Source organism: Canis lupus, chromosome 30 (genome assembly GCF_048164855.1).
Source record: "Canis lupus baileyi chromosome 30, mCanLup2.hap1, whole genome shotgun sequence".
In the NCBI taxonomy this organism is placed as follows: domain Eukaryota; kingdom Metazoa; phylum Chordata; class Mammalia; order Carnivora; family Canidae; genus Canis; species Canis lupus.
Genome location: NC_132867.1, coordinates 25,016,592 through 25,260,384, shown reverse-complemented (window position 1 = coordinate 25,260,384; position 243,793 = coordinate 25,016,592). Strand labels below are relative to the sequence as shown.

The 243,793-nt window shown below is 38.6% G+C and overlaps 2 protein-coding genes, 2 long non-coding RNA genes, 1 other non-coding gene and 1 pseudogene across 6 annotated transcripts; 3 read left to right on the top strand and 3 right to left on the bottom strand.

The window, feature by feature from the left end:
- Positions 1-763: 763 nt before the first annotated feature.
- Positions 764-60,898, bottom strand: JAM2 (junctional adhesion molecule 2). The gene is made up of 10 exons (XM_072806633.1): positions 60,345-60,898; positions 25,386-25,451; positions 18,626-18,733; positions 15,731-15,883; positions 13,663-13,865; positions 11,524-11,623; positions 7,157-7,264; positions 5,376-5,391; positions 2,670-2,712; positions 764-1,011 (listed from the first exon to the last, which is right to left on the bottom strand). The coding sequence occupies exons 1-10, from the start codon at positions 60,409-60,411 to the stop codon at positions 979-981; spliced, it is 897 nt and encodes a 298-aa protein (XP_072662734.1). The 5' UTR covers positions 60,412-60,898; the 3' UTR covers positions 764-978.
- Positions 60,899-76,551: 15,653 nt separating this feature from the next.
- On the bottom strand, positions 76,552-76,658 carry LOC140621861 (U6 spliceosomal RNA). Its single transcript, XR_012021583.1, has one exon. It is a non-coding gene; the product is annotated as a U6 spliceosomal RNA (small nuclear RNA).
- Positions 76,659-87,131: 10,473 nt separating this feature from the next.
- On the top strand, positions 87,132-107,989 carry MRPL39 (mitochondrial ribosomal protein L39). 2 transcript variants are annotated; one of them, XM_072806618.1, is made up of 10 exons: positions 87,132-87,291; positions 88,080-88,286; positions 90,699-90,838; positions 93,272-93,371; positions 94,353-94,420; positions 96,792-96,904; positions 99,600-99,665; positions 100,558-100,711; positions 104,577-104,624; positions 107,886-107,989. In XM_072806618.1, the coding sequence occupies exons 1-10, from the start codon at positions 87,228-87,230 to the stop codon at positions 107,931-107,933; spliced, it is 1,008 nt and encodes a 335-aa protein (XP_072662719.1). In that variant the 5' UTR covers positions 87,132-87,227; the 3' UTR covers positions 107,934-107,989. The 2 variants fall into 2 exon arrangements, with proteins under 2 accessions (XP_072662719.1, XP_072662720.1); XM_072806619.1 differs by lacking the exon at positions 87,132-87,291 and adding an exon at positions 87,622-87,838.
- A 10,014-nt stretch (positions 107,990-118,003) lies between these two features.
- On the bottom strand, positions 118,004-131,264 carry LOC140621513 (uncharacterized). The gene is made up of 3 exons (XR_012021256.1): positions 130,869-131,264; positions 120,012-120,219; positions 118,004-119,281 (listed from the first exon to the last, which is right to left on the bottom strand). It is a non-coding gene; the product is annotated as an uncharacterized lncRNA (long non-coding RNA).
- A 9,723-nt stretch (positions 131,265-140,987) lies between these two features.
- Positions 140,988-141,394, top strand: LOC140621512 (thioredoxin pseudogene; annotated as a pseudogene).
- A 4,323-nt stretch (positions 141,395-145,717) lies between these two features.
- Positions 145,718-224,471, top strand: LOC140621304 (uncharacterized). The gene is made up of 6 exons (XR_012021029.1): positions 145,718-145,855; positions 158,511-158,607; positions 209,844-209,972; positions 215,714-215,881; positions 223,404-223,514; positions 224,041-224,471. It is a non-coding gene; the product is annotated as an uncharacterized lncRNA (long non-coding RNA).
- The last annotated feature ends 19,322 nt before the right edge of the window (positions 224,472-243,793 follow it).

Sequence of the window (243,793 nt, the reverse complement as noted above, 5' to 3'; positions counted from 1 at the left end):
GAGCCATAGTGAGCTCTTTGATTTCATCTGTCAGACAACCCCTTCTCCTTTCTATATCCTCTGCTCTGCAATAAGCAGGACTGGCCAGCAAGAGACTCGGCCCAGCCCAGAATTTTCCTGCATGATTTTCAGAGACAAATTATGAAGTCACCATCATGCAGAGAACGGTATCTGCAAGGTTATGTGTGTAGGGTTCAGTGATGAGTTCTGATGTCAAGGTCACTGATCCTCTTCAAAGGGGTCTTAGAGGCAAGAAAGAGCAACAAGCAACTCAAGTGAAATAAGACACTTGGGTTTGTGTTTGACTCTCAAAATTATGTTTAATGAAGAAATCAATGACACACACCAGGGGAGTGAGCTCTGGCCATTAGATGTTTTTCTTCATGTTGTTGCTTTTGGTTCTTAGAAATAAAAATAAACACAAAGTGCAAATCCTTGGGAATAAGACCCACTCCTGCTACCTCCCTCTTGCGAATAGATTAGTGATAAATGAGCAGCGGAGTAAGGATTGTATTAGGGGAGAAAAGAGGATTCCAGGAGAAATGAGACCAGAGTTTCCTTTTGCGTCTGTCAGTATTTTCTAAACCCTGTAAATCAGGCTCCTGCACAGACGGTGCACACAGTTTGTATTTTCATGCTCTGTGGATTAATTTCACAATCAGTATCCTATATTTTAGTAACTTTCTCTAGAAGTTAGGACATTTAACATTTCATACACCCCAGAATATTAAAGTATTGTGATTCTTTTAACTTAGTCCAGACATAAAAAGCCAGACTATATTTTATTTAGGTGCTGACAGAACTATTTGTTTAAAATAGCAATTTCAAGTAATTTAACAATCATAGAAATTATCACGAAATACCAACTTCATCTCTTCATGTACCTCTTTGCAAATGTAAGACAAAGCAGAGTTTTATAACCCTTTAATAACTTGTGTAACAACTGTGTTTTTGGCGTCTCTCAAAGGTGGAATTCTTTTAAATTATAAAAGATTTTGTATGCTTGAAATCCTAGGAAAAGGGAAAAAAACAAGTTTAAGTATAATGTATTAATTCATATTTAAACAAATCTATAAATCTCATCAGTATAAAGTTACATGCACTATGAGAATCTTATAGGTACAAACCAGCATCTAGTTAACTAAATCTATCTTATGGTGATTTAAATAAATAGTAGGAGACAAGGTCTTTGAAACTGCCTTGAGTAAAGAAGTAGGAGTGGGAGTTAGAGCGGGAGAAATCTTATCTGCTTGGGGTATGCTCCTGGCATCCAGTGGGTGGGGGTTGGGGTGCTGCTAAGCATCCTACCATGCACAGTACAGTCCCTCCAACAAGGATATGCAAAATTATAAGAATTCATTATATAAGAATTTATATAAGAAATTACAATATAAGAATAATAAGAAATTGTCAGTAATGCCAAGACTGAGAAATCCTGCTCTAGGGCAAAACCAGAATTGGGCAAAACCATCCTTTCAGTGGATGAGGGCAACTGAGAGGAAGACAAGGAAAAAATAAAAGGTTTTTGCTCTTTTGACTCAGCCACAAAGTGTTTCTTATTCTTTGCTAGGATGAGATTACTTTATTCCACATTTAAGGAGTATTTTCTATAAATTGTTGGAACAAATATGGAGTTACATATTGCTTGTCTGCAACGAAAAAGTAATATGATTGTGGCATAGTAAACTATAAAATAAAGTGACTTCTGTCACTTTCTGTCTCTGTGAGATTCTGGAATAGACAATTTTAGGAAATCAAATTTTGACAAAAACATCTATGGAACAATAAGTAGGTCATAAAGATAGTGTCCACTAGAATCACTCAAGTGTTTAAATATCTGTGTCCACTGCCTACCCCAAGCTCTACAAGTAGGACATCTAAGAGAATCCCTGCCACTGAGTGCCACAGAATTCAGAGAACCAGTGCTTCATTTCTCAAGAAAGAGCTTAGACCTCTAAAAACATTGGAAACCTTCCTCCCTTACCTCCTATATTCCTGAAAAATAATCCAGAAAGTTGAATATACATCCAAAGAGCTACAAAATCTGAGCAATGATACTATTTACTGCTTCACTGTAGTGTTCACAAATGCAAAAGCACACAAGGGTCCAAATGATGTTGCCTAAACCATCTGAATTAGATAATTATTGTATCTCTCCAGGGATTTCTGAAATATTCCTTTCAGCAATAGTAGAGGATATTCCATATGCCTAAATTTTCCAAGTTCTCTGAATAACCAAGGGAGAGTCCTGGTATCACAGACCTGGTGGAAGCCATCTGTTTGGTGAGCTGACAAGAATCTAGGTACCTGGATCCCGCCCCACCACTGTGATCTTGTGAGAACTTGTGTCTTAATTTTCTCATCTGCGAAATGGGGCTGATAGTACCAGACCTAATGATGCAAAGGAGGCTAATCATAGCAAACACCATGAGAGAAAAGAATGGAATGGCAAAGCCCCGTTGCTCTACAAATGGCAGTCAGCTTTCTCATACCATCCCAGACAGAGGGTGGAAGCTAACATTCACTCAGCAACTTCTAAAGACCAGAAGTAGACACAAGCACAAAGTATAGTAAAAGTGAAAATCCATCACTTCTGTAACAGTTCCTTCATCTCCCTGCCCTATTTCCTAAACACACTGGATCTATAAGTATGCTTTAAAGATACTCACATTTTCACTCATTGTGGTGGCTTTAGATGAAGAACTACTCTTCCTGTTTGTGGAATATAAAAGACAATGTTAAAAAAAAATGCCAGCAATTGTAACTGAGTTTCTTATATTTATAGACAATATTCACAGAGAAAGCCAGGTAACAAGTACCAACCTATGAAGACCCAGGTATCTTATTATAGCCTAGGGCTAAAGATTTCTCTGTAATATGCAAACACAGACTTATACACTTTTAACTTAGCAGCTTTTTAACATTTAGCATTTTGAAAACTTGGACATTATAATCAAAATTCTTTTTTTTTTTTTTTTTGCATGGAAAGAAAGTTTTACATGGTAACTAGGGTGCTAGTCATCTGCTATAAGCTGAACTGTGTCTTATTCAAAACTTTACGTTAAAGTCCAACCACTAATACCTCAAAAGGCACCATATCTGGAGACAGGGTTCTTTAAAAAGATAATTAAATTAAAATGAGGTCATTAGGGTGAACCCTAATCCAATATGACTGGTGGCCTGGTAGGAAGAGTAAATGTGGAGACAAACACAGGCAGAGGGAAGACGATGTGAACAGAGAGAAGACCATGTACAAGCCAAGGAGAGAGACCTGAAATAGATTCTTCCCTCACAGCCCTCAGAAGGAACCAACCCTGCTGTCGCCTTGATCTGGACTTCTAGCCTCCAGAACTATAAGAAAATAAGTTTCTGTACGGCAGTTCTAGCAAAATAATATAACATCCAATTCAATAATCAACAAATTTTAAGGGCCATGGATTTGACAAATGGCAGGAGACATGCTTAGGAGTAAAGATACTACCTCCCAGATTCCTACTTGGTTATTAAGAGACCCTATGGTTGAAGAGAAGAATAACCTCCCTCGAGGTAGCAATGCCAACTTTTCTCCTTATATAAGATGATGCTTTCTTCTGCTTAAAACCCTCCAGTTACTTTCCATCTTACTCAACAAAAGTGGAAGTCCTCACAATTGCCCAGAGTGGGGATGCAGGGTGGCTATACCATCAGGTAACTCTGTTTTCTGAATTCTCCTCCTTTGCTACTGCTAATCCTGATAACTTGGAGCTCATCTTGGACTTGTAGTGGGATATGATTAGATTGAGTGACCAGGTTTGAGCAGGAAGTCTGGGAACGGGAAATTAGTGGCAGTTAAGTCTTCAAAAAGACTTAGAATACCAGGAAGCATCTGAAGCCACAGAAGCTGAGACTAGAGGGGAACGCCCATAGATCTGGGTTGGGTCTGCCGTTTCCATGTACAAAGAAAGGACAGTCACAAATCAAGTGCGCGCCAACTTGGTGATCTCATCATACAGCAGTGATTCCTAAATTTCTAATCCTAGTTGAGATATTTTTCCAAACTCCAGGTTATATATTCTGTTACTAATTATCTCTACTTGGAAGTCTAATCAGCATCTCAAATATTAAAATTCCAAAATATTCCAGACCTTTCCACCTAATGCCCCCAAACCTGCTTCTCCTAAAGTCTTGCATATTTCAGTAAATGATAACACCATTCCTCTCATAGCCTTGAAGCTACCTTTTTCTCTTTTTCTCCCATATCTCCACATCCAACCAATCAGTAAATTATTCAAAATGTATCCAGAATCTTATCACTTCTCCACATCTCCAACACCTTTGCTTTGGAACCAGCCACCATTTTCTCTTGGCTGGATAATTATTGAGCCATTTCCCAACTGGTCTCCCTGCTTCCTCCACTTTTTGCTACCTTATAGTTTATTCTTAATCGAGCAGTGAATGTGAGCTTCTAAGAATTAAATAACAGGATACTACTCCCTGACTCAGAGCCTTCCGATGACTTCCCATCTTACTTAGAATCAAAGTCAAACCTTCACAGCTTAGGAGAGGTTCCATGTCATCTGACCCCCACTACTTTTGTGCACTCATCCCTTCTTTCCATCATCCTCACTCTGTTTTAGCCACACTGATCTCAATGTGTCCCACACACTCCAGGCCTGCCTGGCCTCCAGATCTTTCCATCTATTCCTTCTCCTCCGTTTGAATGTTCTTCTCAAGGGTATCTGCATGGCTTGTTCTTTCCGCTCCTTCACATCCTTCTCAAATATCACTTCGTCAGTGAAGCTCTCCCTAACCATCCTAAAGGACAATCTCCACTCCTACCCTGTGCATTCTCTATTCTCCTCTCTGCTTTAGTTTTCTCCATAATACTTATCACAGTCTGACATACTGTAGAGTTTACATATGGTTTACTTTCCGCCTTTCTCTACGTAAACTCCATGAGGCAGAGAGTTGTTGGGGCCTGTTTTGTTCTCTGCTGTTTTGCCACTCCCTAGGACAGTGTTGGGCACAGAAGAAGTATTCAAGTACATGTGAAAATAGCTGCTAAGTAAAATTTTATTTGAAAATTTTAAATTTAGCAAAATGCAGCATATTTTTTAAGGTAGTATGTTGAAAATGCCTACAGAGTAAAAGAATGACTGTATGTCTTCTCTAGGTAATTAAACAACATTGACAGGCATGAAGCATGAAGTGAGGTGTATTTCTCAATGAATCACAGTCACTTCCCATAGGATAAAACTCTCAAATAACTCAACTTTCCACATTTGACTAATAAATAACTCAAATAACTCAACTTTCCACATTTGACTTTAAATAGATGATTAACAGAAGATTAGCTGATGGGGGGGAAAGGCATGCATTTAAGAAAGTATACTTACTGGAACGAAGTCTCTTCTACAAAAGAATAAGTATAGATCATTAGTGCAAAAGTTAATACTGTATGATACACATTCATTTAAAAGTGAGTTTAGGCTTAATTTCTTTTTCTCAATATTGATTCTCTCTTGGTGACATTTGTACTTTCTAAATCAAGGGTTGACAAACTTTCTCTGTAATGGGCCACAAGACAAATACCTAGGCTTTGAGGGTCAAGATGTAGAATTGAGGATATTAAGTAGGTAGTTATATAATAAGAGAGGCCAAGTTTCCAAAAATGTATATTTATAAAATTTAAAATATAATAATAATCAAAGTCTTTGGTATAGGTCTATTAATTGGAAGAATAGAGTTCTTTGTTGGAAGGCGCAGATAACATTTCTCTTACTTGGGATTGGTTAGTGTTCCTTCCTTATTATAAAAACAGATAGTAACTGTTCATTTGAAAAAAAAAAAAACATTCTTAGCTTGTGGGCCACAGAAAAACAGGTGGCAGCTGGATTTGGTCCTCCGGTCACAGATTGCCAACTCCTGTCTGAAATCAAGTTCAAGAAAATGATCCCCTTGGACAGATTTTCTGCCAGCTGAGAATGGGAGTAGTATTCTTCACTAATGAATTCCTAGTACCCAAGTCAGATCTTTAATTAACTCACTATTTTAAGAAAAATGTCACCAAGTCTCCAATAAAAATACTCAGACAGAAACCCTTTGGAAGTAGAGTTAAAAGAACAGGAATTTTACATGAATAATTTTATCTGTCTGTACCTTCACTGGTGACCAGCAGGGGGACTCAGCTGGATTCCATTCATAAAATTATATTTACACTAGACTAAGACTGGAGCATCAAGGAAAGAGTTATTAATTCACAGAGCAGCTATTCTTAATTATAGGGAGTATTCTTGAAACAATGCTCGTGGAAATATTTTATGACATTTAATACCTATTTATAGGTTAAGTTTTATGTTAGTATGTTTTTTAAACCTAAGTTCTAAAATTAATGTTCACTATAAAACAGTGAGTCTAAAACTTGTTTATGCTATAAATTTATTTATTATTCTGTTTTAAAAATTCTGTTTCGTACACTATTCCCAATGCACTTGATGGAGTTCTACAGCTTTTGAGGTCTCGGATAATTTTAAAGACTGGGAGTAAAGAAATACAACAAGAGAACAAAATGTTATTTTTTAATCTCACTCATATCAAACCTATTTTATCATCAAATAGGGGTTTTGAGTTAGTATAGGTCTCAACTTTGTTCAGAAGCAACTGTAACACTATAGTTTTTATTCAACAATGCTATATATACAGTGGTGCTAAATTTGACATTCAACATTCCACTGTTCTACACTGATAAACTATTTCACTGATTTATTTCAATGAAACTTCTTGGGATAAAACTGGAAATCAATTTACATCTTGAAATATATAATTCCTAACTTAAAATACAGGGCTTTTAAATAGATGTCAACATATTATAAGCATCCATATATGTTAAATATCTCCCAGCACCACTGCATTATACTACTCCAGTGTGTATCTCACAGATACTGTGGTGTTTCCTGAATGTTGTGATGAGGAAGCTCTGCCTTTTCTCCCTATGTGTGCTTTACATAGGTGCTTTACAACTCACCCACATATCATCTTGGACATTTTTTACTGCAGAAAAATTAAGGAAAAAATATTCTCTACAGTTTGCTGGAACTCATTAGGAGAAAGAAGGTCTCATAAGAAAACTCTAGACCCACAGGAAGTTGTCTAGCAAAGAAGGATGAAATTCACTTACTGGAAAAGTAGCCTTTCCTCTGAGCGTAGCACACGCCAAGGCCACAAACAGAAATCACTAAGGCCACAACTACTACAGCTGCTATGATGCCACTGATGTTGAGATCATCTGGAATGCAAAATAAGCCATGCGTGAAGTTGGGTCAAAAGATGTACAGATGTAGTTATGAAACTGGAAAAATTCAAATAAGCTTCCCCTTTGCAGCTATTCCATACACATGGATAGTTTCATGCTGCTGAAGCCAGTTAAATTGATTCAGTTCCCGGACAAGGTTCAAAATGGATTGAATATATTAACAGAATTAAGTTTTGCAAGAATCTTACATTTAAGGAAGATCTTTAAATGTAAGATTCTTGCAAAACTAAGAGTCAGAAACACCTTTCTTGAATTGGGCTTGTGTGTGTGTGTACTTTATACACATACACACATGCCATTAAATTGTCATCCCATTAAATTTAAAATGAATTAAACTCCCTAAGACTTTTTCCTATTGCCATTAATTAAGTCATCTTTCTTCTAACCTAATACAACTGGAGTTTTTTGGACCCAAGTTTGAAATCACTACCATGTTACCAACCTGTAAGATTTCTTCAGATACTGATTCTGTTGTCCAAGAATCAGATTATTGACTTTTCAAGATTAATATATATGTAATTGGGAACTGCATCAAAAATATACTCATTCAAGTCATTAATAAAATGTTGACTATGACTTTGTTAGGGAAAGAACTACAGACAGGCTATTACACATCTCCCCTCATATAATGAAATTTATTACACCCTCTTGGTATGGGTCCAACTATGTGGAATCCATCTAAATATTTAATCTGAGATACATGTCTCCAGCTTGTCCATAAGGATTTCATGAGCCACATACCTCTGTCATTTGGATACTTCCTATGTATTGATTAATATATAAATTACCTGTACTTTTTAAAAGAACAATTCCTCAAAGAGTTCTAGTTTTTAAAAGCAAGTATTAGCGGGACACCTGGGTGGCTCAGTGGTTGAGCGTCTGCCTTCAGCTTGGGGTGTGATCCTGGGGTCCTGGTGTTGAGTCCCACATAGGGCTCCTTGTGCCTACTCTGCCTCTCATGAATAAATAAATAAAATCTTTAAAAAAATAAAATAAAAGCAAGTATTACTTAACATGGGATTGAATAACTTGGAGAAAATATTAGATAGCATTTTCTCAACAGTAATTTTATATATTTAATAAAAGCACTGCACATTTTGGGAAAGATTTTTTTTTTAGAAATGTTTGAGTATGCTTATCACAAAACTTTTTGGTCTCAAAATTTGTTTGTAATGGCAAGGGTTATTAATTTTCTCATATATTAACTGAATTATATTAATTCAGAATTCAGAATTATATTAATTCTGAAATATTAACTGATTTTTTTAAAGAAAGAAAACTGAATACATCTTTTAGAAGACTGAGCAATTTGACCAGAGTAGAAAACATTAGCTATTGCTTCATATAAACTCAGTTCATTTTTAGGGACACCTGGCTGGCTCCATCAGTAGAGCATGTGACTCTTGATCTCAATATTATAAGTTTGGGCCCCCACATTGGATATAGAGATTACTTAAAAGTAAAATCTTAAAAAGAAACAAACAAAAACCTCAGTTCATTTTTGCTTGAGCATTGAACATTGAGAGGTCAATGAGATCCAGCTTTTTATTTACTTACAAAAAATAGCAGAGAGGGGAAAAATTCCACAATATTCATAATCTAAGGCAAAATGAAATTAATAGGGAAAAATCTATAATAATCATTATATAAGGCAAAGTAATAACTATATGAAACTCCTTAAAACCAAACTGTAGCTACTATTTTCTTTGTAGTAGTCAACAAATGTGACATTTATGAAGGATTCAACCAAAGGGCAGATTCTAACAAAAAAAAAAAAAAAAAACTGTCTTATTCTGTAAGTTACGGTATAAATTTATTCTACTTTTTTCAGTGAAATGGAAGAAGCCTGTAAGCCTGTAAGCCTGTAAGTTAGAGATGAGTTGATTTCATGCCATTTGCCATTGACTGTGAGTTATTGAAGCAACTTCTATAACCGTCTAATGCCTCACTAAAGAGAAAATGTAACAACACATATAAAAATATTTTGGTTTTTTTTCTTTGAAAAAAAAAAAAGGCCACAGTAAAACGATGGTGTTATTATTCTAACCAAAAAGAAATAGGAAGCAAGCTGTTAAAATGCTAAGTGTGAGTGAAGTCTCCCACAAGTTTTACAGGGGGCAGCCTGGGAAAAATCACCAAATCTGTATTTGCTTTCTTTCTATACTTCAAACAGAGCTTCTTTAGAACAGATTTGGGTTTGGGTTATAAGTTACTAGTGATCACTCATGAAGAAACCTTGACATGTGGTTTCACAAATCCTTATGTATCAAAAGATAATAAATTCCAGCCCAAGGGCACGAAACATCTGGGATCAATGGATGAGAATTAAATGAACAAATTTTAACTTTTAAGCTAACTTATAGCAGAAAGAGTAGATATGTGAAAATCATGGTCAAATTCAAGTGGTAAGACTAGCAAAACACATACTATTAAATTTCAGCCGTTCTGTATTTATTTACTGCCTGCTTAAAAAAAATGTAACTAGTATGTTAAGACCATGACATCCCAGATATTATTTCTTGAGATAGGGTTAAATTAGGCATTGAAATTAAACAGGATCAGGGATCCCTGGGTGGCTCAGCGGTTTAGCGCCTGCCTTTGGCCCAGGGTGCGATCCTGGAGTTCCGGGATCGAGTCCCACATCGGGCTCCCGGCATGGAGCCTGCTTCTCCCTCCTCCTGGGTCTCTGCCTCTCTCTCTCTCTAAGTCTATCATAAATAAATAAATAAATAAATAAATAAATAAATAAATAAATAAATCTTAAAAAAAAAGAAAAAGAAATTAAACAGGATCATTTAAAGAAAAAATAAATAGTAATAGTGCAGGTGGTATAAAGTTACAGTAAAAAAAAAAACCCATGGGAATAGTATATAAATGAATGAAGTTAGGAAAACACTGTATTAATGCATTAATTTTAAACATGTTCTGATGAATTTTTCTAAAGCTAATTCCAAAGTAGCACTAAGAGGAGGAGTACTTTCTGGTATCTTAAGCAAATGCTTATGTTTGACTATAACTATCAACACTTGAGTGAATTGGATGGCTAATATGTATCCCTGAATTTTAAAAAGACATGGGTGGAAATTAGAATATACTACTAAATATCTTATACTTTAGGGTATCCTGAGGTCTAATAAGATTATATATTTAAAAAAAATAATGCCAAGAGTTTAAGTGTCCATAAATAATGCAGATGAGTGTGCATATACCGGCATATCTCTCAGCACATTGAAAAAATGAATTTCTGACCTCACAAAGATGAGGATAAGCTCCTGAACCAGGGGAGCTGTGGGTATTCTGCTCCAGAATGCAGTCCCCCCTGCCCCCGAGTGAACTTTAAGCTGCAGGTGCCACCTCTAGCTAGTCCTATTCCACAATCTTTTTCAAAACACAGGACTTTCACAAAGGGAGAAATGAACCAAATTATTAAAAATAAAATTAAAAAGAGTGTTTGCTCTGAAACTCATAGAATCTGAAAAAGATTCTGAGTACTAATTTTACTGACTTCTAAGAAGCTCATTTTGTGAAATATATGGCAGCTATGTTTTATAGCAAATAGAGATTCACAACTACACTTGACATGTCTTTTTTGAGAGCCCACTCTGTGGTAAGTAAAGCACTGTATTTTAGGGGACTGAAAAAATTATCAAGCAACTAAAATAGCCAACTCCTGAGAGTGCTCACAATATGCCAGTGGTATTGTAACCTTTTCAGATATCGATTATTTTTCTTTTTGTTATGAAAGATCTACTCCCCATGTGGGACTTGAACTCATGACTCCGAGATCAAGAGTTGCATGTTCTACCGATTGAGCTAGAACCCAATGAAGATAGCATATTACTATTTCTATTTTGGGGAGACTGAGGTTGAATAATTTGCTCAAGAATATGTAGTGACAGAGCTGGCAACTTAACCCCATACCAAATCCTTGACCCTGAGAAATGTATACAACTCTTAGCTTCTGTTTCAAAGAAGACTGTCCAGACAAGCATATTTTAAAACGATGATTTGAAAAATTCAAAAACTTGAAGAGCATAGTGCTAAATATTCTTGGCTTGTTTGGGACATAGACTAAGAACAGCCTGTCTGGCTTTTTTGCAACACATTATGTCAAGCTCATTCGATTGCCTTCCAATCACTCACGCTCAATCCTACCCTTCGCTCCTTGCTGTCCCCAAGTACACCTGCACTCCGGCTGCAAACCATTGTTCCTCCCAATATTTCATGCTTACCTACTTGCATTCGCTTCCCAGGACACCTGCGATGTCCAACAGAATTACGGGCTTCACAGGAATATTCTCCACTGTCTAGTTTTGAAACAGTGTTAAATTGCTATTTGTGGAAGGAAAATAAATATATTTTTAAAGCAATAAATCTGTAAGTAGACTCCTAAAGTAACCATGTCCCTTGAACTTTAGCATTAAGTTGGTCTTCCCTTTTTCATGACTCGGGACTTGATATCTTTACTGTGAATTCAAGACTGCCATGCCTTCAAGGGGTAAGTAGCTAGGTTTCCTGTTTATTTTGACAGGGAAAGACTTAAATATATATGGGGAAGTGTCTTTGTTTTGTGATACTGAGGAAGTAGTATGGTTAGAAAGGCACTGGGCATTTTTTAAAGTTTATAGCACCCAGTACTATTAAGTTTTGTCGGTATTTCTAATTCCCAGGAAATGCCATTTGTAAAGGAAGGTCTCCCTGGCTTGAAAGGGTGAATGCAGTTTTCTTGGCCACAAGTGAGTTCACTGCAGTGGCAAATCATGAACGTTTCTTCTAAAAGGCCAGAGCAACTACCAGGAAGTAGCATAGGGTCTAGGAAAATCTCAATCAGTGTAGTTTATAGGATTACAAATTCTATCAAGTGTGGGATTTTTGAAAATTCTGAAAGGATTAAGGTCTAACCTTTGCTCCTTCTACTCTCGGCCAAAACAACGGAAAGGTATGACCATAGAAAGGAAGAAAAGATAGATGGATAGATAGAGGGATGGCAAGGGAAAGGGGAGGGAGGGAGGAAGCAAAGATGGATGGATGGCATGGAGGAAGGAAGGGGGAGAAAGAGAGGAGGGAAGTAAAGATGGATGGATGGGAAGGAAGGAAGGATGGCCAGGGGGAAAGAAGGGGGGGAAGGAAGGAAAGAAGGGAGGGGAGGAGAGGAGGGAAGCAAAGATGGATGGATAGATGAATTGATGGATGGATGACGGGAAGGAAGGGAAGGGAGGGAGGGAGGAAGTTAGTGGACAGGCAGGGAGGGAGGGAACACAGTGGGTCTTGAACACCTTAGAGGATTCTGCCAGGACCAGCACAGAGGGTGAGAGGGGTGCCTGGATCATGCTTCTGATGCCTCCTGTCACACGCTCAGTACTGCTGTGGTCACTGTTGACTGCAGCCATGACAGCCATGAGTCTCTAAGGAGCACCTCCTCATGGTTTTGGATCCTCATGCAACATATGTTCCTAAAAGCAGCCAAGTTTTTGATCTACTAACTCCCTTTCCTCTCTCACTTGACATTACCCACTACCTACATCCCCCTTCTTTCTGTATTCAACATGATGGCACAGGAAGCTTTCCCTCATGTATTTCACTTTATGAAATCATCCCTCACTGTCCCAAAAGCCAGACCATAAAAATATTCACCAGGAATGCAAGACCAACGGTAAGTATTAACAATAAGTTGGACAAAAACCATAAATGATCTACTAGCACATAACTGGTAACTAAAAGGAAGCCATCATCATCCATACACTGGAGTCTTAGTTGTTTATTTCTCAGGGAAGAACCTATCTCTGTTCTGCCCTGGTACAACCCTTTGACATCATAAGATATTTCAAGGGTTGAGGCTAAGTGCGGAAAGTGAATCTATATCATTCCAAACTTGCCTTGGGGCTTTTATCACCTGCTCTGAGAAAAAATAAATTTGAAAAGTAAATATAGCAAAGTGTGACGACAGGTTTTCTGCCCAAGATGTCAGTGTAAAATCTACTGGACCTGCTGACTGAGCCTGCTGGTGCTGCAAGGGCGGGAGTGTGCTCCTCCTCAAGGAGTCACATCAGTTAATGTGCTTTATTATTGAGCCACTTTATCAATATGCTTGATTATTTACCAGAGGATCTGGTTTTCAGTGTTATTGTGTACTCGTAGAGTGAAGGAATGAACATTTTAAAATTAGTTAAAATTATTATTATTAGTTCTCTATATTGTCTTCAAGCTCTGGTTTTCCATCACTTCCCTGGGTATATACTGCCATCTTTCCCCACTGCCCCTTCCTCTCTCCACTTAAGTATCAGCCCTCTATTCTCCATCATTTTAGTTCTAATAATTTTTCTTCTCCAAATATAAGACAGCTATCAGATCAATGCTTGAAATGACCTTACCAGAGTTCCCGATTTTGTATTCATTGTATAGGAGCTGTTGGTGCTTTGGGAGCCAAGTTTTGGATTCTCTGACAAAGGAACGCCATCCTTAAACCAGGTGTACTCGGGAGCTGGATTCCCTTCTTTGTCTTGACATCGCAATTCTACCACAGTTCCACTCAGAGCAGAATTGGGTACTTCACATGCTGGAACTGCTGGGGCCACTGAAGGATGGAAGTCAAATGGTACTGGTTATTTGTAAGCTATAGGAAGATTTGACTGATTGATTGATTGATTTAAAGATTGTATTTATTTATTCATGAGAGAGGCAGAGACATAGGCAGAGGGAGAAGCAGGCTTCCTGTGGGACCCTGATGCGGGATTTGATCCCAGGCCTCTGGGATCATGATGTGAGCCGAAGTCAGGTGCTCAACCACTGAGCCACCCAGGTGTTCCTAAAGAAGGATTTTAACAGCCAGGTAAATATGGGCTTATTGGACACCTGTGATAGAGACTGGCTACTTGTTCAAGAGATCCATGTCCTTTCTTCTTGGGCACACAGCCAGACCAGTTGCCAGCCCCCTTGCCAGACCAGATGGGGTCATGAGTTCTGACCAATGGCATGTGGGAAAAATCATATATGCCATTTCCAGGCCTGATCCAAAAACACTAATATAGGTACTACTTTGATAAGATTTTGGAGAGGTAATTTAAGGTCCTAAATCTATTGTCTTTAAAGATAGGGAGATTACCTAGATGGGTCTGACCTAATCCCATGACCCCTGGAAAAGTTGTTTTCTCTAGTTGGTCACAGAAGGGAAAGTCAGAGATTCAGAGCACGGGAAGGATTCAACATGCATCTGTTGGACTGTAGATAGAGAGGGCCACGTGGCAGGGAATGTGGTGCCTCCAGGAGCTGAGTGTAGCTCCCAGCTCCCAGCCAGAATGGAATGGAGACTACAGGTTTAGAGCCACAGGAACTGAAATCTGCCAACAAGAGTGAGCTCGGCAGTGGACTTTTCCCCAGAACCTCCAGACAAGAACTCAGCCTGCTGACTCCCTGATTTCAGCCTTATGATACCCTGGGAAGAGAGCCTTGCCTTGTCAAGCTGGACTTCTGATCTACAGAACTGTGAGCTAATAAACAGGTGGTGGTGTAAGCTGCTTGGTTTGTGATCATTTGTTATGTAGCAAGAGAAGACTAATACACCAGCTGAATCTCCTGCAAAGTTTTCTGAATTTAATTTCTGCTATACTAGCGAGTGACTAGCATTTTAGAAAGACCCTGGGTTATATAGAAAAAGGAAGAGGAGTCATTTTACTCTCTATGGTCAGCAGTTTTTACAGTAACATCCAGGGGGAAGAAAAGATCATGTTCCTCCACCAGTTGTCATCATGAGCTGTTAGTATCTATCAGGGATTCTCATAGTAGCTAAATATATTGGCTTTGGAGTTAATCCCACCAGGATCCAAATCCTGGTCCAGACAATTATTAGCTATGTAGACTTGGAAAAAATCGTTTAGCTTCTATTTTCTCATCTATAGAAATGAAGCTGTCAGTGAAGATTAAGTAAAATTATGTATGTGTAAGAGCCTAACATATACTAGCTGCACAATAAATCCTAATTTCCCTTCTTTACCCAATTTCTTTTCTTTTTTCTTTTCTTTGTTCTTTCATTTTCTTTCCCTTTCTTTTCTTTTTTACCAAATAATTTCTAATACTTTCCCTGACCTACTTTTTTGTTTTAAGGCTTTTCCGTCATCTCGTGTGATTGGATTTTATATGTAAGAGATAGACCCTGTATACTGAAAGGTACTGAAAAATAAACTGTTAGGGGAAAAACTCCTGTGTAGAAGATAGGGCCATTAAGATTTACCTTAACCTGAAATGAAAAGAGATTTTTGTCACAACAAATTTCTAAGAGTAAAATTTTGGCAGCGAATGAGGTGAAAAGGGGCAATAGCCAAGATTTTACAGGAAAGGTGGTGTTGGTGATTTCTAGAACTTTCCTAACCAGGGCCCCAGGTGGCCTAGGTGATGGGGATGAGGGTGGAGAACAGTAATCCTACAGCTACAAGCACATCACACCTAGCACTTCTAGAGTGACCGTATCTTCTTCCAGGTTTTGGCCTTGCTCAGATGGGGCACTAACTTCACAGCGGTATTTCCCAGCATCATTTCTTGTAACGTTTTTGATCCGTATACTGAAGTCTATCATCTCGGCTCGATCTTTAAAATCACCTTTTAGAAAAAGAAAACAATAATGTTAATAATAATGCAAATAACTTTCTATATACTACCTTCCTCTAGTCACTTCATTCAGTGACCAAGGCATTTGTTTCCCTATTAATGAACTCAATTTAAAACTCAAAAAGGACTCTTAAGTATAGGAAACAAACTGAGGGTTGCTGGATGGGGGCATGGGGTAACTGGGTGATGGGCATTAAGGAAGGCACGTGATGTGATGAGCACTGGGTACTGTAGCAACTGATGAATTACTGAAAGTCTACGTCTGAAACTAATGACCTATTATATGTTGGCTAATTGAATTTAAATAAAAAACTCAAAAAGTTATATGCCGATGCTATTTCAAATTTCTTCTTCTTTTTTTTTTTTTTTTTTAGAATAACAGTTCACAAAAGAACATTGGGTTCAATATTCTCATATTTTAGAAGATTCAATCCTCATTCTTGCCTCATCCCCTTTCTAATAAGCTTATATAAACATTCACACCTTCAGAAGGCACTGCAGCATCTAGTTAATTTAGCTGGAACAGTAACTTTATGTGTGGTGGCCCACATCATACTGCCCCAAAAGAAAAGGTGAATGGGTCTTAAAAACACTCTTTTGATTAGTGTTTGGTAGTAACATGTACAGAATGAAAATAGTGTTTTGTAAAACATTCAGGTGCTAGATTGGCAATGGTAGAAAATTCAAGCAAAGACAGCCCTGTGGCCTGCAGCAGTCCTATCCTGACAGATGAAAACAAGATGGGTATTTTAAATTCTTTATGGACTTTAAACATCTGTTCACATACTTAATTCTTTTAAAATTAAAGTAATGCATAGTATTCTAAAATAATAACATGCTTCCTATACTTGTTATATTTCCAACTTTTAAAATGTTTATAATGGAAAATTTCAAGCACACAAAAAATTACGGAGTATTGTAAAATAAAACTCATCACCCAGCAATAACAGTAACCCATGCATGGTCTATCTTATTCCATCTGTACCTCTAAACACTGAATTATTTTGAGGTAAGTCCCATACATCATAGCATTTTATCCATTATTATCAATACTTTAAAAGCTCAGTATATATTCAACAGGAAAACAGCAAGTGGAAAGAAATGGATAAAAAATAAAGAATTAAAAATAAAGCACTGGTTAAAGATAGTTGTGTTTACCCTTCCCCAACCAGAAGTCTAAGTCTTAACTCTGTAGAGCTCTTAGCTATGGCCTACCTTCCTAGATGGTGATATGGAAATAGGGTAACATTATTACCACAGAACATCTCACTTCCACACCATCTCATCTTCCTTTCTCTCAAGAGTCTAATCTACTGGGTCAGCAAGAACCACTGCATTTTATATCCTTTAGGACTGAGTTGAGACACGAAGGGTCTAGGGCCTCCATGGTGTTCAACTTTCTTCTGTTCTCTGTCCCGTTTTCATGGTGATTATGCTTTAGGTCTCAGTCATTGTTGGGTTCATCTTACACTTACAAAACACATTCTCTTTCACCATACATAAAAATAAACTCAAAATAGATTAAAGACCTTAATATGAGATCCAAGACCATAAAAATCCTCAAAGAGAAAACCTGTGCTCTCTGACATTGGCTGTAGCAAACAGTTTCTAGATAGGTCTCTGAGGAAAGGGGGAAAAAAGCAAAAATAAACCATTGTGACTATATCAAAGTAAAAAGTTTCTGCATAGTGAATGAAATAGTCAACAATGTTAAAAGGCAACATATGGAATGGAAGAAGATATTTTCAACTGATATATCTAATAAAGGGTTAGGATTTAAAATACATAAAGAACTGAAAACCCAAAAAACAAGTAATCCAATTAAAAATGGGCAGAAGACATGAATAGACATTTCTCCAAAGAAGACATACAGATGGCTAACAGACACATGAAAAGATGTTCAACATCACTCATCATCAGGGAAATGCAAAACAAAACCACAATGAGGTATCACCTCACATCTGTCAGAATGGCTAACAACAAAAACACAAGAAATAACAGGTGTTGGTGAGGATAAAGAGACAAAGGAACCCTTGTGCACTGTTGGTGGGAAAAAATTAAAAACAGAACTAGCCTATGATCCAGGAATCACACTGGGTATTTGCTCAAAAGACACAAAAACACGAATTCAAAGAGATATATGCACCCCTATCTTTATTGCACCATTATTTACAACAGCCAAATTATGGGAGCAGGCCAGTGTCCACTGATAGATGAATGGCTAAAGAAGATGTGGTAGATATATATAAAAATGGAATATGGCTCAGCTATAAAAAGAATGAAATCTTGCTATTTGCAACAACATGGCTAGAACAAGAAGGTAGTATGCTAAGTGAAATAAGTCAGTCAGAGAAAGACAAATACCATATGGTCTCACTCATATGTGGAATTTAAGAAACAAAACAGTAAGCAAAGGGGAAAGACACACACACACACACACACACACACACACAAAACAACAACCCAGGAAATAGACTCTTAAGTATAGATAGAGAGCAAACTGATAGTTACCAGAGGGAAGGTGTGTAGGGGAATGGGGGAAATAGGGGACAGGGATTAAGAGTACACTTATCATGATGAAAATAACATAACATAAAATAAAACAAAATAAAATGATTAAAAACCCCACATTCTCAGTAATTAGCCCTTCCCTGTTCCCATTGGTAAGTTAAAGAACCCAGGCTGTACTTGGTGTTCTCTTGCTCTCACCTCATCAAGTCTATAGCTTCTTACCTTGAAGAGCCTGTTGGTAGTAGACAAAGGAGACACTCCGGCCCAGTTTCTTCCACTCTAATCTGGAGGAGATGGTCTTCTTTGGGTATTTGCAGGCTAAAATAACCTCTGGGAACAACAACAAAAAAACTTGTTTTCTAATGGTCCCTATGAATTTATATTTTACTTAAGTAAATTTTTAAACAGCCATAAGCTACTCCTTTATACTTCCATCCATCCATCCATCCATAAATTACCTCAATGGGCACCACGTTGGCTTAACCCAAAGATGAACTGAAAGCATTATAGCTCTTCTCCATAGTAACTGCATGACACTATGCTACTGACCCTAGTTCTTGAGACTCATTATCATCTGTAAAATAAGATAGTATCTTAGAGAGTTGTGAGTCTTCAAATATAGTAATACATGCAAAGCACGCATGTCTGGACACGGTAAGTAATTTAAAAATGGCAGTTATGATCAATTATTTATCATTTATCCCACTATTCCCAGTCTCAGTCATCAGGGAGTTTATAGCCTGGTGGAAGAGGCAATTAAGATAAAGTAATTTTGTTCCATTGTGATAAGGGCCATGAGCGCCATGGAGGTAAACAGAGGCTGCTTCACATCCAGTGCCTAAGAAAAGCACTCAGTCCAGCCCATGGGATCCACAAACATTCTACCAACATGCGACGTTCCCACTCAGACCCATTCTTGGATGATCCTCTCTATGGGTATGTTGCTACAACCCCAATATAATCTATTAAATCATGGATTCCTACTCCTTATCTCTATCCAGATAAATTATGAGAAGATTTAATCTTGGCATCCAGTTTAACTGCCTCACTGTAGCTCATTTAGGTCACTTTATTACAGGAAATTTACTGCACTTACATCATTAAAGAATTCCTGGAACCTCCGAAGGAACCCCCCTCTATTAACTGTCCAAACAAGATGACTGGGGGGGGGGCAGGAGAAAGTCCAGTGCCTATCAGCCAACTGCTCTGAGTTGCCAAAGGAAACCTCCAGTTGTAAATATTTTTAAAAGTATGTTTCAGTCAGGCTCTCTAGAGCGTTACCTTCATATCTCTGAGGTTTTTCCCCCCATAACGCATATAGTTTGACCCCAAAAGTACATATCTTTGACTAGAAAGAAATTATGTTCAAATCTTTTCCATACATCTGATTTTGATGTAGCAGATTTGATGTCATTTTAAAAGACAATTCAGGATACTACATGATATGGTCGATTAGAGAGCAATACTCATATTACCCCAGATTTTATTAATATACACATAGATATGGAAAAAGAGCCTGTACAAGTATGTATGAAAATATTTAACCCAGTGATGATTTCTGTGTGATAGAATTCTTCTAGTTATATGTAGTCCCTAATTTTCCCCTTAGTTCCACACATATGGCCAGAAATATAGAAATAGAATAAAAGGTAATGGAAAACAGAAAATAGGACCGAGAAAAGAAAGGCAAGGGGGGGAGGACCCCCACAAAAGTTGTTTTCAAGGATGCCTAAAATTTTTAGAGCAGGTTTTACATTACAAGGAGACATCATTTTACAGACATGTTTACAATTATGCTACAAAGACAAATGTGTGCTAAGGGACTTGTCTGAGGAAACACGGTTCTGTTCTGTTGATTAAGGAGAATGGGTGGTGACTTTCCGGAGTCTTGAGTTTTAGATAGGTTTCCTTCCCGTATTTTGTTGGGTTTCCAACAATTAAACACACACCCACACTCATTTTTAGCCCACACACTTAGGTCTTAGGAATAAATTTGTGCTCGGTCACATTGTTTCATATATTTAACTACATACACAGACACAGACACACACAAACACAGCATTCTTCACCAAGATCTGACTTCTGCCCTCAATGCTCTATGAAAAACCTCTGCAGAAATTATATTTATAAGTGAAACTAACGGTTTTCCTAAATGCAGTCACACCACTCCTGCCTCACTCACAACGACCATGTAAGATGTGGAGAAATGGTCTCTCCGAGTCACCCAACTAACTGTGTGTCCAGCATTGTTGCTGAGCCATATCAGTGAGCAAAACAAAGATCCCTGTTCTTTTGGTTCTTACAATTTGCAGGGGGAGTCAGGCACACAAAAATTATCATAAAGTGAATTAAATGCTACATTGGGAGGGAATGTGTGCTGTGGATATAAAGCAGAGTAAATCAGAACAGAGTATGAGTAGATGAGGAGGGTTGGTGTGCAATTACAAAAAAAACTGAGTAGTCAGAGTTCAATTCATTTAGAGAGTGACTTTGACCAAAGACTGAGAAAATGAAATTAGAATTCCTTAGAATTTGAATAAAAATTTCCCAGAATTCAATATTGGAATTGACCATGTGTTTTTTTTTGTTTTTTGTTTTTTAAAGATTTTATTTATTTATTCATGAGAGACACAGAGAGAGTGTCAGGGGCACAGGCAGAGGGAGAAGCAGGCTCCATGCAGGGAGACCCATGTGGGACTCGATCCCGGGTCTCCAGCATCATGCCCTGGGCTGAAGGCGGCGCTAAACCACTGAACCACCCAGGCTGCCCTCACCATGTGTTTCTTTGGGAGTATTCCACATAAGGCAATAGCCAGTGCCTAGATCCGAAGGCACCAACACCATGATTTCCAGAATGTGAGAAACATTAAGTAAACTGGAATCATGGGATCAACATCTGAGGATAAAGAACTCCAGATGAACTGAGAAGCTAACCACCAATGGACTCTCCTCTCTTTTCAGCTAAAATGGAACACTCATGATCAATATAATCTTGTATGTAGCCTGTAAAGTTATTATACCATAAAGTAGTAGTTTAAGGCACAGCCTTTTGGAATTAGACCTCTGCTATATACACTACGCGTGTGATGTTGGGCAAATTACTTAACCCTTTTTGAACATTACGCTCGCATTTGTAAAAGGGAAAAAATAACAATATCATCTCACGAAGTTATTGTAAAGATTAAATGAGGTAATATATTTATACTCTGGGTGTGCATGGTACTTTGCACATGGTATGTAAGTAATCCATCAATGATTATTATTGCTCTCACCCTGAGAAATTTCCTTTAGTTGCAGTTGTAAGTATGCCTTGACATGAAAGAAGCCCACACTTTACACAACCCAAATTTACCTAAGAATCACTCAAATTTGAATTAAAACGTTACCTTTGAGAGAGCAAAGAATATGACATAAATTATATATATATATATATATTTTTAAGACTTTATTTATTTATTCACGAGAGACATAAAGAGAGAGGCAGAGACATAGGCAGAGGGAAAAGCAGGCTCCCTGCAGGGAGCCTGATGCGAGACTCAATCCCAATATCCTGAGATCATGGGCTGAGCCAAAGGCAGACAATCACCCACTGAGCCACCCAGGTGCCCCATAAATTATATTTCCTCTTTTTTTTAAAAAAAGATTTTATTCATTTATTCATGAGAGACACACAGAGAGAGGCAGACACAGGCAGAGGGAGAAGCAGGCTCCACGCAGGGAGCCCAACGTGGGACTTGATCCCAGGACTACAGGACCATGTCCCAGGCCAAGGCAGGGGCCAAACCGCTGAGCCACCCAGGGAACCCTAAATTATATTTTCTCAAAACGAGGCGCACTAAAACATAATAGTGCACCAAGTTGTTTTGTTTTTGTTTTTTACTAAGATGATCATTTCATTGCCAAAAATATGTTTCCTTTGGATCAAGAAAAGACAATTCTTCGTTTAGAAAAAGCATTAGCAAAAATTATTTTCATGTAGCAAAATGGTCACTTTTAGAAATCTCATCGCTAGAAATCACTGTGAATTTTAATTTTTCTAGGATTCTGTACTGCTCATTATCTTTTGATTTTATTCTCTGTGCTCAAGTTGAAAATCATCACAATTTTACATAATGCCAAAACAGAACTGATACTACCAAAACAGTTCTGAAGAATTACCAAGAAATTACTTCTGTGAATAAAAGCATGCTATTAAACTGATTGATAGCTTACAGCATTGGACATTGGACATAAAGGCTGCTCATCTAATTTATAAGCCTAGCAAAGCTTCTCTCATTTCAGTCTTGTTCTGTTCTTGGCACCACTATGGGAAATGATACAAAACAGCAATACTCAAAAGAAGGAATTAATTCGTGATTTGTTGACATCAGAGAGACAAGAGGCAAAAATGAATGAATTAGGTGGAACATACCTATACCATATACACAAATCATAAAATATTTCAGACTTTAACTAAAATTAAGTCACTGCATGAAATATGCTACAATTAAAATGTGTTAGAAGATAGAAATTTATTTTTGCTTTAAGGACAGTCAAGTTGGAATGATTGGGGCACCTATAAAACAGAATCAAAATATAAATTTTTTAAGATTTATTTTTTTAAAAAGAAAGAGAGAGAGCACATGCAGGTGTACACACAGGTGAGTGTGTGTGGGAGGAGGTGGCACAGAGGGAAAGAAGCAGACTCCCTGCTGAGCACAGAACCCCATGTGGGGCTCAATCTGAGATTATGGATCATGACCTGAGTGGAAACCAAGAGTCAGATGCTCAACTGACTGAGCCACTCAGGTGCCCCTATAATTCTTAATTAAAAGGAGCAGAGGGGAAAAAATAGAAAATACTTATTCAGGAATATGACTAACATTTGATTGCAATAAATATAGAGGTTTTTTTTATATTAAAAATAAAACATGGATTAAAAAGTAACGTAAGGGGCAGCCTGGGTGGCTCAGCGGTTTAGTGCTGCCTTCAGCTTGGGTCGTGATCCTGGAGTCCCGGGATCGAGTCCCACGTTGGGCTCCCTGCATGGAGCCTGCTTCTTCCTCTGCCTGTGTCTCTGCCTCTCTCTCTCTGTCTCTATGTTAAAAGTAACATAAATGCTAAAAGATTTTGGTTTGGAGTGATGGAAATTTTTGGAACTAGACAGTGGTGGTAGGTAGACTGTGAATGTACTAAATGCCATTGAATCATTTGCTTGCATGTGCTAGCTTTATGTTATATGTGAATTTCGCCTCAATACATTTTTTAAAAGTAGTGTAAGACTGTAGAATATAATTTTGCATCCTAATTGAGATGTCATGCTGTAGGGCCTGGGTGCTGATGGGCGGGGTGGGGGGACAGGGTTGTATATTCATGGTATCCAGCTGGGCCCAACAGTGAGAACCTCCAGGAAAGTACAAAATAGGACAACTCACTTCCTTCGTCCCTTACAGAATCCTGGCCCATCTTTTCCTCTCACTGTGTGATCCCTCTTTTGGCCTTTTGCTCATCTCCTTTTCGACATCTTGTCTGGCCCTGTTTACCTTCCCTACAAGTGCTCCATACCTCTACTTTACTCCCAATCATTAATTTGTTCTTCCCACTTCTCTGCACTTAAAACTAAATGTCTTATTACTTTAATTATGTAACATATTAGGACTTAATTAACTGAAATAGTGATTTAAGTGATCTGTTATCAAGTGATGTGTTACTTGTGAGTGGCAGGCTGATTCTTAACATATTTTTATGAAAAAGGACATATAACACTGTGTGCCAGGCACCACCGTAAGTACTAGTTAAATACTAACCTACCTAATTTTCCCACTCAGTTCTGGTCTTTAAACTTTGTCTCTTTCCTTTGAACTCATCTCACCCAACTGCAGAAACCTAAGATTGCAGTTGTAAGATATGAGTTCACACACATTTGTAACTTCTTTCTTAAATGTTTACCATCTCTGGCCTATACAAGCATCATACCAAGGACATAGTAATTCTTCTGGTGTCCTAGTATTACTGTTTGAAGTAAAAGAGCCTTCAGAAACGTTGTAGGTGGTCAATATTTGAAGTAAACTTATAAAAGCCCTTATAAAGTTTTCCTTGGTTATTTTATTAGTCCTAATTTTTTTTAATTTTTTAAAATATTTTATTTATTTATTAATGAGAGAGAGAGAGACAGACAGACAGGTAGAGGGAGAAGCAGGCTCCATGCAGGGAGCCTGATGTGGGACTCGATTCTGGGTCTCCAGGATCATGCACTGGCCTGAAGGCTCCTAAATCACTGAGCCACCGGGGCTGCCCAGTTCTTAAACATTTTTTTTACAATTGTGGTTAAATACACGTATCTTAAAATTTACCATCTTTTTTTAACATTTACCATTTTAACACTTTTTAACATTTTGCCATCTTAATGATTTTTAATAATTCAGTAGCGTTAAGTATATTCATTGTTAAGCCACCAATGTCCAGAATTTTTCACCTTGCAAGAGTGATACCCATTAAACACCAGTAAAACCATTATACTATTATGGCCATTAAACACCAACTCCCTATTATACCCATTAAACACCAATTCCCTATTATAAATATATTTAAGAAGCTAAAATAAATAACAAAAATGGCACCCCAAAATAGGCTATATTAATGTTATCTTAAGTACATTAAATAGAGTAGAGTTTGCAGCGTTAATTTCCATTTGCTATATCCAGCTGGCTGGAAACTTTGCAAGACCTCCATCTACCAGTTTCACAAATTAGATCTGCTTTGTTGCAGATAATTTACGCAATTAGAGGCCCTCTTTGTACATCAGGTCTTTCGTTGAATGTCCAAAATTTCCACTGAGGAGGTGGAGAAAGAGTTCTCAAGTGGAAACAGCACAGAGCAGCATTTCAGAAGGAAGAATTAGTGCGAGGTAAGGCAGAGGGTTCAACAAATAGATAATATCACATGCGTCATATTTGTGAGTCATTTGAACAACACAGTCCGTGAAAATCATAAGTTACTCTACCTTGATACTCTGTTGCTGTGACCACTTGATGGCCTTTTGGGGCAGAGAATCCATAGGCCTTATGATCTGAAAGATTAAAACAGATAGAATAATTAAAATGGTACCAAAGGCCACTTGCAAATATTTGAATGGAATGCAACATTAAAGAAAACTGGCCTAAAGTTTGGGGACAAATTCACACATTCATAAAGCCTAAGTTTTAAAGTATCAAAATAAGAAAAACCAAGCCAAACCATATATGTCTTTCCCATGTTCTGTATTGTGGTTTCTGCTTTCCTTTCACAAAGCAAAACCCATGAATCTCTCAGGGCCCCATGACAGACAACACAATGTCATAAGCCTGATTATGAAAAGCTCGCTTGCTTTCTTTTTCTTTTCTTTTCTTTTCTTTTTTCTTTTCTTTTCTTTTCTTTTCTTTTCTTTTATTTTCTTTTCTTTTCTTTTCTCTTTTTTCTTCCTCCCTCCCTCCCTCCCTCCCTCCCTCCCTTTCTTTCTTTCTTTCTTTCTTTCTTTCTTTCTTTCTTTCTTTCTTTCTTTTCTTTCTTTTCTTTTCTTTTCTTTTCTTTTCTTTTCTTTTCTTTTCTTTTCTTTCTTTTTTTCAGATTTATTTATTTATCTTAGAGATAGACAGCACCTGCAGAGGAGAAACAGAGAAGCAGACTCCCCACAGAGCACAGAGCCTGACTGGATACCAGGACCCCCAACTCCCTCCACTGCCGCAGATCATGACCTGAGCCAAAACCAAGAGTACTATGCTCAACCTCAACTGCTCAACCTCAACCAACTGAGCCACCTGGGCACCCCAATCCTGCTTGCTAAATAAGTGATTTTATCCTTAATTTAGCCTAATATGGAATCTAGCACCTAAGGTACTGCTCCTTTAAGATAAAAGCTCATTATTTTACAGTTAAATTGCTTTACCAACTTACCCCTGATTATACCTACATCATATAGAAATGGGTTATTTAAACATATTTGTGACTAGGAAATATATATATATAAAATACATACTGTATATAAGCTTTGCATATACAAATATGATGAAAAATGCAAGTAGAGCATCTTTATTTTTCTCCGAAATATTTCAATGATTTTCCAGGATTGGTATCTAGGGTTGAAATGACTGACCAATTATGGTGGCTGATGTTATCTGATACTAATACGATGACGAAAATGATGAGATAATCACCTTCATAAATTTATATAGAATATTTCATTTCATTTTTTTAAAGATTTATTTATTTATTTGAGAGAGAGAGAGAGAGAGAAGGGGCAGAGTGAGAGAGAGGGTCTTAAGCAGGCTCCATGATGGATGATGAGGCCAGGCCGATGGAACAATCCTGAGACCATGACCTGAGCCAAAACCAAAAGTCAGATGCTTGACTGACTGAGCCACCCAGGTGCCCCAACAATAGTTAACATTTATTAAGCACTTAGGCAACATTCCCAGTTTTTTGCAAGTATTAACTTATTGAACTCTCACGACAATTCTTTGTGGTAGGGTACACCATTTTTATCCATCTGTTTTGCAAGTGGGGAAACTGAGACACAGAGAGGGTAAGAAACCTTGGTCAAGGTTATACAAGCAGTAAGGAATAGGTCTGGGAGTTGAACTCATCTGGTCTGTTCCTAAAACCCACGTAGTTTATTACTAAACTACTATCCTGGGCCCCACATCGTGTTTTCCCCAAGCCGAACTATGAGGAAGCACTGCAGATTCACAAAGATGTCAGGTAGAAAGGTCTACTGATCTAATGAAGATGGACTAAGGTGAGAAATTGGGGGTTATAATGAAGATTCTGAAGCACAGCAGGAAGGCAGAAGCTAGGAGGCTGTGACAGGAGAAGTGGTTCATCCTGGTAATCTCAATGCGGAGGGTTTCTCAATCATGACGCTATTAACATTTGGAACCAGATCATTCTTTGTTGTGGGAGGGCTGTCCTGTGCATTGTAGGATGTGGTGCAGTATCCCTGGCTTCTGCCCACTAGGTGCCAGTAGCATCTTCATCTCCCCTATGGCAAACCCAAGTCATGACAACCAGTGTTTCCAGACCTTGCCAAATGCCCTTGGGGGTGGGGGTGGGGAAATCGTATTTGATTGAAAATCTCTGCTTTAGACTAAACAGCTAGGCTGGTTTGAAGAACCAGGAAGAGAAATAAACAAATAGACTAAAGGAGGACAAAAAAACCTTGAGTTCAAGGATTTCAAAAAAAGCTCCCAGGAGACCAGAATTTCTTGGGTATGAAATCATTGATTACATTTCTGGGAAGGGGAGAAAAATGTTTCATATAACATGCCATCTTTGATTTATTCATCTATAGGTACACTGACATGTAAATTGTGATGCTGTGCTAGACTTCCTCATTCCTAAGGAATACATGCTATTTTGGATAATTTTTTTCTTTCTCTTTCCCTTAGAAGCCTGGATAACAAATATAATTGAGAAATTAAAACTCTTAAAAACCTACAGGCCTCAAATGTCCAGTTCTCCTGTTTAACATTGTTCAACTATTCAGGTTCTCTATCCCTAAATTGCAATCTTCATGAAGCAAATTGGCAAAGCTGGTGTCTATCTATGTGAAGAATGGAGAACTGAGTGGATTGTTTTCATTGACAGTTGTAAACATATTTATATAAAGCAGTGGCCTGAGGGACGCCTGGGTGGCTCAGCGGTTTAGCATCTGCCTTCGGCTCAGAGCATGATCCTGGGGTCCCGGGATCATGTCCTACATCGGGCTCCCTGCAGGGAGCCTGCTTCTCCCTCTGCCTGTCTCTGCCTCTCTCATGAATAAATAAAAAGAAAGAAAAAAAAGCAGTGGCCTGCATGACCCAGTCTTAGAGAGATACCAGGTCACCAAAAAGTGATTTCAATATATCACTTTTGCTTGTATATTTAAAAAAAAAAATCATGAAGGGGTCCAAGCAATCTTTTTAAGTATCCCTCTTTCTACCACATACCAGAATATGTCCCACAGTCCTCTGAACTCCACCCTCACCCCTATAGATCTTTCTTTTCCACTTTCTCTTCTCCTTCCCCATTTTTACTTTATTTTAGCCCAAAGGCAGGGTTCAGATCTTCAGAAAACAGAAAAGCCAGGACCTCATTTGTTCACCCTGAGTCCTACCTACATTTACGTGACACGATCGCTGAACATTTTTCCAAGGATTCTGATTCCAAATCATTATTCTGTGAAACTTTCAAAACACACTTTGAAGCCTCTTTTCTCCTTTAGCCATGCATAAATTAGTGCCCTCAGAGCAGTTCTGTTTCTGACAGGCGTTTCTTGTGATTTTTGAACTATTTTAGTACATTTTTTAAACAAAACAGTGAAGACTCATATTCCCTAGAAACCAGTTGAGGGGAAAAGTAGAAGAAGATAATCTTTGTTCCCTCACATCATAATATCTTTGAACTTTTCAAACACTACACTGCCTACTGAGAATGTTTATTTTCTTCAGCATGCTCGTGTTTTCTTTCATTTGAGGCAAACGTTAGTCCAACCCAAGACTGGAAGATTTAGGACTGGGTCCAATTATTTTCTCCTTTACTCAATTCTAGTTTTCTACTTGCTAAAATGTCCTTTGAGAAAGATTTCTTAAATTTTCAAAAATCACCTTAAAAGTTCTATGGAAAATAATAGCTGTTAACTCAAGAATTTTATTAGTATCTTCAGAATTTTTATATGTATATATCTGAATAGAAAAAAAATTGTTCCAAACACTAAAAAAGAGAGGACTGATTGAATTGGCAAAACTATGAATGCAAAACTATTATAAAGGAGATTGGTTTTGGTAAACTAATAAATAGATACTATTTCTTGGTACCTGAATATTTAATTCTGCGATTTTAAGTGTTGTTTTCTAGTTATGTTGCTTCCTCCGGTTCTTTTTACTTCAAGATCTGCTTTTCAATTAAGTAAAAATACTTAAGATGTGTGGTCACCTATAATGAACTTATTTAAACAGAAAGTTTCGAATCTTAAAAATAAAACAGTAAAAGATTTCTACCTTGTTTTAAGCCTTACTGGTCTTGGAATTCAGTTTTTTCTTTTTTTTTTTTTTAAGCTTGAACCCAATAACTTTACGAAAACAAAATGTTGGAATTTGTACCAACATTTCACTAACAGATGTTAGGAAGAGTCTCTGTTGGCCGCTTTCTTGAAGTGATTTTTTTTTTCACCTTTCCAGAGTGAGTTTAAAAAGAAAACAAACAAAAAATTGTCATGTAGGTCTGCTGGTTGAGGTCAACAATTGTTTTAAAGTTAGCTACAAAACATCTTTAATAGTTTTGGATGTGTTCCAAAATCACTGGCAGAAGTTCATAAAATGAGGTTAAGAAATGATTATTTCCATAACGGCTAACAGCTCCAAGTCAAGTAATCCCTAACCAAATGAAACCTTTTGTGCTTCTTCCCCCAACTCTAAGAATAAAATTTCTTACATTGTCTAACAATCATCTAAAATATTCTTGTGTGACCAAGGATAATGTAGAATGACTAAGAATAAGTATTTGTATTTAAACACAATGTTTAAATTTACTATACAAGTGTTATTTAAAGTAACACTTTTAATTGGAAACATGATTAGGAAAAATTGATGTGTTACAGAGGTTTTTTGTTCTAAGAGTACATTACAGAGAGTACCATGGTAAAAGCAAATTATAAAAACTGTGGATATGAGTTATTTCACAAGTTTTCAAAAATGAAAATTAATAGCCATGTGGTTTTGACAATCACTAATATACAATTATTGTACTAACAAATATAGAACAGGGCACAGGGCTAGTAGTAACAGATAAAATAATACAATCCAGTATTTATCATGGATAAACATTCATAGGGTAGAAAGTAACCCAATGAAGTAGGAATTAGGAGTTAGGTTAATATACTCATCTATCTCACTATTATTTGACTGTAGTAGGTCTAGGGGGTAAGGAGAGAAGGAGAGGGTAGGGAGTGGGAGAGGGAGGGAGGGGAAGAGAGAGACACACAGACACACAAATCCTTCTGATCTCTCAAAATGGACATTTTGGCCCCTGCTTTTTTTTTTTTTTTTTTTTTTTTAAGATTTATTTCTTTATTTGAAAGAGAGAGAGCATGGGAGCAGGAAGCGGGGCTAAATCCCACAAACCTGGGATCATGACCAAGCCCAAATCAAGAGTCAGACATACCCAACCAACTGAGCCACCCAGGGACCCCTTCTGGCCCTCCCTTTTAATGAGATAAAGGGAAATCATACCAAAGTGCAAGGAAGAATAAAAGATGTGCTTGACTTTAGAGCTACCTGTGGCTGGTGGCGTGGTGAGTTAATGATGACCTAAAGAATTAAAGGGTGATTTTGACTATGAATAAATTTTCCCCTTAAGAACCTAACATCTAAGTAAGATGTGACTCCACTGTGTTAAAATCCTCATTTGACAGATGTGACAATTGAAAGAGGTCCTGGCTCAAGGTCACAACACTGGAAAGCAGAGAAGCAAAGTTGTGTATTTATATCTAGTTAGTTTGGCTCCACAGACCTTTCCTCCTTCCTCTATTCTCAGATCAGCATAAGGCATCGTGAGAAAGTCATATCAAACATGACTCTGTCAGACACTCTGAAGATGGCTTCACATCCATTTTCATTCTTTAGGGCTGTAAAGGTATTATGCAGAGAGTGTATAATTAATTGTTATTTTAACAGAGAAAGTGTTAATAGGCAAATATTTATGGTGAATGAACTGATTTGAATAAAATTTGCATATTTATTATATACTGCACAAAAATTTTATGCCCCCTCCTCTTTTCTGTTTTTGTTTTGATTTGTTTTTTAAGTCATTCAAAAAAAATGATTGAGTTCAAAAAGAATGATTGGTGTGACTTGGCTCAGGTCATGATCCCGGGGTCCCAGGATCAATTCCTGCAACAGGCTCACTGCAGGGAGCTTGCTTCTCCCTCTGCCTATGTTGCTGCCTCCCTCTCTGTGTCTCTCATGAATAAATAAATAAAATCTTAAAAAAAAAATGATTGGTGTTTCAGAATTGTGTATATGGTTGTTTTCATATAAGTTACATGCTTTAGTAAATTTAGGAAAATTTTCAGGGCATCCTCTTACCCAAACAGCTGAATGATTAAATTTGGGGGATTATATTACGTAGAAATAAAATAAATAAAATAACTTCTTATAGTAAAATAAATTCTTAAAAAAAATCTGTAAATGCTCTTCAAGAACATCTTCGAAAATTTAACAGTGGCCTGTGGTATTGGAAAGCCATCAATGGCTGAATTTCTCACCAGGTACTCCCCACTAGAACATGAAAGGAACAATTTTAGGATTCTGAGATCTTTCTCTAATATTCCCCAAGTGGCAATCTCAGCCAAGCACAATTTGCTCACTAGTGGCATTAACTATAGATTTCAGATAGATGGCAATTGTCAACTCAAATCCAGTAAACACTCTCCAGCAGACAAGATTGAAGGAATGTCCTCTTCCAAGATTGATGTTAATAAGAATCACATACTCCGTGGAAGGCGTGGGTGTTGACCATTCTGTGTTCTGCAGGTTCTCCCTGAGATTAAGGTGCCAGGAAGCAATGGCCCTAAAACTTTATTAATGTAAAATAAGAAATCATTACTAAAGATGTCAGATTACAAAATAGACAAATGGTGTAAAAGCAAAGAACACTAAAGCGGAAGAGATAAAGAGTAATAAACCTGAGTGTCTCTCCTCACTAATTGACTCATGCGGTCTGGACTGTGTCTCAGGTATATCCTTTCATTGGAGATGGCACATCAGGTTTTGATAGCTTGATGACATTTTAATTTAAGATTATTCACTGCCCTTTAATCTGAAATTGTAGTTACTAACTCCTAAATCTCAAGATGGCTTTTCAAGATTAAAAGTCCAGAACCATCACCAGTATCTGATAGTTGTATTTCTCAGCAGAAATGGACATATTAGTATAATTGTCAAATAAATAGTTTTTGAGAGCAGATATTATAAATCCTATCTCCAGAGGTGTTTTTTTTAATATTTTATTTATTTATTCGTGAGAGACAGAGAGAGAGAGAGAGAGAGAGAGGCAGAGACACAGGCAGAAGGAGAAGCAGGCTCCTCGCAGGGAGCCCAATGCAGGACTCAATCCCAAACCAGGATCATGCCCTGAGCTAAAGGCAGATGGTCAACCACTGAGCCTCCCAGATATCCCTATCACCAAAGTTTTGATCAGCTCTGGGCAAAGAGAGAAAAGCAAGTTTCTGGATCTGGGTCCTGGTTCAGAACTCTGGTTCTGAATCACCAAGTTGTGAGAGTCTGGGAATTCCTGCACAAAATGTCCTAACAGCTGATACACACAGATTACTCAGTGGCTTTGTGGGTCAGGGGATAGTGAAATGGTTATTGTGCAGTCATTTGATACGTATAAATCCACTTAAGCAACATATGTGAGTAGAACTACCAGCTACTAAGCTCTTTCCACCCTGACCCTATACAGATGTTTGTTTTAAACTCTTTGTACCTCCAGAGTCTGATTTCTCTGCTTTACTGAATGAATTTGGGGAATCACTTTGATGCATGCAATATTTTCATTTTTTGAAAGCACAAACATGCAGTAATGAATAAAAATTGAGTTTTACAGGGATTAGCACAGAATGTCAAACACACTTTCTAATATTTCTAATGTGTCAAATTTATAATCTGCAAAGGAAGTCATCTTTGCATTTCTCAGATGAAGATAGAGTACTGCTAATGTTTTAAATCTTTTTTTGAATTAGAAGATTTATAAAATATGATGAATAAAAACATAAAGGAAGGAAGACTGACCGTTAATTTAATAAGACTTAAGCTCTGGGGCTCTCCCTTGTATGAGCACCCCCTAAGGCCTTAGGGGTTATCCTAGCAACGTGTGCACATTTTGACTGGGTGGCTCAGTTGGTTTACTGTGTGACTCCTGATTTCAGCTTATGTCATGATCTCAGGTTGTAAGATCAAGCCCCACATTGGGCTCTGCAGTCAGCAGAGTCTGCTGGCAATTCTCTCTCTCTCTCCCTCTTCCTCTGCTTCTCCCCTACCCAGTGAATGTGTGCTCACACGTGCTCTCTCTCTCTCTCTCTCTCTCTCTAAAGAACAGCAACAACAACACAAAAGCCAAAAACCAAAAAACTCTCAAGAATAAGATTTTGGGGGACGCCTGGGTGGCTCAGCGGTTGAGCATCTGCCTTCGGCTCAGGGTGTGATCCTGGGGTTCTGGGATTGAGTCCCACATCGGGCTCCCTGCATGGCACCTGCTTCTCCCTCTGCCTATGTCTCTGCCTCTCTTTCTGTGTCTCTCATGAATAAATAAATAAAATATTTAAAAAAAGAATAATATTTTGGGGGTACAATTTTTCTTAGAGCTCTAATAATTCATCTTCACACACAATTATGGGCTGCTTCTTATTAACAGGTTTATTTAGTTTTCTATACTTGACCACCTACAATAAAAAAGTGATCTCCAGAGTTCACTGCCTGATAGATGAACCTTTAAAATATTAAAGATTTTATATGACCAAACACTTAGCATACCTCTACCTTCTCCCTCTCTCTTAAATTTCAATTCTGAAAACATGGGGGTTGTATGAATTTTACTTTTCAACTCTCCTACGGGATGATGATTCATAAAAGCTTATGCCCTTATAGTTTGTCCATATGTTACTAATTAAATTCTGTTACCATAAGTGCTTCCAGAAGAGATTTGAAATCTAAGAGAAACCCTCCCAGCTTATTGTTGCTTCATGTTTCCTTTGATTAGTCTTCAGGAAGCCAAAGGAACAAGAACGATTTCTTGTGAAATGCAAAACATGGAAACAATGGTTTGGCATTTCTTAACTGTCATATTTTACGACTGTCAGGTAAGACTCCTCAGAATTAGTTATCCTGATTTCTCAGGTGCTTTACAACCAAAGAGTACAATTTCCCTTCTCTTTCCACAAACACGGTTCTCTGACTCACTGTTTTTATTTCAAAACTGGTTCTACACATCCAACAGTGAGCTAACACCAAAACCTCCTCTTCAGGGCCAGTCATCTAGACCATAAAAGAAATGGTTTAATGAAAATCTGTGTTATGGATTGAACGTTTGTGTCCACCACCACACTCCCCTACCCCCCGCCCCACACACACACTAAAAAATCCCTGCATTGAAATCCTCATGCCCAGAGTGATGAGATTAGAAGGTGGGGCCTTTGGAAGATGAGTGGGGCCTTCATGAATGGAAATAGCACCCTTAGGAAAGAGACTCCAGAGACCCCCCCCATCTCGGCCTTGGTTGGACCCAACAAGAAAGTGACAGTGCCTAAGCAGGAAGCAGGCTCTTACCAGATACTAAACCTGCCATCACCTTGGTCTTGGAATTTCTAGCCTCTGGAAGTGTGAGAAATAGATATTGTTTCTGAGCTACCTGGTGTATGGTTTTTCCACTGTAGCAGCTTGAACTAAGACAATCTGCATACATTCAAATCAGAGCTGCACCCCGAGTGCAGGGTCAAGAAATGAGTATGTGCCATTAGAGATCCAATTCTTGAAATTTATCCAGATGAAGTATTTAAAAATGGGCAGAGGTATTTGTGTCCAAATATGGTGTAAAAAAGTCTGTTTCCCCCAAATTCAGGTGAGCTTGTTGTTTGATATCCTGTGTAGCATGATGATGACCACATTTGTGACAGAATCAACCAGATATTTTGAAATACTGTAGAGTCAATCTTAGCAATTTTTTGATGAAGTGGTGTCGGAGCTGACTTCTCATCTAATGGGATAAAGAGTTAAATAGCATGGTACAACCAGCAGCACTATTTTCAACAGCTTGGCATTTGACTAAATATTATCTGAAATCAAACAAAAAGCAACATTAGAGTCCAGATGGGTGAAGAAAGGGTAATCTGTTAGAAATGTGGCCCAAGGCTTTATTACAGTTGGGGTCAGAATCATTCCTTGTCTTCAGGAAGTCACAACTGATAGAGATGAAATGAGACCTAGCTAGCTTTGAATACTCAGGGCCGTGAATTACTGGTCACATCGCCTGGGGCAAGCCTCCGCCTTCACCTCCTAAACCTTAGTTTCCATTTAAGTAAAATGCCTTCCCTAATAGTGCCTTCCCTAATTGGCTATAAGATTAAATAAGGTATGTAATTGCTTGGCCTACTTCCAGGCACACAGTAGATTCTCTACAAATACTTGCCTCTGAGCTCTCCCCTCTCATTTGACAGTGCTTTTTTATCAATGTGACCAATGCGAGTTTAGTGTTTTACAAATAATTCCACGATAATCATGTATTAGGATGGATTGCAAAAAATAGAGAATGAATTGCTAGGGTTATAGATTTTTCTCCCTTCTTTCCATGATTAGCACGAAGTCTTCATTACAGTGACTGCTTAGAGCAACAAGTCCTGTGTTTAAACTTGACCTCTTCTTTATGCTTGCTGTGACATATTTGGGACAGCTACAGCCTCTTCGGGCTGTGCCTCATCTTGTGTAAAACCTGATTTATGCCGTTGAAGCCTTCCCTAACTACTTTCATTGACACAGCTCACCACACCGTTCATCTCCATATCACCTTCTACACCTAGCATCTAGGACGACACACTTCCCTAGCTTTCCTTCTCACAGGTCTTATCCTTATTCATCTTCTCCTCTCTGCCTCTCTGCTTTCTCCTTTAATGGGGTGATCCAGGCTCATGGCATTGAACACCCCCAGATATAAACAATTCCCAAATATATACCTCCAGTCTAGATGTCTCTGCTGAACTCTGGACTCAGATTCAAATGCCTATTTAATTCTGCCACTTGAAGGTTTAACAGACATTTCAAACACTATGTCCAAATCTTATCTTTCTCTGTAAAGCTGTCCCACTTACCCCAACTCAGATGATTGCAACTCTATTCTTCCAGTTGTTTGGCCAAAAATTCACACTTATCCTTAATGATTCCAGTTACCATAGCCCATATCCAATTCATCAGCAAATCCTATTAGCTCTCCCTTCAAAACGCATCCAGAATTACCTCTGACTACTTCCATTGCTACCATCTGGTCTGAGCACCATCATCTCTGCCTGGATCCCTGCAATAAGATTCCTGATTGGCTTTCTATTCTTGGATAGAATAGAATTCCTGTCACTCTAAAATCTAATTTCAATGCATCCACTACAGTGATCCATTAAAATGCTAAATCAGATCATGATGCTCTTGCTCAAAACCTAGGGCCAGCTCTCCATTTCCCCCAAAGCAAAAGTAAACACCCTTACATTGGCCCCGAAGCCCTACACAATCTGGCCTCGCTCCCTTTCAGCCTCCTTTCCTGAATTCTTCCCTCCCTCTGCTCCAGGGACATTGGCCTTGCTCATCCTCAAAACAGGCCAGACGAGGCTGCTCCCCACCTGAAAGACTCTTCCTTCAGATGTCTATTGACACTCTTACTTCTTCAGGATTTTGTTCAAAGGACACCCCCATAATGGATTCTACACTGGCCACCTTCTTCCATAGTGCAACCCCAACTCCATCTGACCGTTTTCCTTCCAAACTCCCTGATTTCCTTAATCCTGCTTTGATTTTCTTTTTTTCATAGTGCCTATCACCTTCTAACACACAATATAATGTACTTATGCACTGAAGGCAGGGGCCTTTATTTTCTTACCTATATCCCAAGGATCAAGAATTGCTTGATTTGTAGTAGATACTAAATAAATATTTGCCAAATGACTGGAAACAAAGTTAATTATGGAGAAAATGGAAATGAAATATAAAAAGCTATGCTTAATTTTTTGAATTGAAGGATGAGCTACACAAGATTAATCAATGAAAGATTCTGAAGCAGCTAATCTTGAAATTAAAACCACCTTATCACATCACTGTGTAGAATTAATTTTCATATTGCGCTGCAGCAAAAAATTACATAGTAGTAGCAGCATGCAGTATGTGGAATAGTTACCTAAAATGTGATTTTATTCTATTACTTTTTAAAGGTTTTTTAAAATTTATTCATGAGAGACACAGAGAGAAATGCAGAGACATAAGCAGAGGGAGGAGCATGCTCCCTGGAGGGAGCCTGATGAGGGACTTGATCCCAGGACCCTGGGATCATGCCCTGAGCCAAGGGCAGACACTCAACCACTGAGCTACTCAGATGCCCCTAAAGTGTGATTTTTTTTAATTTTTTAAAAAGATTTTATTTATTTATTCAGAGAGACACACAGAGAGAAAGAGGCAGAGACACAGGCAGAGGGAGAAGCAGGCTCCATGCAGGGAACCTGATGCGGAACTTGATCCCGGGTCTCCAGGATCACACCCTGGGCCAAAGGCAGGCGCTAAACCACTGAGTCACCCAGGGATCCCCTAAAATGTGATTTTAAAAGCCATAAATTACTGTTCTTATTTTTTAAAAGATACCGTTTAAAAATGTAGTTTTAAAATCCTAATTATAATAATACAAGGTAAGTTTTATTTTTTAAAAGTAAAATTACTTGCTTTAAAAGCTTTTTTGATATGTAATTTAAAATAATTTAAAAGTTTTGATGTGTAATTTTAAAATAACTATATATAATATATGTAATATCTATGTAATATATATATAATTATATATATCTATTGTGTGTGTGTGTGTGTGTGTGTGTGTGTGTGTGTGGCATCTTGGATGGGCCAGAATGTCCAGTTATGTAGTCAAACATTATTTTGGATGTTTCTGTGACAGTGTTTTGGGATGAAATTGACATTTAAATGGACAGACCTTGAGTAAAGCAGATGGCCCTTCCTACCTTGGGTGGGCTTCATCCCGTAAGTTGAAGGCCTGAACAGAACAAGAGACTGGCTTCCCCTGAGCAAGAGGTAATTCTGTCAGAAGACAACCATTGGACTTGAACTGCAACATTGGCTATCCCTGGGTCTCCAGCCTGCTGGCCCACTCTGTAGATTTTGGACTTGCCTGCCTCCTTATTACCATGAGGCACGTCCTCAGAATAAATCTTTTTATTTATATACACTTCCCATTGGTTCTGTTTCTCTGGAGAACTCTAATACAAGCACCATCATGAATTACAATAATAAATTAATTTGGGAGTGTCTAATAAAAGTGCGCTTTGCATCTTAGGAGTTCTTTTAGGAGGTTCAGCATGACTTTTAAAAAATGTTTCATTGTCATTTATGTCTCAAGAAAAGTGATCTAGAACAATCTTAAGTAGTCAAACTCTCTCCTCTAAGCCTTAACAAACACTTTCCTCTGAGCCACATCTATATCCTCAGGGACAATGGATAGTCTTCCTTATCCTTTTCACACAGCCTTCTCTTGGAGGGGAGGTGTACACAGGAGTGGAGGCTGTCTCCTCTTCATTAACATTCTCTCCAAAAAAAAAAAAATTCTCTCCAATCTTCAAGGCCTCTTCTCAGTCTTATCACTTCTAGAAAGTTCTCCTGTCAAAGCTCTAAGCAACATCTTGACAAAATCCACTTTGATGAAATTAAGTAGCATTTTAAGACTTGCCAATTTGATAGTTTTTGTGACACCATTCTCTCCTGGTTCTCTTCTCTGATGCTCCTTTCCTTTCTCCTCTTCCTCAGATTGGCCACTGACTCTTAGCATTTGATAGAAAGATGAGGTCATGAAGGTTTGAGAAACATCCAGTCAATATGTTAAACAAGAGTGCCTGGCTGGCTCAGCTGGTAAAACATGCGACTCTTGATCTTAGGCTTGTAAGTTTGAGCCCCATGTGGGGTGTAGAGATCACTTAAAAATGAAATCTTTGGAAGAAAAAGAGTTGAACAAAATTCTCCATTGTAGGAGTTATTAGAGCCTTGAACATGCTAAGGAGCATTGTGACTCTCCAAGGGGAAATATAATTTAGAGCATGAACACTGGAGTAGAATAAGAGAGGAAAAAGCCCAAGAGAAACTTCTGTAGAAGTCTGAGAAGAGGTAAGGGGACACAAGAAAAACTAGGGCAGAATGATGTCACAGAAGTCAGGGGTGGGCAGACTTTCAAGGAGTGTCAACAATATTGAATGTTCCAGGGAGGTCAAGTAAGGTTTTAATGAAAGTAAGCTGTGAATTTAGAGGCTAGCAAATCATTGGTGATACAATGAGAGTAATTTCAGTGGCATGGGAAAGGAGCAGACTGCAGCAGGTTGAAAGGTCATTACAAGAAGGGAGATAAATCCAGATCACCAATTCAAGAGCTTTATGACAGAATCATGGTGAGCTTTTTTTTGCCACTGCAATTGTAGGGACTTGAACATGTTTGTAGCCCATGACTGGAGAGAAGATAAGTTGAAGATCTAGAATGGATGATGGGACACAGGCCCCAAGGAGACTGCAGGAATAGCATTATGGGCACAGGTAAGAAATCAGCTTTCAGTGGGAGGGATGGCTCTTTGGTTCCGGATGGAACTTGCTAAGGATGAACACAAATGTGCACAGGTTTCAATGCAACTGCCTCACTCCTACATGAGGTACCTGCTTCCAACATAATCTGATCAGATTTATTTTTTTTTTAAGATTTTATTTATCTATTTGAGAGAGGGGCAGAGAGAGAGGCAGAGGGAGCAGCAGACTCCCCGCTGAGCAGGCCTTAATGATAACTTCAATAATTCTTTCGTAATATTAAAGGTTTATAGCCTCTTTGCACAAAAATCTAAAAGTAATTTTCACATTGCATAACTAAACTGTCACTGTAACTACATATAAAAGGAAAAAAAAGAAATATATTTTGGTGAAACAGGTGCACATGAACACAGTTATTCTTCGGTGCATTCTAGAGTCATTATTTTAACATTTTTTCCATTTAATTTTTTTCTCTCACATCAGCTAAAAATTAACCCTGGAAAGGGAAAAACTGCTTCCCTAAAAATAGAATATATAATAAGTTTCCTATCTTCTATAGACTGAAGAATTTACTGCAGTAATGAAATACATGTAATTTGCATCCATTTATTTTAATTGGTTGGTTTTCAGCACTACTGGAACCTCTCTTTTTCTTTCTTTCTTTTTTTTAAAGATTTTATTTATTTGAAAGCGAGAGAGTATGAGAGAGAGAGATAGTGAGAGCACAAGGAGGAGTGAGGGAGAAGCAGAGGGAGAGGCAGAGGGAGAGGGAGAAGCAGACTCCTCACTGAGCAGGGAGGGCTTGATCCCAGGATCCTAAGATCATGACCTGAACTGAAGGCAGACGCTGAACCAGCTGAGTCACCCAGGTGCCCCAGACCCCTTTTTCTAATAAATTTTTGATGCCACTTTACTATCCTGAAACACAATCTATGGATAATATATGTTTATGGGTTTATATGTTTATATGCATATATGTATACACACATATATACATATATATGCATGTATAAAATTTGGAAAGCTAAATATAATGTTCCCTTAATATTAAAGAGAAAGAAAACAATATATAGTAAAATATTAAACACTAGAATACACAATGATAAAGAATTCAGGTATTAGTCTATATTTACAATGTTAAACTGGACTTAAGAGAAGGAGACCAGAAGCCATTCCAAATGGTACAGGAAAATAAAGAACAGGCTTAAAAAAAAAAAAAAAAAGAACAGGCTTACTGTGGACATTGGAATAGAAGCTTGTATATTTAGTTATGCATTAAGGCTGTGCAAAAGAAAAAAATTCTCTTTACAGCTAAATTAGTATAAGCTATTCGCTCAGATAGCTATAAAGTTTTCACTTATACGGACATGAAGTGGGACGGGAAAATCATGAAGGATGCAGGATGAGGGACACAGGAAGTTGTTTATTTTACACTGGCACACAGATATTTATCAGCTCTGGTCTCTGCCCAGCAGGTGTATAGCACCCAACCATCATTGTAACAATCAAACAGGTCCCCAGAACTCCACAACACACCCCAGGGCAGTAACCCCCATTGGTAGCTCCCCATCGAATTCCTTGAACACACACTTAGCTAATCGAAACCTAAAAGCTTTGCATTACAAACTGAGTGTTCTCCACGTACACAGCTATCACATGGCCTATAAAGTTAATTTTTTTGAGAGTAAACCTATGATCACCCACATTCCATAGGTGGTACTTATTCTCACAGTGAAACCTCAAAGGAGGTACTGGAGAGGACCCAGGATTTTTTGAGGCCTTTTTGGTACCTTTCAGTGGCTTTTCAATTCTGTTATTTTCTCTCACCTCTTTTGATTTTTAATTACTCCCTGCTCCCAATCTAAGCCCAATATAATTCTTCCTACTCACAATATGCTGTATTTCAAAGGATAACATTTTTAACGAAGAAACATTTAACCAATTTTGATGATCGAACTGGGATAACTGGTGTCTCTTAAGTCTTATCTGTCAAGAATACTATGCCTGAAGATATTTCTTTCTTTCTTTCTTTTTTTTTTTTTTTTTCAGGCATGTTCCCCCACATTCTTAAATGATTTTAAAGCTCTCTGATCCAAATCTTTAATAAAAATCTTTGAAAAGGCACACATATTGCGAAATCTTAACCCAGTTTTCTTTACCTTCAAAGATATAACACAGACACTCATCTTAATTAAGCTGCAAGTGCCTGAAGCCTAATTAGGAATCCTGGACTCAACATTCTGAAGAGTCCCAAATATTTTCTGACTGATCCTGTTCCCATGGAAACTAAAGTTGGGAAGTAGTAAAAGCCAGAAGAAATTACAAAATAGTACCACAGAAACTAGCTAAAAGAGTTATTCTTCATTTCAAAGTAAAGGAAAAAAAAAATCCCTTTCTCCTACTATCAGATAAAACATAGCAATTTAAAAGGTACTACATATAAAAAATTTAGGAAGTGTGTGATATATGAAAATATTTATTTTTGCTTAGGACAATATTCATGTTTTTCTTTTGATATTAACTTCTAGGAAAAAAGCCAGAAAATTATGGGGACTTTTTCTATTTTCCTTTTAAATGATCTGTGATGCTACAGTGTGACTAAATTTGATAATAAATCCCTCAACAATATTAGCTGAGCTCATGTTTGGGTATTTTTCCCTTTTAGCTAAACAATATTTTCAGATCATGAAATATTTATTTAGGGCTTATGGCTAGCAGTGCTTTGATTTCAACTTGAGTTGTGAATGCAGAAGGCATGTGTATATGTTAAGAAACAACCAAAAGAAAAAAAGAAAAGAAACAACCACGCTACAAATATACTAAATTTGAGTCATTACCCACATGCTAAATGGAACACTCCAATTATTTTCTTATTATGACAGAAAAAAATGAGCCATCCTTGCAGTGCCCCTGCGGGATACCATATGCTGATTTTAAATCCATACAGGACAAGACAGAGGCTCCCTCTCTTCTCCTGGTGCCTTTATAAGAGAACACCAGAAAAGAGCACCTTCGATCGTCCCTGAAAATCTCCTCAGCCTTTTACCTTTCCTTATACTTTCCTCCTCTCCCACGTAGGATCTGGGGTCAGCAGTTCTAACCTCTTCAAGTCTTGCCTCTGTGTATCCCTACAAATATTCCAAGCCTCTGCTTCTCATTTCTGAAACCCTGATAACAATAGTCCTGGGTACCTCATTGGAATGTTAACAGGAGAATCAAGTAATACAATTCTTTGTCAATCATAAAGTTCCTTTCAAATGCTAATTTTCTCTAGTTTTTTAATCCCTCAGGTTAGTCATAGCTTCACTCTGATCTCCCATCATTCTTCTGGCCTCCAGATAACAACTGACTTGGCAAAATTCCTCCCTGCTTCCATGACACTGGTTCTGTTCTTGTCTATTATTTCCCTGGGCACTTTCTCTTCATTGTCTCTGCTCTTTTGTATTCTCTAACTGAGCACATTCTCCAGAGTTCAGTCCTCTGCCCCTACTACGAATCAACCTCTGTGTATTCTCCCCTAGAATGTCTTCTCCTGGCGTGAATCTACCTATTTTTGTTTACCACTTAAGTACGGGGGATAGGTACAGAGAGAATGGATGCTTTCATCCTCTTTCCAATGCTCTAAAGAGACATTTTTAGTTGGATATTTTGTTGTCTCCTGATATATACAAAATAATCATTCCTTCTCAATTTAAGCACTATGACTTCTCTGGTTCTTCAAATTTACAAACTTGAAATGAACGGTTTTGATATCTTTGATGTCCCTCCATCTTTCTCATCAACCACTAAATCTTACAAATTTCTATTTTGAATGTCTTCCGGATTTAAGTGTTCCTAAATAATTTTGGCAGCTGTTGCCTTAATCCTCTACCCTTTTACCCAATACTTGGGCTATAGTTACCTCTTGCCTTCCAAGTCTATCCTATATGTAAGCCTCAAAATTATTGTTTACCCTAAATACCATCTTTTTGGTATTTTTGGTATATTGCTTCACTGTTCAAGACTTCTGGCAACTTCCTGATGACGACTGCATCAAATAGAGACTTTATACATAATATACAATCAACTCCATGAATACCAAGCCATTTCTTGTGCCTTTTCAAAATAAAGCTCTGTGTTCTAACCAATAAGAAATCTGAAAGAGGCAGTTTAGAATGAAAACAAGTTCTCAACACCACACAAAATCATTTTACCATCTAAGTATGGTACATTTTTTTCCCAGTTGAAAACAAAATGTTAAATTATGAAGAACTCTAATCATCATTATCAAACCCCCTCATTTTACAAATAAGGAAAATAAGATCCAAAGAAAATAGTTTTCTAAAGCCTTATCAAAAACGAAGGGCGGAACTGACACAATCTTAGTTCTTTGCATCTCAACCTCCATTTTATTTATACCATACATTTTGCTTCTTTGTAAATAAGTAGCATTTATGGTTTGAAGTTTAAGGAGATCCTTGACCCTCCAATTGAGACATTTTACCTAGACTTTTAACTTACAAATGTAAGAATGTACCACTACCAAATAGACTGAGAACTCCATAATTTATAAAATTAATCAATTTAAAAAGTGAGGGTGATTCTACCCACCATCCCAGTCAGTGTGAACATGCCTCCGAGTTCTGTCATGGAAAATGTAACTGATATCTTTCAGGTAAAAGATGAGTAACCATCATTCCTTGGAGAAAAAAAAAATACATTCAACACACTTATTGGTGAGATAACTTTGCTCTCTAGAAGAGGTATTTCTTCCAGATGTCCATCAACAGATGAATGGATAAAGAAGATGTAATATATAATACACACACACACACACACACACACACACACACAAAGGAATACTACTCAGCCATCAAAAATATTGAAATCTTGCCATTTGAAATGACGAGGATGGAACTAGAAGGTATTATGTGAAGCAAAATAAGTCAATCAAAGAAAATTATAATATGATCTCATTCATATGTGGAATTTAAGAAACAAAACAGAAGAGCATAGGGGAAGAGAGGGAAAAAAATCAAACAAGATAAAATCAGAGGGGGAAACAAACCATAAGAGATTCTTGATCACAGGAAACAAACTGAGGGTGGCTGGAGGGGAGGGGGATGGGATAATTGGGTGATGGACATTAAGGAAGACACATGATGTAATGTAATGAGCACTGGGTGTTATATAAGAGTGATGAATCACTGACCTCTACCTCTGAAACCAATAATACCTTATCTGTTAATTAATTGAATTTAAATTTTAAAAAATAAAAATAAAATAAACAATAGAAGTTATTATTTCTGTATCCCATTTCTAAAATTATTTGTCCTTTTATTTTCTAATAATAAAAAATAAATTTCCTCAAATCTTCTAGTCTATGTAATGAAAAAGGCTGTCTTGACTGATCTCATCATCAGTGAGAGATTTTAGTAGTCACCAAAGATGAATAGTTGAATATGTGGAATGGTGCAAGCTAGAGGGACATGACTTGTTTGTTCACATAGTTAGGACTCTATATATAAATTCTATTAGAGGAGTATGATGCAGTCTTGCTTCTATGATAAAAGTAAGAGGTAATGGGATGAGAAGTGAAGTGGAACTCCTGCCTCTATTAACGTCTATATCCTCTTGCTCATGAATTCAGGGTGTATTTGGGGAAAATGTTATCCCATATAGAAATTGCTTCTGACATAAATGACTACAATGAGAGTGTGCATAAGCTGCTGACACAGGCTCTGGGCAGCCTCTAAATGCCTTTAATTCTTTCATTCTTCCCCCACAACCAGAGTCTTCTCTAGAGAATCCCTAGAGCTTTGGGGTCTTCAAGGTTAAAGGAACTCTGGGAAATTAGATCTTACAAAGACCTCATTTGGAACTTGATATTAAGTTTTAATGATATAGATTTGAACATTAAATGAATATTTTAGAAAATGTGAGCAGTTTCAAAATGTGCTTGAGTTGGTATGTTAAATGCTAGATAGGCCCTTCCTCCCCCAAACAAACAAACAAACAAAAAAACCAAAAAAAACCTGAAGTAGTCTCTCCTGTTGTTTGGAAGAGCCAGAGGGTTGACAAAAGAGGCTTGATTGGACTGGCTTCCGTTAAGTAAATGCAAGAGAAAATTTTTAAATTTAATCAACTCCCTTTTTTACATTCACCTTTTTTTGTTATCAGTCTATGACTGTGACATGCACTCATCTAATGGGTACTTTTACATTTTAGGGAATAAAATATTAAAGTCCCTTTCAAAGGAACTGAAAGGTCCTTGCTACATTATGAAGAAAAACATAGCTGTTATGCAGATTTACTAACAGACTTTGCTGTATCTTTGAATACAGGATCTTTGAATTCAGTTAATGACAGGGTGTTTTGTTTGTTTTCAGGCACTTTATTTTTCCATTAGTGTGAAACAGACTAGCTAGATTAAAAAGGGGATTATTCAAATAGAATTTGAGTTTTTTTATACTGACTGCCCTGGTTCAGTAAGGTACAGAGTTTAAGAGAGCAGATATTTCAAGTAGACTTACTTTGGTCTGTTTATTTTCTCTTTAAACCAGTAGATTCTAAGGTGGATTGTCCAATAAAACCCAGAGGGCAAAGAAAGGAAATACTGAAATTTTAATATTTTTATCACATTTTTCTCTTTTCATGGGTTTAGTTATTTTATGAAAAATTTTCTTTTTCTTTTTCTTTTTTTAAGATTTATCTAAGTAATCTTTACACCCAACATGGGGCTTGAACTCACAACCCCGAGATCAAGAGCCACTCACTCTACCAACTGAGTCAGCCAGGTGCCTCTATTACAAATTTTCAAATACACACAAAAGTAGAGAGAACAGAATTATAGACTCCATATATTGATTATTTGGATTCAACAACTATAAAGGCTGCCATGTTTACTTCATCTATCCTTTTTGTTGTTGAGAAATTTTAAATCATATACATCAATCAATTTTCTTTATTGTTTTAGGAGATATCAATACAAATTAAAGTCCTATGGGCCACAATAACATTAAAATAACAAATTATAATTCATTCCTTAGTATAATCGAATACCCTGCCCTAATCAGATTTGCCTTATATCTTTTTTGAATTGGGATTCACATTGCAGCATTACACTTGCTTCTTAGGCTTTTTGTCCTATTTTGTTTTTAATCCAGAGTTAACCTGCCCTTTTCTCCTATTTGTTGACTTGTGGAAACCTAGCAGTTATTCTGCAGAACAACCCACTTTCTAGGTGTGTCTTTAATCTGTGCATCTACCTTCCTGTAAAAAGAAGATACCTGCCTAGAGGCTTGATTCAAATAAAGGTCAATTATTATTATTTTTTGAGGGATGAACACAAACACTACATAGGGAATGCTATGCACTTGCTGTTGTATTACACGATTGGCCGACTTTTAATGATGCTAAGATTTATCAGTGGTTTTAGGTGATAACAGACTGGCCATTCCATTTGAAAGGTCCCTGTCAACATTTTGTCTAATTTTTAATAATTATATGATGAACCAATGACATGTTGCAAGATGATGATTATTAGATTCTATTGTTTTTCCTATTATCTTTGCACATTTACTAGCTTGACTTCTATAAAGAAGAATTTTCTCTATCAGTCAAGGTTATATGTTATATACACAAACATAAGGAAAGCAGGCTTACTTCTGTATTTTGATTGTTAAAAATTGGGGAAGGAGTCATTGACATAGTTCTAATGGTGACCAAAGTGTAATGATTGTGGGTTTTTTTTTTTTAATCTATTGACTCTCTCTTTTAAGTGTCTGTAATTTTTAAATATTATTTTTTATTTTTTAAATTCATTTATTCATGAGAGACACAGAGAGAGCGAGAGCGAGAGCGAGAGCGAGAGAGAGAGAGACAGGCAGAGGGAAAAGCAGGCTCCATGCAGGGAGCCTGACATGGGACTCCATCCCGGGACCAACTGATCCAAGATCAGGCCCTGGGCTGAAGGCGGCGCTAAACCACTGAGCCACCAGGGCTGCCTTAAGTGTCTGTAATTAATACACTTAAGAAATAGGTTCGACATCTTTAAATCAGTTGCCTTCAACTTGTTTTTTCATTTTTGATTCTCAAATTGCCTCTAATTTGGTCAAAATGAGCCTTTTTTACGTTGATTCCTGTGTCCTTTAGACACGATCCCATTAGCTTTGGGAGATTACTTGCTTTCTGTCTGGCACAACAAAATAAATGTTTCCAGACTCCTATCCACCCAACCCTAAACATGGAATCAGATGCTCCTCTACAGATCCCTGGTCACTACTAGCGTGGAATGGTATTCAGAGATCACAATGTGTATGCTCATTTTTATGGTGCTGTAGGATAGATTTTATTATTATTCCCAACTACTCATTCCCTTCCCACTTACTATCACATGATATCCAGGGCCTCCTGGCAGGTAGGATACACTTCCTCAACCCAGTAGCAGGTTTGGCCATGTGATTGCTTTGACCAATAAACATATACCCTGGTAAGCGAAAGCTTGAAGGCTAATATAGTTCAATCTGTCTCTGGCTTTTTCCTTGACCACAAGAACTATCTGTCCCAAACAGGTTAGCTCCTTGAGCCTGGGGCCTAGGATGAGAAAAAGACATGCAGAGCAGAGATTCTGCAGCTGACATGGAAACACTAAAAGGGGATGTAAGCAAAAGTAACCTGTCCAATGACTGAGATTTTTAGGTTATTTGTTACTTCATTAAAACTAACTGATACAGGTCATTATTTCACCTAGAACTTTTTAGGAGACAGAGATAGGAAATATGCAGTTTGGGAAAGAAAAAAAGCTTTAGTTCATACGGATTATTTCCAATTCAAATACACATGATAGGACTTTTACTTTGTTTTAAAACGTAATATTTGTATCTTTTTTTTTCCTTCACTGATAATCTTAATATTTAGGTCATTACAGTTATTGATTTGCATTATCCTGCAGTATAATTTCAAAAATAACACCCTTGTTTCAAATTATTTTCATTTAAAAATGTATTTGCAGCTTTAATTATCCTTAAAATAAATTCTCCTACTTAGTGGAATATTACATTCTAAGCTCAGACTGGAATAATTCTTTCCTCTGCATGGTTATATCGCTGGTTTGATACACAGTAGGTTTTTTTTTTGATACACAGTAGGTTTATTTCTTTCCACTTGTTTTCAATGTTTAGGATGGCTGTTTTAGTGAATTTTTCTTTGAAACAGACATTTTTGTTTTTACAACCAAATCTATGTAGTAAGTTATTAAAAGAAATCAGCTCCATTTCTGCCCCTTTCCACCCATTGTGAGTGGTCTTCATTTAACCTTCCAGTATTTCTTTCTTACATAAAATGCAACGTGCTACATTATACTATTCTGCACTTGCTTTTCTCATTTGTGATACCTATACCTGGAGATCATACTCATTCCTTTTTACAGCTCCATTGCATATCATTCTGTTATTTATTTATTTATTTATTTATTGGAGATTGTGGGCATTTGGTTGTTTTCAATCTTCTTTATAATAAATAAATAATTTTGAAATAAGCAATCCGATTCATCAATCATGTTTTTTTGTTTCATTTACCTTTTTTAAAATACAGCTTTGCAACAGGCTCCCAGTAGTGGGGTGGATGAGTCAAAGTAGACATACAATTTTTCTACATATTGCTGAATTTTTCTCCATGGCAGATAGATCACTACCCAGCCCCTCAGCAGGGAGAGGGCCTGTTTGCACAGAGCTTCAATAATAGAGGATGCAGATGAGTTATGTGTTTTTGCTAATCTGGCAGGGAAGAGAGGTTATCTTTGTGACAGTTTAATTTGCATTTAAGTGATGTTGAATGCAGTGTCATATCTGAAGAACTATTAAAATTTTTCTTCTGGGAACTCTCTGGGGTTTGTCCTGTATGCATGCCATTTTTCCATTTTATTCTTTATATTTTTATTTTCTTTCCAGTTTTAGGACTTGTTGTATATCAGTGGCAATACTCTTTGGCTGAGATTTAAAGTGCAGATATATTTTTCCCAATTAGTCATTTGTCTTTCGATTTGTGTGTGGTATTTTATTTTTTTTCATGCAGATATTCTTTTGATATATAGTTTATAGAAGAATACATCCATGCTTTGGGGTTTTTTGGGGAGGGGGATGAATTTATTACTTACTGACATTTAGAGTTTTGATCCATTTGGAGTTTATCATGTACACTCAGAATCAGATCCATTTTCTCTCAAATGACTACCCAATTGTAACAATATTTATTACAGTTTTTATTACAATATTTTATTACAGTTTGAGAGACTCCTATTTTATATATAGATAGGTAAGTGGAAAGATACATCTCATAGCTATACTAAATTTCCAAATGAATTTGGGCCAATTCCTGGACTTTATATTTTATTCTATTGATCTGTCAGTCTATTCATATACTAGTCTCACAGTGTTTTAATGATAGAAGTTTTATCAATTGCTGTAGTATGGGACAATCATCACCTCACTTCTGCCCAAAGACATTACTGCTGATTTATTTTTCATTATCTCACTTGTTTGATACTTATTTTATACATCTTTTATAATTAATGCAATAATATTGATACAGAAATATGTGTATATAATTCATTACCAAAAATGTATGTTGGGGCATATGTTCTTTTTTTATTTAAAGATTGTATTTATTTATTCATGAGAGACACACAGAGAGAGGCAGAGACATAGGCAGAGAGAGAAGCAGGCTCCTCACAGGGAGCCCCATGTGGGACTTGATCCCCAGACTGGGAGTCATGCCGTGAGCGGAAGGCAGACACTCAAGGTGTCCCAGGGGCAAATGTTCTTCTTAAGAGAAGTAGGACATGGAATAAAAAAAGTCTGAAGGACCAGTGCTCCAGGCAGTGTTTTTTTGAACATTTTGGCAGATTTTCTGGGAGAATAGCACACCAGAGCTGAAAATCTCAGGATGCATCTAACCCTGGCATTTGCAATGAGAGACTACCCTTGGACCTAATTGATGAGTCACCTGGATCCAGAAGAAACTATTCACTGATAATAAGCAGGTGTCAAGATCCCTAAGAAGATAGGACTACTGGACACGAATGCCTAGGAAAACCATCTTTGGTTGTAAATAAGGATTGGGCCCTCCCCTCTCTCTTAATAAACTTTTACCTATTGTGGGACATGGATTGCTAGGGTATCAACAGAGTGGACCACGAGGGGAAAGTCTGGAATCCCCTGTTCCACAGAGTACTTTTACAACTCTCTAACATCCTGTGTTGAATTTTATCTCAGGAGACTTGAAAGGAGGTATTGTTTGATTCATCTGGGCTTTTAATTCATCTGAGCTTTTAATCACTAATTCAAGAGGAGCTTATATGGGTTTTTCATTTCGTTTTGTTTTTGTTTTTTATAATACACAATGGCATTAGGCAATCAGCAAAATTTCTTAAAACTCTGTAAGGCAGGCCAGTCTCTATATTACCATGTAACTCTAAACTCTAGGGAGGCTACAGATTATGAGGGAGGTGGGAGTTCTAAGAGCAGTAAAATTATTTACTTATTATTTATTAGGGAAAATTAATTTTACGTATGTCTTAGGATTCCCTAGTATTAAAATGTAATTTTAGGAGGCTAAGAAACAAATAAACATTAAACTCCAGGTTACTCCCTTCTATTCATTGAACTATCAGAGAATCATCATGTGCCAGGCATGATTCTAGGTGCTAGACACAATGATGTATTGTCTCTGTCCTTGACAAACTGGCAATCCAGAGAGAAGCACATGTAAACACAGTTAGCAGTAGCCCAATAAGTACTGTAAGGGAAGCAGGAACATACCAAGAGCACCAGGAGTATAATAATATGTGGTAGACTTTGGCTCTGAGGAATGGATGAGCTGGGGAGGATTAAGAGAAGGTATTTGGGGCACCTGGGTGGCTTAGGCATCTGTCTTTGGCTTGGGTCATGGTCCCAGGGTCCTGGGATCGAGCCCGGCATCTGGCTCCCTATTTATCTGGGAGTCTGTTTCCCCCGCTCCCTCTATCCCTTCCCCTGCTTGTGCTCTCTCTTTCTCAAGGAGATAAGTAAAATCTTTTAAAAGAGAGAGAGAGAAAAGAAGCGGGTTAGATCTTCAGGGAGTAATTGCATTTGGCACATGGAGAAAATTTCAACAATGATAACACAACAGCAGAGAAAATGGCTGGGAAGGAGAAACATTGTCTAAAACATTTTATCTAAAATAGTAGTTCACTCCCTTAACACACACCCACACAGGGTGCAAAAGCATCTGACTTGTTCTGGGACCAAAAGCATTGTTTGGGGCCAAAGTACAATGATCCACAGCTCCCATCAGCTTAGGTACAATTTTTATCCCATTTTTAAAAAAGATTCTATTTATTTATTTGACACAGAGAAAGAGAGAGAGCCCAAGCATAAGCCAGGGGGCAGGGCAGAGAGTGAGAGAGAGAGAAGCAGGCTCCCCACTGAGCAGGGAGCCCAACCAGCTTCATCCCAGGACGCTGGGATCCTGACCTGAGCCTGAAGGCAGACGCTTAGCTTAACCGACTAAGCCTTCATCCTAAGCCTTTGTCCGAGGCGCCCCTTTATCCCATTTTTTAATGACATAGCTGACTGCATGTTTAGATTATTGGACAAACAGACCCCTGAGTTATCATTTATTCCACGGTAGGAGCTCAACTTCTGATTAGAATCCATTCCTATTTTAAAGTGCCTGTAGAGCATTTTATATATATATAAACATTAGCACAATTCTTCCTTTTCAAATTTAGCACTTTCCCAGCAGTTCAACATGTTCCCTTTTTATTTGCGGTCATTACTTCTTCTTTGGTCTCCTTTCAAAATAGCATCGGCTTGCACTTGTCCCTAAGTCTCAGCCGCTGCTGGTGTCGGTCTTCTCTGGGCGTTGGCCCCTTACCCTCTACTTTGGGCTTTTTTTTCCGCAGTATCCGAGTTGGAATTTTTTCCTTTCTAGATTTGGTCGCTGGTTTGGGAGTTTATGTCCTTCTGTTTTGTTATATTCATTTTGTTTCCCTACTTACTTTTGTTGGTTTTAACTAGAAGGTAGCCCCTGCTGCACTTTGGCTTAAGGAATTTAAAGGCCTCTGCAAGATGTTACCGTGAGTCCTGTTTGTGAGACAGAGCTCTGGGTTGTGGCTTAATTTACTAGTAAAAATAAAATTTTTGCATGGGGTGCCTAGGTGGCTCAGTTGGTTAAGCTTCTGTCTCTTGGTTTAGCTCAGGGCAAGATCTCATGGGATGTGGGATCAAGCCCTTCCACACACCCCCCAGGCTTTGCACTCAGGAGGGAGTCCACACTTGGCCTTGGAGAATCTCTCCCTCTGCCCCTTTCCCCACTCACGTGCTCTCTCTCTTTCTCTCTAATGTAAATAAGTAAATCTTTAAAAAAAAAAAAAACTAAATATATTTCTGCAGGAAGGCACAGAATATCATATATAATATGATTTGATTTGTTGGAAGGTGCAGAACAATAAGCACAGTAAATTTTGATTTTTAGTGTGTGTGTTTTTTAAGATTTTATTTATTTATTCATGAGAGACACAGAGAGAGGCAGAGACATAGGCAGAGGGAGAAGCAGACTCCACCCAGGGAGCCCGATGTGGGACTTGATCCCAGGACCCTGGAATCACAACCTGAGCCAACCAGGTGCCCCTGATTTTTAGTTTTAAAGAAACTATACAGGTATGCTCCTATAGGCTGGAACTATATTTCCCCCCCCAATTTTTCTGGAACTATATACAAAAAACTTAAGAGTGAGTTATCTGTAAGGAGTAGAATAAAAGTCAGAGGAGTTATTTTTCATTTCTGTACTGTTGGAATTTACCCTATACATACCTTGTTTTTAATTAAATGTGTAAGTAAATGCATTCAACAATGATCTACTTTTGTCTCTGATTATGCCCTTGAAGTATTTAACAAGTTTTTACAGTGTGAGCAAAACTAAAACTGAAAACAGCAAGTGACTGCTTTGACAAAAGGAGAATAAGTGAACTGGGAATGCCTAGAATAAAGGAGAAAGACCAGATTAGGCTTTTTCACTCTTTACCAGTTTAAAAACAACTCAGTCCCAAACTCTCCCTGTGAAAAATTTTGAAACCCAAATGAAACAGAAAATCTAACAAATAAAAACTGACATAATGACATAAGAAAGTGAGAGAAAAAGGCAAAATTCTTCAGTTAAGAACTAAAACTCCCATCTGTTAAGATCACAAGGATTCTTGAGGTGCCTGGGAGGCTCAGTTGGTTAAGCATCTCCTCATGATTTCAACTAAAGTCATGATCTCAGGATCCTGTGTCAGCCTCTACGCTCAGTGGGGAGTCTGGTTGGGGATTCTTACTCTCTCTCCCCCCCCCCCAAATAAATAAATCTTAAAAAGAAAAAAAAAAGATCACAAAGATTCTTGCTTAGTACTATTTGAGCCAAGACAGTGGAGAGCTAAGAGAATAGCTCTTGAAACACTTTCATGGGACTAGGTCCAGTGGTTCTTTGCTTCTCTGTTCATAAAATGTGGCAAACATTTCCAACCCCTTCACTGCCTGAAGATTCCAAGAGTAGGAGTCTGTGGTCCTGGTAGCAAGCATTCATTTGAGCATACTCTTTCTTCCTCTTTCTCTCCTTTGGTCCCTCTCTCCTCCTTCTCTCTCCACCTCTATCCCTCTATCTCTCTGCATCTCTCATACATGCACACCCTCACACACTTAGTAATACAGAGGGCCACTCTTTTTCCCCATCAAATCCAATCTAATCACCCGCCTAAGGATGGCCACATGGGAAACAGGTAAAACAATACCAAGGGAAGACAAAACCAGGGGTGGGAAAGAGAATAATACTGAAAGAGGATAAATAGTGGTCCCAAAGTTTCATGTTTAGATGTTGGGAACTGAACAGGAAGCTGGAAATATTTGCAGTGTACACAATTCTTAAAAATTCCTTAAAAACCAAAGAACCATTTTTCTCAAATCCCTGATTAAATTTAACTAACTAAATTTCAGATATAAAACAATTTCCTGTGGGTGAATGTAAATGTCTAATCAAATATGTGCATATACATATTTCAATGAGCCACAGAAAATACTTCCTATTACTTAAGAAGTAGCCTGGACCACTCCAATAGCATCTCACTGGGCTCCCCACTTCAACATCCCACCCACCCATCCTGCCCATTCTCCACACTTCCATCCACTGTGTTCTCTTTGAAAGGCAAATCTAACTGATACTCAGTGTTTAAAAAGCCTTCAATGGCTTCTCCTAGTCTTTTTTAGGATAAATTCAAAATCCTAGATATGACCCACAAGGCCCGCTTTCCACCTGGCGGGGACCTTTCATCCTCCCCTGTCCTCCATGCTCTGGCCATACGGAACTTCTTCCATTCCCTGCTTGCTTTTCCCCAAGTACCTCTGTGCAACACTGTTCCCTCCGTATCTGAAATGGTCTCCCCACTCCTTTACTTGTCTAGCATATTCTTTTCATGTAGATAGACAGGTAGCTACAGATATACATGCATGAGTATTCTGTAATAAAACTTTAAAAAATATATTTCAAAATAAAATCTTTAAATAATAAAAGTAAATAAAACTGTTTAAACTAGAATAAACTTATGAAACAGTTCATTATCTGTGTTTGGAATAGGACCCTCATAACTGTAGGAAATCCATTATAAATGATTATATGAATATTTAACTCCACCACCCCCAAATGTTATCAACAATAACAGTACAAGTTTTCTAAGTGTGCTAGACATGTGTACACATTTAATTCTCCCTACTTCTCTACAAAGTAAATCTATTATTGGGATTATCACCATTACAGATGGGTAAACTGACACACACAGACCAAATAGCTCATAGCAGATCCGTTAGCTGGTAAGTGCACACAGAACTCAGCATCAGAGCACATGTTCTTTACTGCTACACTCTGTGATCTGAAATATAACTCAAAAAATACAGTTCTCTATCACTATAAATTATAATTTAAAGGTAAAAGTTGTGGTCACTCCATGGGGTCTAGAATATTCTTGGCTACAAGGCTGATTACACATTACTGGGCACACCCTAATTTTGGTTGGGGTGATGGTTTCCCAGAGATGTCTACATCCTAACCCCAGGAACCTATAAACGTGTTACCTTACATGGTAAATATGAATTAAGGTTGTAAATAGAATTGAAGCTGCTAACCCAGCTAACTTTGGGATGGAAAGATAATCCTGGATTACCTGGGTAGGCCCAATGTAAATATAACGGCCCTTGTAAGTGGAAGAGGGAGGTAGAAAAGAGAGAACAAGATTTATGGCAGCCTGGCACCACTGACTTTGAAGCTGGAGGGACAGGGCCCCGAGCCAATGGCTTCTAGAAGCTGGAAAAACAGCTGGTTTTCCCCTGGAACCTCCAGAAGATAGCTGCCCTTCCCATACTTTGATTTGAGCCAAGTGAGACCTACTTCAGATTTCTGGCCTCTAGAACTTTCAGATAATAAATCTGTGTTGTATTAAATTTGTGGTAATTTGTTTCTGCAGCGATAGGAAAACTCATACAGTTGGATTGTTTTTCTGAGTTCTGGTCATGTGAACAGTAACACCTCCCAAGAAAACAGTACCCAGTGTTTTCTTTCTCTGTTTCTGCCAAAGAAAGCACTTGACCTAGATTCTGATTCCCCTTTTCTGTCTTCACCTTCATCTTCCTCAAAGCATCAATGTGGCAACACAGGTATACTGGAGTACTGACTCAGCAGTGTTATGGGATGAAAAGGTTATTTTAAATAATGGCCTTTACAGATTGCTTCTGGCTCAACTTCAATACAGTGGCTCTAGCCTCCAGAGTTCAAAACATCTTCTCTACAGAAACCATGGGTAGAGCAAACATATGTAAATGCACAGAGGCTCCTCTCATTAAACTGCTCTGGTGGAAGGATAATGAGTGTTTTCAGTCTTAAGGAATTTACTTTTCTCTTTATGCTGATTTTTTGTTTTAGACTTCTTCCCTTTGAAGGCCATTTCTGTTTCAGTTTTAAAACCGTTATCAGGTCTACCAGTAAGCCCAACCTGACCTTTATTCTCATCAGATAATTAAGATCATGCCAGGATGGAACTTGTTCTCTGCAGATGATGCTTTGTTCTTAACAATGTTTACAGAGGGCAGAATTTTCCTGGCACTGGTTCCCTGGAGTGCTCTTTTGGGTCAGTTCCACTACTGGGGCAGAACTTTGTGATTTTGCAGAAGATCTGACTTCTCCCTCCTCCACATTCCTTATCAGTTGATGAAATATTACAGACTCAGGCCAAGAGGCCTGGCTTGGGTTCCAGTCCAGATTTGAAGACCAACTGCTACCAGCCAGGTAGTGTCAAGAACAGCACACTGCTCTCATTAACATCTAACTGCTTGGCTTAAATGTCACCTCAGAGAAATCTGACACCTCACCTATTTGGCATTAGTTAGGGCGTCATGATTTATATTGCAATTATTAATTCCATCCATCCATTTCTTCCACCTCATTCCCTTCCTATCTGATCAACAGGTATCTATTTACACCTACTATTCATCAGGCACTTTGCTTGGCACTGTACATACAGTGGGGAGCAACTATAAAGAAATTCCTTCCGTCATGGAGTTCCCATTTTAGTGGTAAACAAAAATATAGTTTCACTAAACACACAAGTAAATGTCCATATTTCAAAAGGTACACTGAACTCATAGTCCAAATAATGGCGGCAGCAGCGACTACAAAATTCTTCCAAACTACTAAGAAAGAAATAAGAATATGGACAAATAAAAATAAAAGGAAAGAATGGAATACGTATGGTATTATATATAATAGGATCAGAACAAAAGGGTGGTACAGTTATATTTGGGATGGATATTAAAAAGAGGAGTCTGTAATTAGAGAATAAGAAATCCACAGTCTTTTTTTGAATTTTGAATGAAGATAGTGGAAAGGGTTAAGTGCTCAGCTAGAAAAAGAGAGAAGTCCAATTATCTATGGAACAATTTCTCAGATCTTCAAACCCCAGTTCCATTCTTTTCAGTCTCCATAAATGATGTTGCTTGAGCCTTGAGGGTCATGAACTGTAAGTTGAAGATATGTTCTGTCTCATGCATTTGCTGAGAACTTAAAAAGAGAATATTCAAGAAAGTCCGTAGTACTGTTTTTGGATCTCAACATGAAACCTGAGTAGACAAATCACAAATAGGACTGTGGAGTGAAACTCAGCCCTGAAAAACATTCTTGTTTTTCAATAACACTCTTCAATAACACCTACACCTTGGTTTCTCCCATCCAAGTACTAACTAGGCCTGACCCTGCTTAGCTTCCAAGAGCAGATAAGACAAGGCTTGTTCAGAGTGGTATGGTGGTAGACGTACATCTTGGTTTCTAACACCATTCTCCAATAAAAGGAACCAGGGCTTTTTGGAGAAATGGCCAATCCTAGGCCTGGAGCAGGAAATATACAAGATCAGCCTGAAGCATTCTGTGTTACCAGAAAGTAAGAAGCACTAAAAACAAAAAACAAAACAAAACAAAAATATATATATAGCAATGGGGGTATGTCAGAGGATACAGAAACCACTAGAACTCCCAGTGGCCAAAACTGGAAGCATTTCAGTACTAAAATAAATAAAATCACATTGAACTATAAATCCAAAGTATAAAATAAATATTCATAAGCCCATACTGATATAGGATCTAGAGAAAACATTAAAAAAATCAGTTAAGGGACATTCAATAAAATACTTCATCAGTACTCCTCAAACTTGACAAGGTAATAAAAAACAAGGGAAGTCTGAGGAACTGTGACAGCTAAGAGGAGCCTAAGGAGGCAGGGCTGTTAAATGTAATATAGTATCCTGGATGAGATCCTGAAATAAAAAAGGACATCAGGTAAAAATGAAGGAAATTTGAATAAAATATGGAGTTCTAAATAAAATATTTAGTTCATAATAATATACCAATATTGTTTCATTAATTATGACACACGTATCATACATACTAACAAAATATTAATAAAAGGAGAAGGTGGATGTGGTATATATGGGAACTCCCCATACTATCTTCACAATATTTCCTCAAATCTACTGTCATAGAATAACTAAGTTTATCTGAAAAAAAGAAAAGAAAAGAAAACATTCTTGCAATGCCAGACCTTGGGCATCCCGGGGAACAACACAGAAAAGGTCTATGCACACTCCCAAACTCTTCCCCCCTAGGAGTGAGGGTTAGAAGAGCCACTGATTAGATTTACCTGAAGTCTGAACGAGAGGTTTTTCTGCCCATTTATCTAAGCCTGTGTTTGCCTCTTGGTTATTTCTTCCCTACACATCCAAACTGCGGGTGTATTGTTTCTATTTTGATCACTGAATAAGAATAGCAGAGCAAAACCATTTTCTCTGCTTTTCATTAGTGACAATTCTAAAGTCAGTCTTTTTTAATTTGAAATTTAGGATCGTCAACGAAATACCCCACTTTTCCAACAGTTCGGTGACAATTCCTCCAGCCTGTCTCTCTGTTGTCCTTTACCATTACTGCATTTTTCCCCCCTCTGTGTGTTCAACATGATACCAACTTCAAAACTGCATAATGGTTTTATTGTGAAGCCTCGATTCCTGGTTTGATTTTCTATAGCATAGGTCAGCACATGCCCCTTCACTGGGACAACTTGCACCTTCCTCCCCCACTAAGGTACAAAGCTCACACCACGTTGGGTTCTGCGATACTCTCTTGTGCAGCAAGAGCGTGCGTGAGGAAAAAGTCATTGTATTTTGGTATTAGACGCTCATCCGGTGGCTTATGTTAAATATTGCCAGGGCTTGGATAGCAACAATAATAACCTCTTCTATTAAAAAGAGAGAGAGAGAGAGAAGGGAAAACGAAAAACAATAGAAAAGGGGGTCTTCCCTGCCTAAGTGCTTAAGGTCTAGTTCGATTTCCTCCATTTTCCTAAAAAGTTAACGCGAAGGAAACAAAATAATAGGAAACGTTCCCATGAACGTTTGAACGTTCAATGAGATTTGAAATCTCATGAGCTCAGAATCCGCGAAAATCCTGTCTGGAACCACCCCGGTGAGATGGGCTTTGGGACGTCCCCCGCTCCTGGTTCATTCAGCGTCTGCCTCTTTCTAACAATCCCAGCGCTGCACGTCCCCCGGGGACACGGCGTCCCTAACCGGATAGAGACGTGCAGGTGGAGAGGCTAGAGTACCGCGGCTCCCCTCGGCCCCCGCCCGCCCCACCAGCGCGCCGCCTCCCCCGCCTCGGAGCGAGGCAGCCCCAACCGTGCCCGTCCCCGCTGGTACTTGGCGGGGGCCGCCCCCGCCCCCCCCCCGTGATGCCACCTTGAGGTCTCAGCATCTCAGAGGAGTCCCGGTCCTAGTGAGTTCTGCATTCAGTTCGCGCGCGGGCCTGCGTCTTTGAAAACTTACCCCAACTTTGAAAGAAGGTCAGACCCCGCCGCTGTGGACTCTTTCCATCTTCTCTAACCCGAATGCACACAATACGATAAACCGCCGGACCCCGCGCCGCCCCCCACGCCCGCCCGCACCCCGATTCCCGCTCGGGCGCCCGGGCCGCGGGGACGGCGCTCGGCGGGCGCGGGGGCCGCAGGTCGGGGTGGGGCCGGGTGGGGGAGGGGAGGGGGTACCCCAGCAACTTACAGCCCAGCGCGACCACCAGGTAGCGCAGCAGCAGCAGCAGGAGGCGGTGGCGGCTCCTCCTCGCCATCTTCGCGGGGTCCGAGCTGGAGGCTCCTCGGAGGCGGGGAGGCCGGGCGGGGGCCCCTGAAGTTCTGGGGGCGGGAGCGGAGGAGAGACGCGGGAGGGGGGTCCGTGCCCGGCCGGGGGGCGGCCCGGGGGCAGGTGTGGCCTGCGCGAGGGCTGGGAAGGGGGAGCGCGGGGGTCTGCGCTGCTCCCCCCTGGGGGGCGGGCTGGGGCGGGGTGCGGCGGGGGGGGAGGGAGGGCGGAGGATGCAGGCGAGGTGTGGGCTGGGTCCGAATGAGGGCGCGCGAGGAGGCGAGCGGCGGAAGGGAAGCCCCGGGGGCGCCCCCGCCCCTGCGCCGCGGGCCCCGAGCGGCTTTGTGTCCGGCGGGGCGCGGGGCTGCCAGCTGTCCCCGGGGCGAGGAGCCCGGGCGCGCGGGCTGCGGGGGCTGCGGGGGCCGCGGGGGCCGCGGGGGGGCAGCTCCGCCCGCCCAGCTCCAACTCCTCTCCTCCTTCCCCCTGGCACAAAACTTTCTGGGTTTTCAGCCTAGGGGGGTGGAGATTTTTGGAAAATTTCTGGCCAACTGGGAAGCTGCGGGGGGAGGCGCTCGGGGCGGGGGGGACATGGGGTTCGCCGGCTCCGCCTTGGGCGCGGGAGGGAAGACGAGAAAGCCATGGAGACTGGCGCTGGAGGGCAGGGCTCGGGGTCCAGCAGCAGCCTTGGCCCCTCCTCTGCGCGAGCCCTTAGCGCTTGGAGAGTCAAGGTGCGTTCTGCTGCTCTTTGCTTTCCGCGTGTCCGCGTTGGAAGTTCATCCAGCGGCGTGAAATATTTATCACGTCTCTTTCCAGTTACATAACTGCTGCCTGTGGAGTTCTCCACGTGTTAAAACTCCACAGCTGCCCTTTGTCAGGTTTATTTTTGGTCTACTGTGCTTTTAAAAGGGAAACCCATTCTGAATGCTCCGTTGCCTGCTTTAAAATTGACCCACACTTCGACTTGCACACACTCCAAGGGCTAAACAGGCAATTTTTGTATTTGCTCCTAGGCCCCGAAAATGTCTGGTGCATTCAAGAATAGTGACAGGTCCGGGAAAAGACCATTCCCAAGAGAAGAAATTGCTATACATCAGGCTTCTTTTTAAATTATTTATTATTATTATTATAATAATAATTATTATTATTATTTAAAGGTAGAATGATGGATAAAGGACTGAATAGAAGACAGTTGATTTAGGGGGGAAGCACATGAAGAATTCAGCTCACTGGACAAAGGCGACCAGAGTTGAGATATGCAGAGCTGTGAGGAAGGAATGAGACATCCCTGCTGTTTCCTTGGTGACAGTGATGGAAGCTTGATGCCCAAGGCAGGGAGGGGCCGAGGACCCGGGAAGTCAAAATGGCCAAAACGTTAGAGCTATACTCCAGTCAAGCAAGGAGAAGGGACAAAAATTTAAACAATTTTCTGGGCAGGAACCAGGAAAATGGAACGCTTTACAAGAGAAGTTGTTGGCGTTCTCTTTTCTCATTCTTGCCGCTATGTATCTCTTTTGCTCCTCCCTAAAGATACACACATTAAAAAGGGGGTAATTTTTTATTATTATTCCGTGACATCACATGTGAATCATTGGTTCACTCCATCATTTGTCATCCAGTTAAAGCATTTGTCAAATAGCTACATTGTGCTGGATGCTGGTGTACAATGTTGAACAAGACTGAGTCTTTGCTGGTAATGAGCTCCTAGTCTTGAGAGAGAGAGAGAGAGAGAGAGAGAGAGAGAGTCCCATCTGGAAAGCCCTCTAATACCACATGATAAGTGTTGTGGGAGAACAGGAAAAAGTAACAGCAGTTTTTATTGAGTACTTTCTCAGTGGTGGAGTCTGAATAGTGCTAATCTAATCCCCCAAGAACTCTGTAAGGGAGAGAAATATTATTCTCACCTTGCAGATGAGAAAACTGGGCTGAGAGATTCTAATGGCCTGTTCAAGGTCAAGGATAAGGGGATGTTCCTCTGTTGGAGGGTGTGCTTTATTAGGCATGGAAAGTTACAGATTTTGGAAGGCATAAGATGAGCAAAGGACATTCTACACAGAGGGAAGAGCAGGATCAAAAGCTGGGAGATCTAAAAATTATGGCTAATGTACCTGAAGGTAAAGCAATGTTCTACAGTGCCCCTTATATGTAGGATTGGTACAGAGGAGGTGGCAAGACCTGAAAAGGGGATTCGATTATGAGGGTCATTCAGTGCCATACTACAGACTCTAGACCTTATTCTGGAGTTAACTTCTGAAAACTTCAGGGTAGGTTAAAAAAAAAAAAGAAGAAGACGAAGAAAAAGAAAATCCATGTTTTAGAATTGTGCTGTGAAATATGGTAGCCTCTAGATCCATGTGGCTATGTAGATTTGAATTCAGTTAAATTTAAAATTCAATTCTCTAGTCACACTAGCCATATTTGATGTTCTCAATAGCAACAGAGAAAAAAATCAAGATTATGGAGGCAGCAAAAAATTCAATGGTTTCCAGGAATTAGGGGAAACAGAGGGATGTATAGGTGGAATAGAGGATTTTTAGGATAGTGAAACTACTCTAATATTACTACTACAGTAGTGAATACATGTCAATATATATTTGTCCAAACCCATAGGGTATACAACATCGGGAGTGAGCTATAATGTAAACTGCGGACTCTGGGTGATTATGATGTGTCAATGTAGGTTTATAAATTTAACAAACATACCATTCTGGTAGGAGGATGTTGATAATGGGGGAGGATGTATGGGAAGTCTCTGTAACCTTCTGCTTCATTTTGCTGTGAACCTAAAACTGCTCTAAAAAAAGAACGCAAAATGCAGTTACAAAATTAAAACAAAAGAAGACTCAGAGAAAGAACACAGACAGGAGCAGTCAGAAAGTGTGAGAGAAATGGAAGAGAAAGAGGAGCAAAGGTGGAGGTGTCTCCAGCATCACCTGCCAAAAAGGGGATGGAGAATTTCTCAGGTAGTTAGCAACTATAAGGGCATTGACCACTTGGACAATAGAGAAAGCAAGCCTCCCAAATACTTGTAGAAAAAACTTTAGAGATGTGTGTTCTGTACTTAATGAGGTATAAAACTAGTGCATTAAGATAAACACAAATAATGAAATGCTTACAAACAGCAGCGTGATGATGAAAGGAATAGCGATAGTTAATACTACTTCATTGGCAAGTGGTTGGGAGTTGGTTTCATGTTTGTTCTGCTAGTAGGAATCCCTGCCCCAGGCAGCATGGGGCAGCTTGTAGGGAGGAGTAGAGAGGAAATAAAGGGAGTGCCTCCAACTGGCTTCTACTCTCTGTGATCATATTGGGCTCCCTCTCTTCCCATATGTTGCAATCATTCTGCCACTATAAACAGTTTTGTCAGGTCAACATAAATGGGGATTTGGTACTTTAGGACATCGTACCATTTTTAAAATTCTTTCCATCCACTCCAATTCTGAATTCAAGGTAATGTTGAGGAGGTGTCAAGGCACATTTCCTAAAACAAGCAATGGAGAGAAGGGCTGGGTTTAAATTGAGGGACTTCTCACAACACCTCAGATTTGGTATTTCTGTGTTGGATGGGTTATTTTTTTTCATGGGTGTGGAGAAGGTGATGGAAAGTGTGCCTACACTCTGCAATTTAGAGAAAAGAAAAAAAAAGTCTTTCATTTCCAGAACCACATAAATTCCCAAGTGTCTCTCCTAGAAATGTTAAGCTATGGATAGAATTTAAGGTCTTTCACTAATGGGATCCTCATTACTTCTCCCTCATTATTATCTCCTCAGATAATTTTCTGGAATAATCCTCATTTCAACATTTCTTTCTGATACACCCACAAGCATACTCATGGCTTGTGCTCAAACCACATCCCTCTCCAGCCAAATAAACCTATTCAGAGAAACTCACAGGTCTCCAGCATATAGCCTTCATTACTCTCCCAAAGTGACATCTTCCTTCAGTTACATTATAACAAAACTTTCTTCCAAGAAAAACAAAAACAAAACAAATGAACAACAACAACAACAACAACAACAACAACAAAAAACCTTCATTAGACCTGGTTCTAATTACTACAAGCAGGAATATCTTTCTTTCACATTCTTTGCTCTCAAATGACTTAACAACCCTACAGAGGTCCTATGTGCCAAATAAGTGAAGTTCATCAGCAATCAGTAAATTAATGCTTTCTTTTTTAAAAGCACATTTATTATCAACTCAATGTTTGGCTTCTTTGTTGAGTGATAATTAGCAATTTCATAAAGAATTAGATAATGTAAAAATGATTTTTTGTACATGAAATTTACATGGGGAAGAGCTAGCATCTAACCAACATTTGCTAGAGTCAACAAAGAATGGACAGGCACAAGTTAGTCTATAACCATGGAATTGTGACAACTTGAGAACTTACAGATACTTCACAACTGCATTCCCTCCTCCATTCTCCTTTTTCTTGTGTCACAGTTAAAGATGATAGATAATGAGGGCTCCTGGGAGGCTCAATGAGTTAAGCATCTGACTTTGGCTCAGGTCATGATTTTAGGATCCTGGGATTGAGCCACATATCAGGCTCCCCACACAGCAGAGAGTCTGCTTCCCCTACCCCCTCTGCCCCTCCCCCTGCTCTCTCTCTCTCTCTCTCAAATAAATAAATAATCTTAAAAAAAAAGGATGATAGATAATGAGACCCAAAGGGTGAAATGACTTACTCAAGATCACATGGCAAGAAGAAACAACCAGGCCTGGGGTGAACACTCATGACCTTTTTTGATGCAGCCCCCAAAACAGCATGGATCTTTCTGCATTGGCTTGGAACAGGTTTGCCTTTCTGCATACAACTTGACCCAAGTCATTACCTGATTTCTCCCCATGAACTCCTTGCCTGGAACGACTACACTTCATATGTGTCCTTAATTAAAGAGTGAGTGGGGAAGGTAAGAAGTCTCCATTGAGTTACAGGGAGCTCTTCCATCTAACTCAACATATTGGATCTGGGGCAATAGAGCCCAGATGAGAGGATACTGAAAGAATTTGGGCAAGATTCAGTGATTCTTCCTTTGGTCTCTGCTCTCCAGTACACTCCTAAAGATAGTGATAATGTATTAATTGTTAACATTTATTAAGCACTACTTATGTCTGACATTGTGCAAAGCGCTTCATAAACGTTATCTAATAAACAACTTTGTGAAGTGGTGCCATTATTATCTTAGAGAGGAGAAGAAAGGTTTAAAAAAAAATTAAGTCCCTTACTCAGGACTAGGCAACTAGGAAATCACGAAGTCAGATTTAAACCCAGGTTTGGGGATCCCTGGGTGGCGCAGCGGTTTGGCGCCTGCCTTTGGCCCAGGGCGCGATCCTGGAGACCCGGGATCGAATCCCATGTTGGGCTCCCGGTGCATGGAGCCTGCTTCTCCCTCTGCCTGTGTCTCTGCCTCCCTCTCTCTCTCTCTGTAACTATCATAAATAAATAAAAAATTTTTAAAAAAATAAAATTAAAAAAAAAAAATAAATAAACCCAGGTTTGTTGGACTTCCAAGACTCATGTTCTTAACTGCTAAGGTATCTGAAAAGATGGACTCCAATGGAATGCATTTCTTTCTTCCCCTAGGATGAAGAAAAAGATATTCAGGGTATTCTGGGTGACCAGCTGGGTATGAGGCGGCCTGAACATATGGAAAGCATGCTGTTGGAAGTGTGGTGGCTATGATAGGGTATTATCCTTCTCTGGTTCTTGAAGGAGACCTAGAGACTTAGCAATCTGCCCACATTCATACAGGTAGTGACCCCAAACCATCGTCTTCAAAGGCCCTGCTATTCCCCATTCCTTGCTTTGGTTTTCTTGCAAGTTCTAACGACTTCTTGGTGGACAGATCTCTAGCTTAGATCACTCAAACTCCAAATCAGTTTTCCCTGATTTTAGAACATCTGTACATAGATGGGTCACTTAAAATCAACTTAAGTTGATTTTAAAATTTTTAAATTAAGCCTAAAATTGAGTTGATTTTATCACTTCTACTTTATCACTTCTACTTCATCCTACTTCATTTTTTTCTCCACCTTTTTTTTTTTTAACCTTCCTCCTTCTCTTCCCACCTTTTTGTCTTCCATTACCTAATATGAAATCCTATTAGAGGCCAACCACTGTGCTAAGGTTTGGGGGACACAATGGAGCTCATTGACAGTGTCTCACCTCTGGAGATGTAGGTAGAAGCAGTAGACCTCAATCAGGCAAAGCAAGCTGGCATGCTAGGGGAGCTGTCAATAAGGCTTTGCCTGGTTGGGAGGTAAGGGAAGGCTTCTCTGATGGAATGACACTTAGCCTAAAATTTGAAGGAGGTAGGAGGAGACAGGTGGAAAGTACAGCCTATGATGAGGAAACGTCATGTGTGAAGGCCTTGTGACAAGTGCTAGAGAATGAGAGTTGGCAGGTAAGGCTGTAGCACCAAGGTTGAGAGGGAGAATGATGGAGATCATGGAATGCCCACTGCTTAAATCCCTTCAGTGGCTTCTAGCAGCTTTCAGGATAAAAGCAGATTGACCAACATGGCTTCCTTCCCTTTTTGTTACCATGCTCCCACAGGGCCTTTGCATACACTGCTCCCTCTTTGCACTTGTATCTTCATTCTTTTCTCCCCCACTTTTGGTGTTATCTAGCATCTATTAAAAATTTTCCAAGTAGTAGGCCATTGTGCTAAGCTCTTTTCATTTTGGCTATTTTAACTCTCATAATAATCATGTTAAATAAGGAAAGCTATTATGTCTGTTTTATAGGTGAGGTCATTGGGACAGAGACATTGAGCTACAGGCCAGAACCACAAAAGCCTGTGGGTGGTAGAGTAAGGTTTAGAATAGCACCTGGCTCACTCTAGACTCAATGTGCTTATTACCCATTTATGTGCACAGCTTCCCATATACCTCTGTCTCCTTTGATCAAGGCCTATTCATCCTTCTGTCTCTGCTAAATTGCAATTTCCCTAAGAAACTTCCCTGCCCTTCCTGATTGGATCAAATCCTACTATTGCAAGCTCTCACTTCCCCCTTCTTTTCTGGCATCACAGCTGGGACTTTAAACTCAATTGGTCCCAATTGAGTAATAGACTGTGGACCCCATGGAGGCAGAGTTCATCTGATTTTCATCTGATAGTCTCTTTTCTTAACAAAGTGTCAGTGATTCAATGCCCAATAAATATTTAGCAACTAGATGAATATATAGATCCATATATCTATCCATATATCTCTGACAAGAATGTGATTGGACTGTAAGTTGTTTTTGTTTTTTTTTTAAACTAATAACTTGGTCTCTATAAGCTGCCATAACAAAGCACCATATACTAGATGGCTTATAAACAATAGAAATGTATTTCTTACAGTCTGGAGGCCAGAACTCTTAAGATCAGGTGCCAGCATGATCAGGTTTTATCAAGGGTCCTCCTCTGGGTTGCAGACAGCCATCATTTTATTGTATCCTCACATGATAGAATGAGAGCTGGCTGCTTCTCTGGACTCTTTATAAGGACACTAATCCCATTTATGAAGGTTCCACCCTTATGACCTCATTCCCTCTCAAAGGCCCCAGCTTCAAAATACTGTCACATTGAGATAACCATTTCAACCTATGAGTTTTGAGGGGAAACAAACCATTTAGTCCATAGCACCTAACAGTGTCTTTGTGAAGGCAAGAGTACTTTTAAGCTTCAATATCTCTATATGCCAATTTCATTGCTAAGCACCGTATTTCCATCATCTCCTTTGATTGAACACTGGAGGAAATGAGGGTAGGAGTGAGGTCCAAAAAATTGCCCCAGGACACCCAATTGGTCAATGGCAGAACAAGACATGGTTCTAGGTCTGACCCTTCTTATTACCTCCATATCTTTCCAGATCAATCGATCTGCTGCAGCATGGGTCCTTAGCATTTACTGGCACCTTAGCATTTACTGCAGGGATATAATCATTATTTAACAGATTCATGTTTTATTTACTTTGAGGTTGTCTTGCTTTTTTAACGTACATTGTGACGCACATTCTTATACACTGGGGCTTTTGTCTAATTATTTCCTCAAGGTAATCGGTGGGCAAAAAATTGGCAAGCTTTAGATTCGTGGCCAAATTGACATTGGCAATATTGAATTTTTAGTAGTAGAGTCTCTTATCTGCCTATTTGCCAAGAGAGTATTTCTGCCATTGTGCCAACAAAGAAAAGCATGACTTAAAAAGTATGCTTTGCATTTTGGTTAATTTTTCTTGAATTACAAAAACAAAAAGATAGTAGCCTTTTTCTTTGGGCCTAGCCCTCAAGGCACTCTATTGAAGTATGGAATTTAGTATGTGTACTCCAACATAAGGCAGATAAATAGAAGTCTGTGTAGCAAAACAGGCTGTTTATTATTTATTTGGTGTTTATATCCCCAAAGTATTTTTCTTTAATATACTTGTAAAAACTTTTAATGTTTTGCATAATCAAATTCTTAATGCTGATGGAATTCCATACTTAAAAGAACTTTTCTTACCAGCATCTCAGCTGTGTTCTTTCATCTTTAAGATCTTTGGGCAGGGGTGTTGGAGAACACAAATGAACTTGATCTACCTTGCTCTGGCAAAAACCGGATGGGATGGACAAGGAACAGAATGATGCCTTTTCACTCCCAAAGATTTAGGAATTCCGCTGTGTTCTTGGATCTGTCTCCTTTAGGCCAGGTGGAGAGCTTTAGTCTTTCCAGAATGCTCTTTTTGGCTCCAAGGAAAAGTAACTCAAATTCGCATTTAGTTTCACCACAGATAACACTGTAAGTGACAACATTCTGTCCATTGCACAAGCCAAGATTTACGTTTTTTTGGAAAAGTCAAAAGAGGGCATATTTTCCCACATGATATCCTTTAAAACCCTATCCCCTCACTGAATTTTTAAGGCTTGCCTTGTGTCTTTTAGATGTAAATACTCCTAGGAATTAGAACACTTTTCAAAAATATTTTTTTTCCTGGAAGCGTAATATTATGAAGAAAGGCAGGCTGTTGATTCTCTGAAGTGCTAGGAATCATCCCAGGCACAGAAGTTCAAATGCTTGTCTGCTGGCTTGGAGCCAGTGAACACAATGGCAGGGAACACTGGAGACTTTGAAAATGCCCCGTGGGGATGGATGCTGTTTAACAAGCAGGATGCCCGGGTTAGAGCCCTTGTGGAAGCGGCCATCCTTGTTATTCCTTCCTAGGATAGAGATGAAACATCCTAGAGTACTGAAAATCAAAAGTGAGGATACACTGGCCATTCCAGAAGCAACATTTCTTTTTCCTAGATACTCTCTTAGATAAGCTACCTAATACCTCCAGAACTTCAGTTCCTCATATATAGAAGATGGGACTAAGGTATATGATTTTAAAGGCACTTTCATCTATAAAACTAGATGACTCTTATGTTTCAGTCTTTCAATTTAAAAATGAAGAATTAACCGGTCTTCTAAAAATAATACCACATATCGCTGCTGGGAAAATGTCAATATGGCAAGCAGCTCAACTACTCCAGAATTTTTCTTCCTACCCCTAGCCATGACACATACATGCACGCACATGCACCCTTGCACAAACACACATGTCTCTTATTAACTGTTTATACTTCAATTTATCATAGTAAATCAAGTGTTAGAAAGGGATATTGGGAGATAGAAGAAAGAGATACCTTTTGGGTGACATTTGAATTGGGGTTTATAACATGCTCTGTGTCTTCTCTCTTCTGATCTTCATCTTATCTCTTTTCTATACTCCCTTCTTTCTGCATTTAAAAGCTCCAACATGTTAGCCGAGATTCTCAATTAAGAAAAAGCTGCTGGTATTTAGGCAAATCTTCCACAGCATTTTTCAATGAGGAGAGCTTTGGCTTTTGGCCTAACTTGACCACAGTCTTCGTCAATAGTGTAGAATTTAAAAGAACTTTGCTTTTTGCTGTCAAGGCTCTTCTGGAAACATCACAAAATAAAGTCTCAGCTGGTACTTGGACCAATTCTAACAGGTCCAGGGTTTTGGGTTTGTTTTTTTTTTTTCCTCATCTCCTGCTGGTTGGGGAAAAAGTGATGGGAATAACAATGAAAGCTTTGTGGTAGTGGAAATATCTCTGGTTTTAACCTCAAAAGTCTTAGTTAAGTAAAACCTGTGTTTTATGTAAAAATATTCTTATTTTAAAAAAACCTTGAAAAATAAGGATGAAGTGTCATCTATCTGTAATTCATATTAAAATGCTTCAGAAAAATGTAAAAGCAGTTAAATGCAGTAGATTGTTAATGTAGGTAGCAAGTATATGGCATTTGTTATACTATGTCTTTTCTGTATAGCTGTGAATTTTCACATTTATTTCATACACATTTTGAAACTTCATTTTTATACCCTCAACAATTAATTAAAAATTAAGTCTATTTTTATAAATAAGGAACCAAAATGTATTGCATTAATTCAGTATCGTCTCTCCTTCATGCTGACTTGCTGGCTCTTCAAAAATGGTAAAGTAGGTAAAATCTCTTTGCCTTATTACTGTCTCCACCTATTCAATTGATCCAAGAGAAATTATCACTGTCAAAACAAGCTTAAATTTATGGAGGCCTTGACTGGAATTTGGAAGGCTAATTCATTCGTGACAAAAAGAGAAACTTCTCTTTATTTTTATTTATCTTGTTCTCTCCAACGAATTGTAACACATCTGTTTTTTGGGAGAGAAAGAAAAAAAGGGGAGCGGAGGCAGGGCAGCAAGATGAGGCCTCGTGGGGATTTTTTTTTCACTGCTTCGTAGTAAATAAAAATAACATTTCTCAGACAAACAAAGCAAAAAAAAAAAAAAGCACACCCAGTTCTACATTTAAAAAATAATATTGATGACCAAAGAAACAGTGTATGAGTCAGAACCTGAGAGGAAGGCGTGGGTTACTTAAAAACTAGTTTTAGGGCTATGCATCTTTTTTTCCATTCACACATTATCTTAATGTTTCCCAACAGTAGAGGATTATACTGTAAACCAGTGCTTCTCAGGCTAATGGGCATCTGACTTAACAGAGGACTGTGTAAAAATGCAGATTCTGATGGAGTAGGTCTGAGGTGGGGCTGACAGTCTGCATTTCTAACAAACTACCAGGTGATGGTGATGCTGCAAATCTGTGGACCACACTGAATTAGCTAATAGTCATATGTTTTTTGAATGTATTTCTGCCACCAAAATAACAAGTGGCAGGAGGAAGGTAGCTCATCCTACTTTTTCTTACCATATAAAATTTGAATACTAGAATAAGGCCATGAATTCTCAATGGATGTAATATTGCCCCCAAGGGGAAGAAAATTATTTTACTGAAGGTAAAAAAGCTTAAACAGATATATACTACAGTTGACCCTTGAACAGCAGGGGTTTGAACTGCATGGGTCTACTTATACATGGATTTTTTTCTGATAAATATAATACTGTAAATGTATTTTCTATTCCTTATGGGTTTTTAAAAAAGATTTTATTTATTTATTCATGAAATACACAGAGAGAGAAAGAGGCAGAGACATAGGCAGAGGGAGAAGCAGGCTCCATGCAAGAAGCCCGTCGTGGGACTCGATCCTGGAACTCCAGGATCATGCCCTGGGCCAAAGGCAGGTGCTAAACCACTGAGCCACCCAGGCGTCCCCCTTATGGTTTTCTTAATAACATTTTCTTTTCTCTATCTTCCTTCATTGTAAGAATATATAATACATGTAACATACAACATATGTGTTAATATACTGTTTATGTTCTCCATAAGGCTTCTGGTCAAAAGTAGGCTTTAAAGAGTTAAGTTTTTGAAGAATCAAAAGTTATATGCAGGTCTTTGACTATGTGAGGGGTTCAAAGGTCAACTATATATCAGTGATATTAAAATGTCATGGGGGGGATCCCTGGGTGGCGCAGCGGTTTGGCGCCTGCCTTTGGCCCGGGGCGCGATCCTGGAGACCCGGGATTGAGTCCCACGTCGGGCTCCCGGTGCATGGGGCCTGCTTCTCCCTCTGCCTGTGTCTCTGCCTGTGTCTCTGCCTCTCTGTCTCTCTCTGTGTGACTATCATGAATAAATAAATAAAATCTTTAAAAAAAATAAAATAAAATGTCATGGGGGGCTGTCTGGCTGGCTCAGTTGGTAGAGCATGCCACTCTTGATCTCAGGGTTGTGAGTTTAAGTTCCACATTGGGTATGGAGATTCCTTAAAGTGAAAATGTCATGAGAGGCCACAGGAAAAATGTGTAAGAAAGCTATTTGGGGAAGGTATAAAACCACTGTTCTAAACTATTATAAAGTCTCATGAAACTGGCACAAGTAAAAATCAACCAGACTGCCTGTTTATAAATACTCAGTTACCAACATTTGGGATATCTGTTATATGTTACTACCTGGATTCTCAAATTCTCATTGACAGTCATGATGGAAATTTTTTATTGTAGAAGATGTTGGGTTGAATTTTCCAGCTTATCAAGCATCTAAATATTGTGGGTTGCAAAGGAAGGAGACGAGAATAAAATAAATATGTTATGATTACCAGAGATGATTCATGCCAACAGGAGCATTAACCTGAGTTGAATAAAAAACAATCAGATTACAAATAAATGAAAGATTTAAAACTTGAATTGCAAATACACTCCCTTTTCCTGATGTTTTCAATGCTCACTACCTTCTAAATGCATTTCTGAATACTCCTATTTTATGTATAATTATTTTTCTAAAAATGAGGTAATGAGTCTTCTTAGCTACATACTTGATGCAGAAAATGTGTCCTAATTAAAAACACATAATTCCACTTAACTATGGATGTGCACCAAACTACCTTCCATGCCCAGGTGGCTGCATGGACCCTTCTGCTAAGTTAGGGAGCCTAGCGAAGACAACTGTTGTTATCTCCATGTGAAATAAAATGCAAAATCATCCAAATCTGGGCCAGAACCAGTCCCATGAGGGTCAGAGCGTGAAGGCCACTCCCAATAACAAATACTGACCTCATTGAGTGTACTCATTAGTATGCTGAATGCCAATGCTTTAAGTGTCCCCAAGTGCTGCAAGGTATTATAATTATTCTAATTTTTCATGATTAATTAGAAGCATGAGGTGCAAAGAAACTAATACAAGTCAAGCGCTAAGAAGTGAACATCAGGGATTTGAACAAAGGCAGCTTAGCTCTGGAGCTGTGCCAACTCTTTGGCAGTTCATGCTGGTTGTATCCAACTAATTTGGGGTGGCTTTAGATGGTCAGGACCCAGCTGGCCTCCTCTCCAGGGCATGTCAAGGTTGATTGGAAGAGGCAGGCAAGTGTCATGACCAAGGGACTAGGAATAAAGTATCCTGTCAAAAGGCCAACCAGATTAGTCAAGAACTTTTTTTTTTTTTAAAAAACAGCTTTATGAAGATATGTCAAATGCTATACAATTCGCCCACTTAAAGTGTAAATTCAATGTTATTCAGTATATTTGCAGAGATGTGAAACCATCATCATATCTTTTTTAAAAAACAGGATTTATTTATTTATTTTAGGGAGAACGAGTAAGTGGGGGTAGGGCAGGGAGAAAGAATCCTGAAGCTGGGATCCCTGGGTGGCGCAGCGGTTTGGCGCCTGCCTTTGGCCCAGGGCACGATCCTGGAGACCCGGGATCGAATCCCACATCGGGCTCCTGGTGCATGGAGCCTGCTTCTCCCTCTGCCTGTGTCTCTGCCTCTCTCTCTCTCTCTCTGTGTGACTATCATGAATAAATAAATTAAAAAAAAAAAAGAATTCTGAAGCTGACACCCCACTGAGCACAGAGTCCACAAAGGCTCATTCGAGGACCCCAAATCATGACCTGAGCTGAAATCAAAAGTTGGCCACTCAACTGACTAAATCACCCAGGTGCCCCAACAATCACCATATCTCATTTTAGAACATCTTAGTCTCTCCTAAGAGAAACCTAGGAACCATTAGCATGCACCCCCCACTCCCAACCGCCTTCCCCCAGTCCTAATCAACCACTAACCCACCTTCTGCCTGTAAATAGTTTCCTATTTTGAAACACTTAATATAAATTGAACTATACACCGTGTGATCTTTTGTGATGGGCTTCTTTCATTTAGCACAATGTTTTCTGGACTCAACCATGTTGTATTATGTATCAGTATTTTATTCCTTTTCACTGATGAATAATATTTTGTTGTATGGATTCACTACATTTTATTTTTCATCCATTAGTTGATGGACATTTGGGTTGTTTCCACCTTTTGACTGTTATGACGGATGCTGCTATGAATATTCAGGTACAACTTTTTGTGTGGATGTATGTTTTCATTTCTCTTGGTGAATGTCTAAGAGTTGAAGTGCTAGGTTGCATGATAACTGTCCGTTCAACATTTTGAGGCACCGCCAGACTGTTTTTCAAAGCCCCTGGACCACTTTACATTCTTATTAGCGTGTGTGAGAGTTCCAGGGTCTCCGCAATCTCCTCAGCACTTGTTAATGACTGCTTTTTTTTTTTTTTTTAATTATTATAGCCAACCTACTGGGTGTGAAGTAACACCTCATTTGGTTTAGATGTTAATGATGTTGAGCATCTTCTCCTTGCTTTTCATGCCTGCTGCCTATTTTGCATATCTTCTTTGATAAATGTCTATTCAAATGCTTTGCTCACTTTTAGTTTAGATTAGTTGTCCCTTTTTTGTTATTGAGTTGTGTTTTTCATATATTCTGGACATAAGTTTCTTGTCAGGTATATGATTTACAAAGTTTTTTCCCATTCTATGGAAATCTGTTTACTTTCTTGATATGTGCACAAAGTTTGATGTAGTACAATTTCTTTTTTTCTTTTTTTACTTATTTTTTTAAAGCTAAAAAACCACTGCTTAACTCAAGGTCAGAATGATTTACTCTTATATTTTTCTTCTTAGAGTTTTGTAGTTTTAGCTCTCTCATTTGCGTTGGTAATTCCTTTTCATTTAAGTTTTTGTATATGTTGTGAGGTAGTCATATAACTTTTCTGTATGTTGTCTGGTTTGAGAGGTATATCTTGGTAAATAAATCCCATTCTTTGCATGTGGATATCCACTTGTGCCAACATCATTAATTGAAAATATTATTCTTTCCCTTTGATGATTTGGTATATTTGTCAAAGATCGATTGCTGGACTCTCAATTTTTCTACCACTCTATATGTCCATCTCTAAGCCAGTGCCACATTGTCTTTTTTTTTTTTTTTTTTTTTTTAAAGATTTTATTTAGGGCATCTGGGTGGCTCAGTCAGTTAAGCATCTGCCTTCAGCTCAGGTTATGATCTCAGAGTCCTGGGATCAAGCCCCACGTCTGGCTCCCTGCTCAGTGGGCAGTCTGCTTCTCCCTCTGCCCTTTTCCTGCTCATGCTCTCTCTTTCTCTCAAATAAATAAGTAAAATCATTTAGCCAAAGGCAGATGCTTAACTGACTGAGCTACACAGGCACCCCTCAGTGCCATATTGTCTCAATTACCATAGATTTGTAGTTAGTTTTGAAATCAGGGAGTCTTCTAACTTTATTCTTCTTTTTCAAAATTGTTTTGTTATTCTGGGTTCTTTGCAATTCTCTATGAATTTTAGAATCAGCTTGTCAATTCCTTCAAAAGCCAGCTGGGATTTTGATAGGGATTATATTGTATCTACAAGTCAATTTGGGGCGTATTACCATCTCGACAATATCAAGTCTTTTGATTCATGAACATAGGATATCATCTCATTTTTTTGAGGTCTTTAGTTTCAGTGATGTTTTAGTTTTCAGTGTGCAAGTTTTACACTTCTTTTACTAAATTTACACTAATTTATTCTTTTTAATGCTATTGTAAATGGAATTGTTTTCTTAATTTTATTTTCAGAATTTTCAGTGCTAGTCTAAGAAATATTGATTTTTTAATGTTTATCTTGTATCCTGTAACCTTCCTGTACTCTTATTAGTTCTAATTTTTTTAGTGGATTCCTTAGGATTTTCTATGTACAATACGGTGTCATCCATCCACAAATAGAGATAGTTTTGCTTCTTTTCCTTTCTTTCCCTCCCTTCCTTCCTTCCTTCCTTCCTTCCTTCCTTCCTTCCTTCCTTCCTTCCTTTCTTTCTTTCTTTCTTTCTTTCTTTCTTTCTTTCTTTCTTCTTTCTTTTTCAATCCAGATACTTTCTTTTCCTTCTTTCTTTCGGTGGAATGTTTTGTGAATTTACATGTCATCCTTGTGCAAGGGCCATGGTAATCTTCTCTTTATTGTTCCAATTTTAGTATATGTGCTGCTGAAGTGAGCACTTTTTATTTCTTTTCCTTGCCTAATTGTCCTGAATATGACCTCCAGTACAACGTTAAACAAAAGTGAAAGAGTGGACATTCTTTTCTTTCTTGTTTCTGATTTAAGAGAAAGTATTTAGTCTTTCTCCATCATGTATGATGTTAGCTGTGGAGAGTTTATTAAATTCCCTTCTATTCCTAGTTTGTTGGGTGTTTTGATCAAGAAAGGATGCTGGATTTTATCAAATACCTTTCCTGTATCTGTTGAGATTATCATGTGTTTTTTTTGTTATTTATTCTGTATATAGTTTTTACATTGATTGATATTCATATATTATACTACCCTTGGATTTCTGGGATAAATCCCATTTGGTCCTGGTAATCTTTCTATATGTTGCTGGATTTAGTTTGCTAGTATTTTGCTGAAGATTTTTTGCATCTATATTCATATGGGATTTTGGTCTATAGTTTGTTTTTTTTTCTTGTGATATATTTTTTTCTAGTCTTGGTACCAGAATAATTCTGGCCACATAAAATGAATTTAAAAGTGTTCCTGCCACTCCTGTATTTTGTAAGAGTTTGCAACAAATTAGGATTAATTTCCTTCAAATATTCGGTAGATTTCACCAGTAAAGTCATGTGAACTTTGTTTTATATTGGTAGGAAATTTAAAAATGACTAATTTTATCTCTTACCTTGTTATAGGCCTGAATATTCAGATTTTTAAATTTTTTCCTTGAGTCAGTTTTGGTAGTTTGCGTCTTTCTAGGAATTGGTTCATTTCATCTAAGTTATCTGATTTTTGGCATGTAGTCATTCATAGCTTTCCTTATAATCAATTTTATTACTATAAAATTGGTAGTAATGTGCCTCTTCTATTCCTGATTTTAGTAATTTGTATTTTCTCTCTTTTTTCTTGGTCAGTTTAGCTAACCAAGAAAAAAGAATCTTTTTGAATAACTGACTTTTGGATTCATTGATTTTCTCTATTTTTTTTTTTTTTCTGTTCTCTGTTTCACTGATCTCTGCTCTAATCTACATTATTTCCCACCTTTTGCTAGTTTGGGGTTTAGTTTGATCTTATCCTAGTTCCTTAAGGTATAATGTGAGCTATTGCTTTGAAAACCCTTTTTAATGTAGGCATTTACAGATGTACATTTAGGAAAGAATGTGGACTTTTTTTTTTTTTTTGGTATGAAGAATATCTAATAGTTTGATAAAAGCTTACCAGTGAGATTTAATTATAATTTTACTTGGATGCCTTTGGTTGGCTTCCAAATCTGTGGCAGAGAAGCAACCAAAACAAACAAGTTAAATACATAAACTCCAGGGAGCTTTTGTTTTAGTAGTGACAATTATTCAGAGATTCTATAATTTTTAATTTTGAAGGTTAATTGACTTGGTAACAATTGTGAACCATTATCAAACCTGTCACGTGTAGTCAGTCTGCAGTCTGAGAAATTGTTACTGGCATTTGCAAGCATTGCAGAAATTTAATAAACTGTCGCCAAACCATTTGCTTGTTTCAATGCCAAGGTTTCCTTCCCCACATCACATGCGGCGTCCTGCTGCCAACAGTTATCAAAATACTCCCACAGTTGTCACAGAGAGAACTGTAGGGAGTTTCTGATTCTTTATTCTTGTTGTTCCTATGTTTCATTGCCTTTGCCACTTCTTGGGGGATCTATTTGAATAACCTGTATACTGTCAGTATATGGGGCAGTTGAGTATTACAGAATGGATTGAGAAATTAAGAATATCTGAGATATAGGTATAGAAATATAGAGATATAGAGCACAGTGAGATTGGGAAGGATGACTCATGCTTTACTCTCTATGTGTTTGAATTTTTATGCAGAGACTATGTTGTTTGTGTAATGTAAAACAGCCATAAAAAATGTAAAACGATTTGAGAGGAAATCTAGAGGAAAACACTAATAAAAGTCTGGATAGATCAACTCATTTTAATTGAAGATATGCAATTAGATGATCAAGCTTTTATAATAGGTTTGAGAGATATAATCCAGCCCTTTGAAACAAAGATTGACAAGAAATTACTGGCTCTATTTGTATTTTCTCTGATGAATCCAATAGATAAATGCCAGGCCAAGTTAAAAAAGATCTTGCATATGAAATGGGGAAGGTGAAAGATTAGAGAGTGTGACCTTGGACCTCATTCACCAAGTCAAAGATGCATGACAATGTGGCCTTTTACCACTGTGACAATATTTGCAATTCTCATTTGGAATAAACAGATCTCTGTTTTATTTTGTTTGTTAATGGCTTTGATGGAAACTTTGGCAGCACCTATTGAAATTCAAATACATATACCTTTGATCAAACAATTCCGTGACTATGAATCTCTTCTTAAGAAATACCCAGTGCACAGATTTTAGATAGACCGATGCTCATCACAGCAAAATGTTTCAAATATCCTAAGGGCACATCAAAGAGAGTATAGTTAAGTAAACTATGGTCCAACTATCCCCAGGTCATAGGGCTCAGAAGTGGAGATCTGGGATCTAACAGAGGTTTTTACTTCTTCACAATACTACATTTCATGAGTTAGTCAGTAGGTGTGGGTGGTTTTGGGGTATTCAGGATTGAGCTTGTGTGTTCTCCCAGGGCAGGTCAAGATTGGATGGAGGGGAGTGGAGGGAGGACAGGCCAGTGTCATAGCCAAGGAGTAAAGAATAAAACAGGGCAACTCAAGAGCTTAAAAGAACAATAAAAAGTGGGAAAAAAAAAGAAGTTATGTATAATTATATACAGTGGGAAAGGGATTCTGGAAGAAAGTATTTTGTTTCACCAAAAAAGCATCATCTTGGCCAATTTTCACCCCACTCCCCATTTTCACTCGCCACGAACCCCACTCCCCATTTTCACTCACCACAAAGACTCTAAGTAAACTTGAGGGTACTCTCATAGGTTTTCTCAGCCTCAAATAGGAGGGAGGACCAAAGAGGAGCTTACTTCTGAAGAATATATCTGCCTTTTTTCATCAAAGAAAATCCACATCAACATGTGTTCGAGGGATTAGTACATCTTTGAAATCCTAAACAAATGGGAAGAGGATTCTTGCATGGTTCACAGAACTATGAAATGAAGGGTTTGGTGTGGATGCCGCAGGGTGGGATGATTCAGAGGATTTTAAGGAGCACATGCCAATTTCAGGAGTCCTGGCATTTTCCACATGCCCTGGTGTTTCCAATGGTCCCAGATGCTACCCTAGCATTCTGTATGACTGTGAGCCAAATACTAGCCTTTCTGTAAATCATCTTCTCTATCTAGTAAATGAGATGAGTGGAATAAGTGGTCCATACTCTCTCTTCACCTTGTGATTTAATTTACAGTTTTCAAGCCTTACTGAATCATAAGTGGGTTTTTTTTTTAAGATTTTATTTATTTATTCAACAGAGAGAGTTCAGGTAGGCAGAGCTGCGCGGATGGGGAGAAGCAAGCTCCCGGCAGAGCAGGGAACCCAAACTAAACATTACTTGGTATTTATTAATGAAGGTTAGAAATAAAACATTTACTTTCCTAATACAATTCTTTCTTTTCTTAATATTTATTTATTCATGAGAGACAGAGAGAGAGAAAAAGAGAGAGAGAGAGAGACAGAGAGGCAGAGACACAGGCAGAGGGGGAAGCAGGCTCCATGTAAGGACTCGATCCTGGGACTCCAGGATCACGCCCTGGGCTGAGGACAGGCGCTAAACCCCTGAGCCACCCAGGGATCTCCTCCTAACGCAATTCTTACACATGCACACATTTATAAAATGAAATAGAAAATATTACCTAAGAAGAAACTCTATGCTTTGGTGATCTATATCCTTGGTTCTCTCTTTTTTACTAATAAGGAAGAACTGATAGCATTTTATTGTGGTGTAAGGAAGAAAAAAATAGTTTAAAGGAGGAATGCTAGCAGAAGTGGATGATATGTACATTTTCTGAAAAGCTTTTTTTTTTTTTAATTTTTAAGTAATCTTTACACTCAGTGTGGGGCTTAAACTTGCAACCCTGAGATCAAGAGTTGCATGCTCCACTGATGGAGCCAACCAGGTGCCCCATATGTACATTTTTATATTCAACTGCATTTTATTTCTCCAGAAGCCCACTGACACACACACACACACACACACACACACACACACACTCCACTGCTACCTTAGCCCATTCAGGAGTTAGTAAGGAATGATGTTGAAGTGTAGGTACCATTTTGCTCCATGGTACCACACTAGCAGAAAGGAAAGCCTTGGGTTGCACCGGCTTTTCCTTCTGTTCTTATCATCTTAGGAGTTGTGTGTTTGCATCTTTCAGGCCAGGTGGAAGTAGAGGGTGTTGAGTCTTGTTGGAGATCATTGCTAGAAATGCTTGTGTGTGTTTATTGTGTAGTAAATGCAAAATGCATAGCAAGTGCTTCTTTAATTATTTGATTTCTTAAATACAGCTTATTTCAAATGCTTCATAGATCTCCAAATCCGGGGAATGAGGGGGGTCATGACTCAGAGCCTCTGCTGTTAAACTCTGAAATCCACCCTGTTTGCTCTGAGGGCACACCTCCCCCCTGGCTCTTCCCAGCTGGAGATGAGTATGGCAAACCTGTCCCTGAAAGATTGGGATCCTTCTGGTTCTGGATTTGCGCTCAGGGACTAACCCCTGTCCTTTCATGGTGCTGACCAGCTTCCTTAGCCTGCTTGGACAGTCAGGAACGCCTCCACTCTCTCTTCCTTCTCTACTACATATGGACCAGCCTTCCCCTCTTCTCTCACTGGTATGTAGCCAAATAAAATCCTTGCATTTTTAACCCTGTCTTGATGTCTGCTTCTCAGGAGAAACAGACTAACACATTAAAGCTGATTAAAAGCAGAGCCTGGCAAGGCAAAGAACTATGTGTTTCATCTGCTGCATTTGGGACATAAGTGGGGAGGAGAGTGAGTTTGTATATCAGGGTTAGCTAATAGAGGCACCCAGGACTCTCAAGGGCACACAAGAAATTATTAACAATGGTATCCTGTGTGAAATTTTGGGAAGAATGAATGGAGACAAGGGCTGGGAGAGACACTTTTCAAAGTATGCCTTATAATATATATTTTCTTGATTTTCCAAGCGAGCAAATGTACCATAATTTGAAAATGTAAAATCTGCTTCTCCCTCTGCCTGTGTCTCTGCCTCTCTCTCTCTCTCTGTGTGACTATCATAAAAAAAAAAAACAAAAAAAACAAAACAAAAAACCAGGGATCCCTGGGTGGCGCAGTGGTTTAGCGCCTGCCTTTGGCCCAGGGTGTGATCCTGGAGACCCGGGATCGAATCCCACGTCAGGCTCCCGGTGCATGGAGCCTGCTTCTCCCTCTGCCTGTGTCTCTGCCTCTCTCTCTCTCTCTCTCTGTGTGACTATCATAAATAAAAAAAAAAAGAAAATGTAAAATCACATATTTGGATTAAAAAAAAACATGAGTTTGAGAGAAAAACAAAGCATAAGCTTTGGAGATGGATCTTAGTTCATAGTTCAAAGTGGGATCTTTGAGTTCCCACTTAGCTGGTGATCTTGGGAGAATAACGGATCTTGGGAGGGTAACTGGGCTATTGGATTCTAGATATCAGTGAGTTGCTTTTCTCCTTGAATTCTATAACCTCATTCACTGGATCCCAAGAAAGGCATACACTGCTGGCCTAATGCCACTGGGCTTGGTGATTGGACTTGCTAGGGCCAGGGAACTGTGAGACCAAGAGCTAGTGAGTTTGAGAAGAAGCTTTCAAGGACTAGTAAACAGAGCAGATTGTGCTCTCCCTTCCTTCCTCCAGGGAACCACAAGTCCCAAGCTGGTGCTGGTGGGGAGGGGGTGTGTGTAGAGGGAAGTGAGGGGCTGCTTCCACAGCTTGGACTCTGGAATAAAGTTGCTGAGCCACAGCTGGTCTGTAGCTGCCACCCCTGATGTACAATGTGAGCAAAACAAATTTCTGTGGTTGAAAACCGCTGTGGTTATTCTCTCAACTTCTTATTTTGAAACATTTCAGAAAACTGTTGAAAGAGTAGTACAATTGACACCTCATTTAGCTTCACCACATTTGCTGAATTTCTCTTGCTCCCACTCCAGATATCAAGCCCTTCATTTTTACTGAGCCCTTAGAGCTATAGGCATGATGATGCTGTACCCCTAAATATTTCCACATTGTATCCTAAGAACATGGACTTTCTCCTGATGGCCATAATACTGTTACCAAGTCCAAGAAATACAACAGTGTAACAGTAATATTATTTATCACATACAGTTCATATTCAAACATTTGTCCTAATAATTTCTTTGGATTTTTTTTTCTTTCTGATCCAAAACCCAAGTGAGGATCATACATGGCTATTCATTGTATATCTCTGTAGAATCCGTTAATTTACAACAGTTCCTGAACTTTTTTGGCTCATCTTTCATAAATCTGATATTTTTGAAGAGCTTAGGCTAGTTGTTTTGTGGAATGTATCATTTCCTGGATATATCTGATTTCTCTTCCACATGATTCTGATTAAATAGTTAACCAGAAGCTCTTTTTGAAGAGCTTAGGCTAGTTGTTTTGTGGAATGTATCATTTCCTGGATATATCTGATTTCTCTTCCACATAGATTCAGGTTAAATAGTTACGGTAGGAATACCATATGCATCTTGTTGTTTATATCATAGCCACGAGGCATAAATAATGTCAGATTGTCCCATTTTGGGTGATGATAAATTTTGACCACTTTGTTAAGGTGGTGTCCACTAGATTTCTCCAATGATGTTTCCTTTATCCCTTTGTGGGGATAATCTGTGGGGTGATATTTAGACGCTAGGTGAATATCTTGATCCCCAACAATTTTTCCTCACTGCTTTTAGCATCCATAGGTGATCCCTTTCTGAATCAAGTATTACATGAGTCGTTGCAGAGTGGTGATTCTCCCCCATTCTGTTATTCTATTATCTGGATTTTGTAAAGAAAACTTCCTCTCTGCTCCCATTTATTTTTGAGTATCACTATGGACTCATGGATCTTTTTAAATATATATGTTATAATTCCTCATCATTATCCTTTTTGTTATTTAAACTGTCCTGAATTTGTACAATGGGAGCTCATGCCAAGCTGGATCCCATGTCCTTCTAACATTTTTCTGCCTGTCTTTTGAGTATTTTCTTGTTTCCTGGCACAATAAGATGTTCTAGGCTGATCTTTGATATTCACTGTCACAGACCTGATGATTCTTTTTATTTGGGAGAGAGACTGAGTAAGTGAGACTAAGATTTGGGGGGTAAGCTGATAAAGGAAGCCCAAAGGGTGATTTAGCATGAGGAAATAGTTTGAGGGAATCCTTGGCCAAAGATCTACCTTGGGTAGGTCTCTCAGGTCCCCCAAACCTGAGTTTCCTCTTCTGGAAAATAAAGAATATTATGCCAGTTGAATGAGTAGGTTTGCAAAAATTAAAAATTAATAACTTCCCTGATTGATTGGCATATGTTTAACATTTGTTGGACATTACCATCACTACCATCCTTCCAACGAAGTTAATTTCTATGATACTTGTGATTTCCAATTACTGCTCCCGCTGTGATTGATTTATGATTAAACTTGCTTAAATTTATGAGGCTTTAATTAAATGTTGCTCTAAAATGTTCTGAAGGCAACTAGATGGAGTTAACATCTAAAGGACTGCTGAACAAAGATCTTTCAAGGGAGTAAGTGTATGCAAATTTAAGGAGGAAGCAAAAAACATATATCACACAGAGATGTATATGTATATTTCATGGTTTGAAATAGGATCTTAAATGAGAGGTGGCCTTAGTGAAACCCGAGTGGCTTTAAATCCAAGATCTGCCACTTACTTATATTTCTCATTTTAAAAGTGAAGCTAGTTACACTCCCTGAGCAATAGTGAATATAAAATTCAGAACAAGGAGACACATGTATGGAGGCAGGTAGTGTTTTATTTTTCTTCCAGTTTTTTAATTGACACACAGCACTGTTTAAAGTGTACGGCATTAAGACCTGAAATACATGCATACTGCACAAGGATTACGACGGTAAATCAACATCTGTCACTGCAGAGTTTGTGATGAAAACTTTAGGATTTATGCTTTCAGCCACTTTCAAATACACCATACAGTATTGTTCCAGTCATCATGTTGTACATTACCTCCCCAGGACTGATTTATTATACTTGATGGGATGAACACTGGGTGTTATGCTATATGTTGGCAAATTGAACTCCAATAAAAAAAATTAAAAAAGAAATAAAAAGAAATTAATTTTATCATACAAAAAAAGGAAGTCTGTACTTCATGAGCACATTAACTCAATTCCCCCAGGGAAGGTACGGGGTGGTGGGGAGGGCGGCGGGGTGTCAATGCCTGGTATTTGTCCCTTAGCTGCTGCCGCCCCTTGGTGGTGGTGTGTTCACATTGCAATTCGGAGAGGAACGGAAGAAGGCATGGTTGCTAAATTTGTAAACTTAGGCTCAAGTAGAACCACAGCAATCGCCAACTTTGAATAAACAGCATTATCAGACGTCATCTAGGTTATGCTTGCTTCATTAGCAGCAACGTGCTGGTATGGCATAGGAATTAGACACTGCGCTGGAACTTCCCGCAAAGGCAGTCAGTCATTCAACACTTATCTACCGAGAACCTACTCGGAGTGTGCCTCGCACTGCCCTGGGCGCTCGGGATAAGAGACAAAAATTCCACCCCGGTGAGATAGGGAAACTGAGGGACTCCATGAAAATCTGCTTTTTGCTCCTTTTCCTGCTTTTTTATTTTAAAGATTTTATTTATTTATTAATGAGAGACACAGAGGGAGGCAGAGGTTCCATGCAGGGAGCCCAGTGTGGGACTCGATCCGGGGTCCCTTAGGGCTGAAGGCGGCGCTAAACCGCTGAGCCACCGGGGCTGCCCCCTTTTCCTGCTTTTATTGTTAGGCGCTGCACCCCCACTTTATGCATACCTTATAGCACAAATAGTCTAAGTCTTTGTAAGGGACAAGGAGCTAATGATTTCTTTAGGCAATTCCTATTCTATTGTTGTTTTTTTTTAAAGATTCATTAATTCATTCATTCATTTGAGACACACAGAGAGAGGCAGAGCCATAGGCGGAGGGAGAAGCCGACTCCCTGCGGGGAGCTCAATGTGGGATGCATCCCAGGACCCGAGGATCACGCCCTGAGCCGAAGGCAGATGCTCAACCACTGAGCCACCCAGGTGCCCCTGTTCTGTTCTGTTCTGTTCTGTTCTGTTCTGTCCTATTCCATTTAGGTGAGAATGGCGAGGAAGCTATCGTGGAATTCCAGACCACCGGAGCTAGATATCTGGACATCAAGACCCCCCGCCCCCAGCATGTTCCAGATGCTGGAAGGAGTAAGACCTGAGTCCTCATCTTTGTTCTAACCGGTTCCTGGATGCCTAAGAGGACACCACCGTCCTCAGTAAAAACTCCCAGGTCCCAAGCTAGGACGAGGCTCTCTCTTTTCCTTTCGGAGTCTCCCAGACACTCGGTCTGCGCCTGCACGCTCTCTATACCTTCAACAAACCCCGCGTTCCCCACCTGTTGCCTCGATGTCGACGTCTATCCTGCACGCAGCCAGGCACCCTCGCGAGGCTGGTCCCGCTGTACCCGTCTGGGTCTCCAGGCCGGCCTGCCAGCATCCCCAGGATGCCTTGAACGCGCTCTCTATCTTCCCTGCATACCGCACAAGCGGATCTAATTTGTAAAGAGCTCCAGGGCTTGCAGAATTCCCTTCAACGGCCCAATGAATGGAGAACCGTGGCGCAGGCCACTCGCCCCCCTAAAAACCCTAAGAACTTGCAAACCCCAGACTGAAGAGGTCATCAGCGTGACCGGCCAGGCTAACCACGAAAGCAAGAGTCAGTGCAAGTCGTCTTTCCCCAGTTTTTCTTTTTTTTTTCTCCCACTTTTTCTCCCCAGAAATATTCTTTGCCGGGAGCAAGGGGTTCGCCCAGCTCTTTGGGCTCGAACCCGTGGAAGGGAGGAGCGTGAAGGCGCGGGTCGGACTCCGCGCCTCCAAAGAGGACACGTAGTTTCCCTGCGGAGCCCCCGGGAGGGGGGGGCGGCCGGGTGGTCCTGGGGCGCAGCATCTCTGGGTCACCTTCCGCGCTCATCGGAACGTACCCCAACTCCGGGGGCGCGACCTCCCGCCACTGATCTTTTTCTTTTTCTTTTCTTTTCTTTTCTTTTCTTTTCTTTTCTTTTCTTTTCTTTTCTTTTCTTTTCTTTCTTTTCTTCTTTCTTTCTTTCTTTCTTTCTTTCTTTCTTTCTTTCTTTCTTTCTTTCTTTCTTTCTTCTTTCTTTCTTTCTTTCTTTCTCTTTCAAGCATGCATTCGTCCATCCATCCATCCATCCATCCATCCATCCATCCATCCATCCATCCATCCATCCATCCCGCCACTGATCCTCAGCGAGGCGCAAACGCGCCCCCTGCAGGCGGCGCGCGGCCGCGAGCGTCGGGACCGGAACAAAACCGTCCTACGGAACGCGAGGCGCGTGCTCCGAGTTTCCGGGGAGGAGGGCAGGAGAGGAGCTGCGCGAGGCGGTCCCTTCGGCAGCGGAGGCGGCAATGGCCGCGCGGGCCTGGGGGCTGCGCCTCGGGCGGGCCGCCCCCGGTGGCGGGCTTGGCTGGAGTGAGTTTCCGCGGTGCGGGGGGCGCGGAAAGCGAGGCTTGAAGGGTTGTCTGCTCGGCTGGGGCCTGAGGCGGGTCCCGGGAGGCCCCACGGCCGGGGGCGGAGGAGGGTCTTTAGGTCCCGGCTGTGGGCGGCTCCGCGGCCTGAGGTTACAGACCTGGGGGCGCGGGGGCTCCCGGGGGCTCCCGGGGCGGCGGGAGGAGCTCAGGGCCCCTGGGGGGCGGGGGGGCAGCCGTGCCCTGGTTTTCCCTTTGGAGCACTCGTGCGGGCTGTGCCAGATGCTCCCCGATTGAGGGTTTGGACAGTAGAGCTCAGCGTTTCTCGCCGCAGACCCTGACGTTTCGGCGAGGCACCCCAGGTCGGGAGCTCTCGCGCCCCCGGGCCCTTGCACAGCCACAGCCTTGCTCACCTTCGCAGCGACTCGCCCCGACTCTGCTTCCTGCTGCTTTCCCCCTCCCCTCCCTGTCAAGTATCGACGGGAGCGCGACAGAGGAAACTGGCGGGCAGGGCACGCCCGGGGGCGAAAAGAGCAAAAGTTGAAGGAAAGGTGTGGATCCGGGCCCGCCGCGGGTTTCTGTCCTTTGTGGCATATTTTAATTATCGATATTAGAAAGCGGTTTCAGGTTCATCTGCGAGCGCGTTTTTTTGGGGGGGTGGGGAAACCGCATCCTAGAATTTCTGTGGCCTCCCATCCTGCCTGTCCTTGGAGGAGGATAGTGCGGGCTGGGGTAACCCCGGGGTGTTATTCGTTCTTTCACTTGTGTGTATTTCTTGCACCTTTTACGCAGGATCGATAGCAGCATCCCCAGCGTCTCGCCTGTCACCGGCAGAACTGATAGAAATGCGGAATGACCTCTTTAATAAAGAGAAAACCAGGCAGTTATCGTTAACTCCTCGGACTGAGAAGATCGAAGTCAAGCACGTTGGGAAAACGGACCCTGGCACCGTCTTTGTGATGAACAAAAACGTTTCCACGCCTTACAGTTGTGCTATGCGTGAGTAGCGCATCGGGATGCAGACTGATACAGACCTGACCGTCCCCGTGAGCTGTGCGGAGGAGGGAGGAGCGGGCTCGCGGGAGGCGGGGCCAGGTTCTTGCTCCCTGAACTCACGGAAGTTCTCCTGTATCGAGCATCGTGCTCTCGGTTCACTTGTCTCTTTAGCTCTTGAGGGTCCTGTGGGCCTTGACAGCGTGGTACCGTAATGCACAGGTTGTCCTGGGACTTGCTTGAGTCTGGCCAGGTTTGAGGGGCTATGTTTGTTTCAAGGGGAGGAAGGCTGAGGTGTTATTACTCTGTTTTATCTATCTATCTATCTATCTATCTATCTATCTATCTATCTATCTATCTATCATCTATCTATCATCATGAGAGACACAGAGAGAGAGGCAGAGACACAGGCAGAGGGAGAAGCAGGCTCCATGCAGAGAGCCCGATGTGGGACTCGATCCCAGGTCTCCAGGATCACACCCTGGGCTGAAGGCAGCGCCAAACTGCTGAGCCACCTAGGGCTGCCCCTTGACCTTTTTCAATTTTTTTTTTTTAATTTATTTATGATAGTCACACAGAGAGAGAGAGAGAGAGAGGCAGAGACACAGGCAGAGGGAGAAGCAGGCCCCATGCACCGGAGCCCGACGTGGGACTCGATCCCGGGACTCCAGGATCGCGCCCTGGGCCAAAGGCAGGCACCAAACCGCTGCGCCACCCAGGGATCCCCCCTTGACCCTTTTCAGACAGCGCTCTGGGGTAATGGGAGCAGTCACCATGTGGGTCTCATCAAAGGAATTTGGGGCCAAGGAACTGCCCTGGCCTTGGATGACCAGCTTTTTTGGCCTCCTTTTTCTTTCTCGCTTTTTATGGCCTAACTTAAATCTTACCTGCTTACCAGTCACCTCACTGTGTGTTATGTTTTTGTTCCTACTTATGTGTGAGTGTAGTAAATGTGTAAACGGATGCATGCACGGGGCGAATGTGATTAGGGCAACAGTATGTGTTGTGTTCATCTCTTCAAGGAGATAAGCTCTGTGTGATTTGGTGTGTCAATGAAGGGAAGGGAGGGCTCTCTTTATGTATTATTTTTATTTTTAAAGATTTTATTTATTCATGAGAGACACAGAGAGAGGCAGAGATACAGGCAGAGGGAGAAGCAGACTCCCTGTAGGGAGCCTGATGCAGGACTCGATCCCAGGACGCCGGGATCACCAACTGAGCCGAGGGTGGTCGCTCAACCACTGAGCCACCCTGGTGCCCCTATGTATTATTTTTGATCAAATGCTTTGATAGAACTGGTAATATTTAAATTTAGGAAGCTTCCAGAATAGATGTATACACCAGCATGCTCACTTATGCATGAGTAGCTGCGTTGTTTAAACTTGGAAAACTCAGTAATGATTCCTTTTAAGTAATTAGCAGTTTTAGTTAAAAGTTTAAGCCAGTCTGCACTCTTGATCTTCCCTTACTCTGGTACTTACGATTGTTGTTTACTTGTTTGTAAACATTTATTGGACAGAGGAGGATAAACAAAGTGCAAGCCCTAAGGAGTTTTATACTCCTTATTTCCTACTCCTTATTTAATACTTCTTATACTTCTATTTCACATGTGGAGATGAAGCCTTTGAACCACCCTCAGCATGACTCCTACGCAGACATTCGCTTGTCATTCATACCTCTGATCATTCACTACACTTTTGAGTGCTTACTGTATTACAGGTGTGGTGCTAGGTTCTGAATGTACTAATGAGTGAACAAAAAGAGACATGATCCCCTCCGTAAGGATCTTAGATCCTGTACCTGTAGTTTGACCACTTCTGTGAGTAGCTATGTACTTGAAAAATATCTAATCAGGGTTGGAGTTGGAGTGCATTCTGGTCAAAGAACAGACCAGAGCTGATTGGCTTGTATGTGAATTCATACTGAAAATTAAAAGCCATTAATGGTATTTAACTTGAACAGGCCTGTTAGGGAAGTAACAGGAGGTTTGGGAGCAAGACCCCAAACCCATTTAGACCAGATTTACTATGGATGTATGTTTATATGTTTTTTTTTTTTTCACCTAAGTTGTGTGTGCATATATCCAAGTATATTCATGATGCTGTTCTCATAATATTTAAGTGTAACTCTTAGAGCATTATTTTACTCCTTAATAATTGACAGATTAATTTGAAATTAGACTTAGCCTTAATGGTTTTTGTAAGTGTTTTTGGGAATTTTGTTAATACATTGGTTGTGTTGGGTATTATTTATTATTGGTTACAGATATAATATATAAGACTTTTTTCTCCTGAAGGAGGTCATTGCAGAATCTTGCTTTTCTGTTGTTTTATCTCTTAATGTAGCACTTAAACATGTGATCTTTCACTTTGGGTTTTGTTAGATTTAGACCTTCAACCTATTCTTCTAAATTCCTAGATTTAAGTGAGTGGTACTGCAGGAAGTCCATCCTGGCTCTTGTGGACGGACAGCCTTGGGACATGTATAAGCCTTTGACCAAATCCTGTGAAATTGAATTTCTTACTTTCAAAGATCGTGATCCAGGAGAAGTGAATAAGGTATTTCTGCCCCTATGTTCTTTTTTTCCTCAATTTTTTTTTTCTTCTTCTTCTTCTTATTAAAATCTATTTGCTGCGGAGCTTGAAATATGCAGATACGGCCAAGGTCAAATGTTGTAATGTACTAGATAATCAGTGTTTTGCTTGTCGGTTAGGCATTTTCACAATTCAAAATATCCTCCTTTCTTTGTATTTGGCTTTGAGAAGACGATATACTTTGTCTTTTACATCCATGTCTTTATTCCACTAACATTTATTGGTTACTCTATATTTCATTACCTCTACTGCTTGAATTCAACCTTTGACCATTGTCGGATTATTTCAGTAACTTTTTAACCATCTGCCCCCGCCCCGTATTTTAATACTAGAGACTTCCTGAGTAGTACTGTAAGAGTTTTATTAAATGACGCAATCCTTATTTGTGTCACTTTTTCCCTGCCCGGTAACTTTCAGGAATGACCTGAAAGGTTTTCCCATGCCTTTCCAGGCCCTGTGTGATCTGACCCAGCTTGGTTTATGAGCTTCACTTCCATGGCTTCTTTCCACTTCCTCTTTGTTCTGGCCATATTAGAGGACTTGATCACTAATGGTTTAGGCTGTGTTAGCCCCTTGGCTTTTATTAATGCTCTTCTTCAATTCTGGGTATTTTCTTCCTACTTGTTATTTATTTGTTTCTTTGTTTATTTATAAGATTTAATTTATTCATGAGACACACACACACACACGCACACACAGAGGTAGAGACACAGGCAGAGGGAGAAGCAGGCTCCATGCAGGGAGCTGGATGTGGGACTCGATTCCGGGACTCCAGGATCACGCCTTGGACTGAAGGCGGCGCTAAACCGCTGAGCCAGCTGGGCTGCCCTCTTCCTCCCTTAAAATCCTGTTTTTCTTTTATAGTTCAGTTAAAATATCTGTGGAATCTTCTCAGTTTCTTCTTGCCAGAATGAATCCCTTTTTTCTTTAGGGCCTTACAACACTTGGCTAATATCTCTGGATACGGTATTTTAATATTGCCTTGCAATATGAACCGTTGAATGCATTGGATTCTTGGCTCTGTGAAGACAGGGATCATGTCCCTTGTTGGACCTAGTCCTTGACATACGTACAATAGGTATTCATTACAAAGAGGTTGTAACAAAACCCTTAAGAAAATGACAGGATAATAATAGCTAACATCAAGTATTGATTATGTGTCAAGCACTGTCTTAGGTGATTTATAGGTATTGACTCATTTAATCTTCATAAAAATCCTATAAAAATAGGTATCGTTATTCCCACTTTGCAGATAGATAAGCTGAAACAAAAAGAGTTTCAGTAGCTTCAGTTTAGGGAACCGTGGAGCCTGGATTTTTTTTTTTTTTAATTTATTTATTCGTGGGAGACTCAGAGAGAGAGGCAGAGACACAGGCAGAGAGAGAAGCAGGCTCCATGCAGGGAGCCTGATGTAGGATTTGATCCTGGAACTCCAGGATCATGCCTTGGGCCAAAGGCAGGTGCTCAACTGCTGAGCCACTCAGGCGTCCCTGGAGCCTAGATTTTAATCTAGGCATTCTGACTTGAGTTCAACAGACATTAAAAACATTTAAGTAGGATAGATGAGGAAGTGCATTTTGCTGCTTGTCTTCAAGGCCTGGGTTTGTACTTATTTTTCGTGTATGTTATGTGGTTCTGTAAGAAACATTCTGGAACAGTGTCTGCTACACACAGCCAAGTGATCCCACTCTTAGTCCTCAGCTGTGGTAAAGAGCTTATGAAAGTCAGGTGCCCATATGGGACATAAGATGGGCAGGTATGGTGCAGGTATATGTTTCTCTTTATGACTCAATAAGGTCATTGTGTGGATACCCATATTAGGCATGTCCATGCATCAAAATGCTAGTAAAGAAAAGCCCAGTTAATGGGTTGCTTTGCTGTAAATATGAATAACTTGAGTGATGTGCTATGTGATGTTAGGTATAGGGTAGGAGTCATAAATTCTTGAAAGTTGAGTTTTCCTTCTCAATTACATATGGTTTAAAAAGGTTTATATCTATCTATCTATCTATCTATCTATCTATCTATCTATCTATATTTATCTATCTATCTATATATATATATATTTTTTACTCTAGCACAAGTTTGTTAACGAGATACCTTTATCCTGGATTAAAGTTAAAGTTGCTACCAGATAGTAAAACTATCTGTTACTTGATAAACATTATAATATCTGATAACTTGTGCAGAAACTGCCAACAGCACAAGTTGGTGCTTCGTTCTTTTGTGCTTTTTGCATCATAGAGGTAATGTTGTGGTCTGATGTTCAATATTACTACATGCTGAGGATGAACAGAGAAATAGTTCCTAAGTCAAAAGTTAACCTAAATTTTAATATTGAAGAAACCTTAGTGAATCTTAATATGTATTTTGTTTGTGTGTATTTTATTTTTCTAGGCTTATTGGCGTTCTTGTGCCATGATGATGGGCTGTGTGATAGAGAGGGCATTCAAAGATGAATATGTGGTCAGTTTGATCAGAGCTCCAGAAGTTCCTGGTAATGTACACACACACACACACACACACACACACACACACATTTTGGTAATTTTTGAATAGCTTGGTACCTATTTTTGATACTTTATAGAGCTTTTTTTTTCTGAGCTTATTTCTAATTTTATGTAATATAAATTACTGTCGCATATATTCCATTTATAGTGGGTAACGTAGTCATCTTATTTAATTTTTGGAGGTCAGTAATTAACATAATAGAATTCAAGGAGAATGTGTTTTTTTTTTTTTTTTTAAATATGAATTTCATGTAATTACGTTGTCTTGGGGTTTGTTTCCTATCACTTTAAGCGTGTATTTCTAAATTGAGTTGGAGGAGGAGGAAATGAGAGTATAAATAGAATTCTGGAGAAAGCTGTGTTTAGGTGGCACCATTTCACCAGAAAATGGCCATGACTCTGGAGAGGGACACCATTTGGGGGAGTTGGGAGAGTTTACACTCTGTAATTTTGATATAACTGGGATTTTGGGTCAGTATGTGTGGTAGGATCACATTTGTAATTTTTTTAAAAAGATAGAAATATTTGCACCAAAAATATTTAAAAAGCTCAGTGAATGATTCTAAGAACAAAACAAAAATGAAGATGTTTAGAAGACATTAAAAAAGAAATTCGTTTCATGTCCATTTATTCATTCATCTACATATTTAAATATCTTACTCTTTTAGAATTTTTATGCCTAGTAATTATTTGAAATACCTATAGTGATAATATTCTGGAAGAAAATAAAAGTGTTTAAAAAAATACGAGTGATTTTGTGTTCACAAAAGGTGAATTAGTTTTTTGGGAAGGGGAAAGTTGGTAGAGCTCTGGCAAGAACTGGGAAAAATGGTTACAGTTTTATAATTTGTAGAGTTGAGAGAGATTGGTTGCTAGCCCTTCATTTTATGATCTAAATATTTAATTGTTGCCAATTAGTAATTCTGTGACAGATTTGATTTTGCCTTTCATTTTGGTTGAATTTACAGTAATCTGTGGAGCCTTCTGCTATGATGTAGTTCTGGATAAGAGACTTGATGAGTGGATGCCAACAAAAGTAAGTATAGTGTTTGGAATATTAATTTTAGAATCTGTGCCTTTCTTTGTTAGAATGATTCCTATGTCAGTATTGTTGAATGATACTGCATGTTGAGGATATTTATTTATTTAGATTTTATTTATTCATGAGAGAGAGAGAGAGAGAGAGAGAGAGGCAGAGACACAGGCAGAGGGAGAAGCAGCCTCCATGCAGGGAGCCCGACATGGGACTTGATCCCGGGACTCCAGGATCGTACCCTGGGCTGAAGGCAGGCGCTAAACCACTGAGCCACGCAGGGGTCCCCCATGTTGAGGATATTTAAAAGATACTACTTACATAGCTATCTATTCCAGTTGTGCTTTTTCAGTGTATTCAAGATAGAGGCAAATGAATGGGGGTATTCATAATGTGGTCAGTTCTATGCAAGCTTTATAGCCTGCTTAAAGTACTTTCTTCCTGGTACTGTTCATTCTGTTTCTTAAGATAGTAGTTTTCAAGATGCCCGGAATATAAAATACAGAAGCAGCTGAACCACCTTGGTTGATGTGGTGGTGGGAGGTCTGGAGCCTCCTTACTTTCTTAGATCCTCAGAGCATAATTTGGAAACCGCTGCCCTAAACCATTTTAGCCTGTTGCATACTGTGAGATCTCCCTATGTACGAGGGAGAAGACACAAGTAGACAAGTAGAGTGAATTAAGAATCAGACTTTGACAAAACTAACTCAAATTGCAACAAACTAGACTCTTGGTAAATGGTCTGGTTGTGTAATGAGTGTTCTAGGTCTAGGAATTGGGTAGCACCAGGGACCTGGCTAACAAGGACGATCTAAATCAGATGCTCTGTAGGGAGGGTGTGTTGATGACCTTGAGATGTTAAGCCTAGAAATTCACTTTATGACTGGGGAGAAGAGGCAAATGCCTGATTCTTAAGCAAAACTATGTGTCTTACAAATTAGAAGTCTGGAGATCAGAAAAGGAAAGGTGGTGTACCATACCATTTTATCAATGGTACAGTGTATATTTTTTTCACATTTTAATATCTCTGAAAAAAATGTGTCTTACAGTAGCTAGCATCTTGTAATTGGTAGTGTTTTTTCCTTAGTGGTACATTTTAGATTTAGTGAAATATTGTAGTTTCTAAAAGCAAAATTTTGGAGTCCATGCAGATCCAGGTTTAAATTCTGGCTTTGGAAGTTATTTCTAGTATAATCCTGTTTAAATTGCTTAATACCATGAAGGAGGAAGGAGAGAAACAGGAAGGAACAAAGAGAGAAAAGGAGAAAGGGAAGAGAGTAGAAAGAAAGGTGGGGGGCCACAGGGCGGGGAAGAGACCAAACTCTTTCTTCCTGATATCTGAACTTGTGTCAGTTTAATTTCTTTTTTAGATATGCCCTCAAATTTAAGAAAGGATTCTCACTTTATTGGGGGAGTTAAGTAAAAACTAATAAGATGAAGATTTGGTTCTCATTATCTATGAAACTTGCTGCTTCCTTATCCTTTTTTTTTCCTTATCCTTTTTTTAAATATAAAACTTAAAAAAAAAAAAAAAAACATACTAGCTAATTGCAGGCACCATGGGGTTAGGTGGACCATTTAGAAAAAGTGGTAGAGAGTTACATTCAAGTAACAGTTGTATAAAATTATGAATGTGAATTTATTATAAATTGTGCCATTAAGAATGGAGAAGAGTCATTTCATGCAAAAAAGTCTAATAGGAAGTTTATGGAAGGAATTTTCTTACAAAAATTACTTGCGTAACAGTGCTTGGTCTTTTCTGTATTAGTAATGATTTATAATATGAAAACTTAATTACAGTTTTTATTAAAAGTCTCATAAATATTGTTAATGTGTATTAACAATCATTTTAATTGCATAAAAGTGACTTTTCATTAAATGAGAATTTTTAATATTAGATATATGCTGTATTTTGGGCAGGGCCAATGATGACATTACATTTCCTGCTGAAACTTTCTGAATGACAATAATTTTTTTCCTGTGCATTTAAAAAAGCGTAGTTTACAATGTAAACAAATGTTTGTACTTTTATTAGTATTTCCAGTTGCGTCATTGTTTTAATAAACATTTATGAGGTATAATTTAAAATGTTTAAGATTTCTTTGTAGGATTATCTTTAATAACTATTAATATAGACTGGGACCTTAATTACAAGTAAATTACAAGTTTCATAGTTTATAGATTGGGATAAATTGCTAACCCTACATTTTATGGTCCAAACATTTAATTATTATAAATTAATAACTTTCCTAACAAATTTGCTTTTGCTTTTTCTTTTAGTTAGGTTTATAATATTTAGCTTACAGTTTTATCTTATCTGCTATGGAGAAATGCTTTCACGTTGTTACAAAAAGTTAATACTTTCATTTTGAAGGAGAACCTACGTTCCCTCACAAAAGATGCTCGTGCTTTAATTTATAAAGATCTTCCATTTGAAACTCTGGAAGTGGAAGCAAAAGTGGCATTAGAAATATTTCAGCACAACAAGTAAGTGTTGGCTTCTTTGGAAGTGAGATTAAACCTCCCAAAATTATATGTGATGAAGAAAATAGTTCTTAAGAATCTTTATGTTTAATATATATAAGACACTTTATTTTCAGCTCTAAGATCTCTTTTTCTGTACCAGCCTATTTTTACTGTGATTCATCTCATTATTTATTTCACGGAAAAAACCCCTCCCCCCCACCTTCAGTAATTTTCTCACTTTATCTTATTTCTCTGTCTCTTTGGCCAGTCCTTCACTTTGTAGCAACATCACAGTGTGTTTCCCCTTTTTCCTCCCATCATGAAGTGATAGAATGCATGGAACTGTATTCTTTTTTTTTCATTTGGCAGCCTTTCCTTCTCATCCTCCTGCTCTTTAAATGACAAGGGTGAGACAGAGAATGCCAGTTGTCTGGAGGGAGCTAACTGCCCAAGTAAAACATTCATAGAGCCGGTCTTAGTCTTCTGTACCAGAATTACCCACCTGGTGGATTTTCTTTGCCAACATTTTAAATCCTCCCTGGGTCTTCAATTCCCTTTTCCACTCAGAAAACTTCCAATTTACCTTCTACTAATTGTAACAACATAAACTATATTTTAACATTAATCTAATTGAAATTACAACTAATTAGGGAAATCTGCATTGTGAAAAACATAACATAGATACTAGATTCTCAAGACAGAATATGCCCCTGCAAATTGTTCAATGTTATGGATTGGAATTTCTTTAAGTATTTATAAATTGAGATGTAAGTTCTCATAGGATTAGTTTATAATATTTCACATATCCTGGAACCAGACTTAAAAGCAGTAGGGATGTACTTACTATTTAAACTGAACTAGACTGCAGACAGTTCTGTAGAACCAAACTACCATTGATTCTATAAGAATATTCCTTTGATTATCAGAACATGTCAAGACACTTCTGTGCTACCATTCTAGGGTCATGCTGTCTAATAGAGATATAATGTGAGCCATCTATATAACTGAATTTTCTAGTAGCTACATTAAAAAAGTCAAAAGAAAAGGTGAAGTTATAACATTTTAATAATATGTTTTGTTTAAACTATATCTAAAATGTTATTTCAACATGTGGTATTACAAAATTGATGATATTTTATATTCTCTTTTTCATACAAATCTTCAGAATCTGATGTGTTTTACTCTTGAGGCATATTTCATTTAGGACTAATTATATTTAAGTGGTCCATAGCTACCGTAGTGTACTATAGATGTTCATTCAAGGAGATTTCCCATTCCCTCCACTTCGCTTCCAAAGTTTAGGAGGGGCTTGGAGGACTTTGAAAAGTTAGTTGAATGTATGGAACGAGGTAGGGATGGTCTGGGGGCAAGTTTGAGGGGACAGAGAATTTTGGATGGTTGAAGATAGATCAGTGATTGAGCTTTTCTGCTATAGGGGGAGCCTTCAGTGGCTTTGGCTCTCAGGGGACAGTTACGTCTCTTAGAGGTAGGGCAAAAGGGACAAGTATTCAAGGGAATTGGCTCCCTTAATAATGTATGGGGGGCTTTGGCAAAGGGGTATGGCAGTAAGTGGATGTTTTTGTGTGAACTAATGCTTCCCAACCTTCCATACACACACGTAGTATTCATTTAGTTCTGGGGTAGAGAGAGACAAAGCTCTTAGTAGTTAGTGGTAAAGTTTTGATTTAACCTGGGCTTTGCAGTTCCGCCTCTGCTATTAGCTGTAGTGACAGGATTGGGTAGATTTGACAGATGTTTAGGCAGTAGAATTGACATGACTTGGCAATGAATTAGATGGAGGGGATGTGACAGGAGAAGCAGGAAATCTCTGAGGTTGACAGTGTCATTTACTAAGTTAGGGAATTCAGGAATAAGAATACGTGGGAATTTGGTGGGAAAAGGAATAAGTTTTTATTCTGTTTGAGAATTGCAGAGTATAAGGGATGCCTGGGTGCCTCAGTGTTTGAACGTCTGCCTTTAGCTCAGGTTGTGATCTCAAGGTCCTGAGATCGAGTCCCGTATCAGGCTTCCCGCAGGGATCCTGCTCTCCCTCTGCATATGTCTCTGCCTCTCTCTCCATGTCTCTCATACATGAATAAATAAAATTAAAAAAAAAAAGAGAGAATTGCAGAATATAAGATGCTTCTGGAACATCATAGTGGATGTCCAGGAGGGTCTTAGATCTCTAGTTCAGAGCTCAGAGAGGGATGTGGATTAGAAGCTGAACTGTGGAAGAGAGGAATGCAGAAGTGGTAATTAAAGCTGCACACATTCAGGAGCCAGCCCAGGGAGGATGCTTTGTGAAAAGAGGCTGTAGGACAGGTCCCCTGGAGGGTGGAGAAGGGGAAAAGTGGCCAGAGAGTTAAAATAACAAACAGGGAGTGTCATGGAAGCTGGTGGAAAAGAGCATTTGGAGAGGTGGAGGTGAGCAGTGGAAATGAGAACAGAAAGGTGTCCATTCTATTCAAACCAGGGAAGTTCCTGTGGCTTTGGGGGCAACAGTTTGGTGCAGTCGTGAGGCTGTGGCCAGACTCAAGGAAGGGAGGCTCCAAGTGTAAACCCTTTCAAAAACTATGGCTAAAGAGGAAGAGAAAGGGAGGAGGGTTAGTTAAAGACCTTTGTGTGTGTGTGTGTGTGTGTGTGTGTGTGTGTGTGCGTATATATATATATATATTTAGAAGTAAAAGTTTTTTTTTTTTCCTTTGCTGCTTTTTAGGTACAAAATGGATTTCATAGAAGAGAAGGCATCTCAGAACCCTGAGAGAATAGTTAAGCTACACAGGTAAGTAAAAATACATTGGCTGTCATGCTAATTTATAGGAAGGTTTAGTTTTATTGTTACCTGAATGTAGTGTATGACTGAAAAAGATAAATTTGTACCTTAGTTTGTTATTCTTAATACGTTAATTTCTGCTGCTTTGTTCATTGTTTTGGTATGGTGGTACCTGGGAGATTTAAATTATCTTCAGGAGCAGTTGTAGTTTCTGTTCCTCATTTTATTGTTATTTTTATTTCCGCATTTTGAGAGTTGAAAACATCCTTTAAAAATGTGATTTTTAAAAGTTAATTTTGAAACTGGGCAAAATATTCATTGTTACGAATTGAACGTGATTCATGTCTATGTACAAATATGAATACTGACTAGTTAATTACTACTCATGTTACATGTAAGTAAGTAAACTAGGAATGTGCTTTCTGATACAGGGATGAGGGAGGTAGGACAATGCATATGCAGAAGTGACTTCATGGCCTCTGTTTTCTCAGCCTCATGTTTTCTTGACTCAGTTAATATTTTTCTTCTACAAAGCTGCTCTTTGGACAATCTGTTGTATACAGTGAGTTCTAAACTCTATGCAATGAGTTTATATATGAGGTTGTAGATAAGTTTTAGACATTGGATTCACTTGATAGCATGATATGTTCAGTATTCTTAAAAATCTCTAAAGTTATATCAGTGCTAATAAAGAACAAGGTCACTTGACATTAATTTTCATAGTTTTAGCTCCTCGTGTGAGATTGTTGTATCAGGAGCAATAGAGACTGAATTGAACATTCCTCATGGAATGCTCTTGATTTAGGGACATTTTCCCAAAGAGAATGAATAGATTTTTTCCAAACTACTATAAATGGTTTGATTTTGAAGTTTCGTTTGTTTGTTTTTAATATCAAATTAGATTTGGTGACTTCATTGATGTGAGTGAGGGTCCTCTCATTCCAAGAACTAGTATTTGTTTCCAGTATGAAGTATCAGCAGTTCATAATCTTCAAGCCAACCAGTTGAATCTTGTACGAAGATTCCAGGGTCTGTCTTTACCTGTACACTTAAGAGTAAGTAAAGCTTAAAGTTTCAGGTTGTCCAGTTTGAGGGTGGGTGTGATTCTGATCTTGATTTTCTACCAATTTGAAGGACATACATTATGATTTTCATTAAGTTGTGTGACATTAATACTTTGTAAATTCAGGTTTATGATAAAAACAATTTTCCCTGGAATATAAATAGATCATTCAACAAAAGAAATATTAGTTGAAAAACTTGAATCAAACTGAGATAGTAATTTTAATTTTTCAAATTAGTATAAGGGAGGAGGGTGCACTGAGGATTATTGGAGTGCATATTGGTAGGATCTTCTGGAATGCCTTGTGGACTTAGGTGTGGCAGGCTCTTCCTCCCTAATTTTTCTGATCTATTCATGACCCAGAGTCTGTTATTTTCCATATTGTTCCCACCCCTTGTTAATGCTTTTTTTTTTTTTTAATTCAACTTTGGATTTTGAGATAATTAAAAATCTGTGTGGGTTCACATGCAGTTATAAGAAATAATATAGAGATCCCAAGTACCTTTACCTAGTTTCCTTAGTGATAACATCTTGCAAAAGTGTAGTACAGTTTCACAACCAGAGTATGGACATTGACACAGTGAGGATGCAGTACAATCTCTTCACAGGGCTTTCTCCTGATTGCCTTTTGTAGCCACACTCACTCTCCTCTGCCCTACCCCCACCTCCTTAACCCCTGCCAACTGTTAGTCTCTTCTACAAATTTTCATTTCAGGAATATCATGAATGGGATCATACATTATATAATCTTTGGGATTGACTTTTTTTCACTCAGTGTAATTCTCTGAGGATTCATTGAAGTTCTGTGTATCAATAGTTGTTTCTTTTTTATTGCTGAGCAGTCTTCCGTGATATGGATCTACTGTGGTTTGTTTAACCATTCAACTGTTTAAAAGATATTTAGGTTGTTTCTAGTTTTTAGCTATTATGGATAAAGCTGCTGTGAGCATTTGTGTACAGGTTTTTTTGAATATATGTTTTAATTTCTCTGGGATAAATGCCCAGGAGTACAATTGCTGGGTCAAACGGTAGGCACATACTTAGTTTTTTTAGGAAACTCATCAAACTGTGTTCCAGAGTGACTGTACCATTTTACTGTTCCCACCAGTAATGTGTTAGTAATCAGTTTTTTGATCATTGCCAGCTTTTGACATTGTCACTATTTTTTATTTTAGCCACTATGATAGGTTTATAGTGATTTCTCACTGTCATTTTAATTTGCATTTTCCTGTTGGCTAATTGTGTTGAACATCTTTTCATGTGTTTATTTGCCATCTGTGTATCTTTTTTGGTGAAAAGTCTGTTGATGTTTTTTGCTTATGTTCTAATTGGATTGTTTGCTTTTTTACTGTTGAATTTTGAATTTTTTCCCAGTATATTCTGGATACTAGTCTTTTGTTAAATATCTATTGCGTATATTTTCTATCAGTAGTTTGTCTTTTTATCCTCTTAACAAAAGATCAGAAGTTTTTAGTGGAACAGAAGTTTTTAATTTTGATGAAGACTAGTTTATCATTTTTTCTGATTATGGATTATGTTTTTGGTGTTACTTCAAAGATTTCTTTGCTTGGACCTAGATACCAAAGATTCTCTTCTCTTACTTTCCCTCTAAAAGTTTTATAGTTTTATATTTAAGTCTGTGGTTCATTTTGTGCTAAATTTTGTATAAGGTGTGAGATTTAGGTTGTAGTTCATTTTTCTTGTCTATACATGTCAAATTGCTCCAACATCATTTGTTAAAAAGGCTGTCCTTCCTCCATTAAATTACTTTTGCACCCTTGTTAAAAATCAGTTGGGTATATTTGTATGGTTCTACTTCTGGGTTCTCTATTCTGTTCCATTGATCTGTGTGTCTGTCCTTCTGCCACTATCACAGTCTTGATTACTGTAGCTATAAACAGTTCTTGAAATCAAGTAGAATAATTCATCCTATGTTGTTATTATTTATGAAAATTGTTTAAACTATTTTAGATTTTTTGCCCTTTTATGTAATTTTAGGATAATCATTTTGTATTGACAAGTCTTATTGGGATTTTGATAGGAATTGTATTAAGCCTTTATATCAATTTGGAGAGAATTGACATCTTTTTATTTATTTATTTTTTAATTTTACTTATTTATTCATGAGAGATACAGAGAAAGAGGCAGAGACATAGACAGGAAAAGCAGGCTCCTTGCAGGGAGTCCAGTGTGGGACTCAATCCCTGGACTGGGGATCATGCCCTGAGCTGAAGGCAGATGCCCAACCGCTGAGCCACCCAGGCATCCCAGAGAATTGACATCTTTACTAAATTGTATCTTCTTGTCTATGAATATAGTGTATCTTTTATTTAAATCCTTCATCAGCGTTTTGTACTTTTTAGCTTTTGTCCTTTACATGTTTGATTTTTTCCACATATCTGTTTCTTTTCCTAGCTTTCTGCATCTCAGTAGATGACACCATCATCTACTTAGATGTGAGGTAATCCTTGATTCTGTTTCCCTCCCATCCATGCCCCATGACATCCATCAGCAAATCTTTTTAATTCTAAAACATGCCAAGTCCCTCAGTTGTGTAGTGTCTCATCTACTACCACTACCCTTTCCAAACTGCTCTTATTCTTCATCCCTTCACTTCTGCCCCCACCGAAGCACATTTTCTACTTAGTAGCCAAATAACCTTTTTCATCACAAATCAGATCATGTAATCCCTTTGCCCAGAACATTCCAGGGGCTTCTTATAAAAATACCAACCCTGTACCTTGTCTCACAAAACCCTACGTTATCTGGCCCTTGCCTGCCTCTCTGACCTCTCATACCACTTTCTCCATCAGCCACATTGTAGGGTCTGCACCAGCTGTCCATCATTTTCTTTTTAAACATGTGATGCTGATCTTTTCTCCAGAAGGATTTATACATGCATATAGTAATTTTACCTTTTATCCTGGATTTTACCAGGTTATTCAGTGTGATGTCACTGGCCCACACATATCCTTCAGTATCACCTTTATTTTATTTATTTATTTATTTATTTATTTATTTATTTATTTATTTATTTATTTATTTATTTTTTATTTATTTATGTTTAAGGTTTTATTTATTTATTCATAAGAGACACAGAGAGAGAGGCAGAGACACAGGCAGAGGGAGAAGCAGGCTCCCTGCGCAGGATTCAATCCCTGGTCCAGGGATCATGCCCTGAGCTGAAGGCAGATACTCAACTATTGAGCCACGTAGGTGTCCCCCTCAGTATCACCTTTAAATGACTTAGTAAAATTGGTGTGATCCTTATGCATTTTGCATAGTTTTCATCTATGCCTTCTGAGACTCCCCTTCTATATAAAATTGTTAAGGATTAAATAAATTGGTTCTATAATCTTATTATTGTCTTCACTAGTTTTTCTTGTTCTTTGGGTTAATTTGCTAAATCCTGTAGAACTGCCGTTTCAGCATGAAGATGTCACTGTCGGTCACTGTTGGTTCTTGATGAACCTCTCCTTGTGATTGCTAGTGATTGAAAAATGACCTCTAGTTTGTTGAAAATGGCTATTTACGGAAAGACTTGCAGCCCATGGGAAAGTGGGGCAGAGTTTTGCTTCCCATTAGAAGGAGTGCTGTCTGTTATGGTAATGATGAGGAGGGATAAAAGAGGAGGAATGGCGTTTTTAGTACTTACTTTTTTTTTTCCTTACATGCTAAATGAAGCAGCTATCCTGTAAAGTACCTTTTCCTCCTACTCTCTACTTCTGTAACCATTTAGCCTCATTAGTACCTCCTGATGACTTCTTATGTTTTTGTTTAAAACCTATGTAAGACTCAGTTCCTTTTATTTTAGTTTATTGCTCTATTTAATTCATAGTGAATCTTTTCTTTTCAAGGCACATTTTACTATATGGCATAAACTATTGGAAAGATCTCGGAAAATGGTAAGTGTTTTTTGACAGCTAACAAGTACTGTTCATGAAGAAATTTTTATTGGAATTAAGCAACAACACAACAACAAATAAAAAAGAGAAGAAAAGAAAATGAAAGAAAAAAGTAATTAGTTGTCTTAATAGCTAAAGCAGTGTTATAGCAGTGTTATAGTTGTTGACTCCAGTAGAATCTTGGCAAGAGAATGGTTGTAACTTGGCAATTCTCCTGTTTTTGTTTGTTACTATCGTGGAAATGATATTGTAGAACTTGAAGAAGAATAAGAATACTGCTCTATAGAGGTGATAGTTCTTAGTGGGTCCAGTGGGTTAATTAGGTCTTTGATAATTTTTTTGTAAGCTTAATGAGCATTTATTTAAAGATTAAGATTTTTCAGATGTATTTTAAAGCTGCGTTGACTATTGGTTGTCATATTCAATGTGCAAATGTCCTGAAAAACAGTATTTGAGTACTTGTGTTTTTAGTTCATTCTGTGTCATTAGCATTTAGATTTCACAAGTACGAATGATTATATTTTTTGGCTATTCTGTCCCTATTTACTCTTTCATGGACTAAGTGCTCATCCTTTACTTACATTATTTGATAGCTATTCTGTGTAATCTGGCCTCATGAACCCTTCGTAGTTACCCTGATTTTCCACTCCAGTCAAGCTTATAAACACACATCAAACTTTTCCTCCCTCCCTCCCTCCCTCCCTCCTCTCTCCCTCCCTCCCTCCCTCCCTCTTTCCTTCCTTCCTTCCTTCCTTCCTTCCTTCCTTCCTTCCTTCCTTCCTTCCTTCCTTCCTTCTTTCCTTCCTTTTCTTCTTTCTTCTTTCTTCTTCTTCTTCTTCTTCTTCTTCTCCTTCTCCTTCTCCTTCTTTCTTTCTTCTTTCTTCTTTCTTCTTCTTCTCACTTTATTTTTTCCCCAGCTTTACTGAGATATAACTTCCATATAGCGTTGTCTAAGTTTAAGATGTATGCTGTAATCATTCAAGGTATGTATACATTGCAAACTAGTTACCACAATAAGGTGAGTTAGCATTCCCATCACCTCACAGAGTTACATATTCTGTGTGTATGTGGTGAGAACTTTTAAAATCTACTCTTAGTAACTTTCAAATATATGATATTAGTATTGTTAACTCAGACTTCTTTTCAAGTTTGTTTATTCATGACAGTTTTTCTGTCTGGATCTGTTTCCATTTCTCTTCCTGTCTATAATAGAATACATCCTACTTATTCTTCAGTACCTCATCCAAGTCTTACGATCTTCATTGAACATTTCATGTTTAGCAGAGTAATCTCTGAACAAACATCCATTCTTAAAATTTCCACTTGTTATCTACCTCCTCATGTGGTTTTCTAATTGTTTTTGCTGGTACATTTACAGTCTGTTAACCCATTCAGGGCTTGTTATATATATATATATGTCATGCCAAATTTTGAGCCCAACCTTTGGTATATGGGCTACGCAATTATTTTTTTATGATGATGTACAAACCTAGTCTTTATTAATAATTTTACAGACAGAATTTATTGTTGAGGCACATAGTCATAATATTCTTGTGTAGAGATTACATCTAATTTTCTCATGAAGAGAAAATATTTTTGAATGGGTAGAATAATTTTGTCTCTTTGGTCACATGATCATTTTATTATTTATTTTTAATTTATACATTATTCAGGTATTAACACAGTGCTGTTAGTTTCAGGTGTACAATATAATGATTCATTAAAGCTATTCATTTCTCAGTGCTCATCACAATAAGTGTGCTCTTAATCCCCTTCATCATAATGATCATTTTAGATTAAGAAACTAGAGAAGAAATGAGTATATAATGTAGAAAAATAGTAGAGGAAGTAACCCAGAGTATCTAATAAGAATCAGTGAGTAGCTGTTTTTGCAACATTTATTCTGGTTCAGCTTCCTTCTTTCCATTTGCTTGTTTAAAGGGAATAGGTTAAAGATATGGTTCATTAATTCAACTAACATAGACATACCAAGTGTCTGTTATGTGGCAGGAGCTGTAGATACAGAAATGAACAAAACCTACTTACTAGCCTCAGAGAAGTTACTTTACTGGATAACTGGACTTACAAGCCCACAGTTGGGTGTACATGTGGAGTTCTAGCATACAGAAAAGGACCCATACCAAGCTGATGGGTTGGTTAAAGGAGGTTCCCAGGGATTGGTGTTGCTTATGCTAGCTTTAAAGGATGACTAAAAGTGGGCCTGGCAGATAATTTGCTGGGGGTGGGTTGGGCATTATCTCAGAGGAAGCTGCTTGCCAGAGGCATGGAGGAATGGAGAGCGTGGTGAATTTAAGATGAACCTGAATATACATTCATATGTAGGGTGGGTGATGGGTCCAACAAAATAAGTCTGTTGGAGAGGCAAATTGAACGCCAATAAAAAATTTATTAAAAAAAGAAAGTCTGTTGGAGATAGCATATGAGGAGCTTGTCTTCCATAATATGGAATTTGCATTCCCCTCCTGGAAGTGATTAGAGGTAACTGGAGAATTTGAAAAAGGAAGTGACCTATTGGTCAGCTATTCATGTTTAAAAGCTTACTCTGAGGCAGTGTGGAAGAAAGCTGTGACTTAAGCCAGCAGTCCTGTTAGAGGGATAGAAGGTGATGAGTTCCTGAAGTTCAGGTGCCACAGTGGGAGCCACTTGGGTAGAATTAGGACTGTTGATTGAGTATGCATGTAAGAGAACCACAGATTCTCTAATGGCAGGTGTGGACAGCTGGGTAGAGCCCTTCACTGAGAAAGATAATGCTGGAGGTAGGGTGGATATTGGGATGGTGAGGACTAAGTTTAGCTGTTTGATGTGTTTGAGTGACACAGAATAGAAATATGGACATACGTATTTCTACTAAACCTGTGATACACTGTATTTAAAATAGAATTATACCTTCCAAGAAAATCTCTTGGTTTAAAATACTGTGTTATAGCATTGCTGGTATTTTTCTCACATGAATGATTTCATTTTGTAATTGAAAAATAAAATTACAAGCTGGAGAAGCCTAAACATGCCTCAGATTATATTGTTAATGAAATTGTACTTTACTTGATATATTGGGAACCTGGCCTTGTAAGTTTTCTTCTTTTTCTGCTTAAATTTCTATAATAATTACTAATGAAGGAGAAAGACCAACGGTCATTATATCATTATAGGAGAGGGACTGTGAATGATTTAAAATGGTGGGTGAAAGGTAAAACTAAAAGTGGTTATTATTAGAAAAATAAAGTATTTGTGTATTTACAGGTAACTGAAGATCAAACTAAACCTACAGAGGAAAGTGCATCGACCTAGTGACTTCCTAAAATTTAAATATGTATAGTAAATTAAAATAAAAGTTTTCTATGAAATATTTGTGTTTGCTTATAACTATTAACTGTTGGTACACCAGAGGGTCTCAGTGGGTTGGGCGTCCTACTCTTGGTTTCAGCTCAGGTCATGATCTCACATGGAGCCCTGTGTCAGGCTCTGTGCTTGGCATGGAGTCTGCTTGGGATTCTTTTTCTCCCTCTACTCCTCCCCCCACTTGGGTTCTCACTCAAATAAATCTTTTTTTTAAAAAAAGATTAACTGTCATTTTTCTCCATTTGATTTATATGGATGTTTATTATTTTTTTACATTTTACTTTCTTTAAAGGTTAAAACTACATAGGCTGTTCACGATAAAAAATTTTATGCAGAAACAACCCTGTGCCATCTGACTCCGCAGATGTAACACTTTGACATGTTTTCTCTTTCAATCCTTTTTTATCTATAAACATATATGTACAAATACAAATGGAATCTTTTAAAAGCATAAATAATCATACTAGTTTGCACTTTTGCTATTTTAAACAATGGCACAATAAACATCCTTGTGTACAATGGCAAGTGTTTTGTGGATAGATTAGCTGAGGATTTACAAAGTTAATTTAGTATTTCCTATATACTGGCCATGATGCTAAGCCTTTCACATGGAATCTCTTATTTAATCCTCACAATGTGTTGAGAAGGCATTTCCATTTTGTAAGTGAGGAAACTGACAGACCATAGAACTGGCCAGTAGCAAATCTGGAATTTGGATCCAGGTAACTACACTCACATGCTCTCATGTACTGCTCTGCACCATCTCATGTATAAATACTTTGTAGGAATAGATTTCTGACAGAATTTTTGGCAGGTACTATCCGATCTTAGCTTCCAAAAGATTTTGCCACGTGGCTGTCCCTACAGCAGTCAAGAGTGCCTGCTTCCCCGTGCCTGGGACAAGTCTTGATTATCAGTCTTTTAAAAACTGTTTTGTTCAGAAATTTATTCCTGGCCTTAGTGCACAGGTTTCTTCTGAAGATTTTATTTCTTCCCTGGGTGGAATCTACTTTTAGAGACCATATCTTCCTGTTCCTTTATTAACTTCTTCAGTGTGCTGGAGTCCATAGTAAATTACATCTTGAGAAAAACTGTCTTAAGAGGTGAGCCTTTGCATGTCTAAAGTAGCTTTGTTTGGCAACTTACATTGGATCAACTGGCTAGGTAGAGAATTGTAGATTGAAAAATAGTTTTCTATCAAGACTTTGAAAGCAAAAAAAAAAAAAAAAAAAAAAGACTTTGAAAGCAACTCAAGGATCTTCTTGGCATCTAATGTTGCTAATGAAAAAGACTGAAAGACTGATACCCATCTGATTTTGTTCCTTTTTCATATAAACTATTCTCTGCAACTCTGCCTTCTTTCATACCACCTCCCCTGCCATACACCCACATGCATACATGCTGGATACTTTTAGGATATTAATGTTCTTGGTGTTATAAAGTGGTAAAATTTTTATCTGTATCTAGGTTTTTAATTATTCTCGGTCCTTTCATATTTTTTTTTTTTAAGATTTTATTTATTCATGAGAGACACAGAGGCAGAGACACAGGCAGAGTGATAAGCAGGCTCCACGCAGGGAGTGCGACGTGGGACTCTATCCCGGTTCCCCAGGATCACACCCTGGGCCCTAGCAGCGCTAAACCGCTGAACCACCCAGGCTGCCCAGGTGGTACTTTTAATTTTAACATCTCTTGAGTTTAGGAAGATTTTTCTTTCTAAATATTTTATTCCCTTTCTCTGTTTAATAGTGTTTAGTTGGATTTTGGATCTTCCATATTGGTCTTCTGTATCCCCCGCCCCCCCCCCTTTTTTTGGCTTTTATATCCTAATCTTTTTAATTGAACTTGTGTCACCGACATTGGCTATTACGATGGGGATTTTCTAAATGCTAGAAAGAAAAGATCTTGTGTCTTGGTGACAGATTTCTATACTGACTGCTCTCATTCTTCTCAGAGCAGAGAGCTTATTCCACTTATTTCATGAGATCCCTCCAATAGTTTACCTGGGAGGAAAGACCAGAATCCATATCCTTCCGTTTTTGGAGATAGAAGATGTGGGGTCAAGGTCAACTGGTTTGTATAGACTTTTAATCTCTTTCTTTTAAGCTCCTCTTCTGTTTTCTACACCTCTTGAGTTTCTCCAAGCCCATCTGGGCAGGTTGGTTCTCTCTTGTGATGGGCTCCCTCCACTTAATATTCTAAGTGGTGACATCCTCTACTGTTATATTAGTCACGTCTTTTGGAAATTCCTGGAAATTTGCTGCTGGTTTCCTCTTCCATACCCTTGGTGGATTTGTATTTTGATTTTTTTTTTTTTTTTTTTTTTTTTAGTATGAACTATTTGGAGCATACAGGAAAATACGAAAAATGATTTAATCCCCGTGTGAGTGGAATTTGTCCTGCTTTTTGGGTACCTAGCACTGCTTCAATATCTACTCTGGTGACCCTCCCACTTTATGGATCTTATCTAACCAAGTAGAAGACTGAAACGTAATTTCCAGAATTTCCTTGTTGCTGGGGGCTCAGACAGGCATCCGAGGTCACCAGTTAGACATATGAACTTTGGATGTGGCTCTGTGAAGATAGAGTGGCACGTTTTGTTAGGGGAGAAGCGACTTGTGGCTTTCAAGGCAGTTGGCGGCGCAGTGGGCCATGCTCTGTACTTCTCCCCCTGCAGCAACTCTGGTGTAATGACATTTTTCAAAGTTGTGTAACTGGATTCCCAAGCCTGAGCCCATTTGCCAGCCATTTGTTCTTTGCTTAAACTGGCTAGAGCAGATCCTGGTGTTTGCAGCCAAGAGTGTTGACATATAGTCACTACCCAGATTTAACCACTGTTAACCTTTTCCTTATTTACTTCAGATCCTTCTTTTTAAATAAACAAAAAGCTGCCTATCCATTGAAAATCTCCCTGTTGTCATGTCCTTCCAAGAGCTACTATCCTTTTTGTGCATATCCTTACCCTTCATGATTTACCGTGTATAGTGTCCTGTTTTAAACTAAGCATAATTGGTCTCACAATACATATCCCTTTAAAACTTATTACAGGGATCCCTGGGTGGCGCAGCGGTTTAGCGCCTGCCTTTGGCCCAGGGCGCGATCCTGGAGACCCGGGATCGAATCCCACATCGGGCTCCCGGTGCATGGAGCCTGTTTCTCCCTCTGCCTGTGTCTCTGCCTCTCTCGCTCTCTCTGTGTGACTATCATAAATAAATAAAAATTAAAAAAAAAAAAAAAAACTTATTACATAGCATCATGTTCTCACATTTAACATGTTGATATGTGTACAGCTAGTCTACGTACAGTCTACGTGTTCGTACACGTATCCCATTGTATGATGAATCCCACAATTAATTAATTGCTCTAATTGATGGCCATTGCAGATGGTCTTGACTTTATAGAATTTTTTTAAGATTATATTTGTAAGTAATCTCTGCACCCAACACAGGGCTTAAACCCACAACCCTGAGATCAAGAGTTGCCTGCTCCACCAGGTAAGCCAGCCAGGTGCCCCTTTACTTTTTAGTATCATGAAAAGAAAACATTCTTGTGTATATTTCTTTGTGTGCACGTTTGACAGCAGCTGTAGGGTATGTACCCAGAAGTGGAACATGCTCTTGCAACTTTGCCAAATGTTAGTAGTCACCACCATAGTTGTACAGTTTACTCCCTATCAGCAGTGGTGGTTCTGTTTACCGTCTCCCTCACAAACACTTATCATTCGTTCAGGTTGGTGGCCTATGCCTGATCCTGTCACTTAATTCAGTTTGTTTAATACTGAACATCCAGTGACAATGAGCATCTTTTCACTTTATTTTTTTATCCAAGAAGGTGTTCTCTTCTGTGAGTTACCAGTATGTAGCCTTTGCCTTTTTTTTTTTAAACTGGATCTTGGGTCCTTTTGATAGGAGTTCTTTATGTATTCAGAAAGCTAAACCTTTATTACTGTAAATATCCTCTCTAGTCTGGCTTACCTTTTAACTTTGTGCTATCTTTATTTTTAATGTGGTCGAAATTCTCCCATTTTTTTTCTTTTAAGATTTATATGTGTTTAAGAAATTCAAGAAAGCCTTTTCTAACTTGAAAGGAGCATGGGTTGTTGTATGTAAGTGATGAAACGCTAAATTCTCTACCTGAAAATAAAATACACTGGGTGTTAGCTAGTAGGAATTTATTTAATTTATTACATGTTTATTTAACGATTTTATTTATTCATGAGAGACACGGAAAGAGAGGGAGGCAGAGACATAGGCAGAGGGAGAAGCAGGCTCGAGCAGGACTCGATCCCAAATCCCGGGATCAGGACCTGAAGGCAGATGCTCAACTGCTGAGCCATCCAGGCGTCCCAACCAACAGAAATTTAAATAAAAACTTGAAGAAAAAAATAAGGCATTGTTCTGTATTTTTAAGAAATATTTTAAAGTCTCGTTTTTCACATTTAGTTGTATGCTTGATGTTTAATTTTGCATATAGAGTGAGGGAAGGCATCTAACTTTGAATCCCCCCTCTGCCACGTGGATAGTTATTCTGTGCCATTTCTTTTCTGCTGACTGTGTGATTATGCAGCACAGTCATGTATCAGATTCCTTTACCTGCCCAGATGGACTTCACTGGCCCATTTTTCTGCCTTTGTGCCACTGTCACACAGTTTTCCTTATTATAGCTAACATGTTCAGAGTTCTGGTAGGATGAGTCCTTACCTAGTGTTCTTTTTCAACACTTAGTGTTTATTGTAGGATCAGCTTGTCAGTTTCTGAGACACTTGTCTTAAATCTGTTTTTCTGATACTGAAATTTCTCCATGAGGTTTCTTTAGGATTTGGTAAATATTTTTTTCATTCCTTTCAGCTTTTTGTATCATTAAGGATTAGGTTTTCTCTTTAAAAAAAGCATAGAGGAAACTTTTTTTTTCTCCCTTAAATACATGCTTCTGTAATGATTGTGGATTTTACCATTTCTGCTGTAATTAAATCAGTATTTGCTTATATTTTGAGACTGTTTTGTTAGCACCATGTATTCTGGTTTGGGGTTTTTATAACTTGCTGGCAAAGTGTTTCTTTTTATCATTAAATAAGGATCCTCTGTATCCCTCATAATGATTTCATCCCCTTTAATCTGGTTTCCTTAATTTATTTTTTCTTTAATCTGGTTCTGTTATTACCTTGGGGTTTTGTTAGTATTTTCCTGGTATTCGCTTACTTACTTACTCCCCCTTACTCTCAACTTTTTTCTTTTTGGTCATTATATTTCAAGTCTCTTTTGCAAACAGCATGAAACTGTTATTTTCTTTTAAAACCAAGTCTTGGAATTACTGTCTTTTAATAGATAAGTTTTAATGCATGTATATTTTACTGTGATTATAATTTCTTTTTTTATTCTTGTTTCTTGCCATGTATTAAATTGATCTGATTTTCCTTATTTTCTCTTTCTTTTTCCTAAGAGTGTATCTCTCTCTGTCTCTCTTTCTCTCTCTCTCTCTCTCTCTTTTTTAGAAAGAAGTTGTGAATGGGCTGGCTGGGGATAGAGGTGGAGAGAGAAAGAGAGAATCCTAAGCTGGCTCCCCACTTAGCACTGAGCTTGTGGGTTCCATCTCACCACCCTGAGATCATGACCTGAACCAAAATCAAGAGTCAGATGCTTAACCCACTGAGTCACCCAGGTGCCCCCTCCTTTTCTGTTTTAGGAGTTACACATTTTATTTCTATTCTTTCAGTATATAGTATTCCATCTACATGTGTACCATTATTTTATCAGTCCCTAATGGTTGATTTTTAATTTTTGGTATTAAAGTAATGCTTCAATTAGTAACTTGTATGTATGATTATACACATGTGCTTGTAGTTCTATAATACGAATTTTAAAAATTTAATTTATTTAAAGATTTATTTAATTTCAGAGAGAGCACACATGCACAAGCAGGGAGGAGGGGGCAGAGGGAGATAGAGGATCTCAAGCAGACTCTGCACTTGATCTCACAACTCTGGGATCATGACCTGAGCCAAAACCAAGAGTCTGACACTTAACCAACTGAGCCACCTAATTGCTCGTATAATATAAATAGGTGATCCTGTTGGTCAAAAAAGTATGTGCATTTTAAGTTTTGATAATATAGATAACATCCTCTTAAGGATAAATTTATCCAATGAGCAGATTTAAGGTTTCATACATGGTTACAATATGTTGAACAAAAGGGAAAATAGAGAAGAGTTTTAGGAGGGGTTATTGCTACGATATTATTTCTAAGGGATCTCCAAATTGGGTGTTATTTTTAGGCCTGCCTGTAGAGATTAAAAGGACAAACTTTCATATATATTTTTTCAATAATGGAATTTCTTAAAATGAGTATGGAGATGGCCTTCTTGATCTGAGGAATTTAGGGAAAAAAGCCAAATTGATGCTTGAGCTGTCTGTAATGAGTCCATACAGGTCAACTAGAAAAACAGTCCCTTTAGTCAAGACATACATATGCCAGGTACAGGTAGTCTCCGACATCAGAACAAGCTGTATTTTCAGTCAGTGGAGACTTGAATATATTTCCCCATTCCACGTAAGTAACTGTGCAAGGCCCTGAGCTGAGTGGGATACAGACAAGTATAAAATGGTATTTCTTTCCCATATGAGCTTATGATCTAGAAAAGAGGACAAGACATACACAGATAGGAAACGTGGGGTACAAGCTTGAAGCACTTTTATAGGAGAGCTACAAAGTGTACTTTGGGAGAACAGAGGAGAAAGATCACTCTGGGTGCAGGCCTTTCCAGCTTTTCCTATGTGCTAGGCACAGGCCAAAGGATCAGAAATTGTTGAGCTGTCAGCATTTGGGAAAGGATGGGATTTTCCTAAGTGGAGACTGGATATCCTGATTGGTGAAGCTTTGGCAGCACAGGATGAGTGAGGATGGCAGTGACATTTTGTGGTTGTTTCATCAGTCAATCTACTCTTTCCAAGACAGCAACTGGCACCTGATCCCCTCACTGACCTTCCCTAATGACTGCTCTAAGCAGCAGCTGATAGTTTGGGCATGGCTAGTCCAAGGTTATTCATGTTTTTGGTGGGGAAGGATAATAGGCCCTGAAATGTAATGGCTGACACCTCATCACTCAACCCATGCAGCAGAACCTGTCAAGGACCTGGCACCTCATCACTCAACCCATGCAGCAGAACCTGTCCTTACACAGAATAAACAGTGTGTGAACAGTGAACAGAATTGCATCTGTATGTTGCAGGATTTCTGTTGGGCGTCATTCCTAGTTGCCATGTCATCAGTAGTGCTGGGTATAAACCACTGTTTCTCAGAGTTGGCTTGTGAACCATATGCTTCTGGATCACTTGGTTAGCCTGGTAAGAGGGTAGGTTCCTGAGCTTCACTACAGAATCAGAAGCTCTGCACACGGAGCCTGGAAGCCTCCACCTGGACATGTTTCCAAAGTAAGAATTACTGCACTAGCTCTTCAGTAAATGTAGAATTTTTCAGTCATTTGTTTGCTGTAATGACCTTTTATTTACTAAAAATCACCCCTTGGAGCCCATGGGCATAGCGTGAAATGTTCATTATATTTAAACTTGCTTTTACAATTGGACTTGGAATAATAATGGTGTAATTAAATCAGTAAACATTTGAATATGACATAAATCTGCAAGACGGTGGATTGAGCCTCAAGGATACACTTCTTCTAGTGCAGTCATTTATACACCACAATAAATTATGAGGCAGTGTGTTCAGACTAGCACTGCAAAGAACAGTGGAAGAATGATATTTGATAAATCTATCTAAAACAAATCCATTACTTGAGCGGTTAGGAATATATGTGTTAACCAGGTGCAGACTAATACTGGAATACTTAGATCCGTTATAATAGTAGAAGAAAGCCCCAGACCCTTTATGTGTACATTATTTCCTTATCCCTACTGCCAGGAAAGAATTTGAAGTCCAAAGTGCAAAGCTGAACTCTTGTACCAGTTTTTTTTTGTTGTTTTCATTGTTTTCTCGTCAATATTACCTGAAAACCACCTAATGGGTCAGCTTTTTTTTTTTTTTTTTTTTTTTGAGTGCTTCCAATTTACTAATTTTTTTTCAAGCTTTTTTGCCTCTTCAGAAATTTTCCCCAAATTTCTTTGACAAAAGTACTGGTCATCTCTTTATTTTTGGAAAAATTCTAATACTCCATGTTTTCTATATATCCTTCAATCCCTTGACTTTGTTTTCTTTACCCCCTCTTTAATTTTTTAGCTCCTGAGTCTTACTGGTGACAGTGAATAGTCTCTAATTCAGCAGGTTTCTGGGGAAGTGGGTCAGATCCTAGGCAACCCTCTTGATATTCTTCAAGTTTGCTTGTTTTGTTTTGTTTTTGTTTTTGTTTTTTTTAAAGAAACCATGTCCATGATGTCATGCTTCACTCAATTCATTCAGCATTCTGTGTACAAAATCAAGTTCCTTTTACCTTCTCCATCTGCCACAGCACCCACTTTCACTTCAGCTACCCTTAGTTTGTCACTTCAAAACACACAAGCACTTCTCTGCTACTTACCCCTTCCTCCAACCTAAACACACACTCAGTCTTACGCATGTTCCAAGAATTTTTGGCATGGCTGAACATATTGGTCAGGAGGACTCCAAGACTGGGAGATCAGGAACTAGCAGCCTAGGAGAGCTGGGCATCAGAGAAAACCCAGCGACCCTGGCAGATCTCGGTTCTCTGGGTTGTCACCATGGGATTATGGTTAGGTTGGAGCTAAGTGTCCTCGGGGAGATGTGCTACAGGAGACCGTTTAATTTAATGACTGAAATATAGAAGTGTTAAAGCTAGTGTTCATTTAACATATAATGCATGGTAAGACACTGTGCTCTTTACATGCACTATTTCACCAAGCTCATCATCCTTCAGAAATAGATTCATCATTTCACTGGTGAGACAACTGGCACAGAGATTAAGGAACTCACCCAAGTTTCATGTAGTCTAGCGCTCTTGAAATAAAGCATTTCACGGTGCAGTTTTTCTTTTCTTTTTTTTTTTTAATTTATTTTTTATTGGTGTTCAATTTACTAACATACAGAATAACCCCCAGTGCCCGTCACCCATTCACTCCCACCCCCCGCCCTCCTCCCCTTCTACCACCCCTAGTTCGTTTCCCAGAGTTAGCAGTCTTTACGTTCTGTCTCCCTTTCTGATATTTCCCACACATTTCTTCCCTCTTCCCTTATATTCCCTTTCACTATTATTTATATTCCCCAAATGAATGAGAACATATAATGTTTGTCCTTCTCCGACTGGCTTACTTCACTCAGCATAATACCCTCCAGTTCCATCCACGTTGAAGCAAATGGTGGGTATTTGTCATTTCTAATAGCTGAGTAATATTCCATTGTATACATAAACCACATCTTCTTTATCCATTCATCTTTCTTTTCTTTTTTAAAGATTTACTTTAGAGAGATTGTGCGAGCAGGGGGAGGGCCGGGGGGTGGGGGGAGAGAGAGAGAATCTCCGGTAGACTCTGCATTGAGCAGAAGCCTATGTGGGGCTCGATCCCAGGACCCTAAGATCATGACTGAGCCACCCAGGTGCCCCTCACAGCACAGTTTTTCTTATGTTGCCCTTTTGATATTCACAGGCCTAACATTCTGGCTGAGGTAGCAAGCAGGGTTTTGGAGAATTGGGACTCAAAACAAGGACTCCAACTAGAGATGAGCAGTGCAGATAAAATGGGTAGTCTGAGGAAACTCCCTTCAAGGGACACACCTACTTCAGGGCTCTTTGGAGCCAAATGTTCATTCCACGGGTTAAGAGGAGAACTTTATCTTGGCAGCACACACATCTTGAACACAAATGTTTGCCAGGCTGAGGGGATGCCTTCAGATGAGAATACCATGTCCTAGGGGTCAGGATCGTTCCCCCTGGTATTCTCATAATTTTTTTCCATTGTTTTCTTTTTGTTTGTTTTTTTGTACAAATGACTTCTGAAATTACAGTTTGTACTTTGCAAAAGAAAAAAGGCCATAACAAATTACTTTAAATCAACTAAGGACTAAAAGAGGTTTATTCGGTTACAGTGTATAACTGACAAAATGTTGCTAGAAGAGTTGCTAATACAAATATACACTAAATATGCTAACAATTATAGTTAACTATTTATTTGTAAATGATATAGTCAATTATGGGGAAAAAAAAAAAACTGCAGAGAAGTCCAAACCTGAACAATTCTGTAAATCAAATCATTAGCTTTTCTCTAACAAAGTGGGGGAAGGTACTAGTTCTTGGATGAATTTTACGAAAACATTAATGTAACACTTGCTATTTTACAAAATAGTTCTCTATTTCAAACTGACTTTGTAAAGTGTTAGCCCCTTTCTGTGGATGAAGACACAGGCTTAGAGACGAAAAGTGGATTCTCTGGCCTCACGACATGGTTATGTGGCGAAGCTTATTAAAGTTGAACCTAGATTTGGGACTTAATTTCAAAAATGAATTTTTTTTAAATCAAATCTTTGTCTCTTGTAGGGAAAAGACAGGGGCTACTTCTCAGATATCATTTACCATGCTAATTGGTAAAAAATATTTTATTAAAAACATTCATTGTCGTAGCCTTACAGTTCCCCCTTCAGATTCACATAAAAGTGCTAACTTCGAACTAAAGTTGTCTGAATAGAAAATTGTTAAATGAGGGGGAAATATGGCCAATTTGTAAAATCTGTTTAAAAATGTTGCCAGACAATTTTTATTTGTATGTAACTGAAGAGTAGTAGTCATTCTAATTTTTAACGACAGATATTCTAGTGATTGTGTCAGAATGTGTTTAGTCCATATTTCTGTCAGTTGAGTTATGAAAAGTGCTTCTGAACAGTTCTAATGAACACACCATAAGTTTGATGCAAAGGATGTGAATACGTTTTCCACTAAAGATAAAAACAAAAGATGTGGGCTTGAAGGTTCACATAAAAATGTTTGCATTCAGAATGCTGCTGATAAATCTGAATGATCTTACTCTCTTAAAACTTAAGGTGGAACATCTCGGTGACCAGATTATGATTCACAAAAATAATAAAGTCCGAAGTCTTAAGTTTATCCAGCAGGGTGACTCATGCTTCTTTGTCATCCTCCCACGGCAGCAATATGTTCCAGTGAATGCTAGTAACAGGCATCATACCCTGTTAATGCTAACATGTAGGAGTCAGTCGGAGGTAAAAACCCCTATCACGATTAGCATTAACAGCATACAGCCTACAGCAAGCCTCCAGCATTCAGAGGATGAGGCATAAAGAATTTAAACCACAGATTTCCCCTTGCTGGTCTGCGGCACCTGCAAGAGAGAGAGAAATGGTTGCGTGTGTGTGTGTGTGTAGTTATAATGCTGGAGTAAGGGAATATAAATCTGGGAGCAAAAACAGACTTTATTTTCCTTTTAAGGGAGAGGGTTAGCTCATGAAATCCTAGGAAGTAATTTGTTGAAAAAGGTAGAGAAACCAGGTGATAAAAAGACATTTTTACCTTTACGTATATTTGAAAGTAAACTTATGTTTCAAATTCTGGATTATTTATACATACGTAGCCTGTTCTTTTTTTTTTAATTTTAAAAAATTTTTTAGAAATTTTATTTATTCATGAGAGACACAGAAAGAGAGGCAGAGACATAGGCAGAGAGAAAAGCAGGCTCCATGCAGGAAGCCTGATGTGGGGATCGAAGCCTGATGTGGGGATCGATCCCGGACTCCAGGATCACACCCTGGGCCAAAGGCGTCTCTAAACCACTGAGCCACCCAGCAGTCCCTAGCCTGTTCTTTTAAAACAAAAAACCAAAACAACTCTTCGAAGTCACCAAATGCTAAAATGTAAAGAGGCGATCATGAGTTTGGGCATTACTGTCTTTTTTGATTTAAGTTTTTACCTGGGAACCAGATAATTTAAGTAAAGGGCCCAAATATTCAAAAGAGTATTTTATGATTTGTGAAAACTAAACCTGAATCCACCTGGTTTATAAAGGTTGAATTTGGGCTAGATTTTTATTCAGTAGTAAACAGTTGAGGCTTTACCTTTCTTTCTTTCTTCCTTTCTGAGAGATAGGGTACACGCAATGGGGGTCTCTCCTACAAATGAATCCATCATAACATGGCTCCATCTGCTCTTTGGAGAGTCCTGTGGGGAAAGCACCCCCCAGTGGCTTTGGTTTTGGTCTACGTAAAGGAAGTAGGACTTAAAAGGTGCTGTTTCTCGAACTTCTTGTCTTCAGCAAGGAGTGGACTAAAAAAAAAAAAAAAAAAAAAAAGAAAAAGATGAATTTGCTACTTCCTGTTTGAGTCTGATTTTACTCTCTCAGATAAAGTGACATTTCTCCCACATGCTTCTGGTTGCAGTGTTACTATAGCAGAGCCTAGAAGTTACAGTATCATTCAAGTATGTGGTCTCCTCAGTGCAAGAGGGGAATCACCTTCTCTTTTATTTAATCATGAAACCAGCTAGATGTAAAACTGTGATTAAGTTCAAAAGAAATTATAAAGTTAAAAATTCCCCAATGAACGTATTTTGACAGGGCTGAATATTGTGGTTTGGAAATTTCCAAACCAAGGAAATATATCATTCTTACTGATAGTAATTTTTTTTTCTTACCTTTGGTGTTTTTTTGAGATGAATTAACTTAAAGCCGAAGAGCTTTGAATTAAATGATGTCAGTTGAGGATTTTAATACCTTTTACAGATTCTTCAGTCTGTAAAGATCATAAAAATAACTACCCCCCCCCCATCCACAGTGCCTTAGATACAGTAAATACTCCACATATATTAATATCCTTATGCTGGTTCCTCTCCAACCAATATAATTCAACCCTTTCTTAAAGAGCTATGTCTAATTTGTGTTGAAGGTAAATTGTTTGCATACTATTCTACCCAGGAGAAATTTTTCTCCTATTCTTTCAAGATGACATCTGAGCACAGGTATTTAAAACAAATGCGTTTAGTATGATAACTGGATTTTTTTCTTTCATCTTTTGTCACAAATTGCCTGATTAGAGTGCTCAGAAAAGTGGCAAGTGTTTTTCACAATGTGCTATGCTGTCTTAAACATTCTAACAGCTTTCTTTTTATTGGCTCAAACTCTATAAAGGTATGCTGAAATGAAAAGCATCGTGCATCTTTTGATCTCAGTGCTCAAAAAGAAAACCGCGGTACTATGTACCAAGACAGACTTCTCAGGCATGAAGAATTCCTAAGGCTGCGCAGAATGAGCAATTTGTCTGATGCTACTACACAATCTTAAGTCTCATTTAAGACAACATAACGAGAGATAGAAAACATTAGCCCTGGTAAACAGAAGAAAGGAGAAAATATCCTGGAATAGCTTTTTAAAAAGTAAATTGAGTAGACTTTTAGACATGAGATTGGCCAGAGGGCTCATTACTGTTGAAGCTGTGCTCACTTTCAGTATTTTTGACTAGGCTTGTTAACCAAATTAGCCAACAACAGAACTGCTGTGTGTCTGAGTGGAAACTAGTGATCACAGGAAACAAAGCCTGGTCTAATATAGCCAAGACATTGGGCAGAAAATGCTGTCACGAGGCAATGAGGAATGAATATAGTTACTCCACTGGTAGAGTGGCAGGGTAAGAACTGGACACAATTCTAGACCTAGCAATCAACAGCCATGGCTGCTAATAAGCATTTGATAAAACTGTGACAAGCATAATTTACAATGTATAGCAATATAAATTTATCTGGATCATACAATATAAATTAGAGTGGGAGTCTTGACAGTGGTGGTTCTGAAGACCTATTTCAGACCCCCCTCACTCCACATACTTTATTAGGCCCACATCCATTGTCAAGATAAGCTTTACTACTGCACAATTCTATTCAATTGCTGAAGATAGGTTCCAAGTTAAATCTGAGACTTCAAAGAAACTATCCATTCTCACCTTGGATAAAAATCTACCACGATGAAACCTTAGATATATACTAGATAAAAATACTAGATATCTTTCATCATATGGCAGGCCTACTTTTCCTCTGGTAGTAAGAACTGAAGGGAGCGCTCTGGGAAATTTTTCCTCAAAGTAAGCTTTTCTAAATGATGATTTTTTTTTTTTTTTTTTTTGAGGAGGGCCATATGATTTCAATATATACTTTTTTTTTTTTTAAAGTAAACTGCACCAAACGTGGGGCTCAAACTCATAATACCGAGATCAAGAGTTGCATACTCTCCCAACTGAGCCAGCCAGGCACCTCAATCCTTTTATTTTTACCTTACCGATTTGCTAGGAAAGATGGTATCAGCTATATATTCAGAACAGAAGTTTGTCACTAAGGACTTCTTTTCATAATGAATCTTAAGTCATATCCTTCCACAATCTTATATGTCTCTATATTTTACCATTTTTCTTATTCTCAGCACCCACTACTTAATATTTGCATATCAAAAGAACTGCATGCCATAGTTTTCTTTTAAAAAAGAGTCACAGTGGTTGAATTTCATAACCAAGCCATCATGAGTTTATGCATCCTGAAATATGCAAGTACTTGGAAACTATTAATTTGTTGTTACAAAGTAAATGTACACTAATTTCTACTGAAAGGCATGATCCTAGATTGATATAGCAGTACAAATTCTAGTCCAAAGCCATTTCAATGGGTGAAAAGTAATTATGCTTTTGAAAATTAAAATGGTTAAATTCAGATAATTTAAGTGTTTCCCACATTTACTTAATTTTCTTATATACTAGTCAAAACATAATCATTAAAATGGAACTCAATGTTGAGCACTATTTGGATCCAATCACTAAAAGCAACTAGTGTATAATTGCCTAAGAAAGCATTATCTTGCTTTCCCACCAGAAGTTACTCTGATTCCCTATATTCTGAAGTTGCTTATTTTGGTTTAGGTCATGAAAGTAAGCAGTGAAGATTAATACAGGTATGTGAAGATCAAGATCCTGAGAAAACTTGGACCTGTCACAGTTAATCTTTGTGATGACAATTTCTTGATTACCATTTTGACCTAAGGTCAAACGATGAAGGTGGCTGCTAACATGATTCCTTAAAGACCTGCCCCTCTAAAAATTCTACATCTGTCACAGTGTTTCCCTTTCCTTCCACTTAGTCTGGATTTCTTACATTAGAACCATCTCCTTTGAGTGGGAGAAGCAAGGTGGCAGGTAAGGTTTCAGGTGAGCTGTTCTTGCAGTGGAAAGAAGTTATCTGCAGAGGGAGGAAAAGGTTGAGTTGGAGCCCCTCCTATTGGCACTTTGACTTATTTAGTAGGTTAGTTAGCTAAGTCATCTTGGAAAGCAGAGATCAAGGACTGAGGAGACGGATTCATGGTGGATAAGTTTTAAAGGGATAAAGAATGATTAGAGGAGAGATGAGGATATACTTCAAATAGTTCAAGAGCCAATCCTTTTCATGTCCAGCCTAGAACAGTCACAGATTGAGTATTTAGAACAGTATCACCTGAATTTGAGTTCAGTCCCGTTTTTTTTTTTTTTTTAAGCTTCCTACATTGGTCTAAAATCTCCTAGTAAGTGTTGAGTCTCTCAGTAACTCTTCATAATTACCTTGAGGATTGTGACAAAAGTAATGTTCAAATGACTGGTTTCCTAAGCTGTTTATTTATGTGAATTTTTTAAATCACGTTTTCTATGATTATTCTGTTACACCTTAGTAATCAATTTTCAGGTTAACCTCTGTGCTGTCAGGCAATGAGGCAAAGAATATTATGTTTCCTCTTGAATTCACCTGAGTTCACCTGTTACTGATTGAGATGGTAAGTAACTGGGGTCAAGTCTTCAAAAGCATACAAATGCATCTTCTAAAAGTAAAATGGATTGTTCTGTCAGAGTCATCCATATCCTGACCTCTTGGTGAATGGTAAGATTACTTTTTATATCATTAGCTTTTTTCTTACATTTAAGAAAAATTCCCAGTATAAGCCATTCCTGGGGAAAAAATGATCAACTCTCTCTGTCATCTATTTTCACAAAAATCTAACATCCGTTGATAGTTCTAATTATGAATTCTTTATTTTTTAAAAATATTTTTATTTACTTATTCATGAGAGAGAGAGGCAGAGACATAGGCAGAGGGAGAAGCAGGGTCCATGCAGGGAGCCAGATGCGGGACTCGATCCTAGGACTCCAGGATCACACCCTGAGGTGAAGGCAGACGCTTAACCGCTGAGCCACCCAGGCATCCCTAATTATGAATTCTTTAATTAAAATACCATTTCTAAATTAAGAGCTCCTTATTGAAAAGACTGGTTTGCATATGAAACAGCTTTAGTACAACATACCTTTCTGTATTTTGAAATACAGAAAATGAATGTTTTAAAGATATATGCCAGTAATAATATTAACACATAAAACTAAGTGTGACATACTTTTGAACTGTCTCACAAGAAAGCCAATGTGGAATTCACAGGATCACTATGGAAACATCATACTGAGTGGCCATTTACTGTGAACGTACAAACAAGAAAGAATCTGGACCTTAGAGGATTATTCTGCTTTTCCCAGTTTTAAAACCAGGAAGTTTTTACTGAAACCTACTTACGGATCTTATGTACAAGCAGAGCAGCCTTCCCAAAAGATTTATTGTGGACAGTGATTAATACCTTCGCTTTATAGATAAGAATGTGGAAAAAAAATCAGGTTAGAAGTATTTGCCCCCAGAGCCAGTCTGTGGAGGAAGCAGAAGTAGGTCCAGAGGCAGCTTGAGTCCAGCCCCCTCTATCCTCAGTCAGTGTGTCACAGAGGGGGCACTTCCTCAACACCCCAACCTCACAACAGCTCAGCTGCCAGCCCAAAACTTGGGGAAAATGTTATCAAACAAATATGGACAAAAACAAGGGGCAAGAAGGAGAGAACTTAGAAGAGAGATGCATTCTTTTGCTTTAAATCATGGCCATTCTTCTTTCAAAAGTTCTCAAAAGGTTCTCCACATACTAACCACTTAAACTTTTAAATATACTTCCATGAAGAGAATTATAGTAATAATTTTCTATTTTTGTTTATAATTTGTTTTCAATATTCTTTACCCCCCTACCCTCAGTTCCCCCAGGGAGAAAGGAAACGTGAGGGCAGTTACCAACTCTGGAGTGCTCTGTCATCACTTGAAGAGTTACCTTTTCTAAGAGACTTCCTCCTCCTCCTCTACCTGAGTTCACAGTGTTTATTCTCAACATGGAATTTCAACAAAATGCCTCCTTGGAACTTACTATGTATAACCTGTTTGTCGGTTACCTGTACTGGGGCCTATATGTCTGGCATCCTAGGAAAAGTCCTCTTTCCTATTTCTCCAAGCCACAACTTACGTGTTTCTATTTCTACACATGATCATGGCTCCAAACAAGGAAGGATTTGTGTACTGGGAACGATGTCAGACAAACTGAGCAAGTTCTGGAAACTAAAGGTTTGGTTTTGCCTGCTTAAAAATTAGTTTTCTTACTACATATGGGAATACCCTGTTATAAGGCAAACACCATACCGTTTATGACTTACACTCCCACAGCGTTTTACTCATGTCTTAACACACCAAATGAAGGTCAGGATTGGTGCTCCTTGAAATTCATCTCGAAATATAATGTCCTGTGTACGCTTAGGAACTGGTCTACCTACTTCAAATTCCTCCTCAGATATGGATTCACTCACCCTGCTTTATTTCTTTCCCTCACCGATAGCAAACCCCTGGAGGCGGGTCCCTCTTTGGCTCCTGGTGTGACCATCTCTCTCTCTCTCTCTCTCTCTCTCTCTCTCTCTACCTCCCCCAGCGTGGTTAGTCCTGGCTCTGACTTCCACCACAGCTGTCTTCACACTGCGCTGTGATTACTTGTTGTCTCTTCCCCAGTGCTGAGGTGTACTTGAGGGCAGAAATTGGGTCCTACCCCAGTGCTTGATACACGACTGACACTCTGAGATTGACACCTGACGTACTTCAAAGGAATTTCTGTCTGCACAACCGGCTTGGCTTTGGCACTGCAGCATTTCAGAGAGATTGAACTAATATGCAGATTCTTGGAGAATCAGTGTTGTAGAAGCTTATAAGTGTGGAAATATATAAATTAGGTCTGTTGATATTCCACATTAGTAATGGACTACTTACATTTAGGGGATTCCAGGCTTGGATGTCAGTCCACAAAGTTTGATCATTATAGGATAAAGCTGGAGAATCCTACCAGAAATAATCATCTGAAGTTATGGGTAAAACTTAGGTTCCTGTTCTTTCTTTCTTTTTTCTAAACCACCCTTGGATGTCATAATATGTGTTTTCACTTCATTGTGGAGGAGTGTGCCCTTAGGAGATATGCGTCCAAGCATTTAGAGGTGAGATGCCAGAGATGATACAGACATCAACAGAGAGAGGTGAAGGATAGGGACAGAAGGCAGATGTGACAAGTGTTAACAATAGTAAGTCCATGTGGAGGGTCTCAGAGTGTCATTACTCTGTTGCATTCAACCTGTCTGGGTTCCATTCTTGACCTCGGCCATGTTCCCAGCTGTGTGATTTTTGGGAATTTAAACTCTTTAAGTCTTTCTTGCTTTAAAAATGGAGATAGTGATAGAACTGACTCAAAAGTTTATTGGGAAGATGGAATGACACAATGAACATGAAACATTGAGGGTGGGAGTGAGGCTCATAACCCAGGCTCAGTGGATGCTAGCTGCGGTACTAGCGGCAGCAGTCACAAGTACCTGCTAGGGCCTGAAAGTACCTGTCCCTCTACTACCTGTTGCCCTTGTCATTTGAAAAGTACAAGATACATCCACAACTATTTGACTAAATCATGATATAAATTAAGAGATTATCAACCAACACATACAAGTCAAACAAAAATAATTCTTTGGTATCTTAATCTCTCAATCATAAAGGTATACCAAAATGCTTCCTTAGGAATTTTCTGAAGTGTCTTTTTTCTTTGGATTAAGGAGAAAAAAATTATTATGAAACTCTTAAGAAACTCTTTACAACCAACCAAGTTTTTGCCTTGTCAGGATTCTAGAGATCATTTTGTCCCTATACACTTTACTTTCTCAAATTGTCTTTGTATCTAGCCTTCCAAATTGGGTTCTTGAAATATGCAAGATCATACAGGTATACAAACTAATTGCAAACACTTATATGGGTCTCTGGGCCAGGCAGGAGTTTGACTTCTTATTCCTCATCATAGCCTTGGGGATGAGTTTTATCACCTCCCCATTTTTCCTTGGTGGCCCTAAGGGTCAGGGTGCAGGCAGGGGCACTAATCTGCCCCAAGTTAGAGTGGGTAGGCAAGCGCCCTACTAGAATACAAACTTGAGCCATTAAGCACCGGTGTCCACGCTCTGAACTGCAATGCTGGCCCGACGGCAGCTGAGCAACATAAAGGAGCATAGCATTTTGTTAGGACAGCCGGAAACTTCCACTGTATAGAGAACATGCTCATTATGGAGAATTCCACAAACGTCATGGTATTTCATTTCACCTTAGCCAAACATCAGCTCCACAATTTCATTAAATCAGCTGTTTGATATTCTTCACTAATCTTTCTGCCCCACATGTGGATACTGTTTTTCAGAATCGGTACCGAATTGGCACAGTCTGTCCCAAGCCATGCCACTTGACTGATGTTAAGTCTCTTCTGCTGGCTAGCATGTCATCGTGAGTAGGGGTGGGACCTGTGCCTTTGGTTCACTGTTCTTCCATTGCTCAGTCTTGTAGCCATGGGCGAGGATGCTGAACTGCTCAGATGCGTGATGTGTTACTTGGAGGATAAGTGTGCTTTTGGCCCTGACTACTGTAAACCCAAAGACAAGACTGATGGACAGAGCTTCAGTGTTTCATGGCAGGTGACAATTACACAGCAGTCATCAAATTAAGAGTGGTGTTTTCTTAAGAGACTGAGATAGAGGGAATACCTATAAGCAAGATGTCAGTGCAAAGGTGGAATAAAGAGAGACTTCTAAGATTTTAACGCTTCTCCATGAGAAGAAGCATTTCACAATTTTCTTATTCTATCCAAATTCAGCCAATGTGTGACAGCTTTGAAGCCAGTAAGATAGTGAAAGACAACCATACACTGTCCAGCCAGTTATCCTGGTACTTACTTACTCTGACTCTCTTTTGGGCAGAGAGGATATGAATTCACTGAGTCCGACTATGTCTTAGAAGAGGTATTGAAAGTGAAGTGAAGTGGTAGTCATGCTGGAATCATAGAATTTCTTCATCAGTTTAAGGGACTTTAAGAATGACTCAGTCCCAGCCACCTATTTTAGAGATGGGAAGAATGCAGCACAGGAATTTGCACAGAGGTGGGACTAGAACCTACTATGGTTCTCAGGCTGGTGCCCTTCCCATAATACCAGGCTTTTGCACTGTGGGCTGCAGGCCCATCACCAAAACTGAAAAGCTACTAAAATCAATAGTTCAGCTATGATTCACAGCCAGTGACTCATAAAAATGCAGAGATGCCAACTAGTCAAGGACAGAGGTGTTCTGTCTCGGTGGAAGGTAAGAGTCCATACACCACTTCCATCATTCAAGCTACTGACTTTTCCTAGGTTTAGAAGAGGGATTATGAAAGTCCACCCCAGAAGGGTCACAGCTGAGATTCAAGGAAGCCTGGAGCTCACAGACATGAATGCAAGACTGTGTGTGAGGATGCATATTTTCTCTTCTTAAAATTTCTGAGAAAAGCATACACAGCTTCCATCAGATTTAAGGTAGGAAAAAGGCCTTCAGAACTAATACTCTAAAATGAAAAATCTCCTTTAGATTGAACAGCAGAGCTTGGTCATGACATAAAATAGTTGATCAAAAAAAAAAAAAAAAGGTTCTCAAAAGTTGAAACCTAGGGGGCTTTTTGGGAGTGGATTTTTTTGATTCACAGACTAACGAGCTATAAAGAAAGATGAAGGTTATTTATTTTCCGTGTTGGCCACTGGAAAGTAAAGAATGACAAAATTCACAGCACATCCTAGTTTAAGTATTTAGGTCCCTGACAGGTCAGCTTCCAGGGCGATCTCCTGTTAGCCCTGTCTCCTCTGACTTTTTAGATTCATGAGGGTAGGGACTGTCACTTGTTTGGTCACGCTGGCTCCTCTCCAGTGTCCAGCACGGTGACTGGAGCAAACAGAACGTGATGATGGCCTTCCCGTGAAGAGCATGTGGCACTTAGGGATTTTGTTTTTTTAAAGGCCACTAGAGTATACCATTTCCTTATAGTTAGGTAAAAACAGAGGAGGAATCTGTGCAAATGTCACCGTTCTGCCTTGAAACGGGTCTCGGCCAGTGGTCATGTTTTCTCTTTCTTGACACGTGTGGTGTGTGGTTAGGAAGCTCTGTCCTGCAGTCAAGGTGAGCTGACCGGCGGGGCGAGGGAACCTAATTATTATTACAGGCCATTACGGAGTAGCCCGGGCAGCAGAAGTAATTACTGAATGCGCTTGGGTCCTCTGAAGGAAATCACGGAGACAGAAAAGTCTGATGGAAATGAGCCTGAACTGACAGGGCTTAATGTGCCGAGTCCCCCCACTCCCCAACATCCCACATCTCACAGGTGCGCCTCACGGCAGGCTTTACACTAAGAACCTAATGACCTTAGCAGGGAAAACACAAATTCTGTGAGCCACGAGTCCTCATGGGCAAAATGGGCATAACACCCCCTACCCGGCCAGTTTCCTATCATTATGACGATCAAATAAGACAATGCACAGGAAGTCGCCTTGTCAACTTTTTAGCGTACATTCCTGCTCGCACAGATAAGCACTTCAATATACATACCCATTTGAAAAGATCAGTCCTACGATTATTAAAAGCTTGGCTGCCCTAGTTCATTTAGATGATACATTGTGTTGAAGCCATCTATATAAGGGAGGCACTCCTTCAGGGAGATGAAGGGACATAATGAGTGACTTGGGCTTTGAAATATCACATAACATGATGTAAAAAGTCTATTTCCACTTAAGCTTATCTATTTGACCCACGATATAAATTCTATTATGACCATCACTAGATACCCTCGGCCTCTTCAAATTATAGAGGAATCCTAGATTTGCTGTGTGGTCCTGGAGAAGTAACGTCACCTCCCTGGGCCTCAAGTTCCCTCCTGTCTTAGGACTGGATTCCCGTTTCTCCCCGTGTCGGGCCGTCAAGCTCAGTAATCCTAGCTTCCCTCGGATTCCTCATCCCCCCCCCCCCACTCTGCCTGCTTGCAACGACACAAAAATCCACAAAACTACAAAACTCGAAAGACCCGGCCCGCCCTCGGGAGCTGCAAAGTGTCGGGCACAGGCGCCCACAGGGGCTTTACGAGGATAAAGCAAGGGAGCCCACGTGCTGTGCAGAAAAACTGCCCCCCCTGGCCTGGCCTCCCCCGCACCCCGGGAGCGAGCCAACCCCGGAGCTCACTGCAGGTTCGGCTGCGGCCTCCCGTCCAGGAAAGAAGACCTCGGTAGGAGACGTTTAGGGTGCTGCGGCCTTTTTTTTTTTTTTTTTTTTTTTTTTTTTTTTTTTTTTTAGAGAAGTAAGGCCTCTTATTAAGTTGCTTTTGAAAAGCAAAGCAAAGCAAAAAAAGAAAAAAAAAAAAAAAAAGGCACGTGCTGCGCGCTGCCGGCCCCGCAAGTGTGCCCTGCGCGCCCCGGGCCGCCCCGGTCGCTGAGCTGGTCCTGGGTGCGCCTCCGCCAGGCCGGCGCGGGGAACTCGGCGCAGCGGCGCGCACTGGGGCGGCCCCCTGCCCCCCGGCCCCCCGGCCCCGGCCCCCGGCCCCGCGCCCCTGCTCCCCGCGCCGCCTCTCCTCCCGGGGCCCGCGGACAGCGCCCCCCGACGGGCGCCCGCTCGGCCGCCACGTGCGCGCCCCCGTCCCTGGGGCCGCGGGCAGGGCAGGGCAGGGCAGGGCGCGGAGGGCGCGGAGGGCGCGCGGGGCGGCGTACCTGGCGGCCGGGCGGCTCCGCTGTCCCCGCGCTCTGGCTCGTGGCGTCCGCTGGGTCCCCAGGCTGCCGGCGGCCCGGCCCGGCCCGACCCGACCCGACCCGACCCGGCGGGGCCGGCCGCTCGCAGGAAGCCCGCGCCAGCGAACGTGCGACCCTTTTATAACCCACTTGTGACTCATAACCGACCGGCCGCCCGTTCTGCAAAACCCCCCGCCTCGGCCCCCTCCTGCCTGTTCTTGGAACCTACAGCTTGAAAAACTTTTTTTTTTTTTCTTTTTAAAGGAAAAGTCGAAAAAAGCCCAGCGCCCCGAGGATTGGTGTTTTCCCCCTTTCCCTTTCTCGTGGGCTCGTGGGTCATTCTCTCTCTCTCTGTTTTTTTTTTTTTCTCTCTCTCTCTCTCGACACACGCCGCGTACTTTCCTGCCTCCACGCTGCCGGGCTCCGACTCCAACCTTTGTTCTTCATGAAAAGGAAACGCATTCAAATGAGCGCCCCGTCGGCCGCCGCCGGAGGGGAAGTTGCTACTTTTTGCAACTGGGTGCCAGGGCGGCCTGGGCCAAAGCCGTGCCCCGAGCCCCGGAGCCAGGGGAGGGAGCCGCAGAGAAGCAGACGCGAGCCTGGGGCAGGGGCCCTGACCGAGGGGGACGTGGTCAAGCGTGGTCAAGCGGCCCCTCCAGGGGAGCCTCCCCTCTTCGCCCTTCGAGAGGCAGAGTTCGGTTTGGGAGCTCTGCGTGGGGATGGAGAACGGTCGAATTGGCCGCATTTGTGCTTGGGGGATGCTGGGATACAGGGCTGGAATCTTCTTTCATGTTGACCTCAGCCGCATGCTTTCCCGGCCCCCTTCCCGCCTCCAGGACACATTCCTGGAGCATATGAGACTTGAGTCTTTGAAAGTGTTGACTTCATCGCCTTTCCTCTTGACCTCTCCCATCCTACCAAAAGGGGGGGCATTTTCCTGGAGCAGGTCATCTGACACACTGGGGTGCAATGGATAAACCAGATCTAAGACATGGCACGTGTATACTGCAAGACTGGTTGAGTAACTCATTCTTGAGCCCTGGTGTAATGACCTTTCAGAAGTTGAGGAAGAAGACAGAAATGCGCAGGAGAGAGAGGAGGTGGTCTGGGGTGGATTTAGCCTCATCCCCCTGTGGTTCATGCCTTTTCCTGGATAAGACAGGATCCCTGCGGGATCCCTCTTGTAGTTGAGTCTCCATCCCCAGGGCAGAAGACATCCTGGAAGAGTGTGCATTAAGCTGATGTCAGAAAATTCATTTCTGGAAACTTGGGATGCATTGTCAGAGCACAGAGTCCTTAACTTACATGGTGGGGGTTGGCTAAGAAACTGGGAAGCATTTAAAAATTCTCTGTTCTTAAGACTTAACATGGCCATAACGATAACAGGTAACGGTTATGAAGCATTTGTAAATGTTCCAAGTGCCGAGCCACGGTCTGAAAATCCCTCCATGAGGGACACTGAAACACAGCAAGACCACACGTGTGCTTTGCTTTGGGTCCTAGTAGGTAGCAGAGATGAGATTCAGAGCCAGCTCTGCCCCGTGCATATGGCTCCATTATACAGCCTCCCTACCTGCTGGATCCACCATTCCCCGGTGATCTGGAGCAGAATAGTGCAGTTGGCAGTGGGGAAAAGAATCATGGTCCTCACCGGGGTGGGTCATACCCCTCTGCTGGTTATAGACACCTGCAAACCCTTTCCAGATTTCCCTTCTGTCATATTAGGTCTTAGTTTGGGGCACCCAGTAATGGTGGACAGAGAGATAAATGGTTTTTGGGAGTCAAACCAATTTGCATCTCATTATAGCTTCTAGCTGTGGGACTTGGGGTTGAGTTTCCTGCACTTCAGTTTTCTCATGTGAAAAATGAGGAAAACAGAATCTTTCATTGGGGATTGCTAGGGAGTGACTTGACTTGTATGTCTCCCTGCCACCCTCCCCCACCCCGCCTCTGCCATTCATTTGTTGTAGCCCTAACCTGTAACGTGACTGTGTTAGGAAATACCGCCTATGAAGATGTGACTAGGGTTAAATGAGGTCATAAGAGTGGGGCTCTCATACTTATAAGAAGAGGAAGAGACCCAGAGCCCTCTCCACATTTACACAAAGAGGTCATGTGAGTACGCAGTGGGATGGGGGCCACCTACAGCCCAGGAAGAGAGTTCTCACCAGAATCCTGCTTGACCTGGATCTTGGCCTTTCCAGCCTACAGAACTGTGAGAAAATAAATGTTTGTTGTTTAAGTCACCTGTCTATGGTACTTTGTTGTGTCAGCTCATAAAATGATGGATACAGAGTGCTGCTGCTCTAAATAAAAGCTTAAGAAAGTAAAGGCCAGGAGTATTGTCCCATGGGCTGAATTCTGTATCCCCCAAAATTAGATATTGAAGACCTAACCCCCAGTATGATCTTATTTGGGAATAACATTGTTACAGATGTAATTAAAGTGCAGTCTTAAGGTGGGCTCCTAGTCCGATAGGCCTGGTGTCCTTATAAAAAGAAAAAATTGCTGTATGTAGAGAAAGAGACGCACATTGACGGAAGATGATGCGAAGAGACCCAGAGAGAAGATGGCCATCTACAAGCCACAGGCAGAGGACTGGACCAGATCCTTCCCTCAGGAGGGCTCAGAAGGAACTCACCCTGCCAACACCCAGATCTCAGACTTCTGCGTGAAAAGATGCATTTCTTTGCATTAAGGTTCTGTTGTTAAAGACCTCCAGTTTGTATCATTTTGTTACAGCAGCCCTGGCAAACGAATCCACATGTTGTTGCTGGTTTGGTTGGGGTCCTCAGCCCTCCTCAGGACCCCTCAGGTCCACCAGAGGCCCAGCAGGTCAAACCAGATAAGAGTTGCACTTGTTGATACAACTAATTGTAAATAACAATGAATAGATGGTGGCAGCTGGCATAATTACATACTAAGAAGAAGTCCTGCTAAAAGCACCATAAGTTCATGAGATTCTGAAGAAAACTCAATAATCCCTGGGAATGGTTAGGAACCAGCCAAGATTTTTCTCCTTAAATAATTAATCATGGAGAAAAAAAATATAGCCCAGGGGCTGAGTACTAAACTCATCTTGAAGAACATAAGAGAGACATTTATCAGAGCAGGTAATACTTTTTTAGAGGGTGGGTGAAGAAAAAGACCACCATTGCAGGCTTGGCCAGCTTACTCAGTGTAGCACAAGGTTTCAGTTCATTCTTTACTCCGTTGGACATTAAAATGGAGATAATGCCTGACTCTGTGAACTTGTGGATGCTCTCTCCCTGGGGATGAAGCGAGTTGAATCGGCTTCCTCTAGACCCCATTAGTGGCGCAACCATAATTACTACCCGAGGCTAAAAATGTTGCCTCCATAAGATGTTCAGACTTAATAAATTGTGTTTGTTTTTATTTTTCAGACACAAAACATCAGAAGTTTTTTTTTCTAATATAATTTAATTTTTATTCCTGTCACTGTTTATAACATCTTGGAAGCTCAAATCTGAACTCTTATGTTTTTCTCAGCCACATTTCCTCTGTAAATGGGTTACTGGTTGAGAGTGCTATGTGACACTGTCAAATGCTGGGGTGCCTTTCCCTTCAGAGGACAAAGGAGTGGCTTTTTTTTTTTTTTTTTAAATCTCTTTCTGTCACAGAGATGGAGTTTACAAATTACAGAGAATTAACCTTTCAACTTTCTCTTTCCCATTCACCCCCTCCTAAAGCACAGTGAGATGAAGTCAGATCTCTGAGTGGGACAGTAGTGTTCATTACAGTGAGTTTCAGGCTCTGATTAGCTGTGCCCTAATTGTTTAATCATTTGTATGCACCAATTTTCTGATGAGAATCCTTTGGGTGCATATATGCTCCCTTCTGTAGATAACTTCTTTCATAATCTTAATGTTTAAACTTTTTAATAGTGAAGATCTTTTGCTCCAAGTTCGTGTCTTCTTCTTTTAGGCTTTGGGAAGCCAGGTTGTCATAGTCTTTTAAAAATATTATATATAATGAGGGAAGAGTTAGGGCCTTGGGACTGAATTGAGATGCTGACAATAATTTGGGTCATGAACAGTGTTGGCAGGGACCATTCTGCTTCCCTGTCTACCATCATCACATATAGAGAACATTCCTCTGCCCACCCCCATCACTCACTTCATCCGTATCTGACCTCAGCCTCATTCTTATCTCCCCTGGCGTGGCTCAGCGTTCTCAACTTCAGTTGGTGAATTGATGAATCACTCTTAGTAAATCATTCGCCACTGTCTTTCTTTTTTTTTTTCCTTCCTCCCAGAAATGACCAGGGAGACTTCCCTTGAATGCCAGCACTGTCTGTTCTTGTGTTCTGTTTCTTCTGGAAGACTATGGCGTATAACGGGCACCTGGAAACAGCAGTAAACTCAGTAACTACCCTGATGTCGTTCACTGTTTTGGTCAGCTCTGGCTGCCGTAACAAAATCAAATACCATAGACTGGGAGGCTTAAACACAGACATTTATTTCTCACAGTTCTGGAAGCTTGGAAGTACAGATCAAGGTGCCAGCAGTTTAATCCTGGTGAGGACTCTCTTCCAGGCTTACTGACGGCCTCCTTCTTGCCATGTGCTCACAGAGCCTTTTCTGAGAGCATGCATATGGAGAGCTCTCTCATTGTCTCTTCTTAGAAGGCCTCTAATATTATTGGATTAGGATCCCACTCTTATGACCTCATTTAACCTTAATTTCCTCCTAAAAGCTTCATCTCCAGATAGAATCACATTGGCAGCTAGTTAGGGCTTCAACATATGAATTTTGGGGAGACACAGTTTAGCTCATAGGACTCATTGACTATGATAATGACTATGATATGTTTGGTTTTCTCTTTGTATTTTAATATAAATCAGCTAATCCCTGTTGTCTCTTTACAGAGATTTGTTGCTAACATTATAATTATATTTTAAATATTATTTAAATATTCCCAGTGGCTCTTTTGCATCTTCTTCTGCATCTCCATGCCTGGTTTTTTTTTTTTTAGATTTATTTTAGAGAGGGAGAGAGAGGAATGAGGGAGGGGCAGAGGAAGAGAAAATCTTAAGTGACTCCACAATCAGCATAGACCCCCATCTCACAACCCTGAGCCTAAACCAAGAGTCGGATGCTTAACCAACTGTGCTACTCAGGTGCCCCTAAATGCCTGTTTTAAGAACAGTTTCTAATGTTTATTCTGTTGGGTATAATTTAATAAGGACTCCAGTGCTGGCCTTAGGAAATGGGAAAAAGTGGATCCAAGGAAGTAGCTTTCACAAATTATCCTATTTGAGAAATGATACAAAAGAATTCAAAAAGTTCTACCCCCATTGGGTCAATTTGTAGAAAACAGAAGATCCAATATCATTTGGAGAAAAGATGTATATGGATTACTAATCTCTAAACAACTTTGGCCTTTTGGGAGGAATAAATTGTGTGCAAATACTAATATCTTTCAGGGAGTTAAATATCCTGGATCATGTACCTACTGGGAAAGTGTCCAAGGATGAACAAGAGAATCCAGACAAGTTGCATATTCTTTTTTTTTTTTTTTTTTTTTTTTTTTTTTAGGACTTCATCTTTTAAAGATCATATTTAGGGTCATAGCAAAATTGAGAGGAAGATACAGAGATTTCACATATACTCCCTGTCTCTACACGTGCATGGCCTCCTTCATTATCAACATTCCCCACCAAAGTGGTACATTTGTTACAATTGATACACCTGCATTGATACATCATGGTCATCCAAAACCTATAGTTTACCTTAGGCCTCACTCTTGGGTGTACATTCTGTGGGTGGACAAATATATAATGACGTGTACTTCCATTATAGTATCATGAAGAGCATATTTATTGCCTTAAAAATCCTCTGTGGTCTGCTCGTTTATCCCCACCTCACCACTCCAACTCCTGACAACCTCTGATCTTTGTATTGTTCCCATAGTTTTGGTTTTTCCATGTAATTGTAGTTATAGTTGGAATCACAGCCTTTTTAGATGAGCTTTGCTCACTAAGTAATATGCATTTAAGATTCCCCAGTGTCTTTTAATAGCTCAAGTGGGGAATAATATTCTATTATCTGGATGTACTACAGTTTATCCATTCGCCTACTGAAGGACATCTTGATTGCTTCCAGCTTTTGGCAATTATGACTAAAGCTGCTGTAAACATCTGTGTGCAGATTTTTGTGTGGACATAAATTTTCAACTCCTTTGGGTTAATGTCAAGGAGCATGATTTCTGGATTGTATGGTAAGAGTATGTTTAATTTTGTAAAACACTGCCAAACTGTCTCCCAAAGTGGCTGTTTTATTTTGCATTTTCACCAGCAATGAATGAGAGTACACGTTGCTGCTCATCCTCACCAGCATTCTGGATTTTGACTATTCTAATGGGTGTGTAGTGGTATCACATTCTTGTTTTAATTTGCCTTTACCTTATGACATAGGATGTGAAGTATCTTTTCGTATGCTTACTTGTCATCTGTATATCTTTTTGGGTGAGGTGTTTGTTAAGGTCTGTGGCTTATTTTTAAATCAGGTTATTTTCTTATTATTGAACTTTAATAGTTCTTTGTATATTTCGAATCACAGTCTCTCATCAGATGTGTCTTTTGCAAATATTTTCTCCTAATCTGTGACTTGTCTTTCCATTCTCTTGATATTGTCTTTTACAGAGCAGAAGTCTTTAATTTTAATGCAGTTCAGCTTATCAATGATTTCTTTCATAGATTGTGCCTTTAGTGTTGTATATAAAAAGTCATTTGCCATACTTGAGATCATATAGGTTTTTTCCTATGTTATCTTCTAGGAGTTTTATAGTTTTGCATTTTACATTTAGGTCTATGATGCATTTTGAGTTAATTTTTGCGCATATTGCATATTCTAAAATTTTAAAAAAATCTGTTATGCTACAGGGAAATTTAGCTGTAGAAGTAGCTACTCATGTAACTAATTATGGGGTTTTGGGGGGTATAGGAAGCCCAGTACCATGAAGGTAAAATAATTTTTTGTCTCATCCCAGTGAGAGAAGCTGTAAGGGTCCCTTCTTGCTACGATTGGTTGCCCATTCGGTTTTACTGCTCCTGTGTCTCTAAGTTGTGTGAATGAGTTATGAATGCACTGTGGATTTTTCTGTCCTTGTTCTCCTTTTTCATTGCAGCATTACTATATAATAAAATTTTGCTTAAATTTACTGAGTGTTAAGTGCTTTCATTTGCTCTCATGGAAATTATCTAGCAGTACTGGTCCAACATTGTGGTTGACCACGATTGATCACTCTAAGCTGTAGGATGTAGTTGGTTTCCATGGATCAAAGAGCTTACTAACACTAAACCTGCTGGATTAGAGTTTATTGGGGAAAATTCATTGGGAAAAGAGTAGGAGCTGATGTGACCGTTCCTTGTTGGCATTTCTACTCTCAAGCGGGTCACAGCAACCTGATGGGGTAAGATGCTAGCTTCTGAGAGAGTGACCTTGATCCTTGGGCTTGAAGCCTTTAGGCATGATGATTAAGGAAGCACTTGCCATTTTGTTGCGATTAGGGCCAGGGTCCCAACCTTCTGAAGCTGTATAATGTAACAAGCTAGTGACAAAGTTCACCCTTTTTCCCTTCATAGTTGGGGAAGCATAGACTTCTTTTCTGGTGTTTTCTGAGTGGTTTGGTAGGCAGAATAATAACTTTCAAAAATGTCCTTGTTCCAATTCCTCGGACCTTTGAATATGTTATGTTACATGGCAAGTGAGCATTTAAGTTGGTGTTGGAATTAAGTTTGCTAATCAGCTGACCTTAAAATAGAGAGATTATACTGGATTCTTCCAGTGGGATCAATGTGACCATAAGGGTCATACAAGTGTAGAAGGGGGAAGGAGAAAAGTTAATATCAGAGTAATGCAGTGTGAGAAAGACACAACTGGCCATTGTTGGTTTTGAATATAGAAGGGGGTCATGAGCCAAGGAATATGGGCAACTTCTAGAACCTAGAAAAGGCAAGAAAACAGTTTTCCATTAGAGCTTCCAAAAGGAACACAGCTTTGAGGATCCATTTTAGAATTCTGATTTCCAGAACTGTAAAATAATAAATCTATGCTATTTTAAGCCATTAAGTTTGTGAGAATTTGTTATAGAAGCAAGGGAAGCTGATACAGGTGGAGTCACTGAGGTTTAAACTTCATGCTTGGCCAGTATCGATCACCTTAAGAGGCTGGGTGGTAGCCAGTTGTCACAGAACATTGCAGAGGTCCCCTTGCTGGTGATTGTTCTTGTTCAAGGCAACACTTATCATGAACTGTTACCTCTCACTAATATTTCTTTTTTTTAAAAAAGATTTTATTTATTTATTTGAGAGAGAGAGAGAGAGTGAGAGAGCGCATGTGTATGAGCAGAAGGAGGAACAGAGGGAGAGGGAGAAGCAGATTCCCCACTGAGCAGGAAGCCTGATGTGGGGCTCCATCCCAGGACGGCAGGATCATGACTTGAGCTAAAGGCAGACACTTAACCAACTGAACCACCTACAGGCCCCCTAATATTTCTAATTCAAGTGTATATGTACACACACAGTATTACTTTAACTTTGATGTTAGACCTGCACCTCTTATTTCCCATGTGAAATATTGTGGCTCCCAATAGCATTGACATTGCTACATTTGCTTTATCTTAACACACACACACACACACACACACACACACACACACACACACAATGTATAAAACCAGTATTATAGATGGTTCTATTACCACTGAAAACAGCTTAATACTTTATAATTTTTTTCAGTTCTTTTTGTCCCACAAAGAATATATAATAATCTAACTCTTTTGTTTTAAGGTCACTTGAAATAATTTCTGTCTGTTACTAACTTAATACAAAAGTTAACTTACTTTCAATTTTTAAGTATTGCTTTTTTAGTTTGAGTTGTTTTCATTTTATCTATTTTTATAACTAATTTGCACGGTTTCAAAGTCAAATTTGCAAAACAAGGTATATTTTGAGAAGACTACTTTCTTCCTTTTTCTTAAAAATATTTTTATAATTTATTCTTCAATTTTTGAATCTATGTGAATATGTATTTCATCTTCCCTTTCTTGGACAAATGTCAATGTGTTGTCTATACTTCATGTTGTTTTTCTTAATATGTCTTGGGTATCATACCATAGCAGAACATTGAGATAGTCCTTATTACAGGTGCATGGTTGTCTTAGTTCCAGTTTCTATAACAAAATACCATAGACAAAGTGAGTAAATAACAGAAACTAACTTCTCCATAGTTCTGGAGGCTGGAAGTTCAAGATCAAGGTTGTCAGCAGATCCAGTGTCTGATGGCCATCTTTTCCTTGTGTCCTCACAAGGTAGAGAGAGGAAGCAAGCTCTTTCCTGTCTCTTCTTACAAGAGCTCTAATTTTATCATGAGGGCTCTCATGACCTAATTAACTCCTAAAGGTCCCATCTCTGAATACCATCACATTGGAGGCTAGGGTTTCAACATGAATTTTGGAGGGACATAAGCTTTTGGTCCATAGCAATAGCATTCCATTGCAATCCCCACAGAGATGGACATTTGAGTGGTTTTCAGTGTGTACAATTATAAATAGTGGTATAATGAATACTCTTGTGTTATGTCATTTGGTATTTTATTTTATTTTATTTTATTTTATTTTATTTTATTTTATTTTTACCAATTTTTCTAGTCAGAATTCCACCAGAGAAACAGAATCAATAGGGTCTTTATTGCAAGGATTGGCTTGAGTGATTGTTAAGACTGGCTAGGTAAGTCTGAAATCCACAGGGCAGGCTGGCAGGCTGGCAGGCTGGCAGGAAGGCAGACTGGAATTCTTAGGCACAAGCAATTATGTTTCTAAGGACTTCCAACTGAATTGGGCCCACTCAAATCATCTAGGATAATTTTTCTTACTTAAAGTAAACTGGTGCAGTTTACTTTATGGTCCAGGAGGCGGGGCCTGGCTAGGGTGCTCAAACATGCATGCGTGGAAACCCACTCCACCCCCACCCCTTGCCACCCAGATGCTATAAAGAGAATTCACCTGTGAGCTCTTCCATCTCCCTCCTGCCTTTTGAAGCCACCTTCATGAGTCACTCATCAGACCCCAGCCACCAAAATGGTGAAGCAGATGGAGAACAAGTATGCTTTTCAGGGAGGTGAACAGTACAGAAGATAAACTTGTGGTAGTTAACTTCTCAGCCACGTGGTGTGGGCCTTACAAAATGATCAAGCCTTTTTTCTCATCGCCTGTCTGAGAAATATTCCAACATGGTGTTCCTTGAAGTTGACACGGATGACAGGCAAGGTGTTGCCATAGAGTGTGAAGTCAAATTGATGCCAACTTTCCAGTTTTCCAAAAAGGGGACAAAAAGGGTGGGTGAATTTTCTGAAGCTAATAAGAAAAAACTTGAAGCCACCATGAATGAATTAATCTAATTATGTTTTTTGATAACAACCAGCCATTGGCTGTTTAAAACTTGTATTTTTTTGTTGTTGTTGTTTACAAAAGGAAAGGTCAGGTATGAAGACTGTCTACTGCCATCTGAATATAAGTGAAAATAAAACATTAATTCTCTCCTTTAAAAAAAAACTAAGTGGATTATGGACTTTAACGACATCTACAAAATACTTTCGCAGCTGGGGACTATAGTCTAGCCAAGTTGACATATAAAACTGACAATCATGCCAGTGTGTCTTTTGGATCTATTTCTAAATGTGGAATTTCTGGGTCAAAGGATACATGCATATACAATTTTTCTGAAGATTATCAAATTCTTTTCCAGAAGGATTGTACTGTTTTGCATTCTAACTACCAATGTGTGAGAATGCCTATTTCTCTACAGCTTCACCAAGAAAATAGATTTATGGGTTTTCTCAACTGGACAGTCTTATTTTGTGTCTCTTTTATTATGTATAAAGTTGGGCTTTGTAGTAGGTTAGATTGCTGTTCTTAATCCATCACCACTTGCTTCTGACATAGAACCATGTAGTACACTAGAGTAGATGTGGTCTATTTTCCTGCCTGCAATGGGCTGAATGTTTATGTACCCCCCCCCCTTAAATGTGTATTTGAAGCTGTAATTCCCCAATGTGATAATAATTGGAGATAAGCTCTTTGGAAGGTAATTAGGTCATCAAGGGTGAGCCTTTATAAGTGAGATTAGTGCCTTTGTAAGAAGAGACACGAGATAGAGAATCTCTCTCCCCATCATGTGAGAAAATAGCAAGAAGGCAGCCATATATATATACTAGGAAGAAGATACTCACCAAAACTTAGCCATGCTGGCACCGTGATCTTGGACTTCTAGCCTCTAGAACTATGAGAAATAACTGTTTGTTGTGGTAGGCCACCCAGTCTGATATTCTGTTATAGCAGCAGGACCCGAACTAAGATACTGCTCCAGTGTTTTCTGTGGAGAATGGAATGTTAGTGGACAAATGCATATAAACGCCTTAAGTGTGCCTTAAGTGGATTTGCAAACCTGGAACTTAGAACCTGAATCCTAGAGTCTGGAACCTAAGGTAGTCTAGCATATTTTCAGCCGACTTGAAGACCTGTAGTGAGAAACATGTGGTTACTATTTTTAAGGTGCTGAGGTTATTTGTTATCAGCAGTATGGATGCCATGACTGACTAATAATGCATATTTCTTCAGTTTAAGTCTGCTTTTGTGTCTTTTTAAAAATATTTTATTTATTTATTCATGAGAGACACACACACACAGAGAGAGAGAGACAGAGACAGAGACACAGGCAGAGGGAGAAGCAGGATCATGCTCTGGGCTGAAGGCAGGCACTAAACCGCTGAGCCACCCAGGGATCCCTGCTTTTGTGTCTTTGAGGAGTGTAGTGCTTTATAAGATTTGTAGTATTGTCATATAATATTTAAAAAATTCTCTTCTTTTTAATTTCTCTTTTTGTATCTTTTTATTGGAGTTTGATTTGCCAACATATAGTATAACTCCCAGTGCTCATCCTATCAAGTGCCCCCTCAGTGCCCGTCACCCAGTCACCCCATCCCCCCATTCTTTTAAATTTCTATAGCCTTTAAACATTTTACTATTTTTCATTTAACAAATATCTACAGAGTACCCATATGTACTAGGAAAATTTCTGGTGCTGAGAATGCAGTCACAACAAGGTTTCAATGGAACTTAAATTCTTGTGTGTGTATGTGTGTGTGTATGTGTGTGTGTCTGTGTGTGTGTGTGTGTGTTATTAGACTTGCTTGAAGTCTGTGTATTTATTTCATTGGTCTTTTCCAAAGAACTAGTTCTTGGATTTATTCTCTAAGATTCACTTTCTCTTCTGTATTTTTTCTTTCTTCTTTCTTTCTTTCTTTCTTTCTTTCTTTCTTTCTTTCTTTCTTTCTTTCTTTCTTTTTCTTAGCTTTATGCTTCCTTCTACTTTATTTTGGTTTGTTTTATTCTTCTTTTTCTAATTCCTTAAGTTGAATTTTAACCTTCCTTCTTTTTTCTCTTTCAAATAAACTTAAAGTTAAAACCATTTTTTGAGTGCCACTTTAAAACAATTTCTTAGTTTTTATATGTATTGTCATCAGTTTATTAATTTCTAATTAACCCATAATTAAAGTTTAGATTCACTTTTATTCGAGTATTTTGTAAATGGTTAAAAAATATTTCTAGGTGATTATCATTTTTTGTGTGGTTTGTTTTATGATAGTCTGTTCTTGTGTTTTTAGACAGAATCTTTCCCCCAAATATCTTTGAGGGGAGGTATTTCTAGTTATGGAGCCATGAAGGGATTGAACACTGGAAGTCAACCAGAAGCAGATAACAAATTGAGGAGCTTCATTCTTGAAAAGCTACTGGAACTTCAGGTAAGAACAGTAGGATTATGGCCTTTTGCACTCAAACTGCACCCATCTCTCCTTTCTCCCCTCAACCCAACTCGGTTAGCAAGAATGATAGTTTTATCAGCATGGGGATGATCATGGAACCTAATAGCTTTGCTGCCAGAAGGGATGTACTCAGTTTGGGTGTGTGTGGAGGTGGTGCTGAAAATATTTGGATTTGTTGTTTAAAAGGTATGGACATAGTTGGGGACAAATAAAGAAAGGCACAGCTTCGCAAGCCCGATTGGGGTGAATGGTGGATCAGCCAGAAATTTAATGCGGAGATTCTGGAAGTGAGAGATCCATGGAAGTGCTGAGATAATTTCTCCATGGATGACTAGAAAACTGTGCATGCTTGGAGAAGACCTGAGGGAGGCTGGTGAAAAAGAAAAGTTGAGGGAGACTTGAGAACTGGCTGTCACTCTACATACATTTTGCAAGCAACACGAAAACCAACTGACAGAGGTGGAAGCCTTGTGGGAACGAGGTATTTGACCTCAAGCTCTCCCTAATCATTGGCTTACCACTAAGCTATGCACAGAAAAGGGGGACCTTTAGGAAAATAGTCTAAAAACAAAAATAAGAATAAAAAAACTGAGCAGAGACATCAGTGATTCCACAGCTTAAATATAGGTAAGTTACTTAAAAAATTACTTAAAAACCCCACAGCCTTAAGAAAAATAAAGCAAAATCAAAAAGTAACACCCATTTGATAATGAAATTCTAGGAAAAGATACAATGTAAGAGAAACCCCAACCAGCCTTTCAGAGGTCAGGCTAAAAGAATCACAGTGATTTTTCTGTTTCATTCCCCAATTCTCATATCCTTATCCACATCAGTAGAAAAAAATTGCTATTATATTTATCTAAAAATGTTTATTTTTAAAGATTTTATTTTATTTTAAAGATAGAGAGCAAGAGAATGCATGTAGCAGGGAGTGGTAGAGGGAGAGGGAGAGAGAGTCTGAAGCAGCTACACTCTGAGTGCAGAGCTGATGCAGGGCTCAATCTCATGACCCTGAGATCACAACCTGAATGGAAACCCAGAGTCAGATGCTTAATTGACTGCACCACCCTGGCACCCCAAGATTTTATTTTTAAGTAATCTCTACATCCAGCATGGGGCTTGAACTCACAATTCTGAGATCAAGAGTCTTATGCTCTACCAGTGAGCCAGCCAGGTCCTGCCTAAACATGTTTATTTTTAAAACAAAATTTATTAGGCACACCAGGAATAGGAAATATAACCTATACTCCATTAAAAAAAAAAAGGCAGTCAATAGAAACTGTTCAGGGTGAGTCCAGATGTTGGGTTGTAGACAAAGACTTCAAAGAAGCTACTATAAATGTGTTCAAAGAATTAGAAGAAATTATTTTCAAATAATAAAAGGAAAATTTGATGACAATGATTTTACAGGGAATATAGGGAGAGAAATAGAAGGTATAAAAAGAACCAAATATAAATTCTATAGTTGAAAAATGTAATACAGTAGTCCTCCCTTATCCATGGGGGTTATGATCCAGGAACCCCAGTGGATATCTGAAACCTTGGGTAGTACCAAACCCTATATACACCATGTTTTTATCTATATAGTCATATCTATGATAATATTTACTTTATTTTTAATTTTTTTAAAGATTTATTTGAGAGAGAGAGAGAGAGAGAGAAAGCACATGAGGTGGGGAGGGGCCGAGGGAGAGGGGGAACCAGACTCCCCAATGAACAGGATGTCTGACTTGGGACTCAATCCTAGGACCCTGATCTGAGCCAAAGGCAGATACTTAGCTGACTGAGCCACCCAGGTGCCCCAACATTTACTTTATAAATTAGCACAGTAAGAGATTAAGGACAATAACCAATAACAAAATAGAACGATTATGATATACACTGTAATAAAGGTTGTGTAAATTTGGTCTCTTTCTCTGTCTCTCAAAATATCTTATTGCACTGTACTCACCCTTCTTCTTGTGATGATGTGAGGTGATAACATGCCTTTGTGATGAGATGAAGTGAGGTTAATGACACATGCATTGTGACATAGTGTTGGGCTACTATGGCCATGTGACAATACATCAGAAAGAGGATCACCTACTTCTGGACTGCAGTTGACCGTGGGTAACTGAAACTATGGTGAGGAAGCTGTGGATGGTGGTGGTAGTGGTGTTGGGGGGACTACTTAATTGAAATAAAAACTGACTAGATAGGCCCAATGGCTGATTTGAGATGGCGGAGGAAAAAATGAGACTTAAAGGAAGATCAATAGAAATAATTCAATCAGAAAAGTATAGAGAAAAAGATGGAAGAAAAAGGAAACATTAGGACAACATAAAGTATATAATATACATACAGTGGGAGTCCCAGAAGGAGAGGAAAGAAAGAGAGATGGGTATAGACAAAAAAACTTCCCAAATTTGATGAAAATCTTTTACCTACATATCTAAGAATCTCAGTGAATCCCAACTATTACAAACATAAAGAGAGCCACAGTTAGACATGTCATAATCCCAAAGCCAAAAATTAAAGGGAAATCTTGAAACCAGCAAGAGAAAAACAACTCCCCACACACAGAGCATTAACAATACTGTTGTAAACAGCTGGCTTCTCATCAGAGACTCAGAGGCAGTGAAGCGACAATAAATGGGCTGAAGAAAAACAAACCTGCTTATAGCCAACAAAAATATTCTTCCAAAATGAAGGTGAAATAAAGACTTTCCCAGATCAACAGAAGCTAAGAGAATTCATTGCTAGCAGTTTTTTTTTTTTTTTTTTTTTTTTTTACTGCAAGACATGCTAAAGGAAGTCCACCAGAAGGGGAAGAGATGACACGAGATTGTAACTCAGATCCACAGGAAAGATGAAGACCATACAAAATATTAAATATAGGTATGCATAAAAGACTGCATATATATTTTTTCCTCTTTTCTCCATTTCTTCAAAAAAAAACCCACCTAGAGATGTTTAAATCAATAAATATGATATATATTTAAAAATATATAAATTATGTATACATACATAAATTAAATAATTATAGCCCCATATAGCTGAGTATATATTTTATATAAAAAAGATACACATTTGAGAAAAATATATATTTGACACTATATAACATATTTAATAATTCTAGTACAGAAAGGGTTAATGAAGCAATATTGGGATGAATTTGCTTTACTTACCCCAGAGGCAACTGTGGCAGTCAGCTGCCCTGAGGGTGGCAGGGGTGAATCTATTCTGTACATAGTTCATTTCATTTCGTATCATCTCATTTCATTTTCTCTCATTTCAATATGAAAGTTACTAATAACTTTGTGACTTATTTAAACATTTAGCAAGCACATCGCTTAAACAAGATCACATGCAGAGACTTCAAGTTCAAAACAACAGTTCTGCCCCAGGCCTCCCACTCCCTCTTCTGCTTCCCAGGGAGCTATTTAAAAATTGTTTAATCTTTTTATTTTTATTTTTTAAAAATATTTTATTTATTTATTTATTCATGAGAGACACACACACATACACAGAGGCAGAGACATAGGCAGAGGGAGAAGCAGGCTCCATTCAGGAAGCCTGATGTGGGACTCGATCCTGGACCCCAGGGTCATCCCCTGAGCCAAAGGCAGATGCTCAATCGCTGAGCCACCCAGGTGTCCCCGCCAATTTTTTTTTTAATTTAAGATTTTATTTATTTATTTGATGGAGAGAAAGAGACAGAGAGAGCGCACAAGCAGGGGGAGCCGCGGAGACAGAGGGAGAAGCAGGCTCCTTGCTGAGCAGGGAGTCCCACCAGGGCTCAATCCCAGGACCCCAAGATCATGACCTGAGCCAAACGCAGATGCTTAAGTGTCTGAGCCACCCAGGCACCCCTCCAGGGAGTCATTCTAAACACGTCTCCCTGTTTTTTCCAAGCGGTTTCAACCGTGTTTCTGAGTGACATAGTCATATCACATCATCCTTCACATGATCAGATTTGGACATTTTAGCTCCTCTACACCAGACATTCCCTGTTTCCTGTCTTTTCCATGTGATTCCATTGTCACTTTTGCGTTCTGATTCGGTACCATACACCCCTTATTGCTTGTTCTATCAGAGCCATGCTCCGCTTTGTAGAATGAGGATAATACAACGAGAGAGGAGGCCTTTCCTTTGTCTCCTCTCCCCTTAACCTTTCAACTTCTTTGATCTGTATTTTTACTTATACACTGTAGTGAATAATGACATTTACTTTCTGTTTTGCAACCGTGATTAAATCTTTCATGTCTGCTTACAAATTGATGCCTCAAATTGAAATGCAATATTCAGTATTTACATTATTACTGTACATTTATAGAGATAATAGAGTTCTCTCCTCAAATGGTTTTGCTTCCCCCGCAGCCTCATTTCCCCCCAGCCCAATCTCCAGAGCATGGTGTGTGCTCTGTCAAGTTCTGTTTCAAAGACATGGTTCTTTTGCCTTCCCAGTGTGGTTGGGTCGAAGTGTCCCTGACTCCTGGTATAGTTGTCATCCCGACACCTTTCTCCCTGCGCTGCTGGGTTAGAGCCATTGTTTCCTGGATCATGTTCCTTCCTTTCCTGTGTTCTGTCCCTGCTCTGTGTATTCCATTCTCTTATAACTTCCTAAAAAGTGCATGATAGACTAATTCATTAACTCTTCCATGCATGTAAATATTTACATGCTCAGGCTTTCATGATGATTTGGGAGGTTGTAGGAGTCCAGGTTGCGAGAATCATTTTCCTTTGGAGCAAGGGTCAGCAAATGTCTGAAAAGGGCCAGATCATCAATATGTTAGGCTTTGTGGGCCACAGAGCCTATGTTGCAACTACTCAACTCATTTTGTAGCATAAAAGAGGCTACAGACAAGAGGTAAATGAATGAGCCTGGCTGTGTTCCAGTAAAACTTTATTTTCAAAAAAAGCAGCAGGCTGGATTTGGCCCACAGGATAGAGTTTGTCAATCCTTGCTTTAGAACTTTGAAGACCATATTTTCATTGTACTCTAAATATGTTGAACTGATCCTTGTTCTTTTGTATGTGGCTTCCTTTTTCCTTTTTTGCCCCCTAACTGGGAACATTTAGAATCTTTAATTCTTGCATTCTAAAATTTCACTATAATATGTACAGGTGACAGTCTTTACTCATTAATTTTTGGCTGTTGTCTTGTTCTTTTTCCTCGGGTCCTTTGTTGTTCTGATGATGGGCCACCTGGATTCATCCTCTTTTGTGTCTAATCTTTTCTGTCTTTTCTGGAGGGGGAGGCCCTCTGTCTTATTTTTTGAGATATATTCAGCTATATCTCTAAGAACTTTTCTTGATGTTTGTTTTTTGGCAGTAACTTTTGAAAATGCTACTTCTTGTTCTCTTTCTCCACCTCCCCCATTTTTGTGTGTGCCAGAGTAGATTTGCCACGGAGCTCATGACTCCATACTTGAGCACCACCAGAAGTTTCTGGGAGTAGTAGAGTGTTCTCAGTGGGAAGGTACAGCTAGGTTACAATCAGGAAGCATTGCTGTGAAAGTGTTTCTGGCTAAGTAGATCTCAAAAGAAAGGGACTAGGACCTCTAAGTTTCTGTAATTTAAATTGTGATATTTTTTCATATATAAATATTTATTTTTTTGTACCTAATTTTACATTCTGATTTTGTATTTGATTTTGTATTTTTAAGAAGGCCCTAGGTATTGATTAAGCTTCAGAGTTAGGCAAAATCTAGGTTTTTTTTATCTTAGTTTAATTTTTCTGAGGGTACTAATTATGATTTTTCTAGGTTCTTTATTGTGTTTTGTTTTGTTTGCATTTTATGTTTCCTTGAGGAAATTTTGTGGTTAGTATACTGTTCCCCACCTGCCCCCCGCTCCCACAAATGTCTGGTGATCCTTGGTTTTCCTTATTTGTTTATTTATTTATTTATTTATTTATTTATTTATTTATTTATTTACGAGAGACACAGAGAGTAGAGAGAGAGAGAGAGACAGGCAGAGGGAGAAGTAGGCTCCATGCAGGGAGCCAGACGTGGGACTCGATCCCGGGTCTCCAGGATCAGGCCCTTGGCTGAAGGCGGTGCTAAACCGCTGAGCCACCCGGGCTTAACCTCCATTCTTATTTAAAAGTGAATTGGAGCATGTTGGTGGCTCAGTTGGTTAAACATCTGGCTCGATTTGAACTCAGGTCGTGATCTCAGAGTCGTGAGATCCATGGTGGGCTCCATGCTGAGAGTGGAGCCTGCTTAAGATTCTCTCTCTCTTTCTCCCTCTTCCCCTTTCCACTCCCTCTCTAAAATAAAAAATAAAAATAAATAGAAGTGAGAAAATAGAAAAGCTGACTATAGGGTCTGCAAACATGAGTGGGACCTAAAGGTTTTCCTTTAGGGAATCTGGAGGGGGATTTTTGAGGTACTGATCCCCAGCTGCCTTCATTCTCCCAAAGAATTCATTCATTTTTTTTTTTTTAACTAGAATTAATTCAATTTTTAAAGAGAAGAATTCCCCATTTTTTCTTCCTTTGGGAGGAACATGTGGCTGTCAGGAAAGGACTATTTCCTCTGCAACCTCTTATGCTTCAGCCCATATTTCACTTCCGCCAGCAGACCAGTCTCCTTCCATTGGTATAGCTTTTGTCTGTGTGTTTTAGGCTGCAACTTGCTCTGTTCTACATCATCAATAACTATTCCTCCTCATGCTTTGTGTCTTCCAGAAATTCATTGAAATCCCTTATTAATTAATAGTCCCCTCCTGTTCTCTCAGCTGGAGTTTTGTATGCTCTTTGAGTGTATGAGGGCCTTGGCAGATAGAGACTAATGTGTACCTCACTTCACCTTGAATATGGAATCTTGTGGGGCTTTAATCTCACCTGCCAATTTACAGCTTACTAGATGGCTCAGGTTTTGCTGCCTCTGCTTTTAGGGTTTCTTTCTTTCTTTCTTTCTTTCTTTCTTCCTTTCTTTCTTTCTTTCTTTCTTTCTTTCTTTCTTTCTTTCCTTCCTTCTTTCTTTCTTTCTTTCTTTTTTTTTTTTTCAAGATTTCTCCTGAAAACAAAAAGCAAAAAACAACCTCACTTTTTGAGCAAACCCTCACTTGTTGATATCTTCTCTTGGAGGACATATGGTTTTTGAGTTTCAACACCCATCTAAACTCTTTTATATCTTTAAGGAATTCCTCATTGTTTCTGTCCAAGCCTTATTTATTAATATTTTTTTTATCCTGTCATTTCTAAGGGATTTGTGGTGGGGAGAAAAGTAAATGTGTATGTTTAATCAACAGTTTTCATCTGGAAGCTGCAACTTCCACATTTTTAAGTGATATAATTAAATAGTATATTCTTTCTTAATACAATCCTCATAGTCTATACATCAGAAAGCTTTCAGAAAAAGTGCTCTAAAAATACAATTATGCACACACATTTACAGAAGCTTTTAATTAACTTCTTTGTAAACATATTTGATTCTGGAGTTTGATCTCAAGCTTCTTATCAGTTACATTCCATTTTTGACTTACTTTCTTCTCACAAGATATTCTTATCTGTCCCTTCCTCTTTTGGTTGGATATTTAACTCCTTGATACTGTATGATTTAAAATTTCCCTGTCTTTCTTTGAAATTATACTGTGCTTTTAATTCTTTTCTTATGACTCTTCACTCTTCTGCCAAATATCATTGATATTTTAGGTGAACCAGAATCCACTGAAAATTATAAGAAATATTGTGTATTATGTTACTTAAACTGAAAGGAAAATGTAGTGTTTTTCTGAGTATTCTCAGATCTATATACACCCAAGAATCAATCTAATAAGAGATTTTTTGAATGCATACAATGTGCCAGAATATTTTAGGCTCTAAAAGTGACCAAGTGACCACTGACCAAGACAGAAAAATTCCTGACCTCATGATATTTACATTCTAGTGAGAGACAGACGATAAACAGGATAAATAGGTTAAGGATGTGTACTAGGACTCTCCAGAGAAACAAACCAATAGGATGTGTGTATATACATATATATTTATTATAAAGAAATGACACATGTGATTATGCAAACTGGAAAGTCCTAAGATCTTCTAGAAGAGTCAGCAAGCTGGAAACCAAGGAGACCTGGTTTAGTTCCAATCTGCATCTTAAGGCTTAAGAACCAAGAAAGCTGGGCAGCCTGGGTGGCTCATCGGTTTACCACCGCCTTCTGTCCAGGGTGTGATCCTGGAGACCCAGGATCGAGTCCCATGTGGGGCTCCCTGCTTGGAGCCTGCTTCTCCCTCTGCTTGTCTCTGTGACTCTCTCTCTCTCTCTCTCTCTGTCTCTATGAATAAATAAATAAAATCTTAAAAAAAAAAAGAACCAAGAAAGCCAAATGTATAGTCTCAGTCCAAAAGCTGGCAGGCTTGAGTCCCAGAAAGAGTTATGTTTTAGTTTGAGTTTGAAGGCAAGATAAAGCCAATATCCCAGCTCAAAGGCAGTCAGGCAAGAGTTCCCTCTCATAGGAGAGGATCAGCCTTTTGTTCTAGTCAGACTTTCTTTTTTTAATAATAAATTTATTTTTTATTGATGTTCAATTTGCCAACATACAGAATAACACCCAGTGCTCATCCCGTCAAGTGCCCCCTTCAGTGCCCGTCACCCATTCACCCCCACCCCCTGCCCTCCTCCCCTTCCACCACCCCTAGTTTGTTTCCCACAGTTAGGAGTCTTTATGTTTTGTCTCCCTTTCTGATATTTCCTACCAGACTTTCAACTCACTGGATAAGGTCCATCCATATTAGGGAGGATGATCTGCTTACTCACTCTCAGTATTAAAATGTTGATTTTATAGGTAATACAATGCCACTAAATTCATATCTATCAATAATTACTCTGAATGTAAATGGTCTAAATGTTCCAATAAAAAGACATAGGGTATCAGAATGGATTAAAAAAAAAAAACAAGACTCATCGATATTCTGCTTATAAGAGACTCATTTTATTTTTATTTTTTTATTTTTTTTATTTATTTTTTTATTTATTTATGATAGTCACATACAGAGAGAGAGAGAGAGAGAGAGAGAGGCAGAGACACAGGCAGAGGGAGAAGCAGGCTCCATGCACCGGGAGCCCGATGCGGGATTCGATCCCGGGTCTCCAGGATCGCGCCCTGGGCCAAAGGCAGGCGCCAAACCGCTGTGCCACCCAGGGATCCCAAGAGACTCATTTTAGACCCAAGGACACCTCCGTACTGAAAGTGAGGGTTTGGAAAACCATTTATCATGCTAATGGATATTATAAGAAAGCTGGAATAGTCAGCCATACTTATATTAGACAGACTAGACTGGATTTTAAACCAAAGAATGTTATAAGAAATGAAGAAGGGCACTATATCATAATAAAGGGGTCTATCCAATAAGAAGATTTAATAATTGTAAATATTTATGCCCCCAACTTTGAAGCATCCAAATGTAAAAATCAATTAATAACAAGCTTAGGGACACCTAGATGGCTCAATGGTTGAGTATCTGCTTTTAGCTCAGGGTGTGATCCCAGAGTCCTAGGATGGAGTCCCACATTGGGTTTTCCACAGGGAGCCTGCTTCTCCATCTGCCTACATCTCTGCCTCTCTATTTCATTGTAAATCAATCAATCAATCTTTAAAAAATTAGCAAATTTAAAGAAACTCATTGATAATAATACACTACTAGTAATATAATACTAGTAGAGGACTTCAGCATCCCACTTTAACATCAATGGACAGATCATCTAAGGAGAAGATCAACAAAGAAACAATGGTTTTGCATGACACACTGGACCAGATGGGCTTAACAGATATATTCAGGGCATTTCATCCTAACGCAGCAGAATACACATTCCTTTCAAGTTCACGTGGAACATTCTCCAGAATAGATCACATACTGGGTCACAAATCAGTCCTCAACCAGTACAAAAAGATTGAGATCATGCTATGCATATTTTCAGACCACAATGCTATAAAATTTGAAGTTAAATACAAGAAAAAAAATTAAAGGTCACAAATATATGGAGTTAAAGAATATCCTAATGAAGAATGAATGGGTTAACTAGAAAATTAAAGACAAAATTAAAAATAAATGGAACCAAATGAAAATGAAAACACAATAGTCCAAAACCTTTGGGATGCAGCAAAGGTGGTCCTAAGAGGGAAGTAGATAGCAATACAGGCCTTCTCCAGGAAGTAAGAAAAGTCTCAAATACACAACCTAACCTTACACCTAAAGGAGCTGGAAAAAGAGCAGCAAATGAAGCCTAAAACCAGCAGAAGTAGGGAAGTAATAAAGACTAGAGCAGAAGTATGTGATACGTAAGTAAAAAGAAAAAAAGAAAAAAAAAAAACCAGCACAGATGAATGAAACTAGGTGCTAGCTCTTTGAAAGAATTAACAAAATTGATAAACCTCTAGCTAGACTTATCAAAAAGAAAAAAGAAAGGACGCCCCCAAAATAAAATCACAAATGAAAGAAGAGAGATCACAACTAACACTGAAGAAATACAAAAAATTATAAGAATATTATGAGCAATTATATGCCAACAAATTGAGCAATCTGGAAGAAAAGGATAAATTCCTAGGAACATATAAACTTCTAAAACTGAAACAGGAAGAAGTAGAAAACTTGAGCAGAACCATAACCAGCAAATAAATTGAATCAGTAATAAAAAATTTCCCAAAAAACAAGAGTCCAAGGCCAGATGGCTTCCCAGGGGGAATTCTACCAAACATTTAAAGAAGAATCAATACTTATTCTTCTGAAACTGTGCCAAAAAATAGAAAGGGAAGGAAAACTTCCAAAGTCATTCTATGAGGCCAGCATTATATTAACTTCAAAACCAGACAAAGACTCCACTGAAAAAGAGAATAGACCAATATCCTTGATGAATATGGATGCAGAAATTCTCAACAAGATACTGGCAAATTAAATCCAATCATACATTAAAAAAATTATTCATCACAGTCAAGTGGGATTTATTACTGGGCTGCAGGTGTGGTTCAATACCCACAAATCAATTGACATGATACACCACATTCATAAAAGAAAGGACAAGAACCATATATGATCCTCTCAATAGATACAGAAAAAGTGTTCGACAAAATACAGCTTCCTTTCTTGGTAAAAGTCCTCAAGAAAGTAGGGGTAGAAGGGACACACCTCAACATCCTAAAGTCCATTTACAAAAGATCCACAGCTAATACATCCTCAGCAGGGAAAAGTCTGAAAGCTTTTCCTCTAAAGTCAGGACCACGACAGGGATGTCCATTCTCTCTATTACTATTTAATATAGTACTGGAAGTTTTTGTCTCAGTGATCAGACAACAAAAAGAAATAAAAGGTATTCAAATTGACATCCAGGGATCCCTGGGTGGCGCAGCTGTTTGGCTCCTGCCTTTGGCCCAGGGCACGATCCTGGAGACCGGGGATCGAATCCCACATCGGGCTCCCGGTGCATGGAGCCTGCTTCTTCCTCTGCCTGTGTCTCTGCCTCTCTCTCTCTCTCTCTCTCTCTCATAAATAAATAAAAATTAAAAAAAAATAAAAAAAAAATGACATCCAAAAGGAGTCAAAGGAAGAAGTCACTTTCACTATTTGCAGATGACTTGATACTATATATAGAAAACCTAAAAGACTCTACCAAAAAATTCCTAGAACTGACACGTGAATTCAGCCAAGTCACAGGATACAATATCAATGTGCAGGGGGCACCTGGATGGCTCAGTAGTTGAGTGTCTGTCTGACTTCAGCTCAGGGCATAATCCCAAGACCCTGGGATCGAGTCCCACCTTGGGCTCCTTGCAGAGAGCTTGCTTCTCCTTCTATGTCTCTGCCTCTCTCTGTGTGTCTCTCATGAGTAAGTAAATTAAAAAATCATTAAAAAATCAATGTGCAGAAATCTGTTGCATTTATTTACATCAGTAATGAAGCAGCAGAAAGAGAAATTAAGGAACTTATCCCATTTACAATTGCACCAAAAACCATAAGATACCTAGGAATAAGCCTAACCAAAGAGGTATAAGATCTGTATTCTGAAAACTATAGAACATTTGTGAAAGAAATGAAAACATAAAAATATGGAAAAGCATTCCATGCTCATGGATTGGAAGAACAAATGTTGTTAAAATGTCTGTACTACCCAAACCAACCTACACAGTCAATGCAATCCCTATCAAATAACATTTTTCAAGGAGCTATAACAAACAATTCTAAAATTTGTATGGAAGCAGAAAATACCCCCAAACAGCCAAAGTAATGTTGAAAAAGAAAAGCAAAGTGGGAGGCATCACAATTCCAGACTTCAAGCTATAATCATCAAGACAGTATGGTACTGGCACAAAAACAGACACATAGATCATTGGAACAGAATAGAGAATCCAGAAATGGACCTTCAACTCTATGGTCAACTAATCTTCAATAAAACAGGAAAGAATATCCAATGGAAAAAAGATGGTCTCTTTAACAAAAGGTATTGGGAAAACAACAGTGAGATGCAGAGGAATGAAACTGGAACACTTTCTTACACCATAAATGAAAATAAATTCAAAATGGATGAAAGACCTAAATGTGAGACAGGAAACCACCAAATCCTGAAGAAGAACACAGGCAGCAAACTCTTTGACCTCACTTAGAGCACCTTTTACTAGACACGTCTACAGAGGCAAGGGAAACAAAAACAAAAATGAATTATTGGGATTTCAAGATAAAAAGTGTCTGCACAGCAAAGGAAACAGTCCATAAAACTAAAAGGCAACCTAAAGAATGGAAGAAGATATTTGCAAATGACATATCAGATAAAGGACTAGTATTCAAACTCTATAAGGAACTTATCAAACTCAACATCCAAAAAATAAATACTCCAGTTAAGAAATGGGCAGAAGGCATGACCAGGTATTTGTCCAAAGAAGACATATAAATGGCTAACAGACACCTAAAAAATGCTCAACATCACTTATCATCAGGGAAATACAAATCAAAATCACAATGAGATACCATCTCACACCTGTCAGAAAGGCTGAAATTAACACAGGAGACCACAGATATCAGGGAAGATGCCTTTTACACTGTTGGTGAGAACAAACTGGTGCAACCACCCTGGAAAATGGTATGGAGTTTCCCATACTGTTAAAGGTTTTTTTTTTTTTTTTTGTTAAAGTTAAAAATAGAGCTACCCTACAGTCCAGCAATTGCACTACTAGGTATTTACCCAAAGGAAAACAAAAATGCTGATTCATAAGGGCATAATGACCCTGATATTTGTATCCAGCATATCAATAATAACCAATGAAAAGAGCCCAAATGTCTATTGACTGATGAATGGATAAAGAAGTAGTATATACATAAAATGGAATATTACTCAACCATCAAAAGGAATGAAATCTTGCCATTTGCAATGACATAGATGGAACTAGAGTATATTATGCTAAATGAAATAAATCAGAGAAGGACAAATACCATAGGATTTCACTCATATATGATACATAGACATGTCCTAAATGAATTGCTGTATCTTAGAATTGTAAACATTTTTCATTATTGGAAAGTATAATTTAACCTTCTGCATACCTATTAATCATTTGATCTTAGCCTAAAGGCAGAGACATGATTGCATACCTATTAATAAACCAAAATGATCATAACAGACTTTTAATGGTGTCTGTATATTTTTGGTGCAATGGTCTTGTAAAGGTTTTTATTGAAAACCACCGTTAGCCAGTCTTTTTTACAATAATGTTATTAAGAAAAGAATAGAAAATGTTAATCTCATCCAGAAGCACCCTCACAGACATATTCAGAATAATTTTGACCAAATATTTGGGCACCCCATGGCCCTGCCGAGTTAACACATAAATTAGCCATCACAATATGGTATATTAAGTGTGTCTGTCATGTTAAGTAATAGCAAGGAGGATGATGTGTCTGGAATGGAGTGAATTTAGGGGAGAGAGGGAAGAAATGAAAGCCAGAGATGTAATGGGGGGGGGAGGCACAGATATACCCTAGCTTGGTAGGCCATTTAGCTGTTACTTGGTGTGGGAACAAATAAGAGGGATTTGAACAGAGAAGTTTTTTGTTTTTAAGTAAGTTCTATGCCCAATGTGAGGTGCAAACTCATGACCCTGAGATTAAGAGTCGCACCTGAGCAGAGAAGTCTTGATCTGATTTAAATATTGAGTTCTGGCTGCAGTATTGAATACTGACTGAAGAAAGCAATGGCAAGATCAGAGAGGTCGGTTAGGATGCCTGTAGTGGGTTGAATGGGGTCCCCTTCCCCCAGTATATCCAGATCCTAATCTCCAGATGTGAATGTTACCTTATTTGGAAAAAGGGTCTTTGTAGATATAATTGGGCAAAGTAGCCTGACATGAGGAGATCATCCTGTATTATCCAGGTGGCCCTAAAATCAAATGACAAGTGTCCTTACAAGAGAAAGACAGAGGGGGATTTGAGACTGACAAGAGAGGACAGTAGAGGAGGCAGAGAGGGAGTAACATGGCCACAGATGAAGGAATATTGACAGCCTCCAGGAGCTGGAAGAGGCAAGCAAGGACTGTCCTCTAGAACTTCCAGAAAGGAGAGGCCCTACCCGTACAAAGAATAAATTTCTTTGTTTTAAGCCATTCACCATGTGTACTATGTAATTCAATACAGTAGCTACAGCAAAGGACTACAGGCCCTTGTGATAATGCTGGTGCAAGCGATCTCTTCCTGAGCTCTTTTCCATGAACTCTGGATCCTGACTGCCTAATGGTGGTCACCTGAATTAGCCAACAAGCCACTCAATCTCGACTTCAAGTAGAAAACTGTTATGCCTTCTTTTCTCAGATTCTGCCAAATGTCCAGAATTCCCTATTGCAGTTGATGCTATGGCATTCTTCTTAGAGTTTGACTAGTTTTATGCACTATTCATTCCAAAGCAAAGGTAAGCACTGTTTCTTTTTTTTTCCCCCCCAGTGGACCTTTCCCCATCAATTTATAATAACATTTATTATGTTTTATTACATTATTGTCTCTTTCACTACACACTCTGGAGGACACGGACTGTGTGTTGCTTATTTATCTTGTGGTCTTAGCACCTGGCATATTGCCTGTTTACAGTATAGGCTTAATATAATTTGATGATTTACAAAATAAATGACCCATCTTCCTAGTCACACAAGTCAGGGGGCTTGGACATGCTCAGTTCTAAATGCTCCATTAACCCCTATATTTAATTGGCTACTTAGTTCAATTCACTTTACTTTCCAAATATCTTTTGTATCAGCTTTCCACCCTCCATCTTCACTGTCATCGACTTGATTTTCATAATTGTACCATTTTAAAGGCTCTTGCTTCCTCCAGTTCTATCCTTCTATGGTCTATTCACCACATGGCCACAAGGATGAGGTTTTAAACATGTACATTTGATCATATCATTTCCTGTTAAAATGACTCTGATGACTCTTTCAAAGACCTTATCTGACATACAAGATTTTTCATGATTAGGCCATTTTCCTGTATGTCCTTATAATACATCTGTGCTGAGCTACTTGTTTTCATTCATGTAAATCTATATATCTGTATCTTGATCACAGAGCACTGGTGATAGGCTCTTGGGGCAGGGAGATTTATAAGACATGATTCCTATCCTTATTGAATTCCTGGTTGCATATCAGAGAAGTAATTTTAAATATTACAACCATTCCAGTAAAATTGATTACAACAGTGATATAAACATTTGAAACCCTCACTGGGGGATGGAAGTGTCAGACACAGACTCCTGGGTAGGAGCTATCTGAAAGGATGAAGGGGAATTGGTCAGGTAAAGAAGGAAATATAAGGTTTGAATTTTTTTTCCAGTTAGAGGGAACTATATATGCAAAGAGAGAAAGTGCCTTGTTTGTTAGGAAAAATGGTTGTGTGAACCTGTGTGTATGAGTTGGTAGTGATAAGACTGCAATTACTAGGAGGGGCTAGATCAGGAACTATGTTGCATACCAGGTTAAGGGGTTTTCATGTTATGTTCAAGGCAGTGAAGGTTTATTGAAAGGTGTAAGTGTGTAAGTAGCATGATCATATTTGTGTTTTAGGGAAATAATTCAGGAAGGGATCTAATGAATGGATTGGGTAGACCAATGGAAGACCTTGACAACAATCCACCTGATAAATTATGAGAACCTGAATTAAGTCAGTAGCAGGGAGCCAGAGTAGAAGCTATAAATTTGAAAGGTAGAAATAGTAGTAATTGATGCCTGACCATGTGGGTCAGGGAGAAAAATGAGTCAAAGATGATTCTTAGGTTTCTAGTTTGGTAGAAGAGAAAAACACAGGGAATATATGAAGAGGATATTGTAAAGAAGATGATCACACTGAACTAAGATGCTCTTTGGACATCCAACTGGAGATAGGAATGCACAATTAGATATAGTGATTTGGAGCCCAGAGCATTCATTTTAGTTTCAGGTATATATATTTTGGAATTACTGGCATATAGGTATGAACTGATGTCCTGGAGATGATATAATATCTGTTTAGGAAAAGTACTCATGTGAGAGGAAGAGCTAAGAAGAGAGGTTTGTTTGAGAGTCTGAGAACCTCATTACTTAAGAAGTGATTGAAGGAGGATAAAGTAGAGGGACAAAAGGGAGAAAAACCATGAGTCTTAAAAGCCAATTGAGGAGCCACTGAGGGGAGCCAACTGAGGGAAGCCAACTGAGGAGGACAGAATGACACAGGGAGATGCCCTCCAGTGTCAGGTGTGGCAGGGAAGTCCAGTAACATAGAATTTTAAAAATTTTTCTTTCAATCTGGCAACAAGAATGTCTTTCATGATGTTCTTGCAAAAATAAATATAAAATGCAAGATATAATTATTGTTGTTATTTTTTAAAGATTTATTTATTTATTAGAGAGAGAGAGTGAGAGAGAGCAAGAGAGCCTGTGAGTGAGAGACAGAGAGAGGGAGAGAGAATCTCCAGCTGACTCCATGCTGAGCCCATGGACTGAATTGGGGCTCGATCTCACGACCCTGAGATCATTGCCTGAGCTGAACCCAAGAGTTGGATGCTTAACTGACTGAGCCACCCAGGCCTCCATAAAATGTACGATATTACTAATAACAACCAACAAGTAATGATAGTAAGGCTGAGGATTAAACATCTTCTAAATTGAATAAGATAGCTTAAAAGATTTTGTCTCCCACTTGGTCTTATGGTCTCCACTTAGACATAGCTTCTTTCATAAAATGTTCTCTGAACATTTTAGTTAAGATGTGGTCAATTCTATGGGCATCTGTAGCATCTTTTGCTTTCCCTTAATTGTCCTTAAAATACTGAGTTGTAAATACCTGTTCAACTTATATTGCTTATATTTCAACTAGGTTTTAAGCTGCATATGGACAAAGTCTAGGTTTATCTTTTTTGGCACTGGGTTTTCAAATTTTATCACAGTAGTTGCATAGAGTAAGGGCTCAATATATATTTGTTGACTGAATATATGAGTTTCACTTTTGATTCTGAAGTTTGGATTTATAGATTAGAAATTATTTAAAAACAACTTAAACATAACTATTTATAGAATTTCTAAAAACAGGACATATTTTTCTATATATTAAGACAAGCATAGACAGTTGAATGATATGGTAAAGAATATAAATAAGAAATAAATAAAAAGCAACATTAAAGGATAGAATTAATAACAATATTTATAAATGGGTTAAACACCTCTGTTAAAAGAACAACAAGTTCATGTAGGATTTTTAAAAAGATTCATTTATTTTTAAGGAGAGAGAGAGAGAGAGAGAGAAAAGGAATGAGTCGGGGAGGGGCAGAGGGAGAGAATCCCAAGCAGACTCCCTGCTGAGCACAGATCCCGACTCTGGGTTTGATCCCACAACCCATGAGATCATGACCTGAGCTGAAAGCACCAGTTGGGTGCTTAGCCAGCTTAATCACCTGGGAGCCCCTCATGTAGGATTTTTAAAAGTCATCAAGATAATGTTGAAAAAAGATACCTTCAAGAAGAATCACCTAAAATATTAAAAGTTAAAGAATAAGCAAAGGTCAATGCAAACCAAAAGAACGCTGGCATCCAAAGCAAAAGCATTACCAATTTATATTGATAAACGGTAATATTCACATTTGCCATCCCTTTTTCACCTATCTCTGTTTATGTAGATGTGTATATTTATTTAATGAGTTATTGCTGTTGTGTGTGTCTTTTTTTTTTTTTTTGAGGGGGAGGGTTAGAGGGAGAGGAAGAGAGAGAATCTTAAGCAGGCTCCACACCCAGTACAGAGCCCTATGTAGGGCTGGATCTCACAACCCTGAAATCATGACCTAAAATCAAGAGTTGGGTACTTAACTGACTGAGCTACACAGGAGTCCCTGCTGTTTTATTTTGAAGCATATTCTAGATATCTTATTTTTTCACTAATAACCACTTAAATAACATAGATATTAGAAAATTTTGTATTCTATAAAAAGAGACCATATTCATAAAACATTAAAGCATGATCACATATTAGAACACATAAGCTCCAAATGTTATTTAAAAAACAGAAGTTTATGGTACACAACCTCTGAACGTAAGTAGGAAAAAAGGAAATATAAACACTATAAGTTTGACTTAAAGATTCAATTACTTGGAGGGGCCCCTGGGTGGGTTCAGTTGGTTAAATGTCCAGCTCTTGATTTAGGCTCAAGTCATGATCTTAGGATAGTGAGATGGAGCCCTGTATCAGGCTCCATGCTCAATGGGAAGTCGGCTTGGGATTCTTTTCCTGTCACTCTCCTGCTCATGTTCTCTCTCTTAAGTAAATAAGTACATTTAAAAAAAAAAAGATTCAATTACTTGGAAATTAAAAAAAAAATATTCTGAGTAGCTTCCAGGTCTAGAGTAAAACAAAATTGCAATTATAAGATAATGAAAATAGCATGACAGCCAGAATCATAAGACTGCACTTGAGGCTTTTAAATGTGTTATTTATTAAAGAAGAAAAATAAGATTAAACAGGCTGAGTTAATATAAGAAGTTAAAAGAGGGTAGTATAAGGAGTATAAGAATATCAGTAGGATAGAACAAAAAAGATTAAAGCAGAAAATTATTAATTTAAAAACAAATTTCCAGGGTATATATTTAGAACACAGTCCATTGAAAGGGTCAATTATTAGGCAAATCTGAAGCAAAACAAAGAAAACAATCAGATCAATAGGAGAAAGAGAGAGAGAGAGAGACATTATAAATGAAAATGGTAATAACCACTAATAAATTAAAATTTCATTATTATAGAGATGATTTTTCTCAAATCATTTATAAATGTGATGCATTTCAGTTAAAGTTGAAAAACTTTTTTCAGATTTGACAAAATGATGCTATAGTCATCTGTAAAAGTAATGTTTTCTAAAATTAAAAACCAAGTAAAGTAGACATTGTTTGGTTAAATATGATATGTAAAAATTATTTTAAAAAGTGGGAAAATGGTCAACAGAAAATTGAGGACAGTGGTTGCCTCCAGGTGTGTGTGTGGAAAAGAGAAGCAGGAGAATAGAATGGAGAAGATATGGGAAAATGTCAGTTAATGTTAATGTTCCTGATCTTGGCTTTAATGACAGATTTTTAAAAATTTCTTAAATTATTTTATTTTTTTTTATTAGTAGGCTCTATGTCCAATGTGAGGCTCAAACTCATAATCTCTAGGTCAAGAGTCGTGTGCTCTACAGACTGAGCCAGGTAGGTCTTCCATGGATGATGGATTAATGGGTATCTATTTCAACAATCAATGAATAAATGTTAACTAAATAAAAAAAAAATAGGTCTATTCCAATAACTAAGATTGACCAAGAATTATGATTAATCCTATTTCATGCACCTAAAACTTACTCATTTAATGAGGAAATAGCTAAAGAAAACTTTAAATAGAATAATTGTGTGTGTGGTGGGAGAATAATTGTGTGTGTGGTAGGAGACCATTATGAACTAGGATTTTTAAAAAAATACTTTATTTATTCATGAGGGACGCAGGGAGAGAGGCAGAGACACGGGCAGAGGGACAAACAGGCTCCCCACAGGGGGTCCATCCCAGGACCCTGGGATCACAACCTGAGCTGAAGGCAGATGCTCAACCACTGAGCCATCCAGGTGCCCCTAAGGAATAGGATTTAAACTTGGCATTAAAATATATTGTAAAAGTACAGTAATAAATTTAGTTTACTTTTAGTCTAGGGATACACAATCTAAAGAAACACAATTTGTTTTTTTTTTTAAGAAACACAATTTGAAGTCCAAAAATAAATGCGTGTATATTTGTGTATATTAGTTAAGATAAATGATGTATTGAAGAGAATTTAGCATAGTGATCCTGGCCCATCTAGTTTTCAAATCATATTTGTATTATCTTCATTAAGTTGATACTTCAAATCAAATGTAAGGAATAATAACCATTTACAAATTATCTTGAGATGATCACTAAAAAATTAGGAAAAGATTAAATTCCATTCCTTGCTTCCCTAATAACTAAAATAAATTCCAGTTGGATTAACCTTAAATATAAAAGAGAAACATGGAGATTTCAAAAAACAATATGGGCAGATATTTATATAATCAAGAAGAATGTGAAAGCCTTTCTAGGTTTAATGTCACAGAAGTAAACAAAAAGGCTTTTGAGTTTTGCTTCTTCTGTTAAACAGTATCTCAGAGCATGCCGTCCCTCCCTTAGGATTTTGTGAATAGTTGCCTTCAGGAAGTCTTGCCCAGCCTGATTTCTATGACCTCTTTTAATAGATCTGCTTCATTGTTGTGGATATATGAATAATATTTTATTTTTCTTTGACATTCAATCATTTATAAAGGGTAGTTATGAGTGAGCTATAGTTTGCAACAGATGTACCTGAAACAACATACACTCTTCTTCTTTCTTCTTAAAATTTTTTATTTTTTAAAGATTTTCTTTATTTAAGAGAGAGCATGAGAGAGGGAGCAAGTAAAAGTGTGGGGGAAGGGCAGAGGGAGAAGGAGGTGCAGACTCCCTGCTGATTAGGGAGGCTGACTTTGGGCTCCATCCCAGGATTCTGGGATCATGACCTGAGCCAAAGCCAGCTGCTTAGCCGATTGAGTCACCTAGGCACCCTACAACACACACTCTTTTGCATGGCATATTGAAGTTCTTTCTTCATTTTAGAAATATTTTTCTGTATTATATCTTTGAATATTTTTATAGAAGATATTTTGCTGGATTTAGGAGGATGGGAAATATCACCCATTTCTTTCTCAAATTTGAAATCAAGCAAGCAAACCTAGAAGACAGGTTAATGGAACTTAATATTATTAGTGAATCACTGGAAAATATGACTTGAGAGCTGAGGTCAAATGGATTTATGATATTCCTCCTGAATCAGACAGATGTACTCACCTTGTCTTGTGCCCCTCAGACAGCCTCTACCTCTCCACAAATAGGCAGACCAGAAGCGAGGGCCAAAGGGTACCCATCCACCCATTTTCACTCTTATTCTCAATTCACCTGTCAGATAAATCACCCTGTCCCTGGGGAAAAAGGAATGAAAGGACAGAGGAAAGATGAAATTGTTGTTCCACATTTTTTCTTCCTAGAGATTGAGTAGAGCTTCCCTCCTCTTAGTAGGAAGATGAGGCAAGGAGCATAGGGGATTGACACAGGCTTTGTCCTTGGCCAAACTTCAGCCAGGCTCCTAAACCTTCTCCTAGACCCATCTTTGCCCCTCCTTTTAAAATCCAGTTTTAGAACAACAATGCTGAATTAGTTTAACCAGAATTCCTATCCTCAATATATGAACACCTTCAATGTCTGAACTGGATCCCCTTGCCTCTCCCCCTGGGAGTGTCTGATCACCCTAGCCTGTCTTCAGCAAAGAATCCTGTCAGGTCATTTTAACCAGAATCTTTCCTCACTCCTGATATTTCCTCTTAATAATTTTCTATCCACCGACTCCCATCCTGCTCCTTGGGTATGAATTCCCACTGGTAGTGTTGTATTCGAATCTCTCTCCCTCACTGTAAAATCTCATTGTAGTGGTCCCGATGCTTGTCATGATGGCCCTGAATAAAGTCTGCTTTACTATCTTTAATGAGGGTCACTGAGTTTTTTTTTTTCAATAAAAGTGTTACTTCAAAAAACAAAACAAAACAAAACAAAACAAAAGTTTTACTTCAGCATTAGTGGGCGGGGGGGTGGGGTGGGTTCTGCTTCGGACACCAATTACACCACACTATGTTTACCTAGATTTCATCATTTTTAGTTTCTCTTCTGATTGCTTTAGTATCTTTTTCATCTGTCTTCAGCATGACTGTCTCCATCCTTCCTTCATGTCAGTTATTCTGTTTGTATCCATGTGTAATAGTTTCCCGTTTCAAAATCTATCCATCAGGTCTTTGATAATAGTATTTAGTCCTCAAATAGTCTCATTTAACCTGAAATATTCCCATGTTCTTCTTCTTCTTTTTTTTTTTTTAAGATTTTATTTATTTATTCATGAGAGACACACAGAGAGAGGCAGAGACATAGGCAGAGGGAGAGGCAGGCTTTTCTCAGGGAGCCTGATGCAGTCCTCGATTCCCGGATCCCGGAATCCCTCTTTGAGCTGAAGGCAGATGCTCAACCACTGAGCCACCCAGGCATCCCTCATGTTCTTCTTTTTAAAAAAATCTATCTTTGAGCAATTTTTAAAAAAATGTTCTAAATAATTTAAAGCACTTGTGGGGATTTTTTTCCCCCTTAGGTTAGATATATTTTTTCCTGTCTTCTATATGCCATTTTTTCCCCTGTCTTGCCCTTAGTCCTTTCTCCCTTGCCTCCCTCCCTTCCTTTCTTTCTTTCATCCTTCCTCTGTGTAGTTTGCAGACTTCTTCTGTGTAGCTTGTAGAATGCCATGCCATTCCTTTTTCTGGCTTATGCATGGTTACATGGCTCTGCCACGACATTTTATTTAATCTGGTAGAGTATGGGAGGATTCTTACCTCTCTCTCCACTTCACCTTTGACATATGTACTTCCTCCACTGCTTCATAGTTTGAGTACTGGGTTTTTGGTGATCCTTCTTCTTTCTGTGGTACCAAAACACAATGGTGGCCAAGAGGAGCCCTCAGTTAAACTCTAGCCATTATCGGAACACCTGAGTTCTGGTATCATGTCCAAAATTGTGTAAGCCAGTAGAGCCCTCCAGGATCCACTCTACCAGGCTGAGGGTTGTTTCCCTTTCCTGGGGGAGAATATCTTTTTATTTCAGGTGAGACCCTCAATTTGATATATGTAGCTCTGGATCTTGTTTTCTGACATTTTTCCACAAATTTCTCTCTAGAAATCATTTGTAGTATTCTTGCCTTAGAAGAAGGGAAAGATGATATCTCCACCTCTTTGCATTAGTTCCTTTTAAATGTTGGTATGACTGAGAGAATGTCCCTCTTACCTCTCTCTCTCCCCTAAATATGTCTATGCCCTAATCCCTGGACCCTACGACTATGTTATGTTACATGGCAAAGACGTCTTAGCAGATGACCATAAAATAGGGGGATTATCCAGGATTGTCCAAAATAGACCAATATAAATACATAAGCATTTAAAAGCAGAGAACTTTTTCTAACTGGAGGCAGAAGAGATGTGGCAAAAAAAGAAGTCCAAGAGATTCAAACTATGAGGAGGACTCAACATGAATTTGCTGGCTGGTTTGAAGATGGAAGGGCAACATGATGAGGAATTCTGGTGGTCTCATGTAGCTGAGAGAGGCTCTCAGTTGACAGCCAGCATGGAAACAGGGACCTTGCCTCTGCAGCCTGAATAACTAAATTTTGTCAATAGCCTGAAAGAGCTTGGAAACAGACTCCCTTGTCAGAGCCTCCAGATAAGGGTCCAGCTTGCCAACAAGTTGATCTTAGTCTGTGAAACTCAGGCCAGAAGACCCAGCTGAGCTCACCAGACCTGACCTAGAGGACTGTGAGTTATAGATTTGTGTTGTTTTAAGCTACTAAATTTGTGCTAATTTGTTATGGCAGCTACAGAAAATGAACACAGGGAGGATATTTAGTAAGAAATGTCATGAATTTGATGACTGACTAGTCTGTGATCAGCATGGGAGGGGTAAAAGTAGGACTCACCATGCTGTACTACTTGATTTTGCTTTAGTTTCTTCTTCTTGGACACCTTTTCTTTGGAAGTTGATATATAGACTCTGCTGCTCCCCTCTTTTTGAGTACTACTGGTGAATTTTTGTTAATATTGATGTAAGTGAGCTTTGATTTATGTGATATTGCAAGAGAGAGAAGCAATATAGTTTTATTTGGCTCTCTTTCTCATCAAATTGTTAGAAATGAGAGTGAAGGAGCATTCCATGAGTCTAGAATCAAAATACATTGGTAAAATAAGGGCTATTTGAAAATAAAATGAATTATATATATGTATATGTGTATGATAGTTACTTTTATGTATCAACTTGACTGGATCATCAGATGCCCAGGTAAATATCTTAAAAATTATTTCTGGGTGTATCTCTGAAGGTGTTTCCAAAAAAGATTAGCATTTCAATTCATAGATTGAATAAAGCAGATTGTTCTCTCCAAGTTGGGTGAGTATCATCCAATCTGTTGAGGGCCTCAGTAGAATAAAAGGTAGGGTAAGGAGTAATTCACTATCTGCTTGACTGATGACCTGAGACATTGGTCTTCTTCTGCCCTTGGACTAGACTTACACCATCAGTTCTCCTGGTTCTCAGGCCTTTGGACTTGGAATGGAACTATACCACTGGCTTTCTGAGGTCTCCAACCTGCAGATGACAGATTGTGGTACTTCTCACAAAAACCAATTCCTTATGACTATCTATCTATCTATCTATCTATCTATCTATCTATCTATTATCTATCTATTATCTATCATCTATCTATCTATCTATCTATCTATCTATCATCTATCTATCTATCATCTATCTATCATCTTCAATTGGTTCTGTTTCTTTGGAGAATCCTGACCGATACATTGTATGTATATACTTATATGTACACAAACATATGACATCATATAATTTTAGGTTACTCATATATTAAAGTATAAAAGGCAGTATAACTTTAACTTTGAAGAGAACATCAGTAGTATATTGACCTGTTGGTGACAGAAATGAAAACACTCATCTTGCTGATAAGAAAGAAAATTGGAACACAAGAATAAATGTCTTAAAAAGACCTAAATTTTATTATTTGGTCTTTGAGTTTTTTTCATTTCATGAAAATGTGCTAGACACCCATCTTGTGTCAGGTGCAATGTCAAATGTTGAGAAGTCAGTGATGAGCAAGGTAGACATTATGCCGGCCTTTTTGGAGCATTTGTGGCAGCCCAGAAGAGCCTGTTTGGTCCCATGAAATCAGCAAGGGTGGATTTGTATTGATATGAAAATCAATTTTCTAGATTCTCTAGGCACTCTTCTAGATTCTTGAACTGAACCAGAGTTCCTGATTTAGCATACACTGGGAAATATCAGTCACTAAATAAATGTCATGAGAGTCTATGGGAATATGCAGTGGGGGACTATGTGCCACTCAGTAGCCAAATCGATATTTCTTTTAGGAAACCTGTAAGGGAGATTATATATAATAAATGTGATACATATATATATATATATATATATATATGTATCACATTTTCTTTATCCATTCTGATAGACACTTGAGTTGTTTCCATATCTTGGCTATTGTAAATAATGTTGCAATGAACACGGGATGCAGATGCCTCTTTAAGGTAGTCACTGAATTTTCTTCAGATATATACTCAGAAATGGAACTGCTGATCACATAGTCATTGTTTTTAAGTTTTGGAAGAATCTTCATACTGTTTTCCATAGTGGCTGTACCAATTTACATTCCCACTAATAGTGCATAAGGGCTCCCTTTTCTTTACCTCCTCACCAGCATTGCTACCTCTTTCTTATCTTTTTTGATAGTAGTCATTCTAACAGGTGTGCAGAGATATCTCATTGTGGTTTTGATTTGCCTTGCCTTGATGATTAGTGATGTTGAGCAACTCTTCACATACTTGTTTAAGTCTGTCCATCCTTCCCTCCCTCCCTCCTTTCTTTCTTCCTTTTAAAGGTTTATTTATTTATTTTAAAGAGAAGGAGAGAAAGAGAGAACGTGAATGGGTGGAGGGGCAGAGGAAGAGGAAGAGAAAATCTCAAGAAGATTCCTTACTGAGCATGGAGCCTGACAATGGCTTCGTTTCCAGGCCCTGAGATCATGACCTGATCCAAAATCAAGAGCCAGTCATTTAACCAACTGAGCAAACCCAGATCCCCTCTCCATTTTTTTTTTTAATGTGTAATCTTCATCAGACATGTTTTATCCACACTCAGTTGAATGGGAAAGCTCAGAGGAGATGATGTTAAAATGAGCCTCCAGATCACTTGTTATCATGATGTTGGGTGCCTGGTAAAGACTCTTGTGTTTAGTGGGCCCCAGAATGTGGTTGCTATCTGCACCATATTCCTTTATTCACTTATTTTTTTATTTTTTCAACAAACATTTATTGAACACCCTGTTTGTCCTTTTATTTGTCCTTAATTCTTGGGCACAGTTCCATGTTAGTTTTCTATTTCTGCCTAATGAAATGCCACACACTTAGTGGCTTAAAACAATACAAATTAATGATTTCATAGTTGTATAGGTCAGAAATCTGACTCTTATCTCACTGGGCTAAAATCAAGGAGTTGGTAGGGCTACATTTTTTCCTTGAAGTTTTAGGGGAGAATTTGTTTCTTTGCTTTGTCTAGCTTCTAGAGGCTCACATTCCTTGGCTTGGGGCCTCCTTTCCATCTTCAAAGCCAACAACATGACATCTTTCTGACTCCACTTCCCTTGTTACATCTCTTTCTCTGATTTCCTTCCTACTGTTTTTTCCATTTTTAAAGATCCATGTGATGACACAGGGTCTACCCAGATAATCCAGGAAATCTCCCTATTTTAAGGTTACCTGAACAACAATCTTAATTCCATCTGCAACCTAATTCCTTTTGTCATGTAATGTCACATATTCGAGGTCCTAGGGATTAGAACACGGACATCTTTGGGAGGCTATTATTCTGTTTTACCATATGATCCCTTGGAATCTTCTTCTTGTCTTTTTTTATTGGGTGATAATAAACTTTGATTTCTTGATTTTTTTTCCCTTTAGATATTTCTCTAGATGAGTTGATCTCTTGTCTGTGGCCCCCTTACCCCATCCTTCATCCTTCTGTATCTCATACACTCCCATACCTATCAACTGAGCTAACTCCCAGTCCTGACATTTTCTGGTCTATTTTCCCCATCATCTACTATTAACCACAGTCTTACATTCTAGGCACATCTTATGCTTTGGGTTTGGGCAAGTGGCCCTATTAACTTGTTCCTAATGCTGAGAATAGCATAGTACAATGTTGAGAGTTAATCGCAGTAAGTGATTCCAAAGAGGTTTCCTATGGTTTTTAGCTATGAGAAATGATAGATACTGCCCTTCTGCATGATGTTATACAATAATAGCTACTGTTCTTAAAATTTCAATGCTAGCTCATTCATTGCTTTATTTTCAGTTAGCTTTACCACAGTAGGAACCATGTTAGAGATGGATTATGAAGAAGGATTTATAGAGCCAGAGAGAATGTGAAACAGGGCATATTATCATTTTTTTAAAAGATTTTATTTATTTATTCATGAGAATACACAGAGAGGAGAGAGAGAGAGGCAGAGACACAGGCAGAGGGAGAAGCAGGCTCCATGCAGGGAGCCCAACGTGGGACTCAATCCCCAGTCTCCAGGATCACACACTGGGCTGTAGGCTGCGCTAAACCGCTGAGTCACCGGGGCTGCCCCCATATTATCATTTTAGATTTGTAAAGTGTGCAAAGTATCTTAGAATCAAGGAGATTATCTCTATTTGTACTTAGAGGACAGGTTAGTAGAGAAAAAAATTTAAAGAGAAAATGCCACCCAAATAAACTATTATTATTATTATTTACAGATTTTACTAATTTGAGAGACAGAGATAGCGAGTGGGGAGAGGGTCAGAGGAATGAGCAGACTCCCTGCTGAGCACGGAGCCTGATGTGGGAATCAACTCCAGGACCGTGAGATCATGACCTGAGCTGAAGTCAGACACTTAACTGACTGAGCCACCCAGGCATCCTCAAATAGACTATTAACAATGTGAAAACAGTGAAGAAGCTTGTAGCTTACATTTACAAACAACAAATTATGTGAAAATTTCACAACAAATCATAAAAACCTATTGAGTTCATGGCTGAAGAGGTTTTCAGTGGTATGAAAATATTTTGTTATACAATTTAGGTATTTAATTTTATTAGGAATATAAATTTACTATAAATGGGAAAAATGGCCTAACAGGACACTGATGATACCCACTTTCTGAAATGGCAACCTGACTAGCTTGGTTATAGTCTATTTTAATTACAGTTAACACTCATTTTTGTTTATTTTTTTTCAGCAGGCAAAGCACTATTCATTCTTATAAATTAAGTCTTAAATCTTAAATTTGCTGTGAACAAGCATTAAACATACCTAGAAATATTTAAGTTTTCTTTCTACAAGAAACTAGTTAGGGTTCTCTAAAATGTACAATAATATTTCATTGAAAAGTGATAAATGAGGAAAAATAATAATATGTACTTTCATGGTTTTTGAAAAATTTCCTTTAAAAAAACATATCAGCATATCAACAGGAGTGAAGTACATACTGTAACAAGTACTAGATGAAAAAAGTAATTTTGGTTTTGTTTTTTTGATGACTTTCAGGCTGAATTATCTGTCTTTGCGACTAAAGCCAGGTTTCATAACCAGGAGAGGTGGAAGGATAGAAAATCTTTAATGGGCTTTCAGTTCATTTTGCCAATAAACAGAAGTTCAGAAAAGAGTTAAGTTAAACTTGAAAATGGAATGTTTCAACATGACCTCTCAGAAACCTACCCTCTTGCCCTTGTCTCTCCAGCAAATGAATTCTGTTTGGTGGTGGTGGTGTTGGGTGTTTGATAGTATGGAAGTTTGAAATCCTGAGGGTACTGCAGAATAGTTGGAGCAATCTGTGTTATTAATTTTGTTTTTTCTCCTAAAGATCAAAATTGAGCTATAGATTTATGAGCGGCTCTTAGGCACTTTGTTTTTGCTTGCCTGGCTCAGTTGAGTAGATGGAATTTCAACATGGTAATACAATACATTTTATTTTATTTTTAAAAAAGATTTTATTCATTTATTCATGAGAGACACAGAGAGAGGCAGAGACACAGGCAGAGGCAGAAGCAGACTCCATGCGGGGAGCCTGTTGCGGGATTCGATCCCGGACCCCGGGGATCACACCCTGAGCTGAAGGCATACTATCAACCCCTGAGCCACCCAGGTGCTCCAGTACAATACATTTTAAAAGTATCTGAGTAAATAAGGCACTTTAGTAAATCTTAGTGCTCCTGAAGATCCAAATCAACTATTGTAAAGTAATCTGCTTGTAACATTGGCAATAAATTCAATTAATGAATATTTATTATTATTTATTTAATATTCTTGGACATATCTAATGTGCCTTTTTATACGTATAATATATATTAATATATATTTATATATATATATATATATATTAGGAAGAGAAAGACTACTTGAAACACCACTTGAAACATGCTCAAATTTTCAGAGCTCTGGGTTGAACATGCTTCAAGTGGTCATTGATGTTATCAGAGTTATCAGAAATCTGGGAGCAGAGAACAACTAAGACATGATATGAAATATATATATAAAAAGAATGGAAAATATAGTCCTTTATTTTTTTCAGATATTGACAGAGTCTACTTGAAGAGCTGGTATTTAAAAAAAAAACTGGAGCAGTATGGAGAGGGGATTTTTTTTTTTTAAATCCATGTGCATGTGTTATGTTGCAGTAATGAGAAGCATCTAAATCACATTTCCTGTAATGTCCTGAGATCGAATGTTATATATTTGACTTTAAAAAAAGCACATGTTGAGAAAAAGAAACCAACACGTATTCTATGCTAAGGAATGAGAGGGTTGGGACTTTGAGACATGCTTCAGAGAACAATGTGGGTGGGGAGTTTTTAAAATGAATTATCCACTTGCAACGTATTCAGAAAATTTTGATCAAGACAGTCCTTTAATTTTAGTAACACATGGGATTTCACACTTTCTCTGAGCAATTCAAGTTTCCTTCTCAGAATCTTTTGACTGCTTAGCTTGAATTGTATCATGTTACAAACTGTAAATTTTACGAGCTCAATTGTAAAATGATTCTCAAAAATAAAATTGAAAAACCATTTTAGCAATAAGACTTTTTGGTTTGATATTTGAAAATTCAGATTCAGTGTCCTATTCAATGAAAGAGAAAAGACTTCCCATGTCGATAAGATAGATAGAAGGGCACACATGCTTAAAGCCATTATGCAGGAGAAGATGGAAAGTCAGAGATTGAATTTTAAAATTAATTAATATAAATGCCTCCTATTTATGTAATTAAAAATTCAAGTACAGAAAATTGTGTTAGGCATTTGGAGAACAGCATAGGACACAAAAGTAATTGGTGAAAAATGAATTTGTATCAATACAAAAATAAAAATCATAGGATTTAATGAATCTTATTCTGGGAAACTTATCATTACTTGTCAATGTGAAGAATTCAAAGCATAGGACTATATATTGGTTCTCTTCTAATTAACACTTTAAAATATGTTTAGTATAAACCAGAGTTCTGTTAGATAAAAACCTAGGTTAGTGTAAAACATCATTTTTTTGAGATAATTGGACCTTTTGGATAATTATTTTTCTGCAAACCTCTTTCTTCCTAAAATTCCACTGAAGGAAAAAGCGTTCTGGAAGTTGTAGGCAATTATATTCTTAATTTAAATGTTTACTTTAGAAAAGATGATTTGAAGTTTACTCATAAATGAGTTTTGAAAGTGTTAGTTATCTTACAACAATTGAGCATGAGTCAACATGGATTTTTGACAAATAAATCCCGTCAAATGAATCAACTTTTTAAAAACTGAAATAATCATGGTCATAGATACACCTCCTCCACTCTTAAAAAAACAACAAACAAAACCTGTCTAGACAGTTTGCTTTTAGGATTCCTGGAATATAGTAATTACACCTACCATTTGCTGGGCAACTACTTTATGCCAGATACTTTTTCCAGGAACTTTTCATACTTTTTCATTAAATTCTCAAAAAGTTATGGGGCAATTATCTTCATATTACAGTTAAAGAAAATGAGGTCTCAGTGGTTAAGTGACTCGTCCCAGATCATACTGTGAACGGCTGAGGCAGAATTAGAATATAAGTGTCTTTTCCTGAAGACCCTGTTTTTTGCCGCAACCTTCAGCTGCCTTCCCCAGGCCAAAGATAGCTCTGGCTCTTAGGGATGACCAACGGTCCCAGGATTCCCAGGAAAGAGGGATTCCAAGAATATGGGTCTTTTAATGCTAAGCTTGAGAAAGTCTTGGGCAAACCCTCTCTATCAGTAGCATGCGCTTAAGGTAGAAAGTGCATTGTCAGCAAGGCCATGCTGTTCTATCAGAAGCTTCTTATCCCTATTAAATTATCTGCACCAATGAGGCTATTTCTCTAACCACTAAGATAAAATTCAGAGAACTGCCTTCTGGAACAGCTGGAAAACTGTGCTGGCCAGCTCTTGACACATTAGGAAGAATTAAGGCTGCTCTTTATGAATCCATCCTAACTTTTAGCATAAGTGTAGAACTCTTAGACACAATTTTGAAACATTATACCACACTCCAGGACTCTACAAAGTTAAAGAAACTATTAATTAAGGATAGATTTTTTTTTGTCTCTAATGAAAGCAGAATTAGGGTGTTCTCTGAATAAAATTCCTTCCTTGTTAATATAGCAGGCCACTTAAAGTCCTTTACTTTTCAATCTAATCCTTTTCCTTGGGACTATTCTCACATTTTTCATCTGATACATATGTATATTTCTTCAGTAGGATCATAAGTTTCTTGATGATGGAATGCATACCTTTAAGTCAGCATAATAGGTAAGATCACAGGCTGGGGGGTGGGGGGACAGACTGCTAATTTCTAGCTCATGTACCTAACTTCCTTGTTTCTAGTTCCTTTATCTTTTAAATAGGGACAATATTAGGTCTTACCATACAGGGTTATTGTGGTGATTAAGTGAGTTATTTATGTTAAGCACTTACAATAATACCTGGCACAAAGGAATTGCTACGTAGGTATCAGCTGTATTAAGCATGTTTACTGTTACTGGTGTTAGATGATGCTATGTTGTTCTTTGCATTGGGTGCGCTCACTGTCACAGCTGATTAGTTGGCTACAGTTGGGGAGTATTTGTCATGTAACATGTGTGCTGAAAGTTTCACAGCTACTTTCTCTGAGAAATAGGAGTTTGTTATTGTTTGGTTTTGGTGTCCTAATCAATCTACGTTGTAAGGAAGAGTTTAATGATTCTTATCATAATTCACAGGGGTCACCATCTTAAATTTGAGGCTAGAATGTTCTCTGTGTATCAGCTGAAAACTCTCTCTCTGGTTATTCTTGTTGCTCACTTCTTTTTTTCTGTGTAAATTACAAATGATTTATAAATATTGAGAGCAATTTTGTTAAGGAGAAAATGCTCCCTGATTATTTAAAATATACCTAAGGTATATCATTTTATACATATTACGGTACAATTTGAGCTAGTTGACCAGGGTCTTTAAGATAGCAAAAGATTGCCAAGTAATGAGGCTTGCCAGTGGCCTGAAAAAATTTACCTACTATTACATGAAAGTGCTTCCATTAAAATGTAAATTTTAAGTGAGATAAATTACACCTTTGTAATTTTGCTGTCCAGAGACTGACACACATTTTAGGATATATGCCTTTTAAATACCATACAACTCCACTGGCATCTGCTATATCCACTGCAGATATTGTGTCAATGATTCAGAACATTTATTGACATAGTGAGTCATTCTACTCTTGGTTAATCAAGAGAAGTTAGCAATTGCTTTAAGGAGGCATGGCATGGTAGTATGTCCAGAAAACAGCTGGATTTTGGCAACAGTTAAAGTGTGCAGATGTAAAAACAATAAACAAAGGGACAGATTTGAAGGAATCAAATCTCATTGCGTGACTTCTCTTCTTTTGGTTTATAATGCCACGTATGTAACATAGCAATATTAATTAATAAGTACCAAGAATTATGCTGAGCAGATTAATAATCATCATTGCTTGAATTTAAAGGTTGTGATCAATTTTGTGAAATGACTGAAAATGTGAAATAGTGACAGAAATTATTAAAGGTACTTCTCTCGTGAAGTATTTATTTAATATATATAATGTTTATTTAATATGTTCCGTTACATAGAGCAATAGTTCTGGAAAACACCAAGGCAATTCTATCTGAAGGTGTTATATTGGGAAAAACCAACGTAACTTTGTTGAAATTAGAGCTTTGCCTTTTCTAGGAAACTTCTGATCCTCTAAACTCATTTCCAAATATCTCCTTGGTCATTATATTAGAAGCAATGCAGTGATCTTTGAAAATATAGAAAGTCTTTCTGGAGTGTTGACCTCAGAAAATTTTGGGCCAGTATTGCTGAACTATCCACCTTGGCATCTAACTTTGGGATGCCCTTAAGGAGGAATACTTAAGTACGGCTAAGATGTTTAGGAAGAACACCACAAGCCAAGAGCTGAATTCACTGACAAAGGTCCAGCTTCCTTGCTTGTCTTATAATCCTTTGTCCTAAATACTGCTTTTTGTGCCAGTGTATTTCTTTATTTCTTTGTGATAGGAAGCAACTGCCCAGAGAGCTGATTATAAAGGTCACTAAAGGGCCAGAGAAATAAGCTGGAAGCTTGGTGCCAGTTAACTTAGCTTTCTACAAACCACACTCTAGATAATTATTAATAAATAATAATTAACATATAAAAATAATAAATATACGCTTGTCTCTCTGGGAACTGGGGAAGGCTTCTCCTTTTCAATTAAGCCTATCTGGAGCATAGATGTGATGCTTGGGGATGAGGTAGCTATTTTGTGCCCATAATGATATTAGAAATCTTGGGAGAAAAAAATGATATACATGATTTCTTTGTTTGGACACATTATTCATGTATGTGTTTCCAGACTTTTGCTGTCCTCTGTCTGCCAAGAGGATTCTGGTTTCTGTGGGTCAATTATGTCCCTCTCTGTAGCCTTTGTGGGGAGCTGTGTTGACAGAAGGATTCTTTTTTGTCTCTTATGATGCAGAGACAAAACACAGGATGAGACAGAAAGGAGAAGAGTTAGGATAAGAGTCTTGCAGGTAGGTAAGGAAGAAAAGTTTATCTTTTTCTACCTTTTAGGGACTATGTATAAGAGATATGACAGCAGCTATGGTGTATGAGGAAAACGATTATGGGGTTCATGAGCCCACATGGCAGATACTGAGGGTTTAGAAATTTGATGCTATCTAACCCCTGCATCCTTTGCCTTTCTCTAACATAGAGCCTGGAAAGCAATGCGCTCAATGTCTTGAGCGCCCTTATAGGTAGGCAGGTCATTAAACATCATTTTTGGCTAGCAATATATGGGATATATGAGGAGGCAAAAATGAAATTTCTGAATAAAGCCTTGCTAGGAGAAAGCTCTTGATCCATTTCCTGTTGTGCGTCTACAACATGGACTATCTTGCAAACATGATGATGTTGCCAAGGATGTCACTTGCCAAGGATGGCAAGATAGGAGAAAGAAGGAGAAACATGGTGGGTCTCCTGCACTGAAATGGGATTGCCTACCTCTGGACATTGTGAAGTGAAAAAAAAAGAAAAAAGAAAAACCTTATGTATCAGATAGGGGCGTGGCAGACATAAAAGGTAGACTCAAAGACCTTGAAAATATCTTAATGAAGAGGCTCTACAGAGATGTGAGAAAGATTAAAGGAAATGTGTTAGGGCTCTTCAGGGAAATAAAACCAATAGGCTCCTTCCTTCCTTCCTTCCTTCCTTCCTTCCTTCCTTCCTTCCTTCCTTCCTTCCTTCCTTCCTTCTTTCCTTCCTTCTTTCTTCCTCTCCTTCTTTCCTTCCTCCCTTCAACCATCCACCTCCCCTTCCTCTTTCGTTCCCCCCTCTTCCCTTTTTCCTTTCTTCCTTTTGTTTTTTCTTTCTCGGAAGCGGTTTGTGTGATTATGGAGGCTGGTAAGTCTAAAATCTTCAGAGCTGATGTCTCAGTCTCAGTCCAAAGGCCAGCAGGTTGCTATACAGCCAAGAGGAGCTGATGGCTTAGCTTGAATGCCATCAGGCAGGAGGATTTTTTAAAAAAAAATTATTTATTCATTCATGAGAGACATGGAGAGAGAAAGAGGCAGAGACACAGGCAGAGGGAGAAGCAGGCTCAATGCAGGGAGCCTGACATGGGACTTGATCCCGGGGGCTCCAGGACCATGCCCTGGGCCAAAGGTGGCGATAAACCACTGAGCCACCCTGGCTGCCCCAGGCAGGAAGATTCTATTTTACTTGAGGAAGAGTCAATCTTTCTATTCTATCCAGGTCCTCAACTGATTGGATCAAGCCGACCCTCATTAGAGACGACAATCCACTTTATTTGGTCTACCAATTTAGCCATTAATCTTATTCAAAAACACCTCCTCCACAGACACACTCAGAATAATGTCTGACAAAATATCTGGGCACCCCATGGCCCATGCAAGTTGACACATAAAACTGACCATCACAGGAACTAACAAGAGATGGTACAATACCCAGAGACTAGAAATAGTGGGGACTCTGATAGATTAAGGGAGGGAACGCTACTGAGTGGAGCCAGAACTTGAGTCAGAGAAGAGGCGCTACCTCATATGACCTGTGACTACAAAGGAGAGCAACTCTGCCAGAACTATAGCTGTGCAAGTAGGGGGGTGGGGGTGGAGATTATGGGAGATAAGTACGTCATCCTTTCTCTTCCTACCTAAGCCAGGGAGCAGTACAGCTTGGATGATGCTGTCCATGCAGGTCAGCCTCCTGGGACACTGAGTAGCTCAGAGATTGGTGCAAGGGAGATTAAGATTCACCAGAACACTTTAATTTAAGCCATTCTGTAAATAGTGACTTCATTATTTGTAGAAATAACTTCATTGAGTTAGTTAAAAAAAAAAAAAAAGCCAATATAGGATAATTCAGCCATTCAAATGTAATCTTTGCTGATAAGGTGACAAGTGAGCTTTTTGGTTGCTGTCCTTGAGTGAAATACTATTCAGATTGGATCATATAGATGGTGCTTTATATGTCTTTGCCAACTAAGGCATACTTTAGTTGGGTTTGCCAGGAACAAACTGGATTAACACTGGTTTACTTTATTTACCTATTAAAGGGTTTGCATATATTTCTTAGGTTTTCCTCATTGGATTAATATAAATAACAAACAAGTCTAAAATTTGCATATGATTTTTGAGAATCATAAAATCAGTGCCAGATTCTTGCTAGAGGAATAGTGAATAAATATTTAAATGCTTTTGATTTAAAGGGGAACCAAAATATTAGTCTCCTTTGTTCTGATGTTGGATCAAAGGTTCTAGGTAATTCCTGCTTTACAGACTGAGGTGTTTCTAATAGTGCAAGAAACAGTTTGGGCTTGTGTTTGGGTGACATATGAGCCGGCTCTCCTGGCGTTGACTGAGGCAGGGATTCTGTTCAGTTGTGGGAAAAGCATCTGGGGCTGTATCTGGCTCTCTCAGGACTTCAGCTGCTTCCACGGGCCTTGGAGCTGGGCTGAGGAAGGAGAAGGTGAGAGACCATACTGGGATTGGGAATGCTGGCCTTTCTGCTCTGGAGAAGGCAGATTGTTTTCAGTAAACCTCCAAGTGGTTTATCTGAAGGGTGGGCAAATATTTACGTCAAATCAGCCATTAACTCCTAATTCCTGCTTGAAAGCAGACAGGGCTAAGTGCTTATCTGATTCTGCTCTGACTAAAGCTGAATATCTTTAAACATGTGGGTGTGGCAGTTCAGGAGGCAAACAAGCCAAGGATCTGAATTGCACAGAGAAAATAACAAGTCTTCTGACCCAAACTTGGCAATATTGTACACTGTTGTTAAATAGCACTGACTCATAGCAGCCATGGTCCTTTCCAAGTGGTCAGAAGGATGGGGTGAAGGAACAGTAATCCCACCTAAATTGGATTGGTATGTCTCCTGGAGTGCTTTAAACCTGTCTCAAATATACCAATGAGTATTCCTTTGAGACATCATGGCTCAGCAGCACATAGGGACCTCTATATCCTGGAGAGACTCTTTTTTTTTTTTTTTTTTTTTTTAAGATTTATTCATGAGAGACAGAGAGAGAGAAGGCAGAAACATAGGCAGAGAGAGAAACAGGGTCCATGCAGGGAGTCTGATGTGGGACATGATGTGGGACATGATGATCCCGGGTCTTCAGGATCACAACCGGAGCCCTTCGAAGGCAGACGCCCAATCACTGAGCCACCCAAGCATCCCAGAATCTAGTTTTTTTTTTAACAGACCATACTATTGGCATGGTGTACATGCTGAGAACTGGGTGTCCTGTTAAGGATAGTACACCACTTGGGGGATTCTCAGTGTCTACATCCTTTACAGTGAAATGGTTGGTGGGTGGTGGTCTTTGGAGGAAACTATTGATATAACCATGGAATTTTGACTATTTATAGTCACTATGAATTGTATAGATCATTGGAGATTTTTTTTTAAAATTGTATTTTCTTTTTCATCTTGGTGCATTTTTCCAATTTTAGTATATGTGCTGCTGAAGCGAGCACATCTTGGTGCATTTTTAATTTTTGAGTTGTTATTATGAAAATCCAGTACTCTCTGCATGGGTATGAAAGGCATGATTTTTGTGCTAATTATTCAGAGCCTTTGGTTGGTATTACATATATAGTTCATATAAGGCATTTATTTATGTATTCATTCATTTACTTGGTTTATTTTATTTATTATTATTTTTTGTTTTGTTTAAAGATTTTTATTTATTTATTCATGAAAGACACAGAGAAAGAGAGGGAGGCAGAGACACAGGCAGAGGGAGAAGTAGGCTCCATGCAGGGAGCCCGATGTGGGACTCGATCCCTGCTCTCCAGGATCATGCCCTGAGCCGAAGGCAGCGCTAAACTGCTGAGCCACCCAGGTGTCCCCACTGTTTTGTTTTTAAGTAAACTCTACCCTCAATGTGGAGCTTGAGCTCATAACCTCCAGATCAAGAGTGGGATGCCCCACTGACTGAGCCAGCCAGGTGTCCCAATGCAAGATGTTTATTGCTCATTGCTCCATCTCAACATTGAGCTGACACCTAGAAATAACTGAAAAGCAAATTAATTTTTTCAGTTCAAGCTCTTGAGGACACAGAGAGAGAATACATTCATGATGTCCAGTTAAGTGTCTGAAAAATCTTCTTTTCCCATATTTTAGTTATCTGTTGCTGTATAGCAAAGCACCCCCAAATTTAATGTCTTGACATCAGTAACTGGGTTGATGAGATCAGCTGGATGGTAGTTGTCTTCTCATGCTGTTGGCAGGTACCACAGTCATTTGGAAACTCATCTGGCTGGAACACTCAAGATGGCTTATTCGCAGGGCTGGCAGTAGGTGCTGGCTGTCAGCCGAGAGCTCAACTGAGATGTTCAGTCAGAATGTCTTGGTTCTCTTCACTTTGGCCACTCTCTGAGGTTGGGCTTCTCACAGCATGGCAGCCAGGTTCTAAGAGGGACCGTTCCAAGGTTTTGTAAGAGGCCTCCGCAGATCTCTCTGGGCTCAACCTTGGAAGTTATGCAGTATCACTTCTGTCGCATTCTATTGGCCAAAACAAGTCACAGAGTCAAAGGAATTGAAGAAGACTCTCCCTGTTGGTAGGTGTAGTGGCAGCATTTGTGGCCACCTTTAATCTGCTTTAGCTTGTTTTCCTTAATATCTCACTCACACGGCGGCTGCTTCTGAATTTTTCTCCTCTCTCCCTCTCAACTCTGTCCAGACCTGCCTTGCTCCAACTCTCTCACATTGTTGCTCTCACTTCCTTCCTACTTCCTTTCCAACCCATACAATTCATCCCTCTAGCATACCTCTGCCCTTTCCAGTGCTGACCCAGCTAGACTTGCAGTTTATCCGGTATTTATTTCTTCCTTACTCATTTGCCTTGGTGTTCATGATAAATTGTTAAGTTTTTCAGGGCTAATGACATAACGCTTCTTAATGAAGAGTTTCATTCTCACTTTGGAAGAAAGCTCAGTGATGTCTGGGTAAGGAATTTCAGGGTCCCAGGTACCCAGAGCCTGGTCTATAAGGAAACATAGGTTCTGCATGAGCAAGTTTCGTTCCATGAGCTTCTTGACTTGGGAGGGACATGGTGGGAAGGGGCCAGAACGAGCCTTCTAAAGCTTAGGTCTCAGCACAGGGGCCTCATCCAGGTCAAGGGCAACAGTGCTTTCAGCCGTGGATATGCAAACATTCAACCTATTTTTTCCCCCCACAGGTACAACAGCCAGAGTCCCACCCTGCGCTTTCCTTCTTATTGTAGAAATCCATGAAGGACTAGACTGTTGGGGGTTGGGTTGGACTGTGAATGGTTGGAAAATCTGGAGGTGAGCAAGAGAATGAAGGGGGCTGAGGTTGCCTATGGACTTCTACTAGGAGGGAATTGGATGCTGAATCAGGGTGGAGGCACTGGACGGGGCCATGTGACCTCGGTAGCATATGATTCTTGTCTACTGAGGTCACCTTGGGTAGATGGCCTCACTGGGACTATTAGGGCTTAGATTTTTGAAATAGCCTAGTGATCATAGAATACCCATGTGTAAGCTATACATATGAAGTCCAAATATTGAAGGGTTTTTAAAAGGCATTTCAAGCAGTCCTTTCTGCCCAGTACAGAAGGTTCTGTACTGGATGTCCTAAACTACCTTTCAGGCTTGACCTGATTCAGTTTCTTTGGAACTGCTTTCTGTATGTACATAGACAATTATTTATATCTGTACTTTCTGAGTCATTGCTTAGTGCAGGTTCACATCATCAGATAGACCTTTAAGTCAATCTACAGAAGGTTTTCTAGTGATTTTTTTGTGATTAGAGCTGTGTGTGTGTGTGTGTGTGTGTGTGTGTAAGGTTTAGGGGTTTGGACCTCTGGAATTAACCACCACTCAACCATTTCCTAAAGTTTAAGACTCCTTTCTGCCTACTGATAACACTATCAATGCCATTTTGGACTAAAGTACATATGCGGATTAGGTGAGTCTTTTTTTTTTTTTTTTTTTTTTTAAGAGCGAGAGAGAGCAGGGAGAGGTAGAGGGAGAAGGAGAGTGAGAATCCAAAGCAGGCTCCACCCTCAGCATGGAGCGTGAGGCAGGGCACCATCTCATCACCCTGAGATCATGACCTGAGCCTAAATCAAGAATCAGACATTTGACTGAGCCACCCGGGTGGCCCCAAGTGATCCATTCTGAAGGCCGCAGCAGCGTATTACATGGGCAGCTGGCCTTCTGAACTGAACGTGAGTTATCACTTTTCATACATCTGTAATCCCTAAGCATTGTGTTGTTAATAAAAATCTGAGCTTCTGCAACTCAGGCCAGCCTTGTTTTTTAACTAAATTGTGACTCCGGAGCTACCACTCAGGTCTAGGAAGTGCATGTCGAATCATCAGATTTTTTTTTTTTTATTATCTTCTTTTTTTAAAAAAAGATTTATTTATTTATTCATGATAGATATAAAGAGAGGAAGAAAGAGGCAGAGACACAGGAGGAAGGAGAAGCAGGCTCCATGCCGGGAGCCCCACGCGGGACTCGATCCCGGGACTCCAGGATCGTGCCCTGGGCCAAAGGCAGGCGCCAAACCGCTGAGCCACCCAGGGATTCCCGCCCCCCCCCCTTTTCTTTCATTTGTGAAAATAGCCTGCGGGCTAGAAAAGGGATGGCAAGGTAGTCCTATGTATGTGTGTATGTGTACATGTGACTGTACATGTATGTGTCCATGCTTGGGTCCATGTGCCCTGCGGCTGCACCTAGAATCAATCGGGGAAATTCAGGATGGGCTTGAGGAAGGAGCTATCTCCCAGGCTTGCAGAACGTTAGGAAATACAGAGTTTGTCAACATGGGAGAGAACGAGTTGCACAGAGTAGCTCCCCTGGGACATTGAAACTCAATAGAAGAATCAGAACATGTTCCTTCTCTTAGTTTTCCACATTTCCCCCTTTATTTGGACACAACAGGGTGGAAAAGAGAAAATTATTTTTATTTTGCAATTTACAGCTCAAAAAAAGTCAGGGTGTAGTGGGTAGTCACGTATTTAAAATGACAAGATTTTTTCTGATTGAAAATATATCCCAGGCAGCAGGAAATGGGGTTGGAAATTTGTACCATTTGTCTCACTTCACTGGGATATGAGGCAGATTTCAGAAAGCTCTGGTAAAATCAGAAATATTATCTGAGAAAAAGTCACCCATTATTATCTCTTAGAAAGGGTTGCTTTTTGTTCAAGATCGAGTGGAAGGAGTCGGACAGCACAAGTACATTTTACAAAGATCCCAGGGAGAGGATCTGGAATGGGGAAGAACCAGGTCTGGGTGGAATATTTTTCAGGGAGGACTTTGCATTACCAGGAGCTGGCTTGTGTGGATTGAGTGCCTGGAAGGAACAGGTGGAAATACTTCAAAGAAAACAAAGAATAGATCCAAATTTTGACTTCATAATTTTTTCTGGAGTAAACCTTGAATGTTTATTTATTGTCTATCACGAGCCCTTATTAGCGCTTTCTGTATGCCAACTATTACAGGTTATTTACTGATATTAACTGCTTTAAGCCTTAAACAATGAGGTGGTTATGATGAGTGCCACCCTTATCATACGGGTGAGGAAGCAGAGGAAGGGTGGTTGTTGTCCAGGGGATCTAAATAGCCATGGCTTAAATCTAGGTGTTCTGTCTCTGAATTAGCCATCTTATCACTGTGCAAACTGCCCACGCATGTACAGTATAGTCATGCATGTCAGCATTCCTGGAGAAGCAGATTGCACTTACACCTCCACCTGAATTTTTCTTTTAGAAAATCTGGGGAGGATGATGTATCTTGATGGTTTTATTATTTTATTTTTTTTTTGAGATTTTATTTATTTATTTATGAGAGACACACACAGAGAGAGGCAGAGACACAGGCAGAGAGAGAAGGAGTCTCCATGCAGGGAGCCCGATGTGGGACTCGATCCTGGAACTCCAGGATCATGTCCTGGGCCGAAGGATCCCAGGGATCCCCTCTTGATGGTTTTAGAGTTGCTTCCAGTCTTATTATTGAGCTATGATCTTTACATGCTAGCATGGCATTCTTCCCTAGTTCATTCATTCCTTCTTCCTTCATTCTGCCCATTAAGTGATTCATTCATTTCTGTGTACAGCATGGCGAGCCGCTCCCTTTTTTTAGTCACTAGTATCTGAAGGTGGAAGGACTTGTGGACTATCTCACAGCGCTTCAGTTTAAAAGAGATGAGTATTTCTAGGAAAGATAAACTAGAAATTATAATTCATTACAGGTTTATTGAGCACTTACTACATGATAGGTATTATGTTGAGTACATTACCAGGAGTTGCTCATTTCATGCTTAGCCCAAACCTCTGAAGTAGCTACTGTTACTGTCTTCATTTTATGAATGAGAAAACAGGATTAAGAAAGTAAAAACAGTGCTCGCTTCGGCAGCACATATACTAAAAAAAGAAAATAAAAACAGGAGAAGAAAAGGCAGCAAAAACAAAACAAAATACCTAGAAGTAAGCTGAGCCGAGATTTAAACCAGCACTCAGACTGTCTGCAGTAGAATCCTGGATTTGGCTTTAGTAGTGTAGATGACATAAATTAACACATAAACATGAGATAAACATTAATTGAAACAGAAGCAAGCCCTTCACATAGAATATAAATTAGTTTTTTTTTCAGTTTAAACATTTTTATCTTCTTTTTTTTTAGTTTATTAAACTTTTTTTTTTAATTAGTCTTTAAATACGTAGACGGTACACATACCCTAAAGTGTAGAACTCATTGGGTTGTTTCACCAACTGACCACTCCTATGTAATTGGCACTCAGATCAAGAACAGAATATGACTAATACCCGGAGACTCCTTTTGTTCCTTTCTAGGCACACCCCTCAAGTCCCAGGGATAACCACTATCTTGATGTCCAACAAAATTGATTGCTTTCATCTGCTTTTGTTCTTCATATACATGGAAGCATATAGTTTTATGCTTTTCGGGCTTTTTCACTCAAATTACATTTGTGAGATTCACCCATGTAGTTAAGCTTGTTTAACTTAAAAACTAACGTCAAGAGCAAGAAAATATGACAAAGCATAAATTAAAAAATAATGGCGAGAACTCAGTAGAGCCATCAGCTGACCATCAGTTCTCTGGTTGAAACTATGTTGTGCGAATCTGTGCCTTCAAAAAAATCACAAGTGCTCCATTTCTCACAGATGAAAAGAAGACCAAAGCTGTTAGACCGTGGGAGGATTCTGCTAGAGTTTCTAAAAGGATGAGAGGTGTGATAGTGCCTTTGAGGTGAGGGCCATGATTACTCACAACAGATTCCACATGGTCATTCAGGAGATGTACTTCTTTTTCGGTGCCACATGTGAGTTAGGAGGAGAGTCTGTCAAGGCTTATCAACCCCCTCCCCACAGAACAAAGAGTTAAGTGGAGAACAGGATGAGTAATTTTAAACAAGAGCAGTTGGTAGGGAGTATGTGACTATGGTCCCAAATAATCAGTTGGATATAGTCTGCATGTATGTCACATGGGAACAAACACCATAATAGGAAACAGGGCATGGTGTGCTTCTAAATGTGATTTAAAAGTCCAGGGTGGGAAACTAAGTGTGGGGTATTAATAGGTTCCTCTAGCTGAAGGTTACAACTTGGAAGAGAAAGAGGTAATGGATAGAAATTAGCTGGAATACAGATATTACCAGAATGTAAGATTCAAGTTTTAGAGTCATTAGCTGCTCGTAAGAGACAGAGTTGAAATGAAAAGTACTGGGGAAAATATGTAGGTCAGATTTGTTGACCCGATAAAAGTAGCTTTACATTTATTTTAAGGGGTGGGGGAAATAGCCACAACTGTTAAGCTAAAAAGTGTGCCTTCGACAAACTACACTCAAAAATAAGTGCCAGCAGAAATGGGGGTAGTTTTGCCCAAATAATAGCATGGAAGATGGACATGCCATCTTAAAGAAGGTGGACCAGGCAGAGACAGTGTCAAAGAAATTTAGGGTTAACAGACATCTTAGAGATTATCTGGCCTAACCCGCACATTTTATAGATAAGTAAAATGGAAACTTGAAGAGGCTGAATCAGGCTCTCAGGTCAGGCTGTCTGGGTTCAAATGGCAGCTATCAGACTTATTCACTGTGCCCAATTTTCATTTGTAAAACAGGATAATAATTATATCTATCTCAGAGTTGTTTTGAAGATTAAATGACATAAACTCTGTGGTCCTTAATGAGTGTCTGACATAGAGTAAGAGCTACTGGTTTTAAGTGACTCAAATTTTCATGGCTCATTAGGAGTTGAGTTGTAACTAGACCCCAAGTCTAGCAGGTGCTCAAACTTCCAATTTAGTGTCATCCAACCATATCACACTGCACATTGCCGGCATCTCAGAAACCCTGTTTCCTTGTTCTGAATTCAGAGCCGGTTTTGGGGTAGACACGATGGTCAGGCAGATGAGACCGACATAACTAATTCTCTTACTCCTTAAAAGTAGATTGGAGGTTATGACTTAGATATAGGACAACAATTGAATTCCTGCCCAATTTCCTTGCCTCTTCCCACTTGCCCTAATTTAAACTTTGGTAGAGTACACCTAAAGGAAAATATATCAGCAACTAAAACTGCTGTCTTGTTGGGAAGAAAAATACAGCAGAGGGGGAGAAAGGCAGAAAGATCTCAAATCCCCCTTGTATAGAAGTTTTGAAATATTAGTTCTGTTCAGTCAAGAAATATGGACCAATGACCGTCATCTACCAATTAGATAGTGTGGTCTACCTTCAGAGATCGATTATGTGCAGTCTCTGGGAGATGACCAAGGGTTGGTCAGAAAAAGAAGGGGAGAAAAGACATTCTGGGAGAAAGAAACAGTGTAAATAAGTCACTCCTGGAGCTCAAAACAATGAACTGAATGCAGACTCTCGGAGGAGGGGTACCAGCAAATCAGGAGTGATGCATCACCTTTCTCTTCCAACTTCTTCCAATACTAAAGGAGCAAGTCAAGATTTAAAAATTACTTGATGATAACTTGATGATATAGAAATGGAGGGAAAATAATTTATTGAATTCATTCAACAAATATGCAACAGTGTGTTTTCAAGTGCAAGCCACTTTGTATCACTGTTTTTAAAGGCATCCAGTGGCTTGCAATTCCATGAGAATAAAATCCAAATCCCTTACCATGGCTTTCAAGGCCATACCTGATCTGACCTCTGCCTACCTTTCTTTCTCTCTTACTTAGGCCTCTTTCTCTTCCTTGGACATGCCAAGCTTGCTCCTGCAATAAGGCCTATAGGTACAGCATCTAGATCTTCTTTCTTCTTCTTCTTCTTCTTCTTTTTTTTTTTTTTAAAGAAAAAAATTCAGAATCTCTTTATCCCCAGCTTTTTTTTTTTTCTTAAAGATTTTATTTACTTATTCACGAGAGACACAGAGAGGCGTTCCCATCCCCAGCTTTATGGGGATATTGTTGACATATGGACGTATGTAAGTTTAAGGTACATAATATGATAACCTGATACATGTACATGTGGCAAAATGATATGACCAAAAGGTTAGTTAACATATCCATCCTCTCACATAATTACCATTTGTGTGTGTGTGTGTGTGTGTGTGTGTGTGTGTGTGCATGTGTGTGGTGATAATGTTTAAAATTTTCTGTCTTGGGATGCCTGGGTGGCTCAGCAGTTGAACTCCTGACTTTGGCTCAGGGTGTGATCTTGGAGTCCCGGGATCCATTCCCACATCGGGCTCCCTGCATGGGAGCCCGCTTCTCCCTCTGCCTGTGTCTCTGCCTCTCTCTCTCTCTGTCTCTCATGAATAAATAAATAACTCTTTAAAAAGTTTCTCTCTTAACACCTTTCAAATATATATTGAAATTGTTATTGAATATATATTGAAATTGTATTGTTATAGTTACCATGCTATGCATTATATCCCCAGAACTTATTTATCTTATAGCTGGAAGTTTGTACTTTTTTCTTTCTTTCTTCTTTCTTTCTTTCTTTCTTTCTTTCTTTCTTTCTTTCTTTCTTTCTTTCTTTCTTTCTTTCTTCTTTTCTTTCTCTTTCTTTCTTTCTTTCTTTCTTTCTTTCTTTCTTTCTTTCTTTCTTTCTTCTTTCTTTCTTTTTCTTTCTTCTTTTCTTTCTTTCTTTCTTTCTTTCTTTCTTTCTTTCTTTCTTTCTTTCTTTCTTTCTTTTCTTTTTTTTTTTTAGAAAGTTTGTACCTTTTGACCATCTTCACCCATTTCTCCCATCCCTCAGGCCCTGGCAACTACCATTTTCCTCTGTTTCTTTGAGTTCACTTTTTTACTTCCTCATATAAGTGAGGTCATATAGTATTTATTTTTCCTTGGCCTAATTTACTTAGCATCATGCCCTCAAGGTCCATTCTATGTTGCTACAAACAGTAGAATTTCCTTCTTCTTCTTCTTCTTCTTCTTCTTCTTCTTCTTCTTCTTCTTCTTTTTTTAATGGCTGAATGATACTCCATTGTCTGTGTTTATGTGTGTGTATAGATACAGATATAGATCTCTTCGAGATAATGCGTTCATTTCCTTCAGATGCATACCCAAAAGTGGAATTGCTAGATTGTATGTTAGTTCTATTTAAAATTTTTTTATAAATTTATTTTTTATTGGTGTTCAATTTGCCAACATATAGAATAACACCCAGTGCTCATCCCATCAAGTGCCCACCTCAGTGCCCGTCACCCAGTCACCCCCACCCCCTACCCACCTCCCTTTCTACCACCCTTAGTTTGTTTCCCAGAGTTAGGAGTCTTTCATGTTCTGTCTCCCTTTCTGATATTTACCACTACTTTTAATTTTTTAAGCAAACTCCAAACTGTTTTTCATAGTGGCTACACCAATTTACATTTCCACAAACAGTACACAAGGGTTCCCTTTGTCCACATTGTCACCAACACTTGCCTCTTGTCTTTCCTTTTTTTTTTTGCCTCTTGTCTTAATAATAGCCATCCTAACAGTGTACCATGCTATGTCATTGTGATTTTGATTTGTATTTCCCTAATCAAATGTTCTTAATGCTGTTTTTTCATGCCATGCAGACTGCAGTTCAAGTATCCCCACACAAAAAGGCTTTGTCTTACCACCCTATCTATATTACCCTTCCCATCACATTTTTATTGGACTGTACTATATATTTTATTGATAGCAGTTAACAACGGAAATTATTTATTTATTTGTTTACTTGCTCATTGTCAAGCTTCATCCCAACTAAAATAAAAATAAAAAGCCTTCAGAGAACAGGGATCTTGTTTGTGTCCCTCAGTGCTGAATTTTGGAGTCCAGAAGACTGTTGGCATATAGTAGGCTCTTGAAAAATGTTTTTAATGAATGACTGAATGAATAAATAAGTGGATGAATGGATATACTGGATAAGCACCAGGGACTTCGAGGTCAACAGCGTTTCCTTCAAGGGCTCACAGTCTATGCACTTAATTTTGGTGCAACATGCCAGGTATTAGTAGAAGCACGTGCAAATATTCTGGAAGAACAGAGATGGAGGACTGGAAGGCTTTAGAAAAGAAGTGATTATTAAGTAGGGGATGACAGAGAATTGGCCAGAAAAAGAAGAGAAAGGACATTCTGGGCAGAGGGAACAGTGTGTGAAGAGCCAGTTCTTAAAAATCAAAACAAGGAAGGAAGAGCAACTCCAGGCACTTGAAAATGTCATTCTGGCCTTTTGTGAAACAAATTTCAAATACAACTAAAACAAAAAAGTGGTGCAATCCATAGCAGGGGTCCTAGCCCATAGATAGTGTGGTTGGAGAGGGATTAGAGGAGTTTTTCTAAACAATAAGTCCCTAACAAGAAAGAAGGGGGCATCTAAGAGGCTCTGGGATATATTTAGGTTTTGATAGAAGAATGAACAGAATATTGACAGACCGGGGCTCTTGAAGAAGTGGGATGAATTGAATTAAGAATTGTGTGAAAAAAAAAAAAAAAAAAAGAATTGTGTGAAGGCAGAAGGAACTGCAGCTTCAAAAAATTCTAAAGCTAAAAAGGACTTTCAGACCCTCAGTGAAAGAAAAAAAAAAAAAAAGAATACAAACCAATAATGAAGAGGCAGTTTGCCTCACTCATGGAAGGTAACATAATAGCTGATAGAAGGCACATATTTTCAGACTGGAAGTGTTATATGCAGCAGGAAATAAAGATCAAGATAGAATAGTGCCATTTTATAGGAGTTTATGCTTCCAGACTGAAAATACATTTAAGTTAATGAAATAATTGAAAGTTTTAATAATGGAGAGATTTGCTAATTTCTCTGAAATAATGGAGAATGAGAGAAGGAAATATGAGAATGAATAATGGCAAGTACAGAAGAAAAAGATTATTGCCCTACCCAGGAATGACTTATATAGGACATTGCACTTAATTCTGGTTTCAGAGCACACAGAAATTGGTTTTACTCCCTCCAGAATACCCTTTTGGATTATAGTAAATGTGCTTAATTTCAGACATTTCCTGGCTTGGCTTTACTGTAAAGAGTTGGGCTTAGATTGTTTTTAAGTATTTATATATATATATTTTCCATCAAATTTCTTTAAATCTCAGATATTTCTCCAAAAGGCGCCCTTTGGCTGAACTGGAAAATGTAGAAAATCTCTCAGAACCACAATACTTTGATTTGGACATTGATCCCTTAATGAGTATTAAAGAGTGATTGTGAAACATTGAGATTTAAGAGACTTGTCCTCAACCATAGGGAAAACCATCATTCAGCTCCCAGAGACCAGCTCTTCCACTCCTAATTACTTGGCAGGAAATATATGTTCTGAATGTCTGTGGTACCTATGTACATTTATGACACATAACTGGATTTTTTTGATGTCTTTAAAAGGCAAAAGAGAGAAATGATTAAAGCATCCCTGGGGAAATGTGAAGAACTCTTTGAGTCACAAAATTACCCCCAAATAGAGCATGTTCAAAGGGACTTTTTGTCTGAATAGTGAATACAATTATTATTTTTCATGCAAACTACATATACTTTTGCAACTTAGAATTTAGCAATTCATCTAAACCACTGAACGTTAGGAAGTATTCCTGCCCAGTTTCTTAGAACTTTCACTGTTCCCTTTTCTTCTGAAGCCTGTTGTTATGAACATATATGTCAGAAATGATTTATGGGCTTCAGGATAAGTCTTGGTCCATGTTGTTATTCAAAATCTTCCTGTGCTGATTCAAAACGGAGTCAAAAACAAATTTATGAGTTGACATGGTTGAGCTGTAAAAAAAAACTGATGGTAAGGTTTTAGATTGCTTCAAATAAATTGCCTCACTGATCAAAAGGAAAAAAAAAATTGACCTCACTGAATTTCACACCTCCTTCTGTTCGAGTGATTTAATTTTACATCACTTGACCATACACATAAAGATGTTCATCATTAGCACTTACTAAATTTAAAATTACAAACAAGGAGAAAGTTTTTTTTTTGCCCTCAAGATAATAGGTAATCATGTAGTAATACTAATTATATTCTAGATGATTGATGTAATTTTTGTTTCAAAACAAAATTTTTCCAATCAGTAGCCTTTTAAGTTGTATTTTCTAAACACATAAGGTCCCAAACCATAATAACATGGACTCAAGATGTGCTGAAAACTAAATTTTTCTGTTAAGTCCAAGAACTATTAAAGAAGAATCTATACATATTGGAAGAATTCGTGAATATTCTTTAACTGTTTCCTGTCAACTTTACAGTGAGAAGGGAAGACTTTCTAGGGGCCTTTTGAGAGGCCCTGTAATAAACTGAAGTAACCCTAGAAATACTATCAATAAATATGACCAAGCATATTGAAATGTTCCAAGAAGGGAAGATTATCTGAAGGAAAATATAAAATAAGAAGAAAGGGGGACTGGACTGAAGTCAGTATAAATTTAAGACTTATGATAGGAAAGACACTCATATACCTCTGTAATGGCTATCTGAGCCCAATCTCTCGATTGTGGTTGTTACTCGAAAGGAAAAGATTGTTTGCAATACAAAACAGGGCAAACTAATGCTCCATGTCCAACCTCCCTCTCTCCCTCCCTCCCTCCCCACCCTCTTTTTCTCTCTTCCTCTTTTCTTTCCTTCCTCTCCTTTGAACACTTATCATGTGCTCTCACCATGGTAAGTACTGGCAATTGATGTTTAGCAAGTGAGGCTCCCTGCTCTTCTGGAGTCTATCATATACAAGTCTATCATATACAAGTTGTGTCATAGAGGGGGAATTTTGTGCCTTGGTAGAGTCTCCAAGGGCACATGGTTGATTTCTTCTCTTTGCTGTTTCTTTAAATGTTTTCTTGCTATTGGAGCTTCTCTGTTAGAGTGACTATGCTCAAGACTTTCAAATATTAAAAAAAATCCATGCTAAATTTTTGACTCCCTTTTCTTTTTCTTTCCTTTATCTTTTTTTTTTTTTTTTTTTTAAAGAGACGTGACACAGAGACTGGACACATGGCTCAGGTCTATAATTCCTACCTAAAGGACAAAGGCCATTCTGAACTGAAAGCAGCTGAGGGGTGGAGCTAAGGCTGGAATCTCTTGGTGCTGGAGGGAAGATAAGGAGGGGACCTACCCTGTCAAAGGAGGATAGAGATCTTATCTACATTCACTTAGTTCCCATCCTATACCCCACTCCACTATCATCAGGATCTGTGTTCTTCTAGCTCCTGTTAGCTACACCAGCTTCTCGGGAAAATAAACCCACACACTGAACATTTACTTAAAAATCTGCACACAGAGAGAAATGAGGAGGATGGTCTGCCAGCCAGGAGCCAAGGAGTATTATATTTTAGTTCTGCTTTTATATATGAATAAAACCCAAGATGCCCCTCACCTTTCTGGGCATTGTTTTTGGATCCAAAGATAAGGGAGGCCCTTGTACTCACAAAGAAATAAACTTATAGTTTCCAAAGAGACTCAAGTATATATTTTGAAAACATGGTGGAGAAGGTATAATGGAGGTCAAAAATACATATGAAGAGATTCAAATTTACTTTTTGAAAACAAGGGGAGTTGTAGTAAGCAATGCAAAATGTACCTGTGAAAAGGTGTTCAGGTTTATTTAAAAGTCAAACCAAAACAATTGAGCCACCATATTTGTTGCAGAGAACAAAGGGAATTATGACATTCAGGGGATAAGGCATGTAAGATATTGTCTGTAGGTTGAGATAACTTTCGAACACATGAAGTCAATGTCCGTTGATTATGATGGGGTGGGGGCTGATTTTCCTCATCAGAGGAGAGAAAGTGAGTGTGGATCATGAAGAAGGATATAGCAAGCTTTGAAATAGGATTGAAAAGAGTATCTATGGGAGCACAAAGAAGAAAGAAAGTTAACTCAGGACGTCGGAAAATACTTCATAGAAAAGATGTATGCACCTGCAATGTAGGAGAAGGAGCAAAATTTCTAAAGGTGGTGGTGGTGGTGGTGATGGTGGGGAAGACAATAATCTGGGATGATGCTAGCCACCCTGAGGCAGCCATTTTTTTAATTCAGAAAATCTGTATTCAGCCTCTACTGTGTTTAATGGGCTTCATTTACTGAGGGCATCATGTGATTGGAGCTTAGGAAGTGTAGAAGGAGTATAAAAGAAAAAGTTTGGAAAAGGTAGGTTGAAGCTTGGTGATATGTAATAGGCTTTAGTTGAGGCAATTTATATAACTTTGGTCAATACTTGGTATCTTATTTAAAATAAAGGTTGTAAAAACAGAGGTTAAGAGTTGAGGGGTTGACTCTATAACATGCTAGCTTGCTTTCCTGCTGTCCTTTTTTTTTTTTTTTTAAGATTTTTATTTATTCATTCGTGATAGACACAGAGAGAGAGAGCGGCAGAGACACAGGCAGAGGGAAAAGCAGGCTCCACGCAGGAAGCCTGACGCGGAACTAGATCCTGGGTCTCCTGGATCGCATCCTGGGCCAAAGGCAGGTGCCAAACCATTGAGCCACCCAGGGATCCCCCGGCTGTCCTTTTTTAAAATTAAATAAAAAAACATTTTTTTATAGCTCCCATTGGCCATATATTCTAACTCCTAGAGGGAACTCATCCCCTCTAGGAGGAAATCCTCTGCTGTCTCTCACCCCTTCTCTAGGAGAAAGATGCGTGATACAGGATGTAAAACAAGGCCACGTAATTGGACTTGGGTGATGAGGAAGGAAGGAGCAGTAAAGGAATTACTGTTTTCCTTCAGCATAGGGTTTTCTTTTAATTTTGATCTCTTTCCATTTCTTTTCCCTACTTCCAATTTGGATCATTTTCCTTGTTGTTTTACATTGCCTCTTTCGGAGATTTTTCCTTTTCAGGTAAGATGTCTGGCTTTGGACCACCTTCCACTTCAGAAGAATCCTGGGCTTTTACGGAGTTAAGAGTTCAGAGCAAAGGGAGGGGAGCAGGATGCCTTGGGTCACAGGGTTACAAATTAGGTGGCTGTTTAGGTGGTGCTAAGCAACATTTGGAGGTCAAAGTCCTAGCCAGTAATAGAGTACCTGTGCCTTTCATGTTTTCTGTCATACAGAGAAATCTCTGAAGATTACTCTATCAGCGGAGCAGGTGGTTTAAACAAGATAGAATTTAGACACTTGACTATCTTTTGATAAAAAAACTGGACGAATTTCTCCTCTTAATCTATTGGTTTAGGAACTTTAGGGCAATTGAACATACACAGAGTAAGGTGGGTGAAATAGTATCCTAACCATAAGGCTTGCTGAGCTTTTAAATTATCCATATCAGTATAAGGAATATTTCAAATATCTCATATTCCCCTATATCTTCTTAGACAATAGCCACCCCCTCTTTAGCAACATCCATTATTTTGATTTCTCTTATTATCTAGTAGTTCTATTATTGAACTTCATATACTTGGAATCATAGATTCTGTACACTTTTATGTCTGGCTGCTTTCACTCAACATAAGGGCTTTGAGATGTATCCATGCCTTGAGTGTGTATTTGTTCTTCTTATTCCAATGTAGTATTGCATTGTGTTAGTATACTTGAATTCACTTATCCACTTTCCTTATTTGGGACATTTGGATTGTTTCCAGTATCTGGTTCTTTTGTATTGACCTGCCTTGAAGATTCTAATTACAGTTGGTTTAGGAGTAGGATTGTGGATAGAAATATGCCTATATTAAAAAAAAAAGAAAAAGAAAAAGAAAAAGAAAAAGAAATATGCCTAAATTCGGTAGGTTCTACCAAATAGCTTTCCGAAGTGATTGTGCCAATTTACACTCCACCAGAGCAAGGTTTGAGAGTTCCACTTGCTTCATGTCCTTGCCAACACTTTACATTACAGCCTTTTAAATTTTAGATACTCTATGGGCATATAGGTTTATCTTATAGGGCTCAATTTTATATTCTCCTGATGAGTAATGATAGCGAGCATCTTTTCTATTTTTATTACTCATTTCAGTTCCTCTTTTGTGGAGTACCTTTACGAGTCATTTGCCCATTTAAAAAATTGAGTTGTCTGTCATCTTATTATAGATTTGTGGGGGTTACTTCTACATTCTGGATACTAGTCTACTGTTGGATAGATTTATAATAAATACATTTTTCCAGTCCATGTCTTGCCTTTTCAGTCTCTAGTGGTCTCCCCATAAACAGATGGTCTTAATTTTAATGAGGTCATATGCATTCCACCCTCCCCCCACGGATGCTGTAACAAATTACTACGAACTTAGTGGCTTAATACAACCCGTTTCTTACCATATAGTTCTGTACATCAGAAGTCTGATGCACTCTCCCTGGGCTGAAATGAAGGCATTAGCAGGACAGTATTACTTTCTGTGGGCTCTGGGAGATAATTCATTTCTTTGCTTTTTCCAACTGTGGAATATCGTTTCTGCATTCCTTGGCTTGTGTTTCCTTCCTCTATTTTCAAAGTCAGCAACCTTAATCCCATATCAACCTTAATTCCCTTTCACAATGTAATCTCACATATTCACAGGTTCTGGGGATTAGGACCTGGATATCATTTGTGGGCCATTATTCTGCCTCCCACATCATATTTATCAATATTTTCTTTTTATGTTGAGTGTTTTTTGTATTCTTTTTAGAAATCTCTGCCTGTCCCAGGGTTATGAAGAAGTTCTCCTATGTTATCATCCAAAAACTTGATTTATTTTAGCTTTCATGTTTAGATCTATAATCTATATCAAATTAATTGTGTGTATGGTGAAAGATAAGGGTTATTTTTTCCACTCATAAATATTCAGTGGACCCAGACCCATTTATTGAAAAGATCTTCTTTTCTCAGCTGAATTGCACTGCTGTGTTGTTCAAGTTACTCTGCAAAGGTAGATCTGGGTTTGAAATTTCTTCTGTTTCTTTTTGTCTTACTTTCCTAGGGTGGCCCTCAGAAATTACTATAAGTTAGGGGGCTTAATACAAAAGAAATGCATCTCAGCTGTGGGTAGTAGAAGTCTGAAATCCAGATGTTGCAGGACCAAGCTCCCTCTGTAGGCTGAAGGGGAAAATCATTCTTTCTTCCAGCTTCTGATACCTCAGACATTTCTTGGCTTGGAGCTGCGTGACTCCAATCTCTGCCTTCTCCCCAGTGAGTCTGAGTCTCAACTGTCCTGCTTTTCTCTTATAAGGATGCCTGTCATTGGATTTAGGACCCACCTTAACTACTTATACAATCTAATCACATCTCTTTTTCCAAATAAGACCATATTCACAGGTTCTAAATGTTAAAACACAGGCATACCCTTTTGGGGCTACCATTCAACCCGCTGTGCTTCTGTTTCATTGGTCTATTTATCTATTCTCATACTAATACCCAACACCTAATGTCTATTACTGTAGTTTTACAGTAAGTTGTGAAATTGAATTATATAAAATTTTCAACTTCAACTGCAAATCACTAGGGGTCAGTTTCAAAGCAAAAGGATAAGTAGCTTGCAGTCTGAGATTAATGAGAAGGATGCTTAAGTGCCTCCCTGTAATATTGTGCTCTGCACAGCCTCATTGTGAGGGTCCTCTTGGGACGTTAATAGAGTTCTTGTAATGTGGAGTTTTCACTGCTCTTCTGTCTTGGGAATATTGAACTCTTCTTTGCTCAATTATATTTAGCACATGCTTTGAATGAGCAGCTAAAGTCATTTTATGACGTTTTTATGATTACTGGCTAGTTATTGAGTACTCCTGTTGTTCTTATGGAAGTAATAGGCACTTCAAGAGATAGTAGAGGCTAATAACTGCCAGAAACAGACAATTATGAAGAAAGAGGTGCCTAAAGAATTCCAGGATTCTTCCCCATTCTCACTGAGGTCCTCTGAGATTCCCCTCCTTTCCCCAACATGAATCATACTTCCTAGCTTGTCTTAACTGTGCCATTCTCTGAACACAATAGGATCCATTCACACCTCCATTCCATAGGTCCCAATTGTTTCCTTGATGTCTTAGTCTACTCGGGCTGCCGTAGTGAAATACCACGGACTGGGGAGCTTAAATGACAAGAATTTATTTCTCATATGTTACAAAGGCTGGGGCAATTGAGATCAAGGTGCTGGCAGATGCAGTGTCTGGTAAGGACCTGCTTCGTGGCTTGTAGACAGCTGCCTTCTAGCTGTGTGCTCACATGGCCTTTCCTTGGTGGTATGTGCTGGTGGGGAAGGAGGGGAGGAGGAGGAGAGGAGAGGGAGAGAGATGAGGAGAGAGCAGGCGTCTGGTGTTCTAATTATTTTAAGGGCATGAATCTCATCATGAGGACACTACCTCATGACTTCATCAAAACCTAATTACCTCCTAAATGGCCCACCTCCAAATACTACCATCTTGTGCTTTAGGCCTTACATGTGAATCTGGGGGGAATACAAATATTTAGCCCATAACGCTTGGCATACCCTTACTCCCTAGCTTCCCCTGGTAGGGAAGCTATCATTGCTATCCAGTGCAGAGCACTTACTATATCAGGCTCTGGATTATATGCATTACTCTAATTCCCAAAACAAGCTTAGAAGATAAGAATCATCATTACCAATATCATTACCTTTACAAATGGTAGAATTGAGTTTTGGGAGTTTGGGACTTTCCTGAAGATTGAGGAGCATGTTGTGAAGCCAGAGATCCATCAAACGTGCTTTAAATCAGTGACTCTCAAATCATGATCATTGGACCAGTGGAATCAGCATCACCTGGGAACTCAAATGCTTATGTCCTACCCAGACCTACTAAATCAGAAGCATTGGGTGGAGCCCAAATAATCTGTGTTTCAGCAAGCTTCCCAGGAAATTCTGATACATGCTTCAGGAAAGAATCACTACTCTAAGTAAGTATAAGAAAGGAAATTATAGGTAATTAGTTACTTATTAGTGGAGTAGGTTGTTTCCATGTTAATATTGGGTCTATGTTGATGTGAACAATATTCATTAGACACGTTATAGCATCAAAACAGCAATTTGTGGCTCAAAGCCACTGTGTGGAAAACCTCCCCATCTTCCAAGGCCCATTTCAAATCTCACCTCCTCCATAAAGGTTTTTGTTTTGCTTTATTTTGTTTTGCCTTGGTCACTGCCATTTGCTTGTATCATCCTGTGGTCGATGTAAAGTATCACTATTCATCTCCTTCAGGGTTGTGGCTATCTTTCATTAGTTTGATTCAGCATAGCAATAGGAAGTGCCTCCTATACACTATTTGCTCAATAAATATTTGCTGGATTATGAATGGATTTCTATTTACAGAAAAACTCTATTTGGTTCCTTCTGCTTGAAATTCTGAACCAGAATAATTTGTGATATGTATATATTTTGAAATGTTATATATATGATATATATTTAATATGTGATATATATCATATATATGTAAACTAATGTTTTTATCCCTTTTCAGTCTGGCATATATTTATTTTGATCTATTGCTAGCTCCCAATAGAGAGGAAGATCTCATTATATTACTTTATATAACAAAATCTTCAGATAACTCCTAAATATATTAAATTGAAGGATAATATATAACAGTTTAAAATGCCCAGGCATTGGAAAGAGGAGGTATAAAGAAGGAAACTGGGAAGTCTAAGAAATATATAATCATTTTTGGAATAATGGAAGATTGGCCACATGCTGGACTGACTTAAGATGAACTAAATAAAGACATTTTTGACAATGCTATTACTTTCTATTGTCTACCTCCTTTCCAGTCCATTATTAATATTAATTCTTAATATTATCTGTATCCAGTGTCATTTCATAAGATAATTAGCTCATTAGCAATAAAAGATAATATAGACAGACCCTGATGTATTCAAGTGACATTTTTGTCTAGTTTGTCATATTTGTACTTGTTTGTACTTGTACTAAAGTATACTCCTGCATACATGGTCTGAACCACGGGCTTGTAATGATTATGTGCTGTTCCATTCACCAAGCAGCTTCTACACAGGATAAAAGTACTAGCCAAGAAGTACTTGATATTGCAGCTTCCTTGGCCCTACAAACTTGATGGGATGCAATGTATGTTGCTAACATCCATGATTCTCAGCATGATTTCAAGTCATCAACAGGAAAATGTGCACAATTAATTCTCCAGCATATTAGTGGTATATGGAAATGGATTTTTATTAGTGATCTTTTAATTTATAACCTCCCCCCCAATTTTTGCTTACAATGCTTTTAATAACAATTAGGGCCTTATCAACAAGTTATTACACAACATATTTCAAATATAATATTTTGATTTTGGTTAAAACGTCATCCTATGCTAGTCAATACAAGAACTGAAGGTTGAAATTGAGAAAAATCTCTTTAATTGTGTATTTCAGATTTGTCTCAGATAGGTACTTATCTCCAAAAACTAATTTTTCACTTCCTTTCTCCCTTGAAGCTAAATTTTACCACAATCTTTGATATGTTCAGAATCAATAGAACCATGTTTCATTCTCCAGCCAATGTGTGGACACAAAATTCTCAGACACAGTTTCTGTGGTAGAGCAGGAAGAGATGGGGACCGAGGGCAGGAGAGTATTTTTTGTTTTAGTTTACATTTAGCGAAAGCTCTTAAACCTCCTATTAGTTGGGTTCAGAGGAATGAGTCTGACCAGTGAAATCTGGTATGAATTTAAACACAATGAAAGGATATAATGATGGTAGAGGGGTAGTGGGTATATTTTCGATGGCATAAAACTAGTGATACCTTTTCTTATGTACTAGCTGCAAACATATGAGGAATAGGAGAACATCCTTGTCTTAATGTTTTGCTCCCAATGAAGAAGAAATATTTAGTCACTTGTCTTGAAACACATGCAATCATTTTTGTCCCAATTGAGTAAATAATTTTCTGGAAATTTATAGAAAAGCATGGAAATATAAATTTATTAAAAATAAAATTTCTTTTGTTAGTGTATTACTAGATCTATGATCAAAAGATAAAAATCAAAAGATGCAGACCAGCAGAAAGGATCTGAAATTGGTGACATTTTGGTGCATATACTTTCAGACATCCTATTGTAATGCTATTTTGTTGCTTGATTTTTTTTTTCCCTTAAAAGACTTTTCCATGCCACAAGCACTATCTACCACATGATTTGAACTGGCTTTACAATTTTATTGTGTAGGTGTCTTCTCACTTAGCCAATCCCTTTTTATTGACGTTTAGATTGTTACCAAATTTGCTATTCTATGCTGTGCTATGATGATCACCTTTATAGCTTAATTTTTCTTTTCATTTTAATAATTACTTTCATTTAAAATACATCTAAATTATTTTTTTGGTATGTAGATATGGAGTTACTGGGTCAAAGGTAAGAAATACTACTGGAATTATTTGCCTAAAAAATAGATGGGGAATTTTAGGTCAAGCATGTTATCCTCGGTCGCCTGGGTGGCTCAGTGGTTAAGCGTCTGCCTTCAGCTCAGGGCATGATCCTGGAATCCGGAGATCGAGTCCCACATTGGGATCCCTGCATGGAGCCTGCTTCTCCCTCTGCCTGTGTCTCTGCCTCTCTATCTCTCTGTGTCTCTCATGAATAAATAAATAAAATATTTAAAAAACCCCAAAACTCCACATGTTATCCTGATTTCTCATGCACATCACCAATTTGCTCCCAAAACTTTGGACCAGTTTATCACACATGATGTAATGCATTTCCCTACCCGTTTCTTTTTATATATTTTCCCAATATAATAAGTAAGACATTAAATTATAATTATTTCTCTTTATCTTACCTTTCACATTAGGAATAGCTATTAAAATGTTCAGCTATTGGGTCTTTTTAAAATGTTAAGTAGGATATATTTGTTACCTATTGCCACCTTAGAATTATAGCCATTTAAAATAATGCAAATATATTATCTCCCAGTCCTATATGTCAGGAGTCTGGTGAGCTCAGCTGGGTCCTCTGGCTTGGGTTTCACTGGCTGAGATCAACTTGTTGGCAAGCTGAACCCTTATCTGGAGGCTCTGACAAGGGAGTCTGTTTCAAGCTCATTCAAGCTGTTGACAGAATTCAGTTATTTAGGCTGCAGAGGCGAGGTTTTCTTGCTGGCTGTCAACTGGGAGCCTCTCTCAGCTCCATGAGACCACCAGAATTCCTTGTCATGTCGTCCTTGCATCTTCAAACCAGCAAATTCCTGTTGAATACTCCTCATGCTTTAAATCTCTATCATTTCTTTCTTTTTTTAAAAAATATTTTATTTATTCACAACACACATGCACACACACACACACAGACACACACAGAGGCAGAAACATAGGCAGAGGGAGAAGCAGGCTCCATGTAAGGAGCCTGATGTGGGACTCGATCTAGGAGTCTCGGATCACGCCCTGAGGTGAAGGCAGACTCTCAACCACTGAGCCACCCAGGGGTCCAATCTCTCTGATTTCTACTGTTTGTTGTCTTTCTGCTTTTAAAGGCACATGTGATTAGATTGGGGCCTCTTGGATAGACTAATCCAGACTAATCTTCCTGTTTTAGGCCTAGAGACTTAATACCTGTAAAGTCCCCTTTGCCACATAGGATAGTATATTATTTAGTATTCTCTAGAGAAACAACTAATAGGATATATATATATCCTGTTTGAGTATATTTGAACATGTTTAAATATAGAATGATTTATATATATTATAAATGTATGTTATATACATATATATTTAAACATATTTATTTAAAATACATATTTATTTATTATGAGGTATTGGCTTATGTAATTATATGATTATGGAGACCGAGAAGTTTCATAATCTGCTGTCTGCAAACTGGAGATGCAGGAAAGCTAGTGATGTAGTTCCAGTCTAAGCCCAAAGGCCTAAGAAGCAGGAGAGCTCATGGTATGGATCCTCGTTCCATGGCAGCAGAAGATAAGATGAGATGTTCAAGCTTAATCCGTGAGGCAGGAGAAAAGGAGTGAATTCCTCTTTCCTCGTGCCTTGTGTTCTATTCAGGCCTCCAGAGGGTTAGATGATGCCCACTCAAACTGGGGAAGATAAATTTACTTTACTGGGTCTATCCTTTCAAATGTTGATCTCATTCAGAAATAACCTCACAGACCCACCCAGAGATAATTTTTAACCTAGGCACTCCATGGCCAGTCAAGTGACACCTAAAATTAATCATCACATAAGGTAATATATTTATTGGTTTCAGGGGTAAGGGTGTGAATATCTTTGGGCGGCCATTCTGCCTACCACATCACCAAAGGTTTGGTTTGCCTACTGCATTCATCAATTCTAAAACAAGAACATAAGGCTTTTGTCTTTTGGAACTTGTAATAAGAATTATGTACTACTTATTTATTTGAAAATGAACAAAGTCGGGGGATCCCTGGGTGGCGCAGCGGTTTGGCGCCTGCCTTTGGCCCAGGGCGCGATCCTGGAGACCCGGGATCGAGTCCCACATCGGGCTCCCGGTGCATGGAGCCTGCTTCTCCCTCTGCCCGTGTCTCTGCCTCTCTCTCTCTCTCTCTGTGACTATCATAAATAAATAAAAAAAATTAAAAAAAAAAAATGAACAAAGTCGGGATCCCTGGGTGGCGCAGCGGTTTGGCGCCTGCCTTTGGCCCAGGGCGCGATCCTGGAGACCCGGGATCGAATCCCACATCGGGTTCCCGGTGCATGGAGCCTGCTTCTCCCTCTGCCTGTGTCTCTGCCTCTCTCTCTCTGTGACTATCATAAATAAATTTTAAAAAAATTATAAAATAAATAAATAAATAAAAATGAACAAACTCAAATTACTCAAAAGTAGAGTGAACAGTAGAAAGAAGTCCATGTACTTATCACACAACTTCAACCATTATCAATATTTTGCTAATTTGATATAGCTATTTGTCTCACCGTGCTTTTGTTTTTACGTATCTTTTGGTGGAAAAATATCTTTATTTGCAAAGACCAATTAAACTTCCTATTTTATTGAGACTCATAATAGTTTCATATAATACAAATTAAAGAACAAAACAGTAATAATTTAATGCAGGCAAAAGAATACTAGTGCCTTTTTTCTCATTTAGTGAATGGGAAATAGGGTGTGGAGTATTGAAATCTTGCCCAACTTACATAGTTGCCATTGTGATTCATTGACATTCTTGATAACTGTCTTACCATATAGGATTCTCTTATTTCATTCTTGTGCTGGTATATAAGGGATAACTGAGTGAAAGAATATGCTTAAAGTAGTCAGCTTGTCTCAGAGAATTTAAGAAATGAAACCCAAGCTGCATGACATTTCTTCTTATTTTCTTTTTTTCTCTTGATGCCACGCCTTGGATATGTGAAGGGTAAGTAGTAATAAAACTTACTTAAGATATTTTATTATTATAACATGATTACTGGCCATCACTGGAGAGTATGGAGTTATATATAGACCAAAATCCATGGCTAATCCAAAAATAACATTTCTGTATTTGCAGTGTGTTTTCATATCGTATTTAACTGAGCATGTGCTGATGTTCTGGGAATTTCATTTGAAAAGAATAATAAAGTATACCATCAAAATCTGGCTTCGGTCTATGAACACCTGGCTTTGAGACTGGTGAAAGGGTTCCTTTTTCCAAGTGTTTCTTTGAATAGGAAAATTATGTTCAACTCTTCTATTTAAAAGGGCTTCTTGGTATAAACATTTTTAGATTAAATTACATATAAAATATTTAGTTTGGAGAAGCATCCTCAGATTTGTAATTTATTACACTCCATTATCTCTTACTCTTCCCCCCCGCCCCCTGGTTTTAGAGACCAACACATTCCTCTTTTACAATATTGAATATTTGTGCTGTTATTCCAAACTTTCTCATCGCCTCTAGAATTATGTTCCAGTAAATATCACTTCTTTGGTCTCTATCCACTTTTCTTCTACTCTCAATCACTCTCATTTCATTTTACAGTAACTTACAAATAGACACAACTTCTTTCCTATCTGAAAGACTTACTCTACTTTTTTTTCCCCTTTACCAATGAAAATATTAAATACCCACCTTATCAGCACCTATGTGTTTTTAAATTCATCCTAACTTATTTTCTGTTCCACATTGTGTTTACACTGTGCTTGGAACAAGTCCTAGCCACTTACTATTCAACTGAATCCAATAGCCACTTTCTTAGTTGTCATATTCTTTAACCTCTTGTACTAGTTGACAACCATGAACTGAACCGACCTACCGCCCTTTGCCAAAATCTCTCCTTTGTGTCTCTTTAGACATTTTCTTGTTTTCTGATTCTTATGTTACTCCTCCAACTACTCTCTTTTCTTCATTTAGATACAGGTGTTTAAATGGAGCATCTGTCCCCTGTTGCTACCTTCTCTATTTTGTATTCTCCTCCTGGGCAAGCTCAGCCCATGACTTAGACTCTACTTTCCTTGTAAATGGCTTCTAAACCCATGTTTACACTCCTGAATTTCCTTCCAAAGCTCAGTCTCAGTTTTCCAATTTCTGGCTTGACATTTCTACCTAGATATCCTTCTAGAGTGTTCTATTGAGCAGTTCAAAGGATTGAAGTCTTCATCTTCCTCTTAAATCTACTTCCCTCACTATTCCCAACTTTCATTACAACCATTGCCTTGTCATTTAGACTCAACCCATGAAGACCATCTTTGATTCCTGTCTTTCCTTCCCCTTGTCAAAGCAACAAATGTTGATAAACCTGTTTGATTCTCTACCCAGAACGAGTGCTTTCCTCTCTAACTAAATATCATGTAATCTGTCATTTCCAAACCCACAACCTCTTTTGTGTTTCAGAACCCTCTTATCTTTGACTAGGAATATTGCAAAAATACATTAACTTTTCTCTCTCTCCTGCTCTACCCAGTTGGCATGAGAAGTCTTGCCAGTTTAACCTTTCTTGACTTTAGTGTCATCCTCTGCTTCAAATTGTCAATAACTTTCTCTTTTTAAAACAGTAGTTCTCAACTGGGGATGATTTTTGCCTCCCAGGGGGCATTTGACAATGTCTGCAGTTATATTTGATTGCCATAACTAGGGCAGGGGGTGCCTGGGATACTATACATCCTACAATACACAAGACAGCTTCTTATGGCAAAAAAACTATCTGACCCAAAACGTTAATAGTGGAAGCTGCAAAACCCTGGGCTAGAGAATATGCAAATAATTAATTTGGCACTTTAATTTTCTTCTACAGTTCATTTACAACCCCATGGGATTTTTATAATTGTTCCTTTTCTCCATTTCCCACCTCTTGATCTTTGCTTATGCATTTTCCTCCCTCATTCATATTTTTCCTTACCTTTTTTTTTTTTAAAAACAAATCTCAGTGCTATCCATCTTTCAGTATTTAGCTTTATTGTCTTATTTTTCATAGGCCCCCATAATAATCCCAGTTGAAAGTGATGATCCTTTGTCTGAATCCTGATAAGGATTTTTTTGGGGGTATTCTTCTTACTACTTCTTGCTTTTTCATGATTATTTATAATAATGTCTTTTAAAACTTACTAGTCTTTACATTTCTGTAAATAAAAGCTTTATTGAAATATAATGCATATTCCATAAAATTCACTCTCATAAGCATAAGATTTTGTGGTTTTAATATATTCACAGAACTGTGCAACCATTACCACTATTCAGTTCCAACACACTTTCATTATTCCCCAAAGAAACCCATGCCCATCCCTCCTGTTTCCCCCTTCTCCTAGCCTCTGACAAGCACAAATCTATTTTCTGGGTCTGTGTTTTAACAGTTCTATACATTTTGTGTAAATGGAATCATGTGATAGGTTGTGGCTTCTTTCACTTAGCAAAGATGTTTTTAGGGTTAAAGACTGTCCTGGGAAAATCATGATATAAATGTCCTATCCGTATGATTTGCTTCTTACTTTGCAAATACTGAGCCATTTACCCAAGACTTTACTGACTTGTTTTATCCATCAACACAGTGCCATTCATTTTTTTTTTTTTATCTTTCAGAAATGTGTTGATATTTCTTATTTGTTGGTAAGACAACAAACACTCTATGCCCCAACTGTCTATCACCTTATCTTCTCTGTAATGACTTTATTCCTTTTTATACTTTTTTTTTATCAGCACGGTGTGAAGTATTAGAGAAAGATATGTATGTAAAGTCTACTATCGACAGAATTTTAAAAACCGGAAAATAATCCTTTCCTGCTTAACTTTTCAAGTTCAACTTTGGCATTTGTGAAATAATTGATGCCACTTGCTAGGCTGTACTATGATATACATTATACTATGATTTATGTTAAAGTTGGAGCTGACAAAAATGAATGTCAAGTGTATCATTTTGAATTCTCTGAGTGGAGAAAAAGGCATAAAGCAAGACTTAAAGCATTTGTATATTTATATATAAAAAATATTGCTTATATCACCAAATTGGGCATGAGGTCAGTACAAAGTAGTGACTGGTCTGAGTTCTAAAATATTCTAAAATAAATACAAATTTTCCCTTTCTTTCTTTTTTCTTTCTTTTCTTTTCTTTCTTTCTTTCTTTCTTTCTTTCTTTCTTTCTTTCTTTCTTTCTTTCTTCTTTCTTTCCTTTCTCTTTCTTTTTTTTTTTTTTAAGATTTTATTTATTTAGGGAAAGAGAGAGGCAGAGACACAGGCAGAGGTAGAAGCAGGCTCCATGCAGGAAGCCCAATGTGGGACTGACTCTATGCCAGAACTCTGGGATCACACCCTAAGCCAAAGGCAGATGCTCAACTGCTGAGTCACTCAGGCATCCCAAAGAAATGCAAATTTTAAACATTAAGAGTGCACCCCCACTGCTTTCTAAGATTATTTGGGGAGAAGAACTTTTCAGGCAGAGGGAACATTAAGTGCAAAGCCTTGAGCAAGGGCTTGCCTGCTCTGATCAAAGAAGGGTTATGGGGCCAGTTTAGTTAAGGTGGAATGACAAGGGGGAAGTAGGAGGAAACATGGTCAGAGAAGTAATGAGGACCAGATAACATAGGTCCCCATATATCATGGTAAGGACTTTTAGCTTTTCTTCTGAATGAGCTGGGGAGCTGCTGAAAGGTTGTGAGTAAAGGAGTAAGATTACATTTTAATCGAATCTCCATTTCTGCACTTTGGGGAATATGATGAAGCTGGACAAACACAAAATGGGGGCATAGTTAAGAGGTGATTGCAATCATCTTGGGCACAGATAGTTGTGTCGTGGGCTGTGTGATTAACAGCCAAATTCTGGATACATTCTGAAGATAGAGTCAAAAGAATTCACTGACGTATTTGTGTAGAGTATGAAAGAAGGAAGGACATCAAGGATGATCCCTGGAATTTTGGTTATTAACTGAAAGGATGGGGTTGCTATTGTATCTGATGGGGAAGACTAGAAAGGGGCACGTGTGGGGCTTGGGGCAGATAGATGGTGATCGGAAATCAATTTTAGTCATTTCGTTTGAAATGCCTTCCAAGTGGATTTGTTGGTCAGCATTGGGAATTCAGAGGAATGGCTCCGACTGGAGATGTAAATTAGAAGTCATTGGTATGTGGATGGTACTTACAGCCGCAAGACTGAGTTCAACCGGAGGAAGCATGTAGATAAAAGAGAGAAGCAGCTCAGGAGCACTCCAGAATCCAGCAGCCAGGAGATAAGGAAGAATCAGCAAAGGAGGCAGAAAAGAAGAGAAGACAGGTGAGTGTGGAATCCATCTCCTCATTAGATTGTAAACTGTGTGATGATGGGAATCATATGAGCTTGTTCAAGTGTTATATCCTTCTTTAGTATCTCATTCACAGAAAGCAATAAGTACTGACTGAATGAATATCAATAGCTTGTATATGAAGCAGAGTTCTTTTCTATGCCACCAAATTCTTGATTTTTTTTAATTGACATAAAATTGGTATAGAACATTAAGATTCAGGTGTTCTTTCTGACAGTCTTTCTCCAGGCATAGTGATTGAAGATGTACAGAGTCTTCCTCTTCAGATCCAGGTGTCTCTTCCGAATGTCCTCTGGTCATTTTGACACCCATGGCTCTAGCCCTGTAAGTCGGTAGTTGGTTATTCTTTTATTCTTCTAGATCATGCAGGGCAAGGTGTTGTCATGTGGGCCAGCTTCCTTTTGCTTCCTCTAAAACTCCTGGATGAGAATTAGCCTGAGCGTGCATTCTCAGGGAAGAAGGGCCTTAGGTCTTTTCTCCTATGCTTTCCCATATTTTTTTTCTCTCCATCCAACATATTTTCCTATGTGGTGTTTTGAGTTTTTGAAGAGTCAGTTATAACCTCTCAAAGTCTCTCAAGAAGGTTCTCATAACAGCCAGTCTTCTGAGCCCTAATTTAGCACCATTTGCAGCACTGAGCCCTGCAACCAAGAACTCAGTGAGTCATTTTAGTCCTGTTACTCTGGTAATATTCTAATATGGTATAACAAATTGCCTCCCTGTTGGTGCCTAGAAACAGTGTATGTTGACCTAGTTACAAATGTTCTCCACATGGTGCAATACTATACAGTACGGAAAATCTATTTGGACATATATTTTAGAGTAAAACGATATAAAAAAGAATTAAAACTCAGAATTTTACTTTCAAAGTTTTTGCCACAGGAAAAAGTAACAAATTCAATTCAGGAGGCTCATAGCTATCAATAAAAAGTCACAGGAAGTAGAAAAGAACACAGTGTTGAGTTTTAGTTTTCAAACATTCACATATCACTGTGACAATTCTAAAATTGTTGGGGAGATTTGATAACAAACATAACAAACATGTCATAATGCCCTAGAAATTAGTTCTGTCTTCAGGCCACCAACTCAGTGTGGTAGGTACAATTTTTGAAGAAAAAAAAAATGAAAAGAAAAGAAAAAGCAAAAGCCGTGACCTTCAGAACAACCGAACCATTGTCCTTCTTAAGTTGTTTGCGTTGCTATGAAAATGTCAAGCATGTTTGTGCTAATGGCTTAGAATGTCCTTCTATTTATTGCTTTAGAAGTTGGTAGATGTGAAAGTAACCTAGATCAGGATTTTTCAACCTATGTTAGTATGGCCATTTGGGACATCATCATGGTAAATGTGTAAAGCATGTGTTACATTTCTCAGTCCATTCCCTGACTACATAAGGCAAATTTCATTCAAGGAGCTCTATAGTGAGGGTGGAGTTGCCAGCTTGTTATCTCACTAATTTTGGTTTGCCCATTTCTGATGACCAACTTTACATGAAAATATGTCATATCATGAGACAAATATGAGAAATAAATGATATTTCTTTTTGTGTGGGATACTATGCTTCATAAGAAACAATTGAAGCATTTCTCCAAATTAGAAAATGTAGGTGATGTTGTACACAATTGTTGAATACTTACATCTGAAACTAATGATGTACTATATGTCAGATAATTAGATTTAAATGAAAAAAAAAAAGATGCTTTCTAGAAAAAAAGAGAAAGTAACACTTATGAAATGTGTTACCAATCTTTGATGAAATCTAAAAAGAGAGAGGGCATTTACATTAGGTTAAAATGATTTTCAAGCTTTATTAGTTAATCAAACATAATCAAAGAGTCCTCTGGCAAGTGACATGCAAGCTGAATAACTGGTTCTTCATAGGACAAAGTATTTTTGTGTTAAAGTCATTTACAACTTATATTTTTAATTTTTCCCCTCTAATCTACTTTGTTATATACTATTTTTAAACATTTAGGCTACCATTAATTTCACAACTGTCAAATATTGTGCGAAAATTCATTCTTAGAGGGTCCTTATAATGACTTTAAAAAAAGTTTTTTCTTTGGTCTTGTTCATTGTCATAAAGCCAAAGAAAAGCATTAGCATTTTTACTGGATTATTGATTTGATCTTCTTGGGCTGCCATAACAAAACACAATAGACTGGGTGGCTTAAATGATAGAAACTTATTTTCTCATAGTTTGGAGACTAAAAGCCCAAGATCAAGATGCTATCCAATTCTGTTCCTGGCAAGAGGGCTCTTTTTCTGGCCTGCAGACAACTGCTTCTCCATGTGTACTCACATAGGTTTCCTTGGTGTGTTCGTGTGGAGTTCTCTTCTCCTCTTCTTATAAGGACATCAATCCTATTGGATCAGGACTCCACTTTTATGATCTTATCATCTTATTTTATGATCTTATTAAGCTTAATTACCTCCTACAGTCACATTGGGGGTTAGGACATCAATATATGAATTTGTAAGGGTGCCTGAGTGGCTCAGTTGGTTAAGCATCTGCCTTTAGCTCAAGTCATGATCCCAGGGTCCTGGGATGATCCCCCCATCAGGCTTCCTGCTAGCGCGGAGTCTGCTTTTCTCTCTGCCTCTCCTACTCTCTGCTCACTCTCTTTTTCTCTCTCTGTCTGAAATAAATAAGTAGAATCTTTAAAAAGAAAAACAAAGCAAAACAAAATATATGAATTTTCAGGGCCAGGATGGAGGGGGACACAATTCAGTTCATAACACTGAGGTATCAACAGATTTAACTACCAATATTTCCAGTAGTTTAGCAACAGTGTTTCAATTTCTACATTTAACCTTAATGGAGCATGTACTCTGTACCTGACTCTGTGCTAGATTTAGGGCATTAGAAAGATGAATAAAAGAGTCTTCTGTCTGTCAGCTTATAGATGAATATGTGAGACTGATATGCAGACCCACAGACATCATAATACCATGTGAGAAGCAAACGGAAATGTGTACATGCTATTTAAGCATGAATGTCTCTTTTCACTATCTTTACCATAAATATATCTGAATTCATATATATATATATTTTTTTACATAGTAGTAGTCCGTTAATTCAGAATGGCTAAAATTAACAAGTCAGAAAATGACAGATGTTGGTGAGGATGTGGAGAAAGGTGAACCCTCTTAAGCAGTTGGTGGGAATGCAAGCTGGTGCAGCCACTGGAAAACATTATGGAGGTTCCTCAAAAAGTTGAAAATAGAGCTACTCTATGACTCAGCAATTGCACTACTGGGTATTTACCCCAAAGATACAAATGTAGAGATCTGAAGGGGTACCTGCACCCCATGTTTATAGCAGCAATGTCTACCATAGCCAAACTATGGAAAGAACCCAGATGTCCATCGACAGATGAATGGAAAAAGAAGATGTGGTGCACACACACTGGAATACTATTCAGCCATCAAAAAGTGAAATCTTGCCATTTGCAATGACGTGGATGGAACTGGAGGGCGTTAAGTGAAATAAGCCAATCAGAGAAAGACAATTATCATATGATCTCAGTCATCCATGGAAAATTCAAGAAACAAAACAGTGTATCATAGAGGAATGGAGGAAAAAATAAAACAAGACAAAATCAGAAAGGGAGACAAACCACAAGAGACTCTTACTGTAGGAAACAAACAGGGTAACTGGAAGGGAAGGGGTGGGGGATGGCATAACTGGGTGATGGACATTACGTAGGGCACATGATGTGATGAGCACTGGGTATTATATAAGACTGATGACTCACTGACCTCTGCCTCTAAAACTAAGAATACTCTATATATTCATTAATTGAATTTAAATAAAAAAATAAATGAGGAAATTAAGACTTGTAGAAGTGAAGCAACTTAAGACCATGGGTGGTCTATTTGAAATTTAATTTTATTATTTTATCTTTTGAATTTTCTTCCCCTAGTTGTGCTGCTTTCATGTAAATGTGGTTTCATTTGAGGCTTTGTGTTAATATAATCCATTAAAAAAATCCATTATTTCCTTCTCTGATCTCTGACATAGCAGATACTGCCCGGTGAGTTATGCCCACACTATGTTATGTTTTAGATAGAACATTTTATTCCTGAGCTTCCTAACGGATCTCATGCCAAAATTTTCTACTTGTTTCAGGAACTGCAGCAAACTTGCCCTTGTGGTATCGTTCCTCATAGTGTTTTCTCTCCCTCGATGTACGATCAATATGATTTGGAGCGTTAGATGATTTTCACATCCTCTGCAAGTCAATACTTTGCCCCATCAATTAATAGGAATCACTTGCCACTTATAAAGAATAATTTCATCCAGACGTTGAATTAAAATGAAATAAATGTTGAAGTTTAACAATCACATCAATTTCTGTTTTGTTGTAAAACGAAATTGAGTGTGTCCATTTATCAGTATGTTATGTAATTCACGCTTGGTCACCCTTTCATTAGTCATGAATCATTCTGAAATCATTGGTATCAAGTGAGGTCAAAAGTAGGACCACAGTTACCACGCTTTGGAAACCTTTAATATCAATGCCACTATCAGAACTTTTCAAGGATGTTTGACATTTCATTTCCCAAATTAGGCTGTGAAAGTTCAGGAGACACCCTGAATTTATAAGCATTGAGCCTGGCTTTGTCTTACCTGCTTCCTCAATGCTATTGTAACTATTAAATTTTATAACTGCTACTATGTGTTTTGCCCTTTTATTTATTTTAGCCAGTGGACACACCTTTTCCTTTCAAACTAGTGTGTCAATGGCCTTTCCTTGTAATAACAGTTGACATAATCCTGTTGAGCTTTAAGAAAACACTACCAAGGAAAACACTGACTATTTCTAACTTTCTCAGACCTCTGCAAAGAGGGAAGCAGGTCTCAAACCAGCGTCAGGTGGAGAAAGAGATATCAGTGGGTGCAACTAAGAATTTCAGGTTCTCAGGCATATTTTGCTTTGGATTTACTTTTTAGCCTCTGGCTTAGAATACTGAATTGTGACAATATTTTTCACCTGTCCAGTTGGCAAATGTTTTAAACAAACAATAACAACTATTGCTGGCAGATACCCAAGGATCTGAGCATTCCAGTATTTGGTGATAGAAATGTGAATTTTTCTACTGTTTTGGCAAATAAATCTGGCAGTGATTATTTGAATTAAAATGATTCTATGTCATATAGAAACTCTAGTTGACGAATTCTAATTACATTTAAAGAAGTACATGTGATAAAGGACATATATAGAATAATGCTTTTTGTAGCATTGTTTGTTGCATCAATAAACCATAAACAGAGACACCTGGGTGGCTCAGTGGTTTAGCACCTGCCTTTGTCCCAGGGTGTGATCCTGTAGTTCTGGGATCAAGTCCCACGTTGGGCTGGCTGCCTGCATGGAGCCTATTCTGCCTCTGCCGATATCTCTACCTCTCTTTCTCTCTCTCTGCGTCTCTCATGAATAAATAAATAAAATATTTAAAATAAATAAACCATAAACAATCTGAATGCTTTTGTATAGGGAATTAAATAAATTATGGCACATGCATGTGTGCACACACATGCATACACACACACGATGGAAAATGATGTGTTGGGATCTATCAGTGTCCCATACAAGAGAGATGTTTATAATACATAGTGAGGGGGAGCAAAAGCAAGTTCAAAGTAAAGGGGATGATATCAGTCTGATACAAAAATTAAAAGTAAAAAGCAGATTATGTGGTTTTCTTTTCCAGCTGGAACCATGGAAGGTGCAGAAGAGAAAAATGGATGGTCACTGTTATGCCAAGAACCCTTAAGAAAAAGAAAAAAAAAAACCCCTCACAGAACTGAACCTCAACTTAAGAAAGAAGTTTGCCCAAAAGATGTTTTGAAAGGCAAGGAAAAACTTACCTGTGATAAAGGTAAGCTATCACAAAGAATATAGACAGATGTAAAGAACTGCTACAAGAATAGTTAGGATGGAGCTGCCCCAGTGGTGCAGGGGTTTAGCGCTGCCTGCAGCTCAGGGTGTGATCCTGGAGACCCAGGATCGAGTCCCATGTCCGGCTCCCTGCATGGAGCCTGCTTCTCCCTCTGCCTGTGTCTCTCCCTCTCTCTATCGCTCATGAATAAATAAATTAAAAAAATTAAAAAAAGAGAGAAAAGAATAGCTAGGATGGCAAGAAAAGCTGAACTTCATGTACCTGTGGAATTCACACTGGCATTTATCATCAGGATCAGTATTCATGGCGTGACTCCAAAGGCCTGAAAGGTGTTGCAGTTTCTTTGTCTTCACCATACCTTCAGTGGTATCTTCGTTAAACTCAACATTTCAGTTAGCATGCTAAGGATTGTGGCACCATATATTGCAAGGGGGTATCCACACTTGAAGTCAGTAAATGATTTTTTTCATTCACAGTTATGGCAAATTTACAAGAATTGATTGTTGAATCTCCTGGTAAATATGGCATTGTCTGAGTGGAGGATCTTGTTCATGAGACCTACACTACTGGCAAATGCTTCAAACTAGCAAACGACTTCAACTGGTTCTTCTAATTATCTTTTGTATGAGGTGGATTGAAGAAAAAGACTATTCATTTTATAGAAGGTAGAGATGTTAGTAATGGGAAGACCAAATCAACAGGCTTATTAGAAGTGTTGAATAATGAAAATCCAACCGAGTAAATTTTAAAGATCTAAAGGCTTTATTAGTTGATTTATGAATGGAGCAGCATTCCATCCAACAAGTAGAAGAGAGCTCCTAAGGGCTATAGAAAAGAAAAGGTTGAAAGGCAGAGAGGGAGTGGAAGTAAGGAGGTTATAAGCAAAGAATCCATTGTTCTAGGTAAGGTTGTCTTCCTAGGGGGAACGAAGTGGTCTATCAGGAAATTTCCTAGTGCTGACGAGGAAATTCTCATGTCAATTGGTTAAAGGTTACTTATTTAGGGAGTTGAAACTGCAATTCAGTTAGGTGTTAAGTCTTGCTTTACTAACCTAGGGCCTTAACCCAAGTAATACCACTTTTGGTCTGTGGTTTTTCTTTTTAACAGAAGAATGAACTAAGATATCTATCATGATTATTTTTGTAAACTAATCAGTTAATAAACAGTGACTGCTTTCAAATTGCAATGTAAGACAAACAACCATCTCCCCAACCCAAGAACCCCAGGTTTTGTGATTGATCAAAGAGAAAATGGGATAAGTACTCACCCAATTCTTCAGATTTGTGACTTAAAGGAGGTATGGGGGGGATTTCCTTCCTTCCTTCCTTCCTTCCTTCCTTCCTTCCTTCCTTCCTTCCTCCCTCCCTCCCTCCCTCCCTCCCTCCCTCCCTCTTTCTCTCTCTCTCTCCCTCCCTCCCTCCCTTCATTATATCAGGAAAGGGAAGACACAGATAGGAGAAAAGAAAAAGTGGATCACCATTCTGGTGATGGATGCTAGGTGAGAGGAGGGCTGGATACCAGTATGACAGCCAGCCTCATTATCTCTCCACTAATGGGGACAGAGGGCTGTTTCTAACTTTGTGAGCACAGAGATTTGAAGAAGGATATTGATTCAGGAGGAAGAGAATGACTGGACCACCCAAGTTGTCTGTAGTTACTAACGGCCTTTCTCTGTAGAGTTGTCTTTAAGTTGCCCAGGTCAGGTCTCCTCTTGGTTAAGTACACCCATGCAATAATATCCTGCTTCAGAAGTTCTGCCCTTACCTGTGTCAAGCTCAAGTTCCTAGAATGGGAAGGATAGTCAGCAGAAGTTTATTGATGGATGAAGGTACCTCTACTTGAGGTATGAATAGAAACTTCTAGATGAGACAAGAAATTTGTCAGACATCTATACTTTTCTCCTCACCCCACCCACAGAGCTAGGCACCAATTTGTGTGTGGGTGTCACTGTCTAGAGATTTTCTAGAAGAAAATAGTACAATAATAATTAATAATAATTAATAATTAATAGCACAATTAATAATTTGAGGTTATTAATCTCTCCTCCTCCTCCTCCTCCACCACCTTTTCCCTCCTCCTCCTCCTCCTTCTTCTTCTTCTTTTTCTTCTTCCTCCCCTCCTCCTCCTTCTCTTTCTTCTTTCTTCTTTCTCTTCCTTTCTCCCTCTCCCTATATATATGTCTTTTCCTCCTTATTTGTGCAAATAGTTGGTGCTGGGGGAGTGTGAGCCAGCCAGGATAATATTTCTAGCTATTAATTTCCAATAATGCAAGTCTGAAGAAATCAGGCAAGATTGCCAGAAAAGGCCAAATGGAGGATTTGTGGGCATTGGCCAAGTGTTTGGGCCAGAAACATGATGGAAGGTGAATTTTCCAAGTTAGGATATTTCCAAGGGAATAAGGCAGTGTAGAGAGGAGACGGGAGTAGTCTGTGGGACCAAGGAGGTAGGGTCCTTGCCTGATTTCCAACTATGTAAAAAGAGAATAGTAAAACTCCATAGAGAAAATAGATGCTTGGAATTGAGACAAAGGAAATTAAGAGGATCCACTCTTCCAACAACAAACATTTTGGAATTATAAAGAATGTTGTGGGGCACCAGGGTGGCTCACCCAGTTGACTGACGGACTCTTGGTTTTGGCTGAGGTGATGATCTCAGGGTCATGAGATCGAGCTCTGCGTGGGGTCTGTGCACTCTGTGGGGAGTCTACTTGAGATTCTCTCTCTTCTTCTCCCTCTATCCCTTCCCCCACATGCATGCTGTTTTTCTCAAATAAATAAATATTTAGAAAAAAGTAAGAAATGTTGCAGTGAATATTCTGGTGTCCTTGTGCAAGAGTTTTTCTGTAATTTATACTTTAGAAGTTGACTTGCTGGGTTAGTGCCTTTAAACCTTGCTAAATATTGTGAAAATGCTTTCAAAATTATACACATTTAGGGGTGCCTGGGTGGCTCAGTGGTTGGGCGCCTGCCTTCAGCTCAGGTCGTGATCCCGGGATCTGGGATTGAGTCCTGCATCAGGTTCCCTGCAAGGAGCCTGCTTCTCCCTCTGCCTTTATCTCTGCTTCTCTTTGTCAGTCTGTGTCTCTCATGAATAAATAAATAGATCTTTTAAAAAAATTACACACTTTTGCTCTCTCAATCTCTTACCTTTCTCTTCTCAAATTTAAACTACACTCCCTATAGTAAAACTTCATTGTTCGTTAATCATCAGGAATTAACATTAAGAATTTGGAAGTTCCTGTTTCCCCTACTTCCTCATCACTACCTATTTTTGAATTTTTTCCAATCTGAGGACATGAAAGGGTATCTTGTTTTAATTTGCATGTTCCTATTACTAACAAGTTACTTTTTTTTTTTAAATCATCATTTGTCATTTACAGATTCTCTTCTGTGAACTGAAGGTTTATATTAATTTCTTTCAGGGGTTTTTGTCTTTGCCTTACTTCTAGGATACTTTTCTTTATTCTAGATTATTCCTCAAATGCATTGTAAATATTTGTAGCTTGCCTTTAAATTTTAGTTTTGGTTTCTAATGTATAAAGATTTAAAATGTTTGTTATCAAATGTACTTACCTTATCAAATGTACTTAAGTTTATACTTAATAGTTTACTCCTTTTTTCCCCTCATAAACTTTATTTTTAAAAGTTTAGTCTAATACAAAATGGAGCAGAAGATACATAAATTTCCCATATACCTCCTGCTCTAATGCATGTGTGGCCTCCCCCATTATCAACATCCCTATCAGAGTTGTACATGTGTTAAAACTGATGACCTTTTCATGTTTTAAGAAATCTTTCCTTACTTCAGTGTTATAAGATAGTCTCCTACATTATCTTCTAGAACTTTTAGGGGTTGCTTTTAGCTTTTAAGTCTTTAATCCATGTGGACTTTCTATTTGCTTATGGAATAGGGAAGAATTTAATCTTCAGATATATTTTTAAATTTCTTCCTTAATTACATGGGGTCATCCCATCCTATTGGCAGATTTACCTATAGCTTTACTGAAAAACTCAGGACAGCAAAGCAGCTCATAGCAGGCATCAGGACCAGACATTGTGGGTAAAACACTGGGCTCATGGATAAACCTCAGACACCAATAGCAAACTTGTGGTGCTCCTTGGGTGAGAATAGTGTGGCTTCCTTGGAGTCTCCCATGCTGTGGACATTAGCTAATGGGAAACCAGGAACATCCACTGATTAAAAAAGCATACAACTGGCCTGTCCTTAACTGAATGTCAAGGTCTGGATCAAAACAACCAACCAACTAGCAAACAAAACAACAAATATGGCAGAACTAAGGTATCCTGAGAATTCTTTGAAGCAAATGTAGATAACCCAGAGGAAATTAATTTCTGGGTAATGTTTCTTCTTTGTAGTATCACTAATATATTTAGCATATACTACAATCTTCTTCAAGTTCTTAAAAAACCGAACATAGCAGAAAGGAAAAATCCTATTTTGATTATTTAGTTGGAAAAAGTAAAAATAATATTTATATTACTTCCCTCCACTTCCAAAGAGAATAAAATAAAATCAATTTTAATAATTTGAACAGAGATTAATTCCAATAGTTTTCCAAAAAGTAAAATAATTAGACAGAATTTCATGGTAATCTGGATATTTATATATTTAATAAATTTAATTAAAGAAAATAAAAGAAAGCCTTGACTTACATAAAGTACTTATCTTGATGATTTCTGAAGTAAAAGAATAGTGTCAAAATTAAAAAGCATAGCCCAGAATACAGTGTAACGTCTAAGATGAGTATCAATTTGAGTGCTTGAAATAGATTGATATTTGTAATAAAATTAAAAATAAATTAAAATAATTAGCTGGGAATATCCCACATGTATTCTAAATCCCCCAGGTGGCCTAGGTAATTTTTCTTATTCTTCCACAACACATGGCATTCTTTCTATGAATGACATCAGTTTGGAAATACCCTGTGGGTTTCTGAGTTATAAATGGCCATCTTACTATGAACTCCTGATTATATTATGATTCATACTTTCACTTCTGTTTTTTTATGCTATCATTTTGAAAAGTGAAAATGAAACTGTGTTTAATTGCCCAACAATGCACAAGGGAGAAGAAAAAATGAGGTTGAATGTAATGATTCACAAAATATTTAGGAATTATTGTCTGGAAATATTGTGAGAATAATTTCTTAAGGAAAAAACAATGTAGTTATGACAAAAATGCTCTTAGAGAGTTATTTTGGGACTTAACAGTAATTATTTTTGGAGTTCTGCTTTAAATAGGAACTTATGATTTTTTTGGCATCTCTATTGATCTATTACCTATATTATTATCTATCTATCTATCTATCTATCTATCTATCTATCTATCTATCCATCTACCTATCCATTCATTTGTCTGTAATTCTTTTAAAACTCTTTTTTTTTTTTTTTTCATGGAACTGGGTTATATGAGTCCTTGCCTTCTACCTCTAGAATTTGTTCTCTTAACCAGTACACTATGATAGAAAGATGATGATAGCTACTTAGCTAGATAGGTAGGTACTAAATAAGAAAGAAAGAAAGGAAAGGAGAAAGAGAGAAAAAAAGAAAGAGAAAGCAAAAGTAAGGGAGAAAGGGAGGAAGGAAGGGAAGGAGGAAGGGAAGAAGGGAAGGAAAGGAGGGAGGGAGGGAGGGAGGGAGGGAGGGAGGAAGGTAGGAAGGAAGGAAGGATCATATGGAAAGTTCAAACATGATTCCAGGTTTGAGAGACTTTATTGATACTTCAAGTTTCCTTAGAGCAGGGTCATACCTGCTCATTGCTGTGTCAGTTCCTAGCATATGGCAACATTCAACAAATATTTGTTGAATAAATGAACACAACAGAATAAAAGCAAATTCTTGTCCCTCACTGTTTTCTGTGGAAAACCACAAGAAAAAGAAATGTCTTCTGTGGTCACAGCATTCTAGTGACCATGAAGTATCAGGAATCTAATGAGATCCTTCTCCTATAAGATCCTTAAAATATTTCATGCTCCCATCATGAGGTATGAAGTTGAAGACTAGATGCCTCAAGGTTGGTGATTCATTATTTAACATTACTTGTAGAATGAGAATTTTGCTAGAGATCATAAACCCTTTATAAAGATTAATGTAATTTTAAAAATCTTTCTATTAAATTGGAATTTACCTCCTTGGGCCACCTGTCACCAAATGGAAGTTCCTACCAAATAATTAGGTCTTATGGATCAACATGTGTTTTCCTATAAATGAAGTAACTCCTCACCTTCAAATCTCCCCTGCCCAGACCAAATATTTTTCCTATCTACACTGCTTTGATGCTTGTATTTCAGATTTACCAACTACTTTTGCTTAAGGCATTCAAGAGTGATCTTAATATCACCTGTTTTTATTTATTTACTTATTTATATTTTTAAAGATTTTTTAAAAAAAGATCTTGTAGGGTTTGAACACGTGACCCTGAGATCAACACCTGAGTTGAAATAAAGAGTTGGATACTCACTCAGGTGCCCCTAAATATTTTATTTTTTAAGGAATATCTAAGCTCAATATGAGGCTTGAACTTACAACCTGGAGATCAAGGTAGCATGCCCTATCGAGTGAGCCATCCAGGCGCCCCAAAATCACCTGTTTTTAACCATTATTAACACCTTCAGATAGGGTAGTCTAACAGACTGGTCAGCCACTCACTCCTCAGATTTCTAAGAGGTCAGAACACAGGAGAGATATGACTGTATAATGGTAAGAAGTAAAATTATGCTTAGAAGGCAGCATATTAATGAAGAATGTTCAGTAGGAAATATAAAAGCTACTCCTTCCCAAAACACCATTTAAAAATATTAGAACAGCCTAATGTCAGTTATACCAAGAACCTGAGCTGAAAACCGAGAATGTGCTGAGAATAGCAGTGACACTAATAAAATGGTTTTTGTTTTAAGCCACTACGTTTTGTGATCAGCAATAGGTTGCCAGAATGGAATTGCTGAAGATCAAATGGGTATTAATGAACACAAAGTCAAGTGGTGAGACTCTCCTTGAAAACTTAAGGAAATTAAGAGGAGAAATATGGGAATCATCTTACTGACACAAAATAGTTTATAAATCATTAAAACTTGATTTGTAACCTGTTAAATATTTTTAAAATAAATAATGTGTTAAACAGAAAGGGAGTTGGTCAACCTGGCATATGAAAAAATGTAGCAAAGATTTCATGAAGTACACTTTGGCAGAGAGTTCTAGAGAAATTTGTTCCCAAGTCTTGTCCTGTCTGATACTAGTTGTTGAAATTATAGCATTTTTCTTTGTTTGATGCCATTGAACATCTTGTTTAAATCAACCCCCACTTACTCTGAATTCATTTTCACTAAGCAATATTTTGATTATGATTTGATTTCTGATATAGCTTTACAAGGAAGGAATGCTTTGGCTAGTGGACCCCTTGGCAGTTGTATCTCTCATCATAATTAATGTTTTTCCCCCTTGGCCTGTGTAGAAGTCTCCTGAATCTAGTTTGTATGTTACAGTTCCCAAGTTTGACTATGCCTGGCACACTGAAAAGATGAAGTTTTCAAATAGACAGGACTGAGCAGTGGAGTTTGGGCTGCAGTGACTTCCCCAAGACTGCTGCCACTTGGGTGAGTCCTCTGGGCCTCCCCACTTGTGGGGACAGTGTGAAAGAGTACTCGGTAAAATGTGTGGTTCAGAGTGCTGCACCAAAAACCTTAGCTTCCATCCCAAAGTGCTTTCTCTGACAGCTTGTATAAGGAAGAAGCAGAGGAGGAGGAAAGAGAGAGCAGTTTGCCAAAGGAATACTTTATTGACATATGAAGCTCTGATAGAAATCTCTCCTGCGATGGTATATTGTGCCTTGTTAGATGTTATGGTTAATCTTATATGTCAAATTACCTGGACCACAGGGTTCCCAGACATTTAGCCAAATATTATTCTGGGTGTATCTGTGGGTGTGTTTTTGGGTGAGATTAACATTTGAATTGGTAGACTGAGTGAAGCAGATTGCCCTTCCCAATGTGGATGGGCCTTATCCAATCAGTTGAAGGCCTTCGTAGAACAAAAGGCTGGCCTTCCCGCAGAAGAAAGAACACCTTATGCCTGACAGCCTTTGAACTGAGGCAGTAGTTTTTTTTTTTTTCTTGCTTTCAGGCTCTAACTGAAACATCAGCTCTTCCTGGGACTGGAGCCTGCCAGTATTTAGACTGGAACTACGTACACTATCATCAGCTCTCCTATGTCTCCAGCATGGTGACTGAAGATTTTGGAACTTGCCAACCTTCATAATCATGTGAACCATTTCCTCATACTAAATCCTTTTCTCTGTCTGTATACACCTGATTGGTTCTGTTTCTTTCGAGAGAACACTGACTAAATAATCGAGTGTCTTCATCAGATGGCATACTACCAGGAATTTTTACTTTTGCATATGAATTAGGTCTTTTAATGTATTTACTGGCAGGGAAAAATATTTCATCTAAACTAGATTTTCTGTGACTTGGTGTAAATGTGTTTCCTATTTTTTTTTTTGTCTTTAATGAGGATACATCCTGTCTCATTAACACTTGTCAAATTTATCCTCAGTAATGGAAAATTATATACAGTAATGAACTTAAAATTTTGGTGTACTCTTATGTCAGAGATGTCTGTGGTATATCTTGCCTGGTTAGTTTTATTTGTGATGCTGCCCCATTTCCTTTAGCTTAACAGTCTCTTCCCTCAAATCCCCAAACTCAAATCTGACTCATCTCTCCGCTGAACCACCCACTACAATGTCAACAGCTCCACAACTTGCAAGTCCTTCTAAAGTGTTTTTAAGAATGATTTATTAAAGGAAAATATATATCAACAACTAGATATACTCTACCACAGCAGCATAAGACCATTCATTAATTCCACTAACATTTTTAAGTACCTAACAATGTACCAAACTGGAGAAACAAAGATGAAATAAACACAAACCCTTTCCTTCAAGAGTGAAGATAAGAAAACATGTATACAGGCTAAGAGGGAAAGAAAGTACCTGATGTTTATTGAACATCTATGCTTTATCAGGCAAGTAGTATCATTAAGGGCTTTACAATGAATCTTCACAACAACTATAATTTCTCCTAACAGGAGGACCTCTCTGAGCCTAGGTGTTCTCATACACAAATGAGGGGTAATAGTATCTACCTCAGAGAAAGAATTTGACCTCAATATGGCAACATAGAAATTTATTTCTCACCTACCTCTATTGTTTAAGCCACCCAGTCTGTGATATTTTATTATGGCAGCTCTAGGAAACTAAATAAGCAGGATTTCTATGTTGCCATCTTGAGGTCAAGTTCCTTCTTGGGGGGAAACCTTGGTCTTTTCTCTTAAGGCCTTAAACTGATTGTATAAGCCCACCCGCAGAATGAAGGATAATATGCTTTACTTAAATCTACTGATTTTTTTTTGCCAAAGATTTATTTATTCATTTTATAGAGATAGGGAGAGCATGTGTTAGCATGTGAGTGAGAGGGGGGCCAGAGGGAGAGGGAGAGAGAGAAGGAATCCTCAAGCAGATTCCCTACTGAGCCTGGAGCTGGATGTGGGTCTTGATCCTAGGACTCTGAGATCATGACCTGAGTCATAATCAAGAGCTGGCCACCTAATGGCTGAGCCACCCAGCCACCCAGGCACCCTTAAATCTACTAATTTAAATTTTAATCATATTTAAAAAATTTTTCACAACAACATCTGGATTGGTGCATGACAAAACAATTGGGCACCAAAGCCTAGCCACAATGACACATAAAATTAACCATCATACTTTGACTCAGTAAAATATACTATCAAAATCATTTCCACCTGTTTCCATTTGCTTTTTAAAATATGACTACTAGAAAATTTTAAATTGTGTATGTGGCTCACATTTGTCACTAACATTACATTTCTCTTGGACATCAGTGCTTGAGACATTTGTGAAAATTGATAGCAAGTTTCATAAAGGATACATGCACAGAGTGTCATGGGGGCCTGGAAGAAATCCACTGACATCCATTTTTTGCAGAGGTGGTGAGATGATTAAAGCACTAATTCTGGAGCCTAGATGCCCAGTTTGAATCTCTGGTCTGCCAACTTACTAGAGCCCAATGTAAGGTATTTTCTCTCTCTGTGCTTTGTTGTTGAGGGTTAAATGAATTTATACATTTAATCATTAAAACAGTGCCTGAGACAGGGAATCTCAGCAAATATAAGTTACAGGTAGTGTTTGAGCAGAATCAGAACAGACGAGGGGCTGGATGGATCCCGAAGGGCTTATTGAAAAGGGATGAATTTCCAGTGAGGGGAACATCAAACCCTCTTCTTTGGGCTTCATTTACTGTTTGACCACAGAGAAGTCAGCCTCAGGGTCGAATGAGTATATTCTGTGGCTTAGAGTTTGGCCAACTTGCTCTGACTCTTTACGTGATTTGGTGAATGACTGGTACATACTTGTCAAGGTGTCTTTGGGTCCTCATCGTACCTGATCTCAGCAGCACTCAGGTGTGCTGACTGGAGCCTTGTTTTCAGAATACTGGATTTTTAGCATGATTGTCTCCTGGTTTGCTCCCATCTCCCTGGGTGCTTCACCTTTGAGTCCTTTACACAGTCAGTACTCTTCTGGGACAAGCTCAATCCTGCTCTCTCTCTTTTCATTCTATACTTCCCCACCCCACCCCAGAACGTCCCATACACACTCATGCAAGACCTCAGTTACTGCAGATATTGTACATGACTCACAAGTTTGCATCTATAACCCAGACTTTCCCACTGAGCTCCAGATCTGAATACTCAAATGCCTACTTGGTTACCTCCACTGCATGTCTCAGAGACGTCTCATATTCAACATGTCCTAAAATGTATTCACCTGCCCCTCATTACACATCCCTTGTTCTTTTTCAGTGTTCCCAACTTGTGTCTTACAAAGCCAGAAACTTATGAATTATCCCATATCCCTCTCCTTTATTCTCCAAATTTGACTGGACATTACAATTTACCAATTCTAATCCACTTAATCCAAGGTTGCCATCAGATCTCACTTGGATCACTGGTTTATATCCTTGCATCTTTTTTGACTCTTTTCCATTTTCTTGTCCACAAGGTAGCCAGGCTGGTATTTTTGAATGTTAAATCTCATTGTATCATTTATCTTCTAAAAAATATTCAGTGGTTTCTCCTGTTCATTGGATAAAGTTAAAATCTTGGAACCCTAACTACCACTCCAGTCCCATTTCACATCAGTCTTCCCTTCATTTAGCCACTTGGATGTTTTGTCGTCTCCTTGTTCTAATCATAGAATCAAAGAATAGTTCCTATGGCCAGGATCTATTCTTTCTACCTGCACCCAACTACCGCATTCTCAGAAAATTATTCTCCTTCAGAAAGATTTTTTCTTTACTGAAGATTTATTCATGTGATCCTTTGATTATTGTCTTTGTATCACCCTCCTCCCCCAGTTTATAAGTACTATGAAGTCAGAAAGGGACTATGTCTTTCTTTTTTTCCTATTGTATCTCTGCCCTAGCAAAGTGCTGGCACATAACAGAAGCCTGACAAATAAATGCAAGGTTTCAATTAGTGCTCATATCAACTCTGTCTTTGTGAGATTTTCATTCCTCAATTTACATGTACAGATAGACAGATTCAGTTGGTTTATCAGCATGCCCAAGATTACAGCACTGACAGGTAGAAGGAGTTGGAACTAAAAACAGGTTATGCTGTGTTTGCTCTTCTCTACCATAGATAAGACCTCCTTGTTCCTGAAGTTTGGGAAATCATAGGAATCAAGTGACTATGTCCATCTCCCCCTTTTTTTGTTGCTGGGTTATACTGGATATCTAGACTCTTAGTGATGTACTTATTTCTGAATATGCGCTTTTGTTCTGGAAAAATAAGTTGACTCATTTTTAATGGAATGTGGTTAAGAAAAAGTAACCTCATATGGCCCCTAAACCAGAAACTCTAGATATTTTTGATTAATATAGACTCAGAATATTGAGAAACATCTTCATTAATGAATAAAAGAATTGGTCCAGATATACTGAAAAGGAAACAAATATATTGAGGTAAAAAGCAGGATGATTTAATCAAGTATATGAATAATACATCAACAAAATTTTACCATTTATATTAGAAATAATATAGACTTGTCTGGTTATACTCTTTTTATTAACTTGGACCACATAAAATTGCTGATTTTTGACCATTTTTTTTACCACAAAACAGCATTTTCTTTTTGACATGTTCAGTTCTCTCATAAAGAGATATTGCCCTATCTTTTCTTTATATCCTGAAAAACATTTCATTTCTCATGAGCCCATTGAAAAGAGGTCAACTTTGGTTGACTTTGGTGAGCTAGAACATCGATTCTCCTTCCTTCTCCATGACTATGTCTACCTCTATCTTTCATCTGGAAGCTATGGACCAGTTAGAAGGAATCTTCTATTTGATCAAGAGTAATGAGGCCTCATGTAATAAAAAGAATAGAGGAGCTCATGGAGATCCAAAATCTACCATAATTATAACTCTCTTTGAGAGAAAATGGCTTGAAGCAGTATCTTCCTACAAACTTTGATGTGACTCATGGCAATTACTCATATTGAATGGAAATAATGGGCACAGAGGATTGGACCAGGGATCAGGAGATAATCTGTTAGAGAGGAGGCCAGTAATCATGTTGACCAAGAGAGATGACCACATTTTCTGAATTTCCAGTTCCTAGTCTGTTTCTAAGAGGCCCTGCTATGCTTTATTTCTCACCTATGAATATCCATGAATTTTTTCTTTCTGTAGCTTTCTAATAAAGCTCTTATTTGCCCTTATGAAGGAAAACTTTTCCTCACCACCAAATAATCCTTGACCAAGACAAGAATTAAATAGGATCATATATGTGAGTTCTTTTCTTTTGTTTCTTTGTAAACTATAAAGACAAATATGAGGAGCAGCTATTCTTTCTTTCTCTAGTGAAATTTGGTTTTCAGAATGGAAATTTATTTCATGTTGGCCAATTAGACTATTTGTGAAAAACCAAGCAGAAGAAGACGTTGCCTCAATGAAATACGAAATGCATGTTATTATATGGGTTTTATCCTAAGATAGCAGAAATGCACAAGCAAACATCATTCATTTGCAATTCAGAGACTTTTAAAAGTCATTCAGCTGGATTTTCCCTTTTTCCTTCAGAAAGGATTAATCTGAGCTTCTACTGTTTATGGACAACCAAAGAGATCACCTCTGGCTACGCTTTAAAATTTAGTTGTACAGCTATGAAATCAATTGGTCTAGGCCTTAAGTCTCATTTCTTATGAAAAGTTTTCATCACTGTAGTTGTATGAACAAGTGTTTTTAGAATTTTTTTTTTTGCTAAGGTGTAGAGAGAATGTTGCAGATGTATTTCTCTTATTTATTTCATAACTTTTTATTGGCCTTCAGAGGGGCTCATTCAAACAAAGATTGAGGTGAACTTGAAGAGTAAAGATCCGAAATCAGAAGAAATGTCTTTCTTTCTTGCTTCTTTCCTGCTTTCTTTCTTTTGCCTTCCCTTCCTCCCTCTTTCCTTCTTCCTTTTTCTTCTTTCTTCTTTCCTTCATCTCTCTGTAATATCTTGTTTTTCTTTATCTATGCAGAAGGAGATCTGAGATTGACCTACATTTTCTTTTGTAATGCTTGTTCAGTTATTTAGAACAGATATCTTTATCTTTTTTATGTATTATCCCTGGTACCAGATGTCAGTGGGGGTATAGACCCATTTTGGAACTTTCCCAAGGGCAAATGGTGAGTGTGAGGAAGAGCCTATAAGAAGATTAATGTCTCGGTTCAGAGAGCTGCGGACAATATCTCTGAATTAGGAGTAAAGTACGCATTTGAGGAATGTTTCTTATCCCTGACAAACAGCATGTTGTGTACAATGGAAGATAGATTTTAATGGTGATTAGAGAGGGACTGGGCTAGGAGGAAACTATTTATTATGGGATAAAAGCATAAACTTTCCTGGAAGTATATTCCTTAAAGCTAAGCTTGAGATTTTACGTAGCCCATATTGAATGCTTGCAATCATTCAGTCATTCTAGGATTAGTAATATGTATTAAGATTCCGAAGTCTCCACTGATTCTCTGTCTGCTCACCATTGCTTCCAGACTTCATTAAGCATTGCTATTAACAAGGGGGTACTAGTAGCAAATATCTATACCCTTTAAATATCTGCTATGTATCAGTTACCAGTTTGACAAAATAGGTAAAATAATACCATTTTGTCAGATTTCAGGCCTTATGTCAAAGCCTCACTATCAACTATTTCATTTTACTCCTAAAAAGCATCCTAAAAAGAAAACAATGCTGAATATATTTTATAGATACAGAGGATGGAATTTAAATAAGTGAGCCTGTCCACCATCTACACACACACACTTATTAAATAAGTTTAAGTTTCAGTATTCAAATCCAAGTTTATTTCATTGTAGATCTGGTGCTATTAAGTAATACAGGCTACTGCTGCCAGATGCCATTTTTAAAAAATTGCATTCACGGTACTAAGATTTTAGTTATACTGGTGGACCAGTATACCGCTTAATTAGTCAAGCAGGTTATTGTGGAGGAAAGTGTAGACATTAAGAAAACATGACAACAGGCACCTAAACTTGACTGATGAGATGAAATACGGCATTCTGGAGAAAGTGATCATGCTGGATGAGTAAGAGTCGGTCAACAATGATGGAAGAAAACCATATTTCAGGCATTGGGAAGGGTATGTGTATATATTGAAAATGCCTCATTGCTTTTGTGAAGTTGGGACCCCAGGCGGAAATTGAGGAGTGACCTTGGATGGGAGTGGAGAGGTGGGTAGGGACCTTATATAAGGCCATTGTATAACACCCTTAAAGAATTGAAATTTACCCATATATCAGTAGAAATACTGAGGATTTCATGAATAAGAGTTACATGATCATATTTGAATTTTAAAAATACCGCTTTGGAGATTGTGTGGAGATTAGGTTTGAAGTGACTACGATTGGAGGCAGGGAAAGTATTTTGTTAAGAAGTAATCTATGCAAGAAAAGATGAGTCTCTACATATAATAGTGTTAATACAGAAGAGAAAGAGGAGATATGAGGGATTTGGGGGAATTGAATTTACTGGATTTGGTGACTGGCTAGAATGTGAAGAGGAGATGAATATGAAGAAAAACTGCAAAGATGGTTGCTAGTTTGCTGTCTCGACTATTTCATTAGAGGGGTGGCTACACAAGAAGAGGTTACTGGGGAAATGTTGGGGCACCTCTACAGAGCAGGTAGGTGGGGAGGCTTTTGTACACATGAATCTGGAACTCTGCAGGGAGGCCCACGTTGAATATATGCTTTGGAAATTATTGGCATAAAGGTAATTCAAGTCATTAGAGAGGATGAGTTTTTTTTAAGGGATACTATGAAGAAAGAGAAAAAAGAGGATGGGTAGTAGGAGAAGCTCCAACATTTAAAGGATGGGTAGAGGAAGAGGAGCCTGTGAAAAGTAAAAAAGCAGGAAAACCTAGGCAGGTTGAAAGTAATCCAGGGCTAACTATTGTCAATAAAACAAAAGAAGATAAGAACTCCAAAAGAAGTATTTGGGGAAAAGCTTCAAGTTCTATAGGGAAGTGGTAAGAAGTGGCTAGGAAAAGAGGTGTTAGCTTGGGGTTTGCACATCAATGTAATATCCACAAAAAGGTAGCATGGTAGAAAAGGATTTCTTTTGGTTCCTTGAAGTAAAATTACTGAAATCAAATTTATAGACTCTATTTGTGCATCCCGTCCATGGACATCTAAGGATTGCTCCTTGGAAGGAGGCTATTGCAGGAATAAGGGTTTATCCTTTTCTATCTTCAGAGCCTCTCCAAGTATAATCCATTCTGCAAACACTGTATGAAGAAACTGTATTTTGCGTATCAGAAATTGTGGGGGTCCATATTACGTGAATGTGTAAATTAGTTTCAAGAATATAACTTCTATCAATCATAGTGAGTGAGACTATGCTTTTATACCTTTGTGACACTGCAATGAATCAGGAATAAAAGCTTTTAATGGTTGAGCTTTAAGTCAGGTAAGTGTGTGTTTGGACACTGCCTCATATTTTCTGGGTGATCTTGGGCAAATTACTTTATTTTAGTTCCAATTTCCTCATAGGTGAAGTGAGAATGGTAATATCCACTCTTTAAGATTTTTTAAGTAGTTAAAAAGGTAATGTACATTAAGCATTGATAACAGTTCTTTGCACATAACACTTTCTCAATAAATGTTAACCACTATTATTTCTCTTCTAGTTAACTTTTCTTCTCTGCTTTAGGACATAACCCTGATTGAGGCTTTTCAGGCATTGCTCCCACACCTGACCACATCCCACTATCCTTAGAGTTCTCCACCTTCCTTCCTTCCCTCTTCTTTTCCTTTCAACCCCTCCCTCCCTCCTTCCCTCCCTTCCTCCTCCTTCTTTTTTCTTTTTTCTTTTCTTTTCTTTTCTTTTCTTTTCTTTTCTTTTCTTTTCTTTTCTCTTCTTTTTTTTCTTTCTTTCTTTTCTTTTTTTCCTTTTCTTTTCTTTTTTTTTTCTTTTCTTTCCTTCCTTCCTTCCTTCCTTCCTTCCTTCCTTCCTTCCTTCCTTCCTTCCTTAATCCTTCCTTCTAAAACTTTTTTTCTTGACCTAGAGGTCAACTACTTTAAACCAATCAGCTTTTTTCCCTCTGGTTTCTGATGCTTATTTAATAAAATTTTTTTTTTTCTTTTTCATGACCAACTCTTCAATAAATAGTCTACACTCACTCTCATTTTTCCATTATCTGTTTTGTTAACTTTGAAAGGGAATTTTAGCCTCCTGAATCGGCTTGTGGGAAGATCATTAGTGACCTATTTCCAGTGAAAATCAGTGGACTTTAAAAAAACCCTCACCCACTTGGGCTATTCAGCTGCATGTGATTCTGTTGAGAACTCCTTCCTTGTAAAATTTCTTACCCTTCTTTTCTGTAGTACTACAACATCCTCACTTTTTGTTCTTTTCCCTCCCACATCCCAGTATTTGGAGTTTCTCAAGAATTAGTCTTTAACTTTCTCTTCTCTTTTATATAATTTCTCCATAGAGCTTTATCTAAGTAGAGTATGTATATACATACATACCATTACCTTGTGCTCTGACTTTTTAACTTCTATCCCATCTCCATATTTCCAAATACCTAGAAGCACTGCTATCTTCCTGTCCTTCAGCAAGTAATTATAATTGTCCCACTTCTTTTGGGCTTTACTATTGTCTAGCCAATAAAGATCTCTCCCTTTTTTGGGATCCCTGGGTGGCGCAGCGGTTTGGCGCCTGCCTTTGGCCCAGGGCGTGATCCTGGAGACCCGGGATCGAATCCCACATCAGGCTCCCAGTGCATGGAGCCTGCTTCTCCCTCTGCCTGTGTCTCTGCCTCTCTCTCTCTCTCTGTGACTATCATAAATAAATAAAAAAAAAAAAAATTAAAAAAAAAAAAAAAAAAAGATCTCTCCCTTTTTTATATTTCTTTTTTTAGGCAGTACTATTCAGATTAGTATCTCCCTTAAACTGTTTGAAAACCACTATTATATATAGCTTCTATGGACTTTGAGGATAGTACTTGAGTTGCTATTTCTTGTGTCAAACTTAAGTACTTGATAATTAATTACTGTGTCTACCTTTTGCAAATATCAGTGTTGTGGATCAAACACAAAACATAGGTGAACATCAGAGTAGAGATAGTTTTACATCCTAGAGTGCTGTAATACTTATTTAGGAATTTGTGTTTATTGTCGAGCTAAGTATATTTAATAATATTAAGAGGCATAATTAGAATATGAGATTTAAGTATATTAAATATTGAGGGTCATATGAAACAAACATACTAAACAAATGTTTTTCCCCTTTTTAAAAATCATTTGGCACTGGAACTTAATGTCATGTTTCTTCATAACCCTGGTTAAGAAACAAATAGGAATTTTTTTCTGGAACATTAGAATGGGATATTTAGCAAACATATTCTGGCTCACAATTTGGATACTGCAATTAATTCTCAATATAATTACTTTAATTAAAATCCACTACAATCTGGTTTGTGTAGCTAATTAGAGAAAATCCATGGGTGGTAAGTTTTATGGTGAAAAGTGTTTTGTTTTGTGTGGTATTGAGCAAAGCTTTCCTAAACTTTCATGTTTTTGATTTGAAAAGATCCAAACTAAATCTCAAACTGTAGATTTAGTAACAAACAAACAAACAAACAAACAAATGAAATGACCTCCCTGATCCAATTCACACAAAAAGGAAGCAATTTTTCATTACTTTGTACAAAAGGACTATTCCCCTTACTTCTAGATAGCATATTGTTGCCAATGTCAGAAAGTACATAGATTTGCTTGTGTATTGTCTGGTTGAAAAATGACTAAGATTCTATTCTGGACAGGGTCATTTGGAAAGCCTCTTGGTGGTGGTAAAATAATAATTATGATACTATTTGGGGCTATATGTTGGAATATTGAAAGCTCAATTTGAATTCTTGTTAGCCGCTGAGTCACTGTGGGGCCCCACAAGCGACTTTTATTTTTGCACCTCAATTTTCTCTATCACAATTCAAAGGGGAAATTTTGATCAGGAAATATAGTAAGTTGCTTAATAATGAGAAAAGTTTGAAGTCAAAAAAAGAGAAAAATAAAAAAATTAATAAAGTCTTCTTAGGAATTTTGCCAGCTAAGTAAGGGATGAAGGCCAAAGGTGGGTAAGTTAACAACTGAGACAGTTGGACAATACCAGCATTTTGCGTGAGTCTGTCTGAAAGAAATATATTTCCAAGATGGCATATTTCTGGCCTCAGGTACCAGCTTTATTTGATGTGTTGCTATAGTGCTTTCATTTATTCACTCCTTTAGTGTTTCAAACAGATGTGTACTAAATTAAATACCAACTATGAGAGTACTAGTGATTGGTGCCACCAGTAAAGTGTGTGATGATGTTGCAGACCTTACCCTTGCAAAATTCTTCTCTTTTATTGTCACCCAGGCTTTATTCCAAGATGGGAGCCATTTGCAGGAATTACAAGATGTGGGTTAATATTTTGGGGATTGTGGGATCCATGGAATTTGCTGTGCTGGGAAAATGTGCTTTTACCATTTGAACCTATCATCCTATTTCCTTTGTTGCCCTTATATCACTGGAAACAGCAAGGAATTCAAGACTAACAGGTAGAACTTGGGAAAGTCTGAAACTTATTTTGAGTAACTTTGGGTCTCTTGGAGAAGGAGGAGATGGCCAGTGTGAGTTCCACTCATGTGTTTGGGGGAATCTACTGCCAAGACTATGCTTAACAAGTTTGTGATACATGTTTAAGTGGTAGCTGAGATTTAGAAGATTGGAGACTCAAAAGAAAGAAGGCACAACCTTGGTTTAATATTTTTCCCTATTCTCATGAATCACCTGTGTTTGCCCCTTTCAATTCATGACGTAATCCTTAAACAACTACAGAAGGAATGGGTTTATAGATAGGTCCATTCTTTTCAAGAAGAGATTTTTATTCCAGTTGTACTTTTCTCTCTCTCCTTTTTCCTTTTTATTGTTATGCTCTGTGTATCTTCAAAGATCTAATTCATTTTCTTTGTAAAAAATTTAAGAACTTTAGAGATTTATAAAGAAGCACAAAAATAGGGGAACCTGGGTGGCTCAGCGGTTTAGCGCCGCCTTCAGCCCAGGGCGTGATCCTGGAGATCCAGGATCGAGTCCCACATCGGGCTCCCTGCATGGAGCCTGCTTCTCCCTCTGCCTGTGTCTCTGCCTTTCTCTCTCTGTGTCTCTCATGAATAAATAAATAAAATCTTTAAAAAAAAAAAAAAAAGAAGCACAAAAATAAACAATAGGATGGTTTCTCCTTTTATAGTTAGATTTGCGAGTATATAGAGGAAAATGACTTGGTAAGAAATAGATTCTATGAAGCTAGGATATGAAGGGGCAGAAGAGAAGAGAATTTCTATGGTGTTTTCACATGATATATAAAGTCCAAGTTATTTCCATAGGCACTGGTCATGTCTGAAGGATATTTTCTACATAGGGAGGAGACTGCTATACAACTGGTAACCTCCTAGGGTGTGTCCTCAGGCCATACCTACTTCTCTAGGCTTCTCTGGGGTAGTGTAAATTACAATCAGAGGGGAATTTCCTTATTTGAAGTCTTGTCACTTCAGTGACTTTCTAAGTAGAAATGGGAGAACCCAGAAAAGTTTTGAAAAAAGTTTTAGTTCTTCCTGGAAACTATGTGATTTTTTTTTCCTGTATGTCATTTGGATGTGAGGAACTCTTACTACCTTCAGAACAAATATGAAGCAGTTCTCTGGAAAAGTGAACTTGATTTTGGGAGAGCATTCATTTTTTTCTCCAGTGGCTTCACAATAAAATATATGTTCAATATAACTGAGGAGAAAAACTACAAATGTTGCTTTTTATTCATACATGTATGTTTGTGTAATGAAGGTAAAATCTGAGTATTTAAGAATATAAAATCAACACAATCTTCAATTTGCTTAATACTTAAAAAAAGTGTATACTGTGAACAGCTATCTAGAAATGTACTTCAAATTTCCACTGACTATCTTATGTAGAAACAGATACCATCATATTCCCTTTCTAAAAAGTGAAAAAGGGAAGTGACAAAGAACAAGTGCTTCATGAGCCACTGATTATTGGGCTCAACAAGCCCATTGTGTGTAGTAGGTATGTGGGTGTATAAGAGTGAATGAGACAGAGAAAGAGAGAGAGAGAAGGGAAGATAGAGGTGTTTGGTGGGATAGGTGTCATAGTAATTTAAAAAATCCTATTGCTATGTTTTTATTTGCGATAGTCCATAAAAAAGTTATGGTCACAAACTTTTTTTTAAAAAAGAATTTATTTATTTATTCGAGAGAGAGACACACACACACACACACAGAGGGAGAGAGAGAGAGAGACAAAGAGAGAAGCAGAGACACAGGCAGAGGGAGAAGCAGGCTCCACGCAGGGAGCCCAATTGGGATTCCATCCCGGATCTCCAGGATCACGCCCTTGGCTGAATGCTGGCGCTAAACCACTGAACCACTCGGGGATCCCTGGTCACAAACTTTTAACTCAGTTTATTATTTAGAATTAAATTTGATTTCAAATGGTTTCCCTTCATCTAAGTGTCAAGATGATCACTCTGTTCCTAAAAAGGATTCAGTAAAATTAAGATAATTATTTCTAATAATATTAGATCAATGAATTAGACCAGAATCATCCTCTCAAAGGTTTTAAAGTAGCCCAAATTAAATCTATTCAAATATTTTGGCATAAAATAATGAAAAACAGACTGGTTAAAGGGCAGGTACCAAGGTAGGCACATTTAAAATGTAAAACTATTCTCTTTATATTGAAATATCCACTAATACTTTTGTTTTCATATAGGAAAATCAATTTTCCAGAATAATTCTTTTTCTAATTTTTAAAGAGTTAGCTATTAGGGCATGAAACTGACCTCCTTTCTGATGCCCATAGGTATGTAATATGTTAAGTCAGGCATCATTTTTCTTCTTTTCTAGTTTAACCCTTGAATTAAAAAAATTGTTTCATACTGATTGCTGATTGATTCCGGCATAGTCTTATGCCGAGCATGAATTTTGAGGCTTCGCAATGTTTTCTAATTAAATTTAATATAAATTACAAGTTTACTTGTGAGTCCTTTGAAGTTTGGGTTTAATATGCAACAATAGTAGATACTCAATAAATGTTTATGGAAAGAATGAAAATTTCAAACTGACTTTTCTAGATGGATTGTCTAGCTTGAATTGCTCCCTGAAAACAGACTGCTTTTCTACACTTATATACTATTTTGTAACTTTCTGCTTTAAGTCATAACTAAACCTAGGTATATTAAGTACTGCTGTACCTGAACCAATCCATCACCAATTCTACAAAAATGATTGAAGAGGTTGTCTGAAGATTATTCCTCTGGATAAGTATATCACATATTTGCTGATATTCAAAGTAAATATTAATCCACACATAAAAATTAAAACCTTTTACAAAGAATGTAAAATTAAAAGTGAAAATATCCAACCTTACTACACATGACTTGCTGAAATGAGAATGCAGAACCTTACCAAGGTCAGGTTCAATTAACAGCCAATACCACAAGCAGTGTACCCAGAGTGCTGATTAGATGGACATACCCATTATCCACCCCATAAAATGCTTATGGTTTGAAGGAACTTAGATACATATCAAAGAGGATATTAACTTAAAAAGGAGCAACTGGACTCCTATATTTTCCTTTATTTCTATTTAGAGGTGATGTTTGTGATGAATAAAGCCTTAAATCCAAGTAACAATAAGCTATTTAAAACTTATACTTTCTAGAATATGGAAATGCACAACTTTTCCTGGAACATTATCTACTGTTTCAGAGAGGGTAAATAATCAAATGTCTTAGAGATGCAGTATTACATTGCCTGGATTCCTTGTTTTCCATTAATTGATGAGCCTGTGACTTGTCTACTATAGAATGCTCTAAATGTTCAAGGAGATTACAAATATCACGCATTCACTCACTCCTTAAATCATTTACCAAATATCTAGAGTCTCAATAGGTTTGCACTTTATGTAGAGAAGTAAAACAGACAAACAAAACCCCACACACCTAAATAAAAAAACAAATAAAGCCAGAAGCATTTTGTCTTCATGGAATAAACATGAAAAAGTTCTTGTACATTAAAAAAGTTGCTATGAAGGAAAAGCTTGATGTACTGTCACCAGATATAAAGTTTGAAAGGAACCAATAGGGAAAACAGAAGTACCAGTGTGCAAGAGTGTGTGTGTGTGTGTGTGTGTGTGTGTGTGTGTGTGTGTTTCCCAGCTATTCCATGCATATAGAATGCCCCTTTCAGGAGAACATCTCTGACCACAGCCCCACTCCCTGGCTGGGCTCAGGGCCCCATGGCTGCCCTCTTCTAGCATTCTCTGTCCTTGTTTGTAGTTCCTTAGTTGTCTTCACCATGTTATCAGAAATGATCTCTTCATGTATTTGTTTCTGTAGGTGAATCATATACTTCACAAGAGCAATGACAGATACTATTTGTCTTTCAATTGGTAGCAATTTAATTGTATAAACAGGTTAATTGATCACTGAAGGTTGAATTTTTTGGAGGAGGCATGATAAGGAGGCACAGCTTTAGTTTTGGGAGAACAGGAAACTGAATTCACTTGGGTTGCCACCAACAAATTCGTTGTGGGCCCTGGAAAGGACATGGCATGAGCTTGGGTGGCTGCTTTGGGCATTGGATTGTGGCGGACGCTCTTTGTACCCTGTATTTTTCCTCTTAGCCCACCTCTGATTTCAGCCGCAGCTTTGAGGGACATACCCTGGGAGTTTAGACTCACACACTGGCAGCTGTGTCCTGTTTTCTTGGGAATTGACTCAGAGAAGTACAGATGCGGGGTGGCAGGGATTTCTGTTCCTGGGAGCAATCCTTAACCAAAGATGATGGAAAGTTGTTGGGAGAACTGCTTCTTCCTCCTTTCTCTTGGAAGGGATGATTAGGAGGGGTGCTGATTTGCTTTTTGGAGGGTCTGGCAAATCAGGTCCTCTATAAGAATGCAGCTCTGTATTTCCTTTGCTCTTTTTCCTCTCACTCTCCCACTCCCTCATTTCTATCCTGGTATCCCATCCCATATAAGCCACTTGTTCCCAGGTCCAAGGCTCTATATATTCAGGGAGACTCAAACCAAGATGCCAGCATAAGCAAGTGGCAGGGGTCACTAAGCACTAAATGGCCAGTGCTTTTCTTCTCCAGGTTTCTAACATAGCACCCAACACGATTTCTCCACCACTTCCTTATTTATAATTAGGTTCAGCCAAGGACAACTTGGCTGGTACTTTTTGTTTTAGGATATCTGTCTTCTATTTTCTATGTAAGATTTATACCATTTTAATATTTGTCTTATTTGTTGATGGGGAACCCTGGATAAGGAAACATGCACAAACCCATGTCATAGCCTAAGGGATAAGCTCACCCAGCTCTACTTGGAATCCTTTATAATGATCAATGGCTGATACTATTGGCTGCAAGATTTCAAGAATCCTCAGGAAGAAGAAAGAATGTGTGAGCTAAGAGTTCCCAAGAACTTCAGCCTTCTGGAGTTAAACTCTGGCCTTTTGAATACAAATCCGATAACTGAGCCCCTCCTGCACAAATGCACTAAATGATGAAGTCAGTCTAAAACCTTGTCTCTTATTTTCCTAAATAAGGTCAGGGAATGGAGGACGATGGGTACCAGATGCTCTCTTCTCATGGATTCTCTCATTTGCTGTTCCTGTCTCCCTCTCATTCACTCTGGATCTGCCGTCCTGCTGTACCTGCCTCCTGCCCACATCAGTTAACTCAAAGCCACAGCCATCCGTCCTTTGTTTCTCTATGGTATCACAGGCCCAGACTTGCTACAGAGAGCTTAGCATGAAGCCTTGGTGAAAGTGGCAAGGAATCACACATCAGTAAACTACCTAAATTCGAATAAGTGAATAATCTTTCATTAAGTTCATCAGCCATGTCTGCCCTGGGAGACTCCTATCTTCTTGTACTTCTTTTTGGGTCTCTGGCCTGTTGCCATTTTTGTGGGTCTACTCTTTCACTTAGTGTCTTTTCTCTCCCCTTCTCTTTACTCCTAGTCCCCAAATTTACCTCCCAGCCATTTCAAAGAAAACCTTTTCAAAACAGACATTATCACTGCATGTAGAATTTACTGACAATTTGTTCAATGGAAGAATTTAGCTTCCTTTTTTACAACTTCTTTAGTCCAGACTCTCCCCCAGACTTTGCCTTTTGAAATCCCAATCTGTCCTCTCAAACAAAATGCCAGTTTATAGTGCATATTTAGCAATCCAAGAATTGTTAGAAACTTTGAAAATTGCAGCTTTTCTTTAGCTGTTTAAAGATCAAGTTCTTAGGCGGTTTTAAGGTCGATGTATTACTTAATAGCTCCTTGGCCAGGGGCTTTTGTTAAAGGAAGCAGGACAGGAGTAAACTTTGTTACCCTTCCCCAGAGTAGAAAATCCAAAGGTCAGATTTACCCTATCTGCCCCTCCTCCTGGCCAAATCCAACTTGAACTGCCTAATTTGGGCTGTGGTTCTATTGACAACCCTACGCTATGTCTCTGGAGGATGTCTCAGGTTCACATCATGGGAAAGGACTAGAATTAGGAGTGAACTGAGAAATTATTAGAGTCAGAACAGAAATTTTTAATTTACACAACTTCTGCCAAGATATGTATCTTCCAATTGGGCTTGGAATGCTGCATTGACTGCCCTCTGGTGCTGCATTATGAGGCTAATATCGTTTTCCCAAAATTCAGCAAGCCAGATTCTAGTGTCTAAGCAGGAGTGAGGTGGGAAAAGCAGAGAGGTGATGATGTTATTCAGATCTTTGAATACTTTTTCTGAGTACTTTTCCAGTACCGTTCTCTTTCTCTTTCCTTTCTACGACTCCAATGACACACAGTTTAGATATTCTGTTATAGTTCCACAGATCCCTGACGTGTCTCCTTTTCCCTCCCCCTTACCCTCATCTCCCATCCCTAGTCTATCTGCTCTCTGTTTTCTGAATGGAAAATTTCTATTGTTTTCTCTTCAAGCTCACAGATTCTTTATTCTCTCCATTCTGCTGTTGAGACCATCTATTAATTTTTTTGTTTTTGTATTGTATTTTTCAATTCTAAAAAAATCCATTGATTCTTTATATTTTCTCTGTCTTTGCTGAGATTTTCTTTTTTTTTTTCATTTATTTCAATCATATTTATAATTGTTTGTTGGAGCATGTTTGTTGGATTCCCGCTTTAAATCATTGCCGGGGGCACCTGGGTGGCTCAGTGGTTGAGTGTCTGCCTTTGGCTCAGCTTATGATCCCTGGGTCCTGGGATCGAGTCCTGCATCAGATTCCCCACGGGGAGCCTGCTTCTCTCTCTGCCTATGTCTCTGCCTCTCTTTCTGTGTCTCTCATGAGTAAATAAAAATAAAATCTTAAAAAAATAAAATCATTGCCAGATATTTCTAAAACGCATGTCATCTAGGTGTTGGTGTTTATTGATTATGTTTTCTAATTCATGTTGAGATTTTCCTGGTTCCTGGTAGGATGAATAATTTTTGAACATATATAGATGGCTGGATATTATCTAAATCTTCTGTTAATAGTAGGCCTCTTTTGATTTAGATCTGGTAGATGAAGGGGGGCACTGCCTCATGACTGCCAGGTGGGGTAGAAATCCATGTTTCCCACTGGCAACTGGAGAAGAGGTGATCCTCATTACTGCTGGATATGGGTGTGGGTGGAAGGTCAGGTTTTTTGCTAGGTTTTGCTGATACTACCATAGCTTGGAGGGGCAGGAGTGCCTTGTTACTGCCCGTCACATGGCCTCCACCAACACCATGGGATGACGATACCCGTCTTATCACTAGACAGTGATGAAAGTTCTGATTTTCTTCTAGGCCCCCTCTGACACCACCCAGTGGGGTAAGAGAGGGCAGGGATGGAAATTAAGCTTCTCCACTGCCACTGCAGGAATGGCTTGGGTGGGGGATGGGACCTGGCACAAGCAAAGAGCCCTGTTCCCATTTAAGTCTTCTCCGATTCCACTCTGATAGAAGAGTTGGGGTGCTTCATTATAGCCTGGCAAGGGTGGAAGTCTGTGTACCCCACATGGCCTTTGCTGGTGAGAGTAAGGTTAGGGGCTTGTATTCAGCTAGAATAGGATGGTTATTTTATAAAAGTTTTCTATCTGGCTGGATACTTCTTTTGGGTAATGTGAGCAGGTTTTCTTTCTTTCATTCTTTCATTTTTTCATTCTTTCTTTCATTCTTTCTTCTTCTTTCTTTCTGGTACCTATTGGTATTTATGGATTACTGGGGTCTCCAAAATGCAGTTGGAACACCTGAAGCAAAGAAAACCCTGAAACTAAAAACCCAAAACCTAGAGAACCTATTACCACTGTGTCTTTCCATAGGTCTCAAAATCTCTAGCTAGACTTTTTGTTCACTTCACCTTTCAGAATCTTCTGCTTGGTTTTATGCATAACGTCCCAATTTATTTGTTTATTTATTTATGCTCTAGTTAGCAGAAGGAATAGGGAAAAGTACTCCAAATCCAGTTTTCCAGAATTAGAACTCTTTCTGATGTCAAGAATAGCTTTGAGGCCTTGCCCAACATTACCTTATCCAGCCAATCTTTGAGGTTTTAGAGGCTCAGTGGGTTCTCAAGACTCTCACTTTTGGTGGCCTGCTTTGGTCTTTTTTTCTTTTCTTTTGTTTTTTCAAATATTTTATTTATTTATTCATGAGAGACACACAGAGAGAGGTAGAGACACAGACAGAGGGAGAAGCAGGATCCCTGTGGGGAGCCGGATGTCAGATTCCATCCCAGGACCCTGGGATCATGACCTGAGCGGAAGGCACTCAACCACTGAGCCGCCCAGGAATTCTAACCTGCTTTGATCTTAGTGCTGAACTACTCTGAGCAGTATCTGGCTGCATAAGAGGTGTGCTTCCTCCTGCCTAGGCCGCTATTATGTTCTAAACTCATTCTCCCACTCCACCCTGATATCCTTATGTATCTTTTCATTTGCTTCTTCTAGGTCCTTCTTACTGTTAGTCTATATCTGTACTCATTGAAAACTGAATGGAAATTCTCTACAGTCAGGAGAATGGGTACCAAAAGGGATAAAAATAATCTTGATTATGCTGTAATTTAACATGCTCCAATATTTGTTTAAGTCAAATTTAAATTTATCACTTAGTGATTTTATTTTTAAATGGACTTATTTGAATTGTTCAAGACAACTATTCTCTCAAAAGAAAAAAGTTTGATACTCCTTATAAGAAGACTATT

Excerpts from the sequence above, each read along its gene's own strand:
- JAM2 (XM_072806633.1), bottom strand. The coding sequence starts at position 60,411 with ATGGCGAGGAGGAGCCGCCACCGCCTCCTGCTGCTGCTGCTGCGCTAC. Across the intron at positions 11,624-13,662 it reads ATACAAAATCGGGAACTCTG|CAATTTAACACTGTTTCAAA; the intron begins GTAAGGTCATTT and ends TTCCACAAATAG. Across the intron at positions 7,265-11,523 it reads TGGGAAGCGAATGCAAGTAG|ATGATCTCAACATCAGTGGC; the intron begins GTAAGCATGAAA and ends TTTGCATTCCAG.
- MRPL39 (XM_072806618.1), top strand. The coding sequence starts at position 87,228 with ATGGCCGCGCGGGCCTGGGGGCTGCGCCTCGGGCGGGCCGCCCCCGGT. Across the intron at positions 90,839-93,271 it reads ATCCAGGAGAAGTGAATAAG|GCTTATTGGCGTTCTTGTGC; the intron begins GTATTTCTGCCC and ends TTATTTTTCTAG. Across the intron at positions 94,421-96,791 it reads ATGAGTGGATGCCAACAAAA|GAGAACCTACGTTCCCTCAC; the intron begins GTAAGTATAGTG and ends TTCATTTTGAAG.